Source organism: Hylobates moloch, unplaced genomic scaffold (genome assembly GCF_009828535.3).
Source record: "Hylobates moloch isolate HMO894 unplaced genomic scaffold, HMol_V3 SCAFFOLD_3, whole genome shotgun sequence".
NCBI lineage: Eukaryota > Metazoa > Chordata > Mammalia > Primates > Hylobatidae > Hylobates > Hylobates moloch.
Genome location: NW_026652278.1, coordinates 56,033,389 through 56,321,746, shown reverse-complemented (window position 1 = coordinate 56,321,746; position 288,358 = coordinate 56,033,389). Strand labels below are relative to the sequence as shown.

The 288,358-nt window shown below is 39.4% G+C and overlaps 2 protein-coding genes and 1 pseudogene across 15 annotated transcripts in view; 2 read left to right on the top strand and 1 right to left on the bottom strand.

The window, feature by feature from the left end:
- Positions 1-85,947: 85,947 nt before the first annotated feature.
- Positions 85,948-200,751, top strand: RHOBTB1 (Rho related BTB domain containing 1). Of its 12 annotated transcripts, XM_058436271.1 has the most exons (14): positions 128,106-128,232; positions 130,351-130,401; positions 135,891-135,962; positions 156,397-156,593; positions 157,937-158,049; positions 160,387-160,588; positions 160,950-161,053; positions 178,898-179,083; positions 182,688-183,661; positions 185,643-185,761; positions 193,826-193,976; positions 196,844-196,932; positions 199,609-199,714; positions 200,248-200,751. In XM_058436271.1, the coding sequence occupies exons 6-14, from the start codon at positions 160,397-160,399 to the stop codon at positions 200,415-200,417; spliced, it is 2,091 nt and encodes a 696-aa protein (XP_058292254.1). In that variant the 5' UTR covers positions 128,106-128,232; positions 130,351-130,401; positions 135,891-135,962; positions 156,397-156,593; positions 157,937-158,049; positions 160,387-160,396; the 3' UTR covers positions 200,418-200,751. The 12 variants fall into 12 exon arrangements, with proteins under 12 accessions (XP_031993920.1, XP_058292253.1, XP_058292260.1 ...); XM_058436274.1 differs by lacking the exon at positions 157,937-158,049; XM_058436272.1 differs by lacking the exons at positions 156,397-156,593; positions 157,937-158,049 and adding an exon at positions 134,601-134,813.
- Positions 159,070-159,229, top strand: LOC116466242 (U2 spliceosomal RNA; annotated as a pseudogene).
- A 77,260-nt stretch (positions 200,752-278,011) lies between the features above and the next one.
- The window catches only part of CDK1 (cyclin dependent kinase 1), a 16,742-nt gene continuing 6,395 nt past the window's right edge, over positions 278,012-288,358 (bottom strand). For all 3 annotated transcript variants that reach the window (XM_058436268.1, XM_032138015.2, XM_058436267.1), the window contains exons 3-8: positions 288,175-288,331; positions 287,251-287,374; positions 284,759-284,929; positions 280,622-280,785; positions 280,386-280,527; positions 278,012-278,988 (exon numbers count right to left, since the gene is read on the bottom strand). In XM_058436268.1, the coding sequence (XP_058292251.1) occupies positions 278,890-278,988; positions 280,386-280,527; positions 280,622-280,785; positions 284,759-284,929; positions 287,251-287,374; positions 288,175-288,331 (857 nt within the window). In that variant the 3' untranslated portion in view covers positions 278,012-278,889. The remainder of the gene's footprint in view (positions 278,989-280,385; positions 280,528-280,621; positions 280,786-284,758; positions 284,930-287,250; positions 287,375-288,174; positions 288,332-288,358) is intronic.

Sequence of the window (288,358 nt, the reverse complement as noted above, 5' to 3'; positions counted from 1 at the left end):
GGACTACGACATTGACATGGTTTTGCTGTGTCCCCTCCCAAATCTCATCTGAATTGCAGCTTCCATAATTCCCATGTGTCATGGGGGAGACCTGGTGGGAGGTAATTGAATCATGGGGACAGGTTTTTCCCATGTTCTTGTGATAGTGAGTAAGTCTCATGAGATCTGATGGTTTTATAAAAGGAGGTTTCTTACACAAGCTCTCTCTTGCCTGCCAGTTTGTAATATGCGCCTTTCACCTTCCTCCATGATTGTGAGGCCTCCCCAGCCATGTGGAACTATGAGTCAATTAAACCTCTTTTCTTTATAAATTACCCAGTCTTAGGTACGTCTTTATTAGCAGTGTGAGGACAGACTAATACAGACATATATTTAGCCAAGTTATCAATAAGTGTGGAGATAAAGACTTTGTAAGCATGGGAGACCTCAAAACCTTTATCATCTATGCCCCCATACTCTAAAAGATGCAGGACAATGTTCTCCACCAAAAGGAATATATAAACCAAAAAAGAGAAAGACATAGAAACAAGGAAACTCAGGATCCCACATAAGAGAGAGGCAAAGCAAGTCCTAAGATGGTAATGAAGTCCCAGCGTGACCCCTGTGCCCAGGCTCAGAAAGCACAAATCTAGACTGGAGCATGAGCAAAGAAGGCTCCCCAGAAGTTCCTTCTCCAAAAAAATAAATTAAAACAGATATATCACCTCATATGTTCCAATGTATTCAGAGTTATTTAAATGTGACAGAGACTGGAATACATTTTTTCGTCCATAAAATTAAGGATTGGACTAGCAGATCTCTAAGTCTTTTTCACCTCAAACAACCTATGATCTATAACCCGTGACCCTACATTCTTGCAAGATAAAAATTCATATTTTAGAGCCAAGGTCAAAGATGTAAGGTTCATGCACTTACCCGGGAAAAGAGCCAAACAATAATATTAAGAAAAACATTTTATTTATATCAGGATTTTAAAAGTGAGCTATTTAGCCATATAAGCTCTGCTTCCTCCAGTCAAACCACAGCCCATTTCCCCACCTTCTTTCATGCACAGATTCTTTTTCAAGGAGTTTTATCATATGTACTCATCAGGGTTCCCAGAAAGAGGGCTGTAAATAGGCAACAAGAAATACCTTTACTAATATTGGCATCTCCCATGGACAGACACACTGGTCTGCAGACTAAGAGAATTTAAGGATTAAGAAGCCACTTAAGTATAAGACTCTCATTAGCTAATTTATCCTTCCATTTGCTAATGACCAAAAATAAAACTTTAGATATGTGTGAAGGGTTCTAAGTAACTAGAAATATGTCTATTTCCTTAGAAATCATTTTTTTCCCTTCAGCTTCCATATAATCCCAGGTATGAAGATTGGTTCACACATTTCATATCTAGTAGAAATGAATGCCCGACCTTAGCAGTAAGTATAAAAACAGACAAGAAAACTCTTCTTTCTTTTCACTTTCCACTCATTTCTAGTTTCACTTCCACTCTAGTTGTTGTCCTTAGCTGTACCTTTCCTGTGGCAGCCTTGGCCTGATCCTACTTGCCACACTTTCTCCAACCTCCCCACTATCTTTAGTCTGTCTTTGTCCTCAGATCCCCTCTCCTTCCGGGATGATCTCCAACCCTGCTGCTCCTTATGCCAAACCACTGGGGAAGCACCATCCACAAGTCTTACTGACAAGGACATTGGTCAAGGGCAACCTGTTCAGACATTTCAGGAAATCAGGACAAAAACCGAGTTAATCCTGGGGTTCCCTTCATACTTCAATACCGTCACCAGGAAAACACAATGCAAATTGCATGTAATCTGAAGAATCAGGAAACCCAGGAATGCACAGGGCACTCAAAAGGTAAATGACCACATATGCCTTGGGTTTAGGGAGATATTCATCTGAAGATGTATTTGCAAGATGTCACGTCTGCGTTAAAGCTGTAAATTCTTAAATCTGTCTAAACTGGGATTCTTAATGTTAGGGGGAGGCACCTTCTGCTTTGAGTGTTTGCAGTAGATTAAGGTACAACACAACAGCCTGAAAGTGTTCATGCAGACAGCAGAAGGAACAATTCATTACACTGGAAGAACCTAATCCTTCTAGATAAGTATACCTTTGTATACAAAACTTACATTTAAAAAAAAAAAGTTAAAGTCCAGGAGAGGAATTGCAAATTCACCTGCTTACGGGTAATTTGTCAGGAGGCAACAGAAATGACTGGCCATGGGCACATGTTATGGATGGGAATAGGGGAACCATAGGGTATTCGAGGGGAAAGTTCCTATATAGGAGCAGTTGCTGCTTAGCTCCAGCCATTTGCTGTCATGCAATAACATAAGCCTAGTATCAACCTCTGTTTCACTCTTTAATTGTAAAATTTCCCAGATTTTAAAATGCTACAAAGGAAAAAAAAATCTGTAAACTTACACCAATCTAACCTGTTACGTTATAGAGAGTCATGCAAATTTTTATCTTTCCCAGCCAAATGGCTCAACAAATGAGCAGCATCAGTAAGGTTTAGATAACCCTCTTGGCAACATTTTCAAATTTCAAATACTTCAAACGTGACCTCTGGCTCTTTACACATGCCCTTCTCTCTCATCGACGTCAGCAGGAGTTAAGAATTTATCAGATCAATTATATCAAGATTTTCAAATGTCAGATCTTCTTTTCATCTACCCTATAGCAAACACATTTATTTCATAATCCTTTGAAATATGAGATTTCAGCCTAAACAAAGAACATCGAATTGTTTCTATTTAAGAAAATATTTGTATTAATTGGAGGCCAAAAGAGACTTATGTGAGTTGACAAAAGATCAGTTCTCTGTGAGTTGCATTAAAAACGTTTGACATCAAATTAGGTAAAAGTGTCAGGAAGTATTCTTAAAGCTTGGCTGCTCAGGAAGGATTTAGGGATGTGAGTGTTCAGTTGAGCACTAGGACGTTATTGGTGTTTTTCCCCAGCAAGTGTTTGGCAGATACTGGTTCCTCAGGATATAATTGTCCAATTCCTTCTTTAAAATTAAGCTAGTATTTTTATTAGGGCACATGGATTAGAGAAGATCCATGTGCCCTAATAAAAAGAGAAATTGCTTGGCAAAAGATAAAATTCAAACACTAAGCAACATCTTAAATTGAATTGCCTTGAAATAACCTTACGACAAGGTTATAAAAGTTTAAAACATTTTAAGGGTCAAAAGCTCTGAATCCCATGGCATTTCTAATTAGCAAAATTCAGTTCATAGAGGGGAACTAAGCTCTCAAAATTAAATCCAGCTGACGCTCCCAACGCTCCTAACTAGTACACCTGACTGAGCCATGGTCTCCGCTTTCTCTGTAAGACATTTGACTGATGTTACAATGAACAATTACACTTAGTAAGTTATTTTCTAGAATGTCTACACGCGGGTTTTATGCTTACAATGAGTTGCTTACATTTTTCTCAAGTCAGTTTATGCCAGTTTACTTAGTATTAGAATTACACAATTAAATACACACAGACTGAGGAAATATGAATGTGGAAAGAGAGACTTTGGTTTCTATAAAAACCTAGTTGAGTACTTTAGAAAGCGTTCATAAAAGCAAGTTTGAAAGAAAATTAATAAGATGTGGGTGAGATATCCATGAAAGAGTAGGATACATTTGTAAAAATTTAGACAGATTCTGCTTTCAGACAGCTTTACAATGGTGTTTAACTTCAAGCTCTGCTTTTAATAAATGGAAACAAGTAGAAACAGTAGACAATGTATTGTGGGTATAATTTATACAAGAAAGATGAGTGAGCATTCCAATCAGTGCACCTACACTCAAAAGAAAGGCACTGGCTTTTCATCAAAAAAAAAATTGACAAATAACATAAATACTTAAAATATGTATATATTATTTTCACGAATCTCTTTTCATTTACTGACAAATTTATCTGCCAATGGCAGTCATATTAGATAATAGAGCTGCTACTATGGACATTTCAAATAAACCTTATGTTTAATCTAAACAAGGTAATATTTCTACCAAATGTATGATGTTTTAAACCCTTGTCAACATAGAAATTATCTCCTCAACATACAATCATGTCAACCTACGGCAAAGTTTACATTGCAGTGGACTAAAATTAAGGTAATGCCTACGGAAAACTCTCCATTGTGAGGTGGCTTTTTACTCCATGATCTCATGAAAACTTTTATGTTTACAACTAATATAAACTGATTAAATGACTTTATATTTCTAAAGTAACTCTGTTATAGAAATCTCTGAAATACTAACAATTAGGGCAAAATTTCAAGATTTGGTCATCATTAGTAATATTATGTACCAGACACTTTGCTAAACACTATCCATGTTTGTACGTTTGTTTTGCACAGCACTTATTTTATACAGGAGAAAATTAAGTTCCAGAGATAATAAAAAGTTGTTCATGGTCACTGTGTGTGATGTATGGGGCAGAGCCAGAGCTTGGCCTCCAGTCTCTTGAGCTCTAAAGCTGGTGCTTATTATCGTTATGATGTTATCAGGAGTTCCACAGAATATGCCTCTTTGATGTTACTCAACTAAAGGCCCCTAGATTCTTTAGGCTATCCAGATTTTATCTTTAAAAGTTACCGCATACAGTTTTGAAATCACTGGTTGTAATGTGTAATTACATAATTTAAAAATACTAGATACTTCTTCACAAAATTTCTTCAGAACACAAAGGTATTCATACTCATTATTAATAAGAAGTACTTCCAAGGAAGGATATAAAGGGAATAATTCTGGGATTTTATTTTAATTCGTTTATCCACACATCTACTCTGGGCCTTATGCTCAGCACCGAGAACACAAAGGTGTCTAAGACATTGTCACTGGATTTAAGAAACACATGGTCTGAGTGAGGAAGAGACAATGAAGTAGTTGTAACATAATCTGACCGCAGTTCTAACAGAGATTCCATAGTAAATGCAGTAGAAACAAGGAGTTAGTGAATTTGCAGGAGGGTCACCTAGGCAGGGGTAGCTGACACCTCCCACAGAGAGGAGTCTTTTGTCACTGACATTCTTTCAATTGCTGGTACCTGATGCTAATAAGAAGCAAATGATTTTACTCAATTTTGATATTAACTTTCTACAGAGTGCATTTACTACTTGCCGTCTCTACAGAATGAATTCACTACTGCCCGCACCCAGGTGGAGCATTCCCACCACACTGCCCTCTCTACCCTAGGGTGCCACTGTGAATTTGAAGTAGGTCTTGCCAAATAGCAAAAATGGGGACAGTCATTTTAGGCAGAGAGAGAAGTCCTATATTTGAACAGGCATGGTGGTATGAAAAAACAACTAGGTAGGGCAAGAAATTTGTTATACTAAGCACAGGATACAAGGAACCAAGTTACTGTAAAGATAACCTAAACTCAAGCCTGAATCTTAGCGGACTGGCTCAAGAATCTGAATTTTAGCCTATAGGCAATGGGCAGACTGGGTGGTCTGATGTCTCCAGAGTCCTAAGTTCAGCTCTTGGCTCTGCCATTTAGCTACCACACAATCTCAACCTGTGAACTTATTGAACCAAGGAAATGACATAAGGCCTACCTCATAGTGTGGTTGTGTGGATTAAGGGAGACGATGAATGCTGAATACCCTGTTTGGTACTTGGAAATGAGTGGACAACACACATGAGCTTATTGAAGGAGTTTAAACAAAAGAATGATGTAATTGGATCGGTGACTTAGGGAAAAAAGACACTCTGGCAATAGTGTGGAGTCAGGAAGATAAATAAGAGATTTATTTTTGCAAAACTACAAGTAAGGAATGGGGAACATCTGAATTCTAGGGAACATTAGTGGTACTTGAAGCAGGCAATAGGTTCTAGGGATATTTGGGGCAGAAAATGTGGACTAAATACGAGGGAGGGAAGAGCTATTTTATTAGCAAACTAATAATCAAAATGATTCACATAATGTGTGTGTGTGTGTGTATAAATGACTTCTTCTACAGTAAACTCATTTATTTTTACATCTGGGTTGGGAATCAACTATACCAAATCCAGTTCCGATTCAGCCCTAGCTGGCTCTATGACCTGTGCCTCAATTTCTTCATTCATAAATATGAACAAAATGTTCATTCTACCCAAACATAGGATTTTGAGAAGAATGAGGAATTGTATTAACAGTAATATTGCAAGTTCTGTAACAGGTATCGAATTAATAAGAGTGCAATTGTCCATGGTTATATACAGTGTTTTGGAGGAAAAAGTTAATAGGAGCTTTACGCTATTTTTTGCAACTTTTCTTTAAGTCTGAGATTATTTTGAAATAAAAAGTTAAAACAATGATAAAGGTGTGAATACATCTGAAACCCATGTGTGAATCCTAATAGCTGTCATCAAACATGCGGTTTGCAGAGAAATGGGCCTATCCAAGCTGAGTTTAAATGATGTTCCCCTGGTGGATTGAACGACTGCCCAGTGACACACTGACTCTTGGAAGCTCCCTTTTGGCAGCCTGCTGAAATTTGCTCTTGCCAAACATTTCTTTCTTTTCATGTAAGAATGACAGTAAACAGCCAATTCAAACAAGAACTGTTTGGCTTGTTTTAAAGAAGCCTTTGGAAAACTGCTTTGAGTTGCCATTTGTCATTGCCACCAAATCCTGGGGAAGTGGGGGGAGAAACTGCAGTGTCATTCCTCAGTCCATCTCCCGGAGCTTTTCTTATTTCTTCTTTCACACAGATCAGAAGGTCCATGTGGAATCTTCTTGGAACCAAAATCGCCGGTGCAAGAAGGGCAGATGAACATTTTTTAATTGAAAAGTAATACTGTTTAGCAGCTTCCATTTCCCTTTGAACAGAAGACTTTATTGAAGTTTTGATTATTAGGGCACATTAGTCAGAAAATAAGATTTATGTGTGTGTTCTACCATGCTGAGGCTACAGGTATGAGCACAGAAAAAAATAAAAATAGTTGCTGCCTATTGCATGTTTATAATATGCCAGCTACTGGGCTATGGATTTTCCACATACAGTATTGCTTTATTTCTTTCTAATAAACAAACAGGCAAACAAAAACACTTTACTAAAAAGTAAACAGGAGTTTAGCATGAAGCAACTTACTAAGAGTCTCTACTTTTAAACTCTTAGACTGAGTAGACTCTTATTTCAGAACAGTCATTCTTATCTAACACGATATACGGCAACTAGTCAGGGGTAGATCTGAGTTGTACTTAAAGTAAGAAAATAAATACATACAAACAGCCTTCAGCGAAGTCATCTATCATTGCTGTGAAACTACTTCAGATGAGCCCATCTTAAAATCACCCACTCCCCCATCCAGCTACAGGAAACATATTGTAAAGCACCAGCACTGACTGAAGCAGAGCCTCTCCCAACAACATAATCACTGGATTACAATTCTCCTCACACACATGTGCAAAGGAAGGTCTTTCGAATAGAGCAAATACTCCATTAAATACTCAATTAAAGCCATTTCCAGAACGTAAAAGAATGTGATTTAGGTCACACACATGATGTCAGAAGTATGGGTTGAATCTCATCAATGCAATGAAGCAGAAGAAAATAAGATTGAAACCCATTGTTTGGCTTCATGTAGCTAAAACAACTGCCTGATTAACTAAATTTTTCTCTTTCAAACCCATTGTCATGGTACTGTGCAGAGAGAATCTTAGACAGAGCCTGCAGAAAACGAAAAATTTGTGACATCTTGCCCTGACCCTTATTTTGCAATTATATTAGGGCTGTCATTCTGGGATGACGTAAAATCGCTACAGTCTCTTAAAAAATCTCAGAAATTCAGGAGAAAATAGTCAAGGCATCAGTTGAAGGCCATATTTTAAATTATTTTAAAGATGGCTTTATTATTTTCAAATATTGTGTACATTCAAAACTCAGATATATGTGAGTACTAAAAATAAATCCAATTAAGAAAATGAAAAAATGACAAAAGGCCTCTATTATAAAGTAATATATCAAAAATATACAGTTATTTCAGTACCCAGACATCGATTGCTTTACTCTGGGATAAAGGAACTACAGGTCAGGCGCAATGGCTCGTGCCTGTAATACTAGCACTTAGGGAGGCCAAGGTGGGAAGATTGTGTGAGCCCAGGATTTGGAGACCAGCTTGGGCAACATAGCAAGACTCTGACTCTATGAAAAATTTAAAAATTAGCCAGATGTGGTGGCAGGTGCTTTTAGTCCTATTTACTCAGGAGGCTGAGGTCGGAGGATCACTTGAGCCCAGAAATTGGAGGTTACAGTGAACTATAATCACACCACTGTGTCCCAGCTTAGGCCACAGAGTGAGACCATGTCTCAAAAAAAAAAAGACACTTTTACTCAAACAAAATTACACTAATGATGATAGTCATTAATGTTTATTGGACATTTAGAGTATAACAGAAGTTTTACATGTATTTTCTCACTTAATCTCACCATAGCAATTTGAGATAGGGTCTAAGGCGATGATATTTTACAAACGAAGAAGCTGAGATTGAAGAGAGTAAGACTCCTGTTGAAGATCACACAGCTAGCAGCGGTGGGGCCCCTGTCCACCAGACATCATGGCCCAAAGCCTTAACTCCACCCCAAACCACCTCTGAATGAGCACACTCTAAACTGATGGGTGTCATGGATATAGAGAGGGGAATGATAGACAATGGAGACTAGGAAGGGTGAGGAGGTGGGAGGGGGGTGGATGATAAGACATTATTTAATGAGTACCCTGTATGTTATTCGGGTGATGGATATTCTAAAAGCCTTGAGTTGATCACTACACAATCTATGCATGTAACAAAATTGCACTTGTATCCTGTAGATTTATATAAATAAAAATAAGTAAACTAGTGGGTATCCTGAGCTGATTCTTCTCAGTTAAGTTTCTCATCCATCTTCAGCCCCTCTTTCCAATCTTACTAAAACTAGAGGGCTCTTTTCAAATAAAGACTCAATGAATGATAATCAATTAATAAGTTTAAAATGTAAAAGCAAAGCTCGAAATTTAAAGCAGCTAAGCTGAAATGCCTAACTCAAAATAAAGGCATTTTACTTCAGCAAAACCATTCAGGATTTTAATCTGCTTTCTCCATTGTTAAGAGACACATTTTTTCCTTGTTTACTGAAACTATTAAAGTGAAGTATTTGGGTGATGGGCACACTAGAAGCCTAAACCTCACCATTACGCAATATATCCATGTAACAAACCTGCACATATACACCCTGAATCTATAAAAATAAAAAAATACTTCATAAAAATCTTGTTTAAAAGACAGGAAAAAAGAACACAGTTAATAATTTCTCTACATCTTGTTTTCTTATTTTGTAGAATGGTAACAATAAAACATAATTTTTTATTAAAAAAGAAGTCTTTAATGAATAGAATTCTTTTTGTTGTTGCTTTATACAGAAAATTTCTAGAAAACTTCACTTTTCGTTGTTCTCTGGGTTACATGATTATAGAGACCATAAGCATGCGTTTATGAGGGTGACAACCTTTCTTACAAAAGAATGGAGCAGCAAGTCTGTGGGAAATATTGGAAAACATAACTACTTAAACTCAAAAAGAATAACAAAGAATAATTTTTCTCTAAGCCAAGAAAATTCTCATTCTTAGGATCCACATTCAACTTGATACTTTCTGTAATATATTTTAGCGAGTGCCTTGGAGATGTGGGTAGCGACTGTGGAAGCCTCTCTTTAGTCTCCTTCCCCAGACCCTGCACAGCGAAGATGGCAGTAATCCCATGCCCTCCCATGCTCTGAAGATGCAAATAGACACCAAAAGAGAATTAAATCAGAACACACACTGCAGCCCAGGAACTGTGTTTTTTGCCCCCAGAGGTTCAAAAGTGGAAGATTGACAAAATATGCACCGTGTTTCCATTGGCAGAAGTGACAACTCATTATTTTAGAACACAATTCCTAATGTTCATAACTTAACATTAAAAGGAAACGGGCAATAATTCCTCGTCTGTAATGTGTTTGATAGACCATGGCTCTGATTTCCCCTCCCCACTGGATTATTAAGCAGAAAGTCAATATGAATATGCAATAGAGTTGTATCCTTTCTTTTTCTTTTTTTTTTTGGCAAACTGGTCTTTGCTTCTAATTCCCAGCAGTATCAATTAACAACGCATAATTTTATGATAGAATGGTTGAAAGTACCGGGTTGGTGCTGTAAAAATTAATTGTCTTGAGTCGATTTCCTGTAGACACCATTAATCAATATTATGCCACCTCACAAGCAGCTGCTTGCCTTCTTCCCAGTGATTCAAGAGAGGAAGGAACGTGAATAAGGTGGTCACATGGTCTACAGGTGTGTGGGTGACATTTGAATTCTTAACATCTTGGAATATACAATCCTAGCAACAAAGTGAATATTTTGGTTTTTAAAGCTGTTAGCTAAAGTTCTTAAGAAGTTCTCAGAGTGGACCAGGCGCGGTGGCTCACGCCTGTAATCCCAGTACTTTGGGAGGCCGAGGCGGGTGGATCACGAGGTCAGGAGTTTGAGACCAGCCTGGTCAACAAAGAGAAACCCCGTCTCTACTAAAAATACAAAATTAGCTGGGCGTGGTGGTGCATGCCTGTAATCTCAGCTACTCGGGAGGCTGAGGCAGGAGAATCGCTTGAACCCAAGAGGTGGAGGTTGTGGTGAGCCGAGATCATCACGCCATTGCTCTCCAGCCTGGGCAGCAAGGGTCAAACTCCATCTCAAAACACAACAACAACAACAACAACAACAACAACAAAAACAAGTTCTCAGAGTGATCTAGATTAAATGACCGACAACAACAACAACAACAAAAACAAGTTCTCAGAGTGATCTAGATTAAATGACCGAATTAAACAGGTATGAAGAAAGACTTCTCATAACAATGGGAACTAAAATTCGGTCATTTGTTGATGCCAAACTCTGGAAGTTATGCACAAATATGTCAAGAAGTGCTATATACAATCATTTGGTATATTCAGAAATAAAATGATGCAGTATATATTACAGAGGATTTCTTTAAATCTCTATATCAGCATGAGTATTTGAAAAGGGCATTCACTATAGAATGAGAAAACATGAATTCCATGGCCCCGCCACCTTCTATGGGGCCACCTACATTCCATAAGACAAGGTAGAAACTAATGTTGCCCCTTTCTGGATGAAGATTTTCTCATCTATATTCAGATGGAAGACGGGGGTAATCTCTAAAGCTCTAATTCCTTGATTTGAAAACAAAGGGTTTAGAGTGATTCACACAAGCTGGGTCTCAACCAAATCTTTTCACACATATTTGCCTAGAAAATATGGAATACCTGGGCATGCTAGTTTTCCAGGCCTGTGCTGCGCAGTGCTGCAGCCATGACACACATGTTACTATTGAGATGTGCTGTGTCAAATACACATCAGACTGCAGTCAGTATATTAAAAAAGAATGCACAATATCTCCATAATTTTATATTGGTAACATGTGGATATGCTATTATTCGAGATACATGATTAAACAAAATGTGTCATCAAAATGCATTTTCCTTGTTTTCTTTACTGTTTGTAATGATTCTTCTGCTATTGGACAGCCCTGATCTAGCTCCCTGCTGCTTAGCAGCAAGTGAAACAGACAAGCCCTCTCTCTTAAAGAGCTTGCACTTGAATGGAAGGAGAAAAGAATAAACAAGCAAGTAAATAATTAATTTTAGATAGCAGTGCTATGAAGATTACAAAATATTAAATAGTGCCAGAATACTTATCTTTAGATAGAACAGTCAGGATAGATCTTTCGCCAGGTGACATTTAAGCTGAGACCTGAATGATAAGTCATGGCAGCTCTACAGAGATCTGGGAAAAGAATGCCCCAGAAGGCAAGAAAAGTAAGCCCAGAAGCCTTGAGGTGGGAGCAGACTTAGGATGTTTGTTTTTACTGGGCCATTAAATGCTTACATTTGTAACACAACCTTTACCAGAAGAATTATTTAGACTCCATAAGGTATTTATTGGGAAGTAAGAATTGTTTTAGAAACTCTCATATATATTACCTCTTCATGACTCTTTCTATGTATAAAATTGTGGTGACCATTATACAGATGAATAAATTAAAGCTCAGAGCCACTGAGGGACCTGTCCAAGGATGTCCAACATTGAAGAAAAGTGGAGATTGAAGCCCCCATCGTCACCCCTTGGATCCAGGGCTCTTTCCTTCTGGCTGCCCTCTTTTATCTTCACCCGAAGTATACAGAGTACATAAAAAAGATCTCCCAGCAAATGGGTGATATCTTTGCCATTCTTTTCCTGGCCTGTTGTTTATTGCTCAGTGGCTCACAGAAGGAGAAGTGGGTTTGGAAAAATACAATCACCACCATCAAATACTTGACAAATTGGGGACGCATATTTGCCCTCAGGTCACACAATTATTACAACACTGTTCATTTGTAGAAATGAAGGAAGAAACTCTTAGTCCCTTTTCTCTTTCCTCTCCTTTTAATTATTGAACGTGAATCTTATCCATTACACTTGTTAGATGCCATAGCAAGCTTTGTCATTTGTGGTTCAAGATGGCCTTAGAGAGAAAGCTGATCGGTGCAGATCCGAAAAACAAAGAAATCTGGGTTTGAGTCATCTCAGCACCACCACTTACAGCCTGTATGATCTCAAACTACATAACCTTGACAATGTAAGTCTCTGTTTCTTCAGCTGTAAAAAGGCCACGAAAGTACCTGCCCGTAGGGTAGTTGCAAGGGTTAAATTAGAGGATCTGGAGAAAGTACCCAGCCCAGAAGCCCATGGCAACCCCTCAATAAATAAATGCTGCTCAATTCTAAGTATGAACATACTTCCAAGGCTGCTTTTTGGAAGCAGGTAGGTTGTCCTTAAGGCTGTATATGAGGTTCAAGGGAGCTTTAGTACCTCCTTCCCCGAGTTACCTCCTTGCCTTCTTTACTGATGTGTCAGAATGGAGGCGAGAAGGCAATTTTTCCAATTTCTTCTTCTGGAATTCTGCAAACTCTTTTGGAAAACCCTTAAGCATCATCTTAGCTCTAGTGCACAGATCTAGGATCCCAAACTTACAAAGGACTCCAAAAATCTAGTACAGCATCCTGTTATGCACAAGTATGTCCTTAAGGTAGCCTTTTCTCATGGAGTGACAGAGATTGCAGGGAGTGTGCTGGAAGGCCCATTTGCTTCTCAGTGGATATATGTTTAGCTCTGAGGAGCATACACAAACTCCAGTTTGCTTAGAATTTGGACCTTATATTTTAAGTAGAATATCTAGCCTGAATTTCCAGTTTGCAACTTTGACATCAAAGACATGGAACTATCATTTCTTCTGAAGGCAGTTGCTTTTCTGGTTTGTGTGTCCATTTTTTTCATTTATCTTTCCCTCTACTGCCTCCACACAATTGGCCCCAAGATGAGTCATATCACTGAGAGCTCATTTAGCTAAAGGCTCCTATCAGAGTTATTTCTTAAAAGGTGGAGTTCTGGAATACTTAGGAGGTGCTCAATGGGCCTGACTTAGACCATTAACCCTTCCAGTCTTCCTGCTAGCCAACTAAGAGTTTTCTGCCATTCTTCATCTTTATGTCTAGATAAAGTACCTTAAAATGATTTGCAAGGACATCCAAAAGACGGCATGGATGGCAAAGAGAAGATAGGATGGAATTTAGAACAAGAAGGGATCTTAGGTTCATCTACTCCAACTTCAGCATTTGTCTGTGAAGGAAATGAGACCCAGACAGATGATGACTTGTCCAGTAACACTCCGCTCACAGCTCAGGAGCACGCCGCAAATCCCATGACTTCCAAGCTAATGTTCTTTTCCACTATCCAATTTACCAGCCCCAGGAATAGCTCAGACTCTTATCCTAAGACTATTCTCCAGCTGTCCGTGTCACAAAAATTTGGAAGCCTCAGCACTGTGAACTGAAAGGACCACTGCCCTTAGTGTGAGGAGATGGAGAGTCAAATCGAGCTGTGTCATCCCAGGAAGTAACCAGCAACCTCTCTGAGCTCCTGTTTTCCTATCAGTCAACTGGGGCTTATACCTACCTTTGTTGCTTCTCTGAATTGTTATGAAAATCAAATGCTACAAGGAATGTGAACTTGCTGTGAGAAGTGTTAAGTATACTTATTCTCAAATTCCACTGACCTAAAAGACAGAGAGCTCTGGATGCCTGAAGGGAAGGGATAGAGCATCTGCCAAGAATGCCACCATCTGAACAGATATGGAGCTAAGGCAAATGGCAGCTTTGGGGAGGGAGAAACACCAGGAGGGGGAAGGAAGAAGGAAAAGGCCTATGATACATGGTGTTATTAGGGTGACTAACTATCCCAGTTATCCTGGTTTCAGCACTGAAAGCCCCATGTCCCAGGAAACTCCTCAGTTCCAAGCAAACCAGGATGGTTGGTCACCGTAAAATAAAATACTATGTAAGGCCCTACAGTTTCACTCACTTGGTCATTATAATCACTTACAGGACATTAAAAATATTTTAACTTAAGAATTATTCAATAGCTGTGAACTTTATATTACTCCCTCTTCTCTGAGTTCAAGAATGTGAGGCAAACCTAGGTTAAGGTTTTTTAATACATTTTTCTGCATCTGATGGCCACTGGTTTATCTCCCACCTGATAGAACACTGTAAACAGCAGCAAAACAACAGCAAGGTAGAATGAGGAAGTAAAGAGCAGGGTAAGAAGATTAGAAAACATCAAAGAATACTATGATAGTCATTCTGTTCTACCGAACCAACTACCACCTTGCATCATGGTTGTCTGTGTACAAAGGTTAAGAAGCTTGTCAAAGCTCAACATCCAACATGTTATTTAATCTTACATTCCCTTCCCTCTCTACTCTTCTAAAGCCCACCGAGATTTGCAGTCTCCGAGTCCCAAAAACACAGAATATCTCTAATATCTATTGTTAAGTGTGCACTTTCAAAATGAAAGGCAGTAAAAGGTATTGTTTCAAATCTATTTATTCCAATTGGCTTTTCTGGTCAAGGCCCTTAGCGTATGATTTCTCTTGGCCAAGACTGGAAAGAGTGTCATATTCAATATTCTAAACTATTCATCCCAAGTTCTGAATTAGGAACGGGCAGTCTGCCTGAATATATACCAATTCTAAAATCTATTCCAAAGAGGTAATTTTGCAGTGGGAAGAATAACTTTTTTAGAACTGTGTGCAGAAAGCATACCAAGAAAACTGAAGGGCTTTGGAAAACTTCTGGTGTGCAACCACATTTCTAATTTTCACCAAAATATTTATTCTGGTTCCTCTTCTCTCTAGAGCAGATTTTTGAACATATGGCTTGAGGACATTTTCTCTATCTTTCTGTCTCCCTTACCACCTTGTATTTCAGTTTTGTAAGTAGAGACATATATGAAAATGATGTGTGCTTTTTTCCTTCAAAATATGGGAAAAATTAGAAAATAAAATATACTAACAAGTGGCATTCCTAAAGAACCTATATAAAATGCTTGCAATGAATGCTGTTGCCATACAAGCTATAGGGAGCATTTTAGATTTTGGCCGATGTTATTCTCACCATGATTTTTTTAGATCATATACAATTATGCCCATGTGGAACTAAAAATAGGTTTAAATTCTGATGAGGTATAAAAGCAGGATAAAATGACAGGCATGGTACACTTACTAAAATAATCAATAGTACCCCATAGTTCTGAACCTTCAAATGTCCTTGAGAAAAAATGTTCTGTATATGTCAGAGTGAATTATTGGGGGGGATGACTAAGGGGATCAAAGAGGGCCCTATTTGCCTATATAAACATCTGATGAATTCAAAAGACCACAAAAAAGACATCATTCGTCTTTAAAAATAAATCCAGAAATTTGTGCACTACACATTCCATCATCAGGCGTTAGTTTGTGATGTGCCTTGAAAAAAAGATGTTCTATTGTATTTTATCTTTTTTAATACCTTATTTGTGACTGATTTCTCTGAAGTTCTATACACAGTCTGGGCTTGTGTATCTCTCTGTCTCTCTCTTTGCAACCTCATATTAACAGCACTGGCTATGTAATGAGAGTATTTACTATATAAAAAGTCTTAAGGATTCTGCAAATATTAACTTAATAAATTTAGTTAATGTCAAGAATAGTTGATACTCTTCTTATCCCCATTATACAGAAGAGGAAATCAAGCCCTGAGAAGTTAAGGGACTTGCCCAAGATCACAGACTGAATGCCAGAACCATGATTCAAACCCAGATATTTGCTGCTCATACTCCGGATACCCTCTTGTTTTCCAGTCCTTTGATCCCTTAGAGGCTTTCGCCAGCCTGGTGACTTTGTACACGGTCTCTTTGCCTGCAGAACCCTTCCCTGCTGGTATCTTCTCATCTTTTTGCTCAGAGCCTAAATGCTCCCTCCTTAGGAGGCATTCCTTTTACCCCATCTAAAGTTAAGCATCTCTTCCCTGTCATTCTCTCTCTCTGTTCCTTACTTGTACCTTTCACATAAAATACAGCATAATTTGTAATTATTTTTTACCTTAGTCAGCTTGTTTGTTTCTCTCAGCCTCCTGCACTAGAATATTCTCTTTTTTTAAATTTTGTTTTCTTGAGACAGGGTCTTGCTCTGTTATCCAGGCTGGTGTGCAGTGGCATGATCATGGCTCACTGCAGCCTCGAATTCCCTGGCTCAAGCAATCCTCCCACCTCAGCCACCTGAGTAGCTGAGACTGCAAATGCACACCACCACTCCTGGCTAATTTTTTTAAAAAAATTTTTTGTAGAGACTGGGTCTCACTATGTTGCCTAGGCTGGCCTCAAATTCCTGGGCTCAAGCAATCCTCCCACCTTGGATTCCCAAAGTGCTGGGATTGTAGGTGTGAGCCACCACACCTGGCAGAATATTCTTTCCACAGGTACATTGCCTGCCTTGCTCACTGCATTATCCCCAGCACTGAGTGCAGTACCTGGCTTATAATAGGAGTCCACTTATATTGAATGAATGAATGAGTATTAAAGAACTCTCTACATAGTCTGGACAGATCACCTAGTTGAGGCAACTATCATGCTAAACTGAAGCTGTGTTCAGATTTTGGTTCAGGAAATGAGGTTCTGGATCAGGGTTATTTAGAAAACATGACTCCAGCATATTCCATGAAGCTGGGTCCAATCTCAAGATTTTGTAGACATCTATCTTCCTGCAAATGGCAATAGTCATGTTACAGTACCCTGCATCAAATGCCAAATGCTGCCTGGACATGCACCAAGCAACTGGTAAATTCAAACCTAGAAGTAACAAGGCTGGGCTGGAAGGGAGCCAGTCTTGCAGCCCCTGTCTTCTTGTGATGCCTGCAGATATATGTTTCTGCCTCCAATTCTAATTTTTATATAAAGCCCACCTAAAAGTTTGGTAGTGTACAGGCAATTAGGTCCTCAGCTATTCCCCTCAACCTCAGAATGAAGGTAAGACTAAGAAGTCTTACTTTTGAAAGCATTATTGCATAATTATCTTATCTGTGCTTCCAAATGGAATAGCGGTCCAAAGACTTATGCTGGGCAGAAATTGCTGTCCCTAATTATTGGCAATGTAGACCTTGTCTAAGATCAGAGGTTCCTTTACCTGGCTTCCCATCCAGCATGAAGAGGAAAAGTGTCCTCAAGTGAAAGCTCTGTTTGCTCTCACAGCATCCTCCAAAGCCATTCCATCACTTTGCCTGGGCAAAAGCCAGTTTAATCCCAAAGCGACATTGATCAACCAGTGACTGTCTCAGCCAGGGGTCTGACAGGAAACAGATGGGACTCTCAAACTGGGTAATTTGAAGAGAAGTTAATAAAGGAATTGTTCATAAAATTGTGGGCAGAATCTAAGGAAACAAAAGAAGAGATATTGCAGCATTACAGGCCCAGCAATAATGGAAAGCTATTACCACCCCTAGAAATGAAAAGACAAGAGGAACTGGTGGTTATCAGAACCAGAATCCGGGCTATTTAGCTGTGGGGAGTAGCTGCATGAAGATGACCATCTACAAGGAGTTGTGGCCCTCAGAAGAGGGATGTGACAGCTTCTGGCAGTAGTGGCAAGGGGGAAGCAGGAGAATAAATAACCTCACCTTTTCCTAATAATACCACCCATGATCCAGCTCATCTGGAATCCAAAGGGTAAGGGATCCCTTTTTGGGAAACAGAACAGTGTAGAAAAAGGTGAAGAGAGGATCCAGGGGGTGAGGAAGCAATAGGAAGTTATTCAGCACAGTGACCCCTCAAGATACTGGGTGAGTAGCCTAGTGGGGGTGACCAACTAATCCTGGTTTGCCCTAGATTCTACTGGTTTAGCATTGAAAACCTTATACACCAGAAACCTTCTCAGTTGCGGGCAAAATGAGAAGACTCCTAATCGTAAGCACAGCTCAGTTGATTCCTCCAACATGGATTGGGATTGCCAGTGGCCAGCCCACTGTGGCTCCCCACTAGATCCGGAAGAAGCCAAGCGGCAGGAAGAAGCTGTGTAAACATAAGTCACTGACGTGAGTCACCCCACTACGAGAGGCCTCGATAGATTCTCTCTGCATGCACAGAGTAAAGCAGTGAGAACCTTGGGCCAGAAATTTGGGAACAAGGCTCCCAAGGCTGCCCCTGCCAGGTATTAGTGTGTTACCTGAGCCTCTGCTCCTCTGCTGAGTCTTCAGCTGCAAAATGAAAGGGTGTAACTGGATCAGCATTTACAAAAGTACCTGCTACAAAGCACAGAAATTGACAAAAGAATTCCGTGTTTAAATACCTATAAAGAAGTCTGCATACTGTCTCCTTCTCTTGGAGACACTCAGAGGGCATTGACATCCTATGGTTTTTGAAAAGTCATGTGGTAAAGAAAAGTCATGTGGTTTAAATTAGCTGAACCCCATGATGTGACCAGAAATCTTTGCACTGCAAAGTCACACCTCATAGCATTACACAGAAGTGGTGTTCCACAGAATGGGCTTTGGAAAATGCTGGAGAAGGTGACCCCTGTTGTCTCTTCCAGCTCTGGTATTTTGTGACTCTGTGACCAATAGTAAGTTGGAAAGTGTAGGATATATGTGATGAAAAGTCAAGCAATGGCATTATCATCTTGTGTTAACTGATACTACTTATATAATGACAGCAAGACCCACAATTCATGATGGACTTCTTGGCTGCTGGATTAACAACCATAGAGAGTGGGGAAAAAGTCTTTTTGGATAAAATAGCTGAAATTCATCCAAATTTCTTTTTTAAATTAGGCTGGAGGTTACTGAGAACTCACAAGAACCTATTAATTGCCTTCCCAGAATCATGATTGTGACAAGAGGTTCATACCAGATGCTCCTAAATATAATGAGACTAATTTGTAAATGTTCCCATAACGCACTAATTCTGAAGGAGCTTGCTGTCAGGGAAAAGTTTCTCCTGACCTCAGTTAATGACCTCCTTACATCGTGAAGCATAAAGATTGATAGATCTTATAATTTTATCCCTGTTAATTTAACTGCAGATGCTATTCTTGGGCAACTTGGTGATCACAAGATTTGAAATATTGATAAGAGTCTATAGGACAGCAGTAAAGAAATAGCGGTTTTTAACAGACTGTGAAGGAACGTACAGCTTGTTAAAGAAAACTGGCTGTAGCTCAAAAATGCATGGGAAACTGACAGAGTGGGAAGCATTTAAGATAGAGTCAAGGAAGTAAACCATAAAATTTATATTTATGAAGCCAGGAATGCCAAATGAGCAACAGGAACCGATGAGGCTGAGTGTGGAAGAGAAGACATAGACAGCAGCAGGGAAGCAAGGAATATTAGAAAAATAAAAATCACATGTTTACTGTAATATTTCACCACCTCCAAATGTGCAGTTCAGAATTGTTGACAATATTCCCGACTTAGAGGCAGCTCTGCCTGGGAGAGTGATAGACTACATGGCACCCAAGCCACCCAAGCACCTGGGAAGGGCATTTACTGGTGGTCCCTACATTACCTCTGGACCAGCTCCCTTCATTCTGCCATCATCCTGGCTCCCGGGACATCTGTATATTGGAACACCCAGCTGTCACATTAGGAAATTCAACTGCACAACCTTCTGAGCTGTGATAGATAAACAGCCTTTGTGAGAAGAAAGCCTCAGAGTATAAGGAAATGCACTTTCTGTACAGAATACATTTCTTTTAAGTGTTGTCAGGTGATGTTGTTGTTCTCTTTAAGCTGTAACTTGCCCCTGAAATAGAGAGGGACTGCAGCTGACTGGCCAAGAAAGGAAATACCTAACAATCATCGGTTAAATTATCTGCCCCTCTGGTGAGAGGTACAGTATTATCTCTGTCTCAGCGATGAGGACACCAAAACAGACAGGCAAAGCCTGAGGACCAGGCAGTGAGCTATAGGGAGTCATCGTTGTAGCCAAGAGGGAGAGAATCTGTGAGTTTGCATGATTTCCTCTGAAGTCTTTATCCCTAGAACTTGAAAAAGAGAAGAAATAAATAAAAAGTGGTACATTGAGCTCTTCTTCCATCTTACGTTACCTGTTTCTTGTGAATATGGGAAGGAAATGTGAGGAAAGAAAAGTGGAAGAGGACTTATAAACAAATTTGGAGGAGAAGGGGAAGAGACAGTTGGTATAAAAATCGAATGGTCAAACTGGTGGAAGATCCCTGTCATTGGAACTCTTTAGAAAAAGGCAAGAAACTCTGAAGTAGTGGAGATCTGCTCAGAAATGAAGACATAGAATGGCGTCTGCAATTAGGCACCATAACACCAAAGGGCAAAAATATTGGACTGAAAGTCCAGGGAGCCTGAATTCTAATCTCAATCCTGCTCCCCTCAAGAGCTGCATGATCATAGCATATCTCTGAGGTTGTTTGCCAAGGAATGGACGTTCGCTCCTTCTTCCGTCTCTGACCTCAACCTCTGTTCATAGCTAAAATATATTTAAGCCAAATGGCCAAACAGAACTGAGCTTCTCCAAAGTCTCCCTTCAGGCCGGACACAGTGGCTTATGCCTGTAATCCTAGCACTTTGGGAGGCCGAGGCAGATGGATCACTTGAGCCCAGGAGTTTGAGACCAGCCTGGGCAACATGGCGAAATCCTGTCTCTACTAAAAATACAAAAACTGAGGTGGGAGGATCACCTGAGCCTGGGGAGGTCAAGGCTTCAGTGAGCCGTGATTGCGCCACTGCACTCCAGCCTGGGAAACGTAGTGACACCGCTTCTCAAAAAACAAAAACAATGAAAGTCTTCCTTCAGATAGCTGACAAATCAGCTTCCTATGGCTTCTGCTAGCCAGCAGCTATACTCAGCAGTATGATAAGCTCCCTGGATCTCAACTGATGTTCTTCATTTTCCCAGATTCTCTGAAATAACTGAGTTCCTGCCTGTCTGCTATGCCTTTAGGGACACAAGTTGCCTGAGAATGACCCAGGGTGAGAGTGCTCACACAGCTTCAAGAATCAAGACCAGGATGCCACAACATCCACCACTCCTATAATGGAGTCCAAACATCCACTCCATGTATCAGAACTAACAATAAATAAAATTGATAGACTGTTTTCGTCAATCTGTTTTCTTTGAGTTATGAATGTCTTGGATTCAATATTAGAGGTTTCCTTTGTTCGTTTGTAAAAGACATTGCCTGACAAGCACAGAGAAAAGTATAGTGACATGTTTTTATAGAACTTATCACCAAAGCCTTATTATGAAGCTTGAAGCATTAAGTTTTTGAATATATATTTTAAATAAATAGAAAAGTAATGATGGGCTCCCAACAATTGTAAAATTAGAGGTTCCAACATTATTCTAACAGATGGCATCCTGCTTTGTGCTATCGTGTTTGAGTTAGCAACAGCCTTCATTATACAGAGATATTCTTCATTGTATGATCTTCATAATAGGGATTAAGGAAAGGATATAAATGCAGTAATTTCGCAGATCTTATTGTTGGAAAGTGCTCATTTACTTCTAACTTGCAGCATGACTCTGTTGCTTAAAAAATGTTTTCCCGCTGTTTTTTAGCAGCAGGGAGAATACAACACATTGTTGTTAAGGTTGTTGATTCTAACCAGCTTTAATTAGGTATAAAAACCCATAAAGAATCAATAAATACTTTGTGTTTTTCTAAAGTGCATTCAAGGGTGGGTACTGTTAATGTGTTCATTGTGTCCAAACAGTATTAGCCCAAAAGAAATAATGAGGAAAAACATGACTAGAAAATGGAAAATACTCTATGTTAGTAACACTTTCCATGCAATAAAGCATTTCAAGTCAATAATTGCTTACTACTTACAGGCTGGCACAATATTTTTAAAATTCCCTTACGTAACTAGCCATCGATGTTTAATAAGATTTTCTGCACAAATATTATATAGTTCCTAATAGAACTATTAGCTGTTCATGGCAAACTGTCCACCCTGATGCTATTCCTGTCACCTAGCCTTATCCACCCCACACCCATTCCCTCGTTTAAAAAAAAATGCTACCAGCCAGGCACAGTGGCTCACACTGGTAATCCTAGCACTTTGGAAGGCCAAGGAGGGAGGATCACTTGAACCTGGGAGTTTGAGACTAGCCTGGGCAACATAGTGAGACCCCATCTCTATTTAATTTTTTTTTAATGTTATAGCTTCTTCAGATCTATCTCAAGATTCCACATTGACCCTACAAGGCCTAGCGAAATGCAATGACCACGTTAGGTTTTCAATAAATGCTTCTTGTATAGAAATAAATTCTCTCAAATTGTTTGTAGTGAAGCTGGATTCTTAGAAATATTATCTGTGGATACTGGACCAAGACAATAAATAATATTTTTAAAATCCTTTTTATTAAATTTTTTGTAGAGACAGGTCCTCACTCTGTTGCCCAGGCTGGTCTTGAACTCCTGGCCTCCACTGATCCTCCTGCCTTGGCCTCCCAAAGTACTAGGATTACAGGTGTGAGGCACTACTCCCAGCCCAAAAGAATCATTTTTAGTGTTACAGATTATTTTGCAAATTTGATGAAAGTAATGATGGAGACATGTAGATGGAGTATGTACATGTAGATCCCAGAAAAATCTACATGTACACATACACATTTGATATTACACCAATTTTAGGTAATACACCTTTTAAAGTACTTAATTCCAGATTAAGAATTCCTGTACTTCCAAAGCAATAAAATGATCATGAAAATGTTGGTGATACACATGACATCAATTTTAGTGATGTATACTAGACTGGATCTGAGCAAACAATGACGAAATTCTTTATAGTGTTTGACAAAGATTCTCTCCTTGACCAAACTTCAGCCAGGCTCCTCTGAGGTCTCTTCTGAACTAGGCTTCAACCTTTGCCAAAAAAGACTTCAACACACTCTAGTATCATTTCTAACAGCTCAAGGCCACATCCGTTAATGACCCTAGGGATGACCCTAGCCCTGCTTAAAGCGCCTGCCTGAGAAAACTCAAGACTGCCCAACGCATTTACTGTTTTTTCCAGCCACCATGTAGATACAAGTCCTGTCTCCAAAGTCTCTGGGGTGGAGAAGCAGGGAAAGGACTGTAGCTTGGATAAGCTACAATTACTGAGCCCAAAGGGAATGAACATGGACCAACCTCATGCTGCTTTTTATAATTTTTCACTTCCCTCCCTACTCCCTCATTCTCCCTTTAAAATCCCCAGTCACGTCTGTACAAATTGAAATTGAGTTCAATTCAGGCTGGGTACTTTTCCCTGTTATAATAGCTATTGCTGATAAATATCTATACTTACCACTTTAGGTAGTTATCCAGTCTTGTTTATTTTTGACAGTTATGTAATTCAATTTTTAAAAACATCCAATATATGTATATTACAGAGCATTTGCATGTGAGGGCTGATTATTTGCTTCTCAAAAGACTTTTTCAATCTACCAAAGACAGTAAACATCTTGAAGACAGGAAGTCAGTGTCTTTGAATCCACAGCCCCTGCCACATAGTTGGCATTCAGTGCTTGTTATGTTTGTTGGATGAATATATGGTTTTCTTGCAGTTTCTGAAAATAGTTATGCTTCATTTAAGGGTTTGCTTTTAGGTCATTAAATGCTTGCACAGAAGTGCAAAAAGTCTTTGTCAATAGGAGATTACTCAGAAAAGAAGATAAAGAGTCTCTCAAGTTGTAATGTGAGTCAATGGGAAAAGTGATTTACTTCACAAAAATGAAATTTACACAAAACTAGAGCATAAATCAAGATCTTCTCTCTCTCATGAATAATTTGAGTCACCTAGTAAAATTTATAGCCTTTGTCATGAAACCAATTTAAAGCCCTATTCCAATTGAGTATATATACTCTGTTGAAGCTAGCACAAAGCCTGATGCAGAAAACTTGTTTGAATTGCAGAAAATTTTTTCTGGAGTAAGGGACACAAACTCTTTAAATATCGAGGATTTTTTGTTTTGCTTTGCTTTTTAGCCCTTTGCTGAGGCAAATTTTGATATTTGCTAGATCACTGTCACAAACAATTCTCTTTATGTGAAGGTAATACATAGCTAATAGTCTTTCCAACTAAAAAAGCAAGTGGCATATTGAGGAGGGTTACTTCACTCTTCTAGAAATAGCAGCAAATTCCAACCTTCTGATTAGGGGAAAATATCCATAAGGGAGAATTTTACTTACTCCAAGCAGGAACACCTTATTAGGGTACAATCCCTTTACTGACAAACCCCTCAGCTTTTAGGTGCCAAACTGATTATCCAGGAATTTAGCATATTCGTTTGTTAGCGCTGCCATAACAAAATACCTCTGACTGGGTGGCTTAAACAACAGAAATTTATTTTTCAGAGTTCTCGAAGCTGAACATCCAAGATCAAGGCATTAGCGGGTTTGGTTTCTCCTGTGGTCTCTCTGCTTGGCTTGCGGATGGCTGCCCTCTTTCTGCCTCTTCACAGTCACCCTTTCGTGCACCCACATCCCTGGTGTCTCTCTATGCATCCTAATCTCCTATTCTTAAAAGGACACCCGGCTGGGCGCAGTGGCTCACGCCTGCAATCCCAGTGTGTCCGGAATTGGTGGGTTCTTGGTCTCACTGACTTCAAGAATGAAGCTGCGGACCCTGGCGGTGAGTGTTACAGCTCTTAAATGCAGCGTGTCCGGAGTTTTTTCCTTCTGATGTTCGGATGTGTTCGAAGTTTCTTCTGTCTGGTGGGTTTATGGTCTCGCTGGCTTCAGGAGTGAAGTTACAGCTCTTAGGGCAGCGCCTCTGGAGTTGTTCGTTCCTCCCATCCAGAGTTGTTCATTCCTCCCCGTGGGTTCGTGGTCTCGCTGGCCTCAGCAGTGAAGCTTCAGACCTTCACGGTGAGTGTTACAGTTCATAAAGGCAGTGTGGACCCAAAGAGTGAGCAGTAGCAACATTTATTGCAAAGAGTGAAAGAGCAAAGCTCCCAGTGGTAAAGGGGACCCCAGCGGCTTGCCACTGCAAGCTCGGGCAAGCCTGCTTTTATTCTCTTATCTGGCCCCACCCACATCCTGCTGATTGGTCCATTTTACAGAGAGCCGATTGATCTGTTTCACAGAGAGCTGATTGGTCCATTTTGATAGGGTGCTGATTGGTGCGTTTACAATCCCTGAGCTAGACAGAAAAGTTCTCCATGTCTCCACTAGATTAACTAGATACAGAGTGTCCATTGGTGCATTCAGAAACCCTGAGCAAGACACAGGGTGCTGATTGGTGTGTTTACAAACCTTGAACTAGATACAGAGTGCTGATTGATGTATTTACAATCCCTTAGCTAGACATAAAGATTCTCCAAGTCCCCACCAGACCCAGGAGCCCAGCTGGCTTCACCCAGTGGATCTGGCACCGGGGCTGCAGGTGGAGCTGCCTGCCAGTCCAGCACTGTGCACCCACACTCCTTGGCCCTTGGGCGGTCAATGGGACTGGGCTCCATGGAGCAGTGGTTGGTGCTCGTAGGGGAGGCTCCGACGGCGAAGGAGCCCATGGTGGGCGGGGTGGGGGGAGCTCAGGCATAGCAGGCTGCAGGTCCAGAGCCCTGCCCCCTGGGGAGGCAGCTAAGGCCCAGCGAGAAATCAAGCACAGCAGCTGCTGGCCCAGGTGCTAAGCCCCTCCCTGCCCAGGGCCAGCGAGGCCGGCCAGCCTCTCTGAGTGCGGGCCCGCAGAGCCCATGCCCACCCGGAATTCTAGCTGGCCCTCAAGCACCGCTCACAGCCCCAGTTCCCACCCGTGCCTCTCCCTCCACACCTCCCCGCAGCTGAGGGAGCCGGCTCCGGCCTCGGCCATCCCAGGAAGGGGCTCCCACAGTGCAACGGCAGGCTGAAGGGCTCCTCAAGCACAGCCAGAGTGGGCAAGGAGGCTCCAAGAGCCAGCGAGGGCTGTGAGGGCTGCCAGCATGCTGTCACCTCTCACCAGCGCTTTGGGAGGCTGAGGTATCACGAAGTCAGGAGTTCGAGACCAGCCTGGCCAAGATGGTGAAACCTCATCTCTACTAAAAATACAAAATTAGCCAGGTGCAGTGGTGGGCACCCGTAATTCCAGCTACTCAGGAGGCTGAGGCAGGAGAATCACTCGAACCCGGGAGGCAGAGGTTGCAATGAGCTGAGATTGTGCCACTGCACTCCAGCCTGGGCAACAGAGCAAGACTCCATCTCAAAAAAAAAAAAAAAATGACACCCATCTGGTTGTATTAGGGCCCCACTGTAACATTCTCATTTTAACTCAATGACCTCTTTAAGGACCTTATCTCCAAATACAGTTACGTTCTGAGTTACTGAGCATTAGAAGTTCAACATTATGAATTATGGTTGGGGTTTGGGGCACAATTCATTCCACAACACTTAGAAATCCAGGAATTTGAGTTTGCCTTCTCATGTTCCTGTCAGCACTGACACCTCTGGCTAAATCTATTCTCCTAAGGTCAGGCTTAGACTCCCATGACTTCTCTGTAGCTTCTCTGATCCCATGGCCCATGCTGTCTGTGATGCCATTGTGAGAGACAGGACCAGTTGGATTTTCTAGACTAAGAATTCCTAAGCCTAGCTGGGGAAGGTGACCGCGCACCCACCTTTAAACACGGGCCTTGTAACTAATCTCTAGTGCAGCAGACATTTGCTAACTTGCATGCTAGAAGGACTAAGGAAAACTGGGATGAAGCCTATGAATTATTCAATGATGTCCACTATAACACAGGGAAAGGAAGAAAATCCTACTGCCTGTCTGGATAGACTAAGGGAGGCATTGAGGAAGCATGAGGAAGTCTGTCACCTGACTCTATTGAAGGCCAAGTAATTTTAAAGGATAAGTTTATCACTCAGTCAGCTGCAGACATTAAAAAAAAACTTCAAAAGTCCACCTTAGGCCCGGAACAAAACTTAAAAACCCTGTTGAACTTGGCAACCTCTGTTTTTTATAATAGAGATCAGGAGGAGCAGGTGGAACAGGACAAACGAGGTAAGAAAAAGGCCACCAATTTAGTCATGACCCTCAGGCAAGTGGACTTTGGAGGCTCTGGAATGTGGAAAGGCTGGGCAAATCGAATGCCTAATAGGGATTGCTTCCAGTGCAGTCTCCAAGGACACTTGAGAAACGATTGTCCCAATAGAAATAAGCCACCCCCTCATCCATGCCCCTTATGTCAAGGGAATCACTGGAAGGCCCACTGCCCCAGGGAACAAAGGTCCTCTAAGTCAGAAGCCACTAACCAAATGATCCAGCAGCAGGACTGAGGATGCCTGGGGCAAGCGCCAGCCCATGCCATCACCCTCACAGAGCCCCAGGTATGCTTGACTATTGAAGGCCAGGAGGTTAACTGTCTCCTGGTCACTGGCGTGGCCTTCTTAGTCTTACTCTCCTGTCCCAGACAACTGTCCTCCAGATCTGTCACTATCTGAGGGGTCCTAGGACAGCCAGTCACTAGATACTTCTCCCAGCCACTAAGTTGTGACTGGGGAACTTTACTCTTTTCACATGCTTTTCTAATTATGCCTGAAAGCCCCACTCCCTTGTTAGGGAGAGACATTCTAGCAAAAGCAGGGGCCATTATACACCTGAACGCAGGAAAAGGAACACACATTTATTGTTCCCTGCTTGAGGAAGGAATTAATCCTGAAGTCTGGGCAACAGAAGGACAATATGGACAAGCAAAGAATGCCCGTCCTGTTCAAGTTAAACTAAAGGATTCCGCCTCCTTTCCCTACCAAAGGCAGTACCCCCTTAGACCCAAGGCCCAACAAGGACTCCAAAAGATTGTTAAGAACCTAAAAGCCCAAGACCTAGTAAAACCATGCAGTAGCCCCTGTGATACTGCAATTTTAGAAGTACAGAAACCTAATGGACAGGGGAGGTTAGTGCAAGATCTCAGGATTATCAGTGAGGCTGTTGTCCCTCTATACCAAGCTGTACCTAACCCTTACACTCTGCTTTCCTAAATACCAGAGGAAGGAGAGTGGTTTACAGTCCTGGACCTTAAGCATGACTTTTTCTGCATCCTGTACATCCTGACTCTCAATTCTTGCTTGCCTTTGAAGATCCTTCGAACCCAACATCTCAACTCACCTGGTTCAGGGACAGCCCCCATCTATTTGTCCAGGCATTAGCCCAAGACTTGAGCCAGTTCTCATACCTGGACACTCTTGTCCTTTGGTACATGGATGATTTACTTTTAGCCACCCGTTCAGAAACCTTGTGCCATCAAGCCACCCAAGCACTCTTAAATTTCCTTTCCACCTGTGGCTACAAGATTTCCAAAACAAAGGTTCAGCTCTGCTCACAGCAGGTTAAATACTTAGGGCTAAAATTATCCAAAGGCACCAGGACCCTCAGTAAGGAATGTATCCAGCCTATACTGGCTTATCCTTATCCCAAAACCTTAAAACAACCAAGAGGGTTCCTTGGCATAACAGGCTTCTGCCAAATATGGATTCCCAGGTACGGCGAAATAGCCAGGCCATTGTATACACTAATTAAGGGAACTCAGAAAGCCAATACCCGTTTAGTAAGATGGACACCTGAAGCAGAAGCAGCTTTCCAGGCCCTAAAGAAGGCCCTAACCCAAGCCCCAGTGTTAAGCTTGCCGACGGGGCAAGACTTTTCTTTGTATGTCACAGAAAAAAAACAGGAATAGCTCTAGGAGTCCTTACACAGGTCCAAGAGACCAGCTTGCAACCTGTGGCATATCTAAGCAAGGAAAATGATGTAACGGCAAAGGGTTGGCCTCATTGTTTACGGGTAGTGGCAGCAGTAGCGGTCTTAGTATCTGAAGCAGTTAAAATAATACAGGGAAGAGATCTTACTGTGTGGACATCTCATGATGTAAATGGCATACTCACTGCTAAAGGAGACTTGTGGCTGTCAGGCAACCATTTGCTTAAATATCAGGCTCTATTATTTAAAGGGCCAGTGCTGTGACCGCACACTTGTGCAACTCTTAACCCAGCCACATTTCTTCCAAACAATAAAGAAAAGATAGAACATAACTGTAGACAGGTGATTGCTCAAACCTACGCTGCTCGAGGGGACCTTCTAGAAGTTCCCTTGACTGATCCCAACCTCAGCTTGTATACTAATGGAAGTTCCTTTGTAGAAAAAGGACTTTGAAAAGCAGGGTATGCAGTGGTCAGTAATAATGGAATACTTGAAAGTAATCCCCTCACTCCAGGAACTAGCACTCAGCTGGCAGAACTAATAGCCCTCACTAGGGCACTAGAATTAGGAGAAGAAAAAAGGGTAAATATATATACAGACTCTAAGTATGCTTACCTAGTTCTCCATGACCACGCAGCAACATGGAGAGAAAGGGAATTCCTAATTTCAGAGGGAACACCTATCAAACATCAGGAAACCATTAGGAGATTATTCTTGGCTGTACAGAAACCTAAAGAGATGGCAGTCTTACAAAGGAACTACCAAGCGGATATTGGAGCCAAAAGAGCTGCAAGGCAGGACCCTCCATTAGAAATGCTTATAGAAAGACCCCTAGTATGGAGTAATCCCCTCAAGGAAACCAAGCACCAGTACCAACAGAAGAAATAGATTGGGGAACCTCACAAGGACATAGTTTCCTCCTCTCAGGATGGCTAGCCACCGAAGAAGGAAAAGTAGTTTTGCCTGCAGCTAACCAATGGAAATTGCGTAAAACCCTCCACCAAACCTTTCACTCACTGTACCTTCTCCATGCCACTGTACTACCAGTAGCTCCCCTTACCAAGAGCTTCTATGGAGAATGTGGCTTCCCAGAAATATTGATGCCCCATTGTATAGGAGTTTTTCTAAAGGAAACCCCACCTTCACTGCCCACACTCATATGCCCCTGCACTTCAGGCCATACATTTCAATCCCTGTATCTTTAACCTCCTTGTTAAGTTTGTCTCTTCCAGAATTGAAGCTGTAAAACTACAAATGGCTCTTCAAATGGAGCCCCAGATGCAGTCCATGACTAAGATCTACTGCAGACCCCTGGACTGGCCTGCTAGCCCATGCTCCAATATTATTGACATGGAAAGCACCCCTCCCGAGGAAATCTCAACTGCACGACCCCTACTATGCCCCAATTCAGCAGGAAGCTCTTAAGAGTGGTCGTTGGCCAACCTTCCCAATAGCAGTTGGGATTTCCTGTGGAGGGGGGGACTGAGAGACAGGACTAGCTGGATTTCCTAGGCTGACTAAGAATTCCTAAGCCTAGCTGGGGAAGGTGACCGCACCCACCTTTAAACACTGCGCTTGTAACTCAGCTAACACCCAACCAATCAGATAGTAAAGAGGGCTCACGAAAATACAAATTAGGCTAAAGCAGGAGGTAAAGAAATAGTCAAGTCATATATCACCTGAGAGCACAGGGGGAAGGACAGCGATCAGGATGTAAACCCAGGCATTCCAGCAGGGAGTGGCAACCCCCTTTGGGTCCCCTCCCATTTTATGGGAGCTCTGTTTTTACTCTATTAAATCTTGCAACTGCACACTCTTCTGGTTCATGTTTGCTACAGATCAAGCTGAGCTTTCACTCGCCATCTACCACTGCTGTTTGCCGCCATCGCAGACCCGCCACTGACTTCCACCCCTCCGGACCTGGATCTGGCAGGGTGTCTGCTGTGCTCCTGATCCAGTGAAGCGCCCACTGCCGCTCCCAATCGGGCTAAAGGCTGGCCACTGTTCCTGCATGGCTAAGTGCCTGGGTTCTCCTAATCAAGCTGAACACTACTAGTCCCTGGGTTCCACGGTTCTCTTCCGTGACCCACGGCTTCTAATAGAGCTATAACACTCACTGCATGGCCCAAGGTTCCATTCCTTGGAATCCGTGAGGCCAAGAACCCCAGGTCAGAGAACAAGAGGCTTGCTGCCATCTTGGAAGTGGCCCACCACCATCTTGGGAGCTCTAAGAACAAGGACCCCCACAGAAACAATTGCATAGTTACTTCTGCCAAAGTAATCAAGGTCCAAGAAAGGGTATTCTATACAGAATTCTGAGTGACTTGCTTGTCACTTTTGAGTGTGTGTGTACTCTTCTTGATATGGAAAACAAGCCTCCAGTCCCTTGTTTGAATTTAAAAATCAATAAATTAATGACAATAATTCCACTTACATTTGTGTAGAGCTCTACAGTTCTTTAAAGAGAACTATGGAGGAAAGTTGAGCAAAAGATACTAAGAAAGAACAGCCAGGCAGAAAGTAAGAGAACACTAAGAGAATGATGTCAAAAGAAAAATGAAGAAGGAGAATCAAACATTGCATAGATGGCTTTAGGGATGTGGACCAATAAAAGGTTACAGAGTTTGGAAATTAAGAAATCATTGATGATCTTAAGAACTATTTCAGTGGAGGGGAGTGAAATTTTGGATGCCAAATACATTTGGTGGAGAGAAATTAGTTGAAAGGATGGGTGAACATTGAATGAGGTCATAGGCCTAGGATGAGGAGGAAATATAAAGAAATTTACTGAGAATTAGATAAGAAAGAATATGAAAAATGAAGCAAAGTTTGGGAAGAAGAAAGGCCATCCAAGGGATAAAGCACGTGTAAGAAAATCCTGGAATGCAGTATTGAAGACAATAAGGAAGAAAACCCACACCCTTTCTTAATAGGGTCTGTCAGGGAAGAATGATTGTCAGCATAGCTAAAAGGAAACATATCTAAGGCTCTCCTGGGGTGGGTAACACCCGGCCATTTTAACAGTTCCCATTCAATGCCCATTTGAGATGATACATGACATGTTTCAGAAGGCAGCTTGGAAAAGGAGGCCTTTTGGGAACTAAGCAAGTTTTTAAAAATCATTTTGCTGAAAAATCAATTAAGCAAAGAATCAATTCACCAAAGTTATCAATTCATTAAAAATGTTTTTCTCTTAACTATTTATAAGTTTACAGCAATTAGTATTGAATGAGATTCAGCTGATTTTTGAAGATTGGGGGGAGGTTTTGGTTGACTAATTATTTTTTGTTCTTCACACTACCATTTTAAGGAATATTTACTCTGTTAAAAACTAAGTATATTATGTCATGCTTTATGTATACTTCAATACCAGTAATCAAAATTTCAGTGCTTCCTATGGAGTTTTTATTATACTGACTCAAATATACACTGAATAAAGCATATAATATCAGATTATACTGATTCAAATATATTTTACTTATTTTTTTGCCTTGCTCACCCTTTGCTGTATTTAAGACCCTTTTGCCAATATATCAAGTGGAATAACCCAGTAATATTGTTATTATAGCAATTAGTGGCCAAAATTTAACTTATGTACATCCCTTAGCTGTGTCACTTGGGCTGTTTGTGACTGTGGAAGAGGCAAATTTGAGATTTGCTGCAAGAGTACCTGGGGCAGCATCAGCTATCGGGAGACCTGCCCCGATAATCACGTAGGTTCTTTTCTATTTTCCTAAGCGTCGGCTGGCTTGAGAAATAAAGGGACAGAATACAAAAAAGAGAAATTTTAAAGCTGGGCATCCGGGGGAGACATCACACATTGGTAGGATCCGTGATGCCCCATAAGCCACACAAACCAGCAAGTTTTTATTAGGGATTTTCGAAATGGGAGGGAGTGTGCGAATAGGTGTGGGTGACAGACATCAAGTACTTAACAGGGTAATAGAACATCACAAGGCAAGTGGAGGCAGGGGGAGATCACAGGACCACAGGACCGAGGTGAAATTAAAATTGCTAATGAAGTTTCGGGCACCATTGTCATTGATAACATCTTATCAGGAGACAGGTTTTGAGATCAACCGGTCTGACCAAAATTTATTAGGCAGGAATTTCCTCTTTCTAATAAGCCTGGGAGCGCTATGGGAGACTGGAGTTTATTTCACCTCTGAAATCTCGACCATAAGAGACAGTACGCCCCGGGGGGGGCAGTTCAGAGACCTACCCCTAGGTGGGCATTCTCTTTCTCAGGGATGTTCCATGCTGAGAAAAAGAATTCAGCAATATTTCTCCCAGTTGCTTTTGGAAGAAGAGAAACATGGCTGTGTTCTGCCCGGCTCACCAGCGATCAGAGTTTAAGGTTATCTCTCTTATTCCCTGAACAATTGCTGTTATCCTGTTATTTTTTCAGGGTGCCCACATTTCATATTGCTCAAACACACATGCTGTACAATTTTTGTAGTTAATGCAATTATTACAGGGTCCTGGAACGATATACATCCTCCTCAACTGACAGGATTAAGAGATTAAAGTAAAGACAGGCATAGGAAATCACAAGGGTATGGACTGGGGAAGTGATATGTGTCCATGAAATCTTTACAATTTATGTTTAGAGAGTGCAGTAAAGACAGGCGTAAGAAATTACAAAAGTATTAATTTGGGGAACTAATAAATGTCCATAAAATCTTCACAATCCACGTTCTTCTGCCATGGCTTCAGCGGGTCCCTGCGTTTGGGTTCCCTGACTTCCCACAACAGTCAGCCATAAGGTCACTGGGGGACCAATGATTTCAAGGATAGAATGTGTAATCAGCTTCCCAGAAAACCAGGACACCAGGTTACTGAAGCCCAGAAAAGACCTGAGCTGGAGTGACTCTTGGAGCACTGTTAACTAACATATTATTTGATCTCTACATCATAATTTTGTTTTTAGATGTAATATACTTCAAATTTAAAGTCCTAACCACACAATCCTTTATAATAATCCCATCTGAGCAGCCTCACTTTCTTTTTTCCTTCTTTGAATGGCTTCAACCTTTCCTTTTTCTGCCACTGTCAACAAGTTATGCCTTCGGATGCTTTCTGTAGTAGCATCAACATCTTTTCCTGAAAGACCGATATCAGAATAAGTGAATGCCAAAATCAATTTTATTTGGGCCAGAAATAAACCTCTTTAATGAGAGAATAACAAATTGGATTATATAAGCATATTTGTAGAGCCCTTTGGGGATGGAAAAGGGTACCTGCTGGCCCATTCGTTTTGAGCATTGGCCCCATGAGGAAGCTGGTGCATGGCCCTGAGTCATTTTGCTGGGTCACACTCACAAACTCAGCCACAAAGTAAGTAGGCAGAGCAGCTGTCCACAATGCTTGGAAAACTGGAGTTGGATTTCCCATGCTCAAGTTCTGGTTAGTAATAAGTTCAGATCACTTATCAGTTAATATTCAGCAAATGATTTAATCTCTCTCTGCCTTTTTTTTTTCATTCATGAAGCTAGGTGAGAATTCAGTGAGTTACGTGTGTGTGTATGTGTGTGTTTGTGTGTGTGTATTTCGTGCTTATGTGTGTGTCACATGATAGACACTGAATATATTTTAGTTGTTTTGTGCATACTGGAAAACAGCGTAGACTCACACTTTACTTTGTAAGTTCTTCCCTTGTTGTTTTGCATGAGGTAAGCCTAAAAAGTGGAAATTAAGTTAAATGCTATTATTTCTCTGATGAAGGATTTATTTATTCATTCAAGAAATATTTATTGAAGGCATACCACATGTCATGCTTTGTGTTGAATGCATAATGAAATAATAGAGGAAAATAATTATGGTGTCTACCCTCGAGGAGTTTAGAGTCTAGCAGAGAGGAGCTCAAACCATAAATAAAGTGCAATTAGAATGCACGAGGTGAATGATATGAAGGAAAAGAACAGATGTAAAACAAATGTAAAATACAAAGCTTCCATCAGTTTAAACCTGTGCTTATGATAGTGGCAATTGGAATTACTGCTGGCAAGAATACAGGTACTTTATTCTCCTCTTCACCAAAGAATATCCTAGTAGAAAATTAATCATGTCCAGAGTTAGTCTCTTATATAATACATTTGTATCTCTAGATGCTGAGGTTGTTATAGTAGGATTCACTTATATCACCAAAGAGTTGGCTATTAAGCAGTGAATCTTTCCTCAAAAGGAAAATACAGATTGAAAGAGAAGTAGGCAATATGTACCATGAGAGAGGATGCACTATGAAAGAGGGAGAGAGGAAATTGAGGAGAGGGTGGAAATTCTCCCTCAGACTCCTCTCCAGGCTAAGTCTCCTCTATCCGAGCCATTTTTTTTTTCCTTTTTTTTGAGACAGAGTCTCACTCTGTCACCCAGGCTGAAGTGCAGTGGCATTATCTCGGCTCACTGCAACCTCCGCCTCCCAGGTTCAAGCGATTCTCCTGCCTCAGCCTCCCAAGTAGCTGGGATTACAGGCGTGCAATGCCACACCTGGCTAATTTTTGTATTTTTAGTAGAGATGGAGTTTCACCATGTTGGCCAGGCTGGTCTCGAACTCCTGACCTCAGGTGATCCACCAGCCTCAGACTCCCAAAGTGCTGGGATTACAGGCATGAGCCACCGCGCCCAGCATGGAGCCATTTTTCTGTGCTATGTTTACGTCCTCATGGACACCAAAGAGGGCTGAAAAGTGTACTCCTTTAAAGGGTCTTGGGTTCCTCCATACCTCTGACTCCTTCCGGTTTGGGCTTCACAGAGATAACATGACAAGGGAGGCATCGATCCCTTGGACATAGTGGTGACAGGTTTTTCCATTCCCAAAGGAGACCTAGATTTGCACCAGCAGCATTTGTGACCAGTTGTTTCAGTTCTCCTGGAACTGAGATGTTTCCTAGAATGTGAGACATTCAGTGCTAAAACTGGGATCATCCCAGGCTAATCAGGATAGTTGGCAACCCTGATGGCAGAGAAGTCTCACGAAAGCAGATAACCTGATCTGCTTTATGCTCTGGAGCATCTCCATTTTTGGGCCCCTAGTAATGGAATGTGGTGGCTAAATATGGGGGATTTGGGGATCAGAAAACATGTATCCAAATCTGCCTTTCACCTACAAGCTGTGTAACTGTAAGCATTTTACTCTACCTTTCTGAGCCTCTATTTCCTCATCTGTAAAATCATGACATACTTCACAGGTTTTTATAAGGATTAAGTAAATAATGAGTGCAAACTGTTCCACACACCACCTGACACACCACACTGTCAGCACATTCTGTGTGTTAGTCATTAATTTTACTACTTTGGTAGACCTTCAGCAAATATCTGTTACTTGGCTCTATCATGTTTCTGACAGTTACAAATGTTTTTTTCCCTGGAATATGGGGGTTAGGGAGTAATGAATATGACACCCCCATTGCCTACTGCTATAGACTGAATGCTTATGTTATGTTCCCCCAAAATTCATATGTTGAAATGCTAACCCACAATATGATGGTATTAAGAGGTGAAGCCTTTGGAAGGTGATTAAGTCATAACAGTGGAGCCTCCAAGAATGGGATTAATGCCCTTATAAAAGAAATCCCAGAGAGCTTCCTTGCTTCTTCTGCTATGTGATGACTCAGTGAGAAGGCAGCCATCTATAAACCAGGAATCAAGCCCTCGCTAGACATGGAATCTGCTAGCACCTTGATCTTGGACTTCTCATCCTTCAGAACTGAGAAAAATACATTTATTTTGTTTATAAGCCACCCATTCTATGGTATTTTGTTAGAGCAGCCCAGATGGACTAAGACACCCACTCTCCCCATCCCAGACTACCTCACATCACAGCTATGATCATGCCTTCCTACATTCTTTGGAAACTCAGCCATATCCCTTTGCTGTCTCCGTATCTCACCAAGGAGTGTCTTGAGCAGAATACTTCATTGTCCCACAACAGACAGAGTCACATTCTCTCCACCTCTCCTTCATCCTTGGACCACCTCCCCAGGAAGACAGGGCTACCTCATACTCATTACCATTGTTAGCGTGGAAAATATTTGGCTGATTCAGCCAGGATTCAGGGGGTAAGCAGAAAGGAGAGGAGCACACTGTGCTCTTTCAAGGGTGTAGGGAAATGTACAGCCAGAAGCCAGGTGACAATCTGTCAGAAGAGAGAGGTTGAGTTTCACTGGGCAGCAGGCTGGCTTTGAACCAAACCCCAAATAATCAATACGGCAAAGGGCTCACTGAATAAATGAAACAGCCAACATATATTATATAAAAAGTAAGTCCAACGAGGAAGCATTTTAGCTTCCCAAGTAAAAAGATTTCTGGACTCCCAAGGAAAAGCTTAGACGGTATAGAATGAAAGATTTGGGAAAAGCACAGAAAATGCATTAATGCTACTATGATTTTAAAAGAATAGGGGATTCCTTGGAGCATTTTAAAACTACACTCAGTAACCCCACCAAAATTCTGAGACACCCCCTTTGAGACATTCCCTCCAACACACATACACATGTCCCATGAAAATCTCTAGAACTGTGATAATGTGATTTTCCATGGAGTGTGTCTCATCCTCACATCCATGATGCCAGTGGGGAAGCAAGACTGAGACTTCATGGCTGGTGAATAGAGCACTGGGCTAGGAGACCAGAGATCTTCATTTCAACCCAATCCATTTGTGACAGTGGCAAATCAACCACTTCTTTGTTCTTCAGCTGCTCCAGCAGTAAAAGGATCACAGCCATTTCTGTTCATTTCTCCTGCAGAGGGTACTTGTAAAAGGGAATAAGATCTCATGTGTGGAGACACTCTTCAGAAGATGAGAATGTGTGCATACCTTATGTTATTAATAATAAAAATTGGATTCAAAAATTCTGCCTAGACACTGTTGTCAAAAGGCCAGGTGTGTGTAATTCCTCTGTAATGATACCAGTTATTTGTACTACCTAGGCGTTGGAAATTTGAAGGTACTTTTTTAAGCAACAGGAGATCACTATATAATCACTTTATACTAAATATAGTAGAAAGAATATATTACATTCTTTCTATAATAGAGAGAATATACTATATTCTATAGTATAAAAAGTAGTAAAGAATATACTACTTTCTACTATACATAGTAGAAGAACATACTACTTTCCACTACATATATATATACTATATTCTTTCCTCTATAGATTGCTATATAAGCACTTCCCACTAAATATTTCCAATATGATGTTTGTTCAAGCGAGTTTTAACTTTTTTAAAATAACAAGTTAGAACTTTACAATAGATATTAAAGAAATTTCATCCTATAGCATATGTTATATGTTTATTCTTCCTTTATAAAACATTTAGTTCACATTGAGAGAAACAAGTGGTTTCTGATTATAAAACATATTGAAAAACACAACCATCTTCAGATAGTGCATGTTGCATAAATAACAATCATGGGAGTCACCAACTACTGTGGATACAAATATATTTTTTGAGTCATGCTGGCTATTAGTCAGTGGTAACACCAATGAGCAGAACGAAAAATTTTATCCTAAGCTGACTACTGAAGTGTTGCTCATAATACTGCCCATTCATTCTCCATGTAATTAGTCACATTGCTAGTTTTGATAAGACAACTTGGTTTCCCATATCTTTTCTGATTTCTTGGGTATTGAACAGTGTTCTATGAAGGGATAAGCACGGAATCTGATATCAATTCCACTTGTGATTTGAAACTTTGTGCACATCAAAATCACACTTGGGAGAGGTGGAGCCATATTCTGAGTCTTTTATACACCTATCAGTTCAGTTATATCAAGTAAATATTGCCATTAGTAAAAAGTACACACTGTTTTCTGAATCACTGTGCCTGATGGCATTCTTTCGTAAGAATGTCAGCAGCCTAGGATCCATATCTTGACCTTTCAGAGCAAGAGCCCAACTTACCACCTGATTGTGCTACTTAGACTTAAATACCTACTCATGTCCATGTTCCTGAATGGTTTCCTCTTCTGAGTCTAAGACCAGACAGAATCAATGATCAATTAATAATTGACAGAGCTCCATATTCACAAGCTGAGTACTAACTTTGGCTATGTGGATTTTGATTTTGCTCCTCTCTGAGATACAAGATACTGTTTCTACTTTCAAGAAAATTACAACCTCCGGGGGAAGTCAACACAAATACTTGGAAAGTTAAATAACCATGCAAAATATAATAACAAGGTTGCAGTGCAAGAAATAACAAAGGACAGTAACTGGTTAAGTGTTAAGTGAACAATATTGAGATCAGTAAGTTGCAAACTGTGCTCCAGGTAACCCCAAGTGTTGGGGTGGGAGTAGGGTAGCTCTCAAAGCTGCCACAGAAAATAAGAGAAGTATCAAATACATCGAGTTTCAGCCCAATCCCATATCCTGGCTTCCACCTCCACCACAGTCACTCTCAGGTTTTTTTTGGTTGGTTTTTTTATTTTACTTTCTATAGTGGATCTTCACACAACAATTTCATATCAGAAAAGGACCTTGAATTTATTTTTTGTACCACAGATATATTTTTAAATGCTGTAAGTTTCAAAATTACATAGTATAATCACTATGATCTGTTGTGGTGTGAGGTTTCTTGGTGAAGGAGCAGTGAAGACTCTGCAGATGTAGATGATTTGTGTAGTTAGAAAGGTTCTAGTTAAATGATTTCATAGAAATAATAATAATAAAATAAGAAGGATGATTTAAGAGGCATCATCTTGGAGAAAAGTCAAATCAAAATCCACACTGTCATCATTTTATAGGAGAAATCCATGTACAAATCCATGTATAAATATCTTTCTCTCGGAAAACTCAGAGGAGAAAGAGAAGTTTCCTAGTAAATGAGCAGAGACTTGACTGGCCCAACAAAGAGTCTGTGTGGGTGCAGTTCCTGGCTCAGCTAAGGCAAACACGACAGCTAGATCAGTTTCAGAAAGGACGAACGGGTGTCCTGGCTTGCCAAAAACCACTGGAATGGCAAAATAGGAAAATTGGGTCTTCTCTCAAAAACGTTTTACTCTTGAATTGAGTAGGCACCCTCCACACAGAAAGATAAGCCGAGGACACTCTAGGAGGCACCACTTCTCTCTTCAGCTGACAATAGGACCTAGGAACAAATAGAATATCAATTCTCCTGTCATTGACTTAAAGATAGAATGGGAAGAAGTCAAATTCATTCCTCTCAGCATTTGCAGTTAATAACAATGGAATTCACGTGTATTATTTGAGCATAGGTAATGTGTTGTTCTGTTATACAAATAGAGCAAAATAATATACCAAGTTATCATAGGTATTTGTTATGGACCACATGTTTGTGTTCCTCCAAAATTCATATGTTGAATATCCATTCCCCATTGCCATATTATTTGAAGGTAGGGCCTTTGGAAGGTGAAGCCATAATGCTGGGATTAGTACCCTCATAAGAAAAAGGACAGAACAGCTATCTACAAGCCAGGAAGAGGATCCTTATCAGAACCCAACCATCCTGGCACCCTGATCTCAGACTTCCATCCTCCAGAACTGTCAGAAATAAATGCTTACTGTCTAAGCCAGCCATTCTATGGTAACTTGTTACAGCAGCCCAAGCTGACAAAGACAGCGAGCATTCTTGGGCTGCAAGCACAAAACCGAAAATGCATAATTTAAGCCAAAAAAAAGAAGAAAAATAGAGGAATGCGAGAGTTTCTTGTAGAATTAAAGATGATGACCAAACAAATCTCAGAAAGGACAAGAATAGGGCTGAGATTTGGGGAATCTCAGCCACAGAAGCCTGACAATCTCCTCTCTAGCAAAAAATCCAGGCCATCAGTGATCATCCTTAGAGGGTGTTGATCATGTGCCCTTGTGGATCACACTCATCTACTGCGAACTCTTAAGGCAAAGGAATATAGGTTATAATGAGCTCTTTGTGTAACTTCTTTAAAAAATTCCTCTTTCTAATTAATTGTTAGACTGTGAGCAAAGCCAAAGACCCCTAGTGGCCACAGTAAAGGCCCACAGCGCTTGCAGCAAACAGTGCCTAGAGCCCAGAAGAAATTTCCTCTGTCCCAGTATGGAAGCACAAAGAGGGAATCTGGGTCAGGAGGCAGGCAGTTCCTGATAGTCAAAGAAAAAGATGAGAATATTATTAAATATAGTGTGAATACATAAAATGTAACAACACTTGAAACCAAATAGCAACTCTCTCCTTGAAAAAAAATTATATTGCTTTCTTGGGAAGCATATATCTAAAATTATAATTCAGATTGCTTTAGGTTCCACTCAGAAACATTTTGTTAAAAGATTGCCTTACATCAGATTTGAAAAACATAAGCAGACTTTTACCAAATATAGACACAAGGATCATAAAGTGAAAATAGAAACCATAAGACAGACTCTGGAAAGGAAGGGAATATTGACATTGTATTATCCTTGGCAGTAAAGAAATAGAAATCCATAGTGATTTACAACCTTTACATAAGAATAAAGGATTAACTGAAAAAATATTCAAACTATCAGAAATAGTAAGACACTTTTTAGCAATAAGTAAGAAAGAAGATTTATTTAACTTTGGAGGGGGTTTGCAGAAAAGGACTAAAATGAGAAACAATGATCTTACATATTAACTTTGTTCTTAAACATCCACATTTAATGTATCAACTTTGGCTGTTGTTATATGCCTTGGCAATTCAATAAAGTTACTGAAATGGAAAATTGAAAAATTTTATTGTGATTTTTCCAATTTCTCCACTAGTGGAATAGTTTAATAATAAACCATTGCATATGCTTACAGCATTCTCATTAAAATGAGTGAGCTATCATTTTTCTTTCTATTCTTAGTTATCAGCAACTTTATTTACCAGTGCTTATTAAGTAGAACACAAAGCTCAGCTAACCATTTTTGGAGGTAACTTTTGAACAAGCAACTATTATCTACTGAGAAAACATCGAGTATTTAAGCTGGAAGGAGCCTTAATAGTTTTTTATTACATCTGTCACATTATAAATGAGGAAACTGAGGCTCAGTGAGATTTAGTAACCTGTCCTAAGTCAACAGCTACTCAATGTCAGAGAAGATATCATGCTTCCAGACTGTCTTATTACAATAACTATCCTAGAGTCCTAATATTCTTTCTCTATCAGCTGTTGAATATAGGCCTACAGATTCCTGTGTGGCAAAAGAAGGAAAAGGTAGACAAAGAAGACATCCTTAATTTATTAAGAGCCTACTTTAGCCTTATCACAGGGAATTGTAGTTTGAAAAAAAAAAAGTTCCATTTGTATTCACCTCTGACTAGGCATGGAAATTTTCCTATTGGATTTATAAAACTGTCCCCAGCTTTTACATTTTTTAACATTCTACAGAATGTCTCTCAGCATTCACATCAGATTCATGTAGAATATTGATGACTCTCTAATTTGTAAGACAATATCTTCATAGAGTTGCATTAATTCCTTTGTTGGTCTTTGCAGAGTAAGTCTATTTCTAATCTGGTACCTGCTATTAAGCTGCTCATATCACTAATTTGTTTTCCTTTAAAATAGCCATTTAGGCATGCTTTCTTTGGCTCAGACTCTACATAAAACATTTATGTTAACTATTAACTCTCCTGAGGCAGTGGGCTTGATCAGAAGAGGAATGGATCGGAGCTGAAAGAGCCAAATGTGGATCCAACTTTCAGTTCAGTTGCCAATAACCCATGTGACATTGAGCAAATCATTTATCTTCTCTGAACATTTTGTCTTGTGTAAAATGAAGAAGGTCAATTTTATGACCCCTAAGATTTAAATCTCTGTATTTCTAAATTGATCATTTTTAAGCCAAGCCTAACTACAATTATTATGCTTGTACCCTAAACTTACATCTCATTTGCCCCTATATACCTGGTTCATATTTCAGCTCTAGCACTGAGACAAGGAAATAAAATACAATAAAGTGTGATGTCTCTCTTACTACACTATGAACCCCATGAAAGGTTAACTCATTTTTATAGGCTCAAAGCCTGGCAGAGCAGATATTCTATAAATGTTTGATGTATGGACGAATAAAGTTATGATTGCTACAATGTAATAGTAAGAAGAGCTTAAGCGTATGAGTTTACATTATCTCTGTAAATAGCCCAGAGATCATTATCCTGAATCATATCAGAAGAACTAGCACTTACATATAATTTTGCCTGTTCACAGCATAATGGACTTCACAGTACATCTCTTGGAGTTTGATCTCTTCTTGCCTAATCACATACTCTTAACCTTCCTTCTTGACCATAAGCTTTTTGAGAACAAGATCTGTGTGCCTGATTAATCCTACAGTTACATACCTACTCATAGCACTTAGGAAGTCTTCCACCAATTTTAACTGATTAAGTGAATTTAAAATAGTGGTCAAATAAAATACATGATGTATTGGTAACAAAGTACTTTTTTCAGGGAAAAAGATTTGGCACAAGTTATCGTGATGATAAAATTCTGACTTGTTACCCTTTCACTCTATATTAATCTCAAATTTTTATCTCTGAAAAGAAATCATTTATTCCTGGTTACTTTATTCTTCCTTCATATACGGTCAGTTCATAATGAATGTATCCAATAAGATCTCACAGAGCAGAGAAAGCATGAAGCCTGAGAAATTTCAGTTATGATTTCAAAAAACAGTCTTAATAGAATTGTATTTTCATGTTTTCATTTTATATAAAATGCAGTGTTGTGGCATAAGCATTTCTCCTGACTTGCAGGCAAATTATCTCTGTGTTGCTTCAATAGAGTCTTTGTCAAATGTTAATAGTCCACTACTCTGCATGTTATGAAAGAATACCACAATATTGACTCCCAGTGAGATGTCTTGCCCTCTCTTGACTTACCATGTGATTCCATTTTCTTAAAGAAAATGTCTTTTTATTTTCAGGCGTGTCTATTTCTCTGGTCGAGGGTTGTTTTTCCTACATGCAGTTCTTTTTTCAGGCAACATAAGTTCCTTGAGTGTTATCTCCTAGCTTTCACACATTCGCAATTCCATATTGGCATAAACAATCTATATTAACATATATGTAATGTTAATATTTTCTAACTCACTTTTAAATAGTTATCACAATTCTAATTATGCTATTAATCCATTGTAATTAAACTCATTATTACAAGTATGATTTGTTCGTGGGGATCTTCATTATTGTAAGCAGTATTTTATATTACTGTTATAAATGCTACCAATAAACCACAATTGTTAGAAACAGCCTTAATGTATTTAACATTTGTTTTATCAGGTCCCTCATAATCAACATGGACATATTTATGTCTATACAAACTTCAAAATAGCCAAATGATCTTTTACTCCTAAAAAGTTACTGACATGTTAATAAAAACAATAGCTAAGATTTGTTGAGTTCTTGCTGTGTGTCAGTTACTCCTCCAACACTAAATGCATTAAGGTAGACTACCTCATTAATGTTCACGAGGTTGCTAGGAGGTAGAAGTTTCAATTACCCTCATTTTACAGATAAGAAAACTGAGGCTTAGACAGGTTAAATAATTACATAATTTTTTAAACTAATAAGTGATAGAGGTAGAAATGAAAGCCATACCATTTCATTCCATGTTACTGTGCTTTGAGGGTGAGGATGAATCTGCTTATTTTGGAAGTTATCTATCATGTCTCTTGTATCTGCATAATTATTTCTCTAAACTCAAGTTTGCATTCATTTTAAAAGTCTGTCATAAAACCAAAAGTATGTAAAGAGTGCAAATTGAAATCTTTGCAATAGAAATTATAGGCTATCAAAAATATAATGAATTATTATTACTGAGAAATTAGCAAATAGAGTAAATCAAATAGGAGCATAATATAAGTATTATATAATTATCAGCATAGTTTCCTAACTGTGAATTTGCTAGTGTTGACTGATTAATTTTAAAGTTAATAAGCTTATTCACTGTGTACCTTGGAAGCGTTTTCTCTTCAGTGTGTAAGGTTTAAAGTTTAATTTCTTTTCACAGAGATTAATCAAAGGTTTTCTAGCCGCCAAAAGATAATAAAGCAAAAATGATTAGAAGTAAATTTAACCACAAAGGTTTTGATAGTACCACATTACATTCCATCCATTTCAGGAATTGATTTTTGTAAAGAAGCAAATATATAAAATCTGATATTCATTGTTTCCTTTATTATTTTCCATTTGCTGTAGTCCAATTAGTATCATACTCATGAGGATTATGTGCATAAAATAAGTATGAAACCATTTTCTCTCTGAAAGTTTAAAAACCTATGAGCCTTTTAGAAAATATGACTAACATATTATCTTAATAAAGATAGCTTACAATTCAGGAATACTTCCTGGTTCACTATCTGAAACCAAAACTATATGAAATTTAGCCAAAATACTCCTTGCTTTAATTTTGTTTTATGAAAATTAAAAAGTTTAAATATTTACACTGGGGAGCAAATTAAGTTACTTGAGAATATAAGGATTTCACCCAAATAGACTTTAGAGCAAAACAATGCATTATGGTCTATTTCAAAACCACTGTTCTAGTCATGCATCAAAAACTTACTGAAGGTTTATCATATTCAAGACCCTATGAGGCATACTCTATGGGATATGCCTTCAAAGAGCTCATCTTTTAGACTATTTTATTTTGTGTTTTTTTGTTATGAAAATAATAAAACAGACATCGCTTTCACAGTAGCTGGATTTAAGATAGGTTAAATATTTATTAGCTTATTGTTATTATGTAAAAATCCAGTAGACATATCAACAACTCAGTTTTTCACTTAGAATTCTGTACACCCAAGCCTTCTGAGACATATGGCACTACAAACATTTCTGGTTTGCCAAACCGTCTATTAAGACTTCCCTTCAATTGAAATAGAAATGATACTTATGTACAAGGGTGATTTTACAGGAGTACGTTTTTAAAAATTGTATTGCTTTTTTAAAGAAATGGAGGTGAAGGAGAACAGGGATAACGTGCTAAGTGGTTATGAACTAGTGGAGTATAGGAGACACAGCTGGATCCAATGCTAGTTTTTCCCTCTACCAAATACATAGACTTAGATGTGTTTTTCTCATCCATAAATAGACATAATTGTACTATTGCCCTAATAGAGTTTTTGGGAGAATTAGATGATGTAATTGAAGCACTTAACAGAATGCCAGGAACAAAGAACATGTTCAATAAATGCTAGTCATCTTCATAATTATTGGAAATGAAGTAACCTAGAGAGGAAGAGGTGATATGTTATTTTTCAGGGATGCTGTAACAACAATTTTTTTTTTTTTGAGATGGAGTCTTGCCCTTGTCACCCAGGCTGGAGTGCAATGGCACGATCTTGGCTCACTGCAACCTCCGCCTCCAGGGTTCAAGTGATTCTCCTGCCTCAGCCTCCCGAGTAGCTGGATTCCTTCATGATTAGTGATTTTGAGGGCCTTTTCATGTGTCTGCTGGCCATTTATATGTAAGTTAGTATAGCCGTTAAGGAAAACAGTATCGAAGTTACTCAAAAAATTAAAAACACAACTACCGTTTGATCCAGCAATCCTACTTTTGGGCATATGTCCAAAGGAAATAAAATCAGTATCTCAAAGAGATATCTGCATTCCCAAGATCATTGTAGCATTATTCACAACAGCCAAGATACGGAAACAACGTAAGTATCCATTGACAGATGAATGAAGAAAGAAAATGTGAAATATATATACAACACAATATCATTCAACCATTAAAAAAAAGAAGGAAATCTTGCCATTTTCGACAATGTGGATGAACCTAGAGGACATTATACCAAGTGAAATAAGCCAGACGCAAAAAGACAAATAATGTATGATCTCATTTAGGTGTGGAATGTAAAGAAGTCAGATTCATGGAAGCAGAGAGTAGAATGATAGTTGCCCAGGTCCGGGAAGAGGGAGAAACAGGGAGATGTTGGTCAAAGGGCTCACGTTTTCAGTTATAAGTTTTGGGAATCTAATATACAGCATGATGACTGTAATTAATCATACCATATTGTATACTTGAAATTTGCTAAGAGAATAGATCTTAAGTGTTCTCAAAAATAAAGGTTAACTGTGAGGCGATAGATGTGTTAATTAGATTCATTGTGAGAATTATTTATTGACATATATATCAAATCATCACATTTTTTCTTAAATATATAAAATTCTTATTTGTCAATTATATCTCAATAAACCTGGGAAAAAATAAACTTCACGCATCTTTTATTACCATAAGCCATGTAGTTAAGAGATGTGAAATGAGTAGTTGACCTAAGGAAGAACCACATGTTCTGAAGAGACTGGGGATAATTAACTTGTTAAATAATTCACTGAAATTAACCATTGGTCATGTTGTGAACCCTTTGGTCATGGTTGAAAAGGTTGTGTAAAACAGTGATGCTTACAATACAAAATTCTACGTACAAAATTCCTTACTTAAGCTCAAAGATCCCATTATAAGACCCAAATTAGAGTTACACAAATGCAAAAAGGTAAAACAAGGAAAATGGCAATATTCTAGTTTTTTCTTTACCTAATATTAACTATAAAGATTAATCATATAAAATTGCTTTTGGTAATAAAAAATAATTAAATATCAATAATTTCACCAGGCAAACTAATAGTTTGGCTGGGCTTTTTCATGACATAGTCTGAGTTCAGCATAACATTGCAAGTCTACATTACAGACCAGAATAACTTAAATCTCCTATTCTTGTAGAGGCCATTGCCCAAGTGAAGAGGTTAGACAAAATAGCAAAGAACCAATTTTCTAAAGGAAGCTGAAGAACGTAAGTATAATAACATTATGAAAATATACTTGGCTATGTCACATCTGCCATAAGAATGTATTTTCTTTAGAGCAATCCTTGCACAATCCTTAGAATGTCAATTATCCTCAAGTGGCCAATAATCCAATTCTACTGGTTATAAATTTGTATGCATGTCAAACCCCCTTTTTGAATAATTTTGAGCTCTGAGCTAAATCCTTTACTTTAAAGAAAATAATTTGGGAAATGATAGACATAGATAACCTATATATTTCAGGTTCCTAGCTCCTTCCACAGCACATGGAAAAGCTCACTTCCCAATGCACTTGCAGTTAGGCAGGACCACGGGGCCTAGTTCTGTCCAGTGAAATGTGAGTAGGGCTGAAAAACTGAAAGGGGCCATATAGCCCCCTTTCTTCACTGTAACAGTCAAGGAAGTCTTGAATTGAGATTTTGAGATTACAGAGCAACAAAATCAAAAGACCTTAAATTGCCAAGTCACCTTGTGGAAGACAACGGAAGAATCACTCAAATCCCCTGGGTCTGCATGAGGAAGAAATTAACTTTTATTGTGTAAAGGCATTGAGAGATTGGAGTTGTTTGTTACCTCTTAATAACCTAATCTATCCTGACTACAACTAACTTCAAAAACATACAGGGCCCAAACAACTGGTAATTCCTCAGATACTCTGCTTATTACCAGGCTATTAAAGAAATGCATATAAAAAGAATATTGAGGGTGGAGCCAAGATGGCCGAATAGGAACAGCTCCAGTCTACAGCTCCCAGCCTGAGTGACACAGAAGACGGGTGATTTCTGCATTTCTGTTTGAGGTACCGGTTTCATCTCACTAGGGAGTGCCAAACAGTGGGTGCAGGACAGTCCGTGAAGTGCACTGTGCACAAGTCGAAGCAGGGTGAGGCATTGCCTCACTCGGGAAGCGCAAGGGGTCAGGGAGTTCCCTTTCCTAGTCAAAGAAAGGGGTAACAGACAGTACCCGGAATATTGGGTCAGTCCCACCCTAATACTGCGCTTTTCCAACGGGCCTGGAAAACGGCACACTAGGAGATTGTGTCCCGCACCTGGCTCAGAGGGTCCTATGCCCATGGAGTCTTGCTGATTGCTAGCACAGCAGTCTGAGATCAAGCTGCAAGGTGGCAGAGAGGCTGGGGGAGGGGCGCCCGCCATTGCCCAGGCTTGCTTAGGTAAACAAAGCAGCCAGGAAGCTCGATCTGGATGGAGCCCACCACAGCTCAAGGAGGCCTGCCTGCCTCTGTAGGCTCCACCTCTGGGGGCAGAGCACAGACAAACAAAAAGTCAGCAGGAACCTCCACAGACTTAAATGTCCCTGTCTGACTGACAGCTTTGAAGAGAGTAGTGGTTCTCCCAGCACGCAGCTGGAGATCTGAGAACAGACAGATTGCCTCCTAAAGTGGGTCCCTCACCCCTGAGCAGCCTAACTGGGAGGCACCCCCCCAGTAGGGACAGACTGACACCTCACTCGGCCGGGTTCTCCTCTGAGACAAAACTTCCAGAGGAACTATCAGACAGCTGAATTTGTGGTCTCATGAAAATCCGCTATTCTGCAGCCACTGCTGCTGACACCCAGCCAAAGAGGGTCGGGAGTGGACCTCTAGTAAACTCCAACAGACCTGCAGCTGAGGGTCCTGTCTGGTAGAAGGAAAACTAACAAACAGAAAGGACATCCACACCAAAAACCCATCTGTACATCACCATCATCAAAGACCAAAAGTAGATAAAACCACAAAGATGGGGAAAAAACAGAGCAGAAAAGCTGGAAACTCTAAAAAGCAGAGCACCTCTCCTCCTCCAAAGGAACGCAGTTCCTCACCAGCAATGGAACAAAGCTGGATGGAGGAGGACTTTGACGAGTTGAGAGAAGAAGGCTCCAGATGATCAAACTACTCTGAGCTATGGGAGGAAATTCAAAACAATAGCAAAGAAGTTAAAAACTTTGAAAAAAAACTAGAAGAATGGATAACTAGAATAACCAATGGAGAGAAGGGCTTAAAGGAGCTGATGGAGCTGAAAGCCAAGTTTCGAGAACTACGCAAAGATTGCAGAAGCCTCAGTAGCAGATGCGATCAACTGGAAGAAAGGGTATCGCTGATGGAAGATGAAATGAATGAAATGAAGCGAGAAGGGAAGTTTAGAGAAAAAAGAATAAAAAGAAATGAAGAAAGCCTCCAAGAAATTTGGGACTATGTGAAAAGACCAAACCTACGTCTGATTGGTGTACCTGAAAATGATGGGGAGAATGGAACCAAGTTGGAAAACACTCTACAATATATTATCCAGGAGAACTTCCACAATCTAGCAAGGCAGGCCAACATTCAGATTCAGGAAATACAGAGAACGACACAAAGATACCCCTCGAGAAGAGCAACTCCAAGACACATAATTGTCAGATTCACCAAAGTTGAAATGAAGGAAAAAATGTTAAGGGCAGCCAGAAAGAAAGGTCGGGTTACCCACAAAGGGAAGCCCATCAGACTAACAGCTGATCTCTCGGCAGAAACTCTACAAGCCAGAAGAGAGTGGGGGCCGATATTCAACATTCTTAAAAAAAAGAATTTTCAACCCAGAATTTCATATCCAGCCAAACTAAGCTTCATAAGTGAAGGAGAAATAAAATACTTTACAGACAAGCAAACGCTGAGTGATTTTGTCACCACCAGGCCTGCCCTAAAAGAGCTCCTGAAGGAAGCATTAAACATGGAAAGGAACAACCAGTACCAGCCACTGCAAAAACATTCCAAATTGTAAAGACCATCGAGGCTAGGAAGAAACTGCATCAACTAATGAGAAACATAACCAACTAACATCATAATGACAGGATAAGATTCATACATAACAATATTAACGTTAAATGAAAATGGGCTAAATGCTCCAATTAAAAGACACAGACTGGCAAACTGGATAAGGAGTCAGGACCCATCAGTGTGCTGTATTCAGGAAACCCATCTCATGTGCAGAGACACACATAGACTCAAAATAAAGGGATGGAGGAAGATCTATCAAGCAAATGGAAAACAAAAAAAGGCAGGGGTTGCAATCCTAGTCTCTGATAAAACAGACTTTAAACCAACAAAGATCAAAAGAGACAAAGAAGGCCATTACATAATGGTAAAAGGATCAATTCAACGAGAAGAGCTAACTATCCTAAATATATATGCACCCAACACAGGAGCACCCAGATTCATAAAGCAACTCCTGAGTGACCTACAAAGGGACTTAAACTCCCACACAATAATAATGGGAGATTTTAACACCCCACTGTCAACATTAGACAGATCAACGAGACAGAAAGTTAACAAGGATATCCAGGAATTGAACTCGGCTCTGCACAAAGTGGACCTAATAGACATCTACAGAACTCTCCACCCCAAGTCAACAGAATATACATTTTTTTCAGCACCACACCACACCTATTCCAAAATTGACCACATAGTTGGAAGTAAAGCTCTCCTCAGCAAATGTAAAAGAACAGAAATTATAACAAACTGTCTCTCAGACCACAGTGCAATCAAACTAGAACTCAGGATTAAGAAACTCACTCAAAACCGCTCAACTACATGGAAACTGAACAACCTGCTCCTGAATGACTATTGGGTACATAATGAAATGAAGGCAGAAATAAAGATGTTCTTTGAAACCAACGAGAACAGACACAACATACCAGAATCTCTGGGACACGTTCAAAGCAGTGTGTAGAGGGAAATTTATATCACTAAATGCCCACAAGAGAAAGCAGGAAAGATCCAAAATTGACACCCTAACATCACAATTAAAAGAACTAGAAAAGCAAGAGCAAACACATTCAAAAGCTAGCAGAAGGCTAGAAATAACTAAAATCAGAGCGGAACTGAAGGAAATAGAGACACAAAAAACCCTTCAAAAAATTAATGAATCCAAGAGCTGGTTTTTTGAAAAGATCAACAAAATTGATAGACCACTAGCAAGACTAATAAAGAAGAAAAGAGAGAAGAATCAACTAGATGCAATAAAAAATGATAAAGGGGATATCACCACCGATCCCACAGAAATACAATCTACCACCAGAGAATACTACAAACACCTCTATGCAAATAAACTAGAAAATCTAGAAGAAATGGATAAATTCCTCGACAAATACACCCTCTCAAGACTAAACCAGGAAGAAGTTGAATCTCTGAATAGACCAATAACAGGTTCTGAAATTGTGGCAATAATCAATAGCTTACCAACCAAAAAGAGTCCAGGACCTGATGGATTCACAGCCAAATTCTACCAGAGGTACAAGGAGGAGCTGGTACCATTCCTTCTGAAACTATTCCAATTGATAGAAAAAGAGGGAATCCTCCCTAATACATTTTATGAAGCCAGCATCATCCTGATACCAAAGCCTGGCAGAGACATAACCAAAAAAGAGAATTTCAGACCAATATCTTTGATGAACATTGATGCAAAAATCCTCAGTAAAATACTGGCAAACCAAATCCAGCAGCACATCAAAAAGCTTATCCACCATAATCAAGTGGGCTTCACCCCTGGGATGCAAGGCTGGTTCAACATATGCAAATCAATAAATGTAATCCAGCATATAAACAGAACCAAAGACAAAAACCACATGATTATCTCAATAGATGTAGAAAAGGCCTTTGACAAAATTCAACAACCCTTCATGCTAAAATCTCTCAATAAATTAGGTATTGATGGGACGTATCTCAAAATAATAAGAGCTATCTATGACAAACCCACAGCCAATATACTGAATGGGCAAAAACTGGAAGCATTCCCTCTGAAAACTGGCACAAGACAGGGATGCCCTCTCTCACCACTCCTATTCAACATAGTGCTGGAAGTTCTGGCCAGAGCAATCAGGCAGGAGAAGGAAATAAAGGGTATTCAATTAGGAAAAGAGGAAGTCAAATTGTCCCTCTTTGCAGATGACATGATTGTGTATCTAGAAAACCCCATCGTCTCAGCCCAAAATCTCCTTAAGCTGATTAGCAACTTCAGCAAAGTCTCAGGATACAAAATCAATGTACAAAAATCACAAGCATTCTTGTACACCAATCACAGACAAACAGAGAGCCAAATCATGAGTGAACTCCCATTCACAATTGCTTCAAAGAGAATAAAATACCTAGGAATCCAACTTACAAGGGATGTGAAGGACCTCTTCAAGGAGAACTACAAACCACTGCTCAATGAAATAAAAGAGGATACAAACAAATGGAAGAACATTCCATGCTCATGGGTTGGAAGAATCAATATCGTGAAAATGGCCATACTGCCCAAGGTAATTTATAGATTCAATGCCATCCCCATCAAGCTACCAATGACTTTCTTCACAGAATTGGAAAAAACTACTTTAAAGTTCATATGGAACCAAAAAAGAGCCCGCATCGCCAAGTCAATCCTAAGCCAAAAGAACAAAGCTGGAGGCATCACGCTACCTGACTTTAAACTATACTACAAGGCTACAGTAACCAAAACAGCATGGTACTGGTACCACAACAGAGACATAGATCAATGGAACAGAACAGAGCCCTCAGAAATGATGCCGCATATCTACAACTATCTGATCTTTGACAAACCTGACAAAAACAAGAAATGGGGAAAGGATTCCCTATTTAATAAATGGTGCTGGGAAAACTGGCTAGCCATATGTAGAAAGCTGAAACTGGATCCCTTCCTTACACCTTATACAAAAATTAATTCAAGATGGATTAAAGACTTAAATGTTAGACCTAAAACCAGTAAAATCCTACAAGAAAACCTAGGCAATACCATTCAGGACATAGGCGTGGGCAAGGACTTCATGTCTAAAACACCAAAAGCAATGGCAACAAAAGCCAAAATTGACAAATGGGATCTAATTAAACTCAAGAGCTTCTGCACAGCAAAAGAAACTACCATCAGAGTGAACAGGCAACCTACAGAATGGGAGAAAATTTTTGCAACCTACTCATCTGACAAAGGGCTAATATCCAGAATCTACAATGAACTCAGACAAATTTACAAGAAAAAAACAACCCCATCCAAAAGTGGGCAAAGGACATGAACAGACACTTCTCAAAAGAAGACATTTATGCAGCCAAAAAACACATGAAGAAATGCTCATCATCACTGGTCATCAGAGAAATGCAAACCAAAACCACAGTGAGATACCATCTCACACCAGTTAGAATGGCCATCATTAAACAATCAGGAAACAACAGGTGCTGGAGAGGATGTGGAGAAATAGGAACACTTTTACACTGTGGGTGGGACTGTAAACTAGTTCAACCATTGTGGAAGTCAGTGTGGCGATTCCTCAGGGATCTAGAACTAGAAATACCATTTGACCCAGCCATCCCATTACTGGGTATATACCCAAAGGACTATAAATCATGCTGCTATAAAGACACATGCACACGTATGTTTATTGCGGCACTATTCACAATAGCAAAGAGTTGGAACCAACCCAAATGTCCAACAACAATAGACTGGATTAAGAAAATGTGGCACATATACACCATGGAATACTATGCAGCCATAAAAAATGATGAGTTCATGTCCTTTGTAGGGACATGGATGAAAGTGGAAAACATCATTCTCAGTAAACTATCGCAAGGACAAAAAACAAACACCGCATGTTCTCACTCATGGGTGGGAATTGAACAATGAGAACTCATGGACACAGGAAGGGGAACATCACACTCCGGGGACTGTCGTGGGGTTGGGGGAGCGGGGAGGGACAGCATTAGGAGATATACCTAATGCTAAATGACGAGTTAATGGGTGCAGGAAATCAACATGGCACATGGATACATATGTAACAAACCTGCACATTGCGCACATGTACCCTAAAACCTAAAGTATAATAATAAAAATAAAAAATAAAAAATTATATTAAATATTTAAAAAAAGAATATTGAATGGAATTACTGTAAAATGACATCAGAAATTAGAATATAATATTTTTAATTTTTTAGTTCTTCAAATTTTCTCTACTTTGGAGAGCTGTTTAAAAAATTAAAAATAGAAAATTTAAACATCCCTCCCTACAGCATATGTCCCCTTTCCAGAAAAGACTTGGATGTGTAGGTATTTGGTTTTGTTTGTTTGTTTTTATTTTAAGGAAGAGTTACTTAGGGTTGCAGACTGAAAATTTGCAACTGGACCTGAGATTTGAGATCTAAAATCTCCTGTTTTATAGAAATGTGTCTAGAGAGGATTGGATTAAAGCCTTTGGCAGCCCAAGCCCTGGAGATATTTTGTTTGGCCCTGACCCCTCTATCTATATGTAATTCAATATGGCAAAGCAAAGTCATAAATATGTGTAAGGAATTCTAACCAAGTTTAGATGTTTTTTCTTATAACTACACTGTTGTTCCTTATTTCTCTTTCTTATTTTTTAAACGATCAAAGATTAAACTTTTTTCAAAAGAGATTTTTTTGTCCATTATTTTGCTATAGCCCTAAGCACTGTGCCTATATAACTTAGCACAAACTACCATCAAGTGATCAAATAAGGTTTATATAGTCACTAAATTTCAGTATGAAATTAAGAAGAGTCATATACATATAAAAGAGGATAGTTTACCTCACAGAATAATCAAATTAGGCTCTTCTTAGTTATTTAGAACAAGATAGATATAATATCCAAAATAGTTTCAAAAATCAACAAACAAAGTAATGTAAGTTTTATCTATAGAGAATCAGTTTCTAGCCTTGCTTCTGGAGTTTTAAGCCAAATAGAGCTACTCATGTGCAATCCTGCCAATAAAAATGGACTAAATCCCACTAGCAAACACTGTCTTCAGCTTTCTCTGTTCCCTTCATCCTTGCTTCTTGCTCTCACCTACTCTACCCAAATTCTGAACTTTGGATGTTTGCACTTTTGAACTTGAACAAAAAGAATTTGTTCTCTGGTTTTTAAGCCCTGGCATTCCTCAGGGTTCTCAGTGTACATGGCCTGCAGCCCATCCTGTTCCGCTCCTGTTTTGAAGAAACACTATTACAGCTACTATTTAGTGAGCAATTGCTATATGCTAGGCATGTGCTGAATACTTAATATATATCACCTCAAAATAATATCCACCATAGACTGATTGATCAGTATTTTTACCATCTTGTCATGATTGGGGCAACAAAGAAACTTGAGAAAAGTTACATGGCAAGAGACCAAGATTTGATCACAGATCTCAATTCTATACTTTTAACTACTACTTATATCATTTCTGCCACCATATTTTCACTAAAAATATATGTTTACCAAGCACCTACTATGTTCTAGGTTCTATGCTAAATAATGATTATACAGATGTGAACATATAGACAGGGTCTCTAGTTTCATGGCAATTGCATTTTAATGGAGATTATGTCATAATATGTAAATAAATAAATAATCCATTTTCAAAATTGGCATTTAAAAATAGGTTAAAGTGATGTGGAAGGACTGGAGGGGTATGTGGCCACATTAGCTGGGTAGGGAGGAAAGGAACATTGAGAAGGAACCAGTCATTTGAAATTTTGGGCTCTGAACATTCCAGACAGAGGGAATTACAAGTTCACAGATGCAAGGTCAAAAGTGAGCAAGCTATCTTCAAGAAATGAAAAGTCATCTAGTGTCACCAAACTCAGTAATAAGAGAGGTAGATAGAGTTAGAGTTGGTCCTACTGGGCCTTGCCACGTATGCTAAGAGAATTTAATTCTAGGTGCAATGGGAGCCACATTTTAAGGAGGGAAGTGGCATAATTGTAACATAATTTTTTAAGTATAGGTAATGCATCCTTTTTAATAATGGAGAGAGGTGCAAGAAAGATATAAAAGTATACGGTAAAAAGACCAAAGCACAAAAAGCCTAAAAACAAATAGACTTTTGTACCCTCAGCAATCCATTCTATCCCAGGAAATAATGGAGTATGTGGGAGATGAAGGATCAGATTTTAATTTACTAATATTTAATGATATTAATATCTCTGGCTGTCATCTCTTCAAGCTTGGATATCCTCTCAGGATCAAATACTTGTTCTCATATTGGCACTCTAACATTGTGGTTTCAGAATTCCAGGTAACCCCTGCAATAAATTCCAGGGTCTACAGTTTCTACCCAAAAAGCATGTTATAGGTGGAAAATGAATACATTACAACCATAACATAATTTGTTAGGCATTGCATATTGAGAAAGCAAAACAGACAGAATCCTTATAATCAAAGACTTATCTTCTTTTACGGAAGGAAAAAAGATGGTGCCCACATGTACAAAATCCATCTGGACAGAGTTTATAGAGATGTCATTTTACTATTCAATGTTTTCTTTTGTAATAAAACTCAGAAGGCATAGTACTGTAAAAATACGTATTTTTTAAGCTCTGAGACTTTGCTAATAAGAAAATGAAATGAATCTTTTGCACAATCCATGGGAATTTGGTTATAGAATTTACAAGTCACCTTTGTAACAACTACAGATAAATTTCCAAATTCCTTTCAGACATAACACCATCCTATTGCAGCTTCCAAGGTTGAGAGAAAAAAAAGTATCAAAGTTAAAAAGATAAGACTACAACCAAATCTTAACAATTTTTTTCTTTAATCCATGGCATAAAATCTCATATTAACTAGCTTATGAGGAATATCGTGAGAAATAACTAACAAGCTTAAAATCCAGAGTCTGGAGCCAGAAATTCAAATGTAGAGGGAAAACACAGGAACTAAGGTGACTTCCAGAATAAATATGAGTGTCCTAGAAGTAACAAAGAAAAATATTCAGTGTATTTTAACAACTAAACTGCAGGGTAACTTCATGCCCCTGGGAAAAAGAAAAGCTTTATTTCTTCATAAAAGAATAAAGAACACACACATTTTGAGAACAATAAAAGCTGTAACTACGGAAAGGCTATCTGGGCAACTAGATTCTCTCTACAATACACTCTTCACTATTCTATTTAGTCGTATTTTAAGTACCTCAGTAAATTAGGTTTCCATTCACTCTCCTTAAAAATTTTCTACCAAACCATTAGGTATTATTGCTAAGCAGTAACCAATAATCCCTACCAACTAGTTTAAAGTACGCCACATGCCTAGGCCTTACTGATATTCTTATTTCTATTTTTTTTTCACTAGGACCATCTTATCAAAATAATGTTTTTTATAAAGGTTAAAGTTCTAATTGGGAAAATAGAAGCTGGCAGTGGCTTAGCAGTGAGTTAATTTCTAAGACTCCAAGGAGAAAAATAAAATAACCTATAAGGTCTCCTCTCATTTTGTGTTAGTTGTAAAATAAACAAATATCTAGGAAAGATCCCTTTTCCTTCATGGGCACCTTTTGGGGTTGGGATATTTGGGGAACTGGAATTCCCTGGGCTGCCTAACACACGTATGTATGAGCACAGTGAGGCATAGCCGAAGGCTTCCCACTTTCTCTAACTCATACTTGACAAGAAAAACAACATTCTCATCAAGCTCACTCTGCAGCAGCGTGTCGCAGTAGAAAATACGCAGAATGAGAAGTCAGAAGGCTCGATGTCTGGTCTCAGTTCTGCCAGGATCTAGTGGTTTGACCATGAGCAAGCCCCTTGGGCATCTCGAAACTCAGCATCTTCATTCACACAATGAACTGTAGCCAAGGATCCGTCCAATCTCGAAATTTTATGATATGATGATACTCAGCTAAGAAACTAGAACTAGACAGTCCTAATTAAAATATTATACCAATAGTTACACAATACATGTGGCTGAATATGAAAATGTAAAAATTCATGCTGCCAATGAACATGTAACATTTTAGAGTGGGAAGGAGTTTTTGATAGCTTGAAAAAGTAGGACAAACCTTTCTTATATGTGAGAAGGAGCAGTGAGAAGAATTTGACTATGTTTGAATATTACTTCAAATCTCAAGTCCTATGGGTACATTCCATTGTAAGAGAAAAATCAACAAATTTAAAGAAGATGGGTGAATCTCAAGTCATATTATTATCATCTGTAAGAATTCAAAACTGAAAAACCCCTAAATAGATCTCAAACTTCTTTTATTTGGCAAATTAAATTTCCTCTCCAAATATCATGGTAAATTAACAAACTTTCTTCTCTTCTTATTTTTCTTGAAATTGAGAAATGATTAAAAGGCATAGGAGAGAAGAAAAACATAAAAGGGTGCTGAATAATCCATACCCTTAGTAGATATTCTGTAATTAAAATGTTGGATTTGGGCCGGGCACAGTGGCTCATGTCTGTAATCCCAGCACTTTGAGAGGCTGAGGTGGGCAGATCATTTGAGGCCAGGAGTTCGAGACCAGCCTGGCCAACATGATGAAACCCTGTTTCTACCAAAAATACAAAAATTAGCTGTGCCTGTAGTCCCAGCTGCTCCGGATGCTGAGGCATGAGAATCTCTTGAACCTGGGAGGCAGAGGTTACAGTGAGCCATCACACCACTGCACTCTAGCCTGGTCAACAGAATGAGACTCTGTCTCACAAAAAAAAAAAAAAAAAAAAAGTTGGATTTATTTGTTCTTCTCCTTCAAGACCAGGGTTTTGTGTTCTAATAAATTATTTTACCCCTGTATATGTAAAACCGTGGTTTCCAAACTTTTCTGTTAAGGCACTGCATCAGTTAGAAATGTTCATTATATGTCCCCACTATTTATTTATTTGTTAACTTATTAATAAGATTGCTTATTTATTACACACACCATTGTACATTATAAAACATACACACAAGTAAATTTGAAAAATCATTTGATGATTAAACATATCATATTTATTAATATTTTGCTTGCCACAATGTTTCATATTATCATTGGCATTGGCTTATGTCTCGAAATACAAAAAATATAGTCAAGGCAAGGTTCATCATTAATAAAAGTAAATGTAAACCTATATCTCAGTGGAAGGGAGGAGCTGATTTCTTTTAAGTCAGAATTAGATAGATGATCAGTGTTGCTAACCTCTCCCATTAGGCTAAGAATACAGTAGGAAACCTGTCAACTCCACCGATTTCCTGTTGTTGCTTAGACTTGTGTTACTACTGTCTTCTCTGCAGAAATCCTTGTAAACCACTTTTCTATTCTGATACTTCTACTTGGTTAAAGTTGGATAATAGAATCTTCAGTTCCTTAAGTGAACACACGTAAACATCAATAAGAGGCAACACAGTGGAAATGAAAGAAGTATAAAGACCACATGGTAGCCCCTCCATACTGTGACTCTCCCAGTATTCCCTCAGGATATCTCTGAAAGGGAGGACAAGAGACCAGCTGACCTCTGGGCAAATAAGGGCACCAATTTCAATATGTTTATTGCACATTTGCAGAGGCTTAGTTTCTTTTTTAATAAAAAATATAAGTGGAAGCTCTAATACTTATTCCTCATGGCCTACTTTGGAGACCAAGAGTATAAACAGTTGTGGTAGGTAGCTGAAGCTCTTATTGGAAGCATTTGATATTTTGCTTGAATAGCAGCAGGTCATGGCTATGTTTTAGGCACCCAGCTGCATGTGACTCCTTCATTATGATCAGTTGGGAACTTTCATAGAGCATTCTTTTTCCCTATTGTAACTAGATAATTCTTTCTCTTCTGAGCTTCAACCATTCATGACTTTAAAAAAAATAACAAAAAAAGCTGTAAAAGGTATTCATTCATCTTGAACACCTATTGTACTCTCAGGTTAAGATAAGAGAATTCTTAAAGGCTCAATTATTCTGAGAAGTGCTGCAAAGGGTTATTTATTGGTTAAAGGTCACACCATTACACCTTTCAATTGCATGAGTGATCCTGAAATGATTTGTGACACTATGTGAGTGTAGATTCTATCTAAACTCCTTGTTTCTTTTGTACTATATTCTTTATAATTTGTCTTAGTCTGCTTGGGCTGCTATAACAAAATATCGTACACTGGGTGGCTTACATGACAGAAATTTGTTTCTCACGGTTCTGGAGGTTAGAAAGTCCAAGATCAAGGTGCCAGCTGATTCAGTTCAGGCTCCCTTCCTGGCTTGCAAGTGGTTACCTTCCCAGTATCGGCTCACACCACCTTTCCTCAGTGTATGCATATGAAGAGAGGGAGTGAGTGCTCAGATGTCTCTTCCCATAAGGACACCAATACTATCAGATCAGGGCCCAGTTACTTCCTTAAAGGCTCTATCTCCAAATACAGTCATATTTGGGAATTAGGATTTCAACACATGAATCTTGTGGGAACACAAACCTTCATTCTATAATATAATTTATATGCTTGCTTTCAACAAATATTTATTGAATGCTTTCTATGTTCCTGGCACTATAACCAAGTTGCTGTTCTCACTGTAGGGGGAAAACAGCAGACAATGCACACACACATGTTAACTTGTGTATTAAAAGGAAAACTAAAGTAAATTAAGGAGACAAAGAATGAGGAGGTGAGAAAGGGGGCTATTTGTAGAATGGGTGGTGACTGATTGCCTCTCCAATAGCAGATATGGGAGTAGACATCTGATGTAACTGAGGAGCAAGACTCTAAATATTTACAGGAAGAGTTCTAGCTCAAAGGTCAAGAGACAGGAGAATGAGGTTGAAAGAGCAAAAGGAAGCCAGAGAATCTGTGACAAGATGTAGGAGAGGACAGTGGTAGAGAAGGAGGTAAGAGAGGTGAGGTGGCAAGCAGGTAAGGCCTTGATGGACAGGGTCCTGTTGTATTGTCTTCTGAGAGCAATAGAAAGCCATTGAGGGTTTTTTTTTTTTTTTTTTGAGTAGAGGATTGACATGAATTATGATACATACTTTCAAAAAGTGTCACTTTAAATGCTATCTGGATAACAGACTATAGGGGCAAGACTAAGAGCAGAAAGACAAGTTTAGAGGCTTTTTCGCAAATCCAAGTAAACAATGCTAGTTTGGAAGAGAGTGGACCTAGGATTTGAAATACCTTGGGAAGATGGAGGTATCAGGATTTCCTAATGGATTAGATATGGGATGTGAAAGAAAGAATAACAACAACATCAAAATCTTTGCTGGCTTGAAATAATTCTAGGGGCCAAGTGCGGTAGCTCACACCTGTAATCCCAGCACTTTGGGAGGCCAAGGCTGGTGGATCACTTGAGGCCAGGAGTTCGAGATCAGCCTGGCCATCTTGGGGAAACCCCATCTCTACTAAAAAATATGAAAATTAGCTGGGCATGGTCATGCTCCAGCAGCTTTGGTCCCAGCTATTCCAGAGGCACCTTGAACCTGAGAGGCGGAGCTGAGATCATGCTACTGCACTCCAGCCTGGGTGACACAGTAAGATCCTGTATCAGAAAAAAAAAAAAAAAAGACAAAAGAAAAATAATTCTAAGGTTCAAATCAAAAGAGGAATCTAAAATTAAAACCACTTAGAGGCTGTGCTCTCCTACCACTCCATGCCTCCACACACAACTTTTCAAAGGTGCAATTAGTCATTTCTGTACTTGTCTGTTTAGCAGGTGTCTCCTTTCTCATTAGAATGTAAGCTCCTAATATCTATCTGGTTCCCCCTTATATTACCTGCACCAAGCTCAATGCCAACCACTTGCTGAGCCCTCATTATGTTCTTTAAAAAATGAACGGCACCAGCTGGGAGAGGTGGCTCACACCAGTAATCCTAGCATTTTGGGAGGCCAAGGCAGGCGGATCACCTGAAGTCAGGAGTTCGAGACCAGCCTGGCCAACATGGTGAAACCCTGTCTCTACTAAAAATGCAAAAAATTAGCAGAGTGTGGTGGTGCATGCCTGTAATCCCAGCTACTTGGGAGGCTGGGGCAGGAGAATCACTTGAACCAGGAGACAAAGGTTGCAGTGAGCAGAGACGGCCACTGCACTCCAGCCTGGGCAACAGAGCTAAATTCCATCTCAAAAAAGAAAAAAAAAAAAAAAAAAAAAAAAGACTAAATGGGACCAGGTGTGGTGACTCACACATGTAATCCCTGCACTTTGGGGGGGCCAAGTTGGAGGATGGCTTGAGGGTGGAAGTTCAAGATTATAGTGAGCTATGATAGTTTCACTGCAGTCCAGCCTGGGCCACAGAGTGAGACCTTGTCTCAAAAAAAAAAAAAAGAAAATGAATGAGACTTTGTCTGTAACAAAGAAAAGAAAAAGGTCGCTTCCAAGATGGCTGAGTAGGAACAGATTTGGTCTATAGCTCCCAGTGAGATCAACACAGAAGACGGGTGATTTCTGCATTTCCAACTGAGGTACTTGGTTCATTTCATTGGGACTTGTTGGACAGTGGGTGCAGCCCACGGAGGGCAAGCCAAAGCAGGGTGGTGCGTAGCCTCACCCAGGAAGTGCAAGGGGTCAGGGGATTTCCTTTTCCTAGACAAGGGAAGCTGTGAGTGACTGTACCTGGAGGAATGGTACACTTCTGCCCAAATACTACACTTTTCCCATGGTCTTCACAACCAGCACACCAGGAGATTCCCTCCCATGCTTGGTTCGGCAGGTCCCATGCCCACGGAACCTTGCTCGCAGCTAGTACGGCAGTCTGAGATCAACCTGGGACACTGGAGCTTGTGGGGGAGGGGCGTCCGCCATTGCTGAGGCTTGAGTAGGGGGTTCTATGCTCACAGTGTAAACAAAGCGGCAGGGAAGCTCAAACTGGACAGTGCCCACCACAGTTCAGTAAGGCCTACTGCCCCTCTAGATTCTATTTCTGGAGGCAGGGCATATATGAACAAAAGTCAGCAGACAGCTTCTGCAGACTTAAACATCCCTGCCTGACAGCTCTGAAGAGAGCAGTGGTTCTCGAAGCACAGTGTTCAAGATCTGAGAACGGACAGACTGCCTCCTCAAGTGGGTCTCTGACCCCCATGTAGCCTGACTGGGAGACACCTCCCAGTAGGGGCTGACAGACACCTCATACAGGTGGGTGCCCCTCTGGGACAAAGCTTCCAGAGGAAGGATTGGGCAGCAATATTTGCTGTTCTACAGCCTCTGCTGGTGATACCCAGGGAAACGAGGTCTGGAATGGAGCTCCAGCAAACTCCAACAGACCTGCAGCTGAGGGGCCTGTCTGTTAGAAGGAAAACTAACAAACAGAAAGGAATACCATCAACATCAACAAAAAGGACATCCACACCAAAACTCCATCTGTAGGTCACCAACATCAAGACCAAAGGTAGATAAAACCACAAAGATGAGGAGAAACCAGAGCAGAAAGCCTGAAAATTCCAAAAACCAGAATGCCTCTTCTCGTCCAAAGGAACACAGCTCCTCACAAGCAAGGGAACAAAGCTGGATGGAGAATGAGTTTGAGGAGTTGACAGAAGTAGGCTTCAGAAGGCCAGTAATAACAATAATTAAAGGAGCATCTTCTAACCATTCTAACCCATCACAAGGAAGCTTAAAACCTTGAAAAAATGTTAGATGAATGGCTAACTAGAATAACCAGTGTAGAGAAGAGCTTAAATGACCTGATGGAGCTGAAAACCACAGTACGAGAACTGTGTGAAGCATACACAAGCTTCAATAGCCAATTTGATCAACCAGAAGAAAGGGTATCAGTGATTGAGGATCAAATTAATGAAATAAAGAGAGAAGACAAGATTAAAAAAAAAAAAAAAGAGTGAAAAGAAATGAACAAAGCCTCCAAGAAATATGGGACTATGTGAAAAGACCAAATCTATGTTTGATTGGTGTACCTGAAAGTGATGGGGAGAATGGAACCAAGTTAGAAAACACTCTTCAGGATATTATCCAGGAGAACTTCCCCAACCTAGCAAGGTAGGCCAACATTCAAATTCAGAAAATACAGAGAACACCACAAAGATACTCCTTGAGAAGAGCAACCCCAAGACACATAATTGTCAGATTCACCAAGATTGAAATCAAGGAAGGAATCCTGATGGAAGCCAGAGAGAAAGGTCAGGTTACCCACAAAGGGAAGCCTATCAGACTAACAGTGAACCTCTCAGCAGAAACCCTACAAGCCAGAAAAGAGTGAGGGCCAATATTCAACATTCTTAAAGAAAAGAATTTTCAACCCAGAATTTCATATCCAGCCAAACTAAGCTTCATAAGTGAAAGAGAAATAAAAATCCTATACAGACAAGCAAATGCTGAGAGATTTTTGTCACCACCTGGCCTGCCTTATAGGAGCTCCTGAAGGAAGCACTAAACATGGAAGGGAACAACCGGTATCAGGCACTGCAAAAACATGCCAAATTGTAAAGACCATCGACGCTATAAAGAAACTGTATCAATTAACGGGTGACGTAACCAGCTAGCATGGTGATGGCGGGATCAAATTCACACATAACAATATTAACCTTAAATGTGAGTGGACTAAATGCCTCAGTTAAAAGACACAGACTGGCAAGTTTGTTGGAGAGGCAAGACCCATCGGTGTGCTGTATTCAGGAGACCCATCTCACATGCAAAGACACACATAGGCTCAAGATGAAGGGATGGGGGAAGATATGCGGAGCAAGTGGAAGGCAGAGGAAAGCAGGGGTTGCAATCCTGCTCTCTGATAGAATGGACTTTGAACCAACAAAGATCAAAAGAGACAGGGAAGGCCATTACATGATGATAAAGGGATCAACTCAACAAGAAGAGCTACCTATCCTAAGTATGTATGCACCCAATACAGGAGCACACAGGTAGGTTCATGAAGCAAGTTCTTAGAGACCTACAAAGAGACTTAGACTCCCACACAATAATAATGGGAGACTTTGGCACCCCACTGTCAATATTGGACAGATCAATGAGACAGAGAATTGGCAGGGATGTCTGGGACTTGAACTCAGCTCTGGACCAGGCAGACCTGATAGACATCTACAGAACTCTCCACCCCAGATCAACAGAATATACATTCTTCTCAGCACCACATCGCACTTATTCTAAAATTGACCACATGGTTCGAGGTAGAAAACTCCTCAGCAAATGTAAAAGAACAGAAATCACAACAAACTGTCTCTCAGACCACAGTGCAATCAAATTGGAACACAGGATTGAGAAACTCACTCAAAACTGAAAAACTACATGGAAACTGAACAATCTGCTCCTGAGTGACTATTGGGTAAATAACGAAATGAAGGCAGAGGTGAAGATGTTCTTTGAGATCAATGAGAACAAAGACGCAATGCACCAGAATCTCTGGGACACATTTAAAGCTGTGTGTAGAGGGAAATTTGTAGCACTAAATGCCCACATGAGAAATCAGGAAAGATCTAAAATCAACACCCTGGCATCACAATTAAAAGAACTAGAGAGGCAAGAGCAGACAAATTCCAAAGCTAGCAGAAGACAAGAAATAGCTAAGATCAAAGCAGAACTGAGGGAGCTAGACACACACACACACACACACACACACACACACACACACACACCCTTCAAAAAAATCAGTGAATCTAGGAGCTGGTTTTTTTGAAAAGATCAACAGGATAGATAGACTCCTAGTAAAACTAATAAAGAAGAAAAGAAGGAAGAATCAAATAGATACAACAAAAACTGATAAAGGGGACATCATCACCGATCCCACAGAAATAAAAACTACCATCAGAGAATATTATAAACACCTCTATGAAAATAAACTAGAAAATCTAGGATAAACGGATAAATTCCTGGACACATACACCCTCCCAAGACTAAACCAGGAAGAAGTTGAATCTCTGAATAGACCAATAACAGGTTCCAACAAAAAAGTACAGGATCAGATGGATTCACAGCCGAATTCTACCAGAGGTACAAAGAATAGCTGATACCATTCCTTCTGAAAATATTCCAATCAATAGAAAAAGAGAGAATTCTCTCTAACTCATTTTATGAGGCCAGCAACATCCTGATACCAAAGCCTGCCAGAGACACAACAAAGAAAGAGAATTTTAGGTCAATATCCCTGATGAACATCAATGCGCAAATCCTCAACAAAATACTGGCAAACCGAATCCAGAAGCACATCAAAAAGTTTATCCACCACGATCAAGTCGGCTTAATCCCTGGGATGCAGGCTGGTTAAACATACACAAATCAATAAACGTAGTCCATCACATAAACAGAACCAATGACAAAAACCACATGATTATCTCAATAGATGCAGAAAAGGCCTTCAACAAAATTCAACAGCCTTCCATGCTAAAAACTCTCAATAAATTAGGTATTGACGAAATGTATCTCAAAATAATAAGAGCTATTTATGACAAATCCATAGCCAATATCATACTGAATGGGCAAAAACTGGAAGCATTCCCTTTGAAAACCGGCACAAGACAAGGATGCCCTCTCTCACCACTCCTATTCAACACAGTATTGGAAGTTCTGGCCAGGGCACTCATGCAAGATAAAGAAATAAAAAATATTAAATTAGGAAAAGAGGAAGTCAAATTGTCCCTGTTTGCAGATGACATGATTGTATGTTTAGAATACCCCATCGTCTCAGCCCAAAATCTCATTAAGCTGATAAGCAACTTCAGCAAAGTCTCAAGATACAAAATCAATGTGCAAAAATCACAAGCATTCCTATACACCAAGAACAGACAAACAGAGAGCCAAATCATGAGTGAACTCCCATTCACAATTACTACAAAGAGAATAAAATACCTAGGAATCCAACTTACAAGGGATGTGAAAGACCTCTTCAAGGAGAACTACAAACAACTGTGCAACAAAATAAAAGAGGACACAAACAAATGGAAGAACATTCCATGCTCATGGATAGGAAGAATCAATATTGTGAAAATGACCATACTTCCCAAGGTAATTTATAGATTCAATACTATCCCCATTAAGCTACCACTGACTTTCTTCACAGAATTGGAAAAAACTACTTTAAAGTTCATATGGAACTGAAAAAGAGCCCACATTGCCAAGACAATCCTAAGCGAAAAGAACAAAGCTGGAGGCATCATGCTACCTGACTTCAAACTATACTACAAGGCTACAGTAACCAAAACAGCATGGTACTGGTACCAAAACAGAGGTATAGACCAATGGAACAGAACAGAGGCCTCAGAAATAACACCACACATCTACAACCATCTGATCTTTGACAAACCTGACAAAAACACTATTTAATAAACAATGCTGGGAAAACTGGCTAGCCATATGTAGAAAGCTGAAACTGGACCCCTTCCTTATACCTTACACAAAAATTAACTCAAGACGGTTTAAAGACTTCAATGTAAGACCTAAAACCATAAAAACCCTACAAGAAAACCTAGGCAATACCATTCAGGACATAGGCATGGGCAAAGCCTTCACGACTAAAACACCAAAAGCAATGGCAACAAAAGCCAAATAGACAAATGGGATCTAACTAAACTAAAAAGCTTCTGCACAGGAAAAGAAAATACCATCAGAGTGACCAGGCAACCTACAGAACTGGAGAAAAATTTTGCAATCTATCCATCTGACAAAGTGCTAATATCAGAATCTACAAATAACTTAAAGAAATTTACAAGAAAAAAACAAACAACCCCATCAAAAAGTGGGCAAGGGATATGAATAGACACTTCTCAAAAGAAGATGTTTATGCTGCCAATAGACATGAATAAATGCTCATCATCACTGGCCTTCAGAGAAATGCAAATCAAAACCATAATGAGATACCATCTCACACCAGTTAGAATGGCGATCATTAAAAAGTCAGGAAACAACAGAAGCTGGAGAGGATGTGGAGAAATAGGAATACTTTCACACTGTTGGTGGGAGTGTAAATTAGTTCAACCATTGTGGAAGACAGTGTGGTGATCCCTCAAGGATCTAGAAAAAGAAAGACCATTTGACCCTGCAGTCCTATAACTGGGTATATACCCAAAGGATTATAAATCATGCTACTATAAAGACACATGCACACGTATGTTTATTGCGGCACTATTCACAATAGCAAAGACTTAGAACCAACCCAAATGTCCATCAATAATAGACTGGATAAAGAAAATGTGGTACATATACACCATGGAATACTCATACAGCCATAAAAAAGGATGAGTTCATGTCCTTTGCAGGGACATTGATGAAGCTGGAAACCATCATTCTCAGCAAAATATCACAAGGACAGAAAACCAAACACCGCATGTTCTCACTCATAAATGGAAGTTGAATAATGAGAACACATGGACACAGGCAGGGGAACATCACACACCAGGGCCCGTTGGGGGGTGGGGGGATGGGGGAGGGATAGCATTTGGAGAAATACCTAATGTAAGTGATGAGTTGATGGGTGCAGCAAACCAACATGGCATATGTATACCTATGTAACAAACCAGCAGGTTGTGCACATGTACCCTAGAACTTAAAGTATTATAATAATAATAATAAAAAAAGAAAAGAAAAAAACGAAGAATGAATGGATGTCCAAAGCTTTCAGCAATCTTGAAATTATATCTTATTAGAAAGAGAAACAGTTGAAGGAAATAGAGATATTGAAAAGGAAATAATTCATTAAATGGCAACTAGGACTATAAAGGTCCTGTTTTCTAGCATAACCATTTGTATAATTTAAACCCCAAGATAAGACCAATTTTACTACTTCAAAGAGTTGTTGGATCTCCTATACGATCAGCTCGTTTCGTTCGTTCTTCTGTCAATGGAGTTTTACCCTGATCTGACATCCTAGCTGTATCATACTTTTAATCTACTTAATTCTTAGAAAAGCATTATTTCTGCTAAAAATAATAGCTATCTCTAGCCCTTTATTATGCAAGCTCATGCAAAAAAAATGGTAAAACTGCAGTTAGGTGTACAGATAATTTTCTAATCTTATTTCCAATGATTGCAGACTGCCTCTCCCACCAGCTGTTAAAAGCTCTTTAAACTAATCTTGTTGCATCTTATTTTCACCTCTCCTTAATATTAAAGGGAAAATGAAAAAGAAGAGTAAAAAGACCAAAAGTTCTGGAAATGAGGAAGTGCAGGATAGTGATTGACCTAGATCATCTTGACCACTGGAAGGTCTGAACTATTCAAAGGTGACCACACTTACAGCCTGGTACACAGCAAACGTACAAATGTGCAGGTTTCTAATATTAATTGTTTATTTAAAAATTAAGTTCCTTACACCCTGTCGCTGAAATGTCACTAGCCTGGGGCCTCCAAAGGCGAACCTGCAGAAGGTTGCAGTACGGATGGAGAGTCTCTATGTAAACATGACAGGACCATGTGTAACGACTAAGTAACGACAGGACCATTAGTAAACGACTAAGCCATGTGTGATTTGTGATGTCAGCAGAAGCCCCTGATGGAATCCTTGAGTTTCCATCACTTGGCTAGAGAACGTCCCTATAAGAAAAGGCTGACCCTTGACATCGCCAGAAACTTTCCCCAGACTTGGCGTCCATTTGCAGGAGATGCCCCCGCTGCCGCCCCCCGCGAGTCCCAGAGGTGGGTGGGTCCTGGGGAGGCCTCCAGGAAGGGCGGCCCCTCGGGCCCTGAGCGGAGAACGGCGAGGCCGCAGGCACTGGGGCTACAGGGGCCCGGTCCAAAGACCGGGTGACAGCCCTGGGGGGCGGGGGGAGGCGGCCCAGGGCTCCCGGGACCGCCTAGGCGTTGGGTCCCGCCCTCAGGACTGTCCGGCAGGCCGCGAGGATGGGGAAGGACCCATGGTCCCCGCCCCGCAGGGCGGCGGCTGCCGGGCCGGGAGCGAGGTGGCGGGGCCGGGACTGTGGCCCGGGATGCAGGCGGGGTAGGCGGCCGAGGTGGGAGAGGGCGGGGTCGGCGGGGCGGGGCGGGGTCGGCGCTGTCTCCGCGGCTTTACAAAGCCCGCGCCAGCCTCGGCCGCCCGGCGGAACCCAGAGCCGCCGCGGGAGCCTCCAGCGTCCTCAGGTAGCGCGGGCGTCGCGGGGCGTGGCGTGGCGGGGCGGGAGCGCGCCCGGGAGGAGCCGCGTCAGGGTGGGCGGGATTATGGGGGGGTCTCTGTGCCCACCCGCAGTCCCCACATCCGCAGGCTCATGAGGACGCGAGAGCTTGGAGCATCCCTTTGCACCCCTGAAAGGAGGGTGACCTGGTTACCTTTCGCTGACCTCCTCACAGCTAGCCCAGCTGCTCTGACAAAGCACAGGGACCCAGAGGGTGCTTGCTTCCAGAATACTCTGGGTGTCTTGAGCACCCTCCTACCTAAGCGTCCTCCAGCACACGCACACACACATACGCGCGCGCGCGCGCGCGCACACACACACAGGCGGAGGCGGGGGTTGCCAGAAGGATTAGAGAGATAAAGTCACTGTCAGTCAGAAAAAATAAGAATCTGGGCTGGACGTGCCACACTGGGGTCTTCTGAAAGTAGGCTCAGCATCTGCAGCTCCTCATCCCCGGCCCTAAGGTGATGCGGGATTGATTTTTCTTGGTTTGTTAGCTGTGAAAGCCCCAGGCTGTAAAAAGGTCTGGTCAAGAACTAGACTTTGATTTATTGAGGCATTCTTTGCCCTGCTATGCCACACCTTGTGGTGTCTGGAGATGGGGTATTTTGGAGCACTCATACAAAGTTTGAACTGGTATTCAAGTGAGCTTGAATACTCACTTGATTTTTAATACTCGGGAATTAAAAAAATGAAGATATACATTCTCTTAGTTTAAATTGAGTTTTATTTTTCAATGCACATGCATGTATTTTAAGAGAAGTAATCACTGGTGATGTCACTCAAATAATGAGTCCAGCAGGTGTGGCATTGTTAGAATTTGAATTTGAAACTAAGTTTACCGTACAGTTTTAGAGAAATTGACTGCTTCTTTATGTGCCTTTTTATGAGCCGTATTACTGAGAGGTATGTGTGCTGAGAATCCTGTCACATCATCTTGCTCTTGGTGAGAAGGTCTCCCCTGGTATTGGCCACCAGATCTGGGAAAAAACCCAAAGTATGTATTTTTTATTACTAGTGTTTCAGTGTGTGCAACTCTGCTTCTTGGGCCGCTAGCCTTAGTTTCTGGTGAGAAGAAATAGGTATCAAAAATGTGCCCTAGGCACATTTGGGAGCAAGGAGGAAGGCTGTAGATTTCTTTTTCCCCATTAAAGTTTTCATGTATTGGCAATTTAAACCCCAAAGCATTGTTTACCACCTGTCAGATGCACTCGGAAGTGTAAGGATTAACTAATAAAAGATTTGTAAAATGCTTCCTGAGTCTAAAATTCTATAAATATGCTAAACAGTAATAATCCACCCATTGTTAAATTTATGTAGCTGCTTCTGCCATGCATATAAGATGATTTAGATGCATGTTTCCTGTCAATTAAACAATGAGTTTGGAGCAAAATAACGAGTTCAATTCACATCCTATGAAACTTTGAAATAAAATTTCTCCCATAAAGCAGCAACAGCAGAGAATCATAAAATAAGCTGCATTTCAAAAAGCTATATATGAAATAGCATTTACCTTATGGTTGGGTGAAGAGGGACCCAGTGAACTTCTGAAACTAAGAAATATTCAGCCCTGGTTCATGTGTGTCTGAACCATAAACATTCCCTAACAGGGAGGACATGCAGGTTTTTGTGGAATAGCCTCAGAGCTTTCTAGTCTAATCCATGAAATATGCCTCTTGGCATTTTAAGGTTGAATTCAACCTGTGGTTTTGTTCATAGACAATGAAGAAAATCTGTGTAGTTACTTGGATTAATTATTGATTCTTCCAATATCATGGGCTTGGTTTTGAAGCATCCTTAACACCAGCTATCATTTTAATAGCCTGCAGATAATTGGTTTGTTCCCAGTTGATTTAGTGGCATATTAACATTTTTCTCTTAGCACATTTTGAATAACGAAGTGTGTCGTTCTTCTGTTTACCGACATCCTAGAGTAAAACCCGTTTCTTATATGCTACTTTTAAGTATAAATACTGATACAAGGGATCTTTTTTGTTGTTGTTTTAGGTAGACAACTCTAGATTTACCATTAGCAGGTTAAGCTGTGACCTTAATGAAGTTGGGGATGTCTTTTTTTGACACTTGTCCACTTTAGTGGACTTTTCTTTTCATTTCCTCCACTAAAATTTGGATGTGCAGTTGCTAAATAGGCTCCATTCCAGTATTCTGCAACCTTCCCTCTGCCGCCACTCCTCCTTTATCCAAGTAACTTAACCTCTGCTCTACTTTGTCTTGACTTGACAACAAGTTGGTACAGGTGAAAGTGCACTCGGTGAAAAATAAAAGAGCTTGCATTTCCGGAGCAGCTGTGATATACTAGGCACTGTGCCACAATATCTCATTAAATTCTTGTAATATTCTCGTGAGATAGGCATTGTCTGTGTTTCACAGAAAAGAAAACTGAGGCTCAAAGAAGCTTTCATGCCCAAGGATGAGCAGTTTATGAATAGAAAAGCCAGGATTTGAACCAATACAGTCTGGTACTTCCTGCTGCATTGCAGTCTGTAAGAAGAGTTCACATTCTGGACTGAAGTGTGGAAGAGTTCTTCTATTAATTAGCCATTTGACCTCAGAGAAGTCCTTTAAACCCTCTGGGCCTCTGCTTTCCTTTCACTAGTTTTGGATTAAATTATCTCTCAGAGATAGAAGAGACAGTTCCAGGATTTTGGATGCCAAGCACATGAGCTATTTCTCCCACAGGATCCCAGAATATGCTCTCCCTTCCCCTTTTTCCACCCCCTTCCTTCCCATTTTTCTTCTTTTCTTCCTTCAGGTCTAAGTAATTTGCACTTCCTCTAGGAGGCTTCTTCTGAACACCCTTTTGTTCTTCTCCATCTCAGCCCTCAGTTATCCCTCACGGAGCCGATTACAAACTGAAGTCTCTTGTTTATATTTGTTTAATATGATTGTTATTTTTATCTTCTTCCCCATCACTCCTTACTTCTCCATCAGAATGTAGGCTGCATTGGCCAGAACTCTGTTTTCTGACTTTTTTCACTACTGTATTCCCAGGGCCTAGCACAGTGATGAATAGCACATAGTTGTCGGTCTGTAAGTATGTTTGAATAAGTAATCATCTCTTATAAAAGACATGTGTGAATGGCTAATATATTGTCCCTTCCTTGGGAAAGCCTAAATGAAGCATCATTGATCTTATAGTGTTAGAGAGGGTGAGCCTGAACTATGAATGGAGATCTGAATACCACAACGGAGACGACAGGGCCGCCCTCAGACACACAGGACAAATGGACACACTGCACCTAGTACAACCCCATATTTTACGGCAGAGGAAACTGAAGCTCAGAATGATAATAGAAATTTAGGTCTAGACAATACCTTAGAGATCAGTTAATAGTCTAAGCCATTGTTTCATTGATGAGCAAAATGAAGCCCCCCAAAACAGACCATAAACTATAGAACCTAAGCCTTCTGACTTATAAACCAGCATTCTTTTCACTCAGATCAAAAATAGTGAGGACCACCCAGTCAACAGCAGTAAGGAGCTTTGGACAATGATGCTTTCTTTCAGAAATTCAAAAGAGGCTTAGGTTGCCCAGACCAATCCTGAGTAGCAGCATTAGAACATCTTAGTATGTATAGCCTATTTTTAAATTTCTTCTGGTCTCTATAAACTTCGGTGACACATTTACTATTTTAATAATCCATCAAGCAGCATTTTAATACCTATCATTAGTTTACCAGTTCTATTTAAATGCTTGGACAGTCCAAATAGAAAATTTACAGTGCTGAGCATTTAACACTGGTGTGATAGATTAAAGATACATTTAAAAGATGATTGCTAGTTTGAACCTCAAAATATTGGTGGCTTATCTTTAAGCACCAAAATCATAACTTTTCTTCTCTAACATAGACAGCAATCCTTGCTAAAGTATTGCATTTTATAAACAAACAGTTCTTAAAGTTTAGAGGGCGTAAAAATAATCTGGAAGGCTTTTTAAAATCACAGATTGCTTGGAGCCATTCTACACAGTTCTGAATTAATAGGTTTGAGACTGCACCCACACAACTGCATTTTGACAAATATCTTTGGTGATTTCTCAATCAAATGGTCTGAAGATCTCATTTTGATATCCAATAACAATTTTGGTATGTTTTTAATTTCCCCAGATTCTTCCTAAGAGGATATTTTAAAAAAAAGATATTTTGGGAGGAACTCAATGTGTTTGAATCCAGCTAATAGCAGAGATGATTAAAATTGTTTACTAGGTATGATGACATTTGTTTCATTGTAGCAAAAGCCGTGTGTGTGTGTGTGTGTGTGTGTGTGTGTGTGTGTGTGTGTGTGTAATCATGATGTGGCTACTAGACTTGATATTGGCTCAAATCGAGCATGTTCAAAAACGTTTCTATTGGACCACAAAAACAAATTGATAAGTAGTAATAAGAGTTGAGTGTTAAGTTGCATGAGGAAATAGTGAAGTCCCTTGTTCTCCAGATGGTTACATTCTGTACAGTTGAGAGATAAGATTAATATCTACAAAACATTCAGGATAAGTTTGCAAATCAAACACAGGATGCCTAGTTAAATCTGAATTTCAAATACACAACAAATCATGTTTTAGTAAAATTGTGTCTTCCATATAATATTTTTATTTGCTAAATCTGGCATTCCTGATCAGAGAACGTTAGCATTCAGTGTCATTAGTTTCTAGAAGTAAGGGTGCTGAGTGGTGGTTGTTAAGCTTAATGAAATTGATAAAAGCTCTGGACGTGCTCCTGAGAAAAATGCCCCCATGGCACATTCCAACAGGCCTCGCATTACCATCCCTTGGGTTCCAGGCTGCCGAAGCTCTCGGGGACATCAGGTCATCTACAGTGGGGGACATCAGGTCATCTACAATGGTGGACAGCGAGGCAAATTCCTCAGGCTATTTTCTCTGGGCTGGAAAGGTCTGGAAGGTGACTGAAAAGTATAGTTGAACTAGGCCTTAAAGAGCAGTAGAATTTAGCTGGATTGTGGGTGGAAAGACATCTGAAGCTTTGAAAGGAGGCAGATTCCCTCAGGCCTTGAGGGTATTTAGTTCAGAATACTGATAAATCAGCTTGGGCAGGTAAACAACAACAACAAAAAGAACTGGAATGTGGACAGTCTTAACTTCTGAAGGGTTTAGACTGCCCATGTTGGAAAATAAAGTGTCTGCATTGATATGTCAGTGGGGAGAACATGATCAAACAAAAGGAAAGAATAAGAAAAATCATAGGAAGCCCAAGCTCCAGAGTCAATCAGCCTGGTACGAGCTCCTCCATTTACGAGCTATGAGGTCTTTGACATGTGAGCAACTTCTGTGAGTCCCCATCTCCTGAGCTGTGAATTGGGAATAATAATAGAAGCTACTAATGGGGTTGTTGTGAGAATAAAATGAAGTTGTTTGGTGCTTAGTACAGTGTGTGATAATGCATAAATATTCAATTAATGGTGCATAAGTACTATAATATGCTCCTGCTGCCCCTAATATTGTTCAAGAAAGACAAGTCTCAGCAACCTGCTTGAACCTGATTTTTTTTGGGGGGCTGGGGGTGGGGAATGAAAACAAGAGGAAAATGATTGATTTCTGGATTTGAATATAGCTTTAAAATCTCCCTTTTCCAAGTTGAAATTGCATTAACAAAAAACAATAAGGGCAGAAACAAGTGAGCAAAATGCTGTGTGTACTTCTGAGGTTTTTAAAATAAGTACATTCAACCCTTTATTATTTCTCCTACGAGGAAATATTATGGATAATTCAAATAATTTACTCTGATCCAAATAAACATTTTAAAATTGTATGTATTACTCTTAATAGCAGGTTTACCATGTTTTTTGGCCAATATTTAAATTAATCAGCATGTGATTGTTGTTCCCCAAAGCCTTTTAAACAGCAAGATAAAATGAGGTTATCAGAGATAATTTGCAAAGCAGCCAGGTTTCCCTCAAGTAGGTAATAAGGCTGACCACTAATTTTGGAAATGATATCTTGGGTGGTCTGGAGCCAGACTGCTTAGGTTCCAATCTCTGATGGCTCCTCCCCCAGGCCAGTCATTTTGCTTCTCTAAACCTCAGTTTCTTCCTGTAGGTAAAATAAAAGTAGTAATATCCCTTCCTCATAGGGTATGTGCACTGAGTCCTCAGTAAGGTGCCTGGTACACAGTAAGCATTTGCCAGCATGTAAGAATTTCACAGCATGGAATTTTGTGACCAAAGCAGTATAGTCCTCTTACTGGTGTATTATTTTCTTTAATATACTCATAAAGAATTTAGTTCAGGGAAGCATCTAATAATGTGGGAGCTATTTATGATCTTTAGTCACAGCTTAATGTATTGATGTACACAGCCAGGGTTGTTTAGACCATTTTCCAAGCCATGGAGTACAATGTTACTCCATGGCTTGGAAAATTTGAAAGAATTTTTAGCCGCAATTTTCATTATGTTTTTTTTTTTTTTTTTTTTTTTTTACTTATCTATCTTCAACTGTAACAGGGTGATTGGTGCCTTTCTAAAGAGCTTTGGGTTTCTTGTGCATTAAAGTGTCTGGGCCCTAGAATTTACTTGGCTCATAAACTTATGAGATGGAACAATACAAGACGGGTTTAAGGTACATTATAGTTGCATGTATGACAGTTATTTTTTATTTGGTTTATGCTAAGCACCTGGAGATCATCTCCCACAGTGCCTTAAAGATAGTAGACTCAAATATTTATTGAATGAATTTAATGTATAATAAAATGCATTGCATTTTTTTTTCCTGAGGATATCTTTCCCTCACATTAGAAAATCTAACTTTAAAAAAAAAGAGATGGGAAAGATCATGCAGATATTTCAAGACCGAAGTATTATGGAAAATGTGAACTTGGAGATCTACCGTTTGTATTTTCTGGAAGTGCTATCATTTTCACAAGCCTGTTTCTCCCATAGGGTCTTTGCATTATTAGCTGTTCCGTTTCTCTGGAATATTCTTCCCTCAGATGGTGCTTGGCCCAGATAAGATGTCACCTCCTCAGAGAAGTCCTCCCTGATCACCTAATCTCACTCACTTTCTATTACATCATTTTGTTTTATTTATTGTAGTATATTACCATGTGATTATTTCTTTTTTTAATTGTTTATCCTCATCCTTACTGGACAAGAAGTACCCTGAGGTCAGAGGTCAAGCCTACATGTTTACTGTTGTCTTCCCAGGATCTATTATAGTGCCAGGCATTTCATAGATACTCAACAAATATTTTGTCAATTTGTTGAATTAATAAAGATCAAGGTATGGTTTTTTAGTGTTATCTTAACACATAGCAATAATTTCTAATCTTTTGAGTCACATTTACCTTTCAGAATTGGATTAAAATTTTGAAACTCTTCCTTAATGAAAATTTACATACACAATTTTTTGCATATAATTTAAGTTCATGGATCTCAGGCTAAGAACCTCAGCTCTAAAAGTGTATATACAAATATTAAGAAAATCTAATTGCACTATTGAGCTAAATGTCACCAAAAATTAATTACTACAAAAGAATTATAAATTTTAATGCTCATATTTTTACAGTAATCAATTACATGTTGCCTTTGGAGAATTTTGCAACCCTCCAGAGGAAAAAAAAAGACTACCTATAAATGTTATATATTTTATTTATATGCTGGAAAGGATTTAGGGCCTACAGAAAAAGGCTAATAAAAATATATACCGTACAGCAATATAAAATGTATTTCAAATAGGTAAGAAAAAATGAGTCAAAGGAAAAAAATAAGGCTAAGAACATAAGATAGGACCATGAGAGAGATTCATACTCAAAATTTATGCCATGAAATTCAACACTCTTGCTAGAAGACAGTAATAAATTTTGTTCTCAGTTTTTGAGCAGGCAATGCAAAGGAGAAAAAAATCAGTTATGCCTTGCAGAGGGTCATATTTTATATATACTTATGCATGAATATATGTATATGTATATAATAGAAACTACCTCTTAAAAGAAGAAAGCTTGAGTATTGTAATAAGGTATAAAGAGAGGTATTTCTGGTGTTTTGTTTTTGGTATGTGCCCTTGTAGGTGAGCCTGAAATAACCCATTAAAAAATGCTTTAAAATGACTAGCACTTTGAATGTTTATAATTAAGGTTTTATGGCTTATTGTAATTTTTGTCAGCAGTAGACCTTTGGAAGGAGGCCTCATTACACCAGTAAGGAGAGATGGAGCTGGTGCAATGAAGACAATGGGTTTTCTCCGTTTTCTTACAGCCCCTCTTTTTACCTAACCAAGCAGAGAGACACTTCCCCTCCATCATTCCACCATTTCCATTGTTACACACTATTTAATAAAATGCCCGAAGCTCTCATTCTCTTCTTAAAGAGTCATGCACCTAGGACATTGACTAAAGCAAGTTATTCCTGCTAACCTTAGTTTCCTTGGATAGGAGACTATCTGGGACTTCTACGCTTTCTTTCTTTGAGAGAGCAAATACAATAACTAGCTTCTTTAGAACATTATGTGGATTTGTGGCATTCTCTGAGGGGCTATAAATGGATCACATTGACAGCTTTATTTGTCATTCTTAAATGGAATGTGTTTTTTTCCCCTTTGTGTTAGATCAAAATCAGATGGCATTTCTTATTTCAATGTGGAATGTTTTTACTCTCATAATTGCAAAAGTGCATTCATAACTGATACTATTCTAATTTACAAAATTTGTGTTTCATGATTTGGGGGCATGAGAAAAATGTGACTGAGGGAAAACATCTTATGCAACATTTGAGTTTTGCCTATTTATTGAGATCCTGATACAGTTGCTAGAATTCTGTCACCATATGGAAGCAGAGACAATTATATTGCATTTGATGACATGAATTTTAGAAGCTAAGATATAAAAAGGCATATACAGCAGAATATCTACAATCCAGAGACTTAGGCATTTTTGAAATATCTTCTCTCCTTTGTGTCCCCTCCAGCATGTCTGTGGACTTTGTCCTCCTTTCCTCCCCTTGCAATGACTCTTATTCAATATATACAGTAGCAAAAATGAAGATAATAGGTTTGGAAAATACTACCTTCATATCTTAGCACACATCTTATATCATAAAACCAGTTGCATCTGCTCAGGTGAAGTGTTTCATTCAAAAACCCCTATCATTCCCATTCACCCACTACTAAGCCTGAATGAGAACAGAAATCTTCCTACTTTCATTTCTTATATCCATTCAAAGCTCTCAATGCTCTTGTGACTGACCCCAACTCTGTGCAAAATGTACCCCTAGCCTGGCGTTTAAAAATCCTGAGTTGGATTTTTAAATGCCAGCCTAGAGGTACACGTTTCTCACTGAATTTATATCTTTTCATACTTATTTCACACACTCACACTTTCAAAAAAGTTGTCTTTATTCATAATCTACTATGTGTTAGACACCGAATTGCATCAGATACTCTCTGCCTCCATTTAGCCTATGGACTACAAGGGGAAGACAGACAATAAAAGAATGACACATATGAATATGGAATCGAAACTGTTCTAAGTGCTACAAAAGAGAGATAGAAGGTTCTGTAAAATGGGATCCAAATGATGCACAGGCATCAACTAGACCAGGCATACACGCAGAAGGCATGCTACATGGGGAAGTCCTCTAGAAGGAGACAGAACAGGCAGCATGAAAGACTGAGGGAAGGTTGGGCGCAGTGGCTCATGCCTGTAATGCCAGCACTTTGGGAGGCTGAGGCGGGCTGATCACAAGATCAGGAGTTCGAGACCAGCCTGGCCAACATGGTGAAACCCCGTCTCTACTAAAAAAAAATACAAAAATTAGCTGGGCATGGTAGCATGTGCTTGTAATCCCAGCTGCTCAAGAGGCTGAGGCAGGAGAATTGCTTGAACCCAGGAGGCAGAGGCTGCAGTGAGCCGAGATTGCACCACTGCACTCCAGCCTGGGTGACACAGCAAGATTCTGTCTCAAAAAAAAAAAAAAAAAAAAATACTGAGGGAAGGCCACACTGTCTGGAATACAGAAGAGGAGTGAACTGCTTAAGTCTGGAGATGTCATCAGGCCCATCACCATGGGAGCTTTTTAGCCATATCAAGAAATATGCCTTTATCCCAGGACCAGTGAGAAGATTGAGGATTTTTGTTTTTGGTTTTTTTGGTGGGGGTATGGGGAGTGCTGTAGTTAGTTACATCATCAGTTTTACATTTTGAAAATATATTTCTAGCTACCATGTGGAATATGGGTTGGCAGGGAAAAGTATGCAGATCAGTGAAATATTTCAGTAGAGAGATAGTGATACCCTGGCCTAAAGGAGAAGGATGAGGTGTTAGTGACTTCCAAAAGGTGAATGGATTCAAGAGATATGTAGGAGGTAAAATTGAAAGGCCACCTTCTGTGATATCTATGTGCACCCCATGAGGAAGTGTCAGGGAACAATGGAGGAGGAACATGTGTTTGAAAACAGATGCTAAGTTCAGTGTTGGACGTGTTGAGTTTGAGATGTCTTGAGACATCATGGGAGACAGCAGACAGACATTGGATTATGGGTATGGGGCTTGTCAGAGATATAAATTTCTGACTTATCATGACATTCATAGGTCTGGAGGCAGATAAGATTGCTTAGAGAAAGATAATGAAGCAAGTTATAGAAGAAAACACTGAGACCAAAATGCCTGGAGGAAATCAAACCCATAATGGCCCAGTAGTGAAAGATGAGCCCACAGAGGATGAAAGAATAGCAAAAGAAACAGAAGGAAACGCAGGGATTCCTGGGTCATGGGGGGCAGAGGAGCAAGGGTTCTAGGAAAGTAGCAGTGGTCAGCTGAGTTGAAAGAAGACTGAAAAATGTGTGTTTTATTGAGCACGGATGGAGAGTACTGGTCAGGGGAGAACTACTTTTGAATTAAAATAAAGAGAAATTGCTAAGTGATATGTACAGGAAATACAGTTGTAACTAGTTCTGTCTGTCTTCCTGCCTGTTTGAGAGTATTTTACATGTTCGTGTCTTACATCTGTCTCAGAAAGATTCTTGAGGAGTAGACAAGATAGAGAAAAAAAATCATTGGCCTATTGGTGACCACTAGAAAGAGAGAGAAACTAGGATGGAGTTTGAGTATAGAACAGTCTGAGGTTGGCCGGGCGCAGTGGCTGACGCCTGTAATCCCAGCACGTCGGGAGGCGAGGCGGACGGATCACGAGGTCAGGAGACCGAGACCATCCTGGCTAACACGGTGAAACCCCGTCTCCACTAAAAAATACAAAAAAGTAGCCGGGCGTGGTGGCAGGCGCCTGTAGTCCCAGCTACTCGGGAGGCTGAGGCAGGAGAATGGCGTGAACCCCGGAGGCAGAGCTTGCAGTGAGCTGAGATCGCACCACTGCACTCCAGCCTGGGCAACAGAGTGAGACTCTGTCTCAGAAAAAAAAAAAAAAAAAAAAGTCTGAGGTTCTGAGGTCTGAATTGGAGAGAAAAGATTGAACCTGAATACCAAGAGTATTGTATGAGCACAGCCCCACCTGTTTCTCCCATCAGTGGTGCTCCTACAGCCAGGGTAAATAAATGTCACAAAGCAGTGCTGGCTTGCTTCTCCCACCTGCTTGCATTGCTGTGTGGGGAGCGGGGCGGGGGGTGGAGGGAGCCTGGGGCATCACAGAGCATATGTTTGGGGACTTCCGTGAGCTGCAGCCTCAGTTTTCCTTCCTGCTTCTGTTTCAGCACCAAAGTTGGTACCCCACCCAGAGTAGGGGCAGAGTGGACGTCACTGTCTCAGCACAGGAAACAAGGTGATAAGGCAGAGGTTAGACTGCACTGCTGTGAGCTGTCACTGGGAGGTAAGAGAAGAAAGATAAGTGTCTATGATTATTTGCAGTAGTTTGCCTATGAAGAGGAAGTGAGAGATTAGGGGGCAACTGGAGAGAGATAAGGCTGAGTAAACATTTATTCATTCAACAAGTATCAACCTATCTTATATGTACTAGGCATTAGGACGAGGACAGGCACCAGGAAGACATATTCCATCCCTCATGGAAAATCTACCATAAAATATACTTATGCCATAAAATAAATTCATGTGATAATCTCAAATGCATTTTGTAATCTGATGTCTTAAAACAAGTGCAACATTTTTTCTCAGATGTAAATACTTACTTGATTTTTATAAAATAGTCAAATTTGTGTTTTGAGAGAAAAATTGCACATCAACTTCTACTTTTTTCTCTCTCTCATTTTCTCTTTTCATTCTTTTTGTCTTTCAAATCAGACAGTCTTGCTGTTGTCACTTATTATTATAAAATATTTTCTAAAATGGTGTCCTTAACCCTATGTTCAGAGCCTTTCACAGTGCTATTTGACTGAAAAAAATCCTTTAATCTCCTATAATTTTTAGAGCATTGAATATTACCCCATGGAAGTTAGAAATGTGAATAAAGCAAGGTTTCCCTAGCTAGACTGTAAACTTCCTGATAGCAAAGGCACTGCTGGTTGTATAGCTATCTAGAATAAAGCCAGAGTACTATAAATGCGACTTTCACAGGAAAGGTACAATTAAGGATCCTTGGTTTGTAGAAGAGGAGGGTACAATGAATTCTTAACCAAGGATTCAGGAAGACCCCTGAAGGAGGTGGCATTTAAACTTGCTGTTAATTCATGTGTTCATTGCATCACTATTCACAATAGCAAAGACATGGAATCAACCTAGGTGCCCATCAGTGGTGGATTGGATAAAGAAAATGTGGTGTACATACACCATGGGATACTTCATAGCCATAAAAGTAACAAAATCATGTCCCTTGCCGCAATGTGAATGCAGCTGGAGGCCATCATCCTAAGTGAATTATCACAGAAATGGTAAACTAAATACTGTATATTCTCACTTATGAGTGGGAGCTAAATGTTGGGTACACATGGACATAAAGATGGAAACAACAGACACTGGGGACTACTAGATAGGGAGGGAGGGAGGGGCAAGGGCTGAACAACTACCTATTGGGTACTATGCTTACTACCTGGGTAACAGGATGATTTGTACCCCAAACCTCAGCATCACACATTATATCTATGTAACAAACCTGCACATATATCCCTTGAATATAAAATAAAAGTTGAAATTATATTTTTTAAAAAATAAAATCTTAGTTCTTTGAAATAAATACAACTGTGTGTTAAAAGTCGAGTATTTCAGGCTGGGCATGGTGGCTCACGCCTGCAATTCCAGCACTTTGGGAGGTCGAGGCAGGCGGATCACGAGGTCAGGAGGTCGAGACTATCCTGGCTAACACAGTGAAATCCCATCTCTAATAAAAATACAAAAAAAATTAGCTGGGCGTGGTGGCGGGCGCCTGTACTCCCAGCTACTCGGGAGGCTGAGGCAGGAGAATGGTGTGAACTTGGGAGGCAGAGCTTGCAGTGAGCCGAGACCACGCGACTGCACTCCAGCCTGGGGGACAGAGCGAGACTCCGTCACAAAAAAAAAAAAAAGATGAGCATTTCAGACAGCAGAAAGCTACTAACCAAGGTCTCAGAGGCAGGAAGCAACTTTTGGCAGGGGTTAGGGGGTGGGGAGCGTTTGATAGTGAGGGGAGATGGTTTAGAATGTCTAGAGAGGTTATGTGGAAAGTGGTAAAACGTATTGATCTCAGATCTTGGAAAGCTGTGCTTGAAAAGTTTATCCTGTTGAGGTCTGTTGAAGAGCTGTTAGAAGTTTTCAAGCAAGGGGAGAAGCATGAGGTTTAAGAAAAAGACTAGAAGTACCCGGAAACCTGGGAAATGATGGGAGATTGGAAGCAGGAATACATTAGATGAGAGGTCATTGCCTACATGGGAAATGGAGGATGGTGGGTGAGTTTCTGAACTATGACGGTGACCTTGGATATGTCAATGGGAAATAGGGCTTTTTGTATGCAAGGTGGCCATAATCTAATCATTGGATATGTGTGTTTTGGGGAGTATGAGAATGAAGATGATGCCAAGTGTCAAACCAGGGAGAGTGGCAGTGCCACTGATTTTAAGGAACAGGGAAAAAAGGCAAATTCAGGAGAGGATGGGGATGAAGATCTAGTTCACAAAAGCATCCAAAAAGATGTAATTTAAGATCTAGATGTGAATGAAGTTGCTGCCAAGTGGAGAACCTTGTGGAAGGCCCATATTTAAGGAAAGGCAGAAGAAGAGAAGCCAGAAGAAGAAAATTCAGGGGAGTTTCTTGAGATGGGAATTATGGTTTCAGGGAAGTCAAGAAAAAGATGTGGATTTCAAGGAAGAGGCCTCATGCTGTGGATATAATCACTAGGTTGTGCCTTTTCTCTTTATCTTCCTTTCCCTGTGGCATGGTCCCACGAAAAGGGCTGTGCAGCTGTCCGTTTTGTCTCACATCTGGGTCCACACTTCATTTTTGCAGCTCTGCCCTTACTCATTAATGAGCAGCAACTGGCCTGGAGCCACTGGCAATCAACAATTTCCTTCAGAAACTCCTCCTTACTGTTGAGAAAATGACTTAGTAAAGAAGCTGCTTGTGTCTTTGTTAGAGAGGCACAGAAAGGGAGGAGAGCTGGATGATTTGCTAATTGGGAGTTATTGGTTTTGTATTTAAGGTTTTCCTGATTCAAGCTTCAGGTTTGTTTCTAGGAATAATACAGTTTTTACAGCAATAATAACTACCTCCAAGCAAAAGTACTGTTTTGCCTTTCAGTTTTTATATTGAGTAGTCAGTCATACTCATAAAATAGTCCATTTTATCTCAATGCCTCTATTTCAGGTTTTACATGAAACATTTCTCAATGAATTTTTTATTAGGAGGATAAAATATTTGGTTTCTTTGGAGGAAGTGGTATGTTTTCTCCTAAGAATAGGACTTACATGGTTTCTCCTAAGAATAGGACTTTGTTTTCCTTTCACCTAAATTACCAAGAAATTCAAATCCAAATTATAACTTTAATCACTTCAACTGTGTTGACCAGTATTTATGGCCTATATATATTATATATATATATTTTATTTATATTTCATTAATTTCTTGGAAAGCACCTCAAATCCTCAAGGTAAAAAGAAAGTCATGGCATAAATAAATAATTTTACTGTTAACTAAATTCCTTTCCAAACATTATCTCATTTGACTATCAAAACAATCCCACTGAGTAACTGGTATTATTACTTCCACCTGGAAGATGAGGGCAGCATCACCACGAAGTTAAGGACTTAAAAGTTCACTCAGATGAAAACTATGAGTGCAATTTGACCCCAGATATTCTGTCTTCAAAGGCAGTAGTCATTTCAGCCTTCTTTGCTCTAAGTTTTGTAAGCAGCTAGGAGATTTATAAATGGCATGTAGTTGGCTGGCATACTTCTCATTCTCATGAGAAATAATCACTGACATGAAACTAATATTATTTGGGTGGTTTTCTTCTTGATAGTGAAACATTCCATGCTTGTATATATCTCTTTCCTAGGTTTTATAATAATCAAGAAGCATATGAAAGAGGCCTCTTCATCAAGTATTCTTGACTAAGATATGAAAATGGAATTGAAGTTTATTTTCCCCCTTCATATGGTGAGTAACTACTAATTTAGGTAACAGAATTGGCTTTCCCCTTTCTTACAATATTTAACAAAGAAATGGAAAAGCATCTTGTGTAAAGATGGCATAACTTATGAAAAATATCTAGATTGTCTTCATTATGTTTCACAAAAAATAGAAATATTTCATTTTTTAGTTCAATTGTGGGTTTCATAAATTCTAGTTGAATATGTTTTATCTGGTTTAGAATTTGAGTCATTTGGACCCACATATGAGTTTTGATTACTAAAATAACATAACTCTTCTACCCACTTTATACACAGTTAAAATTCTTCAGTGCGCAGCATTTTGTACAGGAAATTGACATGTGGACTCTGAAAAGTCATGGCCATATACAAGGAAGATTTAGAAATGACCAGATTGCTGTGCGTGGCATTTCTCTTTTTCCCAGATGCCTTAGCTTGGAGCAACTGCCCTTTTTGGCCTGGGCACTGAATGTCTTTAATTAGAAAATCTTATTAGAACTAGAGTCATACCAAGTGAGTAAAATCAGCTTTTGAAAAAAGGTCCACATTATTGAGTTTTTTCCCCAGAGTATTGTGCCTAAAAAACGTAGAATTATTTGAAATGGACAGTTTACTCTCCTTTGTCCACCCATAATATTATTTGTTATTTTCACTCTTCATTGTATTTTATTTTTCTTCATATGTTTATGTGTTCTAATGCGTATTTAAAAGAAAAACTCTCTGTGTGTAGCTGCAAATATTGTAAAATTTCATTTATTCCAAAGAATTAAGATGGTGGGCATATCTGAATTTGTGGGAAAGCTGAATTATAGATAACTCTTAAACAAATGTGGCTTTTATTACCTTTAACTACATATAGTAACTTCAACAAATCATAATAAAGTAGAAGTCCTTAAGGAGACCTGTTATAATAAATCATATGAACATTTTGTTATTAGCATATAGATTGGATGTATGTAGGAACTTGTAAAGTGCCTGAGGTTCCTTGAAAATTGTTTATTCTGCGTCTAAAAAGTGTACATAAGACTGAAAATAAATGTTTAAAACACCATATATTATTCACCTATAAATAAAGTATTTACAAAGCAAAAGTAAACGTCCACCCAGCTCATGAACAAATTATCAAAAGATTTTAAATTTATTGAAGTCCCAAATTAATGAGATATTACCATGTGTGCATAAAGAAAGAATAAAATTTGCTGATCCTTCTCTCATATGGGTATTTGTGCTAATGAACCAGGATCCTATTTACACTATTAGACCCCAAAGTAATTGCTTATTTGAAGAAGTTCTGTCTTATGGGTTTTCAGTTAATTAAATCTATTTGCATTTTATGCACACATTTCAAATTCTCAAGCCCTATGTTTCATAAGCCAGATTCAAATATGTTCATGTAATAATATCTCTCATTAAGGCTGTAGTCTTTCATTTTTAAAGGAACATTCAGAATAGCCATATGCATAAAACACTTATTAATAAAATCCTATCAATATTTTAGAAAAGTCAATCCATTAAATGTTATTTTTTTAGTTTAAATTTTCCTATTCGTAATGGTGATTACTATGCTGAACAGACTTCCAATCTCTAATGTTTCAGTTAACTTAATTTATTCAATGATTTTTTTCCTTTGATTTTGCATGTCAGTTTTTAACTTCTAATACGCCTTTAGAATTACAAGCACGCTTTTCAAGGTACATGCATATTAACCAGTTGATCTTGCCTACCCAATTGGAGCAAAAATGTGGAGCAAAACTTTTCTAATTTTAATACTGAGGAACAGAGTACAATAATTCAGAAAGTTAGAGAGATTTTAAATGGTATAGTTTTCAGGTAGTTGTCAAATGTTTGACCAAGAAGTTGGGAATTAAAGTACGTAAGTGATAAAAATTGTAAACGTCTTCATTACATCCAAACTATGGAAATCTTTCATTGCTACCCTACCTTGGAAGCTTGAAAAAGATACTGAAATTAGGAGGTAGAAGAAGTAGAGGGACTGGCCAGAAGGAGGGCGGGGCCGGGAAGCTCTGCAGGGTCCATGCTGTGTAGCAAGGCAAGGCCAGACATTGGGGAAGGTACCCAGGGGCACAATTTGGAAAGCAGGTTTGAAATCTAGTTTTGAAATCATGCCTTACTAAACTTTCTTTAGGGGGTTATTACATGCTCACCTATTTCAGTGTTTAGGTGTATTAGAGTGCATCTAGGTGTATTCCTCTTTGCAAAGATGTAAAATGCAAAATCTGAATACATTTAGATTCAAAAATTCCAGCCCAGTATTATATCTAAATCAATAAAGAGTAAAGTATCCAAGAGGAAAAAAGAAAGAAAGAAATGATATCCTAAAATCAGGACAAGCATGACACTTATTTTATTCTTTTACATAGAACAATATTGGACAATAATGTGCTTTTGTTCTCATCTTAACATGGGATTACACTATAAGAAGAAAAACAATTTTTGATACCCCGAAAAACTCATATGTCTTATAATAAGCAAATTTCATTCAGTTAATTGTTATTGATTCATTTAAGCAATGATCTATGTAAAGTGTAATACCAATAGTCTCCTAAGAAGATATCATTTTCACTGGAATTGCCCTAAGGAAGCATTTCTTCTCATTTAGAGAAAGTAGGGATAAAGCACTTGTATTACCATTTGTATAAATTTTTAATACTGAATAAAATATTAGTATTTAGCTTAATATTGATTCCCAACATAATATTCCTCCATAATGGCATGCTAATTGGTTAGAATTAAATCAGACAGATTCAAGAACACTGAGAATAGACCATCTAGCACTTGTAATTTTTTTCATTAGTTTCCAGAATTCCAGTTAAAATGGAATTAATCTGTCGATTAAAAGACCATGGAACAATAAAAGTTCTGTGCCCTATGTCATGTGCACCGCCTTTCCCTCCCACTGCTCCATGCCCACCATAAGAAGGAGCAGAAGAGGAAAGAGGGCAAATGAAATGCACATGAAATTCACATGCGAATTTCAACCTCAATGTCGCTGTGTTCAAAAGTGAGACAGTCTACATGCATTCTAGCTCTGTAACTTACTATCTGTGGGAACTTAGGCATTTTACATAAGTCTCTGGGAGCCACAATTTCCTCATCAGTAATATTAGTCTAACAGTATCAGCCTCTTAGAGTCGTAGAGGAAGTAAAACAGAGGTTCCCAATAGGAGGAAATTTTGCCCGCCAGGAGACATTTGGTAATGACTGGAGATCGTTTTGGCTATAACGATTGGAGGGGTTGAGTGTGCTACTGGTATCTAGTGAGGCCAGGGATGCTTGCTAATATCCCTAGATGCACAGGACGGCCCCCAACAACAGAGTCATCTGGCCAAAAAAATCAGTGGTATCAAGGTTGAGAAACCCTGGAGTAATGTGAAGTAATATATGCAATGAGCACAATGCCTGATACACAATACACCCTCAAAAATATTAGTATAATTATGTTGTTACTGTTGTCATTTGAGAAGGAACTCCACATCACCCAAATGGTATCAGTACTGAGTGCTATCAACAGTTCAGCAAGCCCATCCCAGTACAGTTAGTCATGCCTATCTGCTAAGTTATCTACTTGAAGTGGCCAATATATAGGTGCCTTTAGGGGTAGAGTGACCCGCTTAATACTTGACTAGTCTAGAAGGCAAATAGATATGATTATAGCGAAGTTCAGGGGCCGCCATTTAATTTCTCAGAAAGTAGTCATTTAATCTTCTTAGAAATTGGAAGAAATAGAAAAAGACAAATAAAAAGTAACTTACAGGCCAGGCACAGTGGCTCACGCCTGTAATCCCAGCCCTTTGGGAGGCCGAGGCCAGTGGATCACCTGAGGTCAGGAGTTTGAGACCAGCCTGGCTAACATGGTGCAAACCCATTTCAACTAAAAATACAGAAAATTAGCCAGGCATGGTGGTGCACACCTGTAATCCTAGCTACTTGGGAGGCTGAAGCTGGAGAATCACTTGAACCCAGGAGGCAGAGGTTGCAGTGAGCCGAGGTCGCACCCTAGCACCCCAGCTTGGGCAACAAGAGCGAAATTCTGTGTAAAAAAAAAAAAAAGTAACTTATAGTACCAAGTGACTGTTAATTTTTTAACTTCTGCTGTTAGTAATGCATCAGGAGTCTCTTGATGATCATGTTTTACTTTATAAAATAAGCTAATATTTGGACAAATGGCTCAGAAATATGGTCTGATTAATATAAGACCTTGATTAATTGGTTATATAATACATGAATATTATCAATTTCAAAACCAGTTGAATGCATCAAAATAGTTTTGACTTGATGCTAAACTATTTTAAGGGGGGAAAAAAATCCTGGTTAATGCAAGAGTTTTGAGGTCAGAGTTTGCATTTCAGCTTTACAACCTTCAAGCTGTGTGACCTTGGATAATTGACCTAACTTCTCTGCACTCAGTTTCTTCATCTGTTTAATGGGCATAAGTTTACCTCGTAGGGCTCTTGAGAGAATTGAGACACAAAATATTTGGCATATATGAGAAGTGAGTAAATGAAAACAGTTATTATTTTCATCATCTTTATTATTTTGACTCTAAAGTAATTCTGGGGACTTCGCATTGCCTTGTAGTTCTAATTATAGCCTTCTCTTCTCACTGTAAAGAATGATAACTATGATGTTAAGTACTTTTTACTGACAGAGAAACTTCAAATTACATTTGTTACCTCAATAAACAAAAATCTTAGACTCACTTCAAAAAAATTCATTTCTGAAGAAAAAAGAAAACTTACATGTCAAACATGGAATTTCTCAGTAAAGATATTTTTAAGGAAATGGCAGATCTCCAAAATTAAAGAATGAATAATGTACACATCTTTCTAGCATACTTTAATATAGTTGATAATCCACTTTTTAATTAGGCACTTAATTATAAACCATTACAAATTTCCCCAGGTGAATGTAGTAACCTACTTCAGAGAGGGAAGTGGCTCTTTGAATGGGCATTCCTACTGTGAAATTTGACACTTTTTCAGCCCCAGTTTGTTCTAAACTTAAACAGCTCAGGAGAGATGGGAAAGAGCTCTGTTTCATAACCTCATCATTTCTACTGCCAGGAAGGTTGAGTAGAAGGCTAAATTCTAAATTCACCTTTCATCAATGTTTAGATTTTTCCTTTTTCTTTATTCCCCAGAGAAGACCCCACTTTTTATGTGTGTTCCCATCATTCGTATGATCTAAGTTTGAAAATAAAACATTCACAATTAATCCAAACTCTGGGTTCCTTCATTTTTCTTGGTGGTATGCTTTCTGCTTAGCTCATGTTTCCCCAACTTAAAACTCTCAATAAGCAAAGGACTGAAAGGTACCTGAGAAGAGCATCTCAATGTCATAATAGACACTTGTTTAATTCCACAACCCAGACAATGTTAAGGAGGGACATTTTTAATCTATTCCTTAGCATTCAATGCTTGAAGTTCCCAAAGTTTAATCATTTTTTATCGTATATTCATAACCTTTGTCAAAAATGTGTTCAACTTACCAATTGGTCCAGTGGACATTTATTGATTTTTGTGCTGAATTCTCTCTTCCAGCTAGTTTTAGCTTTGTGTAGTTACAACTCTAGTATGTTTGCATTTAATTTTAAACTATCACCTATCATTAATGTCTTGCTCATATTCATTAAGCTAATGCAAAGAGGAGAGTTGAACTATTAATTTTAAAGAATTTAACTGATCATTTTGCTTCTACCCTTGCCTCCTACAGTCTTTTTTCAATAAAGTATAAATCATATAATTTTGCTCGTTGACTCAGAATCCTCCATTGGCTCCCTGTTTCACACAGAGTCAGCCAGCAGTGACCTGCCTGACCTCACTTTCTTCCAGTTCCTCCCTCTCCCATTCTACTCTACTCCAGCTACCCTGCCAGAACATATAGTATGTTTCTGCCTCATGACCTTTTCACTTGCTGTTTCCTCTGTCTGGGATATTTTCTTCAGTCACACATCCATGACCTGCTCTCTCACTTCCATGAAGTCTTTTGTTCAAATCTCACCTTCTCAATAAGATCTTCACTAACTACCCTTCTAAAAATGCAATCTCTTCCCACACTTCCTAGTTCCCTTTTCTGATTTATTTCTCTCTTTGATACTTGCCAACTTCTGATAAATGATGTAATTCACTCATTGTTACAGTCTTTCTCCCTCATCTAAAACATAAGCTGCAGGCAGGCAATGATTGTTGTTGACTTTCACTGGTGTATCCCAACCATGTACTCCAGTGCCTGGTATTGGTTAAATTGAATTGAAGTCAAATTGCACCCTTATTCACCTCATTTCTTTTCCCTCAGAGCCTTAATTTGCCATTCTGCAATATAGTGATTGCATATTCTGGTGTTCTGCCTTTATTATAGTTTGTTTAGGAAAACTTTGATCCCCTTACCCACAGCTGGATTTATGAGATGGAGGGCATGGTTTCATTGTATTTTCTTTTTGGCCATTGATAAACTTTAACTAGGTAAGTGTGCATTTTAGCCATATTCCTTTCCTTATTATTTTTCCTATTGGGCAAGACACTGTTATCACCAAAATGGTAAATTTAGTGGGATAAATTAGAATCATGATCAAAACACTCCTGGGTAAATCCTGAGGGAAAAAGAGGTAGATACAGATGAAAATGACAAGCTCCACAAGCAATTAAATGAAAAAACAAATGAGGATTAGTTTCCTTTGAACCTAGGCACACTTTTCCTAGCACACATGTTCCTAGCATAAATATTAGAGCCTTGAACCTGGTTCGAGAAAATACTTACCTACTGATGACAAGGAAGCCATAAATATAATTTATGACCAAAGATTAGTCACTGTTTATTATTGCTGGTGACACATGATACATACGGGGAGATCTGGCAGTGTTTCAGACATCTCCAGCCAGCCATTTATCATTTCATAGAAGAAGAGGAGGTATTTCTATATTAATGGCCTCTATAAAAGGAAGTGAGTGGAGGACCGTCTGACATGTTTTGTCATTGAGAATCAAAGGGACATTGACAATGTTAAAAATGTGTTGAGTGGATTACAGGTTTTGTATAAGTAGTTCTTCAAAATAACAATGCTCTATTAAAAAAAGAAAAAGAAGAAGAAGTAGAAGAAGAAAGGAACTATGTTCTATGTTGCTTAGCTCTCTCTTGTGCCCTTGAATGACATTTCTGGATGCGAGCTGAGAAACAAAAGCTTGATTTATCTCTAGAGCCAGCAACATTTTGAGCAGCTTGATAGCCTTGAGACCCTGCTGACTCACAGCCATGCTGCTGTCCCAGCACGGGTTTACACCGCAGATCGTTTTGATACAATATGCAGAGACCCAACATACCTACTCTCACTCCCAACTTAGCATTAATTCTCTATCTCAGTCTGTAATGTGGAATAAAACAAAGCCCAAAGCATGTTAATAACTTCCACTTGATTGAGAAGTGCAAACCCATGTTCCCTTTGTAACTACTATGTCTATGCAAGCGGAGACATAAAGCCCTTTGGGAGAAGACTTTAAATATGGGGTTGGAGATGTGAACAGCCAGGAAGGAACTTTGTCTCAGAAATGGTAGGAATAAGCCACTAAAAAGTTGTTTTAATATGGCCAATAACTTCTGTGATGCTTTGCAGAATTCTGAAGACACCATTAAAAATTAAATAAAAAGCCTCAGCTCAGTTTTGTGTATGCTTCAATAGGCAAAAATATATATTTAATGCAGAGGGTGTTGAATCTGAATTAGTACAAATATTATTAATTTAATGTTCATACTGCATTTTATGGTTTATAAACTGCTTAGCAATAATTTTACACATTTTTCCTCACAGCAGCTCTGTAAAATATATCAGCATTTTATTTTCCCATTTTATAGATGAGGCAACCTTTAATAAGTGATCTATTTCTTTCCTGTGCATATTCATTAATGGGTAAATGATTAATTTATGTCAACATGAACTTCATCATGCAGAGTATTTATTTTAGTGTGAGTTGGTATTTATTTTACCTGCAAAGCATTACAGTATCCAATTATATATGCATGTTTTAAAGGCAGTAAAGCAGCCACCAGTAGTTAATGCAACATTAAGTCAGAGATTTTAAAATCCACATAAATTCTGAGTTAGGGTATTTAAATCAACCATCCCTTTTTCACCCCCTTGGTTCACGTGGGTGAGAAATGGTCCTTCTATAAAATGACCACGTGGCATCTGGGGATTGGGACAGAAAAGATGTGTTGAGATTTACAGAATTTACAATATTAACAGTAAAATAAAGAACCAAGTGGTTTATAATTACATTTGGTGAGAACAAAGTAAACAAATCTTATCATTTGCCTCTGCCTGTGGAATAGCTTGTGATTGTGAGGCATCTTTTTTGGTCTCTTTCTTCTTTCACTTTCTGCCTTCATTTCTTCCTTTGTTTTCTTTATTAATTTTTGCATCAGTAAAATGGTTGCCTTAGCTGCTTGTATGGAGGAGCATAAGCAGCCATACATAAGTGACATGTTAAGGTTTCATAAATAGGGCAACACCCCCTGAAGCTGTCGTTGGCATTATTTCTCCATATTGCATTATAGTATATTGAGCTATAAGTAAAATTGCTTCTTTGAAAGTGTGTGGTACTTAAAGGCCAAGGATCTGAAAATGCTCCCTAAGCACTGACTCAGCTAATACACTTCTAATATCATTCTACTACTCTAATCCTACAATTTAGAGAGGAAAAAGCACCAAAAATTTCAGTCATTTTATTCTAAGTCAGAATTTGTTTAATTAGAAACGTGCCTTCTTTCCATGATAATTTATAATATATAATTCTCCTTCATTTACAGATCTCAAGACTCTTAAATTTAGCCAATGAAGCTAAGATTTTAAAAAATTTATTGCAAGGAGTCCCTGACCTAATTCCACATGCAAAAGTTTCTGATAAAGTCTAAAGATTGGCTTGTTAGCTGAGCTGTCAAAGGCGCAGATGATTTAAAACACATTTTGTGTGTTAAATATTAAACTCTTTCTGAATCCAGAAATTCTCTTTCAAATTTAAAATGTATTTTTGAAACCAAAAAGTACTTACAAATCCAGAAACTGCTCTGATGTGAATTTAAAGGAAATATTTTTATTATTAAAAATTTTGTACATAGTGAAATATAAAACCCATTACATTAGATCTACCAATAAGACGACATATTAGGAGGTAATATTTTTAAATGTGTGATTTCCTATCGGGTCTGTTGGACAATATCTACTTAATTGGGGCATAGAAGTTTTAAAAACTGAATCTTTAAAACAAACAAGGGGCATTACTACAGAGGAATGTCACTGAAATATTCGTTTCAGACTTCTTGCATAGAGGCTGGCTATAAAAGGAACAAGACGGGGCTGTACTTCAGTATACAGTTTCCTAACTCGGAGTTAGATACACTTGACCTGTGAGTGGGCATTGTAGATTATTTTTATATAATGAAGGCTTTTACTGTATGTATATAAATATGGAGATTTCGGCAATCTTACTCTCGGTGATAAAAATAGAAAATAATATATATATAAAATATATATACATATAGTCAAAAGAAGCATTTCAAATATTCGAGTACAAATTAAATATATGAAGTACATAAATTTTCTCCTTTAAAAAATCCTTCCAGGTAATAAAATATCCTAATGAAATGCTGTTACTGCTTTCCTTATGTGCCGCCGTTGCAATATCTAGTACCCCTGGGCTTTTCCTAGTCCAAGACTTTTTCGATGGCATTTATTATCCCCATTTACATTTATTTGACCCATATTGCAGCTTCTAAATTGGATATATCATTTTCCCCTGAGAATTTCTTGTCCTTACCTAGCCTTACAGGAGAACTGTGAATTTATTTCACTTTCTAGTGCAACAATGAACTGACTGGGCAGAGAACCAGATAAGACTCCTCCCTTCCACTTCCTCATTTTCCACTGTCCCCTTATAGATCATGAGGTGCAAGTGAGCATCCCTTTATTGTAAATGTTGAACTGGGCTTGATTCCCAGGTTCTCAGTTTTGTAATCTCAGAACCCATTATTACAGTGTTTCTGTTTTCATTGATTGTCATCTTTGTATATATTATTCTGTTAGCTTTTGCCAAAATGAAACATTTTGAAGAGAGATGCTTATATGGAAAAACTGAAAAATCATTTTGTTCATGCTAAGTAAAAACACTGTATTCCCTTTCAAAGAGAATTTATAGATAATCAGGTATTCATGATTTTTCAGAATAGCACGTGGAGAATGTTACTGAAACTCCATCTTGCTTCCACATAAAGCCAGCACAGCACTTAGTCAATTATTACCTAGTATTTCCATGCAAGTGAATAAGTAGCATTTTAGCTTACAATTTCAGCATTTAGTTTACACATCACTTAAAAACTCTAATGAGTAAACATGCTTATCCATTAGAAATTGTTTTTATTTGATAGTGCAAGTACAGAAAAGGGAGATGCAAAAGGGCAAATGCAGTCAGTGTCTTTCCAGCAGTTGATAGGACAAGGAGATTCTGGGCCAGGAACACAAGTCTCTGGACCATGTAGCAAATGTGTCCCTGGTGAGAGAAAAATGCATTAGGTTGTCATGGCCTAAAAACACCAGCCATTTACACCTTCCGATGAATTCCCCTGATTCTGAACCCAGACTAACTTGGTAACCAGTTCATTGATTATGATTCTCCTTCCCATATACTTGGATTTATATCTATATCTATACCTTTAGAGAAAAATACGGCAATCAGTCAATATAGCTCATTAGCTTGATGGATATATTTTTATTGTAAATTAGTATATTGGCATGCTGCTATAAGGAAGCATTTTAATTAATGTTGTTGTTATCAATGAGGTCATTTTAAGATCATACAGCTCTCAGCCACACATACAGAGGTAGAAGTTCCATTTCTGGAACAAGAGATGAGTCATTTCTTATTCACATTTGCTTATAAAAAATACAGTCATCCCCATACATGCCATCATGATGCCTTCTCTACCCCACAGAAGAGAGAGCTAATGTTTATAAGAAATTACAGTCAGTTTACCACTATCCTCAGAGAAATGAAGTCTCTTCTGCAGGTTCCTGCAATCAGTAAGTAATTAGAGGTGACATTAAAACTCAGTTCTGACAGATGTCCTTTCAACTAAACTTGTGTCTCTGCCTATAATCAACTACTAGCAACATGCCCTGACTAGGAGAAACAGATGAGAGTTCTTTGGCTGCTAGAGAATAAACACTGATCCTATTGGTTACTTCTTCTAAACAAGCCTAAACTCAGATCCCATGCCCAAGAAATGGGTGTTCTGTACCGGCCCCCCAATCTCGATGGATGTGTAGAAAAACCTTGTCTTATCATTTAGCTATGTATGTTTTTTGGAGTCTGGTTTTAAAATGAATGACAATACGAAGGCATTTTGTTCATAGTGAACTTAAGTATTCATTGTATTCTCCTTACCTTGGAATTTGAAAAACAAAGAGAAACTATAGTTATTTTATCAAGCAATTTGATAGTTGTCTTTCATGTCTATTTATATCTCTTGATTTAGTCAGAGTATGTAATTAGTCATGAACCCAGTTTCCCTTATTACGTTTTGTCAATTGAAATATTGTTTTGTTTCCAAGTATACATTTATATTATTTACCTATAACTAATTTGAAAATGGTTTTAAATATATGTATTTGAAACTGCTGGAAAGAGGGGTGACAACACTCTTAACTGATTATAGACTTAGTGATGCACAGGTAACATATTTTAGATTTGCACCACACACTTTAGGTATTAGAAGTATTATATTTCATGTTATGGAGACAGAAAATTCTGATGACTATTTTTTATCCTAAAGAGTAGCAGACACCAAATGGCATTTATTCAGTCATTTTGATTTAGTTTAATAAGGTCATTCTTCCATCTTCAGGTAAACTATTTGGCCTAAACTGCTTCAAACATTAGAACCTTTACTTTAAGAAAAGATCATCATCAAAGATAAAATTGTATCACCTACATTGGGAGCTCATTTCAGTGTTTAGTGTCCCTCCTCACTTTGAAGAAATTCTTCCTAACATATAACTCAAGTCAGCCCCCAAATGGCCCATATGTTCTCTTCTGCAAGTAATGTAATAAATACTTGATTATTTTGCCTATTCTTGATTTTTCATCCTTTTAATGCTCAGTTTGAATCTATGTTCTTTTCCCATTATCCCAGGCCACCAGGTTTCTCCTAGTCTAGTATTGCTTCGTGGGCCTTCTGTGTTACTGATGGCATTATCTCAGTTGTTGGTGTTGTTTCTTTTGAATATGAAACTCAACAAGTGTTGCCCTCCTCATTTAGTTCTGATGTTTCTATGATGTAATCCCTAAATTACTTTTTCAGAATTCCTTCAGAAATGAAGTGCTAATTAAAAACAACAACAAAAAAGAAGGCTGTTAAGAAGGCTCAAATACAGTTTATGCTAAAATTTTAAGGAAGACGATGGACAATTTTCTCTTTTGGATGCTGTTTTGAATGTAGACAGAAAGATAAACTAAATGACCCTTTGATGATCTCCTAGCTCTGTGATTTTGTAATAATCTTAGCTTGTAACATCTCATTTTCTGCAACCACTAAAATCTTATCTGCCCTGAGATATGTGAGTGTTTAACAGATGAGAACCTTTTAATAGAGGAAAGACGCTGCTTGTTTTCTCAGAAGTAATTTTCTTAATAACTACTTACCTTTATATTTGAGGCAGCCCATATTGAATCCTTAAATCCAGAGAAAATCATAAAAAAAAAATTAACAGACATACTATATAATGATATGCAATCAGGCCTTGGCTTTTGCCTTTGTTGCCCGGCATTAGAAATATTTACTTCTATAGTCATGGTTTAAGGATTCATGAACCCCATTTTTTCAAACTAAAATCATTCTTGCTTTCGACACTGCACTTGTTTCTATTTAAACGGGGAGTTTTGTTAACATCAGTGGATATTTTGCCTCCAAGTGAGGCTACCTTCCGAGCAGGGTTGCCATAGAGCAAATTGCATTTGACAAGGCTGTCTGGGGAAGAATTAGCAGTAGTTAGATTAAGCTTGAGCTTGCCATTTAATCCACCACTACTGGTATTGTGTACTAAGCCTATGATCATACTTAGAAGCACAACAGTTAGGTTATTAGTTTTCTTTCTTTTTTTCTTTTTTTATTATACTTTAAGTTCTGGGATACACGTGCGGAACATACAGGTTTGTTACATAGGTATACACGTGCCATGGTGGTTTGCTGCACCCATCAACCCGTCATCTACATTAGGTATATCTCCTAATGCTATCCCTCTTCTAGCCCCCCATGCCCTGACAGGCCCCAGTGTGTGATGTTCCCCTCCCTGTGTCCATGTGTTCATTGTTCAACTCCTACTTATGAGTGAGAACATGCGATGTTTGGTTTTCTGTTCCTGTGTTAGTTGGCTGAGAATGATGGTTTCCAGCTTCATCCATGTCCCTGCAAAGGACATGAACTCATCCTTTTTATGGCTGCATAGTATTCCATGGTGTATGTGTGCCACATTCTCTTTATCCAGTCTATCATGATGGGCATTTGGGTTGGTTCCAAGTCTTTGCTATTGTGAATAGTGCCACAATAAACATACGTGTGCATGTGTCTATAGTAGAATGATTTATAATCCTTTGGGTACAAACTCAATAATGGGATTGCTGGGTCAAATGGTATTTCTGGTTTTAGATCCTTGAGGAATCGCCACACTGTCTTCCACAATGGTTGAACTAATTTACACTCCCACCAACAGTGTAAAAGCATTCCTATTTCTCCATATCCTCTCCAGCATGTGTTGTTTCCTGACTTTTTAATGATCGCCATTCTAACTCGTGTGAGATGGTATCTCATTACGGTTTTGATTTGCATTTCTCTAATGACCAGTGTTGATGAGCTTTTTTTCATGTTTGTTGGCTGCATAAATGTCTTCTTTTGAGAAGTGTCTGTTCACATCCTTTTCCTACTTTTTGATGGGGTTGTTTTACTCTTGTAAATTTGCTTAAGTTCTTTGTAGATTCTGGATATTAGCAGTTTGTCAGATGGATAGATTGCAAAATTTTTCTCCCATTTTGTAGGTTGCCTGCTCACTCTGATGATAGTTTCTTTTGGTGTGCAGAAGCTCTTTAGTTTAGTTAGATCCTATTTGTCAATTTGGCTTTTGTTGCCATTGCTTTTGGTGTTTTAGTCATGAAGTCTTTGCCCGTGCCTATGTCCTGAATGGTATTGTCAAGGTTTTCTTCTAGGGTTTGTATGGTTTTAGGTCTTACGTTTAAGTCTTTAATCCATCTTGAGTTAATTTTTGTGTAAGGTGTAAGGAATGGGTCCAGTTTCAGTTTTCTGCATATGGCTAGCCAGTTTTCCCAACAGCATTTATTAAATAGGGAATCCTTTCCCCATTGCTTGCTTTTGTCAGGTTTGTCAAAGATCAGATGGTTGTAGATTTGTAGCATTATTTCTGAGGCCTCTGTTCTGTTCCATTGGTCTGTATATCTGTTTTGGTACCAGTACCATGCTGTTTTGGTTACTGTAGCCTTGTAGTATAGTTTGAAGTCAGGTAGCATGATGCCTCCAGCTTTGTTCTTTTTGCTTAGGATTATCTTGGCTATACAGGCTCTTTTTCAGCTATTTTGGAACCAGTAGAAAATTTTATAAATAATTTCTACAAATATAAAGTGAAAAAATAGACCTCTCATATATCAGATGGATAATTTACTTAAATTCAGGTGCTAATGTTATTATTATTAATTACATCAATAATGATAATGATGACGGTAAGAGTGTCCCATAAAAACTAGCTACCCTGAGCTAATCTGTGGCAAAGCTTTATATGTATGATTTTCACTGAATTTTCACAAAATTTCTCTGAAGTTTTACCAAAATAAAAATGGTGAGTTATGCATATATTCTGGGACATTTTTTCTGATACTGACTTTGACTCTCCATGCATATTTTTACAAGGAGTTGTTTAGCATGCAGTTGATTATTTTTTTGTTATTTGGTCCAACTGCAGTTTAGATGATATAGAATGAACATAGAAAACCATAGCATTAAGCTTACACTGTAAAAGCCCTAGTTGTATTGTGACAAAAATATAAATGTGAAGTAAGCAGGAAAAAAAAGCTATGTAAGCTCTTTTCTGACCACGGTACTATTAAAAAGTATTTGAGTCTTATGTTGTTTGGTAACATTTCTATTGTGCTTACTATAAATGCAAAAATAATTATGCTACTGTCCAAAATGATTCTGAAGTTTCATGGTGAAATATTTTTATCAAAAATTTATTAGTTCCTCAGGTAAATGTGAAGCATTGAACTTAATACAATTACCAAGATCTATGAAATACAGAATTAATATTCAATACTGATCTGAATTATATGGATCAGTAAATATTTGATCTAAGGAACTAAAAAGGAAAAATGCATGTTATTATTAATATTCCTGTCTCTTGAATAAATACATGACTTCTGGGTAGAATAGTGAGTTTATATAACTGAAGAGAGTAGGGTTTAGTTATGCTGAATATAAGCTGTGACTACTACTCAAATCGCCTAAGCCCCACTGTACTCAAAATGAGGAAGCATTTTTAATATAATAAGCAAAATTGGAATAGATTTGTAACCACCAATAACCTATTTTTCTTATTATAGCATTGACAGAAAGGTTGCTATTTACTATTACAAGCAAACAATCGGTGATCACTATGACATTTTGCTAAATGACAGCAAGCTTCATCCATAGCACTGGATGATGCCCTGGCCAGATACAATTGGAGAGTACAGTGGAAATCCAGTCTTTGAGTAATGATTTTACCCAGTTGGCCTTCTGTGTGTCAATCAGACAGTTGGCCCAGTTTGCCAGTTCTCTCCTTGCTGACATCAGAACTGAAATGTGTTGATGTTTGAAGTCCTATAGTCTTCTCTTAGGTGTCCACCTGAGAATGGAGGAAGGGATTATATAAGCCTTATATTGCATTATCATCCAAGGTATTATTATTCTATTTCTTTAAATACTAAAAGCATAGCCTAAAAGTGATCCAAAAAGCTAAGTCATATTATGATGCAATAAATGCCTAGTAAACAAATCTAGAACTGAAGACTCTCAAGATGGAAGGGGACTTCAAAGGTCATAGATGATGATCCTAAACTCTTCTGACAACTGAAGTGATGCTAAAACACACAGACAATAGGACTCTCTTGACCTTCCAAATTCAGGCTGTTCTGATTGATAGAAAATCCTAATTGAGCCATAATGTGTCTCTCTATAAACTCCCCTTACTGGTCCCAGATGTAACCTTTGGGGCTAATGAACTGTTGACTTCCGCTTTGATGCCCTGACAAGCTCCTTTCCAACACTTTGCTATTTCTTCTGTTTTCCTTCCTTCAACACCCTACTCACTTTCCCCTGAACATACTCTGATTTTTAATGTTTTACAAACCCAGGGTATTGCAAAAACAGGATGAAGCACAATTAGCAACAGCTCATTCTAAGCACTGTCTTTGTCTTAACACCAAAGTTGCTTTTGTGGCTGCTATATCAGAGTGACACCTGAAATTCCTAAGTGCTTCTCAAATATCTAAGCCAAGTCATATGTGCCCCACCCTGTATCTGCACAGTTGGGTTTAGGTTTTTTGTTTGCTTTGGACCTCCATAGGAGACCTCACATCTATTTCCATTAATGTTACCTCATGAAATTTGTTCCATCTCAACTTCAATTTTATTTTCATTTGGAATGTAGAGTGTATTCTAATTCTGTCATCTCACTTACTCACTAAGTGAAATCCTAACTTTGCATCAGCTGTAAATTTAACTAGCATACTTATACTTTCTATTTATTCAAATACCTGATTTTTTAAAAATATTGACAATAACAAGAACATGGGCAGCAGCATTAGAAATGTCCTTTTAGACTGCCATCCATTGCCATCTCTAGCTGTGACCATTCAACAAACTGCCAACACCCCTGATGTCTCGATCATATTTTTTCATCTTAGCCCCAAGGATGCCATGTGATGCCTTGGCAAATATCCTGTAGAAATCCAGATACCCTAATAACCACCATTGGTTAAGCTACTAACTCTTTCAGGGAAAGGAGATGATGTTTGTCCACAAGATCTGTTCCTTAGTGAATCATTTGGTGCCCGGCTGTCAGTCTCACCATGGTTTATTTGAGGCTCACTGATATGTAGGTTTTGAGAAACTATCTCCCTCCCCATTTTGAAAATCAGATCCACATTCAACAATCCTTTGCTTGTGTACGCCTCTCCTGCTTTCTGCAGCTCCTCAAAGATGGTCAGCAAGGGCTCAGTAGGTTTCACTGATAGCAGGGACCTCAGCTTACTCATTGTCCCTAGCACCCAGCTCTGTGTCTGCAACATAAGAGATATCCTGCTATTTTTAAGAATCAAAACACTAAAAACTTGTTATTTTGGTGCTCATACTCCTGTTTTAAAATGTTGAACTAGGAATTACATATGTCTGGAAACAAAATTCATTTACACACTACATTTGAATTTTGAATTGAACAAAGGAACACTCCTACACCTGGCCACATGCCACACCCACTTACCACCCTTCCATGTCATCTTTCTGTGGTTTTAAATGACATTCTCTGGGTTTCCAGAAAGATAATTTACATTTCTCCAGAGACACATTGAGCACCAGTTTTCTTGTAGAGGTGCAGACGGAGCTACATTTGAATTGGCTGGTGGAGAGGTAGGAGAGAAAAGCATGGGGCACTGAAGAAAACAAGAGGAAGGCAGAACAGGGTTCAGAGAAGTGGAGTTGTGGGGGGGTTTCCAATTCAGTCCCTGTGTCCTAGGACTGCAGTCCCTCTGCTCCCTTCTTTCCCTCCAGCGCTAAATTCTCCTAGGACCAGACCCCTTTTCTACTAGCATAATGGAACTTCTCCCTTCCTAGTCTCCTTAAGTAAATTTAAGCCAGGACAGGGACATTTTGAGTGGAACAACTTCTGAACACAAGTGAAAGGATAATGATGACCAAATCTCACATTTCAATAAAATTCTGGTAATTTATTTGGATTAATCAAAATATAGAAACACCAGCATTGTCTCTTTGCCCTGGGGTTGCAATCATTTCTAAGGAATAAAGAAATGGGTACACAGCGACACAGCTCTCACCCTTGAAGGCATTTAGAAGGCAAAGTGTCCTCTTACACTCTCTTTATTCATCTTCTCTTCCCTCTCTGCAATAGTAGTCTATCGTTTCCCTTCCAAACATCATTCTCTCCTTGATATAAACAACAAAAAGAAAAATATCTTACAGCTCTGTTCTTTTTCTTATCCATCAGGATTGCCATCCTGTCTCAGCTGCAGGTCTGTTTTTTGAGGGAATGATGTGTTCCTTGAACCTAAAAAGCAAACAAAGACTGGACACAGTGGCTCACACCTGTAATCCCAGCTACCTTAGAGGCTGAGGTGCAAGAATCGCTTGAACCCAGGAGGTGGAGATTGCGGTGAGCCGAGACAGGGCCATTGCATTCCATCCTGGGCAACAGTGAGACTCTGTCTAAAAAAGAAAAAAAAAAGACAAAAACAGGCAAACAAAGAAAAACCTAAATGTATTCTGTTATTTTTTTTTTCTAATTGGTCTTAGATCATTTGAGAATTTTCCTTTTTACTTGCTATTCCCTTGCCCAGACTACTACTCTTTACCTGGATTTTCACAGGGCCAATGCATACGGTTCAGGTCTCCAACCTAGAGTCACTGCCTCCTCAAACCCTGACTACGGTGTCCGAGACAACCATACTGCATCGCTCCCTCACCCCCACCCTGCTTTATTTTCCCCGAAAGCACCATTGTTAACTGGAATTAAAGATGTGCCTTGTTTATTTGTAATATTTCTCCCCAAGAACTTTGTCTTGCTCACACTTGTATGCCCAGTGCCTGGCTCAGTGCTGCTATTTAGAAGTTTCTTAATAGAACACTTGGACACAGGAAGGGGAACATCACACACCGGGGCCTGGTAGGGGGTGGGGGGAGGGGAGGGATAGCATTAGGAAATATACCTAATGTAAATGACGAGTTAATGGGTGTAGCACACCAACATGGCACATGTATGCATATGTAACAAACCTGCACGTTGTGCACATGTACCCTAGAATTTAAAGTATAATAAAAAAATAAAATAAAATAACCAAAAAAAAAGAAGTTTCTCAATAAACGTGTGCTCAATTAATGAAGCAAAATAGATAGCTTAAAGATTATGTAAAGCAAAGCTACACAGAAACTAGAAAGAAGATCACATAATAACCACTGCAGTGGTTTCTTCATTATAGTTTCCGACTTTTTTTTTTTTTTTTTAAATTAGAGATAGGGTCTGGCTATGTTGCCCAAGCTGATCTCAAACTCCTGGTCTCAAGCAATCCTCCACCTCGGCCTCCCAAAGCATTGGGATTACAGGGGTGAGCTACCACCCCTGGCCTCCAACTGTCTTTCACTTCAGAATTATGTGCAACTACATGGTAGAACTTGCTATTTTAAAGTAACTTTTGTTTTGTTTTTTAGAATATAATCAAATTGCTTTGATCACCTGAAAAGTCATTTTGTAGACAGCTAAAAATATAGACAGATAAACTTGAAAAGAAATTACTCATAATACTAACATCAGAGAAAACTAATATTAAAAGTTTTTTGGTATGTTTAGAATTTTTGCAAACATCTCAGTCTTTTCAAGACATTATTCCTTTCAAATTCTTATGCTATAGAGTTCTTCTAGTCTGTTCTTTGAACTTTAAAAAAATCTGTTCTCATAAATTTGCCATATTTGTCTGATTTTTTCAGACCTATCCCCATCACAGTTTTTAAAATTATATATTTATTGTCTGTAAGATTCCTGTTACTTCCGCATGGCCAACCACTTCCCCCGATGAGTTAGAATTTGATTTTTTTTTAAAATATCAGTTCCTCCCTTTATTTCCTCAAATTTTCGAACAATGAAATTGCCAACAAGGCAAGACAATGGCCTGTCAGATGTCCTGAGGTTAGCAGAAAATGAATTCCAGGATGGATGGTTAGAGATAACCATCATAAAAACACTTGTCTCATTTAGTCTTATGACTTTATTCCCCAACTATGGATATACCATGAGAATTAAGGTAATGGAAAAATCCTGAAGAATTGCCAAGAAACCTGTATTCATTTATTCATTCGTTCAGTTATTAATTTTTGAAGACCTGTTTTGTGTCAAACATGGAGGCACTTGAAATACCATCTTAGAAGCAAAGAGCACATTACTCACAAAAGGCACACCAGTTAATTGTCTTACAAATATTTATTGAACACCTACCACATTTCAGGTACCAGGCTAGGCACACAAATAGGGAAGAATCATGATACTAACAATACAAACACACTTGAGTTTAAATCTACTACATGCTAGCTTATAAATTGCTGAAGCATTTTTTTCATCTATAAACTGAGGACTTAATAATAGTCCACTTAAAGGACTCTTATGAGACTTTAAAAAACTAAGTCATCCAAGAGTCTAGTGATACAGAGATGAGCAAAATAAATGCTCTATTCTCAAGGCACTAGGAGTTTGGTATATAATATATATAAAACCTAAGCATTTCAATAATACTTATTGAATGCAATTAAATTTAATACATGGCAAAATATGCTGCTATAATATTTGTCTTCTCTACTGAATGGTAAGTTTCTTTGTATATGTACAACTCCTAACATAGTATCTGATAAGTAATATCATACTCAATGAACGTTAAATGGTTGAACAAATAGATGCCTTATAAGAATAAGTTTATTCTTCCAGAGTATCACCCCAAAGTTGTGAAATTCTCTCCCAAAGGCAGAGGGTTTATTTCCAGAGACTTCTTTTTAGTATTACTAATTTAAATTCTTCCTTAAGACTTTAGGAATGAAAGAGCAGATTAATTTCTGCCTATAAGGTAGGATTACATTAGCTATTATCCCTAATTTTTATAAAGAAGGTTGAAGTTTAATCCAACCTGTAGAAGTCACAAGTTGATCTTTGCTCTCCACTTGAAATTATTGAAGCTTCTCTTCCCAGAAATAAGTAACAATTTGGAAATGCTTGCATATTTTTCTCTGTACAAACTAACTTCATTAAGAAAGACTAAAAGAGCTGGAGTTTCTGGTTTCTGGGGCATTGAAAATGAAAAGCTGAAAGTCTAAACAATGACTAATGCATTAGTCATAGTAAGCAGCTGTTTTCTAATAGAACAAGAAATGACATGTTTAAAATGCTGCAGGAAAATTAGGATAGACATAATAAAGAAATTTTTATCTGGCAAGAGTGACTCCAAAGCAGGTGGCCTTAGAAAAGCATGCAGTGTAAAGTTTTTTAAGGGTTATACAGCGATCCTGGAAGTAATTGTAATTACTTTTAAAATTGTCTTCCTTAATACAAGTTGAATGGATGAGATGATTTCCCAAGGTCTCAAATTTTTAGCTTGAGAGACTTTGCTTATTTTCCATGTGTCCCCTAGAGGGCAGTGGTGGCCCAAAACCCAGGAGAGGATTTATAATCAGTTGTATCCTCTGTGGCGCCAACCTTCTCTCCAGCCTCTTTGCTAATTCACCTCACAAATCTGTCTTCTGTGAGCAAATTGGCAGTAACATGTTTATTCCTAAGTACCTAACTAGCAAAACCACTACATATTAGAAAATAACATTGCATGCATTATATTTTTACAAAGATGGAAAAGAAAAATCTCATTTTGCGAAGATTATATTTTATGTTTGCATGTATTGCCTGCCTTAACACGTGCACCAAGCTTAGTAGATCTTTTCTGTGCATTTTTCATGAATTTAGCGGTAGAGAATGTTGTGAGACAGTGGGGAAAGGTGACAAGATGTGTCAAGGCAAACAAATCAAGGTTTTTTCCCTTCAGTTGGAAATTCATTTTGAAACAATCCTTAAGTATTACTGAATGACTACTCATCTAATCATTTATTCACTGAGGAGTTCCCTAATAGTCTAAGAACCATTATTAGATGCTATCGTTGGTAATGTGTGGAACAAAGAAAATATTTCAGGGAACTTATAATTTGGAAAGTGATACTAAAGTACTTGATAACAGGTATAAGGAAGGATGACACAGGAAGGTATCCAACTTGTGAATTTTAGTAGCAACATAACACAAAAACCATTACTCCTTTTACAAATGCTTTGGATATCTTTTGGAGGACCACAGATCTTAAATATTTTTCCTGTTCCAATGGAACACATGACCTCATGTTTTAAAGGTGATGACTAACCATAGGAAGCTTCCTAGATAGACAAAGGGAGAGCCTGAATATGCATTTTTCTAAAGCAGAGGCTTTCTGTTGTAATGTTGCTATCTAAATATTTTATTCTTCTGACATTTTTATGCAAAGGGTGCAACTTTCAAAGGAGCCTTTTTGCAGGGTTGCCCTAAAAACCTCTTATAATACCTGAGAATTTATCTTTCAGGATCTCTTTTATTGTAGTCAGAATATTTGCTGATTAAATTCACTTTCATCATCTGAAATTGGGAGCAAGATACAAACCTCAAGTATGCAAAGGAAAAGATTGATGACATCAAAATTATAATTCAGTCAATATTTGCTGAGCCATTCGGGTTTCTGTATGGAGCGGAGGGCAATGAAAACTGCCTACACGTACAGCAGTGAGTGGCTTTGAGAACATTCCTGCCATAACTTTCGGTCAAACCAAATGGTGTGGTTTGTTTATGTGATCACTTGTTTATGCAGATTGCTTTGGTTGCAAATTATACATATTTGCAACACTTCTTGGAAGAATTCTGCCATCATATCTGTAGCCGTGGTCTGTATTACAATCAAGACTATTTAGATGTCAGAAAACAGATTTTCAGTCCTAACAACATGGCTGGGGATTATTTATGATATTCTAACTCTAGATTAGGAATGGCATAGATTGAAACTGGTAGATATTTTAAGTGGCATTGCTTTGAAGAGTTAAAGTAGTAGAATCACAGTATTGTCAGTGCACAGGTTATGCTTGGGAAACCAGGACTGACTCAGAAAGAAGACAAGATTGTTACGATGGGACCAGAAATCAGAACATTTTAAAAAACTATTTCTACTTCCCCAAAATTGACTGGGCCAGCAGTTTTTTCCAAGATCATGGTAAATTGTTTTAAGACTTTACCAAAGGACAGAAGCTTTAAATACTTCTAAAATGGAAAACTTCTTTAGAGGAAAACAAAATTATGATAAAGACCTAGAAAATTATTTTATACAGAAAAAAATACTATATAATTTGCTTCTTCCTGAAGAATGGAAATTTCCCTAAAAAGTAACAAATATTATTTTGTATAAAGAGCATACTTTATACATAAGATCCAATTTGGACTTTATAAATACTTTCGACTTTATTTTGCATTTGCAATTTGAGACAAACCTGTAAATGATTACTGTTAAATGATCATTCTTCCTCCCCTGTCATGTCTGCGCACTTGTATTTATTAGTCATTGGGCATATTTTGATATATTATCTATTGTAGGTAAGTATCTCTTTTTCTGTTGGGAAGAGTTATATTGGTGGTCACAGACAACCAGATTATTTTAATTTTAGTTCCAACAGAGAATTACAGGCTGCTAACTGCATATAAACTTTATAATGCGTAGACATTTTCTAATTTGTGGCTCATTATGAAAATGTCCACTTACAACGATCCTATCATTGGATCTCAGGTACAAAAAAAAAAAACAAACCCATTATAAATGGGCCAGGCGCGGTGGCTCAGGCCTCTAATCCCAGCATTTTAAGAGGCCGAGGCCGGCGGATCAATTCGGGTCAGGAGTTCGAGACCAGCCTGGCCAACATGGTGAAACCCCATGTCTATTAAAAATACAAAAATTATCCAGGCGTGATGGTGCATACCTATAATCCCAGCTACTCAGGAGGCTGGAGCAGGAGAATCATTTGAACCCAGGAGTGGAGGTTGCAGTGAGCCAAGATCACCCCATTGCACTCCAGCCTGGGTGACAGAGGGAAACTCTGTCGCAAAAAAAAAAAAAAAAAAAAAAGGTTATAAATCACCACTGCATTAATAGCATTGCAGTAACATATTCATAGAAAAATAACTTATCTTCCTTAGAATGTATAGCTTGTAAAAGCACTTTCATATATACAGCAATGCATTTGAACTTCATGCTGATCCTAGGTGGGTATGGTTAAGTCCCCCCATCTCTAAGAATTTGGGAGGTTGGGGGAGCTTCTCAAGGTCACGTAGTTTGAAAATTGTTAAGCTGGTTCTCAGACAAGCTTTCCCTCTGAATCTAGATCCATGTGACATTCTTATGAGGCTGTATTTACTACATCATTGTATTCATTTTATTGTACAAGGCAGCCTACTTATATGTTGATGTAAAATATTCACAATGGTGCTATTATTGTGTGAGCAGCAATATACTTAATGCACCGGTGTTATTTGCCCCCCTTTTGGAGAGGAGAAAGCGGAGCTTCCGCAAGGTCACATAATACATCCAGAATTGCACCGCTAGTAAGCAGTGGAGCCAGGATTCTAATCCAGATGTGTGCAGCTCTAGGCATACTGTGTCTCATAGTATGTTCTTCCTGAATACAAGGTTTCCTATGTGTTCACAAGGACATTTTTGTGAGCTCTATTTTGAGTGTAATTTGCATGGCATGCCACAGTGCCTTTTGAACGTCAACAGAAGACCAACTGAAGTCACCCGGGAAGCCCCAGGGTCCTTTGAGAATGACAGCCCCACACCCCTTCCCTTTGGTTGGTTGAAGGGCTAGAAGAAAAAGAGGGGCTGGGTAAAGCACAGTTGACTCTCTGAGTACAGTACAGATAGAGTTAGTGAATCCTCATACTTACCACCCTCCACCCCCACGAACCCCAAGTCAATGAAAAGATAAAGAAGAGCTTTAGAAAGGGAGAGTTTGACAATGACCACAATCCTGCTGTCAGCTCTGTGGACATGATGGTGACAAAAAAATCTTCCTGAAGTGGTAATAACAAGCCCGTAGATATTAGCAGTGGTAAGCAACGGGGTAGCTGCCAAGAGGCAGCACCCACTGACATCAAAGGGTGCAGGCCAGTAGGGGTAGCTGCCAGGGCAGCCCAAGAGGCTACAGAAAATGCAATCTAATTGTAATCATTTCAAGTTCTTTACGACTTGGATTATGATCGCCCATAAATAAGAAAGCATCAGATGTATGGTGGGGACATGATCCAAGAGGAATTTAACTTAAACCCCACTCAAGAATATTTCGTGTTAATATTCCATCCAACCAAATAGTTCAAACTCTCAGACAGATACTATGAATATGACTTTCAGACAAAACAGTCATTTATTTGGTAAAATATATTATGTTACAAATACAGATTATTAAACTTCTAGTTCTCTAAGGGGGCATTTTGTTCATGTGAGTAGTTTATTTACAACTGGCAAGAACCGCATGTCTGACTAGACGTCAGACTCTTGTGTTACTTACGTAAACCTACTATTTGATTAAATTCACCAGCATAATCAATAGGGGGTTCTGGTTGTCACATTAATTACATTCTATGCAAATTCTATGGAAACATCATTTAATTAGATTTTTCACTTAGTACTTAACAGAGTATAAGAAATGTCATCATAGTTTTTTGCACATGGTAATGAAATCATTGGTACATTACCAAGATTAAATCATACAAGAATGTCTATCCTTCTGTTTTCCTCTGCTAAAATTATAAAGCTTCTTACAGTACCACCTGTGATGATAGGCAGGATACACAGAATTTCAAAGCTTTCTACAACACCTACCAATCTCCATGTCAGAATAAATTAGTGTTTCCAGCCTACTGTTTATTATTATGGCATTTTAGAGCTTAATAGTTCAATCTTAACATTAATACATCTGCCTTTATTGTGTGTTTAATATGTGCAGTGAATATGTTAAGTGCTCCATTTACATAATTGTATTTAATCTTCGAAGAAACACTTTGAGGTTTCTTTCCCATTATACAGAGGTGGAAACTGAGGCACAGATCACTTAGATGATAAAGAATAGAGCCAGGATTGACTCAGTTCTGATTCATTCCAAGTCCCATCTAGTTATTTTTTAGTTGCAGAAACAGGCCCAGAGAGATAAAGTGTCTTTCCAAAGTACACATAACTGGAAAGTGGCAGAGACAAAACTAGCACTCAGGTTTTCTGACTCCTGCCTGTTATTTTTATTGCCAGAGCCATCACTATAGGACTGAGAAGTTCAGCTATTTGTTTGTTTGTTTGTTCCATTTTTGTTTCAGCCAATAGCAGCCAGGCTCAGAGACGTGTGGGCAATATCCATTAGCACTGCTGCCTGTGATGTGTAGAGCAATCACATTTCTAATGGACTGTGTGTCTGAGTCCTTTCTTGTTCACCTAGCTTTTAAAGTGATCTGGACTAAATCTATTGCTCACTTGGCAATCAATATTTGGCATTGCTCCTCAAATGGTGGAGTTAGATATCTGGATTTTGCTTTCTCCTACATCCCTGGAAACTTTTTCCAGAGAGTGCCATACTGTAGGTCCCTTGTCCAAGAGCAAGAACTGTGACTGTTTCATAAAGAACCTTTCAGTCTAAACAGCAAATACGTGGCCATGCCTTTCCCTTGCTTTAAACACTCAGAAAAGAGTTTGTTTCTTATTTTTTTAATCACAGATGGGTGTTACGTTTTACCAGTTGCTTATTTGTATCTGTTGAACATATGGTTTTCTATTTTACTAATGTGGTGATTTATGACTGATTTTTGAATGTTGAGGCAACTTTGCATTCCTGACCACTTAGTCCTGATGTACTATCCTTTGTATATACTGGGAGGCAGGGCTCATTGGAGGCCACCAAAGTAATAGTTTACCAAAATGAAAATGCCACTATATTAATTACAAAAATGAAGTCTTTTTATTTAAATATCCTACTCTGGGCCACGCACGGTGCCTCCCACCTGTAATCCCAGCACTTTGGGAGTCCTAGGCAGGAGGATCACTTGAGCCGAGGAGTTGGAGACCAGCCTGCACAACATGGTGAAACCTCATCCCTACTAAAAATACAAAAATGCACTGGGCATGGTGGTACACGCCTGTAGTCCCAGCTACTCAGGAGACTGAGAAGGAGGATCACCTCATCCCAGGCAGTCAAGGCAGTGAACTGTGATTGTGCCTCTGTACTCCAGTGTGGGTGACAGAGTGAGACCCCTTTTGGAACAAACAAACAAAACAACAACATAAACCCAAAAAGCTTCTACTCTGTCTTCTGTGTTGAAGATGTGGTTGATGGTTGATATTTTGTGAGATTCTCTTGAAAAGAAATGTTTCGGAAATCCATATCTATATAGTGTTTCAATTCCAAGTTTTGCCTTAAAGATCCATTTATTCCTACTCTTCAAATAAAAAAGAAAAATTTTAACTTCTCTGACCTGTGCGATATTAAGGTCCCAAACCTCTTAAAAACTAAAATCTGCCAAGTTCCTTTTGCAAGACGGTTGGCTCAGAAGTTTGGGCTTCTAAAGAAATGAGAATTTAACATTTTTATATTGCACATATTTTCAGAAAATTTAGAATCCCATTAGTGTTCTTTATAACATGCCGTGCTCAAAACTAAATTTTTTCAGGCTTCAACCTTATGCATATAAAAATGGGTTCACCTCAAGTTCCTTATGATTTCTTTCCTTTAGAGGTGCTTGGCTTTTCTGCCTCCTTTAGTTTGACACTGGCTGTTTTGTGTACTCAGTCTTTTCACCACATGTCCCGAGGACCCAATTACTGAGTTTTTAATGAGATTAACTGTGGAGTCTGTATCTGTTCTGGCAGACACTCACAAGTGGTGTCTGCTCACAGTAAGTCATTCCACTTTTCAGTAATACTGTATTATGGTTGTGAATTTGAGTTTCATTTAGACTTCCAGTTTTAATCCTTGAACTCCCCTTTCTAGGGATGTGGTATTGCACAAGTGACAGCCTCCCATACCTCAGCTTTCCCGTCTGCACAGTGGGAGTTGTAAATGAGATACAGCGGGAAAAGCACTGAACAGTGTGTGAGCTATGGAGTGAGCATTCAATAAATATTATTACCATTGGACAAGTAATGATGAATACTCTTTCAGTTATTCAGAAGCAGGTTATTACATTTCCAGATTATCCAAAAACCTTTTTTTTTTCTTTTTACCTCTACTTACTCACTTGGATCTGCCTTTTAGCACTTTCAATATCATTTTAGCATTTGATTCCGTTTGGTTGGTTTTGAAGGTGGGAGAAGAGGGGAATTTGTGTTGACCCTAAGGCTACACCAATTTGGGAACCGTTTAAGTCCCTCAGAAGACTACAGTCCTGTACCATGTAATGACGTTTCAGTCAACTGTGAACAGTACATATGACAGCGGTCCCATAACATTATAATGGAGCTGAAAAATTCCTATTTCCTAGTGACATTGCAGCCATCTGAACACCACACATTACTCACATTCCATGATGCTGCTGCTGTGAACAAATGTATGATGCTGACAGTCATACAAAAGTATAGAACATATTAATACAATTAGGTACAGCACATAGTATTTGATAAGGATAACAAGGGACTCTATTACTGGTGTATGTGTTTACTATCCTTTTTGTCATTATTTTAGAATGTACTCCTGTTTATATATATTTTAAGTTAACTGTCAAACAGCCTTAGGCTGGTCTTTCAGGAGGTATTCCAGAAGAAGGCATTGTTATCGTAGGAGAGGACAGCTCCATATATGTTATTGCCCCAGAAGACAAAATTGTTATAAATATAACAAAATGTTTAAATGAAAAATACTTCATCAATCATGACGGCACATTCTTAGTGTTCAAGATAGTGATATGTTCTTTTTTCAAGCTGTAAACAAGTTTGATGCACATATGGGTTCCTGTTTCCCTTGCATTCAAACTCTGGATCCTTCTGAGTATCTGTAACTGACACATTGTAGACCACAAATTTAGACTAAGGGAATGCTTTCTAACACTGAGTCAGCTGCCTCTCTCCTACCCTAATTACTCTGTTTTATAATAACATTTTCCAGTGGGACAAAATGTGGAGGCGAAAAACAGTAATATTGATGATCCTGACCCTGTGTAAGCCTAGGCTAATGTGTGTGTATGTGTCCTAGATTTTAACAACAACAAAAAAAAGCCTAAAAAGTAAAAACATGAAAATAAAACACTTTTAAAGATAATAAAACTTATACAATAAGGATATAAAGAAGATATTTTTGTACAGCTATACAATGTGTTTGTACTTTAAGCCAAATGTTATTATAAAATAGCCAAAAGTTTTTTAAAAATTACGTTTACAAAATAAAAAAGTTATAGTAACCTAAGATTAATTTATTAATGAAGAAAGAAAAATATTATCTTAAAATTTAGTGTAGCCTGAGAGTACAGTGTTTGTAAAGTCCACAGGAATGTGTAGTAATGCCCTAGGCCTTCCCATTCACCCACTATTTACTCAGTGACTCACCCAGAACAACTTCCAGTCCTGCATGTTCCATTCCTAGTAAATGCCCTATACAGGCGTACCATTTTTTTAATTCTTTATTCATATTTTTACTGCACCTTTTCTATGTTTAGATACACAAATACTGATCATTGTGTTACAATTGCCTACAGGATTCAATCCAGTAACATGCTGTACAGGTTTGCAGCCTAGAAACAACGGGCTATACCATATAGCCTAGGTGTGTAGTAGGCTACGCCATCTAGGTTTGTGTAAGCACTCTATATGATGTTTGCACAACAATGCAATTGCCTAAGGACATGTTTCTCAGAATCTATCCCTGTTGTTAAGGGATGCATGACTGTATTACCAGACTATTAACAAATGAGGCCCACTGTGATACTTTTGCAGAATACCACATGATAGTAGTTCAATGTGTTGAGTGAGAAAATTAATAACTAAAAGTTGTTATAAATGTAACAAAATGTTTAAATGAAAAATACTTCATCAATCGGGATAGCACATACTTAGTTTTCAAGACAGTGATATGTTCTTTTTTCAAGCTGTAAACAAGTTTGATGCACATATGGGTTCCTGTTTCCCTTGCATTCAAACTCTGGACCCTTCTGAGTATCTGTAACTGACACATTGTAGACCACAAATTTAGACTAAGGTAAGGCTTTCTTACACTGAGTCAGCTGCCTCTCTGCTACCCTAATTACTCTGTTTTATAATCAGCATTGCTGGTACACAATAGTCTGGCAATTTAAATGGAAGTATTTGTGCTATGTAATGATAGCTGGCAACTCTCTGTGGTTTGGGATAGCTCAGGACAGATACTCCTTGATTAATTACTCTGCTCAATCAGAAGGAAGCATTCTTGTTATGTTGCTGTGCATGATTGATCCATGTCTGTACAGCATTTTTTTGTTATTTACTCTGATGTTCACAAAGTGTGTTCAGTTAACACGTGAATTGAATTGTGGCATTTTAAAACCATAAAGAAGATTCCCCTTGCTGGCCAGGTGTGGTGGCTCACACCTGTAATCCCAGCACTTTGGGAGGCCGAAGCAGGCGGATCACGAGATCAGGAGTTCACGACCAGCCTTGCCAACATGGTGAAACCCCATCTACTAAAAATACAAAAATTAGCTGGAAGTGTGGTGCACGCCTGTAATCCCAGCTACTTAGGAGGCTGAGGCAGGAGAATCGCTTGAACCCAGGAAGCAGAGGTTGCAGTAAGCAGAGATGGCACCACTACATTCCAGCCTGGGCAACAGAACGAGACTACATCTTAAAAAAAAAAAAAAAGGAAGAAAGAAAGAAAAGAAAAGGTTCCCCTTGTCAAATAAGTTTGGGTAGCTCAAGGTGGACTATTTCCCTCTTATAAATGCATAATTTACTTTCACATATAAATGCCCTGAGAACCCTTATTAGAAATTATAATTTTCTTTAAGAAGAGGATAAAATATGAACTATTTCTGAAACTTGACCATTTATGTTAAAAAATAAAAGGCTATTTCCCTTTTTTTAATAGTTTCACTCAGGGCTGGTACAACAGAACACACTTTGGGAAATGTTACTTGACCAACTTACCTCCTTTTATTTATTAAATTCACTATTTGGGTAATTTCAAAAATGATTTTGTCACCTTTCCTTCCATCCAATTTTTCTCCTCTTTCTCATCCTTTTTTTCAAGTAGGTTTCCAGATTTAACAAATAAGAATACACTACACCACTGACACTTGAATTTTAAATAAACTGAATAATCTCTTGGTACAGGTATGTCCCAAATATTGCATGGGATATTTGAATGTAATTGGGTGTCCTCTATTTTATCTGGCAACCCTAAACCCAAGCCAAATGATAGCCATCAGTGAGTAAATAATAAAACTGTCAGTTTAATTTAATAAGAAGAACATGGAAAGAATTCATTCATAATCCCAGCACTTTGGGAGGCCGAGGCGGGCGGATCACGAGGTCAGGAGATCGAGACCACAGTGAAACCCCGTCTCTACTAAAAATACAAAAAATTAGCCGGGCGTGGTGGCGGGCGCCTGTAGTCCCAGCTACTCGGAGAGGCTGAGGCAGGAGAATGGCGTGAACCCGGGAGGCGGAGCTTGCAGTGAGCCGAGATCGCGCCACTGCACTCCAGCCTGGGCGACAGAGCGAGACTCCATCTCAAAAACAAACAAAAAAAAAGAATTCATTCAGTGCTCATTGAATATGTTTTTAAATATTTCCAAAATAAAACTGTAAAGCCTTTTTGAGACTGCTATATCTTCTGTATTTTTATAATAATTTCAACACGAAGAGTGTAATAACCCTGGTACTCTGGTCTGTCATAAACTCTTTTACTTCACTCAGAGCACTTTCATTTTACAGAGGAAGAAACTGGACTCAGAGAAGTGACTTGACTTGCCCAAGGAAATTCTCCCACAGGAGCTGATAACTGCCAGGCTTGAGGCATTTTCTACTTTCAAGCCAATGGTCTATATTCTCACCAGGCTAATGTTCATTGTATTTGTAGAGCCAAATAAATAAATAAATAAAACTACACACAAACACACACACACATACACTTTTAAAAAAGGTAATGGTTATAATTAGCCAAGTTTACCTATTTAATTGATTAAACCACAATAACATGGAATAAAGTAAATTTAAAGCTTAAAATTACACTGGATGTAACTTAATGTTTTTTTTAACAGGACATTTTACTATCTCCCAATATCTCAGTCCCTCATTAATGTGTAGTAGGAAAGAGTATAAACTGAAAGTGAATTTCAAAGGGTTTTACATGTGTCTTTGTGTTTCTATTTATAAACTATTGTTCAGGATATATATGCTTTTTTTTCATCATTAGCCACCTCAACTGTTTTATCGAGAAGAAACATCAAGCCCAGAAATATTACAGTATAAACAAGATACTGTTATTACACTATACTGTTATCACTGTAATAACAGTATACTGTATACTGTAATTATGGTATAAATGATAATGCTTATAAAAACAACAGGTGTGATAGATTTCTTTCTATAGAAAACAGAACTCCTTATCTTCACAGTACATGGCATATCACCTCTGTTATTAAAAAGAGGAATTGTTTGGATTGAGGTATTGAAAACTGTTAAGACAAAAGTCGCTTAGGTACTACTTTTTGTTTCCTAGGAGTGTCTCATTTGGTATTCATCCCACACAAATGCCACTGTTTCTTCAGGTGCCATGTAACTTCAGAGAAAGGCATGAGAGAAGCAGGGTCTTCAGCAAGGATATGGGATTGGCCAAGAATTAAGAAGAAAGAAGCCTCACTTTAGAACTAATGGGGTCTTGTGTGTATAGCTTATTCCCCCACTGGATAGATATGGATACTTAAACATCGAGAAATCTTTATTCTCTACCTGAATAGTTGAGAACAAACGATACACTCACGGGGAGGCTAACCTTACCCATGTTGTCCATATATTTAAATGAAATTTTATAATAACTCCATCTGTTGAAATGGGCTGTGTGTTTTTCCACATGACTTTCCCATTTTATCTCATCAACCTGACCTTGCTGGCACAAGGTACAATCACTGTAGTATCCTGCTTGTTTCATCAGGAAGTGGAGCAATAGTTTAATTTGTTAAGGAAATCACAAGGAATGAACTAAAGATTGCATTGTTTATTTCCCACAAATTGTGTTTTCTTTGAATTCGTGGTTGTGAGGGCATGTCGCTCATCGACACCTGATCCACAAGTATTGGCTGTTTGTCAAGGACCCCGAGAATCTTGAAGTTGTCAGGTCATAGAGATCAGTTCTCTTCAACTCTACTCAACCTTTAATCTACATGAAACTTTGGATATATAAAATACTAAGGTAGTTTACCTGAGTTTGATATCAGAATGTAAGATGAGCTGTAGCCCATTAGTCTTTCAAGTACACAGGGTGATGTCATGCATTGTAATCAGCAATACTTTGAATGAATAAGGACGGGTAAATATGAAATGCTAATTATATGAAAGTAGAACCTTTCTCTGTCAGTAGTACCTACTTTAAGATAAATAATACTTTCTAAGTATTTGACCTGTGGCAAGTGACTTGCTCTTTTTGATCCTCGGCTTCCTCCTCTATAAAATGGGGATAATAGTGGTGCCTCCTTCATTAAGTCATTGTGAGGAGTTAATGAAAGTGAGTGTAAAAGCATTTGGCTCCATGCCCAACACATAGTGGGTACTTACTAAGTGCTAATTAGTATTATTACAGCTTAAAAAGACAGGTGGTGATCTTGGTGTTTATTATTATCATGCCCACTAGTCCCATACTTGTTTATGACACTGTAATCTTTGTGAAACATATTTTATGATCTCAAAGTGCCTTTTCATGGGTGATCAGTGTTGACAGTGGTCACAGTAGAACAGATAACACCATAAAAGACAGTTTTAAAATTCCAGCTTTAAAATTCCAGCTTTGTCATAAATCATATAGCTGGCCTTTATATATGAGTGATTAGAATAAATTACAACTAAGGTGTCTTATAAAAGTTTTATCATGTACCATTCTTTTTTTGGGGGGCGGGGGGTGGTGACAGAGTCTCGCTCTATTGCCCAGGCTGGAGTGCAGTGTCATGATCTCAGCTCACTGCAACCTCTGCCTCCTGGGTTCAAGCAATTCTCCTGCCTCAGCCTCCTGAGTAACTGGGATTACAGGTGCCTGCCAGCATGCCCGGCTAATTTTTTGTATTTTTAATAGAGACGGGGTTTCATCATGTTGACCAGGCTGGTCTCATACTCCTGACCTCAGGCAATCTGCCCACCTTGGCCTCCCAAATCATTTACCATTATTAACAACCATTGACTATGCACTTTCCTGCCCAAAGTGCCATTCAAAGCACCATGGGGATGGAGAAGCATGAAGCTTCCATGCCTCTCACCAAATCTTCAAGCTCCTCTAAGATTGATACCATGACAGGATGTGAGCCTTAGCCTCTGATCCCTGGAATCATCGGCTTATGTTTACAAGCTAAGTGATTGTGCACGTTCAATGCTGATCCTGAAGTGTTTAATGGCTTATGTTACCCACATGTGATGCAGTTAACTACTTGACCATAAAGGGGGAGTTTGCCAAATGATAAATTTAGGTCATGTGAAATATTAAAGTAGGCATAAATATTTACAGAGCTAAGGATACTCTGAAATTGTGTGTAGAGAGAAGGATATTATTGAGTCCAGTGCAAGAAGTGAGGTCATCTTTGCTTTTAGATTAGGAACCATTATGAAAGGAGGGGTGGTGCCAGTTGAAGAAAGCCTCACAATTCAGCTTCTTTCCAGGAACTGGTGGGTAGGTCTCCTTCCAGGACACTGGTGTTTCTAAAGCACTTGTATTCTTTTTGAAGCGGTATCTATATACAAGTTAGTGTACTATACACTAAATTTCTTCAAAAGCTTTGCATCCACATAGTCAGAAGATCAGGGTTAGAATTTTGTATTAGTCAGAATTCTGGTTCCCCCTCTGCTAACAGAGAGCAAGTCATTTACCCTCTTGGAAATGTCTTTTCCCCATCTCTCCCATTTGGAATAATTCTTAAGGTTGTCATAAAGATTAAATGGCATGTATGTTACAGATGCTTGGTATGCAGGAAAATGTGATATGAACATAGGGGAAATTATTTTTCTGAAATAGGGTGTTTGTGTATGTATTTGTAGTCCACTTACTTTCCTAGTTTCTGCATGTAGTTTAGCTAACTTGTACAGATGGGAGAAAACACAGCAGTTGCAAGTCAAAGGCAGAGCAAAACGTTCAAACCTCAAATACTAAATTTTCTACCTCATACAATTTGGTGGAAGCTTTTATGTATAATACTTACAGTCAGCATTTGGGGAGGGAGGAGTTGGGGGAATGATACAGTTGCTATATTATTAATCTTTGGCACTCCTAAATTAAATGATATCCTATGCTGCACAGCATTGTTTAAGGGGCCTCATAATGAGCCCACTTTTACACTTACGAGTAGGTATAGAGCTTTACATCTTACAAAACATTTTCCACAAACATTATTTCATTTAGTCCCCTCAAGGACTTTTTGGAAAGTTATTATTCTTGTCCCCATTTGATATATGGAACTTCGCGGTGCAGTGGGTTAAGGAAGTAGCACAGAATTACATCCTAGTTAGTGAGATGGCCAAAATACAATACCGTTTTCTTTCTCTTTCTGTTACCCTCTGATCCCTTTAATCTATGTTTCGTTTTTGGTTTTTTAAACTTGTTTCATAAAGAGAAAGTTATATGAAACAGGTGGTCAGGCAAGATAGCCTTAAACGTGCTATGACACATAAATGTAATTTATTTTTAATTAGGTAAAGTTGAAATCTAGCATTAACACCTTTTGTAATATTAAGAATGTAGTTCATGAAATAAATTTCTCTCTCAAATGCAGATTTTTTCCAGTACAAAATCATATTTTTGCTTTTTAAAATGTCAAAGATACACATTATACATTAAACTGTTGTCTTTTTCTTTTCTAGAGTTGTGACATACATGTTTTCCAATCTGCTATGCCATGCCTAAACAAAGTCAGACAGATGACCATAAAAACTGTTTGCTACCTCCTCTTATGCATGTTGAGCTAGACCAGTGGAACACCATCTTGGTGGGACAAATTTTGACAGAAAGACTGCAGTTAGAGTTGCAGATCACATTTTTACCAAACTCACCCTACCCCAACAGAAAACCTAATGAATGAATCCACACAGAAAGGACTTTAGGCAAACCTACACAAATAATTTAACATGCTATAAGAAAAGGATACCTTTTGGTCTATTTTCAGTACATAGCCTACATTTCATTGGTGCCCAGTAAAATAGAAACTGCAATGGAAAAGACACTTTGTCTTCACAGAACTAACAATGAAAAGTGCAGAGTATCTAATGCTTCTGTCTTTAAATGGGTAATCATAGGAAATGCCAAGAATAGATCCATTAGGTTAGCCTGAGTATTTATCTATAAATTTGTTTCCAAAGTTATGCTTTTTAAAAAAAAAAAAAAAGCTTCTCCTGGAAACCACATCAATACCAACAGTCATAACTGGACTGCAAACCTAAGAGTTAATTTCCACCTGTAGCTTTTAGGAAAAATACATCACTTTTTAGTTGATTCCCACAACCAAAACTTGCTCTGATTTCCCCCAGAACAGTGGGAAGAAAATAGGAGCTTTAGAGATCTGAAGAGTTGGTCTGAGTAATACCTGAGATAATTCCCAAGTAGTCAAAATCCTGCAGAGCTGGGCCACTCAGGCTGAAGGGTCTTTCACTTTTACCCAAGTGTAAAAAACTATGAACACACAGATTCGTTCAAAGACAGCCTGTGGTATTTGGGACAGAAAGGGTTAGTGATGGTAGGTTATGCCTTGATGTTGACATATCCATGACATGAAAGCTGGGGAAGGGACCCTAGATGGAAGGCTGCACATCATCTTGTTTGAGACTTGTCTGACTCAGACGCACCTTGGAGAAGCATCTACTTTAGCAGGAATATTAGAGTAACTGAACACAATAAGGTATTTTAGGAGAAACAGAGGTCTCAGGAGGTCAAGTCATTTTCTTTATGACCCGTCAATACTTAGCATTAATGAAGAGCCTCAGAACAGTCAGTCTTTCCTGTTTGTCATCACTAGCTGGAGCCCAACAGCCTATTAGGCCCGTGCTGTCCAGACTGACCTCATTGCTAGAAGCTAACACGTAAAATGATTTGTACAAGAAAGTTGCCACTAAACCACTGCTAAAGGCCAGTGTGCAGCCTTCTTATTCTCCTCTGTAGTCCAGAAGCATTTCCTTAAAAGTCGGAAAATCCATAAGCATGAGCAGCATAAATATGTCACCAGCCTCTTCCTCTTTAGGAAGCCAAAAAGTTGTCGGGTGTTATTAAAGCCACTGGCTTAACTGCAAGAATCTACTCCAACAACTGTTTCTCAATATACCTTTCTACCAAATACTTATTCTTTAAAATGGGCCATACATGAGCTTATTCTCTTTCGTGCTTCAAACCCCTGTTAGTACTAGTCCCCAAAATTTCTCTGTAACTCCTGGAACTCATCATCCAGGATAATTTCTTCTAAATAGCCAATGACAGCATCACATGCTGCATCCAGAGCAGAGAGATGGACGCATGAAGCTCTCTTCTTAGGTTAGGCCTGATTGGACAAAGCCACTGCTGTGACCAGCTGCATTGGCCCCAGGAGGCATCTGCACCTGTCACAAGGCTCAGCCTCGGCTACATGTGGCTAAGGTCTCCCTGTTCCTTACCAACCACTGAAATGCAGTCTTATAAAATAAACCTGAAAAGACTCTTTCTATAGGAGTTTTATGTAAGTACTTCTCTTACCTAAGAATGTTCTTGATAAAATTGATGGCAATAAAAATGTTGAACAATATATTTAAGTTGAAAATATACCTTGGGATGGTAGTTTAATTTGCAATTTGAAAATTCTACCACCCCAGAATGTATTTTTTTAAACTCTTAAAAACTCAACAGTAAAAAGATAGACAATCCAATTATAAAATAGGCAAAAGACTTGAGCAGATATTTCAGCAAAGAGGAGACAAGAATGGCAAAAAAAAAAGCCAATGAAAATATATTCAATATTATTATTCATTAGGGGAATGCAAAGTAACACTACAATGAGTTGTCTCTACACGACTATTATAACAAGTGAAACTTTGTAAAAAATGATGATAATACAAATGCTAGTGAGGATGTGGAGATCTCTCATACATTACTGGTGGAAATGTGAATGGTGCAGCCATTCTGGAAAATGGTTTAGCAGTTTTTTATTTAGCATATGACCTAGCAATTGCATTCTTCAGTATTCATCCCACAGAAATAAAAACTTATGCTCACACAAAACCTATACACAAATGTTTACGGAAGTGTTTTTCATAATATTAATAGCAAAATACTGGAAACTACTCAAATATCCTTTAGTGGGTGAATGGATAAACAAACTCTGCTACATCCATGCAATAAAAATTTATTCAGCAATAATAAGGAATGAACTATTGATACGTTCAACACCATGGATGAAACTCAAGAGCATTATGCTTAGTAAAAAAACAAACAAACAAAAAAAGTCAATCTCAAAACATTACATACTTACCTTCCCATTAATATAACAGTCTCACAATAAAAAAACCTCTAGAGATGGAGAACAGATTAATGGTTGGGGATTGGGGGTGCAAATATAAAGAGGTAGTATGAGAGGATTCTTCTGTGATAGTGGAACAATTCTATGTCTAGATTGTGGGATTTTTTTTAATTCTATGACTTTGATAAAATATTTGCCATAAAAGCTAGTCACAAGTTTTAAAATTACCTTTGTGCAATAGAAACATGAAAGTGTTTAAAGATACAATGTTGCTTTAATTCCATTTAGGTACCATTTTTATGTTTACTTGAAGGGAATTGTACTGATTCTATCAGCAAGCAATGATTTTAGTATACAAAAATGGATCGTTTCATGGAAATAACAAGAGGAGAGATACACTCATGACAGTGATTACAGGCATTATTTGATATGATTCCTTTTCTCTCTTTTCCTATTAGCAAAATACGGTCTGTACTACTTGCTGCATTTTCTCCAACTTTTCCACAGTCTGAGGTTTTATACGTAAAGTTTGGGGCTACATAGTACCATGTGGCAACGTCTTTCTCTGATCACTGCCCTTGTTTGGAGGGACTTCCCAGAACAATGACTTTTCCTCTGCTGTATCTGAATTACTGTTGATACCAACTTATTTTCTTGAAAGGTCTTCCAGTTTCCCTCAGATTTAGGCATTCAACTAGGTAATTCCAAGATGGCTGACTGTTCTTTATCCCCTTTAGAAGGAGCATCTTTTGGAAGCCTGTGAGCCTTGGTGTGCCCTGGGGGTGGAGGTCAAGAGCTGAAGGGTACCCTGCCAGGTGGGGTCTTTGTGTGTCTTTCTGGTATAGACGCCTGCCTATTATTTAAGAGAAGCATGACACTGAATTTTTTTAAATTTAGAACTGAGAAAATGGAAGAAACTGAGGAAAAGCAGGCTGTTAAAAAGCAGGTCAGTGATAAAATAAGACTTTGGCACAGACCACCCCAAGTGCAAATGCAACTGTCAAGACATCAGAAAACTAACTTCTCCATGCCTGTTACCTCGTCTGTAAAATAATTAGATAATAATAGCATCTGCCTTATCAGTTGTTGTGGGGATTACATGAGAAAATGTGTTTTAAGCCACCCAGCCCTGTGCCCGCCACATATGAGGGCCGCGATACATGTTGATTCCCATTTCTTTTGAGTTTCTACCCTATTTTTTAGCTGCCAGGGCAGTTTGATGAGAAATGGCTTGTAATGAAGAGGACTGATTGCTAGGAGTGAACAGGGTTAATTAACTTTTCCCAAGAAATTTGTACCTGAAAAGAATGTATTTTGATTAAGATTTTCAAGATGGAGTCATTTTGCAAAATACTAAGGGAAGTCAGTTTTTTTGTTTTTTTTTTCTGAGAAGGAGTCTTGCTCTGTCGCCCAGGCTGGAGTGCAGTGGTGCAATCTCAGCTCACTGCAACCTCCGCCTCCCAGGTTCAAGCGATTTTTCTGCCTCAGTCTCCCAAGTAGCTGGGACTACAGGCGTGCGCCACCACGCCCAGCCAATTTTTGTATTTTTAATAGAGACGGGGTTTTACCATATTGGCCAGGCTGGTCTCGAACTGCTGACCTCGTGATCCGCCCGCCTCGGCCTCCCAAAGTGCTGAGATTACAGGCGTGAGCCACCCCCGCGGGCCGGGAAGTCAGTTTTATGCCAAGTAAATGATCACCCACCTCTTGGATGTGTTCTTGGAGTAGACACCTGTACTTGACTTTTCACTACCCTCTCTTTCCGGTATCAAAGACTAGGGCCTTGGTAACTCCATTTTCAAAGATACTGCCGTGGGAATGGCTTAAACAAAGGAGGTTGCCGGTGATGACTTTCCTCGTAAAAACATTGGATTCCACTATTTTCTGGGGTCTCTTGGGGATTCAGAGAGCACCAGGCAAGCCTTTGACTTCAAGAGAACATAAGCAAGTGAGGAAGAGTAGAAATATCCACTGGACTGGAATTCAACTGGGAATCTTGGCTGGAGGGTAATTAATCAGGAAACTGAAGACGGTTTCCTGGAAGAAACTGAGGGACCGAGAAGTGTGTTTGCTTTTAGAATTTTTTCACGCATCCTGTTTTTGGGGGAATAAGCCAAAGAAGTATCCCTTATAATAGGATGGACTCTCTTTTCCCAGTCCTTCAGTATCTCAGGAACACATTACCTGAGAACTGGTGAGGCCAAGAATGACATTGTTTCCATCTTTGTATCCCCAGCTCTCCGCACACAGCCTACTCAATAAAGGTTTATTAAATGAATATATTCATTCCTCTGGGTAGCTGAACACAGTTGTGTCTTTATTCCCCAGTGATCTCTTGACAGGCTAGGAGTGATGGGTTTTGTAAGGCGTACTAATTTTAGCAAACTGACTGAAAGCTCCCTGATGGCAGGGACCCGGTTGTTTGCTTTCACTGTCACCTCCGTAGAGCTTGGCAAGGCACCTGGCATCTTGTCACTCTATAAGCATTTATGCGAACGCATGAAAACTACCCCTGGTTCTGTCCTCAGAACTCACGGTCAGCCTGGAAGAGAGAGAAGTTTTGTGAGGCGGCATGGGCTGTCTTGGAAGACCAAGACAGCCTATGGAGGCCACAGTCAATTTCACCTCCTCACTCAGCCATTTGCAGGAGGTTGTAAATCACCTCTGTACCCGGGTCGGGGTCAGCGGTGCGTCCCTACGCCCCCTGGGGGGACCCCTCCCGCCAAGTCGCGGAGGAAGGTAACCCAGAATGGAGGAGCCAGCCAGCACGTGCAGCCGCCCAGGGAGGAGGACGCTGGGCTAATGCAGCCCTTAGTCAGCAGCTGGGCTCGGTTTTGAAACAAAAGCCAATGTCCTCCCTCGGAGTCCGCGGCCGGTCAGCTCATAGGGGGAAGAAAGCCATGCTGCCCAGCCGGTTAGTGGCCCAACTTACTTTTCCAGAGCCTGGGACAAAGGGCCAGCAAAGGCACGGGAGTGGGTGGGATGTTGGGGATGGGGTACGGGGACACAGATGGCCCAGACTCTCCCTTCCCGGCAGCGCGGGGAAAGGGCTGGGGTCTCCCATGCTCTGTGTCGGTTTGTCCCGGGCGATCCGCCTCCGTGCCCGGGCCCGTCGGGTCTGCGTAGAGCTGAGGCACCTTTGCCACCCGTGTCCCAGAGCACAGACACACCAGGCCCCGGTTTCATGAATGAAATCCAATCGTGCGGATATAAATAGCCGCGAAGCCTGCTAACGTCACAGTGAGCGGCGGCCGCCACGGCGGCGGAGCGAGGTGCCGGGTGCTCCGTTCCGCCTGGCTGCCCCGCCTGGGAGCGGGGTGGGGGCAGGCGAAGGGGAGGGCTGCGGGTGGAAAGGGGCGAGCCCCTCTCGCCCGGGACTGGGAAGAGCGGCCACGGCGCCGGGCGAGGCGGCAGGGCGAGGCAGTGCCATGCTGCCTTTGTGCAAAGTTGGGCGGCGGGCGGCGCGCCGCGCGCAGGGGCCCCGCACACCCGCGACCGCGCGCAGCCGTGGCTGCTGCTGAGTGGCGGGGGCCCCCCCGCTCCCCCCGGCCCTTGAAGGCGGAGAGAGCTCGCGTCTCGCTCGGCTTCAGGGTAGGTTCTGTGTCGTGAGTGCTCTATGCTATGAAACTTCTCCGAGCAGCCGCTGCGGAGCCCCCACCGCCCCGGCCCCAGCGGGTGGCAAGTGGGGGCCCCAGGCCGTGCCACGCGGCCAGCAGCGCCCCGAGAGAGAGTTGTGGGACCGAGCCGCTAGGGGGGCCTCCCTCGCCTCTTCGAGAGGCCGGGAACCCTCCCATCAGAGGCGAGCACAAGAGATTTCTAGGAGCGCCCGCACAACCGCACCCCTAACTTGGAGCTGAGAAAATGTACAACAGGCACCCTTAGCAGGCTGGCTGCGCCAGGGAGGGGGTGGTGCCGCGCCGACGAGAAGGCGCTTCCCCTTCGAAGGCCAGTGTGGGGAGGCCGGGCGGGGACCGGAGGACCCGGACAGGGGAATACGCTAGCCCCTTTGGCGCTTGCACCCTCTTGAGAGTTGACTGGCCAGCCCACAGTCGCTCCCCTCCCCTCCCCCGCAACCCCGTGTCTATGGAGTCTGTTGTGAGTTGCTGTGACAACAGGAGGAGCTGCCATGAGGGGCTTGCAGAGCACCTTACCTTGCCTGTGTGTGCTCAGCTTTGGGGAAAACAACCAAGGGGTGATGTGCAGACAGGATAATCCAGCCCTCTGCCCCCCGAAAAGAAGTGGAAGGCAGGCACAACTATGTAGAAATATATTATTAGATCCTACTGTTAGCTGCACCGTTTCCATCCCCAGCGGTATCAAACATCTCAACTGAGGAGCAATGTCAATATTTAGACTTGGACAAGCCAGAAAGTTAGAAGGGAGCGCCAAGCACAGGGTTTTGACTTGGCTTTGCACGTTAGCACACAAGCTGTGCCTTTGGAGCTGACTGTACACAATTGCTGGGGGCAAAAATGCATGAAGGTTAATATATACACAGAGGCACCCAGATCTAGGAAAATCTAGGAAGTTAAGACCAGAAGAGTCGCCCTGACTTTGAACTTCCCCATCCTGTGCTGTTCACTGAGCCTTGTTGAACTCCAGCCAGACGCTCAGCTTGAGATTTCACTGGTTTGGGGCTCCCCCACCCCCAACCGCTGCTGTGGTGTACGTTCTACACTAACATACTCTAAACCGAAAAAAAAAAAAATACCGTTATCAGTGGTTTCATCTTTGTATAAGTCCTCTGACGAGCAGCAGATAGTGGTAAATAGTCAAGAGGCTGTGTTTGTTTGGTCTTAGCAAGCCTTAGACCTTTTTAAACATACTCTGGTAAGTTTGTTTACAAACCCTATTTAGAAATTTGGAATTACGTTTCATTTCCAGTAACCTTGTGGATGCCTAAGAGAGTCACTGGTTGCTAGAAAATAAACACAAGCTCTTTTCGGTATAAATAATGTCTGCATTCTGCTCCACAGGTGGAGTGGGCAGTAAATTATTTTATTAAACACGGTTTCCTCTGAGATTCCTGAATCGTATTTGGACATATTAATGGGAAAAAGGTTTAACCAGTTGATCCTAGTGCAGAAGGCTTTGGAAAATCATTAGGAAGCAAGAATATCATAGTCAATATACTAATTTTGCCCATTATTGTTTTCCCAGAGTTTGAAGGCAGTGTAAAATTTTTTAAGTGCATAACGCATGCTGTATGATCACACAGGTGGAAATAGAAACACATGTAACAGTTTGATGTTATTGGCTCAATAATACAAATTATAAGCTATACAAATACAACAGGAAAAACCAAAATTGTTTGATCTTTTGATTATGATTATATTGTCTAAAAATGCTATTTTGAATAGGATGACCACATCTATGACTTCTGTATTGTAAAATGCCTGTAAGATTTTCATTGTTATCTATCGGTTTGTGGCCAAATGTTTTTAGGGTTTTGTTTTGTTTTGTTTTTTTAGTATCGTCCCAAGAGCTCAAAAATATATTTTCACAAATCCTGCAAAATGTTAACCTAGCTATTTCAGGATGTATTTGACCCAAAGAAATGCCACATTAACACTGGCACTTAGCAGAAGTAAAGCAGATTCTTCCCTTTCTCGGGGGGGAAGAAAACAACGTGTGTTGAAAATTTTAGTGGCTCCCCATGTACTCCTGGCAGGCAGTAGAATTTATAAAGTATTTCTCTCTTTTATGTAGGTAAGTCCAGCTGTGAGCAGAGTGTTCTGTTCTTCACTTCCAGCAAGCCAGGTCAGTGTCTTTGTGCAAACCCATGACTATAGATTGGTAACATCCTGTGTCTAATTTTGAGCATGCATTTCAGAACAGGCTTCTTAATCATTTGTCTTTTAAAAATTTTGTCTTTGACTTTTTTATGGACTCAGTTATGAATGTCATAAGTTCAATGATTATTAAAATTATTGCTTACTCTGGGAGTACAATGGTACAAATATGGGCCTCAAACAAGTTTGTCCTTCATACGACTCTTTATTTTTCACTTTAGGCATCAGAATAGTGCCCATGGTTGAGAATACTGGGGATCTGGATGCCTGCTAATTGAGGGTTTACTTCTATCCTAATCTTAGCACTCTGGGGCTGGAAGAAACTTGATATAATAATAATTGACTTATTGAGCATGAATCATGGTTCAGGTAATGTGCTGCATTCTTTATATTAATATTCTTATTCTGCTTCAAAAAGAAAAAAAAAAATCTCTGGGAGGTGAAACCACTGTCTTGAGTCCCAAACTATGCATGAGGAATTGGAAGTTTAGAGACATTAGATAATATGTTCAATTCTTACTTCTATTAAATGGCACAAATAGGATTTTTAAAAAAGTTTTTGTCTTACTCTAAGACCTAAACTCTAGTTGAAAAATTGTTTTCCAGTAGGGAAACTGAAGACAAAGAAGGTTAAGTGACTTGTCTAAGATAACTTGGTAATTGCTAGCACATCTAATAACAATGGCCCAGCTGTTGCAAAATAATAAATTCTATTCTCTTAAGTAAATTAGTGAAATTGTAAGTATTCATGTGTACTTTCTGGCATGACACTGTCAAAGATATAAGAAAGTTTTTATTGTGGGGTCTCTGGCCTTGAAGATTTTATGGAAGATTTAAAAGGCAAGATGTTAAACATTCAGGTATGCAACAATAGAGAATAAATCAAGATTATGCTTGCCAGAAGGCTGAATTGGGGATCAATGGTACATTTATGAGAAATTCAGCATTTTCCACTCTGTGGAATTACTTTGCAATTCCATATATGCATGAAGAAAATTTCCAAGCACATTTTTTTGTCTGGATAGATGATTAATCAGTGAGAGTTTGGGAAAGGATAGAATGTAGAATTTCAACCCAAGAGGGAGAGATTATGTAGTCATCCAGAACCGCTAAATTGCAGTATCTCAAACTCAAAGATGTTATTGCTTCACGAGCATGGTAACCTAAAATCGTGAGCTGTTTGAATCTGCACAGCATCTTTGAGAAAGCATAATTTGGCATGACGTTTAAAAGTACTGGATTTTTCCTGGAACCTCAGTTTGTCTGAAAGGCACCACGTAGATGGATTTGGATACATAATAGATAAATCCTAACCAAAGTCCTGATAACAACCAAATATTAAGCAAGACTTTTTCAGGTTTTGCCTGAATTAACAGCCTTCTCTCTCTTCTGTTCCCCTACTTCCCTTCTCCCCTCTTTCTTTTTATAGTGTAATTTGTAACAGTTGTTAATCCTTCTTAGCTAATTTTATATAAAGGGATACTAAAAAATGAAATGGGGAGCAAATTATTAAAGCAAACCTTAGGATATCATCTTTTTTAAATGTACTGATAACCCCCACTCAAGCTAATAGCTGTAAAATCTTAATTAGTGAAGATATTTTTTAAGCATTTAAAGGGATATTATAAGCTGTCCTATAACACATCTGTCCTGTAAAAGTTGTTATATAGTGGATCATTACAAAATAGGTCACATTCTATAACAGCACTATTATTATTGGGAAGATCCCATTACAGGCCAAGACCTCATCAACATGATTAGTTGTGATAATGGCATATAATAAAAATATCAGTAGAGCACTAAAATTGTACTTTGAATCGTATAATGTTATGAACAAAAGAGATCTAGGAATTAGCATGGTATCTCTAATAATAATCATTTAGCAATCATTTCTTTTCTCTTTTGAACTTCATAAGGCTTTAGTTAGTATGCGTGACTTACCTCTTTAAAAATGGCTGGAAACATTTGAAATTCTGCCATTTTTTGCTCAAGAAAACAGAGAAATGTTTAAAACTTTCTCTTGGTCTTCCTTTTAGAAAATAAGCCATTCACGTTTCCCTCTGGCTCCATGTTTTAGGGTTTAAAGAGCATAGGTGATTTGAATGTGGTTCTTTTGTTCCTCTTTTCTTCTCCACCAGGCTTCCCACCAACATCACAACACCAAAACAAAACTTGGAGAGGGAGGGAAAAATGAGTTCCAAAAAGTGTGTGTAGACAAGGGTAGGAGATGGGCTAGTGTGTGGGCAGCAGGGAAGAGGAAAAGGAAAGGGAAAGCTTTTGGGGGAAGGGTCAAGAGGCAATCACTCCAGTGGATGGGATATTTACAGATTAGTTATTTGTTAGCATCATAATTTTTTTATTTTTAGTTTGTAAACAAATAGAACCCACTTCCTCCTCTTCCTGGCACCTTTTGTTTCTTGTGCCCATAGGACAGAAATTGGAAAATTGGCAAAAAGATGCCAAAAATGATGGATGTGTGAGTATGACTGCCACTATTTCCAGATGTCCCAGGACACTCCTGTCTTCAGATACTTCCTTGAGCTCTGTCATCAAATACATCAGCATGCCTCTGATCAGGCTTTATCCACTAAAGAAAGAATTAGCAAGTTTTACAAAGAAAGCGATGCCAATAGGTCTAGAAGAAAGCAATTACATGTCTCCACTCTGCACCTGAGTTTACTTATTGCATAGACACAGGTTAATGGCAAGTTCCCAGCGTTAATGAGGTTATGATCTCAGGTTATGTCTCTCTGTGGAGAAATTTCCTTTGAATTGGTAACCAACTGTAGACCAAACCCCTAATGACTGCTATGATAACAATAAACTAACATTTATGCCCCTACTAGATGCCAAACACGTTAACTAAATTACAGCTAATATTCATTATCAATTCCAATTTTGCAGAAGCAAGAAATGGAACTCAGAGATTTTAAAGAACTACTAAGAAACAGAGCTTGGATTTGTACCCAACGCTGTCTAAGAACTTGAATATATATGTGCTCTAAACAAACCCCCCAAAAAAAACAACACTTTAAACCATTTCATTCCAGGTTACTCTTGCAGATGTTGGAGTATAGAAATTATTCTTCTGGGTTTGTTTCTACTTTCTAAATTTCGTATTTAAATTTGAACTACACAACATTTTTGCCCGGATAAATTGGCTAATTGCTTAGGTCATTTTAAATGTATTTTGATGGAAGTTGTCACAATCTTAAACAGTTGAGTCATAGAGAGTTGAATCATGGAGCCAGGAATGTCCTTATTAAGGATACTTAGCCCAGCCTCATGTGGGTGGAAAACACTGGCACCCAGAGAAGCAACATAACTTGACTACTCTCATAGTTAATAAGTGACACAGTCTAAACTGAACCCAGGCTTCCAAGTCCCAGCCAGAGCCCGGTTCCATTACATAACACTGCCTGAAAAGTGCCAAGTCTTCTAAATCTTCCAACGTAGCCTGAAATACAACTAGCAAGTGTGATATACATCTGAAACCCAAGGTACATCCAGAAATGCTGATAAGAGAATTCCAGTCATGTAAAGATATGGTGGGTACTAGGAGAAACCTCACTTATCTTCAGTGGTGTTGAGATAAAATAGTCTTTTTCTCTTATTCAAAACAGAACACCCTTCTAAGTTGTCTTTGTTACATGAACCCTTCCAAGCTGTCTTTCTTAAGTGATCTGTTTGATGCTTTTTCATTTTGACCAAACTCTGGCTTTTCATTAACTATGCAACTTAGGTGAAACATGACCTTAGTTTCCTCAACTGTAAAATGGGAACAGTATCCCCTCCCCCATCAGAGGGTTATGGGGATGTTATAAAATCCTCATGCATGTAAAGCACATAGTAGGTGCTCAATAAGGGTTAGCTCTCTTCTTAGCCTTCCTAGAGTATCTTGAAAGAAAGTGTTTTAACATATTAGGCAGTTGTATCATTTTTGTCTCTAAATTTACTGGAGTCATTTGAATTCTGATATTGCAAGGAATGGTTATAGGAACCTTTTTTTCTTGAACACAACAGGCTGAGTGGTCTCTCTGGGTTCCAATGGCCCAGTCTCCATTACACTTGTTTTCTTCACACTCTAAGATTGCCAGAGTTTACTTGCATTGAATTATTTTATTGCTTTAGTTTCTGCTGCAAACTAATACCAAGCTTCTCTTGCAGATTTGTGGCTCTCATTTTCTTCCAGACACTGTTCCTAAGTAGCTAATGTGTTTTCTACATGGAACTTTGTATCTCAAAGCCACTATTTCCAGCCAGATAACTAAGAAATATTTCCGGAGAATATTTTTGCCAGTAGAAAATTTTTGCTTTCAATTTCGAAACATGAGACTTTCCTACCTTCATTTCAATTCACTGTAGTATTGAGTATTTGAGGTATGCTGCTTCTGTTTTTTGTCATGTGTTGCTGACTGATATATTGATAGGAAAAGCATAAACACCACAATTTCCCCATTTCACCTGCAGCACTTGATAACTACCCTGGCCTACATTACATCACTGGGAAGTGTTTTGTGCACTCCTCTCCGCAGCTGCCACATTTTGTCACGTGGCACTTGCTGCCCTGCTTTGGACTTTTGGAACCGAGTCCTTGCCAACACGTCCAATTCATCACATATGTGGAGGAAAGCTACTGCTTTGATATTTTTTTAAAATACTTGTACCTGTTCTTCCTTTTTTAGTAATAATCCAAGTGGCCTAGAATAGACTATATTATCCTGGTGGTGCAATTATCACTTTTAGTATTTGGTAAATGCATATTGCAAGATGGATGTCCTTTTCTTCAAATTTAGAAGTAGCAAGTATATGTCTTTCCCAGTGCTATGAAGTGGCTGAACCGCGGCTAGGTGCTGAGAACTCACCAGCTGCTATATTGTCCTTAACCTTCTACTAATGTCGAATTGATTATATGTAAGTTTTTATTTTTAACAAGGAATTAATTGCTTTTAGAGCTGTGCTCAAGCTTTCATGTGCATACAACAAAAATGGGCATCTTGTTAAAGTGCAGATTCTGATTCAGTAATTCTGGGATGGGGCCTGAGATTATGCGTTTCCAACAAGCTCCCCATTGATGCCAGTGCTGCTGGTCTGTGGACCACACTTTGAGTCATGAGGTTCTAAAGAATAGTGGTTACTATATCTTATGGTGAAATTCATGCTTAATAGGCCATAACCAGACCATCTTATTTTATTTGCTTGTTTCTTAAATCATAATAGAGTCATGGAATCTTAAACATAGGAGGGATGTAGGCAGTGATGACCTGGTAAATCAACCAGCTCTCCTGGAAAAAAGTAAAATGCATGTATGTGCATACACAAATTGACATCAATTTTAATGACATAAAGAATGTGTAGTACACAGTTTAGAAATAATAATAAACTCTATAATACTTGTTATTATAAATTCAATATAGCCAGTTGGGTCTCACAGAATGCTTTTGTTGTTTTTTGCAGAACTCTTCTATCCATAGGCCAACCTATGTTGCAGTTGATTAAGGGGTGCAGCTCCCATATAAATGCTGGCAGGTATTTTCCTTCATGTTAATCAGTAAGACAAAAGTGAAACATCAAAGACATATGTCAGAACTCTACTCATTCATCCATGATGTGAATCACTTCCTTGCTGAACTGGATGATACATTTTAATACTGAAAGAATATTTTCCAAATGTACTATTCATAGTGTAACACCTACACATATAGCACACTTTTAAGTTTAATCTCCATTATTAACACTTTTAAATTATTTTCTTAGATCTAGAACAATAAAGCAAGCACTGATTGGTAGTGGCTGCTGATTTCTGTGGTGTAAATATTCCCACCATGGCCAATTTCAAGCTACTGATGTGGCTGAGCACAGAGTTGGAAAGAGATGATGCAGTGTCACACCATTATATTGTACTTTCACCATATAGATAAAATTGGCATGAATAGCCTCAAAATATAGTTAATAGTAAATAGAAATAACTAGAAAGTGATGCATTTTGAGTACTTATCATCTTTGTTTTTAGTATAATTTATTTAATTGTAAATTTATATAATTTAATTTTTAATACTGGCACTAATGGGCCTGCAAAATTCCTAAAAATTTAACAACTAGTTCTTGTAGGCTAGTAGAGGCTGGCTTCTGGACAGATCTTATAGATCATCTGGTGTAGTGATTCCCAACCTTGCTTTACACTGAAATACCTCAAAGAATTTAGAGCCTACAGTTTTAGTAGATCCATGTTAGGGCCCAGGAATCTGAACTAAAAATGTTTTTATCGAAGCATATCTTATATTTAAAAAAAAACAAATTATAAGTATATAACAAAAGATTTTCCTAAATTGAACACACTCACGTAACCAGCACCTAAATACAGAAACAGAACATTACCAGCACCCAGAAGCCCTTCTCATGCCTCTATCCAGCCACTACCCAATCAATGTAACCCTTATCTTGACTTCTAATACCATAAATTAGTTTTGCCTGCTTTTGGACTTTATATAAATGAAATCATATCCTATGTATTCTTTTGCGCCTGGCTTCAATATTGTGTTTGTGAGATTCATCCATAATGTATGTAGCAGTAGTTCATTCATTTTTAGTAGTGTATAATATTCCATTGTATAAATAGTCCTCAATTTATTATTTTCTATCCATTTTTACTGTTGATGGGTTGTTTCCAGTTGTTGGCTGTTTTGGATAGTGCTGCCAAGAACATTCTTGTACAGATAGCAGTATGCAAAACAAAACAAATCCCCCAGTGAGTCTAATGAGTAGCCAATCTCGACTGCCTTCTCTATATCTTCCCCTGCTCTCTATGTCTCATATAACATGTGCATGGCCGTTGATCCTTTCATGTGAATGTACTTTTAAAACATAAGCCATGAAGCCCATGTGCTTCCATTCATTAAAGTGTGTTCTTCTGGCTCTTTACAATACACGTTCACCAGCTCTCCATTTCGTCAAGATATCTGCATTTGCTCTCTCTAAATAGGGATGAGATTTGGCCTCACTTCAGTAAGCATGGGAGAATAATAGACACAGTGGACATGGAGCCAAAGGCTAAATTTGGCAGCTGATCATTAAGGCTCCTGGAAAGAGGCTTCAAGTAAAGGAACTTGTTTCCCTTTGTGTGTATCAAACAAAAGTCAACAATGAGCCCTTATATCAGATTCTAATATTCTTTAAACTCTATTTATTTGAAGTAGACCAGGGACTCTCTTCTGACATGACTACTGAAATCTCTCAAAGTCTCATGACTTGATCTGGAAAGATTAGAGAATGTTTTCCCGTGGTCTTGTTCCTGCAGCTAGCATTCAACAGGTGTATCCTTGTTGCATTGTTCTATGCTGAGGGGCTATGTAGGTTTTGTGGTTGGGACTATTGAGGTATTAGTTCCTTTGATATAAGTAAAGGGAGCTGAATAACCGGGAACTCCAAGATGATATATTGATGAGTGGGACATCTGCTTAGGATTGAAAAGAAGGTTCCAGGAGCAGCAAGGCTCTTCCCTACCATATGAAAGGCACTTCACATAAAGTTCTTAAGGTACACAGAGAAGGTCAAGAGTAGATGTTAATTTTACATAATGAAGGAAGAATGTTTTCTCACACATGAAGATATTTTATTTCCTTGTTTTCCTACCTCTTTGCCCTCTTTTTTGTAAAATTTCTTTGTGTCACAAAGAACACATGTTCACTATGGAAGAGATGGAATATATAGATGAGAAAAATGAAAAAAATTAAAATGAATTATAATCCTATCCTATAAAAGATGTTGGCATTAATATTTTAGTATATCTCTATCTCGATCTTTTTGTGTGTATTTAGGCACATAATTTTTAATGAGTGGTGTTATTCTGTAAATTTTTAAATCTTTTTTAATTTAAAGATTTATCATGAACATCTTAATATAACAATGAGTGTACTCCTATAACACATTTTTGATGGACATATATTAGTTTTTCTTTAATCCATCTCCTGTGTTTGGACTTCTAAAGTAATTTTTGTTTCCACAAATAGTGATATGATGATGAACATTCTTTTTTTTTTTTTTTTTTTTGACGGATTCTCACTCTGTCACCTAGGCTAGAGTGCAATGGTGTGGTCTCGGCTCACTGCAACCTCCACCTCCATCCTCAGCCTCCCAACTAGCTTGGACTACAGGCACGTGCCACCACACCCAGCTAATTTTTGTATTTTTAGTAGAGACGAGGTTTCACTATGTTGGCCAGGCTGGTCTCGAACTCCTGACCTTGTGATCTGCCAGCCTCGGCCTCTCAAAGTGCTGGGATTACAGGCGTGAGCCACTGCGCTCAGCCAATGAACATTCTTTAAATGAAATCTTTTTCTATACATTTATTATTTTTCCAGGAATAAAACCTTAAAATTGGATGAAAGTTATGACATTTTAAAGTCTTTTGCCTAAAATTTCTAGTCACACTCCAGACTGGTATCATTTTCCACTTCTACAAACAGTGCTTCATCCTGCTTTTTAAAATTGTACAATCTTTCATGTAATAATTTCTACCTAAAGTTGGAGAGTATAGGAAGATGCCCTGAAAAATACTAGCTAGAAACTATTTGTTGTTATTAGCCAGCAACTTCAAATAAAGTAAGAGATCTTAGGAAGTCTGGTTAATTTTCCACCAGCACTTTTGCGTTTATGGTCTAACGTTGCTGTGAAAACCTGAAAAACGGTTCTTCGTTTGCCTGAATCAAAGCATAGCCTAGTCCTAACGAGCATATGATAGTCTCATAAATGTTTACATACAATTGCTTGATTGTCATTGTATCAGAAGACCACAGCAGGTGGTCACGCTGCTGCTCCAGAAGCTAACCTGGTAACATCTTTAGAGAATGCTTTCAATGAGTAACTTACTGCAGAAGGTAGTGGAGACTTTTCTTCATGAATATGGGTTTTTAAACACCCATAGTCTACAGCCTTGATATTAGCTTTCGCAAATGAGCGCTTACAACTTTGCCATCTCTAAAGACTTGACCAATAGTTTGATTATTAATTCTTAACAAAGCTTCCCGATCCAGCCCTTAGCTAAGTCCCACCCCCATGAGGATGATAGGGCCTCCAAAATCAATGTGTAGAGTTTGTTTCTTTCTGTCTTTTTTTTTTTACTTTAAGAAAGTATTGAAGTATAACACACAGAGAAATGTATGCAGATCGCAAATGTACAGCTTGATGACTTTTTGCAAACTGAACATACCTATGTAACTGGCACCTAGATCAAGAACCAGTACATCACCAGTCCCCTACTTCTGGTCACCACCCCACTCCACCCTCAGTGTGTTTGAAACACCTCACATTTTATGTCCAGGGTAAGTCCTTCATTTACAGAATTCTATGTTCGCCTGAATCATTACTTTATATGAGCTAGCTACTGTTAGCTTCCATCAAGGTGTCTCCCTTGTCACTGAAAATGTGTAGAAATCTGCCTTTCCAAGTAAAGATTACAACGTTAAATTTGGGCACTGAGTGTACATCAATATTTATGTGTTTGTGATTTCCAGGTACACAAATACATACATGGCATGCATACCAACAAATCTGGAACTACTTTCTTCTCAATGAATGTAAAGCTGAATTATGCTATATTGATCTAAGCTTAGAATATCTTTAACTACAATTGATTGCCACAGAATATTTCATGTGCCCTGTTTCCAGTTTTTTAAAATTGTTCATTTCAGTTACCATAACTATTCCTTTTGAATGCTCAAGATTTCAAAGCCAAGAAATTTTCCTCTTCTGTTTGAGATAGAATTGTATGTGTTTGTCCTGAATATCCACAGCTGTCTTTTTATATGGTTCAATTTCTGTGTCTGATATTCAGAAAAACATCATTTTGATTCCTGTGGGGTTTTTTTTATGTGAGAGCTTGAGTCAGAGAAAGAAACAGGTTTAGCTGCTCTCTATGCTTTATATATACATACAGTTTTGAAAAAACAATTTATGTCTTATCAAAAATTATGTATTATTATTGGGTTGTATAAGTCTACTCTTAGCAGAAGTGACAATCAAGGGTTATACTTAATATACCCATTAGTTTTTTAAAAAGCTAAAACATCTTTCTCATTATAGAAGTAATATGTCTCAGAATATTATTCAACCATAAAAAGTAATGGAGTACTGAAAGGTGCTACAATATGGATGAAAATTGAAAATGCCGTGCTAAGTGAAAGAAGGCAGCACAATAGGCCACATATTGCATGATTCCATTTATATGAAGTGTCCAGAATTGGAAAATCTGTAGAGACAGAAAGTAGATTCGTGGTTGCCAGAGCTGGGGAGAATGAGAATAAAGAATGACTGCTAGTGGGTACAAGGTTTCTTTGGGGGATAATGGAAATATTCTGGAATTAGATGGCAGAAATGGTTGCATAACCCTGTGAATATCATAAACACCACTGAATTGTATACTTTAGAACAATGAGTTGTGTAGCATGTGGATTTTATCTCACTTTTTTTAAAAAAGTAAGACATGTGCATTGTAGAAAATTTGGAATCAGAAGAAAAGTAGAAAATGGCAGGAACAAGTTATAGCCTCATTGTCCAGCAACAATTACTGTTGCTTTCTAGTGTATTTCCTTCCAGTTTGTTTTGTTTTACATGTATTGTTGTTGCAGAGGGAAGACCTCAATGTTGCTTCCTGTTACATGACACAGATACAGTTATTAAATGTTGAATAGTCACATATTAAAACCAACCCAACCCCCTTAGAAAAGGGTAGGTCCCAAGAAAGATTCGTTTATTTGTCGGAGGGAATAATGGATGGGAATGCAAATAAGACAAGCAGAGAATGATGGCTAGCCCTGTAAGAAGGCATGAAGAAGAACCTGAAGGGAAGAGATCCCAGGTCCTCAGAGGCAGAAAGACAGATTTGAGCAGTTGCCATGAAAGGTGAGACTCCAGAGGGAAACATTTCTAACTGACTTTTTTAGGAGGTTCACTGTAAGATGCATAATAGGTGAGGTAAGCCACGCCTCTCTATTCATAAGCAGCTACATGGTTCACAGCTTTCTAAGAATCAGTTTGTGTTTCTTTCTGCTATGTCACTGTGCTAAGACAGTGCTTCATGTGAATGCATGAGGCCCAATTTTATTTGGGTTACACATACTTATTTACTGTTGTTTCAGTCGAATGTATTTCACATTACTGTTCCACACTTTACCCTCAATAATATCAGCATTTCTCTGGATTATTGCAAACTCATCCTAAGCATAACTTCTATGACAATCTTGATTGATAAGACTTACTGATGTTCTCTTGATACCAAGCACAGAGATTGAAATATTTCACAAGCATTATCTAATATAATCTTCACAACAACCCATGGAAGGAGATAATTATCCCAGTTCACAGATAAGAAAATAGAGGCTCAGACAGATTAATTTGCCTAAAATCACTTAGCAAGTATCTTAATCATTCCCTCACTTGTCATAGATTGTTTTCATTTTTCTTTTCTTAAAGATGTGGTAAATATATTTGCTTTAAAAACATTTCCCATTTATAAAATTATTACCTTATATTAGAAAGTATTTTTTTAATTTCCAAGGGTTGAGATTTTTTGTTCATTTTATAGAGCTTTTCCTTTCAATTGTTTCATTTACTTCCTTGTGGCCAGAGAACTTGGTTGACAACAATTTACACTTTGGGGGATTTGGGGCCTTATGGCCCAGTATGTGGTCAGCTTTTTAAATGTGCCAAGAACACTTGAAAGAAAGCTGTCTTTTTACAGGTTTAAAAAATGTGGGATATTTATTAATTTAGCCTTAGTATTTGTTATTCGGATCCTCCATGTGTTGTTTATTTTCACTTTCTTAATCTGACATTGGTTTATTCTGATTTTTTGTCCCATATGTTTGTTATTGTTGTGAATTTCTCCTTATACTTAAAAAGTTTTCTTCATTTTATTATATGCTTTTTGGTCTATGAAGATTCCTGTTACTTCTCTTATGAATTGGCCTTTTGTAACCTTCTAGATTATCTCTGGCAGATAATTTTTTATACCATTTTGTAATCAAATTCAAAATAACTCTGTAGGTAGGATGATCTTACATTTTTATTGGCTTTGGTTTCCATAGTTCTTTAAAGCCTGGATGCCTTTAATTTGTTTGTTTTTAGTATTTAATGTTCAATTATCTCTAGGTGTTTTGGCTAGTATCTTTGAGCAGTTACCTTAAGGGAACTTGGGTTTTTGACCTGAGTCTTTGATATCTAAGAACAACTTTATGTTGTTTTCATATAAATATTAATTTGGCCCAAGTCAGAAATGTATTGTTATGTCCTTTTTCTTTCAAGAATCTGTTTTTTTAATTTTTCATTTTCAATTATGGATGCATGTTAGTTGTACATATTTATGAGGTACATGTGATATTTTGCTACAAACATAAAATGTGTAATAATCAAATCATGGTAATTGGGTGATACGGTTTAGTTCTGTGTCCCCGCCCAAATCTCATATCCAATTGTAATCCCCACATGTTGAAGGAGGGGCCTGGTGGGAGGTGATTGAATCATGGGTGCAAATTTCCCCCTTGCTGTTCTCATATTGAAGTTCTCAGGAGATCTGGTTGTTTAAAAGTGTGTGGCACTTGCCCCTTTGCTCTCTCTCTCCTGCTGCCATGCGAAGACATGCTTGCTTCCCCTTCGCCCTCCACCATGATTGTAAGTTTCCTGAGGCCTCCCAAGCCATGCTTCCTGTACTGCCTGTAGAACTGTGAGTCAGCTACACCTCTTTTCTTTATAAATTACCCATTCTCAATTCTTTATAGCAATGTGAGAACAGACTAACATATTGGGGTATCCATAACCTGAAGCATTTATCATTGTTTTGTGTTAGAAACATTCCAATTCCACTCTTAGTTATTTTTAAATATACAATAAATTATTGTTAATTTACTATAGTTGCCCCATTGTGCTACCAAACACTAGATCTTACTCTATGTAACTGTATTTTTTACCCACTAACCATCCCCTTTCTGCCCCCCTTTCCACTACCCTTCCCAGCCTCTGCTAACCACCATTTTATTCTATTCTCTACCTCCATGAGCTCAAATTTTTTGGAGCTCCCATATATGAGTGAGAACATGAAATATTTGTCTTTTTGTGCCTGTTTTATTTCATTTAACATAATATCCTCCAGTTCCATCCATGTTGTTTCAAACAACAGGATTTCTTATCCATTCATCTGCTGATGGACACAGGTTTATTCCATATCTTGGTTATTGTAAGTAGTGCTGTAATAAACATGGGAATGCAGACATCGCTTTGATATACTGATTTTCTTTTTTTTTGTTTTGGGTATATACCCAGCAGTGGGATTACTGGATCATAAGATAGTTTGATTTTTAGTTTTTTGAGGAACATCCATATTGTTTTCCAAAATGGCTGTGCTAATTTGCATTCTCACCAACAGCTTTCAAGGGTTTCCCTTTCTCTACATCCTCACCAGCAATCATTATTGCCTGTCTTTTCCATAAAAGCCATTTTAACTGGGGTGAGATTATATCTTATTGTAGTTTTCACTTGCATTTCTCTGATGACGAATGATGTTGAGCATTTTTTCATATATGTGTTGGCTATTTGTACATCCTTTTCTGAGAAATATCTATGCAGTTCTTTTGCCATTTTTAAATTGGTATTTTTTCTGTTGTTTGAGCTCCTTATATATCTGGTTATTAATCTCTTGTCAGATGGGTAATTTGCAAATATTTTCTCCCATTCTGTGGATTGTCTCTTTACTTTATTGATTGTTGCCTTTGCTGTGCTTGATGTAATCCCATTTGTCCATTTTTGCTGTGAGATCTCAGGAAATCTTTGCCGAGCCCAATGTCCTGGAGTGTTTCCTCAAAATTTTCTTATAATAGTTTCATCGTTTCAGGTCTTAGATATAAGTATTTAATCTATTTTGATTTAATTTTTGTATATAGCATGAGACAGGGGTCTAGTTTCATTCTTCTGCTTACAGATATCCAGTTTTCCCAGCATCATTTATTGAAGAGACTGCCTTTTCCCCAATGTATGTTCTCAGCACCTTTGTCAAAAATAAGTTGGCTGTAAGTGTGGGAATTTATTTCTAGGTTCTCTATTCTCTTCCATTGGTCAGTGTGTCTGTTTTTATGCTAGTCCCATGCTTTTTTGGTTACTATAGCTTTGTAGTATCATTTGAAGTCAGATAATGTGATGCCTCCAGCTCTAGTTTTGCTCAGGATAGCTGTGATGGTTAATACTGAGTGTCAACTTGACTGGATTGAAGGATGCAAAGTATTGATCCTGGGTGTGTCTGTAAGGGTGTTGCCAAAGGAGATTAACACTTGAGTCAACTGAATCTGTAGTTTGCGTTGGGTAGTATGGACATTGTAACAATATTGATTCTTCCCATCTATGAACATGGAGTATCTTTCCATTTGTCGTGTCCTCAATGTCTTATAGCTTTCGTTGTAGATAACTTTCACTTCTTTGGTTAAGTTTATTCTTTGGCATTTTGTTTTATTTGTAGCTGTGATAAATTGGATTACTTTCTTGATTTCTTTTTCAGATTGTTCATTGTTGGCATATAGAAATGCTACTTATTTTTGTATATTGATTTCATATCCTGAAACTTTACTATTTATCAGTTCTGATAGTTTTTTGTGGGATCTTTAGTTTCTTCTAAATATAAGATTATATCATCTGCAAACAAGGATAATTTGACTTCTTCCATTACAATTTGAATGCCCTTTATTTCTTTCTCAGGTCCAATTGCTCTGACTAGAATTTCTAGTTTTATGTTGAATAAAAGTGGTGAAAGTGGGCATGCTAGTCTTGTTCCAGATCTTAGAGAAAAGGCTTTCACTTTTTCCTCATTCAGTATGATACTAGCTGCCAGTCTGTTGTATATGGCTTTTATTGTGTTGAGATATGTTCCTTCCATACCCAGGTTTTTGGGAATTTTTATCATGAAGGATGTTGAATTTTATTGAATGCTTCTTTGGCATCTATTGAAATGATCATATTGTATTTTTCCTTCATTCTGTTCAGATGATGTGTCACATTTATTGATTTGCATATATGTTGAACCATCCTTACATCCCTGGGATGAATTTCACTTGATCATGATGAATAATCTTTTTAGTGTGTTGTTGAATTTGATTTGCTAGTATTATATTGAGGAATTTTGCATCTATGTGTATTAGATATATTGCCCTGTAGCTTTCTTTGTTGTGTCTTTGCTTGTGGTATCAGGATAACATTGGTCTCGCAGAATAAGTTTGGAAGTATTCCTTCCTTCTTGATTTTTTGGAATAGCTTGAGTAGGATTGCTATTAATTCTTCTATAAGTGTTTGGTAGAGTTTAGCAGTGAAGCCATCAGGTCCTGTCCATATTTATTTATTTATTTGTTTATTTTGGACAGAATGTTTCTCTGTTGCCCTGGCTGGAGTGCAGCGGTGCGATCTCAGCTTACTGCAAGCCCTGCCTCCCAGGTTCAAGTAAGTCTCCTGCCTCAGCCTCCCAAGTAGCTGGGATTACAGGCATGTGCCACCACACCTGGCTAATTTTTGTATTTTTAGTAGAGACAGGGGATGGGGTTTCACCATGTTGGTCCAGCTGGTCTCGAGCTCCTGATCTCAAGTGATCTGCCCACCTCGGCCCCCCAAAGTGCTGGGATTACAGGTGTGAGCCACCACGCCCAACCCTGTCCTGGCCATTTATTTGATGGGAGACTTTTATTACTGCTTCAATCTTGTTACTTGCTATTGGTCTATTCAGATTTTGTATTTCTTCATGGCTCTATCTTTGTAGGTTGCATATGTCTAGGAATTTGTCCATTCTAGGTTTTCCAGTTTATTGACATACAGTTACACATAATGGTCTCTAATGATTCTTTGAATTTCAGCAGTATTAGTTGTAACATCTCTTTTTTATATCTGATTTTATTTATTTGAGTCTTCTATTTTTTTCTTAGTCTGGCTAAAGATTTTTCCATTTTACTTATCTTGTCAAAAAAATTCATTTTGTTTATTTTTTCTATTTTTATCTCAATTTCGTTTATTTCTGCTCTGATCTTTATTAATTCTTTTCTTCTACTAATTTTGGGTTTAGTTTGCTCTTGCTTTTCTAGTTCTTTAAGATATATTATAAGGTTGTTTATTTGAAATTTTTCTACTTTTTCAATATAGGCATTTATTGCAATAAACTTTTCTCTGAGTACCATTTGTGCAGTATTCTATAGGTTTTGGAATGTTGTGTTTGCATTTTCATTTATTTCAATACATTTTTAAGGTTTCTTTTTAATTTCTTCAATGACTCAATGTTCATTTAGGAGCATGTTAGTCTTTTCTTGCATTGCTATAAAGAAATACCTGGGACTAAATAATTTATAAAGAAAAGAGATTTAATTGGCTCATGGTTTTGCAGTCTTTACATGGAGCATGGTGCTGGCATCTCCTCAGCTTCTTGGAAGGCCTCAGGAAGCTTATAATCATGGTGGAAGGTGAGAGGAGAGCAGGAATGTCACATGGCCAGAGGAGGAGCAAGAGAGAGAGAGTGCATGGGATAGGGGAGGAGCCACACACTTTTAAATGACCAGATCTTGTGTGAACTGAGAGCAAGATTTCACTTATCACCAAGAGGATGGCTCAAGCCATTCATGAGTGATCTACCTCCATAATCTAAACACTTCCCACCAAGCCCCAACTCCAACATTGGGGATTACAATTTAACATGAGATTGGGTCAGGGAAAAATACCCAAACTATATCTAAGACCATATTGTGTGATTTCCATGTGTTCATATAGTTTCCAAAGTTACTCTTGTTATTGATTTCTAGTTTTATTCCATTGTGGTCAGAAAAGATACTGGATATAATTTTTTTTTTTTTAATTTTTGAGACTTGTTTTGTGGCCTAACATATGGTCTATCCTTGGGAATGTTTCATGTGCTGAGAAGAAGAATATATATTCTGCAACTGTTAGATGAAATGTTCTGTAAATGTCTGTTAGGTCCATTTGGTCTATAGTGCAGATTAAGTCCGATGTTTTTTTTCTTGGTTTTCTGTCTAGATGATCTTTCCAATGCTGAAAGTGGAGTACTGAAGTCGCTGGCTGTTACTATATCGGGGTCTCTCTCTCTCTCTCTCTCTCTTTAGCTCTAATAGTATTTGCCTTATATATCTGGATGCTCCAGTGTTGACTGCTATATCCTCTTGCTTAATTGACCCCTTTGTCATTATGTAATGATCTTCTTTGTCTCTTTTTACAGTTTTTGTCTTGAAATCTATTTTATCTGATATAGATATAACTAATTCTGCTCTTTTTGGGGGGGGTTTTATTTGGGTGGAATACCTTTTTCCATCCTTAAGGCTCTGTTATGTGTTTTTAAAATTGTCTTCAAATAGTGTCTTGGTGAAATTTATAGTCATTCATATCATTATTTCTATATGGAGAGGGTTTGTGTCCATTAGTTTTAGAAGATATTTTGATAAGATACAATGGGATTCTTATACAATTTGTTTGTCATTGATATGTAAACATTTTACTGAAAAAAAAATACATAGATTTGGAGTCTTCCATTGTTTTTCTCCTCCTTCTCCTCCTTGCTTTTCCCTGCTCCCTCCTCTTTTTTGTAGTGGAAACATTTTGTTCTATTAAATCACACTTTGCTCCTTAGTTCTTCAGGAACACCTACTATATTAATCCATTTTCACATGGCTGATAAAGACATACGCAAGACTGGGTAATTTATAGAGAAAATGAGGTTTAATGGACTCATGTTCCACATGGCTGATGGCTGAAGAGGCCTCACAATCATGGTAGAAGGCTAAAGGCAGACAAGGAAAAAAATGAGATCCAAGTGAAAGCAGAAACTCTTTACAAAATCTTGAACTTGTGAGACTTATTCATTATCCCGAGAACAGTATGGGGTAAACCGCCCCCATGATTCAATTATTTCCCACTGGGTCCCTGCCACAACACATGGGAATTAGGGGAGCTACAATTCAAGATGAGATTTGGATGGAGACACAACCAAACCATATCGCATACTATTCAAGAGATTGCATTTTGACAGTCAGTCTCTTTATTGTCGTTGATCAGTCATCAGTAAAGACAAAGAAAGATTGTCTTTACTTCTGTATTTAGAGAGAACTTCTTATGCTTGACGTATACCTCACTTATTAATTTTACAACATTTTCAAGTCTCCTATATACTGTTGCCAGCACGGCTTTCAATTTGGTGACTTTATATTTCATTTGTACATGGTCTTTCTTTATCTTGTCCCATTAACTACTTATAATTTCATCTGCTATTAGTTTATAAATGTACATTATCTTCTTTTACATGATTAAGTACATGAATCAGATGTTTGAAGTTTTTCTTCTGCTGTTTTATATAGCATGTTTATCTAAGTGGAACACCTTTCTTCTGTGCCTTTAGGTAATTGCTTGTACATGTCTATTCTTCAAGGTTTTTAATAGGTCATATGTTGAATGGTCTCTGTTTACACTATCAATACACAAAAGGATTCACAAAGGCCAAGGATTGAAGTATATTCCAAATGCTGGGATAACCATAGGCTCTGTCAAAGATCAAGGTAGGGCTCTATGATAACATCCCAGGAAACCACCCAGTTCCAGAGCAGACAAGCAAAGCTACTCAGTATAATGTGAGTTGAGAGAACCTTTGAGGGTGAATTAAGGACAACAGCAAGGAATGTGACGATGGAAGTTAGACTAATGTTCAGTCTTAAGAGGCAGCACCCCCTCACCTGACTCCCTCTTGCATTAACCCCACAAGATCAATCAGTTCTGTCATAGGCTCAAAACTGAAAGGGCCTGGTTGAGTGGGCTGGAGGAAGCAAAAGCAGAACGGAGAGAATCTTTTTCCATACTTTGTTCTCTCTACCTGGTCCATCCTCAGCAAAGGACAGTCAGCAAGGTTACTCCATGCTGATAGCAGCAGGCTGGTTTCCTACTGGAGCCACTGGGAAACCTTCTTCCTCCACCCTTCTTTCTTCACCCTTGTCCCAAGTCAGTGTGGCTCTCATTACTCCAGATTATGGGCATCTGTGGTGAAGAATGTCTGCCTACTTCCTGGGCCAATTCTTTTCCTTGTGGACATGGCAGTCTGCTGACCATCAGTGATGTTATCACGTGGCTCCATGGAAGTGAATTTGGCAGAAATCCTTCCAGTTTCTGGTATGTGGTTACTTTTTACCCTTAGTTTCTGGTACTGTTGTAGAGGCTGCTATCCATACAGACTAAGGCTACTTGCAGTGAGATGATGGTAGAGGAGGGTTCAAGGCATCACTGCCTTCATTGCCATCTTGCCTTGAAGTCCAGCTAATTGCATTTTGTGATGTGGCTCTTTTGGGCATAGAGTGAACTCGTTTATTCAAGACTCACTTTCATATTAGTTATAAATCATTATCCATATGTAATGAGTACATGTGCCTCCCTTTTTCCTTTCTTTCCAAGCCAAGTAGTGACTCACCAAAAAGTACTGAGAATCCCTTGAATTAGGATGTTTAAGTCTAAAAGTGGGTGAGAACTTTATGAGACCCTTATATGTAAATATTATTAAGATTTATAAATCGGCTCTAGAAACTAGAACAAAATAAACAAGCACTCATTTGTTTTTCTAAATCCAATCCAATCCTAAGCCCCTTCTACCTGCACATACTGGGGCTCTCCTCCCCCCCACCACCTTCCCATTTGGTGAAAGGGTGTGGTCCTTGGTCTCTGGTGGTTCCCGTGGTTACTGATGCACTTCCTGTTAGGGAGCAATGGTTGGTGCAATGCCATCTGTCAAACACTGCTCTTGTGATGGGCCACACAGATGTCCCTCAAGGTGTTCCTCTCACCAACTGCAGGCTTAGCCACACGCTGCTGCTTTCGAGGCCACAGTGCTTAATGATCAGTCACCAGAGATAGCCGCATGCAAGTTCTCTGCCATCCCCAGGTGGAAGGTTTTCTAAGAAAGGTGGAGTGGCTGTATTTTTTATTCCATTCAACAAACGTTTATTGAAAGCTGCCTACAGGCTAGGCACTGTGACAAGATTTGAGGATTTAAAGATGAATAACAATTTCTGTTGCCAAAAATTTATAATCAGTGGGGTGGAAGTAGAATGCATATAAACATAATAATCAGTATTACAAATCAGAATTTGATAAACTCCCTTAGAGACAGTATAAAGGAAGGATGTTTGCAGTGTGTCTTCCTCCAAAATGTAACTTGAATCTGTATTTGGCTGCATCTCTGCTGATTCTGCCCTGTCAGAGGCACCATCCTTTCTCTCCTGGAGAACTTAGGGTTTCCTCACCATTCCTCTGCTATTGCACCCCTGCCCCCATGACATGTTCTCTGTACATACAACAGTCTCAGTGATATTGGGGATTCCTTTAAAAAGCAAATCAGGATCAGGCATGGTGGCTCATGCTGGTAATCCCAGCACTCTGGGAGGCCAATGAAGGAGGATCACCTGAGATCAAGAGTTCAAGCCCAGCATGGCCAACATGGTGAAACTCCATCTCTACAAAAATACAAAAATTAGCCAGGCATGATGGTAGGTGCCAGTAATCCCAGCTACTCAGGAGGCTGAGGCAGAGAATCACTTGAACCCAGGAGGCAGAGGTTGCAGTGAGCTATCGCGTGATTGCACTCCAGCTTGGGCAACAAAGCGAGACACTGTCTCATAAAAAAACAAAAAAAAGCAAATCAGGCCTGTAATCCCAGCATTTTGGGAGGCCAAGGTGGGAGGATCGGCTGAGCTCAGGAGTTCAAGACCACCCTGCATAGCACAGTGAGACCCCCATCTCTACCAAAAATACAAAAAATTAGCCGGGCATGGTGGCACATGCCTGTAGTCCCAGCTACTCAAGAGGCTGAGGTGAGAGGATGGCCTGAGCCTGAGAGGTGGAGGTAGGGGTTGCAATGAGCCGAGATTGTGCCACTGCGCTCTAGCCTGGGTGACAGAGCAAGACTTGACTCAAAACAAAACAAAACAAAACTTAAAGCAAATCAGAACCTACCACACTTCTGCTTAAACACTGCAGTGGCTTCTCACTGCATTTAGAATAAGATCCAAACTCCTGACTATGGCCTGAAAGGCTGAGTATGATCTATCCCCACCCACCTTTCTAGCCTTCCTGCTTCCCCACTTCCTCGCCCTCGGGCTCTCCAGGCCTGTTTCCTCTCCCATCTCTTGACTGGGCCTTTCTCATTCTCCAGATGGCAGGAATGAGGCCTCTTCAGAGAGGTCACCCAGTCTGCCCTTTGGGCTTCCCATCCATTATTTTTTCTTGACATCCTTTGGCTTTTTTCAAGGACCCCCTCAAATTTGTGCTGATGTATTTGTCTGCCTGTTTACTTGTTTTTTTCCACCTGACTGTGAACCACCGCTGGCTTGCTTTTCACTGTACACCTAAAGGCCTGGCACTCATTCAGTGCTTCGCGTATAATTTTTAAATTAAGACTGCCTTAGTCCCACAGGTGGAGAACAATTTCAGTAGGTGAGTTTAGGGCACGAGGAAAGGGCCTTTGAGCAGAATTAATGACATAGGCAAATTGTCAAAGGAGAGGTTCCCTGGTTATTTGTAGAAGAAAGTAGACCCGTGTGTCTGAACCCAGCACACAGTTCACTTATGGTGGTTTTGAAATCTGCCCTGGAATTCTCATGCATCTTTTAAATTTTTGGTTTATTTTTTCAAGACACAAATGAAGTCTTTTCTTTATTTTTTCAATGAGGGCAATGTTTATTAAGAACAGCACATAAGGTAGAAAAGAAGGTTGGTTTCTAATCTTGGTTCATCTCTCCCACTGATCTTGAGTTTTAAAAGCATAGAGAGCACGATCTTCTGTGGGTCTCCACTGTCAGAGAGCCCTGGTGAGAATCATGAGCGGATGTAGTAAAAAGTGCTTCTTTCATATCAGCAGGTGGTTCTGTAGTATTTGCATCCGTAGACTTCTATGCAGCATCCTTTCTGTTACTTACTCTTTTCTTTTTTAATCAAAACAGTCCATTGAAAAAATAATGTTGATTACAACAATGAATTCTGTTGATTTAAATGGTGGAAGGCAATGTTATCCTGGGGATATAATTCTGTGAAGTTTTGATTCAAGAAAGTCCATCCCAGCCCTTGCATCTCTTTCCTGGCTCTGGGACCATTCTTTATTCCAGCTGAGATGCTTATTTTATGTATGAAACAGCTCCCACCTACCTACAACTGCTGATTAAAAGCTCAGAATAATGAAATCTACACAGTCGAAACTTGGCTGTTGGCTATAATTATTATGCAACTCTTAACATTTTCCTTTTGTTCCTGTCAATAATATAAAATTCTCAGTTTTTTATTTCAGGGCTAACTCTTCGAATACACTAAAATTTGTTGCACTAGTATTTTTTAATGGCTGAGCTAAATTACTTCTTAAAGTTCAGATTATATGCTTTTGGGAGGAATAAGAAAATGTAGTGTCCATCCAATAGCATCATTCAGACTGTCTGTGAACAGCTAAATGGAGATAAGAGTACAAAGGTCCATGGGCCTTCAATTTTTGTCTTTAAGCAGACTGCTCACCATGCCTTGATAGAAATAGCAAATATAGGGCTAGGCATGTTGGCTCACACCTATAATCCCAGCACTTTGGGAGGCCGAGGCGGGTGAATCACCTGAGGTCGGGAGTTCGAAACCAGCCTGACCAACATGGAGAAACCCCGTCTCTACTAAAAATAAAAAAGTAGCCAGGCCTGGTGGCAGATGCCTGTAATCCCAGCTACTCGGGAGGCTGAGGCAGGAGAATTGCTTGAACCCAGGAGGCGGAGGTTTGCGGTGAGCCAAGATTGCGCTATTATACTCCAGCCTGGCAACAAGAGTGAAACTCCATCTCAAAAAAGAAAAAAAAAGAAATAGCAAATATAACAAGAGACATAGTGTAAGTGATAAGATGCAGCATATTCCAATAGCGGGACGATTCACAGCAATTAGGAGACCCCTAGTGGTGTTTCTTAGACAAATGATAACCCTCTTCCTACCCACTCGTCTTAATTTCTGAATTTCTAATGTTAGAGGAGTCTTGCACGCTTGCCTGAAATCAATTAGTGGCCCTACACTGAAATGCGCCTGTCTGAGCAAACAAGTACATCAGCCACAGTGCCCTGAGTTATTGAGTTATGGGGGCAGAACTCTAGAGGTCTTCTAGGTGTCTTGTGAGTGAGGGAGTGCACATGCACAGAACTTCCTGGGAGTCTCTTTCATAAGAGAGGGACAGAACACCATGAAGGTCATCAAGGCAAAGACTGAAGGTTGGGTTGGGGCACCACCAAAGGAAAGGAAATGATTTGAAGAGGAGACCAGGCTAACTAAGGTCACATTTGGCTCTGTCCCTATTTTTCCGATGGGTGGCCCTCAGAGAGAGTCACCATTAAATTAGGGGACCTTTGGACCAGAGGGGTAGTCAAGAAAGGCTTTGCAGAAAAGGGGTGTTGTATAAGCATATATTCCCAGCACTGTAGCAAATAGCTATACCCCACAAACACTTGATGATTCGTTCAGTGTATGAAATGGGCACTCTGAAGGTATAACCACACACACGCACACAAATTCACAAGCTACCATTCCATGATTTGTTAATATAGGAAAAAATGTGTGTATAGATGCATGTACATTTGTTTTTGTTTGTAATTGCTTCTCCTAGAACTCTTTATTGATACAGAGAAAAAAGTAAATTAGTTTATGAGGTGGAGGATTAGTTAGGAAACCTTTCCGGGGGAGGTGATGTCTGAGTAAGGTTTTAAGGAATGACTAGAATTTGCAAGACAGACAAGGAATGGAGGAGGGTTGGCAAGAAGGAGTGATGTGTGTGTACAGGCACTGAGATAGTGCTACAGGGTGAATGTCTGCCTCCTCCCCCAATTCATATGTTGAAGCCCTAACCCCCAGTGTGATTGTATTAAGAGGTGGGCTGTTAGAGAGGTAATTAGGTTTGGATAAAGCCATGAGGGTGGAGCCCCATGATGAGATTAGTGCCCTTTTAGGAAGAGGAAGAGACATCAGAGCTTTGTGTCTCTGCCTGTCATGTGAGGACACCACAAGAAGACAGCTGCCTACAAGCCAGGAAGAGAGCCCTCACCAGAACCTAGCCACACCAGCACCCTGCTGTCAGACTTCCAGCCTCCAGAACTGTGAGAAATGAATTTCTGTTGGCTAAGCCACCTAGTCTGTGGTATTTTGTTATGGCAGCTGAAGCTGACTAAAGGGGTAGTTAGAAAAGCTTTTTAGAGGGTAGTTAGGAAGGCTTTTGTGACAGAGCTGCCACAGTAGGATATCTGAATACGGTTTTAAAGAATGAATAGAATTTGCCAGGCAGACAAGGAATGGAGGAGAGTTGGCAAGAAGGAAAGGTGTATATAAAGGTAACAAACAACATTTAGAATTTGAGAAAGCCATTTTGTGTGGCTAAAGTGTGCTACGTTAGTTTCTTATTGCTGCTGTAACAAACTATCAAAACTTAGTAGCATAAAACAAAGTTTATTTTCTTATAGTTCTGAAAAACAAAGGTCTGACATGGGTCTCACTGAGCTTAAAGTGTTGGCAGGCTGTGTTACTTTGGGGGCCTTAGGGGAGAATCTGTTGCCTTACCTTTTCTAGCTTCTATGGGTCACATACATTATCTAGCTTGCAGCCCCTTTCTTCATCTTCAAAGCCAGCAGTGTAGCATCTTCATATTTCTCTCTGACTCTGATTTCCTGCCTACCGCTTCTGCATTTAAAGGACCATTGTGATTGCGTTGCACCCACATAGATAGTCCAGGATAATCTGCTTATATTAAGGTCAGCTGACTAGCAACCTTAATTCCATCTGCAACGCTCTTCCCTCATGCCGTGCAATGGAACATATTCACAAGTTCCACGGATTCCGTGGACATATTCAGGGAGGCCATTATTCTGCATACCACATATGCAATGCAAGAAATTGAGGGCGACCGTAAAGAGAAAAGTTGGCATGACCCATCATCCCTAGGTGGAAAAGATCATCCATTCAAAAGGGACCCATCATCTGACATTTAAAAATAAATAGAGGAGTGAAGGTACTGGAGATTTCCCTAAGGTATAATGGGTATGTTTCTGTTGACTATTGGTTCATAAACCCAAAACTTGGTGGCTTAAAACAGTAATAATTTATGATTTCTCATGATTCTGAGGGTTGGCTGGTGATTCCACTGCTGGTTTCACCTGGACTCATTCATAAACTACATTCAGCTGTAGGATTGGCTGAGCTGGAATGTCCAAGATGGCTTTGCATTATCCAGCACTTGGTGACAGCCATTGGCAGGGCTACCTCAGTGGTTTTCAATGTGAACTCTCATCCGCTGCTGGGTTAGGCCACTTTCCTTACATGGCGGTCTTATGGCAGCATTCCAACAGCAAGAAGGTGGAACTGCAGGGCCTCTGGAGACCTAGACTCTAGACCTCACACAGCATCACCTCCACCACATTCTTTTGGGCGAAGCAGTCAGAAGCTTAGCATTAATTCAAGAGGAAGGCAAATAGATTTCACCTCCTGATGGGAGTTGCTGCCGTGGCCTTATTTCATCCAGCACAGGCTGTAAAGGTAGGAGTTTTTGTTCTGACAGTGGAATTTTGAAATTTGAGATTTCAGAGGTAAAATGTTTCTGGATAACAACAATATCCAGCACGTGTCCAAAAGGATGGATGGCTCAAGTGAAATGTGGTAAAGATCACTGGCACTGAAGGAGAGAAGAAATTGTGAGGCTAGGATGTGGGCTGCACCATCCTGTGGGCCCAAGAATGCTGTGTGGGCAGGGAGTGTGGAGGAGTGACTGAAGTCCAGGAGATGACAGCAATAATAGTGGGCAGGTATAGGATGATCAGACCAGATGGGGTGGTTCTGTAGACCACGAAGAGCATGCTCATGCTTTTCTAGGTCAGCCTTGTGACCCACCTGCCCTGTCTTGTTTATTTAACAGTTTTTCAAATAAGCTTGTCCCTTCTGACTTCTGAATACTGTGCAAGTGGATTCATCGGTATTGGTGAAAATACGAAATAACGTTCAAGTCAGTTTTGAGTAAGATGACAGAGCTGCCATAGTAGCAGATTACCAGTGTCCTTTCTTTCAAGATTTTCTTCTTTTTTTTTTTTTTTGCTACCTTCCTTGTCTCTTCAGGTATGTATCTAAGTATGAGATGGTCTCCACATCGATCAGCAGGATTTATAGTGGTGACATTTATTACTAGTGTTAAATGAATAATACTTATTACTCTCATTCTAGGTAAATAAAAATCAGAAACCAGAGTCATTATCCAGATGGTCCTAAGAGTACACTCAACCATCAGAATGCTAGATATGAATAAATTAGAGCCTATAACAAGTGGAGAAGGACAAAATTGCATATTTTTATAATTACTACCATAATTTAATGTTTCTTTGTTTATGTGTAACAAATGAACAAATGATTTACAACAATGCAACTGTAACATGAGTTTCCATCCTTGGCTGTGATTTCACATTCTTAAAATGCTTTTTAGAGTACCACAAGAGAAAATTCTACTGCAAATAAAAGATTTTCAGTATTGGGAAATTCAGTGAATGCTTCCTGGAAATTCCATATCTGCAGCAAGTGATCTGGGCCATGAATATTTAACTCTGCCCTGCCTTTTATTTTCCCTTACATATTATCCCTTTTGCACAAGGGTCAGCACCTTTGGCAGTCACTTTGGTCTTGAGCGGACTGCTAGGGATTAGAGGACCCACGGATGTTATTCTCACCTTTGACACAGAAATTCTTCTTAGGACTACTCATGAAATGTGTCTAAAAATAAGTGAAGTAATGATAGTTTTTATAATCATAGCCTTAATACAAAACTAGAAGGGCTTCTGTTACTCTCGAAGTAACCTTCAGTGAAAGCGACACAGCCATTCCATCAGTGCTGCTATGATTCAACTTATTTGGGGGATTCCTTCTTGGGGGCTGCTATCAGGGCTAGTTTGCAAGCCTACCAGAAAACTAATTCTGTATTATTAGTGTCCTATTCTCCATTTTTACTAAGTCTAAACATTCTCCCAAATTTTAGGGATTGGCTGTGTATGACATTTATCTATCAAAAATAAAAAATAAAATTCACCCTTAAAAGAGTAAGGTTTCCCACCACTGAGGACATTTAAAGTAATGAACCTCCATTTCCAAAGTTGTGAGACTCCAGCTAGAACCTGTTTTTCTGATTCAGGCTACTACCCCATGCTAATGTAACCAGAAACTTGTCAAAGAGGGTTAATTATTCTGGAATTGAGAAATGCCTCAGGCAAGCATTTTTAACCCATCTTTCCAACTCTATTTTCTTTTCATTAACTGTGACCTCCTCCCTGCCCCCTCCACAACCAAAATTTTTTCTGTCTTCTTTGCTTAAGATAAGCTACACCACATCTTGTTTCTGTGTTAATTTTCAGTGAGTTACTGTTTGGTTAATTCTTCCAAGTTGTATCCTTTTTATATATCTTTGTCGTTATTAGGTTTATGAGTTTGCATCTGACTCTGGCCTTCCACCTGACTCAATTTTGTTGTCATCTGAAGGCATTCATCTTCAGCATCATGATTATAATTTTTGAAACCATCAGTGTGTCAGGTACAGCACTGAGGACCTAATCATCAGTTCACGTAATCCTCACAACAACCTTAGGAGATGAGTATTATCATGATACCCACTTAACAGATGAGGAGACTGAGGCTCAGAAAGTACAAACAACTTGCCCAAAGTCCAATGACTGGAAAATGGGGGAGCTAGGATTCAAACTCACATCCTTCTAAGGCAGGGTTTCATAACCTCAGCCCTGTAACATTTGGGGCTGGGTAATTCTTTGTTGTGGGGCGTTGTCCTGTGCATAGCAGCAGCGTCTCTGATCTTCTACCCACTAGAAGCAGAACTCCCTCCTCAACTCCCCACCAAGTGACAACCAGACAGGTCTCCAGACACTGCAAAGTGTTCTCTGGGATTTGTTTAGGACCCACCAATCTAACACCAAATTCATGCTTTTGCTATGTTATACTGTTAGATGGGTAACTAAGAAAACCATAGAAATTTAAAACTAAATTTTCAAGAAATCAATTTTAGGAGTCACCACGCCTGGCTGATCATCAGAATTGGAGATTTTAAAAGACTCTTTTTCCCCACCCAGGATGTTCAGGATAAGTATTCGTCAGGTGGACAGGTATCTGACTGTTTTAAGCCTCTCCACGGTGTAGGAATTAACAGATCCAATCCTAACCTAAGCACACATCTGTTCCTTGAATCACTCTACTCCATTCCTGCCAAATCGTTCTCCAGCCTCAGCTTTAACACCTCCTGTGATGGCGTTACAGTTGACAGTTCCATACCCTTCACTTTCTGAGACAGTCCATGTTCCAATAGTCCTAACTGTGAAAAAGAATTCTTCTTAATATTCTTTCTATATATCTTTGTCAATGCCCTTAATCTCATTATCCAAGTTATCATTTTTCTCAATCAGATGAATTAAACAAACACTTGAGTCCCAATTATGTATTAGGCTTTACTCTGAACAGTTTCTTTACCATAGCCATTAAAATCATTACTGACTCCTTAAAAAGGACCGCCCACCCACTTTTCTCAGTTTAACAAAGGACTTCCATTGCTTGTCGGCCTTTTGGCTAAGATCAAGTGTAGCATCTGTTCTTATTATTTTAACAATAGACTCCCTCAAAAAGGCAATTACAATTAATGAAAATCTTAAAATCATACATGGCTGGCCTCCTGTCCAGCTGCTACTGGTAAGCAGCCTGCACCCCTGTTTGTGGAGGGTCCTGTCCCTGGGGAGACCAAGCTGGCAGGTGCTTTTTTTCTTCCTCTTGGCCTGTCATCAGCAACCCTGTTTAAACCTTCTTGGATGGTTTCAGAAAGATTCCAAAGTAACTCTCCTGGTAAAATTATTCTTTGCCATATGTTCCAGATTTCTTGATGAAAACACAGAAGATAATTTTTTTGAATCTTGCTTTATTATGGGCCCTCTTAAGAATATCTTTTTTATGGCTGGGCATGGTGGCTCACGCCTGCAATCCCAGCATTTTGGGAGGCCAAGGTGGGGAGATTACTTGAGATAAGGAGTTCGAGAATAGCCTGGCCAACATGGCAAAACCCCATCTCTACTAAAAATATAAAAATTAGCCAAGCATGGTGGTGGGCACCTGTAATCCCAGCTACTCAGGAGACTGTGGCAGGCGAATCGCTTGAACCTGGGGCAGAGGTTGCAGTGAGTGGAGATTGCACCACTGTGCTTGTGCTCTAGCCTGGGTGACAGAGTGAGATTCCGTATATATATATATATATATGAATTATGAATTTGATTAATACAAATAAATATAAGTTAATTTGATTAAATTTAGACTTAACAGTTTACTCTTCTTTGACATCAGCCTGCACTTTTGATTATTCTCTAAGTCCCCATAACAGTTTTGAACCTATAGAAAACTGCTTTTCAACAACAGATATTGGCTAATGGGCGATGTTGTGATGAAGTAGATGTGAGCATTGCCAAGGCTGCATATTGCCCCAGTATTGAAGTTCAGCCCTACAGGTGACCGGACTTGCTAGCAGGCCAACGTGAGTAGCCAGTAGGCTATAAATGTGTGCCAGCTGTCCCGACGGTGGCTGAATGGAGCTCCAGTAGGCAGGTTGTGTTTAGAGAAAACCAAGGAGAAAATAACAGTTAACGGGAATAAACTGTTTGGGGTCAAAATAACAGTCCCATGTTTTTGTACTTGTGTGAGATATAAAAAGAAAACTTGAGTGTCAGTTAGGCTTAGTATGAACTTCCAAACATTCTTGCCTGTGCTTGTGCACCTCCAAGGAAGTGGCTGGACAAAGGCAAAACTCCCTGAACCTCTCACGTCTTTGATGGCTCTGGAAAGCCTTGGTGTCCTTACTGCGGTGTTCGCTCTCTTCTTACAGAGTTTTATAAATGGACGCTGACATGGACTACGAAAGACCCAACGTTGAAACTATCAAGTGTGTGGTCGTGGGTGACAATGCCGTGGGGAAGACGCGCTTGATCTGTGCCAGGGCGTGCAACACCACACTCACGCAGTATCAGCTGCTGGCCACCCACGTGCCAACCGTGTGGGCGATTGACCAGTACCGCGTGTGCCAGGAGGTAAGATGCACAGAGTGTCTTTAGCATCCCTAGGGCACATCATTGCTGGTTGCCAGTCTGATTTTTTCTAAAGGAGGAGCGTGAATAAATTGCACATTCAAAACAAAACTAACCTTTTTAGTGCCACAAGAGAAAACAAAAGCAAAATGCAAACCGGAGACTGTGGCTCTGGTATCCTGAATGAGGGTTGAGACAGGTGATTCCAGGAAGGGAATTAAGACTTAGCTTAAATCCTGTCAGATAGAATAAGGAAACTTAATGCAAGTGAATTGATGGGCACTGAGGGTGCTGACCTGAACATGCTTCTCCTGGGGAACTTCTGACTGACACCGAGCACAGATGCTCTCTCTCTCTCCTGCAGGTCTTGGAGCGTTCTCGGGATGTTGTTGATGAAGTGAGTGTTTCTCTCAGGCTTTGGGATACTTTTGGTGATCATCACAAAGACAGACGCTTTGCATATGGCAGGTAAACCAAGACTAGTACAGCGTGGTTGAGCTTGAGTGCAATTTGCTTTTCAAAACCAGCAGCTGGTTCACAAATCAACAAAAACCACGTCATATGGCCTTGAAACGTGTTGGGTTCTGCACTGTGTCTAAGAAAAGAAAAAAGAAAAAAAAAGAATGGTATTGTCTCCTGATGACAAGAAAAGCAGCGTGCCCTGCCAATGAGGAAGTACTGTATTGAAAACAGCCAGTGGTCAAGCTGGAAGGTTTGCTAGGTTAGGATTCTGTAACACCCTCAAACTGTGGGCTGCTTTGATGGCTGGTTCTCTGAGTAACACTTCACTTGCCTTCTGTTAGACTGTTTTAAGTTATTTTGGCACTTGGTCACCCTACTTCAGAAGGACTGTTTGGTCTTTTCATGACCATATTGGCAGAGTCTAATGTTATTTGCTTTGGGTTTTGTGTTATCTGAAAAGTCTATTATTTTTATTAGAAAGTCATTTTTAAAAAGAAAGAAAAATATCTCTGAAGTCCTTCGCAAGACATATTTCCAAAATGAACGGAAACACTAACATTTATTTTTTATTTTTTAAAAAAGGAGAAAAAAACCTAGTAATGGGAAAACTCCTCTAGAAGGACATTAATATGGGTAGGAACATGGTCAAAGTGCCTTAAAATATTTAGCAACCTCTCCTTGCCACCATAACTTAACGTCTCTCTCAATGAATGGGTTATAGCTATTAAATTCTGGATTAGTGGAGACTTTTTTTTTTACCACTTAATTATAAATGAATACATTTCAAGTGTAGAATGTAGATATCATGGCCTTGTTGTCTCTTCTTGACATCAAACATCATGTCACCTTAAGGATTTTATTAGTTAGGTACTCCAAGCACATGAATTACTCCTTGGTGTTGAGATAAGCATTTCTGAAGATTCTTCTATTTCTCCAAGCCAGTAGCTCTCTGAACAGACTTTTATTGTTATTTATCTAAGTGGCCTAAAATAACGAATAAACTGCTGAAAGAGTTTGCCCTATTCCCAGGAATTATTTCACACACTGAAAGAATCTGTGACTTAGACCACTTTTTTTCAAGGGGACTCAGAAAGAGAGTTATGGAAGCAAAACACGATTTTAATGTCCCCTTGGTAACAAGGACTTTTGAACTTAATATCCTACATCATAGATAGTTTTCTTCTCCTTGAATTTCCTGGATTTTTTTTTTCTTTCTATAATGTTCTTGATTGTTATCTGAGGTGCCATTTTGCTTTTTTCTTTTGTCCAATTGTTCTACATGTAAAAATAACAATTATAAATGAACCTGCTTGTAACTGCGGGCAGTCAGGTTTGTAACATCTATGGTTTTGAGGAAGCTTGATTTGATGACTTTAGGCAGTGTAAGGATAAATACAATAGATTTCAATACAAAGGACTTTTTTATATCCCCACTTCTAAAACGGTGTCGTGAAAATGATGAGCCTAATGATGAGTTAATGGAAATATTTGGGTTTAGAGTCTTGAAACTATTTCAACAGCTCAGTGGTTTGTTGCCACTAGAAATTTATGCATTTGTCAATACCTGTGAAAAAATACCAGAAAAAAAAGAGAAAACAACAACAATGAAATGTATTCGTTTCAAACAATGAATTTTAACATGACCCCTCAGCATAAAGCTGGTGCGATGGTAATAAAAGAGCTGCTTCATTATATTGTGAGATTCCTGCATAGCATTTATTTAATGGCACGATGGCCTTGTAGATCCACACTGGGCCCCGTTCAGCTCCCTGACATAGCTGGAGTCATTTTACAATACAGCATGCCATACCTGCGTGTGTGTTCCCTCCCAACAAAAATAAGCTGCTCTTTCCTGTGACTCCATCAGTTCAAAGTGCATTGTTCTGCTCCCTTGTTTGTAACATTTGGTTCTGTCAACTGTAACCCATTATCCCTTTGATAGAAACAGGAAGTGCTCCCCCAAGCCAAGTTTGATTCTCTGAGCAACATAGAGGGGCTTCAGGAACACTCCCATGTTTCTGGCCACGTTCTCCCTGGGGCTTTGCTTTGAGTGCATGTTTGTACTTTGTATTTCCTCTGTCTTTTCCAATTCCTCACAGCCTCCAGGAATCCTGACGCAGACCCCACCTCTAGTTAAAGAACATAAACCAGAGCTCCTCTCTCTTGCACTCCAGCATCTTTCTGTAAATGCTAAATATGTAATATCACATTGACATAATGCCAAAAAGTTACATTTTTATGGAAAAAACTGAGAGAAGTAGGAGTTCTTTTATTCACTATAGGTCCCTGACCAGTACATTTCCCTGCTCTGAGAGAGCTGTTTAATTTCTTAATGACTTCAAGTTTTACCTTTATATCATTCATGAAGGAGAGGAATCATAATTATAGCTTTTGCAAACCTTTTTTGTTTTTGCAAAACGTGTTTTGCAAACCTGTTTTGTGACTGACATTTTTACTATACTTAGAATTACAGTTCAGTGGGATGTACTCAGACATAAACTTTGAGGCATGTGAAATACATTCCCTATACTTGGAAATGTATTTGAAACCTTTTTAAAATAGTTAATTTGATTCTTGTAGTGACGGCGAGAGAAGCCAGATTTAAACCAACATGTCTTAGACCTTGCCTTCGGTTTCCTCTGCTTCATAGCAAAAGGTAGTTAATAAGTTGCCCCTCAAACATTCTTTGGCATGGACAAGCTCTAGTTTGCAGAGAGGATTCTGTGGGATGAGGAATTGTCAGTGGTAGGCAGTTGGCCAACTTGAATTTGCAATGTTCCTGATGTGGTATAGCCACAGTGTTATTGCCCTCTTATGATTTAAATGGAACTATTCTACCCATTTTTTTGCCAATTAGAATAAAAGCTCCAATTTTTCAAAAGCCTACTGTGTGCCAGTCAACACATTAGGTGCTTTGCCAACATTAGTTAATTCTTTCAGGAACTGTAGGAGGCAGAGATCATCTTGGTGCTACCATTGAGTAAAAGGTTGAGTTATTTTACTACCACAAATTTGCCCAACAAGTGAGTCTCAGAGGCAGATTCAAAGCCACTCTGCCTGACTCCTGGCTCTCACTCTTTCCACTGTGCCAAGCTACCTCAACCTACTGGGACCCTACATTGGTGAGCTGGATTTCTATTTGCTCTTTTGGATTTGTGCAAAGATTGGAACTAGAAGAGATTTCAAAAGGTCATCTGGTTGACCCCATGTCTTCAGGAAGGTAAATCATCCATCTATCCAAAAAAAAGTATTGATAAGAGCCCTTCTATTCCATGGAGATGAAGGAAACAGAGTAGCATGAGTGTTGTAATGCTCTGCACTTTGAAATCTGTCAACCCTCTCTTCTCTGGAGTAAATAACTCCAGCTCTCTTATGGCCTTTTTCCCACCACCTACTTTATATCCACTTTTGGATGAACTTTTGAAGTTCTTTTCTGGATCTTTTAAAATGTCAGGAACAAAACCGTACATAGTAACCGTGACTTTGATCAGCTGCTCTTTTTCGGCAAGGAAAGCGCATCTTCTTAAAGGGATGTCGCTCAACTAAAGAGTTGTCTCCTGGAGCTCTTATAAGAACGAAGTGTCCACATTTAGGGACTTAGCACTGAAAATATAGACAAACAGGATGGGCTCTGCCTTTATCAGGAATCTGGCCCTTCAGTCTCTTTATTAGTCAGTTCTCACACTGATAATAAAGACATATTTGAGACTAGGTAATTTATAAAGAAAAAGAGGTTTAATGGACTCACAGTTCCATGTGGCTGGGGAGGCCTCACAATCATGGCAGAAGGCAAAGGAGGAGCAAAGTCACATCTTACATGGTGGCAGGCAAGAGAGAGAGCATGTGCAGGGGAACTGCCCTTTATGAAACCATCAGATCTCATGATACTTATTCACTGTCATGAGAATAGCATGAGAAAGACCTGCCCTCATGATTCAATTGCCTCCCACTGGGTCCCTCCCATGACACGTGAGAATCATAGGAGCTACAATTTGAGATTTGGGTAGGGAGACAGCCAAACTACATCAGTCCCTTTTGTCTAGTCACACATAGGTAAATAATTACAGATTCTATTGTGTTTTTTTTTTCCCTAGAAAATTTCCTTCATTGATCTGTCTGCAGGTCAGAGAACCTTCAGACACTGAATAAAGCCTATGTTGTTGACAGTGATAACAACTACAGTTTAATCAGGGTGCCCCATGCACCATGCCTGTGCTATGGTGCTGCATGTGTCCTGTCCTGCTTCATTCTTGTGGCGAGCCTGCAACATAAGCTCATTTCACAGTTGGAGAAACAGGCACAAAAAAGGGCCAAGATCAGACAGCCAGGACAGAGGGCAGCTGGACTTTCCTCTTGAATCTGTCTGACTTCAAAGCCCATATCTTCCCCATCCACCATGCTGTTGTAGTTTGTGATGATGATGGATGACAAAATTACCAGAAATTTCCTCCTGGTACAGTCTGAATCTTACACAGTACTGTGTGGACCCTGAAGACCAGCACTCACCATTCTATTACCAGCTCTGATATTCCAGTGTTCCTCTTAAATTCTTTATTCCACAGCAAATAACTTAATTCTTTATATGCATCCATTAAGTAGCTGAGCATAAGTCCTTTTGCTTTCAGTAAAAAATGATACATCCAAGCCAACTTTCTGAGAGTGAATGGAAAACTTGGCATGTTTTCCCCAAATCATTTAACTAAAACATTCAGAACCACTGTACTTGCCCTTATCCCCAGCAATTTCTGGGCTTATTTTGAGTCCAGTTGGAACCCATTTATTATATAGTTTGTTCTTACACACTGATTTTTCTCAAACGTTGTTGGTTCCTATGAGAAGTAAAGTACATGTTTTAAATGATAACATTAATCAGAGCTACGGTTTCTGTATGTCTAGTTTCATGTTGAAGTTACCTGTAATCAGACACAAATGAACGCACCCCATTCTCAATGCACAGTTGAGGCCCTTTAAAAAATTCAGGACTGTAGTGACTGGTGTTTGTATCTTTGCCTGGGGTTGGTTGTGCTTGTGTTTTATGGCAAGGGAAAAAGTAAGGATCAGTGAGCGTGTCTAGATAGAGCATTTTGGGTTAGCTCTTAATGTTCATAGCACATTCTAAAGGCTGGGCCAGAAATAACATTGTAATGATGATGTTAGGATGGCAAATAGCCCGTTGCACAGTGAAACTTCAAGTGGACCAGGAGGTGGACCAGGGCCAGGGCTAGGGCATACTGAGGGAGTCACTCATTTTGGGCATAAAATGTAAATAATAATAATCTTAAAAAGACAGGATCACAATTGCTGTTTTGGGTTTTTTTTTCTTTCTGCCTCAGACACAATACGGCACTGTTATTGATGCTAACTTTATTTAAAATTTTGATACTTTGTCCACCATTGGTTTTTTTGCCTTAATTTGAATTTTTTTTTTTTTTTTTTGAGAATGAGTCTCTCACTATTGCCCAGGCTGGTGTGCAGTGGCGTGATCTTGGCTTGCTGCAACCTACATCTCCCAGGTTCAAGCGATTCTCCGCCTCAGCCTCCCGAGTAGCTAGGATTAACAGGTGCCCACCACCACATCCAGCTAATTTTTTGTATTTTTAGTAGAGCTGGGGTTTCACTATGTTGGCCAAGGTGGTCTCGAATTCCTGACCTTGTGATCTGCCTGCTTTGGCTTCCCAAAGTGCTGGGATTACAGGCGTGAGCTACCATGCCCAGCCTGAATTTTTTTTTTTTAAGTATTAGCTGGATCACTGAAGTTTTTTTGGTACCCTCTTACATTTTGCACTTGAAGAAGTGCTTCATTTTCTTCACTCAAGTCCTGGCCCTAATGGCAGACTTTATAAATAGATAGCAAAGTAACTAAGGGAAGAAAGTTAGTACTGCATGTGCTTTTTATGGAAAAGTAATCCAAACCACACTTTTAAATATATGGTACCAAGAGGTCTTGGAAAATTATTACTGGTTGTGTCTTAAAGACATTCAGTTCAGTGTGCTGCTGTAACAAAAAGAACTAAAAATTGCTCAGGTTATGGAAAAAAGTAGAAAGGCATGAAAGAAAAGCAGCAATCTGAACCAAGAGATAGAAATGGTTGTTCCCTAAGAGGTTAGGTTAAAACTGTTAGTTCTCCTATTTGAACAGAGCAGTCATTCGGATGTAAGAGTTCTGGAAGAGGTGAATCAGCCCATTTTAGCCAGCACCTAGATGACTCTGAGGCAGATGGTCCTCTGGCCCCACTTTGGTAAAGACTGTACTGGAATTTTCTGATACTCGTTACCGAACCTCAGCCAGAAGAAAAGAATCTTTGACGATTAGAGAGAGAGGTTTTGAGTAAGGGACGCCAAGCAACAAAGAGCACATACTGTGTGATTCCAATTTTGTAACGTCCTAGAAAATGCAATCTAATCTATAGTGACAGAAAGTAGATCACTGGTTTCCTAGAGAAGAGGATGGAGGGGAGGGATGGATCACAAAGGAACATAAGGAAATTTTAGGGGTGATGGAAATGTTTGTCATTTTGATCATGATGGTGGTTCAGGGGGAATACGTATGTCAAAATTAATCAAATTAAACAATAAATATGCAAATTTGGTATATTTCCGTTATATCTCAATAAAAATTCTTTAAGAAGAGAAATAGGCCAGGTGCAATGGCTCACGCCTATAATCCCAGCACTCTGGAAGGCTGAGGCAGGTGGATCACTTGAGGCCAGGAGTTTGAGATCAGCCTGGCCAACATGGTGTAGCCCCATCTCTACTAAAAATACAAAAAATTAGCGGGGTGTGGTGGCTACTCGGGAGGTTGAGGTGGGAGAATCACCTGAGTGTGGGAGGTTGGAGGCTGCAGTGAGCTAGGATTGCACAACTGTACTATAGCCTGGGAAACAGAGCAAGATCCTGTCTCAAAAAAAAAAGAAGAGAAAAGAAATATCCTTATGGACAAAGTAGTCTATGATATATGAAGAAAGGTTTGCCTGTTAGACTATATATGTTTTAATTATTTATGGAACTTTAAGTTAGTCTCGTTGAAAACATAAATCACTATGTGAACTTAAAAAAATGGAACCAGATCCTTAATAGCTGAATATAACCCTGAAACTAAGGATGGGACACTGTCATACTGTCACACAAAATCATGCTGCTTCCCTTTTCTCAGAGATAGAATCCCCCTGCCTCAGTGGCTCATAGTCTGACCCAGGGGCCTTGTTTCTCAGCCTGTGGTTATGTTTATATCTTTTTCTAACAGGAAACGTTTCACCAGATACCCTGTGATAGCCAAATAGAGAACATCACGTTCTATGAAAGTTTTCCATTTCTTCATCAGATAGTAACAATTTTGTCTTTTGTAGCTGGTTCGTTCTGGAACTGGTGAACATGGTGGTAATCTCTGGGAGCATGCATGTGACCTCCATTTTGTACCCAGTCACTCTGACTAGAAATTGGGTGCCGAGTTGGGTGATCAAGTGCGTCCTCTCACTGGGGTTGGTTACTAGACTCATGGGCATGAGACTCCATTCTTATTTGTTTCTCCGGATTGAATCCCAGCCTGCCTTCCCAGCCTCCTGTCTTGGTCCAGACATAACAAAGTATTTGCAGGTCTGTGTCCTTTGTACCCTCCAGGCCCACAAACATGCATTATGTTAGAATTTAGGCCCCTGTCCCACCTATTCTCAAGCTAGCTAATCATTACTCATATGCTAAGAATTAGAACAAGTGTCATGTACTCCTAGAATTCCTCTCTGCACTCTTCCCACCCTCTCTGTCACCTTCGGAATCCAGGTGAGGTGTCTCTCCTTATGTTCCCATAGGACACCTTTGCAAATCCCGATTGTAGCAATAACTATATTGTGGGAAAATTGGCTCCTTAATTTTCTCCCATTCCCCTTATCCTATTATCCTAGTATATTTAGGACAGAGATTTTGTCTTTCTAGTCTCTATCCCCGATACATGGGCCTGTTGTCTTGTAGGAGCTTGATCAATGTTAGTTTAATGAGTTGACACATCTCTCATATGTTCCAGGATCTTCTAAATCATAGATAAGGAAATAGTCTTACAACAAATGCCAAATTACTTTACTAAGTTGAATTTTGTATGTGCACTTTTATAATAAGAATAACAAGTGATGGATCAACCTGCAGGCGATGAAGATGGAAAATACTGGTGCTTAGCCTCTCCTTAGTGAATTAGCAAATGGAAAGATCAGCTGCCCCCAGGAGAAAAAGGAGAGAGTTACACTCAGCCACACCCTCAAATCCTCCCTTGTTTTCCCCAAGTTTTTGGACTTGTAAATTTTTTTAGTAATGCCTTTCGTGAATGAGTATTCTTAAATAGTGAATTACTTGTATGAATAATAATGCTTTTCCAATTATAGGTTGTTTCTCCCCTGGGTATCATTTTCAAGATCTTTATAAGAATAATTTTTAAGAATAACTATATAGAGAGACATTTTTTAATCCATTTGCCTAAAGATGAGAGTGTTAAGTAGAACAATTAAAGGTGGATTATTGCTGTTATGTGATCATCCAGAACAAACAGAGACATGTTAGACTACATGCATACAAATAATTCAACAAATTAAATCTGTGGTGGAAGTTCAGGGATTCTGTACTAAAGAACTCAAGCATAGAATTGCAGTGAAGCTGAATCATCTGGCGCACAGAAAATACATGTACCGTTCTCTGTGCCACCCTCGGCCTGCTGTCCCACACTGTCCTTCCCGCTCTGAACTGGTACATCTTGTATTCTACCCAGAAGGAAAAAACAGAAGAGCTGGGATTCCTATGCCTGACCCAGCCTTGTCCCCAGGATGAAATTGTCCTTGGAAAGTGGAGTGCCAAATGAGATAGCAACAGGGCTTGATTGATGCCTGGGACTCACCCATGTGCCAGGGCCAGGAAGGATTTTGGCTGCTGCCCAAGCACTGGTCACATGGCTGGGTTCTTTGTGGCTCAGCCCAGAAAAGCATTGATGGGCCCAAGAGAGTCCACAGGAGTGCGACTAATGAGGCCACTGCGATGGCCAAAGAGAATAAGGAATATCTGCATTGTTCAGTACATTAACGTCTTATGTTCTGCATTCCTTTTACTTTTTTTCTATTACTGCTTAGTAACAGGAAGTTTGACAAGTTGGGTCAAATACAACTAAGTATGTTGACTTTTCACGATGAAAGAAGAAAAGAAAACATCAGTTTGTGATGTGTTTATACTGGAACTTTCTGATGAAGAAATATATTCCAGCCCATACAGTTTTTCCTTTTAAAGTAGGTGGTGAAAAGAAAGAGACTGTTAAATAATTCTGCATATCTTCAGTGGACAATTCTGTCACCTATCTTTCAGCTATTCCATATCAATAAAGGACACAGCTGGTAATCCAAAAGGAAAGGATCTCTTGATGAAAGTGTTCTGCCATTCTTATTAAAGTCAACATACAAGATACATTCTTGGTGATTTTTGAACCCATAATTATATTTGTCTGATAATAATTGGCACTTAACAGTTTACAGAACACTTGCACTGATATTTTCCTTAGTGAATCTTAACAACAATTCTACCAGTAATTTCTAATATTGGCCATGATTAGACTTTCAAAATTAGTCCACCACTTTATTCTCCCCCGAAAATGCCTCTGCCCCCAGCCTAGAGAGAATAAGTCAGAAGGAGGAAGTTCTGAATTACAGACACAGAAAGCACATTAGTGAATTTTTTTTTCAGTTTATCATCTTGACTATCCTTTTAGTGATTTGTTTGTTTGTTTTGTGTGTTTTTTAAAAAGCAAGATGGTCTGTGCAATAGAGGGCTTTCTTAAGCCTTAATTCTGTTGTAACTTACCTGGAATTAATCCTGAAATAACCTGTTCATTTCTTTACATTTCCTTTGCTTCTGGAGATAATCTAATTCCTGGAAGAAATTATTAATGCATTACTATTCTGGTGTTATGAAATTATCCAATTACATGGGATAAAGAGATTTTTTAGAGAAATTCAAATAATTAAAATATATAGAGATTAACCGGTTAACCTCTGCTGTATACCAGAGGCATTACATGGCAGTCTTTCAGCATTAACAGTCTGAAGAACTGTAATGGCTCACATTGTATTTTCATTCTTTATTAAAGTTCCAAGTGATTCTCTGACTTACTTTCAGCCTAAATTCATCTCTTTTAGACTTTGAGTCTGCAGACACATTTGTAGATGCAGGTTTTACTTTCTGATATCCATAGGCCTTTTAATTTAATAAAAATTAATTGAGGGCCTGTTTCCTTACACTGTGTGCGCACAATGAGGGAGAAACTAATAGGAACAGGACAAAATCCCTGAAAATGACCTCATAGTATGGTGGAAAAGACAGCTACATAAACCATTACAATTCAGCGTTAACAATGCTGAATTAAAGGTGTCAGTTCCTGGAACAGGGAAGCAAAAACTAATAGCTCAGGAAAAAGTTTAGCATTATTCTGAACTCTTTTGGTTCACATCACACATCTGATCCTCAGGCTATACCTTCAGCATGTGTATACAGAATGCAGCCACTTCCACCTGTAGGAGACCCCTCCCAGGCTCAGCAGAGTCACCATCCTCTCTCTTGGAATTCTTACCTCTTAACTGGTCCTCTGCTTCTTCCTGCCTTTCCCTCCCTATCCCCTGACCCTCCCAGTCCTCTCCCACTCTTACCTTGTCACCAGTTTAGTCCATTCTCATTAAAGCAATGGACTGATACTGTTCAAACATAAATTATATCACGACGTTCTGCTGAAAGTCTTCAGTTTCCCCTCACGACTGTGCACCAGGAGAATGGCATGGTCCCTTCCTCCAGGGGGGGCACCACAGGCAGGCTCCTACCTCGGGCCTTTGCTCTAGCTGTTTCCTCTTCTGCTAGGTTCTTCCCCCAGATACTGGCATACTGATTCCCTCCCTTCCCCCAGGGCTTCTGGAAATGTCACCTTCTCAGTGAGGCCCTCCCTAGCCACCTCATTTTCAACAGCAATTTTTGCTCCCCAATATCTCTGTCCTCTTTCCCTGCTTTATTTTCTAATTAGCACTTAGCACTACCTATTTTAAATATTTTTCTTCTTTATTGTCTATCTTCACTACAATGTAAACATAATGAGGACAAGTGTGACAAGGACAGCAGTTTGTGTCTTTTACTAATCACTCTATCCCCAACGTCTAGAAGAGTGCCTGGTACACAGTAGGTTCTCAGTTACGATTTCTGCAAGAAATGATTAGATGGTTGATGAATAATACTGGATAAGTGACTTGACCATTCCTGATACCTTTACTGATTCAAAGAGAGTTGCCAAGGAGGCTGGGTAGAGTCCCTTTGTCATCGTGGTCAAATGATCGTGCTGGTTTACCCAGTTTGGTCTCAGAAGAGTCGGGGAGGTTAATCCCAGAGACCTCCCATACAGCACAGTAGCTGACACCGAAGTTTTCTTATGCGTGCAACTTGCCCTCAGAAGAAAACATGAAAAGTATAGGAAGGAAGTTCCTCAGTCATTTAGCTTCAGGGAATGCCAAAGAGGAATGTGAACTCCAGATGGAGTTGAAAGAGAGTTTATTACCACAATTTCACCTTCGTCTGTTTAGCAAGCCTTCTTTACTTCAGTGCCTCCTGCATTCGTTGACCAGGAGTTAAGTAAGACTGTTTAAGCTGTTTCTTTTAATAAATTATTTGTGCTTCACGCAATTTCACATGCATTCAGCTTCTGATGATTATGTGAGGTGTAAGAATAAATTAACGGGAGTATGATTTGCCAAGTATAGAAAATGAGATTTTGAGTGGAAAATGGCCTGATTTCATTGGATGATAACCCACAACCTTCTTTGGCAAGGCCATTGCCCCCTATGATATTTGTACTATGATGGTAGAACCAACCATTTCTAAGACTCAAGCATTAGGTTGGTGCAAACGTAATTGTGGTTTTTGCCATTGCTTTCAATATTATCTACCTTAGGGTGGCATTGCTGGGATGTTGATGTGACTTCCCTGCACTTAAGAGCATGTATTGCTTTGGCCCCACTTTCAGAGGGTGGTGGAAGACTGGTTTAAAATATTGCTTCCTACTAAACATGCAGATACGGGCTTGGAAAAAAATAGTTGCACATGCTAATCACTCACAAATCTGGATATATTTCAGGATGTTTTGACAGTTTTCCCCACATAACATCTGTACTTAAGAAGCCTCACGCTATTGGTAAAGTATTAACTTGATTTCTCTGCTCACATCCAGGGCGCTGCATGGTTCTGCCCTGCTCTCCCCAGATCCCCTGCCAGGCGCTCCCCTACAGGCCTCTCCATCCTCCATGAGTATGAGCTTACACGGCCATTCATCTCCTGGTGGTTATGTGCACCATCACTGACAACTCCCTCTGCATCTCATACACACTGGGCTGCTCCCCTACTAAAATTTTCCAAAGCCACGTGTTACACATTCCTTTTCTCTGCCATGCTCCCAGCTGTTTTGTGCTGTTTTGATCTGTCTGTTTGCATAGCCCTGTCAGACTATATGCATGAAAGATATGTTGTCGACATGAATGGTTTTGAAAATGTTTCTGTAAAGAACCTACCTCAGTTACCAGCAGGGAAAAAGAAGCTTGAAGCCCCAAAGAAGGAGGTCAGACACTCCTACTTGAATCTTTGCCAGAGGGGGACTCATGCACAGTGACAAAGAAAAGAAGCCCATTAAAATGTGAGCACAATGTCTGCCCATATACTGGATATGGGGAGTCTCTCCTAAAAAAATAAGTAATAATAGTCAGTGATGACATATAAAGAGGTGGGATCCTACCACGGAACAAAAGAATTTGTACAAATGTACATTGAAAGGAGATACTTCAAGCAGAACTTGGGTAAATATAATTATTAGCAACCAGGCGCGGTGGCTCATGCCTGTAATCCCAGCGCTTTGCGAAGCCAAGGTGGGAAGATCATGAGGTCAGGAGTTCAAGACCAGCCTGGCCAACATGGTGAAACCCCATCTCTACTAAAAATACAAAAAATTAGCCAGGCATGGTCATGCGCCTGCAATCCCAGCTACTCGGGAGGCTGAGGCAGGAGAGTTGCTTGAACCCGGGAGGTGGAGGTTACAGTGAGCCGAGATTGAGCCACTTCACTCCAGCCTGGGCAACAGAGCAAGACTCCATCTCAAAAAAAATTATATATATATATATATATATATAATATATATATATATAAATTATATATATACATATAATTGTTAGCTCATTCTTGGTCACCAAGTGTTAATGTATCAAGAGACCCAACCAGACTCAGACAAACTGGAGAAGGGCACTTGGCTGTCCCACTCACAGCTTTCTGGAGAACTTGGTGGAGTCCACTGTCAGAATTATTCTTTCACTTAACCAGGTAAGAAAACCCAAGGCCCACAGCTCCGCAGCTGGATGGTAGTGGCAAAATAAATGAGACTAGAAAAGGAAAGTCAAACTAAGAAGTCAGTAATTTTGTGACAGGAAAGAACTTAGAAGAAAATTCATTTAACAATAAAAGTTTGTTATTGATTATCAATTCTTTTCCAACCATGTCTTCAAAGGATGAATCTGGTATTTCAGATTGGAAAAAAAGTTGAGCTTCTGGTTGCTTCTCCGATCTTTTCCCACCAACTCTGCTATATTTGACTGTAGACATTATAAAGACAGCCTCTGAGAACATGTGTGGTATTTTGCTGTTCAAAGTCTAGCTAGGGCCAAGATATGTGGGTAAGATGCACTTTTTTTGGATTTTTTTTTCTCTCATCCTCCAACAAAGATTGGTCCCAACTTTGCATGTACTCCTTATGTTATTCAAATATCCTTGCCAATCTTTCACATGCTATCTTTGGCCAGTGTTCCCCTCAAAAGATAACTGAAAAAAAAATACGCTTTTTTTGTTTGTTTAATATCTGAAGTAAAACTGATGCAACTGAGCTTGGCTTTATCAGCTCAGGCATTTTTGGATAACTTGGTCTCTCTGATTCACTCCCACTCCTCTAAGAAACAAGATCTCCAATTGTTTCAACATTTCAATTTATTTCAGATCGTTTTTGTCTTGACTAGTCAAAATATTATTTCATGGACATTATTTGATGTGTTAGTACCCAGCGAAATTTTTGTATTGATATTTTCTCCTTAGAAAGAAGAAGTCATTTTTCCCTAAGATATAAACATTCCATGGGCAAGGGCAAGCAACTAAGACCATATATCCTTAAGTCCTTTGTAATTCTTGCTTTCTCTAATAAAACTGTTTAGCCCAGTGAAACATAAAATATTTAATAAAAGTAAGTACAATAAACATTCCAAACTCCTTCCTACCCCTTCTCAGTATTCAGGTTCTAGAGTTTACAATCTCATGTACCCTGTACTCTGCCTCTGCATTCTCAAATTCTTATGCTTTCTACCCCAAATAGCTGTAAGACTCCATTTAAATCCTATTTGATTCTTTTTACAGCTGAAACAGGACCCCTGAGGTCATTTCTAGACTAACTCCACTGCCTGATATGTGAGAATGTCCTCATCACACTCACCACTCCCAATTATTTTTAAACTGACTCTTCAAAGTTAAAAAATGTAACAGAGCCATAGAAATAGAAATGCTAGAACTTGCCTGTTTCTTTTTATCTTTCAAAGGAATGGTATTTTTTAAACACAAGCTTATGTCAGACATTGAACAGTCTCCACATGGGAATGAATGTTTTGATTAAAAGTTATTTAATATCTCTAGTTCCTTGGCATTCTGCCTAAAGCTGGAGATATTCTTAGCTCCAGGTCTTGTGCCTTCTTTGACTAGATTAAAAAAAAAAATGGCTTGAAATCTAGAGGGAATAAATGGCATTCTGAAAATAGTTACTTGATTGTATATGTGTTTATATCACAGAGGATACTGGTGTGTTGAGAATTAGGAATTAGAAAAGAATGTTGGTAAGGAGAAATGCATCAAAGCAGCATCTTTCTATAGCTCTGTCACTTTGTCCATTGATTCCTAATGCTTAGCCTTTTGGTTAAACTTGGTTTTAGGGAGCTACATTCATATGGCAGACCTTAAGAATAGAATTCTATGTAATCTTTATATAAAGTTTTCTTAACTTGCATTTGTATTTAGATCAACAAGGGTTAACCACAAGACATTTAAGCATTGTGATAGTTAAAATATGATCTTGGGCCGGGCAAGGTGGCTCACGCCTGTAATCCCAGCACTCTGGGGGGCCGAGGTGGGTGGATCACCCGAGGTCGGGACTTTGAGACCAGCCTGACCAACATGGAGAAACCCCGTCTCTACTAAAAATACAAAATTAGCCGGGCTTGGTGGCACATGCCTGTAATCCCAGCTATTCAGGAGGCTGAATCAGGGGAATTGCTTGAACCCAGGAGGCAGAGGTTGTGGTGAGCTGAGATCATGCCATTGCACTGCAGCCTGGGCAACAAGAGCAAAACTCCGTCTCAAAAAATAAATAAATAAAAAATAATCTTATTTTTTAACTGCTTTCACTGTAAAATAATGAGCACAGATTCTCATAGAACCTAAATGTGAATATGAAAAAAAAGACCTTTTTTCTGATATACAGATAGAATTTTGACTCAATAAGTTATTTTATCTTCAGAGGTAGTATTGCTCTCAGCACAACCTCTTTTCTTTAACTATCATTATTTTGAGGTGAAATATTTACAGGACATTGAATTATTTTTCCAGCTTTCCAATGGCATTTCATGCATTTAGATATTGATGTGACATAGTTAGAAGTTGGGCCCTCAGGACCTGTATTGTGTGATGGCATTGTGCTACTATCATCACAAGATTCCTTTTTTTCCAACCCCCAAGGTCCTGTCTGTACTTGTTTACAGGTCATCTGGATAGCAACTAGTATGTGTTCAATACCATGAGTGTTATCATGGTAACCTTGACAACCAAGCTAGCTCTGATTTCAAAACCTCACATGCTGTATCATAAAATTAGAGAACAGCATTGACATTTAGCTACATGTCTGTCATATAAATTAAGCTCTAAGAATGATTCCCCTTAGAGCCGTGTGTCTTAATAGGGAAATAGAAAGCACCAATTAGAACTATTTTATACATATTATAACACATTTAGGTGCCGGATATATTTCCTCAATTCTTTTTGTATAATTTTGAACCTCAGATATTCTCATTCCATTCTCACTGTGCCGAAATTCATGGTGGCTTTATTTTATGATCAGGATGAAGCTTATAGTAGAGTTTCCTCAGATACCTGATATAAATAGGATTATGAATAATAGAAAACTCAGCCCATAAAAAATGTAAAATTCAAAGCATTCTTGGCTTTACTGGGTACTGTTATTTATGCTGATTGTAAGTAAGACTGAGCACAGAATATTTCACTAAGTAAATCAGAATCCCAAAGACAAGACATATTTCCTTTTCATTTATATATTTATGCATATTTTCACTCATATTATCCCAGCATCCAGGAATCTTGATATCTTTATTCAAGATGATTCTGAACATTCAGATTAATAGATTCATCTACTTTAAGTCTTAGGTCCTCTTTGATAATTTGGAAATATTTTAATCTCAGGATTTTCTGCTCTATTTGTTGTGGTCCGGTACAGCTTTTCTTGGATATAAATTTAAAGACACAGCTTGTGAATTAGATTTAATGTAAGCACCCTGCAGTTTTCTGCATTGCAAATGTTTATTTTTAGAAATTTTATGGTTGCCTGCATATATTTGTTTGTCTTCATTGATATGTAGGGGGGAAAGCTCATTAATGATTTAAAAGGAAGGTGTTTTGATTCATCAACTTGACTCTTCTCATTATGTAAACAATAAAGGCAATAAATTAACATCTAATGAAATTGTAATAGTTTATTTCTGAATTTAGCCACAAGATAGTCTTGAATCCTTGGGTGTAACTTTTCTTATTCTTTATATCCTTTTGCCTCAGTGTTTTGAAAGTCATCATTCAGCACATTTTAACCTAGAATGGTGGTTTATAATTCCTATGAAAGATTCCTTTTAGCAGCTATTTATCAAACACCATAATTGGACAACTGTTTTGTAAAATAGTTCTTTGACTCCTAGAATGGTAAGTTATTATGTAAAAATGGAAGACCCTTATGTCAAAATTTACTATAAAGCAGTTTTTCTTTTCCCCATATACCTGCTTTTTATCTCATGTAACATTTGAGAAATCTGCTTCCAATATTTTCTCATCTTGTTAGTCATCAATCTAATTCTTGCCTAGTTATATGTTAAATATTACCTTCTTGCCTTACTTAGTAAAGAGTCAAAATTCCTGCAAATTCAGGATTTTTCTTTTCGGAAACAGATAAGTGGCTATGCTGTCTACATGTGTGCATAAGTGGGAAGAAGGGCAGAAATCCTTCTGTGTATTTGCTGACCCTGTACAGCAAATACTTGTTACATTTTCAGTAATGTTTAAACTGTTTGCTTTATCTCATTGGGATGAGTCATCATCACCTTTATGTTGTTTAAACTGGTGAAAGGTAGTTTGTATTATTTTCTTTTCTCTTGAAACTATTTCTTGTGATGAAGAGAAATAGTTCAGCATGTTGTGGTTCCAGGACTGAGACAAGTTTGGGTAATCATCTCTACCATAAAATAACTTCATCGGAAACGTCAATGCATCAGCATTCTGCAGTGCAATATGGAAATGAACTGTTAGGCTGTGTTGGTGCTGGAATGTGGGGGCTTATCAGGCTGTTTGCATGACTCCAAGATGTTTTTTGATATCTGGTCTTTTTTTTTTAATTGTGACATGAGATGGCATTAGAAGGATGGGGTTTGGGAGGAACCATAATGATAAAAGAAAAAAAAATGTTAAAAGGCAATACAAGCTTCTTTTATGATTTCCTTTTAGGTCTGATGTTGTGGTCCTCTGTTTTTCGATCGCTAATCCCAATTCCCTAAATCATGTGAAAAGCATGTGGTATCCAGAAATCAAGCACTTTTGCCCTCGAACACCCGTTATCCTTGTTGGGTGCCAGCTTGATCTCCGCTATGCCGACCTGGAAGCTGTTAATAGAGCCAGGCGCCCGTTAGCAAGGTAAGCCAAGGGACTCAGTGTTTCCCTGTCCTGACCAAGTTAAAATTTACAGGCAGCAGGTGTCTCTGTAGCCTGGTGTTCTGCTCTTCAACACTCCTGGATCCCATCAATCAGCCATGGGCTTTAAGTTAGCCCATGAATCATGAGGAGTGTGCCCTGAGCCCTTCTAACAGGCACCATCATCTCTGGTGTCAGAACTCATTTTTGTCAAACGATTGGACAGCACTTGAAGTAAATTCTCTAATTATGAAAGCATGTGATTAAAAGCACTTTGAAAAGTATAAAGTATTAGACAAAATGTTGGTTACTCATAATAATGTCATCCTTGAAATTATAATTATTACAATAAAATTAGTTAACACTTAGAGGTATCTGGGCCCCAGAGAACATCAGATTCATACAAACACACATATTGAAGTGTTTTTCATCTTCCTTGTATTCCTCAGTCCAACCTGTTACAGTATTTCATTCTCAAGATGACAGTGTCCACTTTTTGAAAATCATTCAGACCTATAGTTGCAAAACAAACAGCCACTACTTTTTAAATGTCTCTAGTGGTTATATTTTTAAATGTCACAAATATAAGATACAACTTGAAGGAGAATTTGTTTCACTATATATAAAATGTAGATATTGATTTTGGTGGGGTGTATTAGTCCATTCTCATGCTGCTAATAAAGAGATAATTGAGACTGATTTATGAAGGAAAGAGGTTTAATTGACTCACAGTTTAGCATGGCTCCTGAGGCCTCAGGAAATTTACAATCATGGCAGAAGGGAAGAAAACACATCCTTCTTCACATGGCAGCAGGAGAGAGAAGAATGAGAACTGAGCAAAGGGGAATGCCCTTTATAAAACCATCAGATCTCATGAGAACTTACTCACTGTTATGAGAATAGCATGGGGGAAACCGCCCCCATGATTCAGTTACCTTTCACCAGGTCCCTCCCGTGACACATGGGGATTATGGGAACTACAATTCAAGATGAAATTTGAGTGGGGATATAGCCAAACCATATAGAGGGAAATACGTTTCTTTTAAAATGTGAGTTCCCTCAAATCCCCTTTATAAAAAAACAACTTTTTATGTTTTTTTTTATGTTGAACTTTTTGGCTGGAGAGCACTCCTTTTCAAAAAATTTTGATATTAATACCCTCCTCTAGGCTGGGCACAGTGGCTCATGCCATAAACCCAACATTTCAGGAGGCCAAGGTGGGAGGATTGCTTGAGGCCAGGAGTTTGAAACCAGCCTGGGCAACATAGTGAGACCACGTCTCTAGAAAAATAAAAATAAAAAAACCATCAACCAGGACTGGTGGTGCACACCTGTGGTTTCAGCTACTTGAGAGGCTGAGGTGGGAGGATTACTTGAACCTGGGAGGACAAGGCTGCAATGGGCTATGATTGCACCACTGCACTCCAGCGTAAGTGACAGAGCAAGACCCCGTCTCAAAAAAAAAAAAAAGCAAACAGCAACAATAGCAAAAATCCCTTATTTTGACATTTACCTAATAGGCTTATTACAAAATTTTATATTGACACAACTTTTTATGCTCTCCAAGCAATAGTAAATGGTACTTTCTTTAGACAATTTCTGATGTTCTAGGTATGTTTTGCATTAAATTTCTAAATACACTTTATATTCAGTTTCCACAATCCTTCTGTTCTTCAATGCATGGAGTAGGAATTGAATATTAGGAGCCATGTAGAGGTTAAGAAGTCCACAGTAAATGAGAGACTGTCCTGGCCTCGGTAACTTTCTGTATAAAAAGAGTAGATTATGATAATCAGGCCTCACAATCATGGATGGGAGGAGAGTTGCAGAGCTGTAGAGAACAGTGGAGGGGACAGTGCCTTCTACAGAGCAATTCTAAGAAGATTTTGTGAAGGAGTTTGTATTTGAGCTAAGCCTTGAAGAGTTTCATCAGTTGGTAAATTTCAAGTCAGTCTTAAGAACAAGGAACACAATGCTCGCAGGAGCGAACTTTTGAGTTAAACCTTCTTCCCTGCACTTCCCTTCCACCTTTGTCAACACCCTATAATTTTCCCTCCTTTTCATCTAAGTCGTCAAATCCAAATTCTATCCAGTATCATCTTTTTCCTCCTAAGACCAGTGTCTGTCCTATATATTACCTTTGGTGTTAAAGGCCAAATATTTATATAAGAAGATAAGTTCCTAAGGGTGTGTGTTGGAATCAACCCTTTGTGATGAGTGTCACAATAAAGCACTTCCTGCCTGTGTTCTGGAACCCATCTATGCCGTTACCATGGTTATGCCATAACCCAGCACTGTACTGAGTCTACTGTTTCCAAAGATTTGTCCTCCCAGGGTTTGATTAGATTGTAAATGTGCCAGCCTAAAGGGTATGGACTTTATTCCAGGGGCTTTGTGAAATCAGAGGAAGTTAAAATAGAACTGCCACAAGGTCATAGTTGTGCTATGTAAGGACTTTTCTTGCAGCAGTGAGGACTGTGGACTAAAATGTGGGGAGTAGGTGTGAAGGAAGATTAGTTAAGGGGCTACTGCACCAGTCCAAGCAAAAATGATGAAGGCTTGAAGAAGGGATTGGAGGAGAAAAGAAGGCGAAGATTTGAAAGAGAATTCACAAATCCAACAGAGAAGAGCTGTAGGAAGTGGATCATTTAACTAGGAGTGGGAAAGTCTTGACTCTAATTGCTTAATAGAGGTCTCTCAGCAGCCTGAAAATGTGACTTCAGACAAACCCTTTAACCTTTCTGCCTCAGTTTCCTCAGAATGTAGAACAGAAATAATACCTCACAGGGCTATTGTGAGGCTTACATGAAAAATGTATATGAATGCATTTTAAAGTTATAAGGTAAAATTCAAGTATAAGATGCTGTTGATAAAGATGAAGGTGATGAAGAGAGTAGTGATGATGATAACAGCTAACATTTATCAGGCACTTACTGTGGACCAAATACTATGCTTAGCATAGCCATGCTAATAATTTAAACATTTCAATAGTCCTTCAAAATATAATTACTCATTGTTATTATTATTCCTGTTTTACAGATGGAAAAACTAATGTTTAATGAGGTTAAGTAACTTACCCAAGATTAAATAGCTAGTAAAGGGATGATCTTTCAGTTACTGTGGTTACTGCTGAGAGCACTTTTTTTAAAGAAGTAAAACTCTATTTAGGCACATGGTCATGTAAATGAAAAGTTCTAAGGAATCTACAAAAAAAGCTGTCAGAATTAATATATTAATTTAGCAAAATAACAGGATAAAAGGTCAATACACAAAAATCAATTGTATTTATATAAACTAAGAAATGAACAATTGGAAAATAAAATTTAAAAAACAATGCCATTTATAATAACAAAAACATGGAATATTTATGGATAAGCTTCACAAACTATGTGCATTGAAACTCTGAAATATTTGAAAGCATTATTTTTTCCTTCAATCATAACTCCTTTATAGTTCAAAGACCTGAGGTGGTGGCAGATTTTTCCAGAGACTAAAAGCCTGACTGGAGTTTTCAGTGTATAGTTCCATTAGGTGCTTAGATAGGCCCTTGTTACTGTTTTTTTCCTAAAACAAGGCTGATTATAATTTTTAAAATGTTCTATTTCAGGCCCATAAAGAGAGCGGATATTTTGCCCCCAGAAAAAGGCCGAGAGGTAGCAAAGGAACTTGGCTTACCATACTATGAAACAAGCGTGTTTGACCAGTTTGGTATCAAGGATGTGTTTGACAATGCAATCCGAGCAGCGCTGATTTCCCGCAGGCACCTGCAATTCTGGAAATCCCACCTAAAGAAAGTCCAGAAACCTTTACTTCAGGCACCCTTCCTACCTCCAAAAGCCCCTCCACCGGTCATCAAAATTCCAGAGTGTCCTTCCATGGGGACAAATGAAGCTGCCTGTTTACTGGACAATCCTCTCTGTGCCGATGTTCTGTTCATCCTTCAGGACCAGGAACACATCTTTGCACATCGAATTTACCTCGCTACCTCTTCTTCCAAATTTTATGATCTGTTTTTAATGGAATGTGAAGAATCCCCAAATTGGAGTGAAGGAGCTTGTGAGAAAGAGAAGCAGAGCAGAGATTTCCAGGGGCGGATATTGAGTGTCGACCCAGAGGAAGAAAGGGAGGAGGGCCCGCCTAGGACACCTCAGGCCGAGCAGTGGAAGTCTTCAAACAAGAGCCTGGTGGAGGCTCTGGGGCTGGAAGCCGAGGGTGCAGTTCCTGAGACACAGACTTTGGCCGGCTGGACTAAGGGGTTCATTGGCATGCACAGGGAAATGCAAGTCAACCCCATTTCAAAGCGGGTGGGCCCCGTGACTGTGGTCAGAATGGATGCTTCAGTCCAGCCAGGCCCTTTTCGGACCCTGCTCCAGTTTCTTTATACGGGACAACTGGATGAAAAGGAAAAGGATTTGGTGGGCCTGGCTCAGATCGCGGAGGTCCTAGAGATGTTCGATTTGAGGATGATGGTGGAAAACATCATGAACAAGGAAGCCTTCATGAACCAGGAGATTACGAAAGCCTTTCACGTCAGGAAAGCCAATCGGATAAAAGAGTGTCTCAGCAAGGGAACGTTCTCAGGTGAGTGGGCCGCGGGGCGGAGCCATTAATACCTTTGATTGTGTTTCATTGAATGTTAGCCAGACATGAGCAGGAGAAAGAAGAACCACAGTTAACATTTATATGTACTTGTTTTTTCCCATGTACCTTTCTAAGCTACAGGCATTAACTTCTTTAATCTTCATCAGACTTAAAGGTTAAATATGATTATCTCCATTTTGCAGACGGAGAAACCAAGGGACAGAGAGGTTAGGTAATCTGCCTGTGGTCATACCAGCAATAAATGGTAGAGACAGGATTTGAACCCACGCTGTTGTGGGTATCTAAACCTGTTCCATAAACCACCATGGTACCACACTGCTCCTCAAGAGTGGATCAGGGACCCCAAGCCTATCTCCAGTGGGCTTGTTGCATACAATTCCCCTTCAGAATCTATTCTCTGACCAATTCTATTCTCCATTGACCCTTCAGCACTGACCCATGACAAAAATCAGTGATCTCGAGTCCTGAGGCCACTAAAGTCCTTGAGGCAATTTTGGTGGCCCTCCGTCTTCCTACAAGGGGTGTCTCATCTGTTTCCATCCCCTCTCCTTTTCTGTCCTCATGCTCCTTGGCCCTGCACTTCTGTAGTTTTCTTGCACCTCCTTTGCCTTTGATAACTATGCCATATGCTGCCCGCAGCACCCTTTCATAATTGTTAAGCACGATGGTGGCCCACATCCAATATGGATTATTGACCCATGCTTGTACTGTCTTACACTTGGACTATTTTTGTTCTGAAATTGTCCTCTGGGCGGGTGTGTGGGTGTGTGTAATTTCATTGTAAAATGTTGACTTCCTGACTTCTATTTATATGGATACCTCTACCTTTGTCTTTATCTTTTATAATCCCTGCCAGGGCACTACACATTTAGTAAGTGGTTCCTAAAGACTCAGTTCATTCATTTTAAAGCTTACGAGTAGTATTTACTTCAAACACTGGCCATTGTGGTACAGAAATAGTCTTGAAAATTAATGAAAAGAATATGTTACAAACCTACAGTAACTTAAACAGTGAGCCTTAGGTAGAGTTGATTAAGTCACCCCCTCCTTACTGGAGAGGCATAATAATCAAATACAATGTGAGAGTCTCAATTGGATTCTGTTTTTTTTAAAAAAAAAAAAGCTATGAAATACAATTTAGGGATAATTGGAGAAATTTGAATATGAACAATATAGTGGATGATAATAGGGAATTATTTTTAATTTTCTCAGGTGTAATCATGGTATGGTTATTTAGGAGACTGTTGTTATTTTGGGAAAACTTGTGATAAGGTAGTTAGGAGTGAAGTGCCATGCTATCTGTAAAAAAAAAAAAGTCTATACACATATATAAAATTATACAAAAATTCACATATAGCCAGGCATGGTGGCTAATTTGCCCACAGTCCCAGCTACTTCAGAGACTGAGACATTAGGATTGCTGGAACCTGGCAGTTTAAATTCAGCCTGGACAACATAGCCAGACCCCCCCCAACATCTCTTAAAAAAACAGTAATTTGGTTACATTTCGGTATAGCATAAGAGTAGAGCATATTATAAACATAAGGTTTAATTGAGTATTAATAAGTAAAATGGTATAAATTAAAAATATACGTAAAACAAACATGCCAAAATGTTAACAAGGGATAAATGAGTGGTCATCATACTGTTAGTTCCACTGTTTTATATGCTTGAAGTTTTACATAGTAAGGAGGAAAAAATATTCCCTCCTTTCTGTTACTTTCTGGTTCAGAGAGTTTGTGCCATGACTTTATGTATGATGATGTTAAATGCAGCATGGTCCCTTAGGTGGGAGCTGGGTGTGCCAAAGCTCAAAGACAGGGATTGACATAAAATCAGTAAGTAAAGACACGCAAGAGAGAGTAAGGGAGACGCAGTTTGGTGGCTATGGGAGCAGAAGCCTTGGTTGAAGCTCTCAGCAAAGTTGGCTCATGGTTGTGTTTCCTCAATCCCTTGGCAGACGTGACATTTAAATTGGACGATGGAGCCATCAGTGCCCACAAGCCACTGCTGATCTGTAGCTGTGAGTGGATGGCAGCCATGTTCGGGGGGTCATTTGTGGAAAGTGCCAACAGTGAGGTACGTGCCTTCCTAAAAGCATAGTGGTGTCTTTATGAATGTGTGTGTGCCTGTGTATTTATATAAAGTGGGTAAATAGCCAGATGACTTTAATCCTTAAACTGGCTCCATGAGTGGTCAACATACTGTTAGTCATCATCATAAGGAGCTATTGCTCCTTAGCAGTGCTTGAGAGTTTGGTCGCCTTTTTCTTAGCTCTGCAGTTTTGAGGAGCTATTGTTTATTGGTCACTGTTGTGGAGGCACCTGGGTGCTTTACATGCCGTATATCTTTTCATCCTCAGAGCCATCCTCATCCATGAAGACAAGATCAGCTGTACCTCTTGGCAAATGTCACTAGGCATGGTACTATCAAAACCAAGTACAAGAGGAGCATATCTCCTAGTAGTTCAGAAAGTGAAAAGAGTTCTTCAGCCACCTAAGTCCTGGGCTTAGCTGTGCCCCTAACCTGACAGGGGACCTTGAGAAGCCACATTCTTGTGCCTCAACCTCCTCATCTGCAAGCTGAGGGATGCACTAGATTGTCCTTCAGGTTACCATGAGCTACAATACTAAGGCTCTTCCCTGACTCTGCCTGTGTTGAGGGGATATGAGGGTTTGTTAACTTTAGGGCAACAGTGATGGAGCAAATGTTTACTGTCCTGAACACACCTCTCAAGGTACTTAGGTCTAGTGGAAGTAGCTGCATCAACTGTCAGCCACTGGCTCTATCTCTAGAAGAGGGGTATGCTTAGAGCAGAGCAAACAGCATCTTGGAGACCCTATGTCTTTGTCTTTCTTGTTGTTTTACTTTTAACTGACAAATAATAATAATTGCACATAGTTATGGGGTACATGATGTTTCGTCTACGGCCATACCACCCTGAACGCGCCCGATCTCGTCTGATGTTTCAATATACATTACTGTGGAATGATCAAATCAGGTTAGTTAGCCTATCCATCACGTCAGATGTTTACCATTTCTTTGTGATGAGAACATTTAAAATCCTCTTTTAGCTATTTTGAAATATACGATACATTATTGTCCACCATAGTCACCATATTGTGCAATAGAACGCCACAAAATAAATTACAGGTGCATTAGACTATATGCAACTGTGGTCCTAGGTACTTGGGAGACTGAAGTGAGAGGAACACTTGAGCCCAGGAGTTCAAAGCTACAGTGAGCTATGATTGTGCCCCTGTACTCCACCCCAGGAGACAGAGTGAGACCCTGTCTCTAAAAAAATAAAAGACAAAAAAAAAAAAAGTACACTAGAATTTATTCCTCCTATCTAAATGAAACTTTGTATATTTGACAGATGGCTTTCCTTTCCCCATCCACCCCCTAATCCCAGCCTCTGGTAATCACTCTTCTACTCTCTACTTTGGAGTTCAACGTTTTTATATTCCACATATAAGTGAGATATTGTGATATTTGTCTCTCTGTACCTGGCTTATTTCACTTAACATAATGTCCTTTAGGTTCATTCATGTTGTCTTGAATGACAGAATTTTCCTCTTTTTTAGGGCTGTATAGTATCCCATTGTGTATATGCACCACATTTTCTTATCCATCCGTCTGTTGATGGACACTTAGGCAGACTCCATATCTTGGCTATTGTGAATAGTGCTACAGTTAACATGGGAGTACAGCTTCTTGGTCTTTTTACAAACTGTTGGAAAAGAAAAAAATTCAATTCAAGCACTTCTAACTTTAGGAGTGAGCAAGCATTTTTTGTGGAGTTTTGCAAGTATTTTTAACATCTTTTTTAAAAAAGTAAAAATAAAAACATGGGTACACCCATCCAGTTTATTGTCCTAAGAGGCTTGTTTTGCTTGTCTCAGCATCTTTCCAAACTTTTTAAAGAAATGCAGAAAACAATAGCTAACTTTTCAAATGAGGCACTAGCACAAGAAATTCGAGCACTCCCATTGTGACCCAGGAGCCTGCATTTGCATCCCCAAGTAGGGAAACAGAATCCTAGAATCACAAGCCTTGGATAGCAGGGGCTGAGACGATCACTAGGCCACTCTCGTGCATCCATAACAAACTGTAGCTGCTTCTAAACCAACCCCCGCAGCAAAAGCCTATCTGCTTTTCAGGGAAAAAATATTAGAGTTATCCTGATGGCCTCTTATGTTGTCTAACAGCCTTTTGAAACCAGGAGACTCTCACCTGTGACTAATGAAAATCTCTCCTGAGGTTGGGTCAAAGGTGTTTTGGAGCATCATTACTGAGACAACTGCAGTACATGGAATCTGCACAGTTACAGGACTGTGGGACTCAAATCTCAACTCCTCCACTTACAAGTGACTTGGGCAAGTGACTTAACCTTTCTTGGCTCTAGTCTCCCCATCTGGAAAACACAGTTATAACCCATACTGTGGTTGTGGGGTGTAAGAGTCATTACTTGCAAAGCACTTCAGAAGCATTAAATAAATAGTAGCTGCCGCTGGACTTATTCTGATGTTGTTGGTAGTGGTGGTATTCTTTCCCTCTTGTATCCAGGAAAAAGTTAGGGTAGCCACCAACTTGTAAAACCTCATCCAGTTGGTATTTGACTGACTTCAGCAATCTCTGGAGATAAAGAGCTGGGAAGATTGCTCCCCTTCTTTGTCCAGCTCACTGAAGTGCATGCTGATTGTGCAGCAGAGGACCTGCTATTCACAGAGTAGGGAGAAGTTGATCGAGGTCAGGAACGCAGGCACAAAGGGACACTGTCAGAGCTGACCTCACGAATGCTAATCTCCTTTATCCCTTCCAAGAATGGACTGTAATCGTCTCCAGATTAAAATGTGCAGTAGAGGTGACCAAAACAAAAACTTGGCAGCAAATGTGAATGCACATGTATATGGTTGTTTGATAGCCTCTCCTGGAGGAGGCCACCTGTTTAGCATACCCTGCTGGAGAGATGAGGTCCCTCACCACTTAGAACTGGAGTTGAGGCTAATAGGTTTGTATAGATTCAGACCAGCTCAAAAGACAAAGACCATGGAACCAAGCCACTGAAGACCTGTGCCACAATTCCTTTAGCCAGTATATTGAAAATGCAATGAACTGTCGATATTCTTACCCCTTCCCATCCCTTCACTTTATTTCCTGTGTAAACTATAATATAGTCTCAGCTTGAACTTGGGGAAGTGGCTCACCCTAAACCTATTTCCTCATCTGTAAAATGGGGATAACAAGAGAACCTTCATCCAAGGGCAGAGAAGGCATGAGAGGACATGTGTAAAGCATTGAATTTGATGCCTAGAACATATAAATGTTCAGTAAATGTTAGTGACTATTTTGCTAGAGTTTTCTTGTAAAATTCTTTCCATATGGGGTAAAAGGTATTTGTCCCTGGAAAGCTCTAAGTTAAAAAGCCCCCAATTCCCTTTCTAAACAAGGAAAGTACAATACAAGTGGTTATAGTTTGTAGGGGAAAGGCACTCAGTTAATGCTCCATGATTAACATAGGTCCATGTTCACACTTGGGATTTGGCTGTTGTAGGCCACCTTTTAACTTTCTATTATCTTGAGAAAATCTGAAAATCTGATGCCCTCCACCATCCCGCCCCCCACACCATGAATATCAGCCTTTTTTGGAGAATTAATAGAATTAATGTGCATATCCAGAAAAGAGTGAAATATGCCTATGTCCATTGATTTTAATTTAACTTTTTTGTCATTTAATATTCAGGAAAACATTGTATCTTACTTATATTTTTTCTCATTACTTTTAATGTAGCAGTAAGCATAATTCTCTCCCCAGAGGTACTCAGCAAGTGGTTCATTAAAAATGCATGCCTGGGTTGTAGTAAGCAATGCTTTGGATCTAGGATACTTTCTCATTCTCAATGAGACTGCCTCTAATTATAAGCCTAATAGTCTCAACTAATCTTCACAATTAAAATTTTAAACCAACTAAACTGCAAGATAGAACATTGTTTAGGGTAGCATTATATTCTCTTTGATCACTCTTTTTTGTTTTTTAAGAAAAAAAAAATATATCCAGCAGGTAGGATGCAAATTTTTTTTATTCCATTATTTATGAAGCTTTGCTTATATTATTTTTAAAGCGCTATAAATAAAGGTCTTTCTGTTGTCATGCAGTTAATTATAAATGTTGAAATCACAGAAACAGGCTTTTTTAAAAAAATCAGCCATGAGGGGAAAAAATGCATGTTCCAAAAGTGTTCTTAGTTTATTCTAATTTGATGTTTTTTTCTAAGGGTCTCTAACGTTGTTTGCCAAAAAGAGCCATCACTTCAAAAAATGTTAACGTTATATTCAGCAAAAAGAAGATAGCAGGCCATAGGTGATTACAAACATCAGAACACTTCGAGGGCATTGAGGGTGTTTGGGCAGGGCTGCTCACTGGAATCTGTCATCTGCTGCAGCCAGAAATAGTTTCTTTTTATTTAGGATGTTCATTTTGCTATTTCTTCTTTAAGCAATGACTTAGAAGACACTCTTGCCAAAAAAATGCTAAGGTAATCTGAAGATCTTCAAAACCCAGAGTTTCTGTGAAGAAGAAAAAACTTTTAATAGCGTCTATTCCAAATTCCTCCCATGTAACGGATGACGAGACTGAGGGTGAGAGAGGGTGAGAGATGTATCAAAGGTCACGCAGCATTTTAGTAATATATCCCTGGGCCTGCCCCAGGATCTTGCACTACCACGAGAGGCATTGTTTTCAGAAGCACCAGACATCCCCATGTCTGAGAGAGCAGGTGTTAACAGGAAGCTCTGGGACTTGGTATATCAACAATTACTAACATCTGAGAACACTTAGCGCTTTGTAAAATGTGGATACTTTCTCTATTAAAACAGTTCAAATTTTAAAGTTTCACAACTTAACCTTCAATTATCTAAAAAACTATACTAATTGTATTAGTCCGTTTTCACGCTGCTAATAAAGACATACCAGAGACAGGGTAATTTATAAAGAAAAAGGTTTAATGTACTCACAGTTCCACAATCATGGTGGAAGACAAAAGGCACATCTTAACGTGGCAACAGGCGAGAGAGAGAGAACCAAGTGAAAAGGGGAAACCCCTTATAAAATCATCAGCTCTCATGAGACTTATTCACTACCACTAGAATAGTCTGGGGGGAACCGCCCCCATGATTTAATTATCTCCCATCAGGTCTCTCCCACAACACGTGGGAATTATGGGAGCTATAATTCAAGATGAGATTTGAGTGGGGACACAGCCAAACCATATCACTAATTCAAGCATTATTTCATCAGAGAAATGAAATGTTACATGTTCCTACACACAGAAACAAATTTGTATGCATATCTGTAAATAAATCCATTATTTGCGTAAGATAAATGCATATGTATGTAAACACATATGTATGCGAGCATACACGCAGTGTAACTGGTGCTAGATTTAGTTGAATAATTAATTATTCATATGTAGATACAGCTGGTTGAAGGGAAGAATAACATTCCAACATCTGTATATTGCAGATGATCTAGCATGCACAACAGCTACTTTATTTTAAAATAATCCCAGTAATAGTTTCAACTCATGGAGTTCTATTTGTTGTCGAGGTTGTGCTGGAAACCTGAAATGATCATGCTTGTCAAATCGTTTGTGGTAATGACTTATGTAACTTATTTATGGAATCATAATTGTCATTTTCACCAATCATGTCTGAAAGTGGGGGATAAATTTCTTATTATTTCTAGGAATTTTTCTAAACCTTCCCTATGATATGTTAAGGGACAGGTCTACCTATCTGAAAGGATATTCCCTCTCTGAGGTGTCTGGTGGCTGCATAGGAGAATAACAAAGAAAGTTTCTATCGCTTAAACAGCTCTGGAGCCACACTGCCAGAGTGCATAAGCCATAAGCACCTTGTAGAATGTGGAGCCATTATACATGCGTACATACATCCACTCTCTCTCTCTCTCTCTCTCACTCTCTCTCTCTCACTCTCTCTCTCTCACACACACACACACACACACAGTCATCCCTCAGTGTCTGTGAGGGACTGGTTCCAGGACCACCCCCCCGACTCAGACACCCAAATCCATGAATGCTCAAATTCCTCATATAAAATGGCATCGTATTTGCATAGATCTGTGCACATCCTCCTGTATACTTTAACTTATCCGTAGAGTGTTTCTAGTACCTAATACAATGCAAATGCTATGTAAGTAGTTGTTATACTGTATTGTTTAGGGAATAATGACAAGAAAAAAGTCTATACATGTTCAGAACAGAAGCAGTCATGCCTTTATTTTTCAAATATTTTTGATCTACAGTTGGTTGAATCCACAGATGTGGAACCCACAGATAGAGAGGGCTGGTTCCGTGCATGTGTGTGCCTGAGTGTGTGTGTGTGTTTGTGTGCACGTGCATGTGTATGGAGAGAGAGGTGCAATCATATAAATATATAGATGTAACCATATTATAAAGATGTAATCATATATAATATATAGATACATATCTTTATATGTTGTATAGATGTTTATTAAGTACCAGAATTAAGAAGTTCATAACTGGCTGGTCACAGCAGCTCATGCCTGTAATCCCAGCACTTTGGGAAGCCAAGGCAGGAGGATCACTTGAGGCCAGGAGTTTGAGACCAGCCTAGGCAGCATAGCAAGCCCGCCATTTCTACCAAAAAAAAAATTAATAAAATAAATTAGCCGGGCATGGTGGCGCTGCCTATAGTCCCAGCTACTAGGGAGGTGGAGGTGGGAGGATTGCTTGAGCCCAAGCTCTCATCAAGCCACTGCAGTCCAGCCTGGGCAACAGAGTTAGACCCTGTCTCAAAAAAACTAAAATAAAAAAGAAAGAAAAAGAAGTTCATAATTGTTCATCCTTTTGAAGTAGAATTCTTACAAACCATTAATAAAATATGATGCTTTATTGTTCTGTAACTCAAACCTTTGTTTCCTTGGCATTAAACGTTTCCAGCACCGCAGAGCAATTCTGAACATACACTTTCGCATCATACTCCCTGGGTTTAAATCCCAGTCACTACTTTCTAGCTCTGTGACCTTGGACACAAGATTTAAATTAACCTCCTGGAACCTCCATTTCCTTTTCTGTAAAATGGCAAAAGTAAGTCTCTTCTCTCTAGGGCAGATATAAGCATCAAATTAAAGAATGTGTGTGGAAAGCTTAGTGCAGTGCCTGGTGCATAGGATGCCTTCAATTACGATTAATGTTTATAATTGTCAATATTCCAAAAATCCAAGTGGTACCATTCTGAACTACTCCAGGGCCTGTCTCATGGAGTTACAGACCTAAAATAAAGAGTAGCTGCTACACAGTGTACATCTCCATTAATCCATGCCCACCTCTACAGCTCTCCACCTCCCAGGCAGTGCCTGGCTCTCTGGCGAACTCCAGCATGCATTTATATGGACAACTACAGACACTCAGGAAGGAGACTGTGGGAATCCTACAGGGGACAGTTCACCCATACCCAGTCATACTCCCCTGGAAGTCCCAAGCAAGGAGTCCTTTGGATTCTCTGAATCTACTGATAACTGATAATGTTCCAGTAGTTCTGAATCCATGTGGTTGTAGGAAAACATAATGAAATATAGATGTTGTGTAGTACATTGTAATATATTGTGCATATACTGACAGAATTTTGAAATCAAGCTGGTCACTGTGGCAGCTGGATGGTTGCTCATCCTCTCTTTTGACATCTTGGAGAGCTAGGCTCCATCACGTCAGCAACAGTGTGGTTTGCAGCTCCCCCCAACACCTGTCATGTTGCTAGGAGATTTCTTTCCCCACAATAGAGTATTATAAGGTGCTTGGCATGAGGGCCACTAATGTCATCATATATTTCCAGTCCATTTGTCTGATTTAGAAGTCCAAATAGTCATTTAAAAATTCCACATCAGGCTGTGTCAGGCAGCTCCACTCTTTTGTCATCTACAAATCAAACCATTATGTTTAAAGTCATAAATACTGAAGGATTCCTATGCACAGACTCAAAGCAGGTGTCCAACACTCGCCAGTATCAAGTCACACAGGATATTTATAAGCAGCATAGCCTGAAAATGTGCCTACTCCCTGCTTTCTGCAGCAGAATTTAGCTTTTTGTATAACATTTCAGGTGTATCTCCCGAACATAAACAAGATATCAATGCAAGCAGTATTGGATTATCTCTATACCAAGCAGTTGTCTCCTAACTTGGACCTGGACCCGCTGGAATTAATTGCCTTGGCAAACAGATTTTGCCTGCCACACTTGGTTGCACTTGCAGGTAAGGCTGATGACTCAGGGCCATGCAGTGTCTGTCATATTTATCAAAATCACATTTAAATAAAAATATTCTTACAGAGAATAAAAATTGATTTTTTATCACCCAAAATAGAACTGTCTTGTGTAGAATGATATGAATTAATCAAATTGCATCAGACAGCCCAATTCAATTCAACAAATATTTCTTAAGCACCCACTCTGCGGTGGGCCCTGTTAGGTGATACAGCTATGAAGGTGAGTAATGCATGACCCCTGCCCTTGAGGCACACGCTCTATGCATGCTGAGTCATTTGTGCACCCCGGAGTTTGGAATAAAACTATTTTGTCAACATTATCTCCATAATAAGCACACAGACACAGTCTTTGAGAAGGCAGTAGATGCACTGTTTAGGAAAACAGATGACAGAGCCAGATTGCCTAAGATCAAACCCTGACTCCATCATTTACTGACCAGGTGACTTTGTCCTGTAACCTTAGCTCTGTGTCTCAGCTTTCTCGCTCTTTAAAATGGGGCTAATATTATTCAGCCACAGAGCTGTTATGAAGATTAAATGAGTTAAAATATAAAGTCCTTAGAACAGCGTCTGGCACATAGTAAGCATTATGTAAGTGGTTTTCTTAAAGCTATTTTAGAAAATGTTCTGACATTGTCAAGTTCATTTTGGGAGAAAGGGAAAAAAGGGAAACTTGGCTTAACTTCACAAAATCTTATGTATCATTTCTAGATTTGTTCAGTTGGGAAGCTGAAGCAGGTCTGCATAGGATATATGCACTTAAATGCTTTTCTCTGGAATTCAGATCTTCAGCCTCATTCACTTTACACCAGAGGAGTTAAGTTGCAAGCTGGGTGTTTATCACAATGTTTAGTTGATTCCTATTAACCATCAAAGCAGAGATAAACATTGCCTGTCTCGTTCACTGGCCTTTCTTCTGAGTGCCTGAGCACATTAGCTTCCGATAAATATTTGTTGAACAATTGAATGAATGAAGATGAATGTACGAACAAACCAACCAGTCCTATCTGCACTTGACTTTCTGGCAATGTCTTTAGAAAAAATAAAAGATTAATTTCTCTGTCCTCCAGGTTTCTACTGCACACAACCACCTGGAGATCAAAGTCCTCTCTTTGTCCTACTTCCTCCCCAGTTAGATAGAAAGAGTGAGTTGAGGCATCAATATTAGATTTATTTTTAAAAACTGTTTTTAACCAATATACTTAATAGATCCAAATGAGTGCACTAGTTTTTTAAAATACTCACTCTGGGAGTCTTCAGTGGGCAATTACTTTTCAGAAACATGAGTTCCAAGCCATCTAACTATCCACAGGTTTTATAAATTGTTCCTGAGGATAAATTTTTATTTATTTTTGAAACTGTCAAATGTAATTTGGAGCCAAATCTGCCCAACAAGGTTTGTGATCAATCTCAGACTAGCACCAGTTTTGCTTAAATATTAAGTCTGGCAATGAAAACATGGGATTGATTTCTCCATGAAAGTTTTTTTTTTTTTTAACTGACCCAAATAAAGCTTTTTGTGTGAACTCTAGACTTCTATGAACATTTAGTTTAGTTATTAAATGCTGTTATTACTGTTATGATTATTGAATATACAGCTTCCCAAGATGATTCCTTTAATCTTTTATAGTATTTGCTTTGTACTGTCTAATGTAGAGTGTTTAGAACATGGTGTTTAAAAATCGGTTTCTAGAGTGACAATGCTTTGTGAGCCAGTGTTAAATAAATGTCAGGAAATATTGCAGTTACTTAAAACGACAAAGCCCAGATGACTTCTCTGGGAAATTTAGTTCCAAATAGTTCAATCCAGTTGAGGAGGTTTGTGCCAAAGAAATCATTCCATTCCCGATACTATATTGACCAGATATAGGCATCCTGACCAATAAGCATGCAGAGCTGGAGCAGAAAGTAAGCATGATCTGGACAATGTGCTGGATTAGAAGAACAAATGCAATGCTACAGATGACATCAATGTCAAAGACCTAGAAATGCTGAGCCAAGGCTGTACCCTCACATGTCAGTCTCAGAGGCAGGTGACAGCCCTTACAAAGGCAAGAGATGGCCTAGCTTCAGGCCATAATGTAAATTCAGCTTGAAAGCCTTGGATTCAAGCTCCCAAGCAGACATGGCTCTTCCTACTTTTTTTTTTGTTACTTCTAACTGCAGGTCTCCCCAGTCTTTAGAATCCAAGAGGCTGAACAATATGTCATCCATCTGTAGCTGTTGAGACAGATGTACGCAATCACATTTTTAATTCCTCAAATAGACTCATTCCTCTGTCATTCAACCTTTCACCATCGGGGTGTTAAGGATTGCAGTGATGTGAGTGGGGAAACTGTCAAACAGGAACGTGTCTGAAGTCCAGAGGACTCTAGGAAGGTGCTAGACTGTTTAGAGCCACTCCATCCAGTAGAACCTTCTGCAGTGGTGGAAACATTTCATATCTGGATGGTCCAAACAGTGGCCACATGTGACTGTTGAGCACTTACTGTGGCTAGCGTGAATGAGGAGCCGAACTTGTAGTTTCATTTAATTTTAAGTAATTTAAGTTTAAATAGTCTCGTGTGGCCAGGAGTTATTATTCTGCACAGAACATTGCAGGTCTGGAGGATTCTGGCTATTTCAGAGCCATGAACTGGAGTCCCCAGAGGTGTGGGTGAAGTGGCTGGCGCCAGAACCCCAAGTAGTGAAAGAGCGCACATCAGAGCAGCTTCTGGATTTAATTCAGATGCCTGCCCAGAGCTGTGTCTCACATTTCCTCCCTTCTTAAGTGGTCCCAGACCAACCCTCCAGGCAAGCTACCTGGCTTGCAGGGCGTGGTTTAATGTTCTCTGGCCCCCTCTCTCTTCCCCAGAACAGCATGCCGTTCAGGAGTTGACCAAAGCCGCCATGAGTGGCGTGGGCATTGACGGAGAAGTGCTCTCTTACTTGGAATTGGCTCAGGTTTGTAACAGTTTGCTTTTCACCTTTTAAGTGTGTTCAATCAGTTCATTTAACGCTGATAAAACATTCCATTGTTGCATCTGTCTAAATAAAGATGTCACCACTGAGTCACAGAGGCCCCCTGTGTACACTAAGAAGATCTGAGAGTTTTACCTTTTATGTACCATTCAGCCTGCTGGGCTTCATTTGAATAAACAACACGGTCGCCACTCCCATGCCAGTCCCATTGTCCCCTAAGGCACCAGCTTCACATGTAGGAGAATCACTTGGGGGAGGTTTTGTCTCTCCTCCTTCTTTGAATTCTTGGACATGTATTTGGCCAAGAAGAGACAGTTTCTAGAATTCCATGAAGCCCCGTAGTGCCTCCCCTGTTAATGAACATCTCATTGCAGCTGTCCTGGAGTTTTCTAAAGTCAGAAGTTGCTAATATTGAGATTGTAATAACATAATCCCAATACAGACTTGCCCTCTTCTTCCAGAGAAGGTCCAAGATTCAGCTTCAGCTTCACCATGGAGTAACTTCCCCAAAGCACAAGCTAAACTCTGCCTCACTTTCCTCATCCACAGGAAATGGGATGACAATTTGCATCCTACCAACCTTACAGATTATTTTGAGAATGAAGTGGGAGAGAATGTTCAAGAGCGAGCATTGAAGAGTGTAAGCCCTCTTAGAATGCCAGGCACATCTGCAGAATTATCTAGTTCCTGGCATAGGCTGATTAACAATGAATTTACACTCTGAGGGAACTAAGAATAAATTCCTCAGTCCTTTCTTCGGCCTTTTGGGTTTGGCTTCCTGTGCTGCCTCTTTCTGTCTCTCTGTTAAGACAATGGCTTACTAAGTCTTAGGTCAGTCCATTTAAATCAATATTTCTAAATCAAAGGAAAGGAGGTGGTTTCAGGGAGAGGAGGTGGCATCTAGCAGGTGCTGCTCAGGCCCTTCCTACTGTGGCCAAAGGAGATGGCTCTGGTGCAAAAGTGGGAAAAGGCAGAATTGAACTTTATGGCGACCTATTCATTTTGACTTAGCATTCAACAAGTATTTGTTATTTTTCTCCCCAAATACCAGGCACCACCCTTGGCAAAGGCCATGTACATATAAATGGTAGATCCTCTGCCCCAGGGCAATCATAGGCAAGTAAGGGAAACAGACACAAACACAAATTATTAAAATCCAATTAGGGATTACAGTGAAACTGAGAATAGACATCTAATGCAGTCGAATCAGCAAGCCCCCATCAAAACTGGTTGTTCACACTTGGAATTTGGAGTCTTTTGAAACAGTTCCAGGGGATGGTTTATAACCTGTACTCTCTCCAGCAAGTATTCTTCCTAGAGAAAAATTTAATGATCCAGAATTTCATATCGGGACCATTCACTTGAGGGAATGATTTGCAGTTGTGTCTGTTTGTTGCACTGTGTTCCCACCTTACCCCCACACACACCCCCTACAAGGAAATAATATGATTATTGCTAAGCCCTGACAAGCCTTGGCAGGAAGAGCTCAGGATGGATTCTCCCATGCTCATTCATTGGACCCTAACCTAGTGATGTGCTGGTAAGTGTTTAACAGTCAGCTTGGGGGCAAGTGGGACCCCAATCTGTTGCATTTGCCAATTTCTATGATATAAATACTCCCATCATGGCTGACTATAACATATGAAGTCACTAAACTCAAAGTAGGGAAGAAATGCACATAATTGGCTCTCTCAAGCTGGAACAAACCCACCCGGCAGAACACTGCCCCAGTCTTGTTTTCAGAGAGAAATCTAACAGCAATAGAAGTTGGAAGCACCAGCTAAAACTGTCTCTGATGTTTGGGTTGTGATTTTCAGTGAGTCTCTTGAGTGGGTTTCTGAGGTCTCTGGCTTTTCTATTGGCCTCACAGAGGAGATATGGGGCCACAGAGGAAGCATGCTGTAGGTTCTAGGGTTCCACCTGACCAAAGAAACATCAAGAGCGACAGACAACAGAAGGGATGTCAGAGAAGGGCACAGACAGAAAGAGTGAGGGATCGCAGCAGGCCCACCAGGTCTGGGGAGGGAATGGGGGAGTTGACAGTTGATTTTTGAGGATCTAGTCTTTTTTAATCATAGCTACCTCAGCTGCCACCTTCCTGAGCATTGCTTAGAATGGAAGGGTGGAGTATCTGGATCTCTCCACCCTGCCCATACCGCCTGCTCTTCTTATGTAACCAAAGGACAGGTATAGGACAGTCACACATTCTGCAGTCTCCTCTTTCGGATCTTGGCCCCAGCAAGCTGAGCTGTGACATGCGACACGAAGTATTCCATTGCCGAGGCTTCCTTAAACAGAGATGACATCGCTGCTTTCTGCTGTGGGCTGGTGCCTTCCAGAGGCCACGGTTGTTTAGTACTAGAGGGCCAGGTGGCAGGGGAGGGTGGGAGGGCGAGGCATACTTTAAGCTCGTGATTTGATACAGCAATTATTTTTGGTGCACCTATGACAGCAGGGAAAGGAGGGGTGTGCCCAGCACTACATTGGCTGGCATTGGAGCCATGGCCAAAGTCAAAACATTGAGGTCAAAACAAGAGGTTTACCGAATTAGTTATATAAGCCCTTCATTTCTTTTCATCCTTAAAATGGCTTCCCCAATTTCTTTGTAGCCCCTCTTTAGAAAATAGTCTTACCCTCCTTTTGCTCACTTTTCTGCAGTTTCACAATGCCCACCAGTTGGCCGCCTGGTGTTTGCACCACATCTGCACCAACTACAACAGTGTATGCTCCAAGTTCCGCAAGGAAATCAAATCAAAATCTGCAGGTGAGACTGTGTGAGGCCCCCATTCATCCAGCTCTCCTCACCTCTCATGGAAGCTTATATCTTCTATGTCCCTGGAAAGGAACATGGTCAGCAGGCAGCTCATGGATAATTCCTTGAGACTGGCTGGTGGTCACATATTAATGTGAGATGACATAAGGAATTGAAGGCTGGGAATTCTCTTTGGAGAACTTGATGATGAGGGGAGTTGGGTGGGCTGGAGTCCAGGGTGCCCTGTTGCAGAGAGTGCAGAGGTGGTGGGCTCCCCCTTGTTTAGGGAGACAAGCTTAGGAGCAGGCTTAGACTCTGAAATCAGATGGTCCTGGGTTCAGGTTCTCTGTGCCCAGCTGCATGACTACAGGTAAGAGATTCTTCCTCTCAGAACGTTAGTGTCACCTTTCGCAAATGGCCCTAATCACAGTCTCTGCCACATCATGTTTTTGAGAGGATATTTGAGAAGCTTTAAGCTCAAGGCCTAGCATGTAAAAGGCATCAATGAACCGCAGGTCTTATGGTCTGCATCTTTCCTTCACCAGACAATCAGGAATACTTCGAGCGGCACCGCTGGCCCCCTGTGTGGTACCTGAAGGAAGAAGATCACTACCAGCGTGTGAAAAGGGAACGAGAGAAGGAAGATATTGCACTAAATAAGCATCGCTCAAGACGAAAGTGGTGCTTCTGGAATTCATCTCCAGCAGTGGCCTGAAGAGGAAGAGAAAAAAAACAAAAAACAAAAACCAATCAGTAATCTGATCCACCATTTTTCAAAGCACTACTGTAAAATTCGTCTTGTTAGAGATACGACATAGTTCAGGTTTCAGGCACTGACCTTCCTCCACTTTTGTGCATTTATCTTTGTTAGGATCAAAGCACAAGCTCACCATCAATGAGCCTGGACAAAAAGGGAAGCTGACTCTCACTGCATTCCTTAAACTGATATGTATATTTTTTTTGTTAGGAGGCTTAATAAACATTAGTCTGTTATTTTGTTTCTTTTTATACAAAGAAAAAAATCCAGCTTTCATGTTTCTGATTCCAAATTGGAAAATATTTTTATATGGTCTGTTGTATTTTGTTGAAATGAAAATACTGTGTATTACTTTATTTTACAGGCCACAATTGACTATGAAGTCACCCTGTGATTCTCTTTGCCCACATGACCACCGAGCATTATTACATAATTAGAGGGTTATCCTTTCATTGTGAAAGGAAGGAGGGGACTGAAATCTCCCAAAGTGCAAATTGGAGAGTGTTTAATCTTTGTTCTGTTGAATAACATCAGTATAATTACAAAGTCAACTCCAAGAATGTGTATTTACAATATTTGCCGTGTTAAGTGCTGGTAATTATATGGTTATATGTGCCATGTAAAATATAGTGATATCAAATATTCTGTTGTTTCCAATGTCTAGTTTCAAGAGGACAATCTTTACAATCACTAGAAGGGCTTATTAAATCCCAGCATTATCCAGGGCAAACTCACTGGTGGACCTGAATACATAAGATACCATTAGTGCGCTGGTGTTCGGATTGCTGTATTAGGGTTTACGTCTCTCAGTATTCCTTGAACTTGCCATGCTTCTGCATGCAGATTCTTCACTGACTTGAATTGAGATGGGCAAGGGGAAAGGTCCCTGGACTCCCTCCTGCCATCTACAGGTTTGTCACATCTCACCACCAGAAACAGGCTTCCTCAGGCTTCTCACCTGTGGCCAACTTCACTTTGTAAGACCCATATTTTTAACTCTTTCCAGGGAAAATTCATGTTGCTGCAGAAGTAGGCTAAGGCAGACCACCCACTTCTGCTGAAATGCATTGGGAGCCTGTGAAAGCACAAAGCTGGAGGCTGGGCGCCTGCGTTCTCCTACACGGAAAGGAATCTAATTCCAAGAGTCTAGGAAATGGTGCTATTGTGAGTTAGTTCTGACTCTTTCTCATTCTGAGTTTTCAGTGTTAAACTAGAAAGTGTGAGAGCAGGGGAGCTTTCGTGAGGCAGTCAGTCATTGCTTCTCTGTAAATTAAAATGTTACAGCACACACATACACACACAGAGAGCATTTCAAGGCCACAGCTCCACGCCTGCCATGGGATGTTAATGTGGCAGGGGATGGGGCTCATTCTGTTGGGAGGTCAAGTTACCAATGCCAAGGACTGTTGATTTTGTTTTTATTTTTATTTTTTCTTCTAGCTTTTCAGAAGATGGAAATGAGACAGTTGAGTCCAAACCCCAATGTTGACAGCCATATGCATTTGAAAATCTATCTAGATTACAGATGGGCATTTATTACTGGCAGTGGAAACACACCAGATAGAAGATCTTGGGAGAGGCCCAGAAATGCATCACCTTGTCATGACAAAAGAAGAGGCAGTAGAGTAGGGATAGTTACAAATGCATCCACCGTCATTTTTTTCAATAGGCTTGTAAATCTTATTAACGGAAGGAGAAAGGAGACAGGAGAGGATAAACGTCAAGATGCAGAAGAATTGACATGTATCCCATCATAAAATGGTAGAAGTTGAGTTTTCAATGAGTAGTCATAGTTGAAATTTTACAACCAAAGCTCCCATTTGATTGTAATCTTGCCAAAATGTAACGGACGTATAAATGAACTTGGGGTATAAGCAATAATATCCACTAGTGTTGTTATCAGCTACTGTAACCAAGTGGCTGGTTCATTTGGTTGATGCTGATTATGGCCTTTAACCATGGTGGTTTGTTGTGTGTTTTTTATTTCACAAAAAGCCAATAAAATTGTTTAGCTATAAAATGCCTCCAGTTTTGTTTTAAGGACAGACATTGCGTGTGTGATTTAACAGCTTTTTTTAAACTATCAAAACATTAAGGTGCCGGGTCATGGAGGCTTGTGCATGCTCCAGTAACAAAGCAGCTTGAATGACTTGTCATTTTTGTATTTGGTATTGTCAGCAGAGATTCCAGTGTCATAATGTAAATGAAGTGCCTAGTCCTTTGCTCTTGGCTAATACAGTATGTCACTAGACATAGTGCTGCCTGGGGCCAGGTAGCGGGTGGGGGGAGAAACTAGAACTATCCTAAAGGACTTACTTAGTATAATCTGGGTTTGGATAATTTCTGCCAGCAGTTAAGTGATAGGTCTGAGTTGCTGAGTTCATGAAAAGTTTCCTGCAAAGCAGGTCTGAGAAAGCCTTTGTGCAAATGTCTGGACAATTTCTGGACTTCTAGGTAATACAGTGTTTACCCAAGCTCAGAGGGAAGAAAGTCTCCAGTGAAATGTCATTGAGGGAATTTTCTGAGTGACAGGCTACCCATAACTCTATGGGAAGGTGCTGACCACTGTAAGAAATAGCTGTGAAAAGAAAACAATGAGATTTCCAACACATTTCCACCTTTTAAAGGTGGGTGGTCCCAATCATGGCACCTTTTACATAAAGTATACCAGTTTCTTCTTACCTGTAGAAAGTCTTGGTCTAAGTTTCTGGGAGTAATGTCTGGCAAATCATCAGGGATGTCAGCACCCTTATGTTGGCATTCTTTTTCTTTTATACAACTTCAGCAAAGTTTCCTATACTGGCATTTTGAGAACCACAGACCCTACTGGTCTAGCTGGAACTCAAATATTTTCATTATGGACACTCAGAAGCAAAAGTCCAATGTTTCTAAGAGATTTTTTCATGCTTGCTTCCAATGTATGGTATATTAGTTGTCAAAATTCAGTTTTTCATCACTATGACATTGGCTAGGCAGAAGAAATACTACTAGTCGGAGGAAAAAAACCAAAGTGAATCTTGAGTTTGGAAACAGTTTTATGACTTCAGCACTTGTGAATGAATGCTTGTCTGCAAGCTGAAGATTTGCCAGCCCTTTTCATGAATTGGATTTTTTTTTAATTGGCACAGAGATATAGATAGATGATAGATAGATAGATAGATAGATAGATACATAGATAGATAGATGACAGATAGAGATCGCCTAGTTGGACGTTAGAGGGCAAATAGCAATAACTTCTCTTTTCTAGAAGAATGTGACTATTGCATAAAAGTCATAGAGGTAAAAGTTAGCCAGAGAGAATGCATTTGTGTTGTATGTCTATGTGTGTGTAACCAGAAACAGCATAATGAAGAAAAGGGCAATTTAAAAAGAAAGAAATAAAAACAGAAGGAAGGGAGGGAGAGAAAGGGCCACTGAGGATAGACACAGAATTGAATTAAACACTGTAAGCCACAGATATATTATTTATTTCAAAGTGCTAAATTAAGTCACGAGATTACTGCATTTCCCTCGACTTTATTGTATAATGAAGACAGCATTCTTGAATTTCCAATTAGGAAGCAGGTGATATATGCATCATGAAACGTTTAGACTTAGAAGTGAAGACACTGGTGTGGCAATACTAGTGACCTCCTTTAAAAGGTACACTTCTGTAGAAGTAATGCTATATCCCTTGGCTGCATTAGAAAATTCTCCCTTGTGCTGACAGTGTTTCTAAATTGGACATTTTTACTTGAGCCGTTTAGATGCATAGTTTTTTACTGGGCTAATATACAGGTGCTTATCAGTTAGATATTTATAGACTGTAGTCTATGAAATATGAAAGTAATTTATGAACAGATAACTCTTGGGTGGAAACCAAGCGATCATGCAGTTGCATATCCACAGACATGAAAGAATTATCAACAACAGTAGCAGACGTGAAGCGACTTGCCTCTCCTGTCATTCAGTTTCCACAGCGACATGGATTTCCAACAGAACATAGATGAAATAGGTGCTACCTAAATGTGGCCCCATGCTTCGAAGGAGTATTTAAGTTCTTTGAATATGTTCTCAATCCCAAGTACAAGAATGGTTAGATATTACAGGCAATCAATGAGGACAGAACTTGATTCATTTCTTTCCACTTGGAAGCCAACCAAAGTTTGACTATTCTTAAAATTCCCTCCCAATATGATAAAAAATAAATATATCCTTTGATTTGATGATTCATGGTAGTCCCAATTGGGGTGATACTCCCCTGGAAGGTTAAGTTCAACTGTCATGTGAAAAGATACACAACTTCTCTAAGCTTTAGTCATCTAGAAAATGGGAACAGATATCACTGAGTTTTCAGTACAAGTTAGATGATTTAGGTAAGGCACCCATATGCCAAGTACCTTGAATATAATAAGTACTTAGTGAATGGAAGCGAAACACAAATGAAATGGAATCTGTGTGCTCAGCATTTTTGACCTTGGTTTTCAAGGCCAAAACCAAGACCAAAAATCCAAGAGAGAAGACAATCATGCATGTTGCAGAAGAGAGCAGTGTGGTCTCTTCCTGCCAGTCTCCTCAACCAAATGCTGACCTTGCTGCTTAGTGCTTCATGACAGTGGTTTAACAATTAGAAAATAAGAGCTATGGTAAGGTAAATAATTATTATTATTAATAATAATGGGCTGGAGGGAAAGGTGGGTGGTGGGAGAAAAGAAGAAAGGGTGACTCTTTCTAAGAGAACATTTCCCCTCACTAGGGCCTCCCTGTTTTCTATTAAGTAAAGTCAGCCCACTTCAGGGCTGAGCTTGGCTGAACCACTGATTCACTCGGGAGCAATTCATTTTCATTGCTCCCAATCATTTTTTTCTTACTTTTCTTGAAGGTTAGATGCAAAAAGTCTAGTTAGCCATGCTTCTCGGTGCTTGTCACATTGTCATCCTCAGTCAACGCAAGGCCCTCTCTTTTTATATTTTCTCTTTCTTCCAAAATACCACTCCCATCTTCTGTTCAATGTATGTCTTTAAACATGTGGGTTTCTTTATATACAGTGTTGTTTCACATGCATAATTGTTACACAAACGGTGTTACATAGCAAATTTCCATCTATCTACTTTTCTGACTCCACACTGTTCTGGAAATCCAGCCATTTTACAATGTGTGCATCTAGTCCATGGCTCTCCGGGGCTGCCTAGCCTCCCATAGGCTGCATCCACCCCATGTGGTTCCTCCATTCCACTGGTGATAGAACCTCTAGCCAATTCACATTCCTTGGCGCTACAGTGAGCCTTCTTGTACATGCCTTGGGGGCCAGATCTAAAAATGAATTCCAGGCTGGGCAGGGTGGCTCACTCCCACAATCCCAGCACTTTGGGAGACCAAGGCATTCATATCACTTGAGGTCAGGAGTTTGAGACCAGCCTGGCCAACATGGTGAAACCCTGTCTCTACTAAAAATACAAAAATTAGCCAGGTGTGGTGGTGCACACCTGTAATCCCAGCTACTCAGGAGGCTGAGGCAGGAAAATTGCTTGGGCCAGGGAGGCAGAGGTTGCAGTAAGCCGAGATAACACCATTGCACTCCAGCCTGGGTGACAGAGCAAGACTATGTCTCAGAAAAAAATAAAAATGAATTCCAGGTCCCACTCCAGATGTACCGAATCAAAGCCTCCCAAGGTGATAGGCATGTGTGGGAAGAGAACACTGAACTCAGTGACAAAAATCTTTCCCTACCTTAGCACTAAGACAATATGCAAAGAATCTGAAAGGCTATGGGCCAGCCCAGAGACTGGTTCCTCTGACCAGCAAGAAGAGAAACTAGGTTTAGCTTCCTGCCACCTGAGAGGCTTCAAGAGGCTTCCCTGGTTGTGAAAGTTGTTACCTATTACAATGAGCTATTCCATCCCATCTGGCCTTGGCCTTTTGTATCATCTGACCCTCAGGAAAGGCAAAAGGCCAAGATGACTTCTAAAGAGCTCCTTGAATACTAAGATGCCTGTTTTTCTGCATTTAAAAAACTTCCCTAGCTTGATTTAATCATGTCACAATGTATTCAGATAGCAAAGCATCACGTTATGCACTATAAATATGTATAATTTAATTTGTCAATTATACCTTAATAAAGCAGGAGGAAAAATTCCCTAGTGAGATTGTGCACATGTGTTGAAGGATATCTTCCAATTTTATTTCACATATGAAATCTAAAGAAAAAGTAAGCTTCCAGTACAAATTTTGGAGATTGTTGAAACTGTGTTGGAAGTCCTGGATAAATTATTTGTTGGAGATAAAACATCCCTATCTCCTAGTTTCCTGTCCCCCCACAGAGCACGCCATTAATTAGATGGAGAGTGCTGAAATCACTATGTTTTCTCTCTCAGCCCCTCTCTCATTACCAGGTTTGGACCCCTTTGCCACTGTCGCCAAGATATCACTTCTCTTTATATACCTGAGATTTCTTTTAAAATAAGTAGTCAAGCCGGGCACAGTGGCTGAAGCCTGTAATCCCAGCACTTTGGGAAGCCAAGGCAGGCAGATCACTTGAGGCCAGGAGTTCAAGACCAGCTTGGCCAACATGGCGAAACCCCATCTCTACCAAAAGTACAAAAATTAGCTGGTCATGGTGGCAGGCACCTGTAATCCTAGCTACTCAGGAGGCTAAGGCAGGAGAATCACTTGAATCGGGGAGGCGGAGGTTGCAGTGAGCCAAGATCACAATACAGTACTCCAGCCTGGGCAACAGAGTGAGACTCTGTCTCAAAAATAAATAAATAAAAATAGATAGAATAAAATAAGTAGTCATCTGAAATTTTTAACTCTTAGAGAAATGAGCTTAACAATCTAAAAAAAAAAAAAGAAAGAAAAATTAATGTGAACTTTCTCCTCAGCAAATCCTGTTCTGCTGGTTGCTTTTGCTCTTTTTTTGCTTATATTTGCATAGTTACCCCAGTGCAAGGTCTCAGGCATGTTAAGATGCACTTTTATATGCTCTTTCAGTTTTATTCAAATGTTCCTGTTTTATTCAAATATTTCCATGGCCAACAGGATGGATCAATGCTGTAAGTCTTGGCACCAGTCTACCAGAGTCCAAAAAACTGATGTGAGACTCATCATAATAATAATAACATTTGGAGTCTATGTTATGGCCATGCATTGTGATAAGTGCCTTGTTTGCATTTGTCTCATTTAGTTCCCACAACCGCACCTTATGGTGAGGAGAGTGAGTTCCCCAGAAACAGAGCCTGAGGTGAAGATTCCCAAGCAAGTGGTTCACTTAAGAAATGCCCTTCTATGAGACCAGGAAGGAAGAGGGCGACTGGAAAGGGTGAGAAGCCAAGCCAGGAAGCCCCACTCAGTCTGGTCTCAAGGGGTGATCTGCAGTATAGACTATGCTATAGAGGGGGCTTATATATTCCTGCACTGGTGGTCGAAGGCTAAGTGCTCAGGCAGTGGAAGGGGAGGGGATAATGGAAACTCTGGGCATTTCAGGCCGGAGGCAGGGAAAATAGTTGCAGCAGCATATGAGGAGTCCTGCAATGGGAGTCTCCAATGTGGACTCTTAAAAGCAAACCAAAGAACACAGAAGCTGGGGAGGGGCACCCAGACAAGTTAAAAAGGATGCAAGGGACCAGCCTGTGGTTCCAGCACTTTGGGAGGCTGAGGTGGGCAGATCACCTGAGGTCAGGAGTTCAAGACCAGCCTGGCCAACATGGTGAAACTCCATCTCTACCAAAAATACAAAAATTGGCCAGGTATGGTGGCAGGCACCTGTAGTCCCAGCTACTCGGGAGGCTGAGACAGGAGAATCACCTGAACCCAGGAGGCAGAGGTTGCAGTGAGCCGAGATTCTGTCACTGCACTCTAGCCTGGGCAACAGGGCGAGACTTCATCTCAGAAAAAAAGGAGGGGATGTGAGGACCCCACGGAGGAGCTCAGATTGATCTGTGCACTAACCACTATTTTGAAAATCTGAGAACCTAGACTATTTGATGGGACACACTGATGGAAGTTTTGTGCGCTATCAGCAGACAAAAAAGAAATATGGATGAAAAAAATTGCATCCTCTGTTGCCGCTGTGTAAAAACAAAAAAAACGAATCAATTTAAAGATCAAAAAATAAATTCATTGTAATTAATGTCTCAAAGTTATAGAACCTAAAACATAATCATTTGTACTCCCCCCAAATAATGTATATAAGGCTTATTTGAAAGGGTCTCATTAAATTTCCTCTAAATTGGGCAGAACAAATGTCATGATTTACTTGAACCTAAATGAATTTCTGCCACACAGCATTTTATAGATCTACAGCAATTTCTTTCTAAAAACGGCCAGGATGGCAATTCTAGTTCTCCACCACCCCCATCATCACCCTACACATGCATAGAATCAGTCCAGAAGAAATGAATCAAAAACTAAAAATGGGAGGTAGAATTTTAAAACTTGTATTTAAATACCAACAGCCTGATTTCCATGGGTTTTTCTGCCTGATTTTTATTTCACCCACCATATGACAAAAGAAGAAAAGAAAGAGGAGAGGGAGAGAGAGAGGAAGGAAGGAAGGAAGGGAGGAAGGAAGGAAGGAAGGAAGGAAGGAAGGAAGGAAGGAAGGAGAGAGAAAAAGAATGAAAGAGAGAGAAAAGAAAGGAAAAGAAAGAGAAAGAAAGAAAGGAAGAGAGAAACGAAAAAAGAAGGAAGGAAGGAAAGGGAAGGAGAGAGGAATAGGAAAGAAAGAAGGAAAGAAAGAAAAGAAAAGAAAGAAGGAGGAAGGAAGGAGAAAGAGGAAAGAAAGAAAGAAAGAAAGAAAGAGAAAGGGAGAAAGGAAAAAGAGAAGGAAGGAAAGGGAAGGAGAGAGATAAATAGGAAAGAAAGAAAAAAGAAAGAGAAGAAAGAAAGAAAGAGGAAGGAAGGAGAACGAGGAAAGAAAGAAAGAAAAAAAGAAAGAGAAAGAAAGGGCGAGAGAGAGAGTCCTTTCTTTCTAAAAGGCTGAGCACGGTAGCTCACACCTGTAATCCCAGCACTTTGGGAGGTAGAGGTAGGTGGATCACCCGAGGTCAGAAGTTCAAGGCCAGCCTGGCCAAAATGGTGAAACCCTATCTCTACTAAAAATACAAAAATTTGCCGGGCATAGTAGCAGACACCTGTAATCTCAGCTACTAGAGAGGCTGAGGTGGGAGAATCGCTTGTACCCAGGTGGTGAAGGTTACAGTTAGCCAAGATCATGCCACTGCAGTCCAGCCTGGGTGAAAAGGTGGGACTCCATCTCAAAAAAAAAGAAAAAAAGAAAGAAAAGAAAAGAAAGAGAAGAAAGAAAAAAAGAAAGACAGAAGAAAGAAAGAAAAAAGAAAGAAAGAAAGAAAGAAGAAAGAAAAGAAAAGAAAAGAGAGAAAGAGAGAGAGAAGAAAGAGAGGAAGGAAGGAGGAAGGGAAAGAAAGAAGGATGGAACGAAGGAAGGAAGGAAGGAAGGAAGGAAGGAAGGAAGGAAGGAAGGAAGGAAGGAAGTCATTGCTTAGAGCCCATGTAGAACCAGACCTGACTCCTAGTTTTAATAAACTAACAAAGCTTTTCTCCAGCTCCAACTGCCCAAATTCTAAGCAACCCTGTCAGCTGCAGCAAGAAAAGGCAACATCTTTCCTTGGATCATCTTTCTGGTCTTATTCATGTAATTATGTTGGGAATAAAATGGTTTTATTGACCATTAGATCTTGCAATTTGCTGGGGGAGGGGCGGGAGAGTCAACATTTGAACTCATTTTAGTGGGTATCTTTTTACGTTCCTTCACAGTTTGGGTGAGCGATGGATACATTGGTAATATGGGTGAATGATGTTTCTATGTGTAATAGTAATCTTTGTTGAAACTAGCCCTTTCCAAAAATGGCATTTCTCTCTCAGTTTCAACAGGGCTGTTCTTCTCGACTAGGCATGTTCCAAAGGAGAAATGATTGCAATCACAACCAATTAGGACCTCTGTCCTGTATTAAAAACACTCAGCATGAGCAAGGCCTTCAGATGACAGTCACGAAAAGATTAAGAGGTAGATTCCATTGAAATCTACCCAGGAAGTGAAAGCCTGCCAGGTTAAAGATAATTTCAGATCTCATTTCTCCTAAAACAAACCACCTAATAACACAGGCTCATTGATCTTCAAGTCTGGAGAATACATTACAGCTGTCACTTTCCCCTTCCCACCTTCTGCCTCACCCCAAGCACCTAGGCCTGGCCCTGGAGAAATTCCATTTGACCAATATCACAGCATATACAAACAGATGATGCAAATGAAGTTCTAGATGTTTTGTGGTAGGATAAACTGAAAACGATTTCTAAATCTTACTGAGGTTCAAATAGAATGTCCTATATCCTAAAATCTCTGCCTTCCCAACTGACTTTCTCATCTTCACCCTATTTTGCAGGGAGCTAACTTCGGTTCTGTCAGTTCTGGAAATTTCTTCCACCTGTGTGGTGCCAATTATCTACCTCTTATCTTGGGAAGCCTGGTGATCATATCTTGATTCAGCCTTCCTCCTGCCTTGCCAAAGGCTTGATGTGAAAATTATCACAAACAATTTCAATTCATCTAGGACTTTTTGAACTCCTATATGCCAAAAATAGTATGAGACTCAGTCTTTGGCCTCAGAGAGCGACTAGTATCTGATTGTACACACCCAAATAACAATACAACAATAAATGAACATACCAAAATTAATGCTATAGACTAGGTATGGAAAATTGGTTTCATCTCATCTAATGACCCAGATCAGTAATGCATGATTGTGTTATGAGGGATTCTGAGGCACAATCCAAGGCAAAGTTTAAGGGCAAAGAGGGTTGAGATTGTACAATAGCATCTGATGTGGCTCTGGGAAAATGAACTAGTGGCATAATTGTCAAGTGTTTATTCCTTCACAAATATTTATTGCACCGATACCTGCCTAATTTGTGTTGGGCACTTTTCTAGGCACCAATGTCGCTATCATTATGGAGTTTGCATTCCTTTGTGGGAGGTGTGCAGTGAAAACTAACAAACAAATATGTATTTTTATCAGGTAAGTGCTAGAAAGGGAAAAAAATAAGAGGATAGAAGATGATTAAGAATATCATTTTAAACGAAGGTAGTCAGAGATATTCTCTCCAAGGAGGTATTATTTGAATAGGGACCTGAATTAAGAGAATTTGGAGAAGACACAATGGCAATAGTTGGTCTGTGCTCCACAATGTTTGTAGCCTCAGCTAAGACTTGAAGGCTCTTGGCTGAGCCTTCAGCAGGGCTGTTGACTAGAACACCTGCACAAGTCTCGCCACATAAATTAAGTGAAGAAGTGAGTCCAGCAAACAACTAGGAAAATGGCATCTGGAGGCTAAGTATGTGCAAAGACCAGAGGACAAGACCCGACTTAGTATATTAGAGGCTGCTCAAGAAGACCTGTGGCCTGGAGACAAATATGAGCAAGAAAAAGAATGGCAGACATATTTAAGAAGGTAGTCAGGACAAATCATATCAGACAGTTGTTCTCAATCAATGGGCAATAGAATTGCACAGTGTGTTTTAAATGTATGGACATCCTGGCACCATCCCATCTGAATTTTTTATTGGCTTTAGGGTCCCTGGTTCCTTTACTGAATATAATATTGTTGCTGCTGCTGCTGTTGTTGATTATAAGGAAATATTTTTTTTTTTTTTGAGACAGAGTCCCACTCTGTTGGCCAGGCTGGAGTGCAGTGGCACGATCTTGGCTCACTGCAACCTCCATCTCCCAGGCTCAAGCAATTCTCCTGCCTCAGCTTCTTGAGTAGCTGGGATTACAGGCATGTGCTACCACGCCTGGCTAATTTTTGTATTTTTAGTAGAGACAGGGTTTCACCATGTTGGCCAGGCTTGTCTCGAACTCCTGACCTCAGGTAATCAGCCCACCTCAGCCTCCCAAAGTGCTGGGATTACGGGCATAAGCCACTGCGCCTGGCCAGAAATACTCATTTTTTGAACTTTTACTGAACCAAAGACCACTATCTCAAGAAGTTAAGTCCCTCTCTGGAGAGTTTATAGGAGGATAAGAGAGCATGGCCTTTAAAGTGGTTGTTTCTCACCTGGGAGATATTATAGAGAAACAGCTGGGTTGGTTAGGATGCAGGGTGCTCCACCTGGAGAGGTGACCATCTCAATGACCAAAACCTTGGGTGAGGAAGGCAAAGTTTCTTTTGGTTAAGTAGGCATAGGTCAATGCAAGAACCAGGGAAGAAAGACCAGTCAGTAGTTCTGGCAGTCACATTTCATGTGAAAGAAGACGTCAAATAATAAGTGGCAGAGTTCTTTCTTGCTCTGAGCCCTGACACCACCCCAGGGACTCTTTCTCCCTTAGGACATAGAGTATCCTTCATTGCCTTTCCATCTCCTTTTCATCCTTTCTCCATTAAAAAGCAAGCTCTAGAAAACCATCAGACGGCCAGGTGTGGTGGCTCACACCTGTAATCCCAGCACTTTGGGAGGCTGAGGAGGGCAGATCACGAGGTCGGGAGATGGAGACAATCCTGGCTAACGTGGTGAAACCCTGACTCTACTAAAAATACCAAAAATTAGCTGGATGTGGTGGTGGGCACCTGTAGTCCCAGCTACTCGGGAGGCTGAGGCAGGAGAATGGCGTGAACCCGGGAGATGGAGGTTGCAGTGAGCTGAAATCACGCCACTGCACTCCAGCCTGGGAGACAGAGTGAGACTCCATCTCAAAAAAAAAAAAAGAAAGAAAAAGAAAACCATCAGACTCTTTCACTCTAAGGTGTTTTGGCAGGTGGTGGCAACAATATCTCCCGTTGCACATGTTCTTCTTACTAGGGGACCTTGACACTCCTCCCATTGAGTTATGGAGTCAGTGGCCCTTCCTTTTGACCTTGGATGGATCTTTTTTTACTACCTCAAGCAATAGAATATGGTAAAAGTGACACCACATGACTCCCAAGGCTAGATCAAAACTATGCCATGTGCTTCCACTTTCTTCTCCAGGGACACACTCTCAGAGTCTAGCTGCCATTCTCTAGGAAATCCCAAATGAGCCCAGGCAGAGAGACCACACAGAAAGATCCAGTGTAAGTGTTCTTCTAGTCAATAGTCTCACTGAGGTCTCAGCCAGAAGCCAGCATCAGTCACCAAATATATGAGTATGGGCACCTGCAAACATTAATGGAGTAGAAACAAGCTGGTACTGCTACGTCTTCTTCAAATTTCTGACTAACAGAATCCATGAGAATAATAAAATGGTTGTTCTATGCCACTAAATTTTGAGATGTTGTGTTATCCAGTGCTATAGTTTGGATAATTGTCTCTTCAAACTTCATATTAAAATTTGATCCCAGTGTTGGAGGTGCAGACCCAACAGGAGGTATTTGGATCATGGGGGTGATGATCCCCCGTGAATAGAATGAACAGGATAATGCCCTCCCTGGGGGTAGAAGGGTACCAGTGAGTTCTCACTATTAGTTCCTGCAAGAACTGCTTGTTAAAAAGAGCCTGACTCCTCCCCCACCTCTCTCTTGCTCCCTCTCCTGCCATGTGATTTCTGCACACATTGGCTCCCCTTTGCTTTCTGCTATGAGTGGGAGCAGTCTGAGGACCTCACCAGATACAGCTGCTGGTGCTGTGCTTGCTATACTTCTTGTGCAGTGTGCAGAACCACGAGCCAAATAAACTTCTTTATAAATTACCCAGCCTCAGGTATTCTTTTATAGCAACACAAAATGGACGAAGACATCCAGCAATAGTAACTAGAACAAGTATTAATGACTAATGAGGTTTGAAGTGTCTTCCCTTCTCATTGAATAATAATAGGAAACAGTGCAGTTGGTGTAGAAGCTCTTAGAGTCAGGTTTGGGGTCAAATCCTGGCCCAGGCCACTTAATAGCAGTGTAAGTGCTGGGGCAGGTGATGATCTCTTGAACCTCTGTTTCTTTACCTGTAAAATGGTATTGGAGGCTGAAGTGAGGGATGAGTATATAAATGAATATGTAAAATAAGCCCTCAATCTCCCCCTTCCCCTGTGCTCCTCTCCCATCCCCACCAGAAGCGTGGGAGGGTTCCTGGGTTAGTCCACGCCCCTATACCAGGGCCATAAAGCTTTGAGTAGTAGCTTTCTCCTCCTTGGATATCCCACCACAAGGATCTCTTTGAGTTTCTGTCCACTCATATAACCATCTTCTTGGGGGCCCAAAGGGTTGGTGTACAACTAGAAGCAGCCATCTCAGCTTACAGTTGAAAAGAATTCAGACTTGAAGTTCTACAATTACACACATCACTGCTTGTTTGTCTATTTCACCATCAAAGCAAAGAAGCAGCAACTTGGTCTCCTACATGTCTCCTTCTCTGAAAATTGTCTCTCAGTGATTTCTGGGTAATCTCATTGTTCTGCCTTTGAACCAGTCCTCTGGCCTGACTACAGTCCCAGCCACAGTCTGGTGGCTCCTTTTCCCTAATTCTAAGGAGGCTGGATGAGTATGCAGAGGATGCAGGATGGGAAGACAGGGCCAGCAGGGACACCAATTAGGAAGCCTCAAAGCAGTGATGGGGGCCAGAAGAAGGGAGTATTGAAGTAAAAAAAAGTCCCCCTTTCCCAGGGTAACCTTTCCAAAAACAGGCATCCTGTTTCTTACTACCAAAATCATATATATTCTTGGGCATCTGGCACTATAAAGCTTCAGATGTTCTGCCCTTTGCTTTTACAGATCTCAACAGGAACTGATATTCAGATCATTCAAGGTGAATGAGAACAGGACAGTTTATGCCTAAGACAGGTGTTAGGATACTCATCCAATAGAATTCCTAGAGCCATCCAATTGTCTGACTTGGAAATATTTTGAGCCCAATCTCTTCACCATAGTATAACTGATATTTTCATCACCACAGGCACAGTCATTTTAGGAGGGAACCCTCAGCCACCTGTCCATGCTTCAGCAGACAAGAGTTTTCACACCTGTCTTAGTTGGCTCAAGCTGCTATAACAAATTACCACAGACTGGGTGGCTCAGACAACAAACATTTATTTCTCAGAGATTTGGCAGTTGATAGCCCGAGATCAGGGAGCCAGTGTGGTAAGGTTCTGGTGAGGGCTGTCTTCCTCGCTTGTAGAAAGCCATCTTCTCCTGGTATCCTCGGCCAGGAGAGAGAAAGAGGAAGCAAGCTCTCCTGTCTCTTCTTATAAGGGGACTAATCCCATCATGAAGACTCTACCCTCATGACCTAATTACTTCCCAAAGACTCCATCTCCAGGTACCATTCCCATTGGAGGTGATTCGGGGGTAGAGGGAGCCACAAACATGCAGTCCATAACAACACTCCCTCCACAATTGTGAATTACTAAAACTGCAATTCCAGAGCCCCTCCATATACACTAAGCTTGTCCAACCCGCGACCCATGGGCTACATGAGGCCCAGGACGGCTTTGAATGCAGCCAACACGAATTCATAAACTTTCTTAAAACACTATGAGATTTTTTTTTTTTTTGCAATTTTTTAAAGCTCATCAGCTATCGTTAGTGTTAGTATATTTTATGTGTGGCCCAAGACAATTCTTCTTCCAGTGTGGCTCAGGGAAGCCAAAAATCGAACACCCCTGATTTACACTTACTCCTCCCTGTGGAGCAGCGGCCAACCTGATTGGTGTCAGCAGGATACTCACTGGACCAGGTTGCTCAGTTTCTCTCTCCCTTGCCTTGAAGAAGTGCAGAAACGGCCAGGACTCTCTGGGTTGGGACTTCAAGAGGTAACCCACAGGCTGCCATTCTCTCACAGGACCTTCTCTATGTACCAGATGTGTGAGAAAGCCCCGGCCCTCCCTGAAGCCAGCCAGGTAGGGATGCTGGGATCCCACTGTGCCCCAATACCCTGAAGGCAGGGGCTAAGGCCTGGGTTTGAGAGGCAGCAGGAGGCTGTCACTTGGCCCAGGGCCCCAGGCCCAGATCTCCAATTCACCTTCACCAGACAGTCTTGAAATTCAGGATTCCAGGGCACCTGACACCACTAGTATCGCTGAAACAGTGATCATGTTTTGGCTGCTTGTATCTTTTCTCCTCCAGCTAGAACCTGAAAGCAGGAAGAGATAACTAGGTGACTTCCAGAGCCCAACCATCTTTTTCTTTTCCACTTACTATGACCCTGACACTGTCCTTACAAGACCCTCGTGCTAACCCTGCTTTGAGGGGGGAGAGGGAGGCTCTAGAAGGATACATCATTTACACAAGGTTACAAAGTTAGTAAGCGGCCCAGACTTCTGTCTGAATATTAGATCCACTCTCCAGTGCTCTGCTATCTAGCTTCTCTTTTGTCTAACAACTGACAAAACAGACCCAGAGAAACTAAATTACTTACCAATTTTATGCAACTAGTACCAGAGCAGGGATTTGAACTTGCTTCAGTACTCATTCACTCTTTCCTTTGCACCCCACACTTAGGTATAAGGATCCTGAGGTCTGGAGAACGTAAGTGACTTGCCCCAGGCCACATAGAGTTCATGTGGGGCTACTGAGTCCAAGGTCAGTTTATTTGGCCACGTACTCTTAGGAATTTCTGTCTGCTCTCTGCCCTAATTCTCTTCATTACTGACAAACCCTCCTGCTCTCTACTTGAGTCGGTACCTGCAAACTGTCTCTCCCACCCGCAAATCCCTCTTATCACTATGTGCACAGAGCCTGGGTGTTAGGTTCCGGGGTCCTTTTAATGAAAGGTGCATCTCACTTTCTCTTGGCTAGTTGACTAAAGTTTAACCTGTGATGGGATTCTGGAGTTGTCCAAAGTTCACCAGCATTGTAATCTGCACTTACAGGTAGCGAGTAGATGAGCCCTGAGTCTGGCACCCGTGGGCTCTGAGGCTGCATCTTTGTTCTCTAGGGAGGCAAGAGGCCAGTTGGATGTAGGTGTTTCTTTGATAATCCCAGTTTAGAAGATAGATCACTAGGAGAGATAATAACATAGAGAACCTATTCCCTGCCCTCAAGTGTCTTGGCAGCAAATGCAAAATTAGGAGGATAGAAGGCACCTTTGAGCTCATGTAAAGCCACTGTCATCTTTCAGAAGGCATCAAAGTGAGCACAGTTGGAGATCCTAGGTAATCAATGAGAGCAAGTTTGGAACAGAACATACTGGGAGTTCAGGGAAGGGCAGATTAGAGACAAAGATACTGAGGCTGGAGAAAGAGTGTTACCCAGGCTCCATTCAGTGTTTACCATCCCCACTCCCAGCCCTAAGCCTCTTCCTGTACACAGTATTGCTATTCTAAACCTCATTGCTCACAGCAGGGCCTATAGCCCGGGTTGGCACTTTGAGACTCCTCCTTCATCCTGGTCTAAGGAAACATGCCCTCAGGCACTGTAGGATTGGAGAATTTGGGAGTATCGTAGTCAGCATCATAATACTTGGCTGGGGAGTTAAAACTAGGGGTGAGTATCCAGTAATTTAGTCAAGTTCCTCAGGGTCACAGGGCAGAAATGCGTTTAGAGCCTACAGATCCCAGCAAGCAGTGAGAGTGTCCTTGCAAGGATCCTTAGGCACCACCATATAGGAGGAGAATGGAGGCAGTCATCCCAAGTCTCACTTTCAGTTCTGGATGCATGTGGTTCACAGCACCAGGGAGGGGCACAGCAGCACCAGAGACTGACCTCCAAGCTGAGATGCCCTCTCATTTTCCACTCTACATTTATCTTTCCCAGATAAAATACAGTGGAGTTAGTTTAATGTCACTGGGTACAAAGTACCTCTCTTGGGCAGGGCCAAAGGCCATTTGCTTTTTGTTTCATATGAGTCTCCAATTCCAGCCACAATGGCCAAGAGAACAACTGATTTCATTTCCACAACAAAGCATTCTACATGAATTACAGACACCAAGGCAGGAAAGCAAAGCAAAACAAAACCGATGGGTCCACTTATGTCAAAAGTTGACTCTATATGTCAGTGAGGTGTCATGAACCCCTCCCTCTCTCTTCCCACTGCAGCCACCTTAGATCTTTTGCTTGTGTCTGAGGTTGTTTTCTCTTGGGCCAGGCTCAGAAGAAAATGCCTCTTCCCTTTGGAGAAACCTAGTATCCAAGGCCTGACTCCGAGCAGCAAGCTTTGCAACCAGGATCCAGTATAGAAGAAGACTTGGGGAGAAAGAACAGGGGAGAAGGGCAGGGTTAGCAGAGCCACGGGCTAGTCCAGCCACAGCCCTTTGGCACTGGGTGTTACACGGCTCAGAGCTATTAATTTAGGCGGTTGCCACACTCGGGCTTGGCAGCTGTCTTGGGACTGTGGTGTGTTGACCACTGGCTTCCTAAGCCTGCCCTGCTGCAGGGAGAAAGAAGATACGGACATATCCCTTGGATTCGCTGCTTCTCTTCTAAGGACATCATCCCCAGATAATGGTAGGATTTGATGGCTTTGACTCTTCTGGAAGGGCAATTTAAGTTTATCTTCTCTAACCTCTTTCTGAAAGTAGCAAGGTGCGGTGACTCCCCAAAATGTTTCAACGTTAGAATCACCCAAGGAACATTTGAAAATTACAGTTTTTCCAAATCAGATTCATTGGAGAAAGAGGCAGCCCAGGATTCTATATTTTTGAAAGCTCTTCATGAAATTCTGATGATCAGCCACTTTGGGGAACTAGCTAAACTTAAAGTGAGATTGGAGGGAGGATCTGGAGACTCTACCAGGTATCTATTTGCCCAAGTGATATACACGAGGGAAGGTTTCTCCTGAAATGGTAAGTTTATGGTCAGATGCTCAGAGGCAGGAAGCACTGCCCCAGCCTGCCCCCAAGAACTTTGCTGTGGGCCCCTAGGGAAAAGAAAGCTACGTGCAGAAACCAAGTGGCTGCTTTCATAGTGGACTCTGGAACACACAATAGGGCTCCTGAATGTCAAATAGGCACAAAGTGAAAACTTACTTTCAGTGGTGTGCTCGTGCTTGTCTGCACCAGGTTAAGAGAATAAACTGTTAAATTGTCAGGAATTTTGCAAGCCATTTGACATCAAGTTGGTAGTTTGAAATCAGCCATGATGAGAACATTTGCACCATAGAATTTGGAAAACACTACAAATCACAGCCTTTATTCTTTTTTCTGGAGAACCAGTGAATCTCACTACTTTCTTCCCATTCTTTGGGAATACAGTGCATTTGGCACATAGAGTGTTTGGCAATCAGCCACATAATCACGGAGCCACCAGCAGCAGTGATGGGCTTGAAGTGTCTTCCTCAAGTAACTTGGAGGTAGGTGACATCAAGAAGCAGGCTGATTCCAAAGAACATAAGAGGACTGATGTGAGTATATGCGAAGCACTGTCCCCTGACGGTACAAGAGCACCTCCATCATCATCACTTCTGGGACTTCTGCCCTGCTCATAATCCCATCTGGGAGGGTCTTTGCCTAGGTTTGTTTGTTTTCTTAAATGTTCCACTTCCAAGGGCTGTGGTGACAAAAGAGTACTCTTACCAAACCATGTTTCTCTCTCTCCCGCCATTTAGTGTGATCTCCATTATTCATGAGCTCTTCTAATTTTCTTAATGCCAAAAGCTTTGCTGCCAGAGGCGTAGAATTGATTTTGTAGAGTGGTTTGCTCACTTTGAGATGCTCTCATTTACTTATCTGAAAGGATTCTGCCCTGGGCTGGATGTCAAACTGGGCCACATAGTGCAGGGCACTGGGTTTCTGGGCCACATTACCTTGGAAACCATGGGGCTCTGAGATGAGGCCCTAGAGGGGCCCACGGCAAACTGAGACCTCCTCCCCAGGGTGCTCGCACAGCCCTCTCTTGCCCTAGTTAAATGAGACTCCAAAGGCTACTGACAAATTCTGCTCTGGCCAGCTCCCAGCTGCAGAAATATTCAAACAATATTTGTAAAAATTGATTATACTGAGGACATTAAGCCTTCTAAACAGTCATGCCCCACTGGGCTCTATTTACTCTAAATGAAATGCATGTTGTGGTGTGAAAAGGATGGGCTTTGCAACCAAATACACTTGAGTTCAAATACCAGCCCTGCTGCTGGAGTAGCATCCTCATCTCTCTTGGCTTCTGTTTCCTCATTTGTAAAGTGGGCTTCTATGCAAATTAAATGGTAAAAACAATGGGAGGTACCTACAGTAGGGCTCAGCACAGATAAATGTCGGACATTTATCCAAGAGCTTCTTACCAATCTCTTTTGAGCATTAATAAAGGCAAAGTAAACTGCTACTGAGTCTCCTTGGCCCTTGTAGTAGGCAGAATAATGCCCTTCTCCACAAAATGTCCATATGCTAATCTCCAGAATCTTTGGGTGTTACCTTACATAGTCAAAGAGATTTTGCAGGTGTGATTAAGTTAAGGATTGTGAGATAGGCAGATGATCTTGGATTAGCCAGTGGGCCTACTGTCGTCACCAGGGTTTTTATAGGTGAAAGAAAGAGGCAGGAGAATGAGAGACAGGAGAGGAGAGGTTAAGACCAAAGCAGAGACTGGATGATGCAGCATAAATTTGTAGATGGTAGGCTGCTGGCTTTGAAGCTTGAGGAATCGGCCATGAGCCAAGGAATACAGGCAGCCTCTAGAAGATGGAAAAGACAAAGAAATGGATTCTCCCCTGGAGCCTCCAAAAGAAATTCAATCTTGCCAATACCTTGATTTGAGCCTAATGAAACCCATCTCAGACTTCTGACCTCCAGAAATGTAACACTGTAAATTGATATTGTTTTAAGTGGCCAAATTGTGGTAATTTGTTACACCAGCAGTAGGAAAGGAAAGCAGCCTTTAATTCCTCTCCAACCTTGGAGATCTGCCAACTCCCTCTTCAATTCTGGGGACATCCCTGGAATCCTCAGCTTAGTTCTGGGCTTCCTGGGCTTCCTGAATAGCACAGCCATCAAGCCCTACCTGGATGAAGGAGATGTGAACTCTGACTTGGGACAGAACCATAACAATCGGTAACATTGAGTGCGTCTAGGTATGTTACACATATTAATTCATTTAATCCTCACCACACATCTATAAAGTAGGTACTTTATATGACCCTTTTACAGATGGGAAAACTGAGGTACAGAGATGTTAAGTAATTTATCTATGGTCCGTACAACTGGCAAGTGATAGACACAGGTTTGAACCCAGGAAGTCTTTCTCCAGAGTCCAAAATCTAAACCATGGCCTGAGCAGGCGGTTTTCCATGCCAGAGACTCACCCCACTGGCCTGACCTGAGATTTCAAACAGCTATCTTTCCCCTCCCTCTAGAGTCCGAAGAATGGCTAGAGAGAAAGAGAGGATGAAAGCCAATCTACCAACCCATTTCTAGAATGCAATCACTATCAGAACCCAGAAAACTTTCCAAGATGCTTAGAAAGGATGATTCCACAAAGACAGCCCCTCACATGCAAATCTCCCCCATAGGCTGTGCTTTTTGCTGTGCCCCAGAAAGAGTCTGAAGTCACCTCCCAGCTGGCCAGGTGGGTGCCAGAGTTCTACATGACAGGACGCCTACTGCCCTCCTGGACACTGCAGTGTGGCTATGACATAGGCTTCAGGCAAGAGAAGAGTGCAATGATGTGGCTGATGGCTGACTACATGAGTTAATATTTGAAAGGTGCTTAGAACATTGCCTGGTCCACAGTAAGGCTATGTAAGCACTTGTTTAATTTATTAATTTTCTTTCCCTGGCCTGAAAAGTGCTGATGGAAGAGTAATGTAAGGTAGTACTTCTCCAACTTTAATGTGCATGCATATCACTTTGGAATCTTCCTAAAATGCAGATTTGATTTAGAAGCTCTGAGATGGAGTCAAAGATTCCAAGTTTCTAACAAGGTGATACAGACATGGCTGGTCTGCAGACCCAAGTTTGAGTATCAAGGGTGGGAGATGCTGATAACACAGAACAGAAAGCCAGCCTCATTATGGGAAGGGGCCCTGAGTCCACCGTGTACCCTGACTGTGGCTAGAGGTCGGGCTTTGCAAACCTTTCTCCCTTTCTGGGCAAGTGGCTCTGGCCAGGAAGTGTCCCTCAACTGGGCCAGGAGGGTGGCAATGGGCCATTTCCACTGAAGCTTCCAGCTATGTCTCAAGCACCCATGAGGCCCTTAGCCAGCAGGCTAAGGAATGCGTTGACTAGGAGAAACTCAAACCCTTCAAAGCCTCCTGTCCCCTAGAAGATAAACACCAAGCTCCTTTGGATTCACACTCATGTCAACGTGACTCAAAATCCTGATCTCTATTCCACCACACCACAGGGCTTCCCAAATACTACTGGCTGAAAACAGATGGCTTCCCTCCCAACCTGATTAAATGATTTTTGCTATCACTAGGAAATCCTTCCCCAACTGGTCTTGTGTGCTCAGACAACAAGGTAAACTGCACTCCTCTCAGCCCCTCAAAGCCCATTTTGTGTCCCCTCCCACCTCCTAAGCCCTCACTTCTCAAAGTGTGGTCCATGGACTAGCCGCATCAGCATCACGTGGGAGCGTGCTAGAGATGCAGCTTCTCAGGCCACTCAGACCTGCTGGACCAGAAGTTGCATTTAAGATCCCAGGTGATTTGCGTGCATGTGCAAATCTGAGAAGCACTGGCCTAGGCCACTTTTATTTATGCACTGGCCTCACAGTTATCACTCAACCCTCCTCTCAACTTCCCTTTCCCGAGCAGGTCAGCATGACCTAGATGCCGAGTATAAATTTAGCCTCCCCTCCTGCTCTCCTAGGTCACCTCGGCTTTCAAATGCTCCCAGTGCGTTCCTCATCTTCCTCTAGCAGGGGCAAATTTGTAGCCCCACCCCTTTTTAACTTAGCCTCAACGTGGTTCACTAGCCCTCATTTAAGAATCTTTGCAGTAATGTTTTCCTTTCTATAATAAATGAGAAGCTTTTCCTTGAAAGGCTTTTGAAATGTGACCAGACAGACTGCTCTGCACAACACGTGGTTGTGTTATATTTTCTGACCCGCTGTGAGGTTGCCCACACCTCAAGAGAAGGAATCTGCCTTGGTGGGACAAAGAGAGGGGGCCGCCCCTTGAGGACACCGCTGCATAGAGTTCTTGTCTTTGTAACACCTTGGCTTGTAACAGGGAGAACACAGCAAAAATTGCAAACAGCTGCTGTCCCTCATGAGGCAAGAGCCAGACTGACCCAGGTCATCCTCGAGCAGGTGGCATGATTCCAAGGAATCACTTTCAGAAAGGAGCCAGCAGAGGGTTCCTTTAAAGCCTGGAGATCCTGAGGACAAGTTTCTAACTTAATCTTGAAGTAATAAATGATCTCGTCCCTCTTTTTACCCTCCCCCACCCCATGAGAACAGCCTTAGCAATGCTTCACTAGGCTTTCTTAGCTTGTATTTTATTTTTTAAATTCCATCTCTCAATTTCTCCCAGAACATAAAAATACATGTATACTTCTCTACACAAATCCACAAAGGAAAAAAATACATGCAGAAAATTTGTAAGATAAAATACCGCAAAGAAAATAACAACTAGTTTACCAAGCAGAGATGATCACCAGTAACATTGTTTTCCTTCCTTAGACCCATACATCTAATATATACACACAATTATGTTTTATACACTAACATATGGGATGACACCACAGAGTTCTATACACTGCTTTTTAACTTAATAGATTAGCATTATCTCGTGTCATTAAATATTTTTGAAAACATTATTATTCAAATCATGAAATTCTGTCACATAGTTCTTGTCATGATTTACTTAGCCACCCCTCAATGTTGATGATTTTTTTGGTTTCCATTTTTTGCTATTTTTAATTTTTGATATCTTCATATGGTTTAATAAAAAATTAGTTACTTAAATCTTTTATTTATTTTGCAAACATTTATTGAGCACCTACTAAGTCCCAGGCACTGTGTCAGGTGATGAGCTCTAAAGATGAATCCTTAAGGGCCTTGCCACAGCCCTTTGAAGGGGCAGGGAAGTAAACAAATTCACAGAGTGTAGTAGAGCCTGTAATAAATGATATACAGAGTAGGAAAAGAGAAGTCCCTGTCACAGATAGTAGGCTTCCCAGAGAATCCTTAGTAAGGATAATAATTGAAGAGAGAGCTGAGTGATATGTCTCCTCTAACATAAAAATAATTGTCACTTACATATATGTCTTGCTTTATGCACTTCTGTGTTTATGATGGCAATGTATTTTCATGACATTTTCCATATCTATCAATACACACTTTTTTTTTTTTTTTTTTGAGACAGAGTCTCACTCTGTCGCCCAGGCTGGAGTGCAGTGGCGTGATCTCGGCTCACTGCAAGCTCCGCCTCCCGAGTTCACGCCATTCTCCTGCCTCAGCCTCCCGAGTAGCTGGGACTACAGGCGCCCGCCACCGCGCCCGGCTAATTTTTTGTATTTTTAGTAGAGACGGGGTTTCACCATGTTAGCCAGGATGGTCTCGATCTCCTGACCTCGTGATCCGCCCGCCTCGGCCTCCCAAAGTGCTGGGATTATAGGCTTGAGCCACCGCACCCGGCTCACACATTTTTAATATCAATACACAGCTTCCCAAATCTCTTGAGGCACCAACCACCCTCTGCAGTTCCCCACCTCACTTACCGCCTTTTTTGCCAGTAAGTTTGAAACTAGTGCTGAGACAGCAAGGATAGGATTCATTACCCTAGAGAGCCAGGCTGGAGTAGCCTGAGTGGCTGGGGTGAGTTCTAGCCACATGGGCAGGGCCCTGGATAGGACTCCAGTTCCAGCATGGAACTAGCATGCAAGTCAAAAGCTGCAGCCCAATGCTATGAATTGGACAAATGGGATATGAGTAAGGGGGAAAGTCTACAGCTCACCCCGGTGCTTTGAGTTACCCAGGGTCTCCCTGTGCATCTGCAGACCAACTCAGACCCCACCACTGCAGCTATAGGGAAGAAATGCCCTACCACTGTACCTCCTATGCTGATTATAGACACATGACCTTATACATTCTAATATGGTATTCTTGTTGCCGCTTTGGGGTAAGTCCATACCAAACTGGATGAGGAGTAAAGAGAAGGTTTAACTTGTCCAATGGCAAGAGTTTGTATTTGAAATCTAATGTGTAATTCCTACTGTAAGTCTCCTAGAATGAGGTAGCTTCTTAGACAGAAACTGGAATTTAGACATTAAACCTTAGATGGGCAGGAAAATAATCATGTTAGCAATAACAAAATTGATTGAGAGACTGATATGTGCCAAGCACTATCATAAGTGCTTTAAATGTAGGAACTCATTTAAAGCTCACAAACTTAGAAAACAGCTATTACTTTTATAGGTGAAGAGACTGAGACCCACAGGGGTTAAGCCCACAGTGAGCCAGCTAGCCAGTTGCAGAATCCATTGCTCAGGCTCCCAATCATTACACCACACTGCCACCCTGGGGATTCTCAGGTCTTTCTAAGACTTGGAGTCTAGAATCTAGACCTCTAGGAGTCCCAACATGAATGAGAAAACCCCTAGATGGAGTGGGACAGATGGCTTCTGTCACTAGGAGGAGCTAAACAGGAAGTGGATGATGAGCAAGCTATATCCCCTACATTCCTGTTTCCTGAATGGCATGTTTCTGTGCCCAATCCCAGGCATGCTGAATCAGAATTCCCATGGATGGGGTCTGAAATCAATATATTTATTCCCCCCAATGATTGTGTTGCACCCAACTCATGAAGTAGTATTTAGGGACCATATTATCGGATTGCTCTTCTGTATATCTGCTTCCCTTCTGGTTTGTTTTTATTTGTTTATTTTTTGTAGAGACGGGGTCTCCCTATGTTGCCCAGGCTGGTCTCAAAACTCCTGCACTTAAGCAATCGCCCTGTCTTGGCCTTCCAAAGTGTGGGGATTATAGGCGTGAGCCTTGTGTTTTCAAGCATATCATAAAATCTTCTCAGAAAAATTGGGGACAATCTAGAGGCCAACATAGAGGAAGTAGAAGGAGTTAATATGAACTCCCCAGGGGGTAGGTAAATCTCAAAAAATATGACTTAGAACTATAAGAACCAGTTGCCTGGAGCTGAGAGATTGGAGTTGTCTGAACTAACAGAATCAGATGGGAAATGTGCCCTTCCAAAATGGTCAGAATCCATGAACGATACCATGCAGGAGTGGCGAGCTCAGGGACAACTCAGACACCACCAAATAGAATTACGGACTATTGCATGGTCCCCGTCAAAATCACATCAATACTCGCTCTTTATCTACATGGAATTGCATATATAAATGTAATTACATATTACAAAATGGTCCCTGTAAAGAAGGCAGATTGATTAAGTCTAAAATATAAAATATTGTAGCATAAAATCATTGTAGATCATGGTGGCATTTGTCAAACCATCCTTCCAACTGCCAGCATATTCTAACTGTCTGTTATGGGTTGAAATGCGTCCCACAAAAAGATGGTGAAGGCTTAATCCCCAGAACCTGTGAAGATTATCTTCTTTGGAAATTGGGTGTTTGCAGATGATCAAACTAAGATGAAGTTATTAGCGTGGGCCTTAGTTCAACATGACTGGTGTTCTTCTAAAAAGGGAAAATTTGGATAGATGCTGGGAGAAAAATATATAAAGCTGAAAGCAGAGACTGGGGTGATGCATCTACAAGTTAAAGAATGCAAAAGATGGCCAGCAAACTACCAGAAGCTAGATGAGGCACCAGGAAAAGATTGTCTCTAAGCCCACAGAAAGAAGCAACACTGCTGGCATCTTCCTCTCTGGCTCTAGCCACCAGAACTAGAAGACAATAAATTTCTGTTGATTAAGCCACCCAGTCTGTGGCATTTTGTTATAGGAGTCCTAGCAAATATACCATTAAATGACCCCAAGTTGATATCAATTAACCAGATAATTCACATAATAATGAACCTCTTAGCTAGACCAGTTATTTTTTGTTTTCCTTCTCATTACAGAAATCTGGTCAATGATTTAGAAATGTGTACACTCTGGGTTTTTAGGGGGGTTTTTTAGCTATACCAATTCTAAAGTGCACACAGCTTTGAGAATCATGGATTTTCGAGTCAAGCATCATTGTGCATATCTTTAATATGGAAAAACATGGAAAAGAAAGAGATGAACAGAAAATAGGGTTCTTACCAAGTCATTAGCTGCCACCATAGATTGGAGATGGGAGAAAACTCCAAGTAAAACATGCTGTAAATCTGAATGTTCTTGCCTGATTAGCTACATTGATTACACATGAGTTTCTAGAACTTCTTTTGTCCCTCTGGCTCAAGTCCTTAAAATTCTGGGAGGCAGGGACCCTGGCTTATTATTATATGCTCTATACTAGTGCTTAAGATATTTGAAGCTCATTGTTTGATGAATGAATATTTTTTAAATAAATATCCTCTTTATTTTCTTTTAAGCCCACAACCTGTTCTTTCCCATCTTAGATCACTAGTATCCATATTTGAGCATGTCCCCTTAATATATGTTTACTTATTATAAACATATACTACTCTACAATAGAAATGGAAATATCCAAAACATAAGATGGAAAATAAAAAATAGTTAGAAGTTCTATTACATTTATCTAAAGATCCCGTGGATTTTTATTATGTACTTCTTGAGCATCCTCAACCTTAACCACTGCTATGGATCTTGCCGTTTAATGACAAAAAAGGCAAAATGCCATGAACCCAAGGCAATGAAGTCTTCTCCCTGAGGCCCAGATAAGCACCCCCTGTTCCCTCACCTCCCTTGCTACTCATTTGACTTTCTAGGGTAGGAAGGGGCAGAGTCAAAGGAGCAAGTCTTCCTCTTTTCAAAGCAAAAAGCGTCTATATCTCTCATGACCACGCCCATGAAGAATGTAAACTGTATGACCAAGTGATTTGTTAAACAGATTTATTTAGCTAATGGGCTTTATAAGTTCCAAGAAGAGGCTGGAGTCAGGTCCCTTGAAACAGAATTTGGGAAATCATACAAACTGGGGATACTGGATTATATGATTCAATTTGTCTAGGCACTTTTAGCGTCACAAGAGGAAAGGTTCTTCATTTTGCCCACTATCCCCTTGAGTGCTATATCACAAATTATGTCATCACAGAACTCTTTTTTGTGAATCCTTATTTTTAAATGTTTTTATTCTCTTTTTTTAAAGAACCCACGAAATCCAGACTTATTAACATTTTGAAGGAAATTAGTTTGGATTGAGATAACCTGAGAAAATCATTATCTGAAACTGTTAAATAACTCTCATTAGAAATATTTATTTTTTTCTTTTCTTTTTTTTTTTTTTTTGACAAAATCTTACTCTGTCACCAGGCTGGAGTGCAGTGGTGCAATCTTGGCTCACTGCAACCTCCACCTCCCGGGTTCAAGTGATTCTCCTGCCTCAGCCTCCCAAGTAGCTGGGACTACATGAGCCTGCCACCATGCCTAGCTAATTTTTGTATTTTTAGTAGGGTGGGTTTTCACCATGTTAGCCAGGATGGTCTCGATCTCCTGACCCCATGATCTGCCCACTTCAGTCTCCCAAAGTGCTGGGATTACAGGTGTGAGCCATCGTGCCCAGCCAGAAATATTAATTTCTGATACATATATAACTAAAAGTTTATTTTCATTCAATTGAGTTGGGCATGTAATTACTTTCATCAAACAAATTTTCAGGAACTTTTAATGAACTTGTCATCAATTGAATTTAGGTCCATGTTTGAGAGGTTACCCTTTAGATCCTGAATACACAATTCATAAAAGACCTAAGAAGAAATAAACATATGCAAAAACATTTAACTCTGCTCACAAAGGAACAGAAAGGAGAGCTGTATTAAATTAGAGACAGAGACAAAAGGAAGGAAGGAAAGAAGGAAGGAAGGAAGGAAGGAAGGAAGGAAGGAAGGAAAGAAGGAAGGGAGGGAGGGAGGGAGGGAAAAGACAAAATGCTAGTGAGTACAATGATGAATGTGCTGGTCCGAAACATTGTAACATTTTATTTCATTGTCACTACCATTTAGTAAAAAAAAAATTAACAATTCACATCCAGAGCCAAGAAAATGTCCTATCCCCATTTTTACCCACTAATCCTACTTCATAGAAATAATTCAAAACTTGGAGCCAGGACAAGAGATGAAAGGGGGGCATTTCCCATATGAGTACATTCATTGAATTTTTATTTTAATGGCAAAAATTGAAAACAATCTAAGTGTTTTATCCTAGAGACTGCCATTAAGTTAATTCTGGCACAGTTCCTAAAAGGAATACCATGCAGCCATTAAAATTTTAAATTAAAATACGGGGTATGTAAAAACATAAGAAAATGCTTATTTTATAATAAGGGGAAAAAGAGCATGATACAAAATTGCATAACAATATGGAAACCATATGCCCACAAAGGATTATAAAAAGAAAAGATGAGTTCTTGTAGTAGGCTGGTAAGATTATACATGACTTTTTTCTATTTTTCTAAAACTTTGTAATGTTGTTATGTTACTTTTAGCATTTAACAATATTTTTAAGAACAGAAAAACAGTTTTCTGCCAATATACCACTAAAGAAACATCCATATACACTTTAAAACTCAAATGTATTCCTGACGGGGTACAGAACACATTTTTCAAACATTATTCCACTCATCTGTAGATGCACTGAAATTCTACTAAATTTTCAATGATACAAATTACCTTTCAACTTGAAAGCTGTGCTAAGGCCTTTAGATAAATATAACTATTGCTGGTGCCCAACACGATTGTTTTAAGTAATTTTACAAAATCTATTCTGCTTTTGCTACACCTGGTAATTAAGTTCAAACATCCTGAAGAAGGCCGCATCATCTCCCTAAGGCCCAGAAAGAATTTCAATTGCCATTTTAAGCTTCCAATTAGTTCACAACATAAAATTACAGTTTACTTTTGATATATTTTCCTCTGGGCCTAACTTTTTTTACCACTCTTCTAACCCATATTGTCATTATGCCTGCTCAGTCTTAGGCAAAACATTCTTTCTTTTCATGCTAGGCTCACCAATATATAACCTGGCTACTTGGGCTACTGTCGTATTTAACCTGTTTCATGGAGACAACTGTCTCTCTGTGCTTCTGGAAGAAGTTCTAGGACTGAAAATCTCCAGGTCTTGGCCCGGCCCCCGCCCCCTGCTCCTTGCCAGCAGGCCCTTAATGAAGCTGTGTTATTCTCAGGTAGGACTTTGGGGTCTTCTCTCTAATATCTGTTCTCATTTCTCTAGCTGGTTTCCAGAATGATTGGCCCCCATTGAGATACAGGGGATGAAAGAAACAACTAAAACTTATTTTCCCACCACGTGGAAAGCAAGTCGCCATTGCCACTGTGGCAGGATAATTTATTGATATATTAATTTGTTTGTTTTTCCTGAGTTATTCTTTTTTCCTATTTTATTTTATTATATTATATTTATTTTTGAGATGGACTCTCTGTCGCCCAGGCTGGAGTACAGTGGTGCAATCTTGGCTCACTGCAACCTCCGCCTCCCACTTCAAATGATTCTCCTGCCTCAGCCTCCCGAGTAGCTGAGACTATAGGCGCCCGCCACTACAATGGGCTAATTTTTGTATTTTTAGTAGAGATGAGGTTACCCCATGTTGGCCAGGCTCAGGCTGATCTTGAACTCCTGATCTCAAGTGATCCGCCCAAAGTGCTGGGATTACAGGCGTGAGCCACCGCACCTGGACGTCTTTTTTTCCTTTTTTTTTCTGAGGCAGAGTCTCGCTCTGTCTCGCAGGCTGCAGCGCAGTGGCTCGATCTCAGCTCACTGCAAGTTCCGCCTCCCAGGTTCACGCCATTCTCCCGCCTCAGCCTCCCGAGTAGCTGGGACTACAGGTGCCTGCCACCACGCCCGGCTAATTTTTGTTTTTGTATTTTTAGTAGAGACGGGGTTTCACCGTGTTGGCCAGGATGGTCGCGATCTCCTAACCTCGTGATCTGCCCGCCTTGGTCTCCCAAAGTGCTGGGATTACAGTCATGAGTCACCGCGCTGGCCCTCTCTTCCTGTTTTAAGCAGATTGCCAAACCTTCATAATTCCTTGACTTGGAGATTCTTACCCCCTACGAGGGGCAGAACTCTGAAGCTAATTAGAGTCAAAGTCTTTTTTATATACTTGTCATGAAAGAGATTATACAAATAGTGAGAGAGAGAAGAAAATCGCTCAGGAAGCAGCCTAAGTGATGGGTAGGATCGCCTTCCCCATCCCCTCAATGGAGAGAAGAAGTCACCTAGGAGACTGAGCCCTGGGAATTCTGGGTAGCAACAGAATGGTCCTGTAGGGTATTATTTCTTCCCTGGGCCTCCTGGTTTTAGACTCCACTTGTCATAGACACACACAAAACTATATACTGTGTATATATTCATTAGAGAGTGTCTTAAACATCCATTCTTGTCAATCACAACTTTTGGACCTCCGGGAAATGCTTCTCCCCATCTCTCGTTCTGTGTCCTCAAATTCACTTGTATCTGAATACCATGAAATCTTGTGAGTTATCCTGCTGATGATGTCAGAGATGGACACTGATTAGAAGTGTGAGGGGATTTGAGAGGAGGAAGAGTTTAGGTACAAAAAAAGACAACTTAATTCATTTGTCCAATCCTTTCTATCAATTAGCATGAATACAGTAGAATCTCGCAAAGGAAATATTAATTCCCAGTACTGCTAAGTACCCTTTTCTTGTGTGTTTCTTCATGTCCCAACTTTTGGATCCCCGGGAAATGGCTACAGAGCAAGCCAACAATTAGAGAAATATTTCTAATATTTGCACATTATAGCTGGGAGACATTTTATAATACTAAAGAATTCACATCAACCTTACATTTTTTACAATGTGTCTAGATTGCTTTGTGCACAAGATGTGATCCTGATATAATACCATGGCAACTAAAAGAATATTGAACACTGGAATTGTGAATCTTTTTTATTTAATAAGATTGAATTTCAATTTCAAAATTATTTTGAAATTTAAGCTATATTCATATACCTTTCATTTATACTTTTATATTATCTGTAATATGCATTTTTATATTTTATTTTAATAGACATAGCTTAGAAGCAAAACAACTGAAAACAGAAAAATATTGCTAATTCTTTAAAATGCATTTACCTTACTTCTGTATCTTTTGATGAAAATATATTCGAATTTTAAAAATTCATTGGATCATTATTGTAATATTGTAATAGAACAAATTATGTAAAATCTTGAGTATAAAATAGTTATTTTTGCTGTTATAAATTTTAAAAATACATTTTATGAAATAATTACATAATAATTTGAGATATATGTGTGTTCCCATGTGTGTTTATTATCCCTCTAATCATTGCCAGTATACTAACAGAATGCCCAAGCATGTTCACAAAATTTTAATTCGTTTGTCTTTGACTATTTGATAATTTTCAATCACATAAAAATCATGACCTTAAACATATATTTTGATTTTGTCCTTATGAAATTAGAAAGATTATATATTGATTACCAATTTGGTGTCTTGATCATTTTTAGACACGTGGTACAAAGCCTCCACCTGTGCCCTGCACATTTAGGGAAGGGTCTGCCTCACAACCAACTGGCTTTCTGGCACAAACCAGAGAACTGAGTCTCTGCCTCTGATCACGTCATGTGTCCATTCCTGAATCATTCTCTCAAACCAGCTGATTGCAATGCTCCATTGGCCAGTTTGGAAAGACTTGCCCTTCCAGAGCCTGGGATGGAATCAGTCCCACCTGGACTCCACCGTGGGCGATGACAAGGACAATTCCCAGAGGCAGATCAAGTTTTGTGAGTTCTAATGCTTTTTCAGTTTGCGGAGCCCTTTTTAAGAAAAAGAATAGAAAACAACAAATATAAAACTAGATATTGTAGGCAAATATTTCAAACAAGAAAAGAAATAACAAATCACAGATCCAGAAAAGCTAAGAAATACCACAATCATCACCAAATCCTCCCTGACCTATGTCCATAATGGCTTTTCTTCCCCCCACTACATTTTTTGGCTGAATACTCTCCAATCACTTCTTCATACAACAATAACCTCAAAGTATCATATTTTAAGGAAAATAGATAATTCAGTCCTTCCTCTACCATGTTGATCAGAATTCGTCAGGGTCTTTTGTTTGAGGTTTTATTGGTTACTGATGGCTTTTAAATGTTCTTTCAGCTTTACAACTTGTTATTGATACTTTTCTGTGTATTTTTATCATTGCTGCCAAGTTTGAAATCTCTCGTATTTCTTCTCCATATGAGCTGGAAGATTTCCAGACATGTCAAGTTTTCTTGTCCAGGAACTGATATTAAATATTCTTAGAATAGATGATGCTCATTAACCAGTTTGCTGTCAGTGTCCACTCATCACAACAGCAAGGCAGTCATCACAGGGTAACAGGGATATTTCTGGAAGTCAGGAATTACATTAGGATGCCAGCACTAACTGAACTGTCATAGAAGTGACTGTGAACCACATAAATATATCCATTAAACTGAAACTAAATGTATGATTCCCAACTCAACTTCCTTCAATTGGATTCAAAAATAGGCCAACAGCCCTTCTAAATATCTCAAACACAATGGAAGTGTGAATGAGAAAAGGTCAGAACAAAAAGAGACAGTGGTCTTAACCAATGGAGGTTAAAGTATCTAACTTTTGCCCATTTTACAACACAAGGACTTTGTTTGAAGTCTTAGCTGCAGCCCTTTCACAGTATATCCACCTCTTCACCTCTAGTGGTTCCCCAAGGAAATTCTGACGCTGCTACCTGAAGAAGGGGGAAAACAGTAGCCATCCACTGCAATCATTTTGGCTTCTTTCCTTTGCATCAAGAAGGCATTTTTTTCCCCCCTGGAGACAAATATAACTTCTACAAACTATTTTTGCTGTTCTCAATTATAATAACACTTCGTTTTTTGCTTTTGCTCTTTTATGCTTTGTACCCCAGTTTTAGTTGATCAAGTCACTTCCCTCTTACAATGCCCAGCTCAACTGCTGTCTTCTTTATCTCTAATCTTCCTGTCCTAGGGTTTTCAAGATCCGTTCTTTAGAACACTAGCCTTTGAGACACTGTATTTTTTTAAGTGTTTGAAATAAATTGCATGATTTCTCTCTCTCTCTCTCTCACTTTTCAGTTCAGAATGCATATGAGCACTTCAGGTTCTGAGAAGTCCCCCACATTCAAAGAATTATTTTTTTGTTATTTTAAAGAGTTGGGGTCCCACTTTTTCACCCAGTCTAGAGTGCAGTGGCATGAACATGGGTCACTGCAGCCTTGACCACCCAGGCTCCAGCGATTCTCCTGCCTCAGCTTTCTACCAAGTAGCTGGGACTACAGATACGCACCACAATGCCTGGCTAATTTTTGTTTTTGTTTTTTGTTTGTTTGTTTGTTTGTTTCTTGTAGAGACGGGGTTTTGCCATGTTGGCCAGGCCGGTCTAGAACCCCTGAGCTCAGGCAATCTGCCTGGCTCAGCCTCCCAAAGTGCTGGATTACAGGCGTGAGCCACTGCACCCAGCCAGAATACTCATTATTGAGGGCATACTCTATAGCAAGCTCTTCTAAATGCTTTACACGTCTCATATAATCCTTTCTACTACCTATGGAATAGATTGTTTTCATAGATGAGGAAATTCTAGGGTTAAATAACATGACCAAAATTTCACAATGGATAATTAAAAGATAACAGGATTTAGGCTGGGCATGGTGGCTCAAGCCTGTAATCCCAGAACTTTGGGAGGCTGAGGCAGGTGGATCACAAGGTCAAGAAATCAAGACAATCCTGGCCAACATGGTGAAACCTCGTCTCTACTAAAAATACAAAAATTAGCTGGGCGTGGTGGCACGTGCTTGTAGTCCCAGCTACTTGGGAGGCTGAGGCAGGAGAATCGCTTGAACCAGGGAGGCAGAAGTTGCAGTGAGCTGAGATCGTGCTATTGCACTCCAGCCTGGAAGACAGAGAGAGACTCCATCTCAAAAAAAAAAAAAGGGAAAGATAACAGGATTTGAACCCAGAACCTCTTAGCCACTCCCCATTTGATTTTGCTTGAATCAGTGCTTCCTGGCTGGGCACAGTGGCTCACGCCTGTAATCCCAGCACTTTGAGAGGCCAAGGCAGGCAGATCACCCGAGATCAGGAATTCAAGACCAGCCTGGCCAACATGGTGAAACCCCATCTCTACTAAGACCACAAAAATTAGCCAGGTGTGGTGGTGTGCACCTGTAATCCCAGCTACTTGGGAGGCTGAGGCAGGAAAATTGCTTGAACCTGGGAGGAGGAGGATGCAGTGAGCCAAGATCATGCCACCGTACTCCAGCCTGGGTGACAGAGTGAGACTCTGTCTAAAAACATAATAATAATAAAAATAAAAATAAAGCAATGCTTCCTAACATGTTCAATCACAGACTCCTTTTCTGCACGACCCTTATAAAATCACCCAAAACAATACAGTCATGCACCACATAACAATGTGTGTAACAATGGACAGCATATACAATAATGGTCCTATAAGATTATAATGGAGCTGAAAAATTCCAACGGCCTAGTGACATCTTAATGATATTGACCTTATGTAAGCCTGGGCTAATGTGTGTGTTTTAGTCTTAGTTTTTAACAAAAAAGTTTAAAAAGTGAAAAATAAATAAAAAGTTTTAAAAATAGAAAAAAGCATACAGAATAAGAATATAAGAAAGAAAATATTTTTGTACAGCTGTACGATATGTTTGTTTCAAGATAAGTGTTATTTCAAAAGAGTCAAAAGTTTTTAAAAATGTTGAAAGTTTATACAGTAAAAGTTACAGTCAGCGAAGGTTAGTTTCTTATTTTAAAAAGAAACAATTTTTTTTTTGTTTTGAGACGGAGTTTTGCTCTTGTTGCCTGGGCTGGAGTGCGATGGTGCGATCTCGGCTCACTGCAACCTCCGCCCCCTGGGTTCAAGCGATTCTCCCGCCTCAGCCTCCCGAGTCGCTAGCATTACAGGTGCCTGCCACCACATCCAGCTAATTTTTGTTATGGGGTTTCACCATGTTGACCAGGCTGGTCTCGAACTCCTGACTTCAGGTGATCCACCCGCCTCGGCCTCCCAAAGTGCTGGGATTACAGGCATGAGCCACTGCGCCTGGCCAAAACCTTTTTATACATTTAGTGTCGCCTAAGTGTACAGCATTTTTAAGATCTACAGTAGTGTACAGGAATGTCCTAGGCCTTCACATTCACTCACCACTCACTCACTGACTCACCCAGAGCAACTTTCAGTCCTGCAAGCTCCATTCATGCTAAGTACCCTATACAGGTGTACCATGTTTTATCTTTCATAGTATATTTTTACTGTAACTTTTCTATGTTTAGACACATAAATATTGACCATTGTGTTACAATTGCCTGTAGTATTCAGTACAGTAAGATGCTGTACAGGTTTGTAGCCTAGGAATAATAGGCTTTATCATATAGCTGAGGTGTCTAGTAGGCTATACCATCCAGGTTTATGTATGTACGCTCTATGATGTTTGCAAAATGATGAAATCGCTTAAGGTTGGATTTCTCAGAACATATCTCCGTCATTTACTGGCACATGAAAGTAGTCCCAAAGGACTGCTGTCACTGCTACATCCCTATGCACTGCAATTGTGCCACTCCCAGACTTTGCCTTACTGTCTCACAGCAGTCATTTGTGCATGTTTCTCATCTCCTCCAGCAGGTCGTAAACCCTGTTAAATGGGCCTTTATCTTTGTCATCTTGACCCCCATGCCTCCCATAGTATCTGACACTATATCATAGTATACTGATACCCCTGTGGTATCTGATACACACAAATCAATACATATTTGTGGACCGGATGTATGTTGATAGCGTTTTAAGCTTTCTCAACTTCTATTTCATTTCAAAAGGAAGGAAGCAAGTCCAATAAACTAAACGCTAGAAAATAGAAGGCTTTATACAACTTTTCCAAATCCTTTCATACTGCTCCACTTCTGATGTTTACCAAGTGAGTTAGGAAATTAAAAAGCAACTACAAGCTGTTTTAATAGTAAGACAAATTCAATTTGGAATCAGCACAGAGAAATATTATTTTTGAAGGCCCATAACTGAAAAAGACTGGAAAACGTATTAAATAAAACTCAGAAGAGAGTCATAGCCAATATTTGCAGCTTTGAGAGAGGAAATACACAACATTCTTAATAGTATCTAACAGTTCTTATACCATAGGGACACAAAAACTATTCATTCCGGATGACAGCTTCTCAATTCAGGTTCTTGTCCTTCAACCGAGAATAAACAAGGAGTACCTTCAGAATATTCTGTTGTAGGAGCTGCCAATGCAGAAGGAATTTTAATTTCAGAAAACTCAGGTTCAAATCATGAGTCATCTTCTCCATTTCAATCACCATTCTGGTAGACTTTTTATTGGTTGAAATGAATATTTCTTACTGCAAAAAGTAAAAATAAAAAAGAATCTAAGCAATTGGCACACTCATTTTCAAAAACTTAAGTTAAACACATTTTTGTACCAACATAAATAAAACTTGCTCAGTTTTGCAATATCTTTTTAGAAAACAAAATGATTTAACTTAAAACTCCCTTGCCCATGTTATAAATACATCACATATCATAAATCCGCATTACACTATTTTGATTACAAGCAGCCAGTCCAAATATTTAAGGTGGAGTGCTCTGAAGAGTAAAATTCTCTGCGGGTAGCAAGATGTTGACCAAAGCTGCCTGCCAGGAAGAATCCCGGCTGTGGAACCAAACCCACCCTCTACATGATTTCCGGAGTGATCTTGCCCTGCCTTTCTTGAAAGCATTCAATGGCTCCCTAGTACCTTCCAAAGAAAGTATAGGCCAAGAAGCTCCTCCATAGCCTGAACTCTGCTTTCTTCTTTAGCTTTATTTCTCACCACATTCTCCATATAGAACGACTATGAGTTTCCTGCATATGCCTTTATATTTTAGACCTCATGGTTTTGCTAAAAATACAAAACATCCTCCCAATTCTAACCCCTCTTTTCTCCCTCCTCTGACTTTCCCTGCCTCTTCAGCTTAAAAACTGCTATTTATTATTCAAAACAATGCTTCTTAGCCCAGCAATCCCACTCCTAGGTACATACCCAAGAGAAATGAAAATATCCACACAAATATTTGTACATGAATGTTCATAGCAGCATTATTCATAAGTGGCAAAATGTGCAAGCAACCCAGTTGGTCAACAGCTAATAAACAGATCAATAAAATGTAGTATACTCATATAAGAGGATACTATTTGGCAATATAAAGGAATGAAATACTGATACATACTACATGGATGACTCTTGAAAACATTATGCTAAGTAAGAGAAGCCAGTAACGAAGGACCATATATTGTATGATTTCATTTGCATTAAGTATCCAAACAGAAAGTAGATTTGTGGTTGACTGGGACTAGAAGGATTGGGGGAAGTGGAAGGTGACTGCTAATGGGTACGAGGTTACTTTTCAGGGTGATGAAAATGTTCGAGAATTATTTGTGGTTATGTTTGCACAATTGTATGAATATACTAAAGCTATTGAATTGTACACTTTAATGAGTGAATTGTATGATATATTAATTATCTCTCAGTAAAGCTGTTACAAAAAACAGTGCTCAGATATCACCACTTCTGGGGAACTTTCTCTGATTTCTCCCTGAACATCTGTAACTCCATCATCTGATTCCTTCTATCCTTGACACATGAATTTTATCACCAATTTATAATTACTAACAGCAATCATTTTGTCAAATACTTTACACCCAGTATCTTAATATAGTTAAACCTGTGAGCTAAGTATTATTATATTGATTTACAATTAGACACATTATGAGTGCTTTGTCATTCAACAAGACAGTTTCCCAAAGACAGAAGTTGCACAAATGTGGCCCACAGTTTTTTAATTTTTAACTTTTATTTTAGGTTCAGGGATACATGTGCAGGTTTGTTATATAGGTAAGTAGCACGTCTTGGGGGTTTGGTGTACAGATTATTTTGTCAACCCGGTAATCAGCATAGCACCTGATAGGTAGTTTTTTAATTCCCTTCCTTCTCCTATCCTTCACCCTCAAGTAAGCCCCAGTGTCTCTTGTTCCCTTCTTTGTGTCTATGTGTTCTCAATGTTTAGCTCCCACTTACAAGTCAGAACATGCAGTATTTGGTTTTCTGTACAGGCGCATGTGTCTTTATGGTAGAAAGATTTATATTCTTTTGGGTATATACCCAATAATGGGATTGCTGGGTCAAATGGTAATTCTGTTTTAAGTTCTTTGACAAATCGCCATATTGCTTTCCACAATGGCTGAACTAATTTACATCCCCACCAGAAATGTATGAGTATTCCCTTTTCTACACAACCTTGCCAGCACCTGTTATTTTTTACTTTTTAATAATAGCCATTCTGACTGGTGTGAGATGTATCTCATTTTGATTTTGATTTGCCTTTGTCTAATGATTAGTGATGTTGACCATTTCTTCATATGCTTGTTGGCAGCATGTATGTCTTCTTTTGAAAACTGTCTGTTCATGTCCTTTGCCCACTTTTTAATGGGGTTGTTTTTTGCTTATAAATTTGTTTGAGTTCCTTATAGAATCTGGATATTAGACCTTTGTCGGATGCATACTTGGCAAGTATTTCCTCCCATTCTGTAGACTGTTAGCTCTGCTGATAGTTTCTTTTCCTATGCAGAAGCTCTTTAGTTTAATTAGGTCCTATTTGTCAATTTCGTTTTTGTTGCAGTTGCTTTTGGCATTTTGTCATGAAATCTTTGCCAAGGCCTGTGTCCAGAATGGCATTCCCTAGGTTATTGTCTCGGGTTTTTATAGTATTATGGTTTAAGCCTTTAATCCATCTCGAGTTGATTTTTTATATGGTGTAAGGGAAGGGTCCAGTTTCAGTCTTCAGCATATGGCTAGTCAGTTACCCAAGCAGCATTTATTGAATAGGGAATCTTTTTCCCATTGCTTGTTTTTGTCGACTTTGTCAAAGGTCAGATGGTTGTAGATGTGTGACATTATATCTGGGCTTCCTATTCTGTTTCGTTGTTCTATATGTCTTTTTTTGTATCACCACCATGCTGTTTTGGTTGCCATACTCTTGTGTTACAGTTTGAAGTTAGATAACGTGATGACTCCAGCTTTGTTCTTTTTGCCTTGGCTATTCAGTGACCCAGAGTTCCAATGTAGCCTAATGAAATTTTTTTTTTAATCCAAAGTCATGGTATTTTTTAAAACTTTAAATTAGTCAACAGCATTTTAAAATCAGGAGAGTTAATGTAAAAATTTATTTTTTTAGCGTGTCTTGAAAGTTAGAGGATCCAGTGATAAGATTTGAACAAAGCCTTTAAATCTGGAAAGCTCTCTCCTGCTTGCCGTAGTCTTCACTATGCCCTATTGTGTCATATTCAGTCCACTTAACTAAATTATGCTACTTGCTTAAGGCTGCATGGGCGAGAACCATGTCCTATTCGTCTTTACATCCCTAGCACCTGGACAGCACGTGATAAATAGCATGGGTACAATAAATATCCCTAAACTGTTACCTCTCCCCTGTTATAGAAAAGCTTGGTTTTGGAGCATGTTCCTTATCCTTTTTTTTTTTTTCAATAATTTACAATAAATCCCCAGAGTACAGCCCTTGCATTGGGCCCGTGGTTAAAATTAGTTCAACAAGTGTCTATGAAACCCCGGCCTTCCAGAGAAACAAAAAGAGGTAAGATCTCATTTACTCACAAAGCCGTTAGCAAATGATACTAAACTGCTACGATTTTAAGGTTCGTCCCCTCCAAAATTCATGTTGAAACTTAATCCCCAATGTGGCAGTATCAAGAGGAGGCACTTTAAGAAATAATTGCCTAATGAAGGCTCTGCCCTGATGAATGGATTAATCCACGGATGGAGTAATGGATTAATGGGTTAAAGAATTAATGGATTAATGGGTTATCATGGGATTGGGACTGGTGGCCTTATAAGATGAGGAAGAGAGACATGAGCTGGCATGTTTAGCCCCCTTGCCATATGATGCCCTACATCACCTCGGGACGCTTCAGAGAGCCCTCGTCAGCAAGAATATCCTCACCAGATGTGGCCACTTGAACTTGAACTTTTCAGCCTTCATAACTGTCAGAAATTCCTTTTCTTTATAAATTACCCAGTTTCAGATATTGTGTTATAAGCAACAGAAAACAGACTAATATACAAACATAACTAACAAAATTTAAATTAGGTGTACAGATTATAGAGTTAGGCCCCCTGTAGCTACCCTAAGATTCAAGTTTAGTAAGCAAGCTTTAAACAAAAATACTGCATATGAATAATAAAACCTGACTAATTTTTTTTTTTTTTTTTTTTTTTTTTTTTTTTTGAGACGGAGTCTCGCTCTGTCCCCCAGGCTGGAGTGCAGTGGCGCAATCTCGGCTCACTGCAAGCTCCGCCTCCCGGGTTCACGCCATTCTCCTGCCTCAGCCTCTCCGAGTAGCTGGGACTACAGGCACCCGCCACCATGCCCGGCTAATTTTTTTGTATTTTTAGTAGAGACGGGGTTTCACCATGGTCTCGATCTCCTGACCTCGTGATCCGCCCGCCTCGGCCTCCCAAAGTGCTGGGATTACAAGCGTGAGCCACCGCGCCCGGCCCGACTAATTTTTAATTATCCAATTGGAACCAATCTGGTCCAGTCTGAAACTGACCTGAGAGTTTTCTGTGAGGGTATATTTTGTCAAGCAAAGTAACAACATAAGTGGAAATTGCAGGAGTTTAACATTCTTAGCAAAGGAGAAAATTCTTAGGGCTTTATTGAATCTGTTATTGCTTATATGAAACTTGTGCTACTTAAAATGTATCTTTAATTATTTAAAATACTTCCAACAGGACCCCTTGAAGCATTTTATTGACTCCTGGTACTGACTTTAGCGATTATGTATACTGAGCTCCAAGTCAACCTTTCACTAATTCACTAGTGGTTCAGGAAATTAACCCATTTTTTTCACACATAGTTATATTAATCATGTACATACATTGAAATGCAATTAATCATGTATATATTATATATACATGTAAAGTCCTTAATCTACTAATGTTTTTAGATAAATATATCTTTAATTTTTAAAAATGTATACTCATTATAAAAATTAGAAGAAAAAGATACTAAATTTCTCATAATCCCAACCACCCAAAGACTAACATTTAACATTTTAGTAACTTTCATTAGAGTTTTCTAACCATACTTTTTGCATAATTTAAATTATAAAGCAGATACACGGGTTCCTATTTTAAATTTTAACTTAAACTGTTTTTTTTTTTTTTTAAGACAGGGTTTTCTCTGTCACCCAGGCTGGAGTGCAGTAGTGGCCATAGCTCACTGAAGCCTCAAACTCCTAGGCTTAAGTGATCCTCCCACCTCAGCCTCCTGAGTGGTTGGGACTATAGGTGCACCCCACCATGCCAGGCCAATTTTTTAATTTTTTTGTAGAAATGGGGTCTCACTCACTAGGCTGGTTCAAGAACTCCTGACCTCAAGCAATCCTCCTGCCTCGGCTTCTCAAATTTATGGGATTACAGGTGTAAGCCACCATGCTTGGCCAACTTAAATTTTTAATGGCTGCATAATATTGTATTATGTGTATATACCCTAATTTATATAGCTATTTCCCTGTTATTAAACTTTAAATTATATCTTAATTTTTAGATTCATTAATAATGCTGCAATTATTTTGGTAAACAACGTTTTTCATATTTCAAAATATGTCCTCAAGGTAAATTCCCAAGAATAAAATTGCATTGTTGGAATCTTCATCTGTATTAGCAAACTGCCATCCAGGTTGGATTGATTTTAACTCCTATCAGCAGTGGAGGCTCAATTCATTCTTTTTTCTTCTTCTGTATATAAATTTTTAAATTGACACAATAATGATACATATTTCTGGGGTACAGAGTGATGCTTCAATACATGTATACAGTGTGTAATGATCAAATCAGTGTAATTAACTTCTCCACCACCTCAAACATTTATCATTTCTTTGTGTTGGAAACATTCAAAATCCTGTCTTCTAGCTATTTGAAAATACACAATAAAGTGTTGTCAATTATAGTCACCCTACACTGCAGTAGCACACTAGAACTTATTTCTCCTATCTAGCTCTACTTTTGTATCTGTTAACCAACCTCTCCCTATCCCACCCCCACTCTTCCTCGCCTCTAGTAACCACTAATATACCACATTTTCTTTATCCATTCATCCCTTAATGGACATTGAGTTTGGTTTCATATCTTGGCTATTGTGAATAGTGCTGCAATAAGCATAGGAGAGTGTATACTGATTTCCTTTCCTTTGTGTATATACCCAACAGTGGGATTGCTGGATCATATGGTAGTTCTATTTTTAGCCTTTTGAGGAACCTACATAGTGTTTTCCATAATGGCTGTACTAATTTACATTTCCACCAAAAGCGTATGTGAGTTCCCTTTTCTCTACATCCTTGCCAGCGTTTACTTTGTGTTTTTGATAAATAGCCTTTCTAAGTGGGGTGAGATGATATCTTGTTGTGGTTTTGATTTGCATTTCCCTGATGATTAGTGATATTGAACATTTTTTCATATACTTGTTGGCCGTCTGTATACCCTGTACCCTCACTTGCACCCCTGTAGAGGCTGCTGCCCATGGGAGAAGCTGGGTCCTACTTATTCCCTTTTGATCAGCTCCCAGAAACCTGCACTCAACTAGGTCACCAGAATTAGAACCAGAAAGGCAATTTTATCCCACATAAGCTCAGAGGGCTTTTAGCCTTGCAGACGGCCAGTTCTTCCCCTTTGTCAGAAGATAACACATTTCCTGTCTGTGTTTGGAATTCGGTGGTATTTCCTGGAATTCAAATACCTTCCTTTCTCAACAAGGGAAGAGAACAGTTTAGAAACCCAGGCTCCCCAGAATGAGGACTGAGTCATTGGCATAAAAGTCTTGATAAAATTTCCCTTGAGTGTCATTATCAAGTACCTTCTGTTTTGCTTCTGGTTTCTCGTACTTCTGGCCAGACATTTGACTCAAGGTCAAGTTTCTGACCTTTTCTTACATAACTTAGTTTTCAGTGGATTCACGCAGCTTTCCCACTAATTTGTCCTTGGGAGACGGTACGGTGCAGTGGTTAAGAGCATGAGTCTTATGACAGAGCACTATGGGAGTGTGGCCATGGTGAAATAGGCGATGTGCTCTATAGCTGGTGGAGATGGTAAAGGGTACAAGTCCTTTGAAATGCAACTTGGCAAATCTATCAAAATTACAAATGCACATGGCCTTTGATTCAGTAATTCCACCTCCGGGCATTTATTTCACAGATAGACCACACACGCAAGAAATAAACATGTACTGGATATTTATTGCATTTATTTTATGACATTATTTTATTCTAATTATAAGTTATATTTTAATTATGTTATATATAAGTGCATAATTACTATATTCTATGTTGTTATCATTGTTATTATAGCAAAAGGTTTGGAAACAACCAAAATGTTCATCAATAGGAGACTGGTTAGATAAATTACACAACACTGGCATAACAGAGTACTATACAGATGTTTAAACAGATGTTTAAAAAGTGAGACAGCCCTCTATGTACTGACAGGGTAGGCATTTAACATTCCATACAGAAGGTATATAATTCACATAATATAAAAGACAACTGATTTTTTAATATGTGATCTGCATTATATATTCATGATATATTTTCTTTATATGTAATATATAATATCAGAAAGGCAGCTTAGAGTAGAGAATAAGAACACAGACTCTGGAGCCAGACTGCCCAAGTCTGAAATCTGGTTCTTACTAGCTGTGTGATCTTGGACAAGTCACTTAACCTCTCTGTCTCTCAATATAATCATTTATAAAGTAGAGATAATAACACTACTTACCTCGCAGTATTGATGAGAGCATTAAATGAGTTAATATGCATGAAGCACTTAGAACTAGGTGTGGTGCACAGCAGAGAAGTTACTAATATATACCATAAAGTGAAAAGAGCAAAGCGTGAAGGTGTATAATAACATACAACTTCTGCAAGCCCAAGATTCTTCTCTTCTTATAAATTGTGCCCACTAGTAATTGAGATGTCCCAATAACGTGTTTAGTGTGGTGCTGGCCCATGGTATGTGCCCAGGAAGTGTCATGGTACAAAGTACTGCTTGCTCTTCACTTTCATTTTATTCCAGGTATCCCCAAAACACTGATTCTCCTCCTCAAGCTGCCTGCATTCCAGAATCTGAGACCAGATTACCTGTGGATGGAAGAGTAAGGCCAGACTTTGGGGTGAGTGACACAGAGCAGCATTCGAATCCCAGACAAATCCATTACCACTAACAGTATGGACTTGGGCAAGTGGCATCAACTCTTTGAGCTTTAGTTCCCTTGTTTGTAAAACAGTGATGATGACAATATTAATTACCACCATCTTGTAAGGTTGTTGTAAGGACTAGAAATTACATTTGTAAAGTGCCTGGCACTGAGGAGGCACTGAGTCCATGGCCATTACCATGAAGAGGAGGAAAGGAGGGGCTGGAAGACAAGCAGAATGGCTTTTAGTCCCAGCTCCTCCTCTTCCAGTGTAATCACACAATGGGTTCTTCCTGCCTGCTGCACAGACAAAACCAATACACTGAGACCACGGTATTAAAGTAAAGACAGAGTTTAAGTAACGTGCCTTGGGCCAGGCGGAAGACAGTTATTACTGAAATCAGTATCCCCAAGGTTCATGGGCTAGGGATTTTCAAGGATAGTTTTGTAGGCAGGGGGCTAAGGGTGCTACTGATTGGTTGGGGATGCAATCATAGGGGTCTGGAAAATGATCCTTGTGCACTGAGTCCACCTCTGGGTGGCAGCCACAGGGCTGACTGAGTCGTGAGCCATAGGTCCAGTTGGGGTCAGTCCGTTGCCAGTGTGCAAAAATCTGAACAACATCTCGAAAAAGCAATCTTAGGCTCTTAGGCGCTACAATAGTGATGTTATCTGTAGGAGCAATTGAGGAAGTCACAGTTCTTGTGACCTCTGGCCACAGGACTCCTGAGCAGTCAGGGATTATGGGAATTATGCCTACATTTTAGCAGAATTTAGTCTTCTCCCATAATCCTAATACCGTGGCCTTTCATTAGTTTTACAAAGGTGATCTTTCATCCTGGAACAAGGAGGGGGCTAGTTTTAGGGAAAGACTATTATCATTCTTGCTTCAAAGTTAAACTACAAATTAAATCTTCACATGGTCAGCTTTGCCTATGGCCAAGAATGGGTGAGAACAACCAGCCTTTGAGGCAAGAAGCAAGATGGAGTCAGCTATGCTAGATTCCTCTCACTGTCATAATCTTTATGAAGCGGTTTCACTAGTGTTGGGGTTGGGTTAACTACTGAAGACCAGTTAGTGAGTCATGTCCTCACTTAGCCTCCTGGGGAAAAGAGAGCATCTGGGTTAAGTAGACACATTATCATCCTCAATTATGCCAAACAGAACAATTTTGGCATAGGTCACCAGTCAGGAACTACACTGTGCGGTACACTAAACAAGTACAACACGTTTTGAGCACCTACTGTGTGTCAAAGGTTGTTCCCAGCCCTAGAGATACAGCCACCGACGGGGCAGGTGAAGCCCCTGCTCTCATGGTGCCTACATCCCAGCAGAAGTGAGGCAAACCTAAACAAGCACAGAGAATGAGGACCGTGTTTGCTGGGAGCTGCCCGAGTGAGATGGTCTTGAAAGTAAATTGTGGAGCTCAGGAAGTTGGTTCGGGCTTTGAGTATGCTTTTTTCACACTGAGGATGTTCTAGTCTCTAGTTTTTGAAAGATTGAGGACTTTAGACATGTTTTTCATCCAAGAAGAAGGGGAGAGGTCAAGTTAAAGGTCCAGACACCACTTTAAATCCTAGCTCCGACATTCACTCGGGACTGTTCTCATTATTGACAGGGTAGCGAATGGGCTGGAACATTGTTCATCATCAATGTCCTCTCCAATTCTGACACTCTGGGATCCCCCTGCTCAGTTAGGCATCAACCATAACATCCACGTGAGGTCACTGCAAAATTAACTTAGTATCATTTTTTTTGCCTTTGCAGACTTTTATTTTTTCACTTTCCCTCTTGCTGAGAGTCATGTGCAGCTCTCAGCATTATGGAGTCAAGTTGTTACTATTCTGCAGCAAAAGGTTGAATTTTTGGCAAGATGCAAATAAGCAAAACCCTGTGTGTGTGTGTAAAACTAAATAGTAATTACAAAGTATCTCTTACTATGAGCCCAAGATGCTTCCCAGGTTTTTAAATATCCAGTTTTAAATTCATGATTCTTTAGAGAAATGCAGGAAAGTAAAATAAATCTTCTCTTTTATATACAAGTGCCTCAGGGAAAACAGAACTTTATGTAAATAGCTGCAGGTGGTGTTGTAATAGTATCACAATAAGCCCCTATAAATTTTGGAGTTCTCCAAGTGGGCTATGGAGCAATGGCTAAAACTTTGCAAATTCTGTTCCTTCTCCCTGGAGTACTCTCCTCCTATCTCCCCTCTTGCACCTGATTCACTTGAAGAATTTCTAATTTTCTGGCAGGGCGTGGGGGCTCACACCTGAAATCCTAGCACTTTGGGAGGCTGAGGTGGGCAGATCACTTCAGGTCAGGAGTTCGAGACCAGGCTGGCCAACATGGTGAAACTCCGTCTGTATGATAAATACAAAATTATCTGGGTGTGGTGATTCACACCTGTAGTCCCAGCTACTTGGGAAACTGAGGCTGAAGAATCACATGAACCAGGAGGTGGAGTTTGCAGTGAGCCAAGATCACGCTACTGTATTCCAGCTTGGGTAACAGAGCGAGACTCCATCTCAAAAAAAAAAAAAAAAATTTCTAATTTTCCTTCAGTTGCAACCGACACATCTCTTTCTTTGAGAAGCCTCTGTGACCTCCCAAGGCTGCGTGGGTGCTCTCCTCTGTATTCCCTTAGCAATCTCTATCTTTATCAAATGATTTAAATAAGCTTTACCACACTACTTACATAAAATTCTTTTTCACCCATGACCTCAGATGCATGAAATCAGTTGAAAAATAATCCTTGGTTTGTAATGAATGCATTATTATCACTGCTATGCTTGGCCTTGTTTTATAATCAGTATTTTATTTCATCTGTGTATTTATTTACAGTACTGCCAAAGAGAAATATAATACAAGCCACTGCCCAACAGAAATATAATGCAAACCACATTTGTAACTTTAAAATTGCTAATAGCTCCATTTTAAAATGTAAAAAGTAGCAGACAAAATTAATTTAAATGTTTTATGTAACCCAATATATCTGAAAGGTTATCCCTTCAACATTAATCAATTATAAAAATTATAAATGAGATATTTACATTCTTTTTTGCATATAAAAACTTCAATACCTGGCATATATTTTACCTTTAGAGCATATCTCAGTTAGATCTAGTCACACTTCAAATGAACAAATTAAACATCCATATTACACAGCACAGGTTTATAGTACAACTAACTCCCTTGAAGTCACAACCCAAAACAAGAAGTGAAATATTATCAATAACTTATATATACATCTGGACTCTTCCTTCAAATGGCTTTTGGTCAGCTGGTCTGCCTGTTCAACTAGGTTTTGAGTTCCTGGAGGACAGAACTTGTATAATATATAGATGTTAGTGTTTCTTTGTCTCTTCAAGGTTTGGTCCCTAGAACCCAGACGTCCCTGAGACACTTTTAGGTCAAAAAGATTTTTACAATGGTATTAAGACATTATTTACCTTTTTCACTGTGTTGATATTTACACATATTTCAAAAGCAACAGCATGTAAAACTGCTGGCACCTTAATCAAGACAGTGATAACCAAACTTTATTAGTAGCCATTGTCATCTTCAGTGCTATGCACTTTGGGCTTAAAAAAAGAAATTCAGGTTTTACTTTAAAATGTCCCTGAGGAAGCAGTAAAAATGTATTAATTGTATTAAACGTTGACCCTTGGCTGCCCAACTTTTTAAATAGTCTGCGTGATAAATGGGGAAAGTGCACGAAGCATTTGTGCTGAATACTGAAGCACAATGGTTGTCCAGGAAAAGCGTTTGTGCAATTGTTTGAGTTGTGAGCTGAACTCATCACTCTCTTCATGTAACATCATTTTTACTGGAAAGAACAACTGACAGACAAGCATTGGTTATTCAGACTTGGGAATTTAGAGGCTATTTTCTCAAAATCAACAAAGGAAACCTGCGACTTCAAAGAATACAACTAACAATATTTGTTGCCAATAATAAAAATTTGATCTTAAAGTGAAAACTCAAATTTTGGAAATTTGTATGTATCCCTGTAAATTTCACAGCTTCCCAATACCTAAGTGCTTTCTGAAGAGATCAGTGGTGATATTAACAAATGATTTATTTTCAGTGATTGTATAGAGAAGTGGCAACATTTGGATGATACATACAACTCAGGGAGCCGATATTTTCCAAATGACCAATGTATGATGTTACAAAAGTCATGCCTAAGTAAAAGAAGTGCACAATAAACCAGTGGATTTTAATGTTAACAGCTAACAAAATGTTCGTTGATATGGTTTGATATTTTACATTGTAACTAACCTTTAAGATACCACTACTTAATTGAGTTTTGAAATAGTATCAAAAAACATTATTCACAATTACCAGGCTACTAAAATATTCCTTCCATTTCCAATTACAGATGTATGTTTTCTTCTTCGTATATTTCAACCAAAAAATATATTGCAATATAGTGAATCCAGAAGTAAACATGAGAATCTAGCTACTTTCTATTAAGCCAGACATTAAAGAAGCTTGCAAAAATGCAAAACAATGACAACCTCTTCACTAATATTTTTTGTTTTGGAAAATATAGTTATTGTTATGAAGCACATATTGTTCATGTTTCTATGCAATAAGTATATTACTGTTACTTTCAAATAAGTTAATCAATATTTTTTAATTTCTCAGTTTTAATTTCTAATATACTACAGTAAATATTGATAGCTATAACTAACATCAATACAAGCTCTTTGAGAGCCACAATAATTTTTAAGGGTGTAAAGTATTTCTAAGATGAAAAGATTAAGAACCATTAGCCTAGCATATCTCCTAATACATAGTGAGTTTTCATATGTTTACACCACCTTAACAAGTGATCCAAGTTAATGTCACCAGTGATTGGGCAAATCAACATTATTCCTGATGTCAGGCAATAAGAAGACACGACATCATTTCCGTGGTATTCCTAACAAAAATGCACATCCTGAATCTAATCACGAAGAAACATTAGACAAACCCGAATGGAGAGACATTCTACCAAATATTTTGCTTGTACTTTTCAAAAGTGTCAGTATCAAGAAAGACAAAGCAAAAGCAGCTTAAAGGAGACTGAAGAAACATGACAACTGAATGCCACATATTATCCAGTAACTTCTTTTACTAGATTTTTTTTTTTAAGATGGAGTCTTGCTCTGTCACCCAGGCTGGAGTGCAGTGGTGCGATCTCGGCTCACTGCAAGCTCCGCCTCCAGGGTTCACGCCATTCTCCTGCCTCAGCCTCATGAGTAGCTGGGACTACAGGCGCCCGCCACCGCGCCCGGCTAATTTTTTTTTTGTATTTTTAGTAGAGACGGGGTTTCACCGTGGTCTGGATCTCCTGACCTCGTGATCCACCTGCCTCGGACTCCCAAAGTGCTGGGATTACATGCGTGAGCCACCGCGTCCAGCCTCTTTTACTAGATTTAAAAAATTAAATCTTATACACACACGCACACACATGGCAATTGGAAAAAAATCAGAATAAAGTCTATAGATTACCAATATGTTGTTCTAATATTTATGGCAATTGGAAAAATCAGAATAAAGTCTGTAGACTGGACAGTATGTTGTTTTAATATTAAATTTATTTATTTTAATCATTGTACTGCAGGTATGTAAGGGAGTGTTCCTGTTTTTAGGAAATACACACTCAATGGGAGAAAGGGTGTAACTTTTGCAGTTCACTTTCAAATGGTTCAGAAAGCAACATGAGAGAGTGAGAAGAGAGGACAGCAAACATAAAATGTTTACATTTGGAATCTGGGAGAAGGGTATTCAGGAATTTTTTGTGTTATTTGTAAAACTTCTCTGTTAGATATTACGTCAAAATAAGGAGTTTGATTTTTTTTTAAGTTTACTAAATGAATACATTTCTGGAAACCCCACCATCTTCAGTTTTTGGATTTAGGCATTAGAAGGTGTTAGAAGGATGAAGTGGAGGAAAAAGAAAATTCTCTTAATGGTTAATAGTATATTCTTATATTGCATTAACCATATGAGCTAAAAGTGCCTCCAGAATTTACCTCCTTCCTTGTGATTTTTCTTAAAAGGGCCTTTAGATCCCTGAAATTGAGGTTTTCATTACATGAGCTCCAAATTATTTTGTTTCCACTTTGATGTAGGAGAAAGAGGATGTTTTACCAGCTTCTATCACTGAACCTAGAGGGAAAAGATAAATTATACAATTACTCTTGGAAGAATTGAGAGACACTTGAGTCGTATCTTAGCTCTTTAATCATCAGGAGTTGGGGCAGTTCACAGGGAATGTTAACAGAAGCTGCTTCTCAATTTGAGTAGGCCCTTGATGCCAGGGTCAGGGGCGAGACACTGAATCTGTGATTCTTCTTGCCTCTCCTCTGGTCTGAAAGCTCATCGCTTGTGGCTTGACCGTTTTGAGATTGAAAAGGGGGCCTGGGCCTTCTGGGGTTGGCTGAAAATGTGTGTGGTTGAGAGTCTAGCCCTATATCTAATTAGAAGCAGACCATAAAAGTGAGCAAGAGCTTTTTTTAACAACGTGCCTTCAGTCTTAACATTTCAATTCTGCAAAGGTAGCCTCACCGGCCTCCCTCTAGTGGTCCTGAGTAAGATCATCTTGGCCAGAGGAGTCATTGTGTTTCTGATTAATGTCTTCCTGTTCAGGAAGGGGTTACAAGTGCTGGTTTCTTAATTTAAGAGCAAGAACCTTATAAATTATAGTTACTTGAACCCAAGCTAAGGATGTTAAAATCTAGAGAGGTCAAGGAAATCTCCCAAGGTCACAGAGTGACTTAAGGGCTAAATCAGGACAGGAACATCAGTTAGCCCACAGGACATCTCGAGGGCGAACCTACTGGCTTCTCAAGCATACTTGAAACTCCTAAAGCCATACGTAGAATACAACACTAAGCCTTTACCCCCTTCATAGTGCACCCGCTGCAGAGCCCTTCATAGCCTGCTCAACTCATTTTCTACCATTCCCCTGACTGCTCCCAGGCTCCCTGGGCCTCAGCCACCTGCTTTATTTTTAGTATACGGCGTGCGGAATCTTCTGGCAGAAGATTGTGCATCTATCTATTTATTTATTGTCTATCTTCCACATGAGAATATAAATGCCATGAAAGTAACATTTACATGTCCAGGGATTAGCCTACCACAGTGACCAAGACATAACGGCTGAATAAATGAATTATCCCACATACCAATTGATTTCAAAATATTTGAAGGCTTGTTCTGGATTATGCTAATAATAGCACAGAGAAATGTATTGATGAAGATGTGGAAGCCCTCAGCTCCCTACTTGGAAGTAGCTGCTCCTAAAAAGCTCTTGCTTTCTTTGTTCAGACAAAATAAGTTTGAGAAACACTGAAAACTGCAACCAATCCAATCCCAGTATCTTACTCTACAGCTGTTTAACATGTGGGAGATGTGTGTAAGTGTACCATTTACCATTTTGCCGAGTTCTTCTTTGAATAGTAGGCTTAATAAGGGCAGAAAGCATCTTTCTCCACCCCCCTTGTAAAAATTCACAACCCCCATTTCAAGCAATCACCTAGAAAGGCCCTTTGACCTACATTCATTGAGCATGAACAGGAAGAAGATCATAGCTTGGACAGGAAAGGGGGTCATAACTTGGAGAGTCACTGGCACCAGCCCTACAAGTGGACACTTGCCTTCACTCTTCTACAAAAAGTTGCAGGTGAGACTAGCTTGACCCCTTCATTCTTGGCTGACTTACAACGGGAACATGGGATGTGGAAGGAACATTTAGGGGCGACAAATCTGAGAAACAAGTGTGTGTTGAGCATTTACTATTTGGGTGGCTCTTTGCAAGGAGCTTTTTGTTAATATTTCACTTGATCCCTACAACATTCCCGTAAAGTAGATTTTCTCTTTTCTGCAAATCAGGAATTGAGGTCTGGAAAGATGAAACAATTGCCCGTGGTCAGATAGATAACCAGTCATAAAGGCAGGGTTTGAACCCAGGCAGCCTGACTCCAGGGTCTTCTACCAACCTACAAAGGAGTCTGATGGGCAGCTGTGCTTTTGTGGTTCATGCTTGTAGATGAGCAGTTAACTCTCCTTCACTGACTAAGTCCTATTCAGGACACTGCAGGGATACAAAGAGATCAAGGGTTGACCCGAGTCCTCCAGGATGTATCCCTTTAGTTGGGGAAAAAAGGCTTAAAGGTAGTGGTTATCTTTTGGGAGTTGGGATGGGGGTGGGGATGACTGAAAGAGACAAGGGGGCTTCTGAGAGCTAGGAATATTGTTTCTTGACCTGGTGCTGGTTACAGTAAGCGTGTGAAACACTTTGTGAAACTCCACCTCTTTGTGTATATTATATTTTGCAAAAGGCATAAAATCAGGGCATTGAGTCAGGACTCTGGGAAATGTAGGAGCTTCAAAAGAAGCAACGAGGCAGTCTTTCCCACAGCACTGACGTCTGGGCCATTCTCCAGATCTTCTGACTAAGGGCTAGACGGGTGAGACATTGAGATTTTGCAGGGTCTTTGGTATCAAAATTCCCAAAGTGGACCCACCTCAAACTCAGTTTGGCTGTAAAGCAGAGTTAAACAAACATCTTAAGTAACATTCTAAAATGTTGTAAATAAGGAGTAACTCCCCAAAATAAATCTATTATCACATATGCTTGTAAAATCCCAGGCTAAACAACTTCAGATTCCTTTTGTGACCGCATGACTTGTCAGAGCCTTTAATATATTGACGCGAATTGTGAGTCTCCAGAAGGGGGTTATATTTTGCAATTTTTCCCAAACTTATTTTACTATAGAATACTTTTTTTTCTTAACATTTTCAGAATTAATGTTCTAGTGAACAAATTTTGGGAGCTGCTATTGTAAAGTTCTGATTTACAGATACAGTTCAACCAAAGATCATGGATGCTGGAAGTCATCTTTCAAAGCATTCCTTGAAGATTTTCTGGATTACCCCCATTGTCCCTCAACAAGCCAGGAGATCTGGTTCAAAGCACCAAATAAAATACCCCATAACCTAAATGCCTGGATAAATGATAGGGGAAGATGAGAGTTGGAGAGCAGAGGAGAGTTGAGGTGCAAAGAGGAAAAATTACAGTTTATCTTGAAAGGTCTCTTCATAAATTAAGACTCTTTGGGTTGTGACTAATTGCAACCACCAGAGTCATTTGGTTGAACAAATGATTATTTACGATGAAGGCTTTCTCTTGGAATCCAAGAGTGGCTGAATCTGGGTGTAAAGGACAAATTGGAACCAGACACCTGGATGCCATCAAGGCTTCCTCAGTGCCCCCTCATTCTTACCTCTGTTTTCATTTTGTTTTGCTTTTTGCATCTTGGTCCACAAGATGGAAAATATGGTGACCAGCAGTTGCAGAGTTTGTCCTGTCATCTCGAGAGAGACTCAAGTGACTCAACTGCAAATTCCTGAGGAAGAGATTTTGGCCAGGCTACTGGCCACCCAGGAGGTGAGTGGATAGGCCACATCGTATGCCAGTCACACCAAGACCATGTGGATGGAGGGATGCATTATGGACATTCACATAAAGGTGGCAAGCCGGGTAGACCATCCAACAGGTGGCCGTTCAAATCCCAGGATTTATTTTCTGTGTGCCTGCTTTTCACAAGTACTTCTTTGCCTTCAGTGTAAATAAAGAAATAGTGTTTTTGATGACCAGGGAACTTTCAGTTCCTCAGAATCATGATTGAGAACATCAACTCTCCTTTATTGACCTACAGATGTGTCTCATGGAGGAGCACTGCTGACTGTGCAGGTCATCTCTGAAAATCATCTTCCCCAAGTAACACGAGAGGAGTTTGCCCTTTTTAAAATGATTTGTTTCTTTCTCCTAAAATGTGAGTGTGAAGGGAAATGTGGTCAATTAACAATACACATTTTTGGAAACTGGTTATTTGAAGCTCCACTGTGCCAGATTTCAGTTGTTTTCAGCTCTTACATCCTCCATATTTAATGCTATCATTTTTGAAAACGGATTGACTTCAGAAGTATTTTTCTCTTGCTTTGGAGATTTTGCACATTGGCCAAAACAGGTTTTTATTTTCCATTTTAATTTATACAGTATAAATACGATGTTGGACTTCTTTGGAGTTAACGGTTTCACTGTGCAGATGTTTCTTGAAAGCCTTTTCAATTCATAGTGTTGGTTTAAAAAAAAATTTTTTTTTATTAGCCTGGCTGCCTGCCAGAAAAAAAAAAAAAAAGTACTATTCCATTTTGCATAGAACTGTAAGATTTTCTTTCTTCTTGTTCTTTCCCCACCCCCAGCTAGCTACATGACTATTAGGATTAAAGATGCCATAGTGACATCTAGTGGTCAACCGCCGAAGACACTGCAAAACATGTCACAGTGGGATGAGAGAAGTGACCTAGTTCATTCTCCCACGAGCATTTCTTGATTTACTTTACTTGCTTTTTATTTACCATTTGGCTCAAATTGCTCTCGATTTCCATGTTGTTTTGCTTTACAGAAAATATTCAACTTTGCCCCCATAGAAAGGATAAACACTCTGTGTTCTGGGGACAAAAGGAGCGACATAACTCTTGCTTTTGGCTTTTGTTAGACTCCTCATAAAAAGTGTTGTGCAAGTCACTCAGTAATGGCTGAAAAGTATTGAAATCTTTTTCCTAAAAAAGTGACAGGAAACGATGACTCTAAATGGGCTTTCATTCATTATTCTAATTCAGGAATTAATTTGTTTCTTTATGTCACTTGTATAACATTTAAACAGAAATGTATAGATAATAACACCACACTCTTTATCTAGTGTGGGGTTATTATTTATCTAACTAACTAGTGTCGGTGCAGATAAAATCTGCTTGTATCATTTTTGACTTTTAAAAGAAAAATACACAAAATATTATACAGTAATCAAAAATTGTGTTTACCAGAAATGTTGCATAACATGAAATATATGATATAATGTTAAAAATGCAAGACACCAAATTATGTATAATGTATGATTCTATATACAGATCAATATGAATAGCTACATGGGTGTGAATACCTACACAAGTGTGGATGTAAACATCAATATCAAGGTTCATGTGGACAGTCTAGACATAGAAATCAGCCCAGAAAGAAATATACACACTGATATATATTTTCGGTTTCATGTTTTCATTTATTTTGTTTTTCTCTATTTTTTTTCATTGTTTCTTAACTAAGCATATGTCAAAATCAAAATCAGGAAAAACACTCAGGACTTTTTAAAGGATCAAATTTCTCTTTGTTTATATATAGAATATCTCCCTTTTGGGATGACATAAACATAAAAAAAATTCCTGCAAGTGGAATGCATAGAAATGCATTGAGATGAGAGAACCTAAGTGAATCACAGGAGGGACAACAGCAAATGCTGGAGAACACTGAAATGCTTGGAATCCCGGAAATGTAAAGACCTGTCCTGTCTCCCAGGTGCTTTCTCCATGGAGCTGATGGGTGGGAGGAGGTCTCTCTGGAGTCTACGGGGACACTCTCTGCAGCAGAGATTTGCCAACGCCTTCAGAGAGACTATAAAGTAATTCAAGTTTGTCTTTGGTGGCAAAATGTACACCTGACTATTCAGTAGCTAACATATGCCATGTGCTGTGCTAGAATTTTGACATATTAATTATAATCCTGACAATTCCACAATGAATTTATAAAGGTGAGAAAAATGAGACTTGGAGAAGTGCCCCAAATCACACAACTGGTAGAGCTGGATTTAAACTCAGTTCTATTGGGCCCATGTTCTTTGTACTATACCTGCCTCTCACTGTCCTTTTCAGCAGGTGAAATTCTCTACACACACTTTTAATGACCTACATCTTCAGAATCATAAGACCAAATTCCTTTAAGAGCCGTAGAAATATATCCTGAGGAAGAATCCCCATTAGGTGCTCTTCAAGGTCCAGTGTCATGGTGAGCATCTTTAGTCCACTTGTTGCTCATGTTTCCATGGAAGGGAGGTTTCCTGCACTACTCCCCAGGATGCAGTGGCACGGGTAACTTCAGCTTGTCCCTCTTCCCCCTCCCTCACTTGGCCTCTTAGGCAGAGTAGTGGTATGTTTGATTGGTGATCCTGGATCGCACTAACCAAGGGTCAGGACCACCACACTGTGAAGGTAACATGTATAAAGCTATCAGGTCTCTCCTTGCAAATCAATAAGTGTACTATAGTACCAAGAAAATGTTAACAGTTTAAGCTGAATTAGTTGATTCTAAAGTTCCAATGGAAAAATAAACACGAGTGAGTGAGAAAACTCTGAAAAAGAATAATCATGAGATTTTTTTCAAACAAGAAATTCAAGTATTTTATAAAGCTATAGTGATTAGAAATGTGTGATGCTGATGGGTGAATAGACAGAGATCAATGGAAAAGAATAGAAAGTCTAAAAAACAGACACAAGAGCATATGGAAATTTCATATGTCATAGAGGTTTAATGTATTTTAAGGAATAGAATCGCAAATTAATGAGGAAAAGATAGATTATTCAGTTAAGGGTTTTAGAGTGTCTGGATGGCTATTTATTTATTTATTTATTGAGATGGAGTCTCACTCTGTTACCCAGGCTGGACTGCAATGGCATGATCTCGGCTCACTGCAACCTCTGCCTCCCAGGTCCAAGAGATTCTCCTGCCTCAGCCTCCCCAGCAGCTGAGATTACAGGCGCCCGCTACCACGCCTAATTTTTGTATTTTTAGTAGAGATAGGATTTCACCATGTTTGTCAGGCTGGCCTCAAACTCCTGACCTCAGATGATCCACCTGCCTCGGCCTCCCAAAGTGCTGGGATTACAGGGGTGAGCCACTGCACCCAGCCTTATATTTTATTTTATTATTTTATTTTATTTTATTTTATTTTATTTTATTTTATTTTATTTATTTATTTGAGATGGAGTTTTACTCTGTTGCCCAGGCTGGAGTGCAGTGGTGCAATCTTGGCTCACTGCAACCTCTGCCTCCTGGGTTCAAGTGATTCTCCTGCCTCAGCCTCCTGAGTAGCTGGGATTACAGGTGCACACCACCACACCCAGCTAATTTTTGTATTTTTAGTAGAGACAGGGTTTTGCTATGTTGGCCAGCCTAATCTCCAACTCCTGACCTCAGATGATCCACCCACCTCAGCCTCCCAAAGTGCTGGGATTATAGACGTGAGCCACCGTGCCCAGCCTGGATGGCCATTTAAAAATAAAGTTGTGGCTGGGTGTGGTGGCTCACTCCTGTAATCCTAGCACTTTCGGAGGGCTGAGGCAGGTGGATCACTTGAGGTCAGGAGTTCAAGACCAGCCTGACCAACCTGGTGAAACCCTGTCTCTACTGAAAAAAAGAAAAAAAGAAAAAGAAAAATTAGCTGTGCGTGGTGGTATGCACCTGTAATCCCAGTTACTTGGGAAGCTGAGGCAGGAGAATCACTTGATCCCAGAAGGCAGAGTTTTCAGTGACCCAAGATTGCACCAGTGCAATACAGCCTGGGTGACAGAGCGAGACTCTATCTCAAAAAAAATTAATTAATTAATTTAAAAAAAATAAAGTTGGAACCCAAACCTCACACCTTATACCAGGACAAATTCCAAATGGTGCAAAACTTTTAATGTAAAAAATAGCATGTTGGCCGGGTGTGGTGGCTCACGCCTGCAATCCCAGCACTTTGGGAGGCTGAGGCAGGTGGATCACGAGGTCAGGAGATCAAGACCATCCTGGCTAACATGGTGAAACCCCATCTTTACTAAAAATACAAAAAATTAGCCGGGCGTGGTGGCGGGTGCCTGTAGTCCTGGCTACTCAGGAGGCTGAGGCAGGAGAATGGCATGAACCTGGGAGGCAGAGCTTGCAGTGAGCTGATATTGCACCACTGCATTCAAGCCTGGGTGACAGAGCGAGACTCTGTCTCAAAAAAAAAAAAAAAAAAAAATAGCATGTTATAAGTGATATAAGAAACCATGAGACAATTATTTAATAATCTCTTCTGGCTAAACTGAAGATTTATTTTAAAAATTAAAAAATTTTAAAAAGAATTAATAACCTCAAAGTGAATAATATCTTTTTATTTATAACATACACAAAACACAGAAGCCACAAAATTCCACAAAACAATCAAAGTCAAAAGAGAAAAGACAGAACTGAAAGGAAGAATATATTTGCAACAGACACAGTGCTAAATTTCCTAAACATATAAAGAATTCTTAAAAATCCACAAGGAACAATGACTCAGTTGGAAATTAGACAAAGAATACAAACCAACTCTTGCCAGAAAAGACAACCCAAATGAATCTTAAAACATGAAAAGGAGCTCAACATCACTCACAATCAAAGAGATGCATACTGCAACTATTGGGAGGTATCATTTTGCAGGAAGCACATTGGCGGAAACCAAACTTTGTAGCAGACAGCGCGGGGAAACAGGCATTCTCTTACATTGCCAGTAGAAGTGGGAATTAGGTTTAGAGCCCCATACAACAGAAACCTCTGTGAACGGCAACCTGTAAATGCATGTACCATTTGACCCAGCTATTACACCTCCAGGAATTTATAGTTCAAACGATTCTCACACGTACAAAATGACATATGTGCACAGTCTATCACTGCAGCAACGTTTGAAATAACAAAAGGCTAAAAACATCATAAATATCCATAAAGAGAATATTGGTTAAATAAATTATAATGCATCCACATTAAAGAATACTGTGTAGCTGTTTAAAAAATGAAGAAGCTATTTATGGGTTGATATAAATAATTGCCAAGATATATTGTCAAGGTAAAAAAGAAAAAAACCAGGGCTCAGGACTGTGTTATAAGTGAAAAAAAGGAATATACTGAATATACATTTCTGCTTATGTATGCACAGTCGATCACTTAAAAAAGTGTTAACAGGCCGGGTGCAGTGGCTCATGCCTATAATCCCAGTACTTTGGGAGGCTGAGGTGGGCAGATCATGAGGTCAGGAGTTTGAGACCATCCTGGCCAATATGGTGAAACCCCGTCTCTAATAAAGATACAAAAATTAGCTGGGCGTGGTGGTGCGTGCCTGTAGTCCCAGCTACTCAGGAGGCTGAGGCAGAAGAATCACTTGAACCCAGGAGGCAGAGGTTGCAGTGAGCTGAGATTTTGCCACTGCACTCCAGCCTGGGCAACAGAGCGAGACTCTGTCTCAAAAAACAAAAACAGAAACAAAACAAAACAAACAAACAAACAAAAAGTGTTAACAGTGGTTAGTTAAATACCCAGAAAGAAAAATGGCTCAACCACAAAGGGTCTGCTGCTTTCACCCAATCAGAATGGTGAGACCTTTCATGATGCTCAAAGCTGTGCTCTCCGCCTGCCTGCTAGGGTTCACCTAATAGTAGAAAACAGTGAAAGATCCCCAGGAAGGCTTGAGCACTCCCTCACATGTCCTCCAAAAAAGGGGCCTTTTAAAAACACATGAAGTTTTCTTTTTATCTTAAGTGGCACTCTAATTAACAATATTTTTGTGTTAGTTTTAAGATAAAAATAATAATGGCCTTCTCCCCAACTTTCCCGCAGGACCCAAAATCACCTTTAAATTGTCCACCTTTCTGTTCTTGATCTCTCCTCCTGAACTCGAAATAATAACAAAAACAACTGAGATTTGTTGCCCACCAGACTCTGCTTAGATGCTCACAGCAATCCTAGGATATGAAGATTCTTATTATCCTCATTTTTAAATGAAAAAGCAAAGGCTCAGAGTTTAAATGACTTTTCCAGAATCACACAAAGCTAAAAAGTAAAAAGGTTGAAATTGCACCACATATTGATCTGACAACAAAATTATTCTTCTTTCTCTGTATCAAGCAACTTCTCAATCCTCCCTCTACTGTTTTTTTGACACCCACTTAGCACTTCCTCTTTGGTTATCTTCCTAGTCTTCCTCCCTGGAGCATTACATTTCATACATTCCTCTGGCTTCAGGATCTACAAATCTAGCGGTTCTCTATCCTGGCGGTGCATTGGATTCTTAGGGAGATTTTAAATTACACTTATGCCCAGAACTCACCACGCAGACAGTTCTAATTGGTCTTGGATGGGCTCTAGGAGTCAGTTTTCCACTCCCTACATCCACCCAAGAAGTGTCTTACTCAACTGTTTATTCTCAGTGTCTAGCAGGCACTAAGTATTTGGTGAATGAATGAATGAAAGAACAATCAAGTACAGGGTAAAGTAGAAGCCAAAACTTAAGTTGGACAATAAAACAGAAACAGCCGTGAAAGACCTAAGCTAGTTGGAAGCTGGGTACAACTGCAGAGTCATTTTGATCTCCTCCTTCATCCCTGTAACCAAGTCGAGAGGAAGCTGCATCCCTGTAACCCAGTCTAGAGTCCCACACAATGGAAAACTATAAATAGCAGCCCTGAATCACATGAGGGTTATGTAATATAAGGTTCACAGAACACTGCTGCCTTTATCACTCAGGCTTAAGTTGCACTGAAATGGAAACTCAGCTGATGCCCTATGTATTAGTTTCTCCAAAAGATGAAAGTCTCCCTACTTTTGCCCATTTATTGGCCTGTATTTGTGGCAGCGTTCCTAGGGCCCTTCCTGCTAAGTGATTCCTGCTGTCTTTCCAGATAACAAGTGGGCAATTTTAGCAAAATAATTATTTTTATTTGTGAAGATAAGACCAGAATTTCCCCTGATCGCATGAGAAGCAGTGCACATGGGCTTTTCAGACACTTGGGAGCACTGAATCACAGGCTCAGACGAGGAGATGGGCTGAACTAGTTTGTACAGTTCCAGAGAGGTCACCCCTGCCCCTTCCTCCAATGGAGATTTGCTGATCATCTGAAAACCCAAATCAACTCTGTGACATTTAACTCTTATTAGAAGAGCCTTGTGGTGATCCCAGAGCTACCTCTGAATACACAATTGATTCTCACTGGTTGGTAAAGGGGGACTTTGAAATAAATTTTTCCATGAGCAAAAGAGTGCATATACTGTGGCAAAGACCGGCACCCACATTCTCCTGTTCTTCCTCCGTGTGTAACTTGCCCTCATTCCTCAGCCTTGCTTGTACTTAGGCATGGTGTGTGACTGTGTTCTAGCAGTAGAATGTGAGCAGAAGTGAGCAGCAACACGTCCAGACCTGGCCATGCACATTTCTCCATGTTTCATGTGCCTGTGGGATGGCTGCAATGGAGACACCTCCTGGGGAAAGCCTGGAAGCCACAGGTTGAAGATGCTAGAGCATCACCGGTCTGGATCCCTGAATGATTTGCTGCAGGAAAGCCATCCTGCCATCCTTTTTATTGCCCAGGACTGTCATAAGAACAAAAAATAGGTTGGGCGCAGTGGCTCACGCCTGTAATCCCAGCACTTTGGGAGGCTGAGGCAGGCAGATCATGAGGTCAGGAGTTCAAGACCAGCCTGGCCAACATGGTGAAACCCCCGTCTCTACTAAAAATACAAAACTTAGCTGGGCATGTTGGCGGGCACCTGTAATCCCAGCTACTCAGGCAGCTGAGGTAGGAGAATCGTTTGAACCTGGGAGGTGGAGGTTGCAGTGAGCCGAGATTGCAACATTGCCCTCTAGCCTGGGCGACAGGGCCAGACTCTCTCAGAAAAAAAAAAAAAAAAAAGAACAAAAAATAAACTTCTATTGTGTTTGAGCCACTATACGCCGTAGGGTCTATTGCTTACAACAGTTAGCCTTCCCCATCTAATTATATATATGTTATTAACATGTCATTATGCTTGGGCTTCAAGGAGATGAATTCCTCGTTTGCTTTGGAGGAAACTATCACTCTGAATGACCTATCCAAAAGCTATTTTGCCAGCCTACCTTTGTCCCCAGGAGGCCCTGGGTTTGATAAATTCAACATTCTTAACACTCTAAAGCCAGGAGTGGATGTTTCCAAGGATCATCTAGTTTATCTCTGATGTAGATGAGGCAATTTCCCAAATTTCGTATCAAAACACGGACACTCCAAGCAAAGCCTTTCATAATGGCCTGAGCTGGAGGAAAGGGATACTTCGACTACACTGCATTACACAACATTTGCATTGCACAACAGATGGTTTCCTAGAACGGTCATACAAAGTTGAGATTTTTATGAGCCTGATGATATACATCAAGAAGATTAAGAAGAATCTGTCTTTAAAGACCTTCTTGCAGTTCAGATCATGACAATCCACTTTCTCTACCTAAGTATTTTTTGAATTATCACAGATTTGTTTTGTTTAGTTTTTAGTTAAACACAACCTACATTTTGCAGAAGCCACAAATGATGATTCCACTGAGGCGTGGGCAGGGGCAGAATGAAGAAAAAGACAAGAGAACACTGGAGATCAGAGGTGTCCAATCTTTTGGCTTTCCTGGGCCACAGTGGAAGAATTGTCTTTATGTCTACACATAAAATACACTAACACTAACAATAGCTGATGAGCTAAAAATAATAATAAAAATCCCACAAAAACCTCATAATGCTTTAAGTAAGTTTACAAATTTGTGTTGGATCACATTCAAAGCGATCCTGGGCCACAGGTTGGACAAGCTTGCTTTAGATGAAAGTGAAAAATAATATTCAGTTCAGAAGTCAACAGTTGCACAGCAGAAAGGACTCCTGGGCAAGAAAGCAGGTAAGGAATATTCAATGAACAGATTAGTTTAATGAGAAGAACTTATACTTGTCAGTGAAGTTGGTAGAATGCTCTCTGGAATTGACAAATGGGGGACTGTATTGGACATTTTAAGCCAAATGTAAATGTCAGGCAGTATAAGAGAGGGGAACTCAGGACCCCACTGATGTTCCTCCAACTCCAGCTAGAAGAGGAATGGGGCTACAGGAAGCACTGATGATATCTGGCACTTGGGAAAATGGCTGGGAAATAACTGTGGAGAAGAGCTCCAACAACAAAATAAATATAAAATGGATTCTCCAAGTAATAAGAAAAGAAAGTAAGTTCTTAAAACTCTGGATCCTGACAGGAAAGGGCAGATCCAGGTAAGAAGAAGTCTATCCTTCCTCTATGTCAGAGAGAAGATTTGGCACAGTCTACAGAACTTTCCCATGTTGTATTCAAACTTCACCATTCTAGAAACCTTATTTAATTATCTCCTCAGCCATCAGGCCAAATCTGAACTCACTGACTTTGGGAAGCTTCCCAAATGAGCTTTTCAGCAGAGTTTTATATGCTGTTCGGAAAGAAGAGGCAGTGTAGCTGTGGCTTTGGAGCAGTAAACTCCAAATTCTTGAGTGCCTGCCTCCTCAATAAAATGCTACTGAGCACACAGCACAATAGATTTATTTATTCATAAAGCATATGTGTATACTACTGTACTAACATATTACACATGATGCAAAACATTTTCCCAATAATAGAAATATTAGAAGGATATATTAAAAGAAACATTAAAGGAGACACAATATTTTCTTCGTGTGCCTTATGTGGATTGTCTTGTGCACCTCACGTTGGACACCATGACCTTAAATCCTGGTCCCAGAACAGAGACCTTGTCTAAAAGAGTGATTGTTGTTTCAAAAAGAGATGAAAAACTCTTGGCTTATGTGACACTGAAGTGATGCTTTTACAGAGTCGTCCTTCAGTGTCTAAGTTGAAAGTGTGGATTGCATATTATCTACTAATGCTGTACTTGAAGTCTGTTGCCTGAGTAACCAGAAGAACGACATGGAAATAGAGATCCTTAAGGAGATAAGCCATGCTTTATTTATCTTGCCTCCCTCTAGGGCTAGCAGGGTGCCCTAGGGGACATATGGGTCCTCAGGGATGCCTGTTTAAATCAAACATGAATGAATGAATGACTGAACGTGTGAAAAACATTTTTAAGCCACAGGAAAAACACAATTAAGATGCAACTCTCACCTGTCAGTGAAAAGTCTTCATCACAGGTAGAATGCACAACTTCTGCCTTGCCTGCAACTTAGAACTCCTGGGACCAGAACTCAGCCAAATTCTTCCCCATATCTTATCAGGAGCTCTCCTTCAAAGGCCTTCGGGGTCTGGGCAGGTACCATATATGCTTAAAGAAGATCAAGAAAGGTAACAGGGAGAAGTAGTGCAAACTGGCAAAATGGAGAGCGCTTAGGGACTGATGAGGATGGCCATCTTCTCCTCCATTAGGCTAAGTATTTTTATCTGGGTGTCTAATGGTATTGAGACTTGTCTCATCAACTACATTGTAAGCTTAAAGAGGCCTAGGAATGTAGGGCATTTCTCCTTTCTTCTGTTCCCAGCATGGTCTAGTGGAATGAAAATTAGACTTGGAGTCCAAACCACTAACTCCTCAAGGCACTTAACCTCTCTTACCCTCAGTCTCTTCATCCAACCGATGAGAATAGTACTACCTCCCTCAAAGGAATGTTGAGAAAAGCAAATGACTTTTGTGACCTATGGTATTATATATCAATGTAAAGAATTACTATTACAATTAAAGTAGTGAATACATACTTGCTGAAGTACATTGCACTGAATAGAGGGGTGATGAAATTCCTTATGCTATGCACATAATCAACATGTATCTCTATTTAAGACTCCTTTTAAAAATAAAATAAGGCCAGGCACAGTGGCTCATGTTTGTAATCTTAGCACTTTGGGAGGCTGAGTTGAGATGATCACTTAAGCCCAGGAGTTTGAGACCAGCCTTGGCAACAAAATTAGACCACCATCTCTATAAAAAATTTTAAAATTAGCCGGGCATGGTGGTGCACATCTGTAGTCCCAACTACTTGGGAAGCTGAGGCAGGAAGGATAGCTTGAGCCCAGGAGATGGAGGCTGCAGTGAGCCATCATGGCACTCCAGCCTGAGCCTGACCCTGTCTCAAAAAAATGAAAATTAAAATAAAGAGGATATATAAATACAAATAAAATATAGAGAGAGCAAGTTAATACATATCAACAAACACATCACATTGCTGTCACCCATGAACTTGGAAATTTTGAACATTTGTGATTTCACGGTAAATTAATGCTTTTCCACTTTACAGTTTAAAGTAAATGTTAATTTTGTTTGTGTTTTATTGGGACATTCAAGATATCTATTATACAGTACCAGAGTCCTAAACACAGTAACAGTCATCATTACATATTTCTGAGTAGTAGAATTACTCTTTTTTGTGCTTTCTCTTTTCTTCAAATTTTCTTTACCAAACACACATAAACTTTTCTGATTCTGAAATAATAAAAACAAAGACACCCCAGACTTACTTGTCTTGCACTGGTGACTAACCACAGACCTTTAAAAGAAAACTTCAAAATTGTCATAGGAGATAAGGAAAAAATTATCCAAATGATAGTCAATTCACAGGAAATAGCTAATTAAAAATTAAAATCTGAGTTTAAAAACTATCATTTAAACGTCACTTAAATCTGTAGTTTTTCTTTTAAACTGCCTGTATTTTTTATATAAAAATTGGGAAGTATAACAAGATATATTCAAATTTGCTTGAATTTGTATAAAGAAAATGTTAAGGGGCTGGAGAGGGCAGTGAGAGGTGAGAACCTAGCTGATGAGAAGAATCAAGAATTTGTGTTCTTTTTGTTATATTCTTTGAATTTTAAAAATAGCATATGCAAGTATAACTATTCTAAAATACACATGTTATACAAGCACCTGACCTTTGCTCTGGGGAGTCAGTCCTCACAGTGGGTTTGTACTCGAGGCTGCCATTGCCAGTGGAGAGATGAATGTCCAGGCCTATGCAGCCAGGGAAGCATCAGGCAGGTCCTAAGCTCATTCCTCAGCCTGCTGAGGAGTCGTGCTCAGCTCTCTAGGCTTCCCACGGCAGCACTAGGCTCTGGCCATACAGTGTCGGTGTATTCTCTGCTCCAACTCAGCATGGCTCTTGGCTGCCAGTTGGCCACATTGCATGGAGCTGGTTACGTTTCAGGGACTTGCCCTATCCAATAAACTTCCCAAACCAGGCTCAGTAAAAACGGAAAGAAACAAGTTCCCATTATAGGCTTGAGTTCAGCTGAACCTGGAGTACAGTTAGGCTAGAAAAGCCTGGAAGTTGCCCCTAGTGAAGCTACACCTCCTCTAGTCTCCTGGCTGGGATCTGCAGCAAATAGAGCCTGACGTTAATCTTGAGTCCAGCCATCTATGTTCCTTGGCTAGCCAGCTATGAACCACTTCTCTGCACATGCCCTGTCCAGGGGATTGGGTTGCAGAAGACTTGTCAACACAGGTAGTCTGGTCTACAGCTTAGCTCATGATTGGAGGATCCTGTCTCATTAGCCATCTTCTGTACCACTCAGGGAAACATTAAAAGTATTTGAGAACCACACTAAAATTAGAAACTTCTGTCTGTGAAAAGATACCACTGAAAAATGGCAAGACAAGACAAAGAATGGGAGAAGATATCTGCCACACATATAACAAAAGATTTACATGTAGATATAAGTGACTCCTGTAAGTCAATAAGAACCAAACAACCAAAATATGGGCAAACATGCAATTCGCCAAAGGGAAAACCTAAATGGTCAATAATATATAAAGGAAATGAAATGAAAACTTCAGTGAAATATTGCTTCAGGCCAGTCAGATTAGTAAAACCTAAAAAGTGTGGCAATACCTAATATTGGTGAAGATTATAACAACGAGAACTCTTACACACTGCAGGCAGAGGTCTAAATCGGCATGTGTGGAGAGTCATTTGGAGTTGAAGATGTATATGACCATACATACAACCATGAAAACAAAAAATCACTCCAAGTATTGAAACAGAAGGGGTTTAATCCACAGAATAGGTTATCTGGGAACTGAAAGAGTTAAGTCAAAGAGTAGTCAGTGAGGCAACCAGGAATGAGCAACTTCAGGAAACTGCTGGCACCCCTAAGACAAAAGGGTAGCCCCACCAGGAGTTAACTGGCATTTCTGAGAGAAGGCTAGAACTGGGGTGGGTCTGTCCAGTGGGTGCTAGATGTGCAGAATGAGGCCATCTGAGACTGGGAGATAGGGAGCCAAGCACTCTGGCTTCTCTCTCCCCTCTCCCACCAGTGCCTAAACCAAGAAACAAGCCAGGTAGATACAGGGGCCTGGGAAATGCAACCCATGTGGGTCTGGTCCCGAGATACAGAGTAGAGCAGGATAAGGGCAAGGAGTTGATCTGCAAAGAAAACAAACACAAGCTTGCCCAAGAAAATGGAGACATATCCGCTAGAACTTATAGCCTCATTTTTCTTAAAAGCAAAACAAGAGAAACAAGTGTCTATCAACAGAATAGATCAATGAATTGTGGTAGAGTCATACAGTGAAATACCCTAGAGCAGTGAAAGCAAATGAACTATAGCTACATTTATCAACATGGAGAACTCTCACAAAGCAGAGCCAGACAAATAAATTTCAAAATGTGTAGTGTAATACCCTTTATATGCAATATGATGATGACAGATAGCTAGATAGATTGTAAAAGCTGAAAAAGAATAAAGAAATCAATCTTTATTTTAAGGGCAAAAGGGGCATGTAATCAGGGAGAGAGACACCGAGGGTTTCAAATGTAATAATAATGAAACTGAATGATGGATACATGAGGTCACTGTATAGTTATTGATAATGTTGCATTTAAAATATTTCATAATACATTAAATTTTAATTTTACAAAGGAGCTTGGAGGAGTATGAGTGATGCGGGCCTGGCTACTCTAAATGATAGGAAGAGACTCTATTATCTTTGTTTTGTGTTTTGGAGGCAGGACTTGATGCAATTGCCAAGGGCATCCCCTTTCCAACTCTCTGTCCCTCTTGGCCCCAACATGGTTAGGCAATTAACTCCTGCCCCCATCACCTCTAGGCGAGCAGTGGCATTCTACCACAGTGGCACTCTCCTGACAGTCCTGTAGATCGTGTGGGTAGGCTTTACACCCCAGGCGAGTCTGAGTGTAAATGAGACCTCAAACAGGCATGTTTCAGAGCTCCTCAAGGGGTCCCTTTGAAGCACTCTCCATTGAGTATGTGTTAGATGGCAGCATTCTAAAGGCATGCAACAGCTTCCAAAAATCACCCTCCCCCAAATCTCCCTTCTTCACTCTAAGCCCTTTTCATTTTCTTTCTTTGGCTGAGGGATCCAAGCAGGGTGACACTTCATGGATGTCTGACCTGTGCACATAGAAGGGCCCTATGCTTGGTTTAATGCTCAGCTGTTGCTATCTGGAATTTCTTAATAGTTTTTTAACAAGAGGCCCTGCACTTTCATTTTGCACTGGGCCCCACAAATTGCGTAGCTTATCCTGAACCTACAAGTAGTGGGACAGGTTCTTAGAGCCATTTCCTTACAAATATGTATATCAGATATGGAATTCTGGAAACTACCTTATTGTCTTCAGTCAAAACTGAGGCAGGAAGAGTTCCATTCTAAGATCCTGTTACATGTATTCACTTGCGTATAATCTCTCATGAATGGAGGTAAAGAACTATAAACCTATTAAGTTCAAAACTATTAATATGTCCTCACGTCCTAGCACAGTATCTGACTCATAATAGGTGCTCAATACTCATTGGATGAACAAACATTTATAGAACCATTAAATTTCTGCTTGTCTTAGAACTGTTTTCTATTAACACTCCTTACATGAATATCATATACCAGATTTTATACAGAGAATATATTCTTGAAGAACTTGCATAATTCAACACAAATTTTTCCACAGTAAAGTATTAAGTAGGGAAACCCTTCCTTGAAATCTGTAACTATTGTATATGTGTACTTTAATGCAGCTTTTTATTTTTCTCAAGATCATCACTGTTGTATACTGTTGTATGGATTGCTCACTGTAAAATGTACTATGGAAGTTGTTTGGCCTTCTTTGTGACATTAAAATAACATCTCGAGTTCTTCAAAATTTCCTAATTCTCAGGCCCACTATGTCACCCACACTTAGTGAGTGCTCAGGTGAGATTGCTTTAGAATATAAAAGTATTTCAAATTATAGTAAATGTTAAAACAAGTAGAAAGGCATCACCACAGGCACTTGCAGGAGCTGTGATCCAAGGACACTGCAGGCTGATGCATGCAACCCTGAAAAAGGGCTGCAGGAATTTCTCTTTACTGGCCAAAGTGCCATGTGGCAATAGTATAAACCACTTTGCAGCATCTTTGGCTTGCTAACCTTGAAATGAATTTTCAGAAATGGAGGGTATTTACATTCATTCAAATTCTACACGTAATTTTTAAATAAAATTTAAAAATTACTCATAAACTTTATATTTTACATTTGCATAATTAAATGTATACAAATGCAACCATCCTATATTATCATAGATTATCTAGATTTTAATGTATCCATAAACACATTGCTTTACACCAAACACAATAACTAGTGGATGGCAAGTAAGAAAAGAAGCAACAAATGCTATGCACTCCAGAAAACATAGAGGGGTACTGGCAGCACAACCAAACACAGAGGGTACTTATTTAAATCCACTTGGTCCACAAGGCAAGTGAAGGAAGAAGATAAGTATCTGACTAATACCTAATATTTAAATTCTAGACAAAACATTTCAGTGCAAATCAGGAAGTGCTTTATTTACTCTGATCCAAGTCAAAGGTAGCTGGATAATTAGTTTTCTTTAAACAACATTCAGCTTTGCTGACATCTCATTTTCCAAAAGCAGCTGCTAGCCAAATATAGTATTGTTTATTCACTCCCTGGAAGGCTGCTTTTAAAAAGCACTTCTTCTGCTAAAAATGTTGCATCACATAATTGGAGATAACAGGAAAAGTAGGAGTTGCTGTTTGTATTTAAATAAACATCTGCTCAAAAGTCCAGTTTTCTGTTTGTGAATAATCCTTTTATTTTATGCCATTAGGCACATTGAATTATTGTTTATTCCTTGCTTTTTGCACATGCTAGGAAATATTCCAAACATGGTAACGCATGAGATATTTCTCCTGAAAAAACGATAAAAGAGATGAAGTTGAGCTCTTTGCCTTTTTCCTTTACTATACATACGTTAGATGTTTCTGTGCCAGTGACTTTATGAATATGCAATATTAACTATCACAATACATCTTATCTGGTACATGCTTTTAATTAAACTGAAGTTGGATAAAGTTAGCTTTTTGTTGCTATGTTTGGACTATGGCTATTTAAAAATACCTGTGGTATCTGAGTTAAATCTCCAATTACCCTCCAAAGAAAGGTAGAGAATGAAAATTATTGTTGCTTTTACAGAGAACACACCTAGTACTTAGCATTGCAACATGCTTGGTCTATAGCTACCTGCACTATACACTGTGCATGCCTTTACACTTCAAATTTCACTGAAAACCCATTCTATGCAACTTTCTCTTCTATTTTCTCCTCACTGGTCATTTGGATTCTCTTTTGCCTGGATATTTTATCCTCAAAATACACAATTTCTTTCTTGACCTCATGATGCCTATCTAAAACAGAGTAGAAATCTTTTTAAACTGGAAATCAGAAAACCCAGGTTCTATATTCTCACTGTTGCTGAGATCTGAAGGCTCCTCACTGGGAAAATAAAGACTGCATTGAATGATGTTCAACATCCAATTCAATTGTAAAATTTTGATTTCACTAAGTAGGAAATGAGATTTATTGCTAAAAGCAGGTGGGTTACATAGTGAATGCCAAAATTTGGTGCAATGGAGGTGAGGTGTTTGCTCTTGGGGGTTATCCTAGCTGCCATGACCTTCTTTTAGCATGGGTAATTAAGAGCTCCCAAACATTACATTTGTCATCTAGTTCATGGGGTTTCAGACCAATGTTGACTGGTCAAAAATTTGCCATTTTGTGCTCATCTGGGAAATTGCAATCTTTTTATGTTCTGAGCCATTTTCTATTGCTGCTTGTGCATGAGAAGTATTTTAAACAAGAAGCCAAAGCACATTTCTAAAACTGTTCAGATTCTAGCAAGAAGATTTAAGATGGAGCAAATGCTCTGCTTCCCATTTGGATCCTAGAAGCAGTGAACACACTTCATGAAGAATACATTTATATTTTCTTGCACATAAATACATTTGTCATGATACCAAAACCATTGAGACAAATGGTTATGTTCAGTTGGGAAATGTATCTTTTCTCTCTGCATTAGAAAGAATGTGTTACGGTGTACTTATTCTTGTGGTTTTATAGTTCAGAGAATTTTTAGAGTATAGGAAGCTTCTGTCTATTGAAATAGCATGTGGCCCTTAATTCCTATAAAGCTCTTTACAAATATAAAGAACTACTAATAATCATTAGCAAATGAATTCTCCAAATACATTCTGCTTTTGTAATTGCCTTATTTCCTCAACAGAGAAGTATAGCATGGTTTTGAGGTCATAATAAGGAAAGGAATGAATGCCTGTAGAAAACTGTGTTTTACAGATTTCTACTCTTGACTGGTAAAGTGTAGATACCATATATAAACATTCCTCAGAAGTTTGTACTAAATAGGTCCTTTGAAAGATCAGTAAGCATAAAATTTATTTATATCAGTACCTTCATACACAACCAATACTAGAAGCTGCAGTTAAAAACAGTAACTAGGCTGGGAGCAGTGGCTCACACCTGTAATCCCAGCACTTTGGGAGGCCGAGGCGGGTGGATCACGAGGTCAGCAGTTCGAGACCAGCCTGACCAACATGGTGAAACCCCATCTCTACTAAAAATTCAAAAAAAAATTAGGTGGGCGTGGTGGTGGGCGCCTGTAATCCCAGCGACTTGGGAGGCTGAGGCAGGAGAATTGCTTGGAACCAGAAGGTGGAGGTTGCAGTGAGCCGAGATTGCACCACTGCACTCTAGCCTGGGCAATAAGAGCAAAACTCTGTCTCAAAAAAAAAAGAAAAAAACACCTAACAAAAAAAGTATGAGCGATATACAAAAAGTTTTTAAAGAAGGAATTTGAGATATTTAATTATGAAATGACTTATAACTACAAGAACTCTTAAATTGAGGGTTTTTAAAAATTATTTACCCAATTGCTGTCTTCGTATTGACAGCTGTATTCATTGGGACTCTACTAGTTAACTATTAGTTACTATTAGTTGAGGTTTAAATGACAGGAATCCAACTGAAGGTAGGTTCAGACAACACACACATACACACACACACCCTCCTGAACCTAGGAGGAATACTGGGCAGCTCACAAATAGTAAGGCAGTATTGCAGGAAGCAGGGCCTCAGGACCAGACCAAGGACATCATGCTCCTAGGAATCTTTCTCATCTCAGCCAGCTCCAGAATAGAGATGTTTCTGAGGCTCTCCAGTCATGTCATCCCAATTTAGCAAGGTCGGCAGAACTTCATTCCTGTTTTGTAGAGAGGGGGTCTTGCTATGTTGCCCAGGGTGGTCTTGGAACTCCTAGGCTCAAATGATCCTCCTGCCTTGGCCTCCCAATGTGCTAGGATTACAGGTGTGAGCCACCACGCCTGGTCTCCTAAACTTCATTCTCAATGTTTCTATAGCAAAAAGGGCCCTGTGTCTTGTGAGGTCATTTGCCTACGCCTTGCACCAATTTACTGCTGCTGGGTTATGGCATATTGTGATGGATTCAACCTGGGTCACCCTTGTGAACAAGGAGTGGAGAGCCGGCATTTGGAGAGCCGGCATTTAAAGCCCCACGAGGACCACAAGCAGCAGAATTCCACAAATAAAAGAGGATATTGCTACCTATATGAGCTAGGAAAACCAGCTGGACTGAAAATTGCATCTACTTTGATGACCTTGGTCTTTTCAACCTTGAGGCAGGTTTCTGATGATTTGTCTGGAGATTCAGTGCTAATGAGAGGTCTGTAGGCCTGTCCTACTGCCCAACCTTGGTGCTTCTTGGCCTGTCTGGATTGCTTTTTTTTTTTTTTGACAGTCTTGTTCTGTCACCAGGCTGAATACATGGCGTGACTCTCTCCCGGAACCCTGGTTGCCAGGTTCAGTGATTCTCTGTCTCAGTCTCCGATAGTGGGGTACAGGTGTCTGCCACCATCCACTATTTTTCTTTTTTAGGAAGACGGGGTTTTCATAATTTGGTCAGGTGGTCCTGAATCCTGACCTTGGTTGTTCACCTGAGATGGGCCTCAAAGTGTGGATTACAGGATGACCCATGACCTGCCCGACTTCTTTCTTAAGCCTGGGAAACTAAATACACATTCTCTTTAGGGATTTGCCTTGGGAACCAATATGATGCAAAGAAAGAACAGTCTCAACTCAGAAAGCTCTGAAATCCCATGATCTGGCACTTATTAGCCTTGTGACCTTCCACAAGTTACTTAATCTCTATGAGCCTTAGTTTCATCCTCTGTAAGATAAAGGCGCCCACTCCCTGATATGGTTGAAAGAAATGTATATAAAGCATAGTGGCAGCTCCTAATGGATGAGCAGTAATTAGTAGCTATTGATGAAGGGGAGGTGCCTCTACCTTTGGACATTAAGGACTGGAATTAGATCTAAGGCTCAAGACACTAGACAAACACAGTAAGAATGAAAAAGACATGGCCCCTTCCCTCACTGGACTTCCGCTTTAGTAAGGGAGAAGAAAATGAATATGCCTATGTGTAATGAAAAAGTTATAAAATATAAGGAAAAAGGGCTGAGTTCAAAGGAAAAAGATACCATCACATGCCAAGCACTTTACCTATACTCTTGATTTAAGGGATTTAAGTGCCAATTACTGTTGCAAAGCAATAGCTATAACTGCCCAATTTTTGTAATGTATTGAAAAAAGCTGAATGCAGGACATTTAGGACTATATATGCAGGATGCTCAGCAACCCTATCTCCATCCCTCATGTCAAACCTACAAAGTACGTACTCACAATAGAGGAGAGACGCTGACTGACTTGTTCGACTACAGACAGAAATGGTAGAGCTGGGAACCACTCTTATCTGACTCTGAAGCCTGGAATCTTCACATTGTACTACACACTTCTCAGGGATGATGATGAAAGATTTACGTTCCGATTCCAGTTCAGCCTCTAAATGTAGCCTGACCTTTGATTTCTCCTTCTGTACCTCTGTGCTTTGTCTACAAACCTGGCAAGATGACCAAACAGCTGAGCCTCTGTTTAGCTCTCTGTAATTCTAAGAACTGCCTATGTAGTGATTTCTCGAAGTGTGGTCCCTTAACCGTCAGCATCATTACCTGGGAACTTGTTAGAAAAGTATATTCTTAGGCCACAACAGACCCACTGAATCAAAAACCAGAATGGGTTCAGCAATCTGTTTCAACAAGTTCTTCAGATCTTAATCCAAGTGTGAAAAACACTGATCTTCAGCATTCTAAAATGCAGCTATTGATTCTAAAATGTTGCTGTTGCTTCTAAAATGCTGTTGTTTGTGATTTCTTAGTCCATGACTCTCGGGTACACTTTAATTTTTTTTTTTTAAAGAGATGAGATCTTGCCACGTTGCCCTGGCTGGTCTCAAACTCCTGGGCTCAAGCGATTCTCCCACTGTGCTGGGATTATAGGCATGAGCTACTGTGCCCAGCCCACGTACATTTCTTTTGAAGATTTTAAGGCACCTTAGACACATACAACTTATACTATGGCACAGAGATGACAATGTGTACTATTGCTTCCAAATCCATTAAATTTCATCTCCTACCCCTAACAAACTAAAGTCACAATCCATGCCACTACCATCACTTTCCCACCTTTTCCTTCTCCTGGGCCTTATTTTTTAATCTGAAATACCTCTCTCTCTTCAGTCTTCTCAGCTTTAATTTACCCCCTATCTTTTCATTGTCCCCATTAGTCACGCTTCACTCTAGCCATCTTGTCCCAAACCCATTTAAACAATGCCCTCTACTCTCTTCACTCCAAATCCCACACACGTCTTGGTCCACAATGCAAAATGAGTCTATGGTCCTGTGAAAACTCACTGACCCATTTGAATATGGCAATTATTTAAACATGAATGAGACCAAAGTTGACATATGAACTAGTTTGTCAAAGGAACTGTTTTAAAAAAATAAATAACTAATAGTTTTCAAGTCTCCTCAAGCGCTTTAAAATATTTTACTATAATTAAAAACTATTTCACCCTGTTAATCTATAGTCCTCAAAAGACACTTTATTGGGCCACTTTATTAAATTCTCAAATACCATTTTTTCAAAAACTTTTAATTTATATATGCCATGCCCAAATAAATTAGTAAAGACTTCATTGCTGTGCTCACATATATGAAGCCTATACTGGTATATGTATGAAATATGCAGCTTTTCCCCCTCCACTAAAGAGTACAAACTCAAAGAAAAATAGAGTAACTTTAAAGATATTGCATGATGTCATTAAGTTTTAAGACAACTAAAACCAGATATAGGTCCCTAATGGTCAAACTCACCACTACTGATGACAATGGAATTCATCTAAATCAGCTTGGCGAGCTTTTGAAAAAATGCATTATTGGGATACATTTCCCAATTTTCAAAATCTGAATTCACGGTAGTGCCAGAATTAGCTTCTGGGTCTTTCTAGCACATAACAGACTTAAGGGTCACAGGCCTAGAGACAAGCTCCATTTTAAAATTAATCAGAAGTACCACAGCACAAACTAATTTAAAAATACATTTGAGATGAGGACATAATTCAGTAGCTTTTCACCTAGTCACTGAAGTTGACATAGGATCAAAAGTAGGTCACTCATTATAGCAAGTGATGACAGTGTCCTACCAGCTATCTCATTTCCCTGGTCTACCAAGTCAGTTCTAATTTGATGTATTATCAACTTTTCAGACACTTGGACTCTGTGGAGCAAGAGCGGTGAGGTTGCATGCTGTTTCTACATTATCTACAAGGCCCCAAACATTTGTATCACCCATGTATCTATATATTACTGAAAAAATAAATAAGTAAATAATTATATAGGATACACTGATAGTTTCTGTTTTACACTGGGGTAGGAAAGGGGTTGGTGATTAATGCTGGTCGTAAATCACTAAAGGGTTGCAATCCACAATTTGCAAAATAGATCTAGTTCAATGTCTCACTTCATAGATAAGGAAACACAGACCTGTAGATATGACATTATACCATCTCCAATCTTTAGTGTTTCATTTACCCAATTCCTGCCATGCAATCAATCCTAAACAACCCTCCACAATATAACCCCAAATGACTTACATTAATAGGCTCTACATTCTCTTACAACAAACTGGCTTCCACCAAAGACCACAGAACGGGACAACCAAACCACCAATCTTAAAAGGTCTTGCTGCTGAAGAAAGTGACACACACTTTCTTCTAGAATGCAAAATTTCCAAGACAAGATGGATTAGATAGATCCCTCATTACATATCCAATTGAGTGTAAAAATCAGTAAACCAGGAATGCACATTCTAGCCCGTTAACGAGGAGGAAAAATAGAGGAGATATAGTTGGAAAAATGATAGAAGTACACTAAAAAAGTAATAAAACTATTGTACACTTCTCTTGATTGCAGCAAATAATTCAAATTAGGCTGCTTATAGGTAAGAATCACAATGAGCAGCATTATTAGTTAAACAGTTTAATTCCCAAAGCTAGTAATTTTAGTTAAATATACATTAGAGCCTTTTTAGATGGCTACTAATAAACACTATGTCAAAATGTGTAGTTTTAAACTCAGACTCGAAAGCCAAGATAAGCAACTCCTTCAGTTACTACTCTGACCAAGGCATAAGAATTCACTTAGACAAAAAGCTTTCAAAACCTACCTAAAAATAGGATAGTTCATGAATTTTCAAAACTGATCTTCCCTGTTACGGACAGCCCTTGATCTTTGTTAAGACTTAGCAAATTTTGGCATGCTCTCATGTTAGCTTTTTAAGTTACTGAAAACTCCTACAAATTTAGCATCATTTCTCAAATCTGTATAGTTTTCTCATTCCGAATGCTTAAACATTTAGGTCAAAAATTAAAATACCAGTAGAAAAATATTCATCTTTAGCCAGGTTGTATAGTTACAACATGGCAAGAAACTGATGAGAACATTTAAACATTCAGAGCATAAAAATACTTCAAAGCATTACGAAACTTGAACTTAGCACTTTCCTAAATTTTAGTAGTTCCAACTACAGGAAAATAAAACTGCCATAAGGACTGAGATGATTTAAGCCAACTCAAATTTTTTTCCTGATTCCTGACATCAATATTATAGTTTTATTATAGTAACAAATAGTTGTTACAGTGAGACCTACACACATTTACAGAATTATATTTAAATTCATATAGAATATTTACATTTTTAAGTTATACTTTTGAAATTAGAAGACGAAGTACAGCTGAAGTTTGATAACAAAGAAATATATATAAGACAAAAATAGACAAGAGTTAACAATAAAAACACAACTATCTGTTGATATAACATATGGAAACTTTTTGTCAGAAAGCTACATCTTCTTAATCTGATTGTCCAAATCATTAAAATATGGATGATTCAGTGCCATTTTGCCAGAAATTCGTTTGGCTGGATCATAGATTAACATTTTCTGGGAGAAAAAAGAAAAAGAGATATTTAGTTAGGAAATCATTTTTTACAAAATCTCCATAAAACCTCAACTTTTCTAGCAATAAACCAAAACTAATACTTTCCGTGAATATCTATTAAATGAGCATTTCCATTAGTTTAACACACAAATGTCTCCTCCCCTACATTTCACCCTTGAGGTCTAGAATAACTTACTCCGTAAATCATAGATATTCTCAAAAACCTCTTTTTGTTATCAGTTATGGTAAGACTCAAGCATTCAGAAATAGCTTTAAAACTGAGACACAAATATAGGAAAGATGTCTAGTTAATTATATTTACATTGAGAATTAAACGGCCACCTGAGTTATTTACAACATTCTTGAAATGGCAATTAACTATGGCAGTTTCTGATGTAGCTTCCAACAAGTTCCAAATAAAACCCCCCACAGCACAATGTGTTATAAAAATAGCTAAAAATGAGTCACTAAATGAATTATAGTCACAGAACTTCGTATAAGTTAGTTTACGCACCAGAAAAAGCTAAATAAAGTTTAGGATTGATGTTAAATTTGATCTTTAAGAAATACTAATCTTAAAAAAATAAAATAAAATCAACGAGCACACTAGAGATTTTACTAACTAGTTACTATCTGAACTCTCATGTAACCAGCACCATACAAACTGCTTTGGATAAATCATGGTACTCAATTCCCACAGCTAAAAGTAGGTATTAGTGTCATTTTACAAATGAGGACATCGAGGCTCGAAGGGAAGTAACTTGCCCAAGTTCACAGAGCTAAGGAATAAAGCTCTGTCAGCAACAAAGATTTATCCACTCCAAGATATGTCAATTGTGGCTAGACTAAGGAATCTGATTTATAGTATTTGATTTGGGGGAAATCTAAGCTTAATTTTGTGGCATAAGGAGTCTTTACACTCTGAAAGTAACCCGAAGACCAATGAGAAAATGTATACAATGGTGTAGCAATAGATCCTTCTGATGGAGAAACTAGGTACAAAGTGCGAATAAAGCTTATTCAGAAGATGGCTTTAATAATTTAAAATATCAACCAATAAGAAAAACACTTAACGTCTGGCATAAACTAAGAGGGCTCAGCAGTGACAAAAATGCTAGAAAGGAGAGCCCCTATAATTCAGCAACTTAAAAAAAGAAATGTGTATTAATACTGGCTTCTCCCTCAGAATGTCCATGGCTACAAAAACTAATGCTAAATCCTCCTCTCAAAGCCACTAGTGCCTCCTGATATCTAAAATGAAGCTAGTATAATACAATGTACATAATAGACACCTAGCTCAAAAATGTTAGTGTTCTTCCTATTTTCTAGGTAAAAGAAAGAACTGAATATATTCAGAATCATCAATAATTTGAAAGTCAGTATCAAGGGCACTCCTTACCGAGAGCAAATCCAAGCCATTTTCATCCAAGTTTTTGACATGGGATGCTAGGCTTCCTGGTTTCCATTTGGGAAATGTATTCTTATAGTCCTGTAAAGATTCCACTTCTGGCCACACTTCATTATTGGGAGTGCCCAAAGCTCTAAAAAACAGGAAAATAATAATTTCTTAAAGCATAAATGTAATCTCATTGTTACATATATGTTACCTTTATCATCTCAGTTCTTAATAGCTACCTGAAAATCCTGAAGAGTTGATCAATTTCTGAATCTCCATGGAAAAGTGGTTTCTTAGTTGCTAGTTCAGCAAATATGGTGCCTATACTCCAAATGTCAACTGGAGTTGAGTAACGAGCTGACCCCAGCAATACTTCTGGAGATCTGTACCAGAGTGTTACTACCTATTAAAAAGCAAATTTTTACAATGAATAAATGTGGTGCAAAAAATTACCTAAACTTGAACATTTATATTTTTATTAGGGCTGTCCTTTAAAGGTTGTATGACTGCCACCAATAATATTGTTTAAGTCAATTAAAGGTACACAAAATTGAAGATAAATATTTCATTTCTAAGTTCTATTCATTAGAAGACAAAACAGATAAAAGCATAATAAATATTTTTTTTGCTTTTCAAATCACTAAAGATCAAGACAGTTATACAGTCTTTTCTTCCCCCCACTGAAAAACCAAACCCATTGATAATAGATTTGGGGTGACACTGAACAAAGTACAGGTACTGCTTACTTCCTAAGATGGTACTAACAGTACCATTGTAACATGAATAAGAAACACGAGAAATAAAGGGCATCCAAACTGCAAAGGAAGAAGTCAAATTGTCCCTGTGTGCAGAGATGATTTTATATATAGAAAAACTTAAAAGACTCCACCAAAAACTCTTAGAACTGATTAACAAAGTTGCAGTATACAAAATCAAAATCAGCATACAAAAATGAAGTTTCTATACACCAACAAACCAGCTGAAAAATACACCAAGAAAGCAATCTAATGTACAATAGGTACAAAAAACCTAGGAATAAATTTAACCAGGCCGGGCGCGGTGGCTCACGCTTGTAATCCCAGCACTTTGGGAGGCCGAGGCGGGCGGATCATGAGGTCAGGAGATCGAGACCATGGTGAAACCCCGTCTCTACTAAAAATACAAAAAATTAGCCGGGCGTGGTGGCGGGCGCCTGTAGTCCCAGCTACTCGGAGAGGCTGAGGCAGGAGAATGGCGTGAACCCGGGAGGCGGAGCTTGCAGTGAGCCGAGATTGCGCCACTGCACTCCAGCCTGGGCGACAGAGCGAGACTCCGTCTCAAAAAAAAAATAAATAAATAAAAATAAATAAATAAATAAATAAATTTAACCAAGGAGATGTATAATCTCTATACTAAAAACTATAAAACATTGAAGAAAAAAATTTAGGAAGATATAAAAAAAGAAAAGACATCCCATGTTCATGAACTGGAAGAATTAATATAAAAACAACCATATTACCACCCAATTCGATCTACAAATTCAGTGCAATCTCTATCAAAATACCAAGGACATTCTTCACAGAAATAAAAAGAAATCCTAAAATTCATATAGAACCAAAAAAAGACCCACAATAGCTAAACCAATCCTGAGCAAAAACAACAAAGCTGAAGGCATCATACCACCTGACTTCAAAAATGTATTACAAAGCTATAGTAACCAAAACATCATATTAGCATAAAAAAAAGACACATAGACCAACAGAATAAAATAGAGAATCCAAAAATAAATCCATGTATTTACAGTCAACTCATTTTTGAGAAAGATGACAAGAACATTCACTAGGGAAAGGCCAATCTCTTCAATAAATGGTGCTGGAAAAACTGGATAATCCATATGCAGAACAATGAAACTAAACCCCCTCATCTAACCATACAAAAAAATCAACTCAAAATGGATTAAATAAGACCTTAAGCTATGAAACTACTGGAAGAAAACAGGGGAAACACTGTTATTGATATTGATCTGGACAAAAATCATATGGATAAGACCTCAAAAGCTCAAGCAACAATATCAAAAATAGACAAATGAGGCCAGGTGCAGCAGCTCATGCCTATAATCCCAACACTTTGGGAGGCCAAAGCGGGAGGATTGCATGAGCCCAGGAGTTCGAGAACAGTCTGGGAAATATGCTGACAATCCCATCTCTAAAAAATTTAAAAATTAGCCTAGCATGGTGGTGCACGCCTGTGTATGGGCCCAACTACTCAGTAGGCTGACGTGGGAGGATCACTGGAGCCCAGGAGGTTGAGGTTGCAGTCAGCCCTGTTCACGCCACTGCATTCCAGCATGGGTGACAGAGAAAGACCCTGTCTCAGCAACAACAAATAGACAAACAGGATTATATCGAACTAAAAAGCTTCTGCACAGCAAAAGAAACAACAGAATGAACAGAATAACAGAATAATGCGACTATCTGCAGAATGGGAGAAATTATTTGCAAATCATTCATACAACAAAGAATTAACATCCAGAATAAAAAAAAAAATAGTAAGAATCCAATTTTTAAAATGGTCAAAGATCTGAATGAAACTTTCTCAAGACATACAAATGACCAGCAAATACATGAAAAAGTGCTCAACATCACTATTCATTAGGGAAATGCAAATCAAAACCACAATGAGCTATAACACCCCAGTTAGAGTAATTATCATCAAGACAAAAAATAAGTGCTGACAAGGATGCAGAGAAAGGGCAACTTTTTCGCACTGTTGGTGGGCTCTTAAATTAGTAGAGCCATTATGAAAAACTGTTTAGAGGATCCTCAAAAGACTACAAACTAGAACTACCATATAATTTAGCAATCCCACCAAAATAAATAAAATCAATTATGTCAAAGAGATATCTGCACTCCCATGTTTATTGAAGCACTGTTCACAATAGTAAAGATACAGAATCAACCCGCTTCCATCAACAGCTAAAGAAAATGTGGTGTATACATACACACATACAGAAAATGTAGTGCACACACACATACGTGCACGGGCACACAATGGAATACTAGAATACTACTCAGCTATAAAAAAAGAATGAAATCCTGTCATTTATGACAACAAGGATGAGCCATGAAATAAGCCAGGCACAGAAGGATAAACACATGTTTTCACTCATATTTGAAAACGTAAAAAGTTGATCTAATGGCCATAGAGTGGAATAGTGGTTACTCAGGGCTTAGAAGAGGAAGATAGAGATAAGTTGGTTTATGGATACAATTACAGCTCAAAAGGAAAAATAAGCTCTAGTGTTCTATAGCACTGTAAGCTGACTACAGTTACCAATAATTTACTGTAAATTTTCAAATAGCCAGAACAAAGAATTTTGAATGTTCCCAACAAAAAGAAATAATAAATGCTTGGGGCAATGGATATGCTAACTACCCCAATTTAATTAATACATATTGCATACATGTATCCAAATACCACACTGTACCCCATAAATACGTATAATAAAGCGTCAATAAAAAATGATTTTTAAATAATTTAAAAAACATGAATAAATCAAATAACAGCTTATTAGTGATCTAGAACTAACCATTTTAGTATATTTAGCATATGGTAAAAATATTGCCTCTTAGAACAAAGCTAATGAAGTCAATAGCATTTGTTTAAGACAAACAAAATAATCTTAGTTTGTTTATACAGCCATGTAAAAAAATGATACAAAGAGCTAACAAGCAGCCAAGACATCTAATCAGATGAGCACTGTTACTAGTTTTGATCTGGAGACAGTCTTTGGATCAAGGGTAGACAACTCCACAGAAGACAGCTTTTCAATAATCCTTTACTATACAATGTTCCCTTTCCTTCAGAAACACTAAATGCCATGTCAGCAATATAACACACATCAAACATAAATTATAGTTAGTAATTCCTAAATGTATCAGAAATAATGTACCTTAAGGAACAAAACCTGTCTTTGAATCAATCTGACTATAATCAGGGAGGGTTCAGTCAGGAGACAGAAACCAAGGTGGTGATTTGAATGGGGAGAGTTTAACATAAAGAATTAAAGTACAACAAAGGATGGGAATAATGTAAATAAATAAAGTAAAAAATAATGAGAATGTAAAAACTGTAGCTAGGAAAACCCCTTTCTCCTGCCATGTCTCTCTAGTACCCTCTACCTTAACAACATAGCAGCTGGTAAAGAAAAAATACCTAAAGGCTTCAGTTCCATTTTCACATAGCATGCAATGAATTTGGAGCTGAGAGGCAATAAATTGATACTGGCACAGAGTAGATATATTTTATTGAGTTATTTCTTGACTTCCACAAATACAGAAAAATAATCCAGCAATCACACACATTCAAAAGCCATCAAAAACCACTATTCCACTTACCTCATGTGTATATACTCTAATAGGTATTCCAAAAGCTCTGGCAAGGCCAAAATCAGCCAGTTTAATTGTTCCTTTGTCATCAATCAAGAGATTTTGAGGTTTTAAGTCTCTGTGAAGAACTCTTCTAGAGTGACAAAAGACAATCCCCTGTAGGATTTGGTATAAATAACTCTGGAAAAAGCAAGTAAAAGTTAGAAACTTAAGCAAAGTACATGATTTTCTAAATAATCTGTTTCAAAGTCAAAAAATTAGGACGCAGAGAAATAATTTGATTACTAGAGCTTTCAGGCCATTTTAGGCTAATAAGCATTTGTGGGTGGGAAGCCCATTTATATACAACATCACATTTGTATACCTAAGAAAATGATCTTCACCTTATAGACATATCTATAGTCATGTGAACACATTTAGTCTTTAAAAATTTTTGGTCCCCGATCCTTAAATTACAAATTGGTTTTCTACACAGAAGCCTCTTGATTTTTCTTCTGTATACCACTACCAACTCTATTTTGTATCTTCAGTACAGTTGGCCTTTTCTATCTTTCATTTTTACATATTCATTTCCTTCTTGAAAAAATTAGATTCTAAAAGTGATGGCAAAGATATTATGATTATATATTTCAATGGATAAAATTATCATAAAATGCTGCTTAGTTCAGAGAAAAGTGCTTTACAAGACATTTGTTGCCAAAGACAATGTCACTGACATCTGAAGTGGCATGGAAATTACAAAAACAAAGTACACAGAAAAATGACTTACAGTTTGAAATTGGAAAGTAATACAGATGCTCCATCTTAGAGGGACAAGTGGTGTTCAAAAAACAAAACAAAACGGATGCTCCATCTGGATAAACTCATTCTAAGTTGAAAATACCTTGTCGAAATGCACTGAATACACCTAACCTACCAAACATAGCTAAGCGTAGCCCACCTTAAATGTGCTCAAAACACTTACATTAGCATATAGTTGGAAGTGTTGAATACCTCGTTATTTATTGAATACTGTACTGAAAGTGAAAAAACAGAATGGTTGTATGGGTAAATGAAGTATGGTTTCTAGTGAATGTGCATCATTTCTGCTTCATTGTAAAACTGAAAAATTGTAAGTAAAACCATTGTTGCCTATACATAAAACCAGTTAAAACAACTGGCTAGCCATTTGGAAAAAGATAAAGCTGAATCTGTATCCCAGTTTTTAAGTCAAAATAAATCTTAAACCATACAGAATTTAAGACAAAAAAAGTATGTGTGGAAGACAGGACTTACTAAAACTACCAGAAAAATACTGACATGTATTATTCTAATACATTCGATCTTTGAGTGAGGAAGACTTAAGCAAGACATAAAAGCAGAAAGTCCAAAAGTCATGCAAGATTGTTAAAGAACGTATCCTAATGAAAATACAGTAGAGAATAGGTATAGGCGGTTTATAATAGCTAAATATGAAGTGTTAAATTGTCATGAAATATAAAATTAAAACAATCTTAATATGCCTTTTTCACATAGTTAAAAGATTGATAAAACCAAGTTTTGGCAATGATGTACTAAAACAGTAAGTATTACACACCATGAGTATTTAAGAGTAAATTGCTACAAGTTTTTTAGAGGGCAACCGGCAGTATCTATCAAAATGCAAATAAACATCTTCAATCCATCATTCCCACTCTAAAAATTTATCCTATAAAGTTGCATACAAAGATTAATATCTATAAGGACATTTAATATCATTTATAGTATCTATAAGTACTGTTAATAAGAGCAACAATAACCAAATTGGAAAATAATTTAAATGTTCATCAATATGGAAGTGGTTTAAATAATTATATCAAAAATGTAAACAGACATAGGTAGATCTACGTCTTGATAATGTTTTACACAAAAAAGGGAAAATATGTATATATACATATACATATGCAAGTAAGTCCACCTTGTGTAAAAAAAAAATCTTTATATACATGCAAAGTGAACATACATACAAGTATAAGATTACAAATAAAACTAACAACAGTGCTACCTCTGCAGAGTGGTTTGGTAGAACTGGTACAAGAATAAGACACTTTTATATACTTCAGCACTTAAAACTATACAATTTTATAATTAAACTGAAATATAATAAATGTCTACAATAAATTGACCAAAACATATTCAAAACTGGAATAAAACACCTACAACCACCACTCTGCCCTAGGCTTTCATTACTTTGTTTTACATGTATCTGACAGCCAAAGAAAGACCAGACTACCCCAGCTTCCAACAATACTTATCAGTTCTATGTTATCTCAGGCACTACTTTTTACTTACTAGAAACACTATCTGGTAATAACATAGGTGACTCTAACCTGTATAAACTAACCATGAGGGAGAAAAATGAAATACTTTTTCTTATTCTAACACTTTTTCCAAGCATATTCCCACAAAATGCAGGGACTTCTATATATAGTCCCTTTATATCCACAGTGCATAAATATTAATAAAATTAGTTAAGCTTTTACCTTAACAAGTGAAGAATCCATGTACTGACCAGGAGGGATAGAATCCAAGTATTTCTTCAGATCCATGGAAAGAAACTCAAAGATGAGATATAACCTGGAATCCTGCATAAGCACATCCTGAAGACTGGAAAAAAAAAATATATGAAAGAAGAATCCAGCAAACATTTTTGACCCCTGTTTCACAAAATAAAACTCCTTCCATAATTTCAGTTGCTATAACAAAAACTGGGAAGAGGTAGTAGCTTCCCTAATGGAAGAGACTCAAAACTCAAATTTAAGAAAGGAATCTCAGGGCAACTATTTAAAATTAAGCCTTGTACAGGAGGTGCTTATTTATAAGGAGTCTGTATTCAAAAAGAACATATCTAGGTTGGCTACTAATTGCTGAGAGCTTATTTTTTCATTGAAGTGAATTATACAAATAAATTTTAAAGTGGTATCTGACCTTAAAAGCTACTTCCAATCTCTAGCTCCAGCCAAGTACAATTAGATTTTAACTTGGACTGTTAGGAAGACAGCTCTCCAAAAACACCCAATGCAAATACTTTAAGGAAAAAAAATCTTTTCCATTTGACCTAGCTACTTTTCTTAAGACTAACTAAAGGGTCTTCAGGAACTAGAGCTCCCCAAGTAGGAGAGAGTTGACAAAGCTCTATGAAAAGGGCTTTACTCCCATGGCTGATTTACCTTGCTTTTCCAGGCCCAAATATTAATCTACATCACCAAGCTCCTCCAACTCTGTTCCTGCTTTAACAGCCTGTTCTCTTTTACATATGTGCGGCATTCTCAACTAACAAAAATAGGGTTCTAGTCCACTCAGTAAGGCTAGACCAAGAAATTAAGCAAATGTAAAGATTTCCAAGTTGAAATTTATATTTGAAATAGCATGCAGAAAATGGCTTACATTCAGATATTATAACATACCTGACTATATTTGGATGACGAAGTTCTTTTAATAGAGAAATTTCCCGAATTGCAGTACTAGGAACCCCTTCCTCTTCACTTTCTAGTCTGATTTTTTTCATGGCTACCACTTGACCTGTAGTTTTGTGTCTACCTTTATACACAACTCCATAGGTACCTGAAACAAAGTAAACAATATGCTGCG

Coding starts and splice junctions, on each gene's coding strand:
- RHOBTB1 (XM_032138029.2), top strand. CDS start 160,397: ATGGACGCTGACATGGACTACGAAAGACCCAACGTTGAAACTATCAAG. Junction 179,084..182,687: donor GCCAGGCGCCCGTTAGCAAG/GTAAGCCAAGGG, acceptor GTTCTATTTCAG/GCCCATAAAGAGAGCGGATA. Junction 196,933..199,608: donor CTTACTTGGAATTGGCTCAG/GTTTGTAACAGT, acceptor ACTTTTCTGCAG/TTTCACAATGCCCACCAGTT.